Raw genomic sequence first — 288,358 nt, 5'->3', positions numbered from 1 at the left:
GCTTCCATTTGGCTGCTCAGATCCATCTACCTATATTGAACCTACTCACAAACAATTGTGCAAAAGGGATTGTAATGCTGGTGGCTCTGAGGGAAGGGGGGCTGTTAGCAGCCGCAGGGATTGTATCTACATCCTCTAGAACTTAGTACATGAGTTTCTACTGCCTGAGCCACCTGTTTTGGCCAAGGTTGTAGCAAGCACATCAATCTTTAGTTGGCTTGGCTACCACTAGCATAAGACAGAGCACCATGTCACCTGGTCATGGCTTATTTACTCCCCGTAGCTAGGTGAAGTGCATTGCAAGCCTCAGATGTTTCCCAGTTCAATTCCACATGCAGAACGCCACCACTCTGTATGTGTAGTCAGCAGCAGGATCTAACTTGGCACCTCACGACCTTAATGCATGAGCCTCTATTGCATAAACTAAAAGACACAGCTCTCTCAGCCAAGAGTGTAGCAGATTCATCAACCTCTACGTGGCCTAGCCATCACTAGATGGAGACATCACGCCAAGTGGGTATGGTTTTTGGATTTTGTTCCCTACGAACATTTGGGGAATGGCAGGTCTTCATACAAATAGCTATATTCACATGCTAACAAAGGAATATGTGTGCAAACAATAATCATCATATTCAATATCTGCTATTTATCATTTGTACCTCTCCTGTTCAAAATATTTCAGTCATGTAATCATGAGATGTAGGTGACCAGTCACACAGCACATATAGTGAATAGTCAAAGGCAAGCCTTACAGATCATGAACACATTCGAAGGCCACTGCTTAACACAACTGAGCACTGATCCTTGAAGGGGGTTCCTAGGCATTACGGTAGTACAAAGGATGATAATAGAAATCAGGATTGGCTTGAGAACAAGTTTGCAGACAAAAAAAGGACTGAATTCATCAAATAACTGATTCCAAATGAAAAATTGGAATCAGTCGCACTATCCTTTTTGTAATTGGCTTGTTTGTATAAGTGAGATATGTTTGCTTTCCTATTTCAAGTAAATTTTCTTAATAAAGTGTGTTATAAAGAAGTGAATACAATATTTCAAACATATGAGGAATGGGTTCAAGATGTAGACCTTTAAAATGTAATACTAATTTTGAATACTTCATACTTAACCCAAAATTTTTAAAGATGGGTGCCTAAAGCTATGCTCTTAGGTTCTGGTTTAGACACCCAAATATGTGACCTTATTTGTATAGGTGCTGAGTATCCTACAGCTCCCAAATGAAATCAGTAGGCGCCGGTAGGTGCTCAGTACATCTGAAGATAAGTCAAAAATATTGGTTTAGGAGCCTAACGTTAGGTTCCCATTTTGAAAATCTTATCCTAAGTAAATGTCTGGAAACTGGCTGTGATCTAAATGTAAGATCTAAAGAGTGCAAAACCCTGACCAGATTTCTAAGGCATGAGTACCCATGTCAAAACTAGCAAGAGAGAACAGAACAGCAGTAGAGCAAATGGAATGAACTGGTTCTAAGAGATAAGGCTGATGGAATCCAGTGCGGTACTAATATACCCTAATCTACACAGTCATAGAAATGAGATGCTGTAAGGAATGTTTGTGATCACATGTGTCAAAAGCACAATAGATACTGAGTCACACAGGAAAGCTGCCATGTATTAAGAAGAAATTATATGACTATAAATAGCCCTATAAAACCAGATCAGGGCAGAATGCAATAAGAGATACCTGCATATTTGTGTGTATGCTTCCTTCACAAGATATAAAACTAACACACCATCTGTTTGTTTGGCTAATAGTGATTAGAATCTGTGAATTAGTTTAAAAGGTGACTTTCAAAAATATTTAGTAGGAGGAAATGTCTTTGGGAGATAGTGTCTATCTTCCAGAGTTATAAAATTTGCTGTTAGGCTGTTGCATGGCCTCCACAGTCATCCAAAGTGGCAAATGTTTCCCAGAATTCTTAGGGAAACCTGACATACTGAACTAATCTTTAATTTATTGATGTACTACTTCACTGAGAGATGTAGTATATCAATAAATGGCTTTAGTTAAGAAGCTCAGGTCTAAGAAGAAGTGGTAGGAGCTTGCAAAAGTACATCAAGACTTGCAGAAAATAAAATCAAGAGCTGGTGGGAGAAAATTGTTGTCAGAGAAGGACACAAGACCAAACAAATAGCACAAACTTTTAAGATCCACAATAATGGTTTTCTATAAGGCAGCACTGTTGGGAATTTAAAATGTTACACTTTTTCATTCTTTTACATCCTTATCAATTGTCCTGCTGCTGTGAAAATATTATCACGGATTAATTAACAAGCCAACTGTTGTCACACCAAAAAATAGGAAATAACTGCAGCACCAAAGACAATGTTGTGTGGTTAATGGTAGCTATTTAATGGAGACCATTGGTGCATTACTCGATTGTTAACATCCCGCCACAATTGGCAGCACTTTGCAGCACCCTTGTTTGACTTGGTAACTGGCTCGGCAGAAAGGACAAAGGTTAAGAGCAAATCTGAGCTCACATATTTGAGCACATAGGACAATACTTGTGATTACACTGTTGTCCCTTCATTTTAAAAAAAAAGTAGTGAGGGGCAAAAATACATGAAAATTCAGAGATGCATCCACAGAAACAATAGGAAAAGGCAAATGCTAGGGTGACAAGGACTGTCCAAATACTTACACCTTTGCATTAATCTGAATTGTCATGAAACTCAGGAGACAGTCAAGAGGCATTGAGGAGCCCAGTGCCACAGCAGCAGTTGTGGGTCTCAGGACACCAGCTAATTACTATGCAAATCAACAAAGGACACATAGTCATGCATAGTGTGGCCAAGGACATATCTTTCCTGTGCACAAACGTGGGGGGGGGGCCTGTCATGAGTTGATAGCACTGGCCTGTGTGTCTGGGGAAGTCAGTTTAACTTCCCTCAGAATAGCACACACAGAGGGGTCAACAGAATGACTTAGCCCTGGGATGGTCCATAGTTGCCAATGAGCCAAAAAATTTGCCAAAGAAACTTCTCAAAATATGGGACACATGCAGTACTGATGCTTAACAAAAACTGAGGAAAGAGGCAGCCATGGATGAAGGAGATTGAATAAGTCCCTTATGCAGATTGGGTGGGTGAATGTCAAGGGGTTGTGGCTGATGCAGTGTTGAAGTATCCTCCCTGTGGACTTTGTGAATTCACCCTCTCTCTGAGAAGTCACCTCCTTTGATTCAAAGAGTGGAATTTGCTGGGAAAGGAACTGATGAAACCAGAAAACTTGGCAGAATTTCCTTGCTATAGACAATAATAACACCACAACATCAATGGGATTAACCCCCTCAGGCACAGTACAAAGCTGCCCATGAAAGTAGGGGAGTTTGGTGGTGGCTGGACGGCCACTGGAAGGCAAGTGAAGGGTTTGTACTGTCAGTCCAGTAGGAGTCCTTGCTCTGAGTACTGGGTGATGAGGTCTGTAATGATATAGTTTTCACATTAGGCCTGTAGGCCACCTTGGGGCCTGAGGTAAACCTATGTGCAGAATAGCACTCAGGGCAATGGAAATTGTGCAACATCATAAAGCTGTCATGAGCTGATAGCGCTGGCCTGTGTCTCTGGGGAAGTCAATTTAACTCCCCTCAGAATAGTGCACAAAGGGGTCAACAGAATGGCTTAGCACTGGGATGGTCAATAGTTTCCAACAGGCCAAACATTTTATCAAAGACACTTCTCAAAATAAGGCAGAAGTCTGGAGGCCATCAGGCTCCCACCCACAGTAGGGTCTTATATTCACCCTGGGAAGTTTTAGGCTATTATCTGAGAAAGGTGAGAGAAAAATAAACAGAGAAGAATGACCTAAAATTCCTTCACAATGAGCACAGACTGTCCAGACTCCTGGCTTATTTGAAAAAAATAATGCCCCCTCATCTCCTGTGATGACCCTCATGCTTTCTATGGCTCCTGCTATGCCCTTTATGATTTTTTTAAATTTCCCTTCTCTGCCCTTGCACTCTTCCCCATCACACACAGCTTCTTCCCCCAGAACTAACTCTCTCCCCGCCCCTTAAAGTTCCTTCTCTATTAGCAGCCAACTTCAGGTTGCCTCCAAAACAACAATTCCAAACCCATCAGCCAAGTGGGAAAGAATGTATGTTTTTCCCCATATGCCCTTTAAAAATGGCTTGGTCAATGTGTCCTTGCAATATAGCTGGGGTGTGGAAGGCTCATCCGTGGTAACTGCTACTGGTGCAAATTCTGGCACAAACTGTTTACACTCCAATGATTTCTTGAGCTCAGATATGGTCATTTAAAAATTCCTTGGTAGGTGCATTTACATGCTATGCACATCTTGACAGATGCAGCTCACTTGCTCCCAGTTGCATTCTCCTTTGAAAATACTCAGTGGATGCAAACTCCGCTTATGCATAACTGTTATTGCCCATACTACAACCTGAATTAGTGTGGCAAATTCATTGAAAATGTAGCCCTAAATGGGCATGGACAGTGGACTTCCCTTTTAACCCCACAGGTGGTCCGTCCATAACAAGACTGAGGCAGTTGGTAAGACAGGAAGCTTGCTGTTAATACAACACAAAGCAGCGTGTGGAAGCTTGCTACTTTGTGTTGTACTTTTCCTGTGGATAAAAAAGTACTTTGATCTCCCAAGCTATCATACACCTTTCACAAGTACTAAATTCATTTTAATTGTATTTGAACACACTTTATCACTTTAAATCATTCCAACAATTAACATGTAGTACTAATTTGTACTAAGTATAGGTTCTTCACAATAGAGCCCCAACCTGGTACTTACTCAGGTAAAAGTGCCCCTAAAGCCAATGAGAGATTTGCCTGAGTAATGAGTATCAGACTAGGGCCTAGGTTAATAAAATCATTGCTGAAGAAAGATGACAATAACCAAGTAGATACAGCACTCCTGTTAGCTCCCTGTCAAAAGATAAAATATTTTATTCTGTAGGTCTTTTAATAAAGCCCCCTATCTTACAATTTTCTCTGTAAAACAATCACAGGTTTAATTTGGCTTTTAAAAGAACAACAAAGAGGAAACTTTCAGCAGCAGATTTGTTTCTGAAAGCTATATTAAACAGAACAAATCTGAATCTTTCTAGTTCAGCCTTGATTGGAGCTCTGATTCCGAATCAGCGAGTATTTCAGAGAACTCATATTCTGCTATTTCCTCCAAATGTTATGTTTTTAATCTCAGATTCCTCCACTAGCCTCTTCTACCCCCTACTCCTTGCCTCTCACTTGCGGTCAGTGTTTCTGTCTGATTCCATTCACAGACAACACTTGCGAAGTTTCAAGTCTGTGTTGAGATTTCTCAGTACAGCCTCAAAGCCAGAAGTCTTAATATAACCTGGAATCCGAGCAAAGGCGGCTGTGAGTGACTGGAAGAGAAAGAAGCACTGACTGTGAGCACTGAGGACTCATTATGTATTTTATAGTTGGTGTGCTAACCACAGCTGTAGTGAAAGGTGACCTACAAAGAGGAGGAAAATGGGTTTGTATCTTTATTTGCTTCTTTATGGTGTGCAAAGTAGGCCTGAAAATCTTCTATGTTATTTAAATTTGCAGAGGGGGGGAGAGGTCTTCTTATTTTTTACATTAGAAATGAAGCCATGTTTTTCCAGGAAGACTTTATGAAGAGCTAGTAGGTCACAGGTTCCAAAGAAGTGAAATTGAGCAATTAAGAGTGAGAGGGATTTTTAGTCAGACTATTTCAAGTTTTTTAGTTTTCTGTTTTTATTAAAAGCTATTTACCATAACTCAAAATGCCTGATGAAAAGTTGGGAGAAAAGATCTGTTTGTTAAAGCTTTGTTCAGTTAAGTGCTGAGAACTATGCCACTGTTCTACATAGGTCTTCTAGGGAAACTCCAGCACAAATTAGGAAGACAAGATTTTATACTACTGACATTTTTAAGAACGAGCAGAATAATATGGGAGGAATAAGAAAAAACAAGACTTTTCATTTATTCTTTATATTCTATACATCATAAAGAAGGCCACAACCCTGCTCTTTCCATTTTGCAGGTCACCTTTAAGGATGCCAAAACATTTCCATTTAAAATGCCTGGTTTTCAATCACTCATTACTTTTTGAAGGTAGCAGGTAGAAATTTTCCAGGCTTTGCCTACTGAGAAGTGAAAGTCTGAGCAAAACCCATTCCGATTTTTTGTGACAAGGCTAGTGGAAAACAATATATTTTCCCTATTATAAAAAAATAATAATAATATGACCTTTATTTTTGGAACAGCTCTACCACTGAAATGACTGGTGAAGAGAGCCAAAATCCAGAGTCCTGCTTGAGAAGTGCCTATAAGTGTTCTGCAGAGAAATGGTGGAAATTTGAATTATACTGCAATATACTACGTGTGCAGTAAATGTTTAACAACGATAGTGATCTGCCAGCATTCAGTAAGATAGGATGCACTGTGCATCCTGTCCAGTCAATGTCCACATCCCCTGAAGGCACAAAATGAGTGGATCAGGGCTCAGAGTGATGTGCTTTAACCCAGAAACAGACAGACTGTCTTGAGGAAGGTAGCTCAGTGTTGTGGACATTCATTATTTTTCCTCTCTGCTCAGGCTGGAACCTCTACAAAAGTTCCAGTTCTGATTGAGGCTTTTGTTTTTTTATTATATGGAAACTAATCCAGTTTGAGTTGACCCAAGGAGGGGAGAAGATGGCTCAGAGATTTGGTAAAAGCCCATAGAACATTTTGTGTAGCGGGTCCTGGTTACATCCAGTCCACATAGACAGTCAGTGAATGATATCAACTATTTTATAGATGTTTAGCAGCTTTACAAAATGAGTGGGTGATGGTCTCAGTGGTCCCAGTTCCTACTGGAGACAACTGAGTGTCCAGATATTAAAACGCCACCCCATTTTGTAGTCACAGCAAGAGAGGCCAAAGACTGAATGGGATTAAACAGCTAAAAGTGGTTTCTTCATGTAAAAGTTGAGGTACATCTCCAGAGTATTGAACATAAGAATGGCCATACTGGGTCAGACCAATGGTCCATCTAGCCCAGTATCCTGTCTTCTGACAGTATCCAGTGCCAGATGCTTCAGTAGGAATGAACAGAACAGGGCAATTAGTAAGTGATCCACCCTCTGTCGGCCCCTCCCAGCTTCTGGCAGTCAGAGGCTTAGGGACACCCAGAGCATGGAGTTGCATCTCTGACCATCTTGTCTAATAGCCATTGATGGACCTACTCTCCAGGAACTTATTTAATTCTTTTTTGAACCCAGTTATACTTTTGGCCTTCACAACATCCCCTGGCAACACATTCCACAGGTTGACTGTGCATTGTGACTGGAAGTATTTCCTTTAGTTTGTTTTAAACCTGCTGCCTATTAATTTTATTGCGTGACCCCTGGATCTTGTGTTATTTGAAGGGGCAAATAACACTTCTTTATTCATTTTCTCCACACCATTCATCATTTTATAGAGTTCCGTCGTATTCCCCCTTAGTCATCTCTTTTCTAAGCTGAACAGTCCTGGTCTTTTTAAACTCCCCTTATATGGAACTGTTCCATACCCTTAATAATTTTTGTAGCCTTTCTCTGTACTTTTTCGAATTCTAATATAACTTTTTTGAAATGGGGCGACCAGAACTGCATGCAGTACTCAAGGTGTGACTGTACCATGGATGTATATGGTGGCATTACATTAATTCTTATGGGGAAATTGGATTCGCTTAACATCGTTTCACTTAAAGTAGAATTTTTCAGGACCATAACTACAACATTAAGTGAGGAGTTACTGTATATTTTTTAAAATAATGTAAAAATGTGAGGACTCTGGGGTGGGGCTGGTGATGAGGGATTTGGGGTGTGGGAGGGGCTCAGGACTGGGGCAGAGGATTGAAGTGCAGGGGGTGAGGGCTCTGGGGTGGGGCTGGGGATGAGGGGTTTGGGGTGTGGGAGGGGGCTCAGGGCTAGGGCAGAGGGTTGGGGTACAGGGGTTGAGGGCTCCGGGGTGGGGCTGGGGATGAAGGGTTTGAGGTGTGGGAGGGGCTCAGGGCTGGCGCAGAGGGTTGAGGTGCAGGGGGTGAGGGATCTGGGGTGGGACAGGGTTGGGGATGAGGAGTGCCCCGGGGCAAAGGTCAGAGAGGAGGATTCCCCCCAGCCCTCTCCCCACAGGCAGCAGCGAGCTCCAGGGGAGGGCTCCCCCACTTCCCCTCTCCACCACACTCACCTCGCACCACTGTTACTGCATGTGCTCCTAGGGCCCCTCTCAGGTACAAGAAGCTCCCTTGTCTCCCCTGCGGTGGGTGCTGGGAGGGGGGCTGCCATCACATGTGCACCTCCTCCCCTGCTGCTGCCCCTCACTGTAGCCTCAAAGGGGGTGGAGGGTGGGGCTGCCCCTTGTCCAGCATGGGGCAGGAGCGGTGACTGCGGGTGGGGGGGCCCCCTGTACTGGTGGAGGGTCCCATTGGAAAATGAAAGGGTCTGAGGGGGAAGGGCAGGCTCAGGGTCAGCCTGCCCTGGCAGAAGTGGATGGGGGGCACTAGGACCATGCGGTGGCAGCTGAGGCAGGGAGGCAGCATGGCGCTGCAGGGGAGAGACAGGGACACTCTGCTCTGGGGACCCGGGAAGGCAAGCGGGGGCAGCAAGTGGATGTCGGGGGAGGCGCATGGGGGCAGCAGGCGGGGCCGGGGGAGAGACCCGGCCCCGAACATTGGTGGAGCTGGGCTCCCGGGCCCTGAATATTGCTGAAGCCCGGGCACCATGAGCCCATATAACTCACCGCCTATGAGTCCAAGTATACTATATGCATTGGATCATCCTTGTCCACCCCTTTTGACCCCCACGCAAAGAATTCTAATAGTTTAGTAAGGCATGATTTTCCTTTACAAAAGCCATGTCAACTCTTCCCCAACAAATTGTGTTTATCTATGTGTCTGATAATTCTGTTCTTTACTGCAATTTCAATTTGCCCATTCCTGAAGTTAGGCTTACCACCCTGTAATTGCCAGGATCGCTTCTGGAGCCTTTTTAAAAAGTCGGTGTTACATTAGCTACCCATTATTGTGGGGAGACTTACACTGCTTGTGCTGTATTGTTCTGGGGCTGTCAATATTACATGCTTTTCAAATTCTAAAAACGTTACATTATAAATATACATATATATTTTTGCAGTAGGTGCTGGGTTTTTTACAATTATTTCTCTCATATGTGGAACATGCTTCCTGCTTGTTCAGAATTCTCAGCCTGGTTCAGTAATAAAAGAAAGTTAAAGGTTTTTTGGGGGGAGAGGGGGTTGTTTTGTTTTCAGGAGGAGGGATTTCTGTTGTGTTTGCTTTTAATCACTGATGCTTTATATTGCTATATGGTACAGTATCTTGCTCTACAACATTGCCAATATGCTTTGTTGGCTCAATTCTTTGTCCCCATTTTTAAGACAGAACTAGATAAAGGCAACCAAACAACCATCAGATGGCAACTTGTTCAGAAAAAAAGCAAATCTGGTCAGTCTTGAGTCAGAAGTTTAAAGCTCTGTGGCCCACAGCCTCAAAAGTATTTAGATACCTAATTCCCATGGAAGTTAGGTGCCTAAACACCTTTGAGGATCCTGGGTTTTGAGCACAAGGGGCCAAATCCTAGTCCCACAAGCAAAGTAAATCTTCGTCCCTTTCACCTCCTATCTGGAAGTAGAAAAGAGGGAACCAGCACAACTATGCTCCATAGCTATGTCCTATGGGCAGAAGTAGGAGTAGAGTAGAAGTAGGGCAGAAGTATGTAGCCTTTTGCACCTCCTTCATACAGTGTTTTGTGAGATAGTGGTTCCATGCTTTGTGCCATATCTCCAGCCCAGCTTGAAAAAACCCCTTAACAGTCATGTGCAGACAGCCAGGATGCAGCTTGGTTCCATGGCACACAGAGAAGTATGGAGTCACTTTGCTCAAGGTCTCTGTTGCCTGTCCCCCTTCATAATTAAAAAAAAAAGTGTTTCCACTATATGTTGGTCCATATTATAGGTGAGGAGCTGCTTATTATTAAGACTATCCAACATGTCCCATTTCAGTTGCTTATAACTTTGTCAAACTTTAACCGTTTGGGCTAAAATTTTCCATGATAGGTGTCTGCCTTTGGCTGATTATTAATTATTATTATTATTAGTTTAATTTTAACCAAAACAGTTCCACTGTTTCCAGGAATGACAGGGAAAAATACATTTTGCCCATGTTAAAAGGTATTGGCAACTTTTTCTTTGAAATGTTCCAGCATCTCTATGCTTTCGAGCATGGGCTTGAAATTTGGCAGGAAGGTGACCTTTGTGTCAGAGATGCGCCTTTTGCCTTCCCCATAAAAATCCCCCAAATGTGGCAAAGTTATAAGCCTTTGCAAAATTGCAGTTCACACGTGCTCTGTAGAGACTTGCTAGACCATAACTGCTAAAATCTCCAAAGATTCCACCCTCACTGAGCATGCTCAAGCCTCTCACAGCTCCTACTGCTGACCAGACTGAGCATGTGCCAAACTCACAGAGCAACTGAGTATAGGGTGACCAGACAGCAGATGTGAAAAATTGGGACAGGGGTAGGGGGTAATAGGAGCCTATATAAGAAAAAGATCCAAAAATCGGGACTGTCCCTATAAAATCGGGACATCTGGTCACCCTAACTGAGTATGACCCAGCTCAGAGTTACAGAGAGCTCAGTAGGACTGTCCCTGTAATTTGTGAGACTGGGAATTGGAATGTAGAGCAGAGAGTCTGTCTTTCCTATGCTTTCAATGACCCCACCACCCTGCTGGCACCCAGGCAGCTGTGCCATAATGCATATGCACAAGGGGCCCAAATTAAAGTTGCATGGACTACCTCAATTTTTTTTTTTATTTCTAGGGTGACCTAGACAGGCAGGGACCATTCCTTTTTTGAGCCCTGTCCTGGCTGTCCTGACTTTTTTGGCAAAAGTGAGCATTTGTCAAAAAGTGGGGTACAGAGAAATGTGAGGGGGGGGGGGGGAGTGGTGACACCAGCCCCGCTTGGGCAAGTGGCTTGGGCCGGCCCTGCACAGGTGTGTGTGAGGCAGGGGCTGGGAGGTTCAGGCAAGCAGCTGGGGCCAGACCAGCATGGGGGGGGAGGTGCAGGCTAGCCCCACACGGTTTCCCATTTTCCCATTGGGAAATATGGTCACCCTATTCATTTCTCAACTTTTGAGTGCTTGACTTTGCAACCTTAATAATCTTCTTTTAATATAGTTTTTTGTGTGTAACATTATTTATGCTGTATTACATTAACATCTAGAGACACCTATTCAGATCAGGACTCCACTGTATTAAAAACTGTTCCAACACACAGGAAGAGACAATCACTGAAAAGTCCTGAAGAGCTTACAATTTAAATATACAAGACAGGCAAAGGGTGGGAGGGGAAACAGAGATAAAGAAATCACCCACATACAATGTTACTAGCAGAACCAGGAATAGAACCCCTATTTCACACATTTCAAGACAGCACCTGGTCAGCTAAGACCATTTAGCTTTTTACAGTGCTCTATAGGGAATAGGAGAATTACCATTTGGTTCTGTGTCCCCTTCCTCTGGTTCATCATAGTAAAGCTGATGCCTAGAGAGTAAGTTTTCTCCTGGTTTCTTTCGTGCATCTGGGCATACTTCAAAGATGGTTTTAATATTGATATTTTTGTAACTGAGACACATAAAAGCAAATCTGATGATGATGGATAGGGCATGCCCTAAGCCTAGTGTATTCAAAAGGAAACAAATCAGAAGGAAACCTTGTCTAAGCTCTTCTTTCAGTGTGTTCATTTCTGCAGCTGTAAAGTAGGTTAACGAACAAACTGAACCTATGACCTAGCAGTTCATCAGTGGAGGTGAGGTGGATGAGATGGAAGTAGAGCAAAACCTGAAAGTAAACTTGAAATTATATTAGCTATGATAATACTTTGCATTCCTATCGTGCTTTTCTTTCTTATTATCCTCCTCATTTTTCAGATGAGGAAACCGAAGTGCCCAGAACTTCTGGTACTTGCTCAAATGTACATAGGCAGTCAGTGGCAAAAAAGAGGAACACAACCCAGAAATCATTGTAACTCACTATTCAGTTATGCATCCTTCTCCCTCCCCATCTGCAACTAATGCACAGAGGATAGCAACCTGCTACTGCTCCCTGCTAACGGCCTTTCACTCCGATGGTAGAAGTTTGCACTGCAGCACTGACCATCCCAAAATTCAAGCCTGCCATCAGCTTGTGGTGGGGGTTGTTATCTGATCATCAGAGTCACATTTTAAGTGGGAGCCTGTAAAACAAAAGCCTTTCCCACAAACCAAGAGTGATCAGGAAAAACATCCTGAGCCATGCAGTGGAGCTCCAGTACTAGCTGGAGGACACCTCATTAAAGAGCTGACTTAGTAGGTGATGCAGACAGGGTTTTCTCTTGAGGGGTCTGGGGGAAGGATCTTCTTATGTTCCTTTTGAAGGAGGAACAAAATTCTAAACAATGTTAAGAACATTTAGGTGTCCCCATTAGAAAATGAGGAATGAAGTATTTAAGTGTCCCGCTTCAGTGCTTTGTATATGGAGGAGGAAGAGAGTTGGGATTGTTTTTTGGAAGACAGTTATTCAATAATTCTTACGCTAACAGTTTGCTGTTCCAGAAGAAATCTTTGGAGACAGGAGAAGATGCAGAAAGACCAGCAGCGAATGTACTAGCAGCAACAGGCTCCTTACGTCTAGCTGACAATTTTTGGAAAAGCAAAAGACCATCAGGGGTTAGAATGTCATCAGCTATTTCTATTTGTTTATGTATTTATTTATTTATTTTCATTTTTGCATTTTGAACAAGGAGAGATAATAACGGCGTCTCATTATATACTACACAGTGCATTTTTATCGCTGTCATGTCCTCAACTCAGGCTAACTGTTAACAAGAGCAGTGTGCATAAATTCCCTTCCCTGTTCCACACTCAAACTCCGCTCTTCCACAAGAGACACTGTTGCTGGGAGGTGCATATTATTTGGGGGGAGGAGGGGGAGAGTGGCAGTTTTTCTAGGGGAGAGTCGAGATGAGTTTGCCCCCCCATTTGACTGGCACTGACTGACCTCCCATTGACCTCGTTGCAGAGTTGCAGACCCACCGCTGAGATATACAAAGTCACCCTTCAAAATAAGACCACTTGAACACTGCTTGGGGAAGATCTCTGGAGGGGAAAAAATCACTGCTTGTCAGGTTTTAACATTTTACAAACTTGCTAGAATAAAAAGAGAGGAGAAACCAAGTTGAGGGAGCGTGTCAGGCTGGTTTTTGTTTCCAGTGTCAACATGTATGATTTGTTTGTTAGCTTTTTACTGTAAACTTTAAAAAAAAAACAGTATTGTTCCAAAATTGAGATGGAAATTCCAGAGAAACCGAGGAGTCATTTAGTCATTGCACTCATTTAGTCATTTAGTCATTTGCACTCAGCAAAACGGAGCATTCTTTTATATTTAAATTTTTGCAACGGAGTTCACAAAATCACTTGTCCTTACACAAAGTCTGGACAGAGATGCTGACGGATGATTTTTTTCCCCATACTGCCCAAGACAAATTTGCTCACTCACTGAAGCCAGTTGGAGCTCCATCACACTGAATTTGGTCCTCTGTATCTTAAAGCATCAATTACTCCCTTCCATAATGGTAGACCAGTATTCCCTGAATGACTGTCTCTTTTTAAACACCTGTTCTAGACAGCTTTATATGAAAATGTATTGTTTTATAATACCTTTTGAATAGTTCCCCTCCCCCTCATTTCACACACACCCTGTTTCACCTTTCTGATAGCCAGGGACAAAGTGAGACAAATGTACTGAGCATATAGATGCCCAGGAAATAGTTTCTATAGCAACAGCAACTCCATTAAAGCATTCTGAACTTTCTTCCTACTCATGATATTTTAAGGTTGCAAATATTACAATTATTGATACCAGACAAACTCGATGCCCTTTATACAGATCTCTGCCCTACTCATACACTGAGGCAAATTCTGCTTATTTACAGCACTGTCAATCCAAAGTCCATTGATTGTAGTTGACAGCAGTGTAACTGAGAGCAGAATTTGATCCCTTGCTTCTGAACTATAAGACATCAAGCTACAGTTAGATTATTGTTAGAACAACACTTCTTTGCAGTGCCAGGATGGCTGCTGTTTCTGGTTGCAGCAAGGTTGCAATGTGTGTGTAGTGTGCAAAGATTACAGCCAAATTTTTTAAACAACTAACAAAATCATCCAAAGCCCAAGATTTGTTGGTGATGGGGGACTTCAACTATCTGGATATATGTTGGGAAAATAACACAGCGGGGCACAGACTATCCAACAAATTCTTGGACTGCATTGCAGACAACTTTTTATTTCAGAAGGTTGAAAAAGCTACTAGGGGGGAAGCTGTTCTAGACTTGATTTTAACAAATAGGGAGGAACTCGTTGAGAATTTGAAAGTAGAAGGCAGCTTGGGTGAAAGTGATCATGAAATCATAGAGTTTGCAATTCTAAGGAAGGGTAGAAGGGAGAACAGCAAAATAGAGACAATGGATTTCAGGAAGGCGGATTTTGGTAAGCTCAGAGAGCTGATAGATAAGGTCCCATGGGAATCAAGACTGAGGGGAAAAACAACTGAGGAGAGTTGGCAGTTTTTCAAAGGGACACTATTAAGGGCCCAAAAGCAAGCTATTCCACTGGTTAATATAGAAAGTTAAGATAGAAAATGTGGCAAAAGACCACCTTGGCTTAACCACGAGATCTTGCATGATCTAAAAAATAAAAAGGAGTCATATAAAAAATGGAAACTAGGACAGATTACAAAGGATGAATATAGGCAAACAACACAGGAATGCAGGGGCAAGATTAGAAAGGCAAAGGCACAAAATGAGCTCAAACTAGCTACGGGAATAAAGGGAAACAAGAAGACTTTTTATCAATACATTAGAAGCAAGAGGAAGACCAAAGACAGGGTAGGCCCACTGCTTAGTGAAGAGGGAGAAACAGTAACAGGAAACTTGGAAATGGCAGAGATGCTTAATGACTTCTTTGTTTCGGTCTTCACCAAGAAGTCTGAAGGAATGCCTAACATAGTGAATGCTAATGGGAAGGGGGTAGGTTTAGCAGATAAAATAAAAAAAGAACAAGTTAAAAATCACTTAGAAAAGTTAGATGCCTGCAAGTCACCAGGGCCTGATGAAATGCATCCTAGAATACTCAAGGAGGTAATAGAGGAGGTATCTGAGCCTCTAGCTATTATCTTTGGAAAATCATGGGAGACGGGAGAGATTCCAGAAGACTGGAAAAGGGCAAATATAGTGCCCATCTATAAAAAGGGAAATAAAAACAACCCAGGAAACTACAGACCAGTTAGTTTAACTTCTGTGCCAGGGAAGATAATGGAGCAAGTAATTAAGGAAATCATCTGCAAACACTTGGAAGGTGGTAAGGTGATAGGGAACAGCCAGCATGGATTTGTAAAGAACAAATCATGTCAAACCAATCTGATAGCTTTCTTCGATAGGATAACGAGTCTTGTGGATAAGGGAGAAGCTGTGGATGTGGTATACCTAGACTTTAGTAAGGCATTTGATACGGTCTCGCATGATATTCTTATCGATAAACTAGGCAAATAGATGGGGCTACTATAAGGTGGGTGCATAACTGGCTGGATAACCGTACTCAGAGAGTTGTTATTAATGGTTCCCAATCCTGCTGGAAAGGCATAACGAGTGGGGTTCCGCAGGGGTCTGTTTTGGGACCGGCTCTGTTCAATATCTTCATTAACGACTTAGATATTGGCATAGAAAGTACGCTTATTAAGTTTGCGGATGATACCAAACTGGGAGGGATTGCAACTGCTTTGGAGGACAGGGTCATGATTCAAAATGATCTGGACAAATTGGAGAAATGGTCTGAGTTAAACAGGATGAAGTTTAACAAAGACAAATGCAAAGTGCTCCACTTAGGAAGAAAAAATCAGTTTCACACATACAGAATGGGAAGAGACTGTCTAGGAAGGAGTACGGCAGAAAGGGATCTAGGGGTTATAGTGGACCACAAGCTAAATATGAGTCAACAGTGTGATGCTGTTGCAAAAAAAGCAAACATGATTCTGGGATGTATTAACAGGTGTGTTGTGAGCAAGACACGAGAAGTCATTCTTCCGCTCTACTCTGCTCTGGTTAGGCCTCAGCTGGAGTATTGTGTCCAGTTTTGGGCACCGCATTTCAAGAAAGATGTGGAGAAATTGGAAAGGGTCCAGAGAAGAGCAACAAGAATGATTAAAGGTCTTGAGAACATGACCTATGAAGGAAGACTGAAAGAATTGGGTTTGTTTAGTTTGGAAAAGAGAAGACTGAGAGGGGACATGATAGCAGTTTTCAGGTATCTAAAAGGGTGTTATAAGGAGGAGGGAGAAAACTTGTTCACCTTAGCCTCTAAGGATAGAACAAGAAGCAATGGGCTTAAACTGCAGCAAGGGAGGTCTAGGTTGGACATTAGGAAAAAGTTCCTAACTGTCAGGGTGGTTAAACACTGGAATAAATTGCCTAGGGAGGTTGTGGAATCTCCATCTCTGGAGATATTTAAGAGTAGGTTAGATAAATGTCTATCAGGGATGGTCTAGACAGTATTTGGTCCTGCCATGTGGGCAGGGGACTGGACTCGATGACCTCTCGAGGTCCCTTCCAGTCCTAGAATCTATGAATCTATGAAATTTAGTGGAACAGATATACGACTGCTTTGTAAGCAGTTATCCTACCCTGTCTGCGATTTCTCTTGTTCACTGAGAGCCTACATTCTTCTCAAGCATCTCAGGCCATTTCTATGGGGGTATCTACTTCTACCACCTGCAAATGTTCACTTGCAATGTTAAGGAGCAAGAGGAAGGAAAATTATTAAAGGTGATAACTAGGAATAGTGGCAATTAAACTCTAAAAAGGAAAATTTAAGCTGAAAAGTTCCCCAAAAGTGAGAACTAATAGGTCATGAAAGACTCCCAAAGAAAAATGTTAGAAATCTCATCACTTGGGACATTTAAAATCAGACTTGATAAAAATACCAGTAAATATACAAGAGGGAACAATTCTGCCTGGGTGGGAGCATGGGGCGGGGGGGAGTAGATTAGAACAACCCAAGCAATATATTCCATCTTGAGGCCCTGTGATTTACTAAAAGGCTGATGTTATTTGAAAATGCCCCATACTCCAGCCTGAACCTTCTAAGGAAAGAGAAAGAATGGGCATTTGATTAACTTAATATCTTACATTTGAGTACCAGGGGTTTTTATTTAAATACTTTATTGTTCCATCTGTTTAGTAGCTGTACTGTATACGACAGACTAATAAACACAAAATAATACAAAAATGGGTATTTTATGTGGCATCCTCCTCCTTCAAAATCTTGCAGATGTTTGGGTCCCAGTGATATTTCTTACAGGATGGAGTTTGCAACTGCTATAATTAAGCAATACAGTACCATTAAGTCACTCGAGAGGAAATTAGGAACTAAACTAGCGCTATGTGCCGAAGAAGCCAAGCTTGTGAGCTGAGATCTTTATTCAGTACATGAAGTCTGCTCCTTTCAAGTTTATTTTAAGATAGAAGTTGTTATTCCTATTACACACCATCAGAAGATGTAAAAAGTGAATTAAATCTGTATTCAATGTTTATTTTACGTGTAAGTTGGGATCTTAAATTGTGGGAAAAGATGTTTTTTGTCAACAGTGCTCTCTGTTTTGGTATTAGTTTTTAATGGGCAGGAGAAATGTGCAGATTTGGAGTTTTTCCAGGGATTTGGCTGTATTCCACTGAATCAGCACTGAGTTAAAAAAAAAGATCTTAGTCCTTCTTGTTGCAATAAGAACTGGATAAAGGTAATGTCACTTCTCTGAGTTGTCCTTGCAAAACTCCATCTAGAGAGAGACAGTTAGACCAAAACAATCACAGTATGCTATGTGGAAATGATATATGATAGCATATGAACTCCCAGTACCCTGTATAGAACACTGATACTAATACTCCTTATAAAAGTCAGTTTCAACAGCAAATATTCCAACAGGGTCAGAAGTGTTGTATCTAATGGAACAAATGACTGTCTTACAGATAACACTGAATGATTAGATCTTGGCTAATCCACAAGTGCCTCACATCAGAGAGACTGCTAGACCATATGGAGATTTAAAAAGCCAAGAAAAGCTGTTCTGATTGCTGTTTCTTCACCTTTGATTTCATCTGCTTTAAGATACCGGGGGTAGCCCATCTTCACACAGACCTGTCTATTCACTCCCCTCTGCTTCATATCAACAGTACAGCATCCCTGCTATATGACCATTTTCCACCTTATCCACTGCCTGCATCTCCTTCAAGGTTTTTGTTTTGTTTTGTTTTTGGCTGACAATGGGACATTTGTCAAATGAAACTTTGACTTTGAAGATGTTTCTGTCCCTCAAAAGTCACACACTATTTTGGCAGACTCCAAGAAGTCTTGGCAGACACTGACTTGTCAAAAACTATTGAATTTCCTCTCTTCTTTTCAGATGAACTGCCTTTACTCAGCTCTGTACTGAAACGTCAACAAGATATTGATGTTGTATGTTTTCAATTTAGCCGTTAGACTAATCTTTCTGCACTTGAATTGCTGCTTCAATGAATTGCTCTTCTCCCCAATCCTGACATGTGTCTCCCCTGATCTCACAATCTGCTGCATTTTGGCAGCCCTAGTAGATTAAGTTTTCTATTCTTCCAGGTTCTCTCCTACCCATTTTGCTCGTTTTCCCTCCAATTATCTAGCTTTAATCAGTTTTGATCTGGTAGGACTTACAGGAAGGGGATGTTATCAGGTGTCCTATAACTACAAAGCCAATAAATTATTCCATCTTAATTTAAGTGATTCCAAAATATTTTTAGTTAACCATCTGCTGCATTTGTCATAGGCCACTCATTAACACACCATAACAAGACAATAGTTTACAGGATGCACCTCATTGGCTTACTGTTCCTGAGATCAGACTTCAAACTTGGTCTATTTTATTATTATTATTATGTATTAATTTTAATACAGTAGCACCTAGAGGCCCTAATTCAGATTCTTCCATTGTGTCCAGTCCTGAAGACCTTGTCTTGTCAATTTACAATCTAAATTGACAAGACTGATGAAAGGTTGTAGAAAGGGAGTATTGTTTTCCCCACTTTACAGAGGAAAAACTGAGGCACCAACAGATTAAGTGATTTGCCCAAGATCACACAATAAATCTGTAATAAAGCTAGGAATGGAACCCATGTTTCCTAAGTCTCAATTCCGTCCCTTAATCACAAGGCCACCCTTCCTCTCATCTTAAAGGGTATATTCATTTTAACTTCAAAAGAAAATAAAAACTTGTTGGTCATATTCTGCCATGCACGAGAGGATACAAACTACTGTTGTTGGGGTTTTTTTGTTTTTTTTTTGGTAAAGGTAGATTAATCACATCAGTTATTGGAATGCCAGACGCTGCTCAGAGATTCTCAAAAGGCACAGATCTGCTTTGTCTTTACAAATTCTCTTCAAGAAAAAAAAAGGAGCCTGTTTGTCAGCTGCCTCCGTGATTATGTTCAATATGAGTACACAAGGATGGTTTATTTTCACGAGGCAATTTCTGTGTTGCTATGACTTCCCTAATCTTCAGTCCATAAATCATGTGAGTCAACAACACACCAACAAGCTAAAATCCAGAGGAAATTTCTCCAAGGCTACTTTTTTCATCTTTCTATTTCCCTTCAGAACTCGAGAGGCTCTGCCTACATGGGGTGTCACCATCAGAGAAAGCTTCTGAACATTTCCCAGATATAGCCTTAAATCATATCATTAAGTGAAGATTTTAAGTGAATCAGGAATAGTGTTCTGTGGTCAGATTAATCTTTTCATTCTGTTCCCTCTTGACCCTTACATGAGGATCCTTCTGTTGACTAGAGGATCTCAGTTCCTCTTCCCACTTCAAAAGCCTTCCTCCTAGCAACAGAAAAACTATTGACATGTGGAGGCTTTTAAGGCGGCCCAAGGCTGTGCTGTCTTGAATGTCAAAAGGGGTAGGGATCACAACTACAAATCAACCGTCATTTTAGTTAATAATATATTTCCTAGTGGTCTCAATCTAGTCTGTGTTGTACAGTTGCCCATATATCCTCCAGGTCTTTAAGTAAAATTGCTGCCCAGTGCCAATAACTCTGGATTGTGAAAACATGCACCAGCTTCATATCACAACTTAAAGTACGGTTATCTCAGGGCAAAGGGGGAGGTCAGAGGGAACAGGTTATAGGAATCAAAAGGTGTTGGGGGAAAGAGCATGCAGAGATTTAACACTGTGATCTGTGAGGTGGGCCTAATTCTCCATAGCCTTTCACCTTCTGTGCCATTGACAGTTGTGCAAAGTGAGTTCAAATCACCTGTAAAATAGTGCCATATCAGAAGAATATGGTTTTATGCTCACTTTGTCCAAGTGTGAATGACTATACAAGATATAAGGGATTGAAAAATCAGACCCAATATAAACACCTAGCTAGGTGATGGACTAAGTTGCAGAAAGTGTGGTTCAAGGCTGCCAGTTACATTTTAGAATTCCTCCATGCTCATTGGTATGGGTTGTATATTGCCATTTTATCATTTACATCCCCAGAAAAGAGATCTCTTTTATCTGTACATAATGTGTAAATTGGCAGGAAGGGACTGTGTCTGATGATTAGTGCGTGGGATTGAGAGTAGGACTCTTAGAATTTGTGGCTGGCTCTGACACAGATTCACTGCATGATCTTGGCTCTCTGCAATTTACTTTACCTGTATGTAAAATGGTGTTACAACTACTCATTGGGAAGCCTAATAAATAACATTTTTCTAGATAAAGTGGATCATGTTTTACTTTTGTTCCCAGTAGTTTCAGTAGAAAATACTCCGTTATCGGTTGCTTCCTGACCTACACTGGATCCCCAGTTACTCACATTACAGGGCCAGACCTGTCCATTTTCCTAGCAGCCTGTTAAAGCTTTGGTGTAGCAGGCAACAGCCTCAGAGGTGATGTTTGAAAGCTTTCGTTTTCTCCTCCTCTGCTTGCGTCCATGGCTCAAAAGTTCCTTCATTCTCTGGCATAAATTCTTGTTTCTCTTCAACATGGCTTCAGGCTTCCCATTCAGAGGTGTAGAGACTTTCCAGTTTGTCAGTTTTAGTGAGAATTTGCTCACATATCCTTCACATATCCTTGAAAGATTACTCACTTCATTCTAGTTACGGAGAGGAATTCCCCATGCATGACAGTTCCAAGGACAGTAACAGGGTGGAGACCAACGTTGCAGAAGCTCTAATTTTTAAAAATCCACAAAACACCAATCTCTGGTTTTGATTTACTTTTTGGCTTAGATCCACTTTACTTCCTTTATTACATTGCTATCCTTCTTTATGAGATGATCTCGCAGGTAAAGTATTCTTTAAACTATCATCTGACGTTCATGCATCTCCTGTTGTCTACACCCAATGACAGAATTTGGTGCCACATTTATTATCTTCCTCCGTTGCTCACCTATTAAACTGTTGAGCTGTTGTGAAATGAAGGTCCAGCGTTTTCAAGGTGCTTTAAGGAAGGTGAGTAAGCATTACCAGTCCCATTTTACACATGGGGAACCAAGAGGTTAAGCTACTTATGTGAGGCCACACGACAAGCCTGCGGCAGGGCTGGAGCTGGAACCCACATCTGACACCCCGTCCTGTGCTACAACCATTAAGATCGCTATCAAGTCTACATATTACACAAGTGTGCGTAGGAAAAGTAAAGATCCAGGCCCAGATTCTCAAAAGAATTTAGGCTCAGGAAGTTAGAAGCCGAAATACCTCTGAGGATCTGGGCCTCAGCCGTTTAATGTTAACCTTGCAGGTCACAACAATGTCCTTGGAATCAGATGATCCTTCAGTACTGTAACAAGTTCTCTCTCTCTTCTTTCACAAATATAAGACTGCATTGATTGAGTTGCTCATTATGATTTTGGGAAGATATTTCATTGAAACTTTCTTTTACTAGAGTCATCGTTCTGTTTCTCTGAAAATGTCCCAATAGAATCACCTCTTTTGCATGTGGTAAGTCTTCTGTTGCAGGAGACTTCGCAGCTAAGCTCAAACAGAGCTCTGTGCAGCCTCTCCTAGGGAGGGTATAAGAGAAAATGTAAACAGAATTATAATATTTAGACAGACTTCCTGCATCAGTAAAACTAAGGAAGAAATTAAGATTTAGATAAAAAGGTCTAACATTAACTATATCGTTCTTGAGCACTCTGTGTACTTTGTACATCTTATATACCCTTTCCTTGACCTCTCTCACCTACTTCCTGATTCCCCAAGCTTCTGCCTCCCCCACCAAAAAAGACAATTTAAAAGCAAATTACCTCCTGCCAGAGAAATGACAACTGATACATTCACAACACCCCCAACAAATAATATCACAACATTGTGTTAAAAGACATGCATAATAATCAGCTTCAAAAAAGTCTTAATAAAAGAAAAGTATTTTTCTACTTTAAAACAAAGTGTCCAACCTTTAGGCTAGACATGTAAAATATTTACAGTTAATTGTTTTTGTAAGTAATATAGACTTTGATCTGCACCACCACCAGTTTGACACTGATATAATTCAATTCAGGTGAAAAATGAAAAAACCTCACACACAAAATTCATGTGTTGTATAGATTTTTAAAATAACTTTCTATTAAATTTTTATCCAAAAATTGTTTATTTTCTGTTTTCAAAATGAATTTTCAAAAATGAACATTTTAAGATTTTAATTTTTTTTAAAACCACCATGTGATTAAGAACAATTCATTCATTTTTGAAAGTGTCTTATTTCAAAACTAGAAAATGATAAGCAATGAAATGATGAAAAAAACTTTTAAAACCAAGAAACTTTTTAATTATAATTTCTAAAATGAACAATATGCTAAATGAAAATTTGATAAAAACGATAATTTTGCCCAACACTGTTAAAACCAACTGTGACGTTCCCCTCTCGTGTTATCTGGACCGGTGATCTGGTAGGTCACTCCAATCCTTGACTCTGGGAGCCAGCCTTACCCTGCTCTGCTGTGAGAACTCCCACTCCTGGGCTGTTCACACACAGCCTCTGGCATGTAAGCTGCTCCCAGCTACTTGCAACTGAATGATGCTAGCCAATATCTCCGGTCCCAGACACAACCCTAGGAACCTCCGTCTTGCAGTGTCCAGTTATGCCCGCTGGACGCTGCAAGCTTATATGAGTTCATCAATTTAACAAAGAAATTGATATGTACCAGGCTTGTTATCTCAAGGGGAGTCTCTGACATGCTTCAAACCAAACACACTGCTTCAGGTAGAATAAACAAACAGATTTATTAACCATAAAGATAGATTTTAAGTGATTATAAGTCAAAATATAACAAGTCAGATTTGGTCAAATGAAATAAAAGCAAAACGCATTCTAAGCTGATCTTAACACTTTCAATGTCTTTACAAACTTAGATGCTTCTCAGCTTCAGCCAGGCTCTCCCTTTGATCAGCGCTTCAGTCGCTTGGTGTGGTGTCTGTAGATTTAGGTGGAAGAGAGAGGAAGAGCATGGCAAACATCTCTCCCTTTTATCATGTCCTTTCTTCCCTCTTGGCTTTGCCCCCCCCCCTTCAGAGTCAGGTGAGCATTACCTCATCGCAGTCCCAAACTGACCAAAGGAAGGGGGGTGACTCCCTCGAGAGTCCAACAGATTCTTCTGTTGCTGTCTAGGCCAGCGTCCTTTATTCCTATGATGCTGGGCTGGGTTTGTCACATAAACACCCTGATGAGGTGTGAACTGCCTCTCAACTCTTGGAGAGTTTTTGCCTGGGCTTATTTTAAGCCATGAGGATGCATTTTCAGCCTCATAACTATATACATGAAATTATAATCTATAACATTATTATAACAATACTGTAACAACAATGCTTAGTGCATCATGAGCCTTCTGAAGACACCCGACATGACAAACTTTGCATTGGATACCACACAATCATTTTACAAGGATGAACATGGGGGTGCTGGGTGTTCCCCCAAGGTACAGAGCATCACACCAACATTTTAAAATGAAAATATTGACAAATAAAAAAGACATGTTATAGCAAAAAATTATTCAAAAATGTTCAGCCCGCTCTACTAAGTACTGATTTACACTGGTGTAAGTAGAATCAGACCCACAGTCACTGAAAGTTTGATTCCTTTACAGCAGTAGTTATCCTTATTCAAGCCAATGCGGCTTATCAGTATTTGTTGTTTACACAACCCTATCAGGTGTACACAGTGATTTACAGTTGGTCAAATGTGCCCAAGAACAACTATGAGCAACTATTGAAATCAGTAGCATTATTACTTAGGGTAGTAAAGTTAGTAATAGTAGTAGTAAAGTAAAGCATGTGTGTGTTTGCCTGAGGGCCCACTTCAGGAAGGCATATTCTCAACAAAACTTGAGAACATGCTTAACTTTAGACACATGTTTTCATGAAATTTAAGCACATGCCTAAAGGTAAGCACATACTTAAGTGTGTGTTGAATTGGGGCCCAAAAAGCAGTAAATGACACAATACACGATACAAATAGTATGGCTTAAAAAGCAATTGTTGGAAAGGCTAACAGAGAGTGGTGAGCAATCACTGGCTTATAAAGTGTCTTTAACTGTATCAAAGCCTTGTATAATCTAAACACAAGCACTGGAAACAATGGGCCTGATCCAAAGTTCATGAAAGTCAGTTGGAAGACTCCCACTAAGTTTAAATGAGCTCTAAATCAGCAACTTAAAAAAAGCAAACACTGAAAACAATCTTAAAAGTACTAAGAGAATTACAGATCTCAAGACTGAATGGAAAGGCATTCCACCAGCTGGGAGCCAGAATCAAGAAAGCTCTGGTCTTGGATGTCATGCAGGATTCAGGTGGCATAATATGAAGTAGTTATCAAACATGCCCTTTGGTTGTACAACGGAATGACACACACATGCTTCACAAAGAATGACAGTGCTCTGCTCGGTATGCTCCAAAATTCCTTGCATGCCTATGTAGTCCTAATAAAAGCAGTCTCCAGTCTGCTTTTTTAAAAAGCTATCCATGAATCAAGAATACCTACTGTTATTAGGATTGCCAACTTTCTAATGGCACAAAACCGAACATCCCTGCCCTGCCCCTTCCCCAAGGCCCCACCCCTGCCCTGCCCCTTCTCTGAGGCCCCGCCCCTGCTCACTCCATTTCCCCTCCATCTGTGACTTTCTCTCCCCCACCCTCACTAACTTTCACTGGGCTGGGGCAAGGGGTTGGGGTGCAGGAGGGGGTGAAGGCTCCAGCTGGGGGTGCGGGCTCTGGGGTGGGGTCCTGGGGTGGGGCCAGGGATGAAAGGTTTGAGGTGCGGGGGAGGGTTTGGGCTGGGGAAAGAGGTTGGGGTGCAGGGGAGGGGTGTTGGTCTCCGGGCTGGGGGTGCTGGCTTCGGGTAGGGCCAGAAATGTAGGGGTTCAGGGTGTGGGAGAGCACTCTGGTCTGGGGCAGTGGGTTGGGATGTGAGGGGTGTGGGCTCCAGCTGGCAGTGTGGGCTCTGGCGTGGGGCCAGGGATGAGGGGTTTAGCATGCAGGAGGAGGTTCAGGGCTGGGGCAGGGGGTTGGGGTGTAGGGGGCACAGGGTGAGGGCTCTGGGAGGGAGTTTGGATGTGGGAGGGACTCAGGGCTGGGGCAGGGGGTTGGGGTGCGAGAGGGGGTTGGGGGTCCCAATAGCACTTACCACAGGCGCCACCCCTGCAACTCCCATCGGTCACAGTTCCTGGCCAATGGGAACTGCAGAGCCAGCACTCGGGGCGGAGGCAACGCACGGAGCCTTTCTGGCTGCCCATGTGCCTAGTGGCCGCAAGGACCTGGCGGCCACTTTCAGGAGCTGCATGGAGCTAGGGCAGGCAGGGAGCCTGCCTTAGTCCCAGGCCCCTGCTGCGCCATAGACCGGACTTTTAACGGCCCCGTTGGCAGTGCCAACTGGAGCCACCAAGGTCCCTTTTTGACCAGGCGTTCCGGTCGAAAACTGGATGCCTGGCAGCCCTGTTATTGATTGTTTACAGGGCACTGTAAGTATACATGGCACTTCCCAAAACCTGTAACCACAACAAAGGTCCAGATTTCTAAAGGTATTTAGGCGTTCCTGTGCTCAGTGTTGCAATGCCTGACTGATTTAGGAGCCAAAATCTCATTTTTAAGAATTGATTTAGGCACTTAGGAGCCTAAATCCATCAATTGTCAATGGAATTTTGTCTCCTAAATGCCAAAATCCCTTTTGAAAATGAAATGTAGGTTCCCAAATCAGTTAGGTGTTGCAACGCTGAACACAACAATACCTAAATACCTTTCAAAATCTGGGCCAACATTCCTGACCCACAAAGCTTGGCCACACAAATTCAGTACACAAGATGAAAATACACAGCAGTTCAAATGGCAGAGGCAGCGGGGAACCTGGGCCAGATTCTGGGTTGCACTTTTCATGCGGCACACTACAAAAAGAACAGCCCAGGGAAGAAGGGACCAAAGCTGGCTTTATGCTGCCTTTGTGCAGCCCCCGCTAAGATAGAGCAGCAGCTACGTGTTGCCCCTATGCAGGAGGAATTCCCCTGCTGGGTGCTTTGTTCACTTTACAGCCCTGGTCACTGCTGGAGTGGTATCAAGGGGGCATGGCTGGGGCCAGAACCTTGCCCACTGTTGGTGATTAGTTCACTGCAGGAAATAAATGGTGTTTAAAGGACTGTACTGTTCAACAGCTTTGTTGCTTAAGCAGTCTCTAACAGATGACTCTGCTGCAGACTGCAGGACAGACAGTAACTCCACTGAAGACAATGGAACAACGCCAGTGGGAAACTGGTCCAGGCCCTTGCTGTCTAAACAGCCAAACATTGTTCCAGAACACTCGGAAGGCTGAAGCTTCACCTGCACTGAGTTTAAGCTCTAACCCACCTTCCTGTTTCCGATCTTGGCCAGAGACCATAACCTGCTATTCTAACCAGTTAGGCTGGCTGCAGCAGCCATTTGTTGCCTCATCCCAGTACTCTCCCTTCCCTTCCCTAGATGGGGAGGAACAGGTGCCATAGTGCTGCCTAGGCTGCCTCTACACTACTCAAGGACTCCTCTATGTCAGTGGGAATCCTCTGCCACCCATTTAAGCCAGCAAACCAGCCAGATCCCAGGAGTGAAAATTGAGCACCTTCTTCGAGTAACATTTTCAAAGACATGCCATTTTCAAAAGTGACTGAGGGACCCATTGACTTTCAGTGACACTCAGCCTCTTCAAGGTGACTTAGGACTTAGGCTTGAAAATTAGAATCATAGAACCATAGGGTTAGAAGGGACCGCAAGGGTCATCTAGTCTAACCCTCTGCCAGGCTGCAGCATTTGTTGTGTCCAAAATTCCATCCTAGCTATCTGCAGTCTCACTGTAAAACTTTGGTTAGCCATTTAAGACACTACTACGTAAGGCACTTTACCCTTCAGATTGGGAGGGCATTGCCAGATTTCTGCTGAACTGCACTATTTCAGCTTTGTTTCACTATGAGGCCCATTGGTCCTCACAAAAAGAAAATTCAGATGGTGCAAGAGAAACTAAAGAGCAGATGGCAGGCAATAGTCTGTAGAGGAAAATACAATAATTCATTCTATTCTAGAAGGAAAAATACTGGTATCGGATTTGGCAAATAGAATTGCTGTAAACTAGGACAATTAACTTCTGTGTGTGGACCAATTTTGGGGAAACTGGAATAAAGACTTTTTTAAAGATCATTACTGGAATCCTACCATTCCCTAGCTGGCTGCTGCACCTGGAGAAACTTCCTGATATTAAAGATAATCACTTAGTCTCCTGGAGAATGAGAGCACTGAGAGTGAGGCTTGTATAACCTTAGCAAACTGAAATCAATCTCTCAAGTAATGGTTTTCCTAACTCTCCACTTTTGGTCCTCTCCAACTCAGAGCGCCTCTTTAAACCAATGTAAGAGGATATCATATATAAGTCCCGAAGGACAGGCATTTCATAAGTGTATTTGTAATTAAAAATTTGTCCAGATTTTATAAAAGCCTGTTGCATAGCCCTGCCCACCCAAATGACTATAGGAATGATTACATCACACACTGGTTTTACAACTGATGTAACTACATTCACTTCACTGGGAGTTGTGTGTGCTCAGTGCTTCTGAAAACCAAGCCAACTTTCTTTAGATGCCTACATATGGAATTAGGTGTGTAATTTTAGACAACCCAGTTTCAAGATTTAGGACCATTCTGTTTTCAGTCTGAATGAACATGTTCTAAAATAATGGAAATAGACTATGTGTTGAATTATGTCCTTTGCACATAGCTAGGGGCCTGGATCTAAGCGCCTACTAATGTACATTTTTTGATGTAGCCAAGTGTTGTAGGATTCAGTGGTCAAAAAAGTCCATTTTAATTTACTGCTGTTTGACTTCCCTTCATGAAGTCCCATGATGGCTCAACCCTGCCATAATTCCAACATGAACTATTCCCCCCCACCCCACCCCAAAAACTTCATTCAGATGAGCTTAGGGCTGCAGGTGTATATTGTTGAGTGCAAATTATCTCCCAAGAATTTTAGAGTTTAAAGAAATAAAAAAAACCTTAGTTAGTGTTAGTATCCCGGAGTCACAAGGATGAGTGCTATGCCCCCATCTTTTAACAGTCTCTTGGAGGAACCCCTTTGATGTGCCAGTCCCTGCAAAATGTCTCACGCTTCCTTTGCGCTAAGCCACGTAGCCTCACCACCTACTGAGACTGAACCTCTGGGGCTTCAGCACTCCTGCTGCACGCCGTGAGCTCTGCTCAGCAGCTCAGACAGACTCCTGATAGAGACTTGTACACTAGTCAGGGACTAATGCACCACGGCCAGTATTTGCTGTGACATCCCAAATAGCACTTTCAAAAGGGCGTATGATTTATTTGTCAAGTGGAATACAGCACTGGAAATCCTTGGGTTCGCAAGGAGCAATGCAGGTTAAAGCACAGCCCATTCTGGTCAGCCCAGTGAAATTCATCAGCCAAGCTGCAGTGAACACCATTGTCAGGCCCTGTGTCTCTCCCTCTGATTTCCTTCCTTAGTCCGTTCCCAAGTGGGAGCCCCCAGCTTCTTCCTGAAGCCAGCTCTTATCGCCCCACCTCACACTTCTCAGTCCTTTGTTGCTGAGCTGGGGTCTCTGTTCTGCTTCCCTGCTGAGAGGCAGGGAAACCCTCCTCCCTCTGGGTCATTGGTTGCTAGGGGTCAGTGTCGTGGTGACTGGGTTTTCTATTCCCTTCTCAGATTTTCCACTGCTATGGATCGGCCTCAGCCAGTTCTTTTTAATGACCAATTCAGTCTGCTTAGACAGCCAGTTGACACACACACTTCTGCCTCCCCTGAGAGCAAACTTAATCCTTTTTCCCCCAGTAGGTAGCAATGAGAAGTATGGGGGAAATCGAGGGGCACATCGGATTCACAAAAATAATTACAAAAAATTCCCACTTTGTCACATCTAGAAACGCCCAAAATGCAGAATCGGATTGCACTTCTCAAACACAGCACCCAAACAACATTAATTCTGCCTACGGCTGCCAAGCATCCAGTTTTCTACCGGAATGCCCGGTTGAAAAGGGACCCTGGCGGCTCCGGTCAGCACCACTGATCGGGCCATTAAGAGTCCAGTCGGCAGTGCAGCAGGGCTAAGGCAGGCTCCCTGCCTGCCATGGCTCTGCACAGCTCCTGGAAGCAGCCGGCATATCTGGCCCCTGCTGGAGCCTGCATCCCCCCAGCTGGAGCCCACACCCCCTCCCACACCCTAACCCTCTGCCCCAGCCCAGTGAAAGTGAGTGAGGGTGGGGGAGAGTGAGCGACCGAGGGAGGGGGGTGGAGTGAGCAGGGGCAGGGCCGCGGGGTAGGGGCGGGGCAAGCATGTTCGGTTTTGTGCAATTAGAAAGTTGGCAATGCTAATTAAACTTTTGTGCACTCAAAAAATAAATAAATACTATGGTATACTCTGCCACAGCTCAGGGAAAATGCTTACGCTGGCAGAGGGAAGACCACACTCCCAGCTGCTAGCAAATGCATGTGTGAACCCAGAATTGCCTGATTTTGAGAGACTACCACCATTGTGGAAAGGAAGTGGGAGTCGATGTTAGTTGGTACCCTCAGTGGCAATCTCTCCTCCTACTGCAGTCTCTCCAACCTTTCCCAAACCAGCAGGCCAGGGCCTGGGAGAGAGAGAAGCTCCTGTTCCTGCAGAGTGGCCCTCCCACATCCTCCTAGTCTGTTTTTTTTCTGGAAGAGCCTGGTGATGTCTAGAAGCAAGGATGTGAGGGCAGTGCCCCAGGCCTTCAAAGAGTAGCATACTGCTTAACCCTGATACCAGCAGGAGGGGTCGAGGTGCTGGAATAATTTATACAGTGGGGGTGCTGAAAGCCATTGAACACAACTGTAAACCCTGTGTATGATGGAAACCACTTCAAACCAGGGGGTGCTGCCGCACCCCCAGGACTGCTAGTTTCAGTCCCCTGGGAGGGGCAGTGTTAAAGAGTCTATTGTGGGTGAGGAGTCTAGCAGTAAGGGCAAAACAGCATGCAGCTTCCAGCTCTCGTGAGGGCCTTTCACCTAAATCATGCCGGCAATGCCCCATAACCAGGCAGCCACAGTGCAGGTCCTACCCACCATTTCATTAGCAAGTGACTCTAGGGTCTGCTCTGCCCTTAAATTGTGGATTTTACCAAGGGACTTTCTCTTAGCTCAGAGCATTGGGGCTGGTGGAACCCTCTATGCTCTACTCAGCCCCTCTCATCAACAGAACAGCAGCTCCAGCCCCCACCTTCAATCTGGAAAGGAAACAGCAGCTGGAAATGCAAAACTCATTCTCAAACTTAAATATTATTTTCATACAAAACAATAGGGGGAAATTGGCAGGATCCACACTCTAACTGCTACTCTTTGCTCTTCCAAGCATGAAGATGGTGTTTTTATAGCTTTAGCATGGCACTCATCACAGTAGTAGCTGAGTGCATTCTGCTTTTCGGTACTGTTTCGGCTTTGCTTTCCATCCCTAATCTCAACTCTGGCACTATGAGCTCCCTCTCCTGCATCTGATCAGACTAAAAATAAACCATAAAACCCCCAGACAACTCAAATTGGAAATAAAATAAATTATTTTATCTCTTTGGGCCAGCTGTTCCCCTCCACCTGTGCATGCAAACGACAGGAGAAGCATGATTCACAGAACCACGGTGAAAAACTTTGTGGGGAAAATTGCCATGGAACTTTATACTGGTCTGTACAGTGTTAGCTCCCCCATGGTGGCCTGTGGAGGGGGTTATTATGCACAACCAGTCATGGTAGGGAAGACAATGGCATCATTGCATAAGATCCAGCCATGCCATCAGGGAAGGTTATGATGGCAGATCATTCAGAGAGCTATTTGCTCCATGACTAGGGTCCAGGATGCATGAGTTTGAGGATTGTGGATTCCATACATGATCAGCTTCCTCCCAATCTCATTCGGCCAGGTCATATAACCCTCCTAATTCAGGGGGCAGTTAAGAGGAATAACCACAAAAGGACAGTCACTGGTCTGTTGGAGTAATTTCCCCCTTCTGCAGTTATTTATGTCAAAGGGAATGATCAGGAGCATTATAAATAATATTGATTTGACCATAAAGAAATCAGCAGGAAATCTGCTCAGGTCCTGGATGCTATTCCCCTGAACTCAGAAAATAACTGCTTGTCTCCCAAGCAGTAGCTTGCAATGGGTAAACAGAGTTAAATGAAGTCTGTGGAACTGGATTCTGATTGCAAGAGCACAAGAGCTGTGAATTGTTATCTAAGTTGCATATTGGGGGGGTAGTCTGGCTTCATTTCATGCACGCAGCTTCACTAGTGGGCAGTATAACCCTTAAATATGTCATTGTTAAACGTCTGCTGCTGCTTGTGGGAAGCCTTGACAAAATATTCTACCTAGAAGCAATTTTGCTCCCATATCATATTAGCTGTATTTCCCTTCTGTGCTGTTCACAAGGATGTTGACATATAAATGGCTGTTTGTTTTGTTGAACTCATCTTCTCTTGCTACTTTCCCCCCCCATCTGAACTCACTAGGTGAATAACTTGCACTGATCAGTGTATTTGACTAATTTACTCATTTTTCCTTTTCACAAATTATCTATGAATGGACTTCAGTTTTTTAACTTTATTCATTATCAGCATTCTTTGCCAAGCTGTTTATGATGATATTTCAGCCTACAGATTGCTTCCAATCTGTTATTATTTAATTTTGCTTTTGTTCTTGTAATTTGTGGCAATGGCACCTGGAGTTCTGAATAGGCAGCCCTTTGTATCATTGCATAAATCTAAAGAAATTATTATTTATTTGCACAGCAGTAGTGCCTAGGAGTCCTAGATGGACCAGGACCCCATTGTGCGAGGTGCTGTGCCGGCATAGAGCAAGAAGACAGTCCCTTCACCAAGGAGTTTACAATCTAAGTATAAGACAAGAGACAGCAGATGGATACAGAGAGACCAGGAAGCACAAGGAAACAATGAGGCAATATTGGTCACGTGCTGCCTAAGGCACATTGCACATACACTAAGAAGAAGAAACACACCAACCGCCTAACCGCTGTCAAGTTCTTTTGTAGGTATCATGACAAAGGAGAGTTTTAAGAAGGGAAGTGGAAGAGAACAGTTAGCTTATATAAATATATAAATAAATAAAATAAATATTGCTATGAGTATTTGCTGTTCAAATTCATTACTCATCTCATGTGATTGGTCACCTAAATACATGGTATTGGTTTGTGCATCCAAGACCTTTTCGAATGGCCATGGGGACACGTCTCACATCAATACACAAGCGGGGGGGGGGGGGGAGATAAAAAAGAGTATCACAAATATTTGTAACAATTTTTAGAACAATATTTGCAGAAAGTGAAAAAGGATACAAATACAATCAAAGCAAATGTGCGGGGATTTTTGCTCAAAGGAAGTTTTTACAAACAATTTTGCAGTATTTGCTCATCAATCATTCTCATAGCAACCTTGATGTCACAGAAGGCTATGGCTGTACCTCCTGTTTAAAAAGCAAAGCGTCTGTTTTCCTACAAAATATCCTCAGCAACAAAGACAGTATAAGGAAAGGTTCAGAACTCATAGAACAATGTTTTCCATAATTTTCTAATAAGTAGCAATTCAATATATAAAATCAAACTTCAGTAGAATGAGACCAGAGCATATAATATGTGGTTGCTGGGATTATATAATGGAGAAGCTCTCATTGATTTTTTTATGAAGTATTGGATCCTGGAGATTTTAAAATTAGGCACTGAGGTTGACCCAGTTTGGGTGGAAAAGGCTTATAGAATCCCAGGAAACAACACAGCCCAAGGAAAAATCTCTGGAGATACAGTTATTTTTAACCTTTCAGACCTGCACGACAGAGTGAATTCTGAAAACTGAGAGTAGAAAAGAGAGATTTAGTTTAGGAATGTTAGTATCCTTTCCCCTCAGAACTGCCCTGGCACAGAACTTGTAAGGCAAACTTTACTTCAGATTAAGCAGGAATTTTTGGACTATGAGATCGAAGATGCCATTTTATTCCCAGCAAAACAGTGAAAGAGACCAAAGTAAAATGTATGTCCTGGACCATGGCTCAGCTGACAAATAGCTGGACCAGATCAAGAATACAAAGATAAAAAGTAAAAACAATGATCTAAGATCAAGAAATTTGAGATGAAAAAGTCTTCAGTTGAGATTGTAATTGAATTTGCCTTCAACCAATTGCATGTTTCAGCTCTTTTTAATATATGTAAAAGGACCAATGGCTAGAGAGATTTCATGATACCTGTTGGAGAGCATTTCAGATACATTGGTGGAGCAATACTAAACAGACTTCCCAATATTAATGGGGAGATAAGATCCGGCACCAATGTAAGCACCCTATCATATTGCCACATATATTTTCAGTTGCTGTGTGAAATGCCAGGACAGTTGAGTACAAATTGTTTTGAATGTCTATATATGGTACCTGACTCTTATGGAGTGTGATCCTCACTATCGCTTTGGCCCCTTCATGCCAGGTTAAAGGGCTGGAGTCGTTAAAAAGACTCCAAAAGACCTTGATCTGGCCCAGGGTGGGGGTTTTCCAGCACAGCACTGTAGAAGACAGACATAAGGTTGCCTTCTGAGGGCCTCCTCAAGCACCCTGGCATAGGTAGAACTGAGGCAAGGGAGGTGTGTCTCCCCTTAGGCTGTGAATGTTGTGCTGCACCATCACAGAATCTCATCCACAGATTTTACGTCTGCCTTCCCTTTGGTGGGTGCAGTAACTTTGCAGTGCAGGGCTTTGTATTACTTCCACTGGCATGACCAATTGCAACTAGGGGTATGTCTACACTACCAGCCGGATGGGTGGGCAGCGATCAATCCAGCGGGGATCGATTTATCGCATCTAGTCTAGACACGATAAATCAACCCCCGAGCCCTCTCCCGTGGACTCCTGTACTCCAGCGCCGCGAGAGGCGCAAGCAGAGTCAACGGGGGAGCGGCAGCAGTCGACTCACCGCAGTGAAGACACCACGGTAAGTCGATCTAAGTATGTCGATTTCAGCTATGTTATTCATGTAGCTGAAGTTGCGTAACTTAGATCGATCCCCCCTCTTCCTGCCCTTCCCCGCCCCCAGTGTAGACCAGGGCTAGGAAAAGTATACCTGGGTAATGAGTTCTTTCCTTGTGTGTTCCTCTTTGAGTCTCTCTTGCACCGTGCCCCCTTAGGAAGTGGGCAGATTGTAATATTAGTACACAGCATAAGAGCGGCTGTGCTGCATAGAAAAAGAGCCTGTATCACAAAGCTTTCCATAATAATCTCTGTGGTAAAACCAGGGGTGTATTTGTGAGAAGAATCTCTGCTATTATTTATTCGTATTATGATCATTCCTAGAGGCTCCGCCCCTTTGGGCTGGACACTGTGTGAACACATATTAAGAAATAGTCCTCACTCCAAAGAGTTTATAACCTAAAGAGACGAGGCAGAGGGGGTGTGAGGGGAAACAATCACAGCAGGTCTGGGGCAGAGGTACCAAACAAACAAGTCTCCTGTGTCCCAGTCCAATGTCCTGTCCACTGGACTATGCTGCCTTCCAAATAATATACCCAGTGTGTCAGTTTTAAAAATCAATAAAGAATTAACATTAACCCATGAAACCCTCACCTGTAACCGCTGAAGAAGCATATAGGGCCTAAGTAAGCCACCATGCATTATCTATATAACTCATTCTCTCTTCGTCTATCCCCACCTCTTCCATTTGTCCTCCTTGTTGTGTTTTGTTTATACTTAGATTGTAATCTCTTGAAGGCAGGAACCATGGCTTCTCTGTGTTCTGTGCAGTACCTAGCACAAATTGGGGTGCTTCGAAAGCAATGCATAATGTCGCAACGTTAGGGCTGTAAAGGAATTTAAAAAATTAATCGCGATTAATCGCACTGTTAAACAATAATAGAATACCATTTGGTTAAATATTTTTGGATGTTTTCTACATTTTCAAATATACTGATTTCAATTATAACACAGAATACAAAGTGTACAGTGCTCACTTTATATTTATTTTTTATTACAAATATTTACACTGTAAAAAACAAAAGAAATAGTATATTTCAATTCACCTAATATAAATACAGTACTATAGTGCAATCTCTTTATCATGAAAGTTGAACTTTCAAATGTAGAATTATGTACAAAAAAATAACTATTCAAAAATAAAACAATGTAAAACTTTAGAACCTACAAGCCCACTCGGTCCTACTTCAGCCAGTCGATCAGACAAACAGGTTTGGTTACATTTGCAGGAGATAATGCTGCCCGTTTCTTGTTTACAGCGTCATCTGAAAGTGAGAACAGGCGTTCGCATGGAACTGTTGTAACCGGCGTCGCAAGCATAGGCGCCAACTTTTCCCGGCACCGGTGGGTGCTCGCACCCCCACCCCACCCCACCCTTTCCCTGCCCCGCCCCCATTCCAACCCCTTCTGCAAAGTCCCCCCCCCAACTCTGCCCCCTCCCTGCCCCTATTGGACCCCTTCCCCAAATCCCCACCCTGGCTCCGCCTCCTCCCCAGAGCGCCGCATTCCCCCTCTTTCCCCCTCTCTCCCAGCTGCATGAAACAGCTGTTTTGCGGCACAAGCGCTGGGAGCTAGGGGGGAAAAGCAGGCACGCGGCACGCTCAGGGGAGGAGGTGGAGGCGGAGTGGAGGCAGAGGTGAGCTGGATGAGGGGGAGGGTGGGGAGCTGCCAGTGGGTGCAGAGCACCCACCAATTTTTCCCCATGGGTGCTCCAGCCCCAGAGCACCCATGGAGTCAGTGCCTATGGTTGCAAGATATTTACATGCCAGATGGGCTAAAGATTCATATGTCCCTTCATGCTTCAACTACCATTCCAGAGGGCATGCTTCCATGCTGATGATGGGTTCTGCTCGATAATGATCCAAAGCAGAGCGGAACACCGCATGTTCATTTTCATTATCTGAGTCAGATGCCACCAGCAGAAGGTTGGTTTTCTTTTTTGGTGGTTCGGGTTCTGTAGTTGCTACATCGGAGTGTTGCTGTTTTAAGACTTCTGAAAGCATGCTCCACACTTCAACCCTCTCAGATTTTGGAAGGCACTTCAGATTCTTAAATCTTGGGTCGAGTGCTGAAGCTATTTTTAGAAATCTCACATTGGTACCTTCTTTGCGTTTTGCCAATCTGCAGTGACAGTGTTCGTAAATCAAACAACATGTGCTGGGTCATCATCTGAGACTGCTATAACATGAAATATATGGCAGAGTGCGGGTAAAACAGAGCAGGGGACATACAATTCTCCTCCAAGGAGTTCAGTCACTAATGTAATTAATGCACTATTTTTTTTAACAAACATCATCAGCTTGGAAGCATGTCCTCCGGAATGGTGGCTGAAGCATGAAGGGGCATACGAATGTTTAGCATATCTGGCACGTAAATACCTACACAAGTGCCATGCAAATACCTGTTCTCACTTTCAGGTGACATTGTAAATAAGAAGCAGGCAGCAGTATCTCCCGTAAATGTAAATAAACTAGTTTGTCTTAGCGATTGGCTGAAGTAGGACAGAGTGGACTTGTAGGCTCCAAAGTTTTACATTGTTTTATTTTTGAATGCAGTTATGTAACAACAAAAAATCTACATTTGAAAGTTACACTTTCACAATAGAGATTGCACTACAGTACTTGTATGGGGTGAATTGAAAAAATACTATTTCTTTTGTTTATCATTTTTACAGTGCAAATATTTGTAATAAAAACTAATATAAAGTGAGTACTGTACACTTTGTATTCCGTGTTGTAATAGAAATCAATATATTTGAAAATGTTGAAAAACACCCACAAATATTTAATAAATTTCAGTTGGTATTAAGAGTGCAATTAATCGTAATTATTTTTTTTAATCGCAGTTAATTTTTTTGAGTTCATCAGGTGAGTTAACTGCGATTAATCGACAGCCCTACTCAACATATATAATATTCCCAAGGGAGTCCTTCAGGCAACATAATTTGGCTTTGCAGAGGTTGATCTCAAACAATATTTGGGCCTGCTATTACATTTTCTTCTCTCAAAGAACAACTTAGTCCTTATCTGATGGCATCACTTGACAACCATTATCTAATTAATCCTCACAAAACCTCTACAAAGTTGCTAAAGGCCTGATCTACAGCCCATGGAAGTCAATGGGTGCAGGCCCCAGGTATGAAACATTGACCTCATTTTATAGATGGGAAACTGATGCAAAGAGGTTAAGGGACTCGTCCAAGAGCACACATGAAGCCAGTGTCAGAGCTGGGATTAGCATTCTGATTCCCCCATCCTGCACCCTGGCAAATAGACCATGGCTCTCTCCATATTAAATTGAACAAGAATCATCCTGGTTTGATGTCTTAGAAATTAAAATACAGATATCATGAAAATTATAATACCTAGCTCTTGTATAGCACTTTTCCTCCATTGATCTCAAAGTGCAACATTCATGAGACAGAGAAAATTGCAATCCTTTTAATACACAATCCTACTGATACCCAGCCTCATTCCATTAAAGATATTTAGAAGAATATCATGATACACAGCACCTGACCACAAAAATGAGCTTGGGCAGATTTCATTTGGAGGCATGGAAAGGAGTCAAGTTTCATTGATCTACAACCTCACATTCAATTCTTGCAAAAAGAACAAGGCATTTATAATCTATTAAAAATCCAGGCTAGTTTTAGTCTTTTTGTTGGATAAGTCAGTCTCTCAGAATAACCTGAGAGTTTTGAATAAAGAAAAACTTTGCTGTGTTTATTTAGAGAATCTAACCCCTTGGAGCCAGAGTATACACTAATGCATTTTACATTAGTGGGCTGCATCAGAAAATCTTGATTTTTAGTGCCGGGGGGGGTAATTAATATCAGATCATGTTTGCACAATGGTTGTGTTTATGTGGGAACGAGGACTAAGCACTAACTTGTAGGGTTTGATGTATTCAACTTTAATGTGGAGCTGGAGCTGTCTGAAGAGTGAAATACTGAAAATAATGGACAGGAAGTAGGATTTCTATGGCTAGAAAATGCATTGCTGCTGAAGGGGGTGTCAGCCTTGGTGCTCTGCTCTTTCCCTAGGAATTTTGTATTCAAAGAGGAATGGTAGGTAGAAGCTAGAAAATGGTTCATGTGACCTTAGGAGTCCCATGAAGCAGCAACATTTGTATACTATGATTCTTTCCTAGAGTGTCACCTCATAGTATGCTGTTTTCCAAGTCTGCATGCTTATTGTTCAGCCAACGTCAATATATGCTCAGAAAATATTTCTGTTCTCACATGTAACTGGAAAAGTGGTTGCTTGGGTATGAACAATGTGCGTTGCCATACTGCATAGGCATGGGGAAAACCCAACCTTCTGTGTGATCTGATTCAGACACTGAGGAAAGTACGATCAACAAGGCATTGCTCTGAACTGAAACATGCCTCTGTTTATGTCTCCTAAAGTTTATAACAATCTGAACTAGGAACCTCAGCTCAACTTCCTAATACCAAACATTAGGTTCAGAGCTGCTCAGTCAGTTTTTCAGAGCACCAGCTGTGCTTGGAATACAGAAGTGCCGGCTTCCTTTCCCCAAGCCTGCCTTTAGTGCCTCCATCCCTCAGAAATATACCCATCACGGCCTTCTTACCCAGCCCAATCCCGGTGATGCCATCCTCCTCAGACCCCATCCCTAAACGAAACATCTGCTTCCATTCCCCGGAGCCCACAGCCTTGTCTCCCTTGTCTCTCTCCACATACTGCCCGTGTTCCCAGGAACACACCCTCACCCCCAAATCGCTCTCTCCTTCCCAGTTACACTTTTCAGGAATAACCCCATCCCCACAAGTCCCTCCTTCATCTGCCACTATTCCCCAGCACTGCCCCCCAAATCAATTAAAGCCTTTTACTGAGCCCCCATAATCTCCCTAAAATTAATTGCTGCCACCCCCTACTTCTTTTTGTGGGGCTGCTGCTGCCCCTCTTCCTAGTGATCTCTGTCCCAGGAGCCCCAGCTCCTTCTCGACTAGCTGCTGTGCTGTTTGATTGCTCCCATCCCCCCCGCCATGAAGACTACGTGGCTCCAAGCCCTGTTTGCTCTCTCACTATCTGCTCCCCCCTTCTGAAAGAAGCAGGAGCTCAGAGGCTGCTTTGCTCTTTATTGGGGAACACATGTTGAGTTTGTAATCACTGCACAAATACAAATGTTCTTGTTAACACAGCTACCGTCTGAGGTCACAGCGTTGGATAGCTTCGATTTAGTAGTACACACTGGAATAATATTGGGTTAAACAAACGAACTAGATGGGTGTTCCTAAGTATCCAATGAGTGTCAGGTTTTCCTTATAAAAAAGGAACTGGTAAGATAACAATAGTATTCAGTATTTATGAAGGGCCAGTTTAGTAAGTCTTGGGGCATCCGAAGCTACCTAGCGCATCCCCGGGGTGATAGGTGGGGGAGCGTCCACATGTGGACAGCTCCAAAAAATGAAAAAGGAGCGATGAACCTAAAATTGTGCATGGGGCTGGTAATCCCACCTCATAAAACAAACTTACTACAGAAATGTATACCCGGAGTCATATCGTTATGCAGCAGGCTTGAACAAGAGACCAGCTTCAGGAAGAATATGATAGGCAACCCATTAAGAAAGCCCAGGTCCTGAGAAGTCCCTAGCTCAAAGCCAGATCAACAATAAAAATCGAATTTTGAAATTTGAGAACAATGTACGAAGCTACTAAAACTGCTCAAGTAATTACCATCTTGATGTCCTTGGAATCAGTGAATGTAGATGGGCAGGTTGAAATGAACTACACTTTAGAGAAACAAATAAGACCATCATCTACTCCAGGAATGTAGATGACAGACATGAAGATGGTATAGTGTGGGAATCAGTCAAGCAAAGAATTATTAGAGTTCGCTTTCAGATTAGAGTCTTCAAACTAACAGTCATACCATACTATGCATGAACCATTGAAAAGACAGATAAGGAAAAAAAGATTATTTTTATGATTTATTAAAGAATGTGTTAACCAAGGTCCCAAAACACAATATTGTGACTATGAGTGATTTTAATGCAAAGGCTGGAAGTAAGAATGATGGGCTGGATAAAGTTATGGGCAAATGCATCAGGGGGTTGGAAATGAACCAAAATGGTGAACAATTAGTAGAATTTTGCAGTGTGAACAATCTAGTAATAGGTGGAACAATATTTTCTCAAAGTGACATGGAACTCCCCAGATGGTAGAAGAAAGAACCAGATAGATCATTTCTGCGTTACAAGAATATTTCTCAGCTTGCTGGCAGATGTATGTTTGTACAGGAGAGCAGATGTGGCCAGTGACCAAAACCTTTGTATAGCCAAATTGAAGATTAAGTTAAAGAGGATGAAGAAAGCTAAAAAAATACCATGCATCAATAGTGCACAATTAAAACACCGAAACACAAAAAGTGCTTTTCAGCTTAAACTGAAGAACAGGTTTGGTGTTCTAATGGAGTTAACTGAAGAAATCCAAGACATTGATATTCTGTGGGGAAAATACCAGAGAGTGCTATCTAGAAAGGACAAAGACAGTTCTTATAACAAAGAAATCTAAAATGGAAGAATGGATTAGCGGTGCTACCTGGGAAGCAGTGGAATAGAGAAGATGTGTAAAGCAAAAACTCATGAATGCTAAGACATGTGAAGAGACAAGCAAGTAGAAAGAAGAATACGAGCTCAAGACAGAGAGGTAAAAAGAAGGGCTAGAGATAAAAGGACATATGTTGATAGAAAATGTCAAGAGGCTAAAGATGCCAGCCAAAGAGGTGACCTTATAACTTTGTATAAGACAATAAAACAGCTAACAGGAAACTCTGGGAGTATTGAAGGCCCTTTTAAAGATGCAAATAGAAAGACTCTTAGTACAGAAGAAGAACAAAGGAAAAGATGGGTAGGACATTTTCAGGCTGTTTTAAATAGACCAAGCCCAACTAAACTACTAGAAATACATGATGAAGACCTATCACTAGAGCTTGAGATTGATGTAGTAGATATTACAATGGAAGAAGTTAGAAAAGCCATCAGTAAACTCAAAAAAGGGAAAGCAGCTGGAGAGGATAACATTACTGGAGAAATGCTTAAAGCAAGTGATGAAAGAGCCCTCCAGACTTTCCCTGTGTTTTTGGATAGAATATGGAATGAAAAAAAGAACCTAACCCAGTGGAAGAGAGGCCTTATAGTAAAATTGCCAAAGAAAGGTGACTTTGCCAACTGCAATAATTGGAGAGGAATAGGTGTCTGGGAAAATCATGTGCAACATCATCCTGGAACATATCAAGAAATTAATTATAGAGTGGCTTTTGAAGGGTTAAAAATAGAACATTTCAGCTAAATAGTGGCAGGAGCTTGGTACTGTCATGAGCAAGGAATTCACCTACATCCCCCAGCTTTATCCCCCCTCCTGCCCCCAGTTTCAATGGAAGAGGGTGGTAGGCAGGATGTTCTCTGTGAGGGAGTCTCCACACTGGAATTTACTCTGCCCCATGCCCACACCTGTACTCTTAGCTGGAATTTCAGGGATATTTGGTGGAGGGAGAGGACTGAAGGCAAGAGGTAGTCTGGCAAAGGGCCTGCCTGCCCTCTCGCGCCCTTTCAGGACAAGTGTGGCTCTGCAGCACCCTGCCTCGGTTTCCCCTTCTTTCAGGGCCCCTTAACAACTCCACACAGTCCAAAGGTATAAGACAAAATCCCTTTTTGGGGGTTCTCCTTTATGAAGTCTAAATAAAGTTGAAATAAAATCTCTTCCATCCAGATTAAAAATAATCCTTTAATGCCTCCCTGGCAGGTAGCCTCCCCTTGAGGTTACACAGCCCTCCTTTCTTGGGGCCTGTGTTTCTGGGCTTTCAGCAGCACCTTCAGCAGTTTCCTCAACTTCTTCCTTCAGGAACCCTTTCAGCAGCTCTCATATAATATTTTCCCATACCTCCCTGGGCTAAGAGAGGTTCACAACTAGCAGTCTTTCCCCTCATGCTGTCTCCCCCTCTTTATATGGCCTAGGTGCCTTCCCTTAAGCTCAGTTGGGCAGCAGGTAATTAGTCACAGGTGCACTGGTCCCAGCTCCCTCATAAAGGAGCCAGTCACCCTATAACGGTCAGATATGAGATTGTTGTTATGCTGGGCAAGCATTATTGTGGATCACGTGATTAGCCCAGTCCATATGATACATATTGTGAATTTTATGTTCTATTGACTATCTTAAAATGAATAAAGGGGCCTTGATCCAGAGATCTGTGTCTAAATTATAAACTAAAATAAATAAATGAACTGTAAGTGAGAAACTAATTATGCCAACTTCTAAAAACTGGAAACCAAGCAACCTTGACTACGTCACATAGGATAGTTAATTTCACATGAGCAGGCTTCTCTGAAGAAAGTGAACAACGGGAACCATTTTGATTTGTCACAAGATACAACAAGGAGAACATCGGCGATGCCTGTACAGAAGTTCACTCTTTAAACCATGCCAGAAGGAAAATGAAATCAAAATGAACTGTAGACTGATGCAAAAGATACCACTCTGAAAACAGCACAAGTGGGACAAAACACACACAAAAAGTAGAATTAAAACAAGCTCTACGTTAAGACAGTAAGGAGAAAATTGCATAAACTAGAATATGTTCTCCTTGAAAGGGATGCAAAATGAATGGTAAGGTACTATATGTAGGGTGACCATATCTCCCTATGATTAATACGGGACACCTGTTAAAATTACTTGTATTCAAGTGAGTTCAACGGCAATCAATCAGAACTATATACTACAAACATTCAAATTAGCATCAAGTTGACTGAGCCCAAGTTAAAAAGAAATACTGCGTAGTTGGATTCTTTTTATTTACCATCTTATCTTTAAGGCTTTAGTGTTCACAGTGACACACACACACACACACACACACACAGTGACACACACACACTCCTGTACACCTTTCTCACACAGAGAGCATGATCAGCCAACCAACCCGACCCTCCCTGACCAGCGCTCTCTGCCCTCCATGCCTGGCTGAGCCCCCGGGACGGACCTGCCTCTCCTGATACCTGGTGCCATGTCTTCCTATAGCAACACAGGGGAGTGGGGGTGGGGGGGGCAAGTAGGGTCACATTCCCCCCCACCGATTTCTGCCAGGGTTCACACCAGAATGTGGCCAGCAGTAGCCTTTCAGCACAGTGCAGGAGGGAAGGGATGGGAGCTGCTTTCAGTCGTAGGGGAGGAGGGTGGGCGGGAAGGGATGAGGTCCATGTCTTTACAGAGCTCATCTCTTCTTCTCTCCTCCGCCACCGCCCCCCCCCCCCCCCCCCGGTGGCTGGAAGCAGCTTGTTACTTCCTGTCCGCACAATGTGGAAAGGCAGCTAACATCTCCAGGCTGCTGCTGGCCACCAACATAGCCCAGCTGCCTCCTGTCCCATTCCCCCACCACCACCTCCCCCCGCAACTACAGCATGGGCAGGAAGGGGTTAAGCCCTATGGGTGCCTTGTACACCAGGGCCCAGGGAACCTGACTGCAGGGGCTTCAGCGAACCCAGCCAGAAAGGTGGCTCAATGGGTGAGGGTGCCTAGGGGACGGAGCAGCCCCACGCTCCCTGGGGGCAGGACTTAGGGCAGGGGACTGGGCGCTGAAGAGAGTGCTAAGCCCCCACCCTGGGCAGGGCCGGCTCTACCATTTTTGCCACCCCAAGCAAAAAAAAAAAAAAGCCGCTCGGACTGCCACCTAAACTGCTGAAGCAAAAAAAAAAGTTGCTCTGACTGTGCCGCCCCAAGAACAGACAGAATGCTGCCCTTTAGCATGTGCCGCCCCAGGCACGTGCTTCCTCCACTGGTGCCTGGAGCCGGCCCTGGCCCTGGGGGCTGCTGTGGAGCCTGCAGGTTCAGGGCATGAACAGGCTGGAAATCGCTCTCTTCCCCTGCCACTCCAGAGCTTAGCTGAGGGGCAGAGAGGCTGCCCCATGCCCACGCTGTGCGGGACTTTGGCACATGCAGGTCTCGGCTCCTCCTGGCCAGCGCCCTGGAACAGATTGTCTTGGGCTTTCCCGGGGCACCGGCTCAGCTAGAGGCAGTGGGGGAAGGAAGGAGCCTGCCGGGCTGAGCGCTCCGACCAGGGGCTGGTTCTTCAAACAGTGGGGATATGGAGGAGCAGCGGGGCTGGGGAGACGAAGGGGCAAAGCAGGGAGAGGACAGTGAGAGGGGAGCACGTAAAAGGCTGATGGGTGGGCAACAGAGGTGACACGCAACTGGCTGCTGCCTGGAGCCTGCCTGCACTCACCGGCCACCGCAGCTCACGCACCAGCAGAGGGAGCGCCAGCCCCATGCACTGCATCTTCGCCCCACCACCAGCCTTGCACACCCACCCCCATGGTCGGCCACTAGACCCCCCTCCCCATTCACCACTGTGAGGAGCACCGCTGGCGAGCAGGGATCTGGCCAGTAGCAGGACCTGCCAGTACTGATGGGAGGGAGATAGAAAATATGGGGAAATTTGCCCATTTTAAAGAAAAAGCCAGGACACCTGCAGGAGGGCTTAAGTATGGGACTGTCCCTTTAAAAACAAGATGTCTGGTCACCCTAACTATATGACATTGTGCAGAATTGGGGCTCTTGAGGCCATATGGAGCAACAATGGAATTTTCAAGACTGTCAGACTCACCAGAACAGTCACTCTCCATGACAAAGTAATGATGGCATTCACGTCTGCCATTGTACATGTGCTCCAGTGAATATATGGCAACGTTTGACTTGTCAGTGCACAGATGTGATTGCTAAGACTGATTAAAGATTTCCAGTTACCTGTTGGGAATCCATTTGCAGGCCTGAAAACAGCCATCTACCAGCAGTCAAAACCACCCAGGATGTAGCAAAGGCTTCCAACTTTGCCACATATTTTGCTCTGCCTTTACATTACTCGGTCCTGGGAGTACATGGATGTCTGAGGAGAGGACAAAAGTGCAAATTACTGCCAAGTTGGTTAGTAATTTGCTACACTTGGATGAACTATTCCTCTGGTACAGAGAAGTTAAGAAAACCTTGTGAGAAGTATTTATAGCTGATATCCCTCTCCAGGAACATTAATTATTTTTTTATATGCTATCTCATGGCAAAAGACAAATATTTCATCCGAGCTGAGGAAATGGCCCTGGGAGCAAACAGATAAGGGCAGTTATCTAGGCTCTCCAATAAAAACAGCTAGTTCTCAAAGGATCTACATCAATGAGGGGGGAACAACAAAAAACCCAGACACACAGATCAGAGTTGGACACCTTGGAGATTGACATCTGATCCACATATCGATTTGACTAGAAGGAATCTCAAAAAGTAGGGCCGTAACCAGTGTTTAGAAAGATACGGTAAGAAGCGGTGGCCCTTGGTTGTACTGTACTTCATGAAAAGGAGCAGAACAACAATCTGAAGACTGTGTGCTGAGAATCAGCAATCAAAAGAGCAACCTTTACAATTGCATATCTAATTTGTTCTCTGGACTTAAAATTAGCTGAAAACAACAAGGAGCTGGTGAATCCTAATGTACCCCAATTTCATAAAAATAAAAAGGACAGTTACCTGTTCCATAACTGGCCTTCTTTGAGATGTGTTGCTCAGGTGTATTCCACAGGAGGTGTGCGTGCTCGCCACGTGCACCGGTGCCGGAAGTTTTTCCTTTAGCAGTACCCGTACGGGGGGAGCACCGCTGCGACCCCTTGAGTGGCACCTCTATATCGCTCTATAAGGGGAGCTGCGCATTCCCCCCACCCTCAGTTCCTTCTTGCCAGACAACTCCGACAGAGGGGAAGGAGGGCGGGATGTGGAATACACCTGAGTAACACATCTCGAAGAACGCCAGTTACGGAACAGATAACTGTCCTTTCTTCTTCGAGTGATTGCTCCTGTGTATTCCACAGTAGGTGACTCCAAGCTATATCTGAGGGTTTCCGGGACGTAGTACCGCCCTACCAAACCCGGCGTCATCCCGTGCTTGGGAGACAATCGCATAATGCGAAGAAAAGGTGTGGACAGAGGACCACGTGGCAGCTCTACGTATGTCCTGGATAGGGACGTGAGCTACATAGGCAGCCAACGAGGCCTGAGCTCTCATAGAATGCGCCCTAATGAACCCCTGCCAGGTCATAACACGTGCGTATGCACGAGGTGATCCAGCGGGAAAAGCGCTGGGTGGAAATTGGTTGCCCCCTCATACGTTCGGCCAACGCAACGAACAGCTGTGAGGATTTCCGGAATGCTTGGTTCAGTCCAGATAAAAAGCCAGCGCCCTACGCACATCTAGCGTGTGGAGGCGGCGTTCCTCGTTGGAGGAATGGGGCTTAGGACAGAGTACCGGTAGGAAAATGTACTGATCCATATGGAAGGCGGAGACCACCTTCGGGAGAAATGCGGGGTGTGGGCGAAGCTGGACCTTATCCTTGTGGAAGACCGTATACGGGGGTTCCGAGGTCAAGGCCCTAAGCTCCAAGACACGTTGGGCTGACGTGATAGCAAAAAGGAATGCTACCTTCCATGACAGGTGAGACCAGGAACATGTGGCCAAGGGTTCAAAGGGTGGACCCATGAGGTGGAATAACACTAGGTTTAGATCCCATTGCGGAACGGGGGGCCTAGCATACGGGAATGAACAGTCCAGGCCCTTTAGAAAGCGGGAGGTCATACTGTGGGAAAAGACTGATTGGCCCTGTACCGGTGGGTGAAAGGCCGATATGGCCGCCAAATGCACCCTTACGGAGGCGGGAGCTAGCCCTTGGGTCCTAAGGGACAGGAGGTAATCGAGAATGAGTTGGAGCGATGCAGACGATGGGAAGGTTCCCCGCTCCCCCACCTACCTAGAGAATCTGGACCATTTGGCCAGGTACATCCGCCGTCTGGACGGTTTTCTGCTTTTCAACAGAACTCGTTTGACGTTCTCCGAATACCTCCCCTCCTCCTCATCTAACCACAGAGCATCCACGCTGTCTGGTGAAGCGCGGCCAGGTTGGGATGGAGGAGGCATCCCCCTTCCTGGGAGAGGAGATCCAGGCGAAGCGGCAGTCTCCGTGGGGGAGCCGCTGAGAGTTGCAGGAGGGTCCCGTACTAGTGTTGACGGGCCCAATCCGGGGCTATGATGACCTGCGTCCTGTCCGCTTTTACTTTTTGCAGGACCTTGCCTATCGGGGGAAGGATGGGAAGGCATAGAAAAAGTTGGCCCGACCACTGCAGGAGGAAGGCGTCCGAGATCGCCCCCCTCCCTACCCCTTCCTTGGAGCAGAACTGGGGGCAGCGTCGGTTCTGTTCGGTTGCAAAGAGGTTGACCCGGGGAACTCCTCACTCTCGGAAGAGCTGTAGGGCAACCTCCCAGTGGAGTGACCACTCGTGCTGGTGGGAAAAAACCCCGCTGAGGTGATCAGCTCGCACATTGCGGATGCCGGGTAGCTGGAAGGCTCGCAGGGAGATATCGTGGGCTATACAGAACTCCCACAGGCTCAGGGCTTCCAGGCATAGGGCCGAGGAGCATGTTCCCCCTTGCCTGTTGATGTAATACATCGCAGCAGTATTGTCCGTGAGGACTCTGACCACCCTCCCGCGAAGGTGCATGCTGAAAGCTATGCACGCCAATTGTATTGCCCTGAGCTCCCTGACGTTTATGTGCAGGGACAATTCTGAGGCTGACCATCTGCCCTGGGTTTGAATGCTCCCTATATGGGCTCCCCAGCGTAGGTCCGAGGCATCTGACACCAGGTCTAGTGAGGGGGAGATTTCTCGGAAGGGGACCCCTTGCAGCATGTTGTGCGGGAGGAACCACCATTGTAGGGCAGCAACTACCTGTGGTGGTATCATGATAACCTTGTCCAGCCCATCCCGGGCCTGGGAATACTGGGAAGCCGTGCTCTGGGTCCCCGAGGCTCACAGAGGGTGAGGTGAACTGCAACACGTAGCCCTTGGAGATGGTGTTGAGGACCCACTGGTCCGACCTTATACGAGACCACTCCACTCGGAAGGCAGACAAACGGTTGCAGAACACAAACTTTATTAACTGGGGGGGTTTCCCTGGCAACAGGCCCGTTGGCCCCTCACAAAGAGTCAAAACCGCCTCTTTCCCTGCCCTTTGCCCTTCGAGGGGCCTGGCCGCAGGGCTGAGCAGGACTGCCATTGGGACCGACGCCTCTGTTCCCTCAGTCTCTTAGGCGGGGGCTTGTATCTGCTACTAGCAGGAGGAGCCGAAATTTGCGGCCTGGACTTATCCTTCGCCAGAAGGACGTACAGGCCCAAGGTTTGCAGGGTGGTGCGGGAATCCTTCATCCCATGCAGGCGGACATCTGTTTGGTCTGTGAACAATGCTTTCCCGTTGAAGGGAAGGTCCTGCATCAGGGACTGGAACTCCACGGACAGTCCGGACAGGAGAAGCCACGATGCCCTGCGCATGGATATGGCGGAGGCCATCGAGCGGGCTGCCGTGTCGGCTGCGTCCGACACCGCCTGGAGGGCTGCTTTTGCCGCTGCCACTTCTTCCTCTACCAGAGCCCTGAACTCCTTTTTGTCCCGCTCCGGGAGGAGAGGTTCAAATTTTGGTAGGGATCCACATAAGTTGAAGTCATACCAACTCAGTAGGGCTTGATGGTTGGCCACCCTGAGCTGGAAAGTCGCTGAGGAATAAACTTTCCTGCCAAACGTCTCCTGGCATCCTTATCTTTGGGGGTGGGCGCGCGGGCTGACCGTGTCATTCCCAGTGGTTTACTGATTCCACCACCAGGGAGTTAGGTGCTGGGTGGGAATACAGGTACTCGTGGTCCTTAGCCAGCACAAAATATTTCCTCTCCGCTTTCTTGGAGATGGGGGCCAAGGAAGCCAGGGTTTGCCACAGGGTAGTTGAGATGTTGGCTATTCCCTGGTGGAGAGGCAGGGCCACACGGCCCGGTGCCAAGGACGAGAGTACGTTAAAAAGAGAGTCAGACGGCTCCTCCATCTCCTCAGCCCAGAGCTGGAGATTGGACGCCACCCGCTTAAGGAGCTCTTGGTGTGTCTTGAAGTCCTCCTGTGGGATGGGCAGCGGTGCCACTATGGCATCCTCCGGTGCCGACGAGGGGACCGGTAGGGAGCCAAGGGCGTCGGGCGGTACCGGTGGGTCGATTCCCAGGTCAGAGTCCGGGCACGGTGCTGTCGGCTCGAGACCCATTGACTTTTCCCTCTGCCGAGGAGGGGAGGCCGAAGGAGCCCGGGACGCTCCGGCCACCGAGCGAGATCTTGCCTAGGCGGGCATCTGCGGCCACGGTGCCCATTGACACCACTGCCCTTGCCACGGTGCCCCGTGCCACTGACCGACTTGGGGGCCGGGCGGTGTAATTTGTTCCAGCTGAGCAGCACGACTTGGTGACGGGCGGCTGGGTGCCGATGCTGAGGTCACCGTCGACCGTACGGTACCATAGGAGCGGCAAGAGCGGCAGTGCCTGCGACGGTGCCTTCCGCAAAACCCGGACCTCGACGTCGAGGATCGGTACCCGTCTGAGGTGCTGCTCCTGTACTCGCCCCGGCTGCCGGAGCTATGACGTGTCGGTGCTGGTGAACTGTGAGGGGAGTCCCGAGTGCGATGCCTTGCAGAGCGGGAACTCGAGGTGGAGCATCGTCGTCGATGGTGTTGGGATCGGCTACAGTAGCTGCAATGCTTGTCACGGTGCCTGTGTCCCTGGTCGCGAGGTGTGGAGGAGCCCTGAGACCCCCGTGTGGGCGGCGAGCCAGTCAGCCTGAGTGGAGTAGAGGGCTGGCGCGAGCTGCGGGAGGACCACGTCGAGCGAGGCAGCGAGTGGTCCTCAGAGCAGGGACTGTGCCGCATCGGGGAGGTCTGTTGTGCTCCCAGTGGCGGCTTCCCTCGAGACCAGGGGCCCGTCCCCAGCAGCGCCCCGGGTACCGGGAGGGTCAAGATGTCACGCGCAGCCTGAGCGGCCTCCAGCGTCGACAGCATCCTCACCGCAGGGGAGGCACGCGCGGATGGGACCAGGCTGCTCCGCTCAACTCGAGTCGGAGGCCTGAGTCCCGAGGGGGATTGCGGGCTGCCTGGCTCGGGCCCGGCCTCACCCCTTTCCTTCTCTCGGCGCCGCTGAGTCTTCCCCTGCTTCTTGGAGGGGGAGTGGTGCCGGCTAGTGGAGGGGACTTCACTCCGTACCAAAGACACAGTGCCGGGTGCCAAATCCGTTCGGCGTGCCGGTGCTGGGGCCAGCGCTGAGCGCGAAGCTTAATGTCCCTCTCCTTCTTAGTCCGCGGCTTGAAAGATCTACAGATCCTGCAGCGCTCACTTACGTGAGTTTCGCCCAAGTAGCGGAGACACTGAGCGTGCGGGTCACTTCTTGGCATAGATCTGCGACAGGAGTCGCACGACTTGAAGCCTGGGGCACGAGGCATGCCCCGAGCCCAGTCAATTAACTTGAGAAACTATTCAACTATTGGAATAACTGTACTACTAAGGCTAACTAGAGAAAGCTGCAGCAAAGCTGGAGCACGAAGTTCCAACTACCTTCACTGGCGGCAAGAAGGAACTGAGGGTGGGGGGAGTGCGCAGCTCCCCTTATAGCGCGATATAGAGGCACCACTCCAGGGGTCGCAGCGGTGCTCCCCCCATACGGGTACTGCTAAGGGAAAAACTTCCGGCACCGGTGCACATGGTGAGCACGCACACCTACTATGGAATACACATGAGCAATCACTCGAAGAAGAATGGGTACTTCCACTACTTAACCCGCCCCAACAAATTATCTTTTTCTATAAAATATTTCCAATGGGTCTATTCAGAGATGCCAGCGTTCTATTCCTGGCAACACCCTCCTGAAGTAGGAAATTAGAAGTTATGCAGTGTAAAATTAACTTTTAGCTGAAGTAAAAATGATAAAAAAAGAAACTATTTTTTTAAAAGGCTCCATAGTGTGATTCACCTACACTGATTGCTTTAAACAAAAAACACCAAGTCAAGCAAACACAATGCACTGTTCTGAAGATTTCACAAACTGTAATAGCTTTGGTTAAACTAACAAAAAAGAGCGAGCTAATATGTTTCTATAATATTTATGGTGCTGACATTCTTCATTTCTGATGAACAAGTGGTAAAGCAGTATCAGCAGCTTAGAAAAAAGTTATGGGTTGTTTTGTTTTTTATTTGCTGGACACTGAAAAAAAAAGAAAAGACCTACTTAAAAATGATTAAATCCCAGGCATGCGTAAATCGCACATTCTGTTAAAATAGTCTAATACTTTTCTTGTAAAAGGATATTTTTTCTCTTTTTTCAGGGAAGTTTGTCTGCGGTCAAAAGAAAGCGGCACCAAACATGGATTAGCGCTTTTCCTCTCTTCCTGATTAAATTAAAAGTAGATGTTTTGTTTGCATTTAAATGGTCCCAATAAGGAGCTGGAAACTCTTCCTGGCTACACACCCCTCCCTTGTCATCCCCTTATAGGCTCAATTCCTGCAAGGTGCTGAGCACTTTGGCACTTTAAGCACATGAGTAGACCTGTTAAAGTTAATGGAACTACTCGCAGGCTTGCTGGTCTGGGGCCAGCACGCTGGGCACCTTGAAGACTGGAGTCCTATGTGGGCCATAGAGGAGAGGGGGAAGGAAGTAGCTGTGCAGTTCGTGCCTCTCTCTGTGAGAGACCTGGAAGCCTCTCTACGTGATCACTGCATTGTGAATTCTGAAGAGCGAAAGCTGAGACAGTGGCTGCTCTAGGTGGCATGTTACCCCTTCAGAGAGCCCAATCCAACACTGACTAAAATCAATAGGGGTATTTTCACTGACTACAGAGAGCACTGGATCAAGCCCTAAACTAGCAAGTGTGCCCCCTCAGTGGCTTTGGCAAATAGCAACACGAATCCTCAGTAATCTACTGTCCACCACCCAAAAAACAAAACAAAACCTCCCACCCCCAAAGAGCTGCAGTTTCCAGGGCCCCCAGTGATCAGAGACTGAAATTAAGCAAAGTAAAGACAATCTGTACGTTATTAGCATGTTTCACCAAAATGCTAGAGTTGGAAAGGTAATCATATACTTAAGAAATACTTAAATTTATCATACAAAACTAATTGAGTTTTTGTAAAGTTTGAATCAAATATAAACTTACATGTTTATACACATTCCCACATCTACATTACAGATTTCGCTCTTGTAGATTTACATCAAATCTGTACTTTAGCATAAAAGCCACAAAATGACGTAAGGATTTCATGTTCAGAAATGGGTAAGAATTGCCATACTGGTTCAGACATGGCCAGTACCAGACATGTCAGAAGATGATGATGAAAAAATAAAAAGTAACCCAGACCCACAATGGACAATGAGGGAAGTGTCTTCTTAACTTTAGTGGGTTAGTTGTTGGCTTATTACAACAGAGCATGAGGCTGCATATTCTTCTAAATAAACTCTTTCATCTGATCTAATGTAACTGGGGATGTTCTCATCCATATAAAAATTTAATTTTTTTTTAAAACCTACTAAGCCTCTGGCCTCCGTGATATCTTGTGGATTGTGCAGTTATGCATTTCCTATTATCAGTTTTAAATGAGTTGCCTTTCAGTTCCATTGACTATTCCCCTTGTTCTTGCATTATCAGAAAAAAAGGAGTAGAAATGCTCAATTTACTTTCTCTTTTCTATTTATAATTGTATATACCTCTATCATATGCATCTCCGCTCTGAACTAAACAGTCCCACTCTTTTCAGTATCTCCTTATATTGAAGTTTTTCCCATACCTCTAATCACTTGTTGCTCACCTCTGGACCCCCTCCTATTTCTGCTATCCCTTTTTTGAGATGGGGTGATCAGAACTGACACAGCATTCCAGGTAAAGACAGAAAATTTAATATAATGGCAATCCCCTTCTTGACATTTTGTTTGCTTTTTGACTCTGACTGCATATTGAAAAGGTTTTCACTGAACTGTGCACAAAGGGTATATCTACACAGCAACTAGACACCGACAGCTGCCCAAGCCAGCTGACTTGGGGTCACGGTTCACTGCTGTGTAGACTTCTGGGTGTGGGCTGGAGCCCAGGCTCTAGGACCCTGCAAGGTGGGAGGGTCCCAGAGCTCAGGCTCCAGCCTGAGCCCAAAGGTCTACACTGAAACTGCCACGCAGCCCAAGCCCCATGACCCCGAGTCAGCTGGCACAGGCCAGCCACGGGTTTTTCTTTGCTGTGTAGACATACCCAAAGGGGTCTAGGTCTTTCTCCTGAGCAGCTAACATTATGTATGAGTAGTATGTTATTCCTTCCAATGTGCATTACCTTGCTTTTGTCAACATTGAATTTCATCTGCCATCATTGCTGCCTATTTGTTAGCTTTGTTATGCCCCTATGAAGTTTCCCAAGTATCTAATCTTGATTAACCTAAGTGTTGTCTATTTCAAATCTGGCCACCTTCTTGGTCATCCCCTTTTCCAGACTATTTGAGAGATACAATAAACAGTCCTCATAGATAATCTTGGTGCACTCCAATGTTAAACTTTACCATGTTAAACATTTACGCCTACTCTTTGTTTTCTCAATCTTAACTAGTTTTCAAACTATGATGGTACTTTTTATCTTATGACTAGTTTCCTTAGGGCCATCTTTGTCGAGGTTATTTTTTTGAAAATCCAAATAAATATCAACTAGTTATTTACCCACTATATTGCTGAAACATTCAAAGAATTCTAGTAGACTAGGGAGGCACAATTTTCCTTTACAGAAAACACGCTTGCTTAGCATATCATATTCATCCAAGTGTTGTATAATTCTATTTTTAAATTACTACTTCAACCAATTTGCCTGGTACTATAGTAAGGTTCATTGGTCTGTATTTCACAAGATCAGGCCTCCAAGTCTTCTAGCACAGTAGCTGATGTTAATGAGAGAGCATATAAAAAGCAGCTCACAGCCACCTTATTCTCAAATTCCTTCTGAGCTATTGAATAAATTCCATGTGGTCCTGGTGACTTGTTACTCTTTAATTCATCTAGTTCATTCACCCTGAAGATCACCTGAAAGTAATGGGTAATTCCTCAACATTCTCTGTGGCGAAAACTGTAGAGAAGCTAAAGGATATTTTTTTGCATCAGTGTCCTTAACCCTCTTTACAGGAGCACCATCTATTTAAAAGTCACATCTACATGATTTTTAATGAACTTTTATTACAAGTAATATCTGAGATTACTTTAACTGAGAGCCTTTAGAGCAAAAGTATATATTTCTCTATTTTTTTCAGTTTGTTTACTTTGTTTATTTGACAGAACTTTGTATATGGTCAGTTTCGCCATTTTTCTCCCGAACAGTTAGTCAATTTTCTGTTTTTGAGAGTCTCTCACACAGCAGCAAGGGAGAGAAACCCTTTTTTTTTAAAGAGGAAAATGGTTGTTCAAATCAATCACAGAAACTGTCCATGGACTAATGTGGTATCCGAAACTGCTTTTAACTCATTAATCGTCCTCTTTACTTTCAGGACATATTCTTTCACAGGCTTCCCACATCTGATAAGCTAATTATGTTTATGTTTCAAGTGGATGTTCAAATTCCTTATCAGCCCTCATATTTTCAGCAATCCATTCTAAATCCAAGCTTAAGATCCTTTCTGTTGGATTTCCATGGGTTGGATTTCCATTTACTGAAGGATACTTGGCTCAAATAACCTCTTGTACCTTGCCATTTTGTCTCCTCCTCTCCTTCCCCACCCCCCCATACCTGGCATACCTGCTTCCTTTTTTGTTTAGGGGGATGTGAATAATGTATAGGTATAATTTAAATGGGAAAACTAACTTTTACGGGGAACTACCTCCTCTCAAGTTGTTCTTCTAATGTGGTACCAGAGGAATAAAGTAATTTTTGTCACCACCAATTAAAAACTTTTACGAAACAGGACCGTTATAAAACAATTAAACTTGCAAATGCACTAGTCTCTAGGAGGGAAACCCTGGAGGAAATTCTGCTTATTAAAATTGCAATTTTAGTTTCCATTAAAAAGGAGAATAAGACAACAGAAGATGGGTTGGCAAGACAAATTATTTCTTAATGTCAGTTGAGCTTATTTCAAATGAGATAACGTATCTTTACCAGGTTGGGTTCAGCACATTTTTTGTCTCTTCAACTCATTTATCTAATTCAGTCATCTTGATTATAGCCTCATGGACCTTCATTTTCAGAGGAAGAATTTTGTAACAAACAGCCTACACAACATGCTGATTACTGAACAGTTAATTCTAATTAACTTGGCTATGGCAAGAGAATTTTGATAAAGTCCTAGAATGCAAATATATTTTGGTTATCCTGGACCAACGTCTATAGAATAAAAACTCTCAGCAAAGTCTCCAGATGAGACATCAGAGTGATAGAAATCTAATTTAAAGAAACAAATGAGAAAATTAAAATCACAAATAATTTATTCTTCCTTTAGAGTTGATGGAATACAGTTTTAAATAGCAATGAAGTACACAGTGGTGGAAAATTGGCACAGAACCTACAAGCATTTCATTCATAATAATGCTCCTCATGCGTTATCTGTTCAAACCTTGATGTGCATTTTCTACCGATCAACTTTAAGCTTAAAAAAAAAAAAAAAAAAAAAGTTCTCCCTTTAAAAGCAATGGACAAATTGAAACTTTTGTTTTCTGTGTTTGTTTTGCTCATTCAAATACGATGTATTACAATTGCTTTCTCCCCGTTAAAACATTATGGCCAACTGTGAAAAAAATATTATTTTACTCCTGGGCTAATTTTATTTTTAAGTTATGTCCTTCATAAAGGTTGCCAAGAAGTCCTGAACGCATGTATTCTTGCACAACAGAATATCCCTTCACATATCTGAACTACAGTCGCAGGATGGTCTCAAAACCAATTTGTCTACTATGCTATTGATCAGCGTGCTGCCTCTATCTCACATGCAACACTATAAGCATCAATGCAGTTCACAACAAAATTTGGCATTTACCTCACCAGCAGGTTTATATGTGATAATCTAAAACATACCTTGGTCTCATATTAACCAGTAAGAAAAATGGATACACACAAAAAATGCCTCCTTTCTAAGGGTATTAATTCCCAGTTAAGAAAGTTTAGATAGAGGTTTACAAATTCTTCTATGCTAGTTTGTTACATACAAATTATCCAACTAAAGGTTAAAATACACTTATACAATACAGTTTGACCTGTCTTCAGTATTAGTTTTTTAATTCTTTGCATATTCAAACCAGGTAAAATTAACATTGTCATATTCTTTGTTACTGCAATTAGAAAGGGATTACGGCTTGGTTTATGTTAAGCTGTGACAAAATACCTACAGTTTGAACAATTTTTCTGGGTACCAAACCATGTTGCAAAAAATTGTCAAACTACATTAGAAACCTTCTTTACAAAAATGCTTCACTCAGAAAAATTGGAAAGCTTAAAAAATTAATTCTTTGCACAAGACTATATCATACTGTTCTTGATTACCTTCCTGTTTAGGTAACTGGGATTCAATTCTTTGTACAAGAGCCTATCGGTAATGTACAATATACTATGTCTTTATTCACCTTTATTATACACCATTTTGAGACCAACACAATCAAGCATTTACCATGCCCCCAATCCATATTAACAGCAGATTTTTGATCCTGCCCAGTGAGTAGTGTACTGTCTTGCATATTCACCACATGAAAAACAATATACAAAATATTGCTGCTGTAAAAAGTGTACATTTCCCCCTTCCCCTTACAAAAGAATTTGTGGAAAAAATATTAAATTCCCATAACCTTCATAAACATACAAAGCAGTTCACGCCTTTCAGTCTGTAACAGTCTGTTTGATGCACAGTTCCGAACTCACTGAAAACTGGTTATGTCAATGCATTTTCTGTCCAATATTGCCATCTAGAGTATGGTTGTGAAATCAGAGTTTTTGAGAGGCTACAGCCTTTTATAACTAGCCCATAAAGACTGTATATTGTAAAACAGCCATTTATCCACAATATTTTTCCAAAAGCTAGATGGAATGGGAGATTCTCTTCACAGGGAGATGTCCACAGTGCTGAGGAGACAATATGGCTGCTAATAGATACTGGAATGTAAGTACTTTTTCACTGCTGATAGTTTCCATATTGCCCCTAAAAGATAAATTTAAAAATATGATTAGATAATGATTTTGTTTTTATAAAGTAAAAGTTGAAACAAGGCAGTATCCAAAAAAGTCATGTCACTAAGAATCAAACACACTTGAAAACATTCATTTTATTGATATACATGGTATAGTGTTTCACCTCAGAAGTTCTCTAAATTCATCTGTAAATTACACTGCTGATTATATGTTTATGGCCTGGAGTTTAATTCTGACTGAACAATTTTTCTTGAATTGGTATTGGTAATTAATAAAAGATTAAATAAGAGACATTAAAAATTTAAGACAGATTATGGTAAAACTGTCTCTCTAACAAAGAATACAACAGAACGGTTGAATACTAAATTGGAATTTGAGCAGCACTGCAAGAATGCAATTACATACAAAAGCACAGAAATTCAAAGTTAAGGTATCCACTCAGCCTGTAACTCATAACTATTGTCCACATATTTTCAGAGCACCATAGAATAGACTAACACATGTAGTTCAAAACTCTGTGTGTGATCCAAGGCACATCTAGGCAACCATAAAGATGTAGATGGCCAACTTGTCCTATAGGAATCATAGAATCATAGGACTGGAAGGGACCTCGAGAGGTCACCTGGTCCAGTCCCCTGCACTCATGGCAGGACTAAGTTTTATCTAGACCATCCCGGACAGGTATTTGTCTAACCTGCTCTTAAAAATCTCCAATGATGGAGATTCCACAACCTCCCTAGGCAATTTATTCTAGTGCTTAACCACCCTGAGAGTTAGGAAGTTTTTCCTAATGTCCAACCTAAACCTCCCTTGCTGCAGTTTAAGCCCATTGCTTCTTGTCCTACCCTCAGAGGTTAAGGCAGAGGTGGGCAAACTACGGCCTGCAGGACCATCCTGCCCGGCCCCCGAGCTCCTGGCCTGGGAGGCTAGCCCCCGGCCCCTCCCCTGCTGTCCCCCATCCCCTGCAGCCTCAGCTCACTCACTCCGCTGCGGGCGCAATGCTCTGGGCCGTGGGGCTGTGAGCTTCTGGGGCAGTGCAGCTGCAGAGCCCGGCCTGACCCAGTGCTCTGAGCTGCGTGGTCGCGGCGGTGTGGCCCAGCTCCAGCCGGGCGGTGCGGCTGTAGCGCCGCCAGCCACCAGTGCTTCAGGCAGCGTGGTAAGGGGCCATGGGGGGTTGGATAGAGGGCAGGGCAGTTCGGGGGGTGGTCAGGGGGCGGGGGTGTGGATAGGGGGCAGGGTGGTCGGGGGGATAACAGGGGGTTGAATGGGGGCAGGGGTCCTGGGGGGGGGGGAAGTCAGGAAGGAGGAGGGTTGGATGGGGAAGCAGGGGGTAGTCAGGGGCAGGGGTTCCGGGGGCAGTCAGGGGACGGAGAAGGGGTGGTTGGATGGGGCAGGGGCCCCGGGGGGGCTGTCAGGAATGAGAGGAGGGGTTGGATGGGGCGGCGGGGGTGCAGGGGCGGTCAGGGGACAGGGAGCGGGGCTGTGTGGATGTGGCAGGAGTCCCGGGGGGGGAGGGGGCAGCAGATAGGAGGTGGGAGCCGGGCCACGACCCCCTCCCCTATCCGGCCCTCCATACAATTTACGAAACCCGATGTGGCCCTCAGGCCAAAAGGTTTGCCTGCCCCTGGGTTAAGGAGAACACTTTTTCTCCCTCCTCTTTGTAACAACCTTTTATGTACTTGAAAACTGTTATCATGTCCCCTCTCAGGGCAGGTCTACACCAGAAGCGCTACATCGGCGCAGCTGCACTGATGCGGCTGTGTCTCTGTAGTGTGTCTGGTGAAGATACTCCATGCCAACAAGAGAGCGCTCTCCCATCGGCATAATTACTCCACCGGCACGAGAGATGGACGCTATGTCGGCAGGAGAACGTCTCCCGCTGACACAGTGCTAGAGTGGACAGCGCTTAGTTCGCTCAGGGGGGTGTTTTTTTCACACCCCTGAACAATATAAATTACATCAACTTAAGTGGTAGTGTAGACCTGCCCTCCGTCTTCTCTTCTCCAGACTAAATAAACCCATTTTTTTCAATCTTCCTTCATAGGTCATTCCCATACCATAATCTGTCATTCCTTCATAGGTCATATTTTCTAGACCTTTAATCATTTTTGTTGTTCTTCTCTGGACTTTTTCCAATTTGTCCACATCTTTCCTGCAATGTAGTGCCCAGAACTGGACACAATACTCCAGTTGAGGCCTAATCAGCATGGAGTAGAGTGGAAGAATTACTTCTCGTGTCTTGCTTACAAAAGTCCTGCTAATACATCCTTAATCCACAGATTTGATGCATATGCTGCATAGAAATACTGGCCTCATTACTCTCCTCCAATTCCTCTGATGGAAGACATCTTTTGTGAACGGCAAAGGTTGGAGCAGAGACAACAGTAAATGCTTCTCATGATTATTCACAAGCTCTCTGCAGGTATACCATGGCGTTCAGGATTTGCAGAAAACAAGAGGGCATGTTTCTGCACAGCATTGTCACCCCTCAATCCCACCAAGGTAATGCAGCATAAAACACTTCTGAAAATGCCAGCATTATCTTAGATTGTTTCTCTCACCATAAAACACTGCTCACCCACAGGAGGTGGTTTTCAGGGCATCTACCAAAACGGAGCGCAAATAGCACAGTTCCTAAGGTAGTAGTGCTACTGTGGAGAACAGGGAAAGCCTTCTACAAATGGATTCCCCTTGGGACTTGGATTATTCAAGAAACTGGAGGACTAGAACCTTTGCAGAGGGAGGGAAGTTATCCCTGGCCCACACCAAAATGATCTGTAGGAAATCCAACAAATTAAAACTTCTTTTCCCCTCTATTTCCCCTCCCTCTCTCTAAGCATTTTTCTATGCCTACTTCTTGCATTTGGAACTATGGCCCTTCGTACACTAAATTATTTTTTAAGACTTGGGGCTAAAAAGTAGTTGCGCTTCTCAGGTTACCGAGTTTAACAAGGTTTTGTTGCCTTCCCCCCCTTTTTAACATATTTGTGTACAGAGAGAAATCTGTTCTCCCTGAAGGTACTCTAACCACTGTTACTCATGGGAAATATGTTTTTCTTATTCAAAGTCTAAATAGTTGCTTATGGACAAATTATTAAGATTTTATTGTTAAAAAAACCGATCTGTGCAGTAATATATATTCAGTCATAATGTCCAGCTTCCTTATGCCCAGGAGAGTAAAGGCGTCTATTTTAATCAAGTTTACAATATAACATTCAGAGAGATATTAGGCAACATTTGCTGTTTTGTAGCTTGTAACACACAAAGGAGAAAAACCTCTGTTCTATGTCTAATCTTAATAACTAGGCATATGTACACGGAACAGAGAGGAAGAAATCAATTCTCCCTTCTCCATGGCCATTAAGCAGCTGCTGAGCCACTCTGGTCCAACGGCTGGAATAGCCTCTACAGGCTCTTACTCAGCTTCCTGGAGATCCTCTTCCCCCCCTCACCTCCCCGTACACTGCCATGCAGGGAACCAGTACAAACTGAGGCTTCCAGTCTGCATGGGTCCCCCCCAACATCTATCCCAACACCTATACAGCACAATTACACTGCTTGGGCAGGCAAGGTGCCCTTTGAAGATGCCAAGGAGGGGGGCTGGATTTGCCCCTAAGGGAATGCTTTTTTAAAAAAAAGCATTCAGCCACGTTCAATACAGAGCAATAGTAAAATGTGACCCTGCAAGATGCTTAGTACCCTCAACTTCCACTGAACTCTCTCTCATCACTAGGCTAAAATGGTTCATTAATTTTGATACAATGGTGAGCTGTTTATAACACACGAGCTTTCCGAAGTTTAGTATAGTCTGGCCAAATCAGATATAGACTAATCAACTCTCCTAGCTGTACGTGAATAATTCCAATGGAAATAAAAGCTATGAGAGTTACATATATCCATCCAGGGGAGACAATTCCCCAAAATTAATTAATAAAACAGTAAAATGAACACACAAGAATTAGTACATTTAACTAAACAAAGTTGTACCTGGTCATATCCATAAGGCCTCTGTTGTGGTGGCTGTGGTGGTCCAGGCTGTGTGGGCCTGTATGCTGCATACTGCTGGCCTTGCCCTTGTGGATAGTTAGGATACTGAGGTCCTGGACCACTCTGTGAAGGACCTGCAAATCATTAAAACAAATCAAAAAAGGGGAGGAGTGAAGAACAGAATTGTAAATGGGAGCGGCGAACCGCAGCCACAGGGAGCTGAGGGGCTCTATGCCTGCAGACGCTGCAGGTAAACAAAATGACAGTGTATTAGATATTCAATTCAATGATTCCATAGAGTTTAAAATCATCAGATAAATATTAAGTAATGCAGGATACTACATCCCAAAACGTACTTTGTTCATCTCACAAATGTAGTTCAGTTTTATTTATGATAATTCTTTACTGTTTACTAGTAAATGTTCATAAGAGATTTTGTAAAAAAGAGTTAAATATATTAATTTAAGACTTCATTATCTGCTTAAGAAACTGTAATTGAAAAGTGAGCTAGTTTGGGTGTGCAAATCATGGTGTGTGTGGATAAGGAGTTCTATTGTATTTGTTTCACCTCTTTCTTCTAATGTTTTTATTCTAAACCCCAAATTTTCAAAATGAATGTATGGAAAAAATTAGTCAAATTTGTCAGATTTTATTTATTTCCTTTTTTAATGCTCTGGATACACATACAAATATTTCAAAACTGTAACACTCCAGTCCCAACTTCAAAAAGAAACTCCCAAATCTAACTAGATCCTTTACAAAGCACTACCACTAACACAACTAGGTCAGATGTGAAACTAGTATTTTCATGCACAATCATGATTGCATATACAATCTCACATACAAATTATGGAACTGGTTTTCACTGTCTCTTTTTGAGAGGATGTTTATTTTAAGATGAATGTGTAAGTCTTTTTACAGTATGACAGCAAGAACAATTTAAAATGTGTAGTATGCTCTGTTCTGATTCAAAATCTTCAGAAAAAAAAAAAAAAACCATGCACTCTGTGCTCCTTGTTATGGAGCACATCCTTGAATCCAAGAGGTTAACGTTCCTAACAATAATAATGTGGTTTCCCAATGCTACAATACATTAGCGTGGGGAAATTCTCAATACTAGCACAAAATTATCTCTTAAGACTACAACTGTGCAAGTATTTTTTTGTTACAGTAGTGGTACAAATATCATCAGAGAAAGCAAGAACTTAATGATCCAAGCTCAACTCTAATAAATAAACGTTAGGTGAGAGTCTATGCTGAGTCTCTAAAAGGTGCAACACAGAACTAGAAACCCAGCAGTACAGGGAGTTAAGATGGCTATCTTTGTGCTCTCCTGATCCTAGGCTCCTGTATGGACTGGAAAGGCCCCCAGTATAACTTAGCTCTGGGACCAGCCTAAGTTACATATACCTCTCCTATGGGCCGCAACACAGTCTAGAATCTCTGCAGTGATATGTGCTGCCCCAACATCCCCCTCCTGGCCCCAGCTCCATCCCGTCAGGAAGCTGTATTCTGCAGAGTCTGTGATGGGGGACTCCTCCCCCAGCTGAATACAGGGATTTTAGGGCCCCTTTATATTGGTCCAGCCATTTCACCCATCATAAAGAGGCTGAAGCAGAGATGAGGATCTCACCCATAGTCTTTCTTGTGAGAACTAGCTTGTTGTCAGCTACTTACCATAACCCTGCTGTTGTCCTGGATAACCTTGCTGGCCTGTGTACTGCTGCTGTTGTGGAGGGTAACCCTGCTGCTGAGGAGGTCCTTGATATGCATCTTGCTGCTGACCATACTGCGAGTTTCCTGCAAAATGGTTGCAAGAAAAAAAAACAATTAAAAATGTTTACTACACTTCTGTTTTTCTCTAAGATGGACAGCCAACAACACATGAACAAAATGAAAATGCAATCTTGATTTCAAAAACTTAATAAAACAAAGAAAACTCAAACCAAACAGAAGGAACTCGGCCAAACAAACTGCAGTTAAAGCCAAGTTTGCAAGGTTGAACTGCAGCTTTTTCAGCATCTCTGCCAAACAAGCAGTACATTTACTGGAACATCACAGTCATAAGATCATGACTATGCTAAATAAAATAAAAAAAGACAAAATTAAAGACATCTACGAGAGCACAGACTAGCTACACAAGATCAGCAAGCTGTTTCCTAATGGCACTATATTTATATATATACATATAAATATATATATATATATATACACACACACACAAAAAATATATATATATATATACAAATGAACCAATGGATTTATGTTTAAATAAAAAATTTCCATTGGAAAAAAAACGTTCTAACAGTGTTTTAGTCATTTTACTGTTGTTAGAAATGGCAAATTATGGTTATATATTTTAGATGTTTGCAAGAAATTATTTTGAATGCTTCAAGTTCCCTGCAATTTTCAAGACAGCCAGCAACTAGTATTCTACAAGAGCTTTGCATGGGCATAAATTGTTTTGTGCAAGAATTTTCGTTCCCATAGGAGGTGGGGGAGGAAAGGGAATGTATGTGCGTATGTGTGTGAAGGTATATAGATACCTCCTTCGTAGTAATGTTGTGAGGAATCCTCATAAGGCCTATCGTAGCCTTGTTCAGGATACGACGGTTGCTGATAACCGTAATCATTATGACCTACATCAATTCGACAAGAGACAGGAAGAAACGTTAATGGCCTCTGAGTGAAAACCCTAAAAATATTTCATCTTTCAGAAAAATCAAAAAAAAGTCAACTGGAAATACATAAAAAAGATTTTTCAATTTTATTAGCCAAAGATTTACCAATATGATTTCCTTTCATATTGAATTAACATGTGACAGGGAACAAAAGCTTAATGCACTAGTTTTAGCAACATCACAGCAAGGGATGGTCTTAACCTTCTGATAATCTTTGTTGGTGGGAAAAAGTACTTTATCTTTTATTTTAAAAAAATGAAAGCATTTAGGCCTTTCACATGTAAATAACCTGAATTAAATTAGAATGAACAAAGGAAGCAATTATCATACTTTGTCTAACACCTGTTCGGCTGATCTCCAATTCAAAAGCATATGCTAAAAGCAGTGTGAAATATAACAAAGCTCAATGAAGTTATGAATCACATATTTTTATAGCAAATTTTGCTCTGACGTGTCAAAAGAAAAACTTCTCAAGGCTGATTTTTTTCCCCCCACAAACATCATTCCTAACAACCTTAAGAAGACATTTTCCCTGGAGAATCTCATACATCAGCACAATCATTAAAAAAGAAGCTTCAATTTCAGAGGCTATGGGCCCCTCTGGCTTAGAAACCAAAACATGAGAAAAATAGCCTACCTGTTTGTTGTTTTAAGACCCAATATATTTCTTCTGCAGATTACTAAAATGTACTACCTCATAGTGTCCTCTTGTGAAACTCAAGTCATGAGAACAAGCTTTCATTTTGTTAAAATTTTAGCACAAATTTTATCAAAGTGCCTAAATAAGGCAGAGAGCAAGAAGTTCTAAAAATAAATGGTCTTTGGTACAAATGAAGAACTAAACCCAAACTTCTTAAAAACTGACTCTGATGCTCCTACATCATTATTAGTTGACATTTTTATAGATTATTATTTTAACATATCCACTGCTGTTTAACAATAATAATTGCCAAAGTTAACAGAATATGGTGGATCTTTGTAAATTCATCTATACTGCCATATAATTTTAATTGATAATGTTCAATTGTATGCATTAAATGCATGAATTACCTTTAACTATTTGAAAGTTATGAGAGTCATACAGCTAACTCTTTTTTGTACAGAGAAAATGAGGTCATGTGTATAACACAATATAAGTTTCAGAATTAAGACTGTATGTTATGATTTAACATAGCTTGTGAAATATCTTTGAATGTACACAAATGAAAATCAGATGCCTACGCCTATCTATAATAGCTTTAGGCCTGGCTAAAATATTGATTTAAAAAAATTAAAACTTTAAATTCAAATAAATAATTCATTTCACTAAGTATTTACAAATTTTGCTCTGAAATGTTGATAGGATTTGGGAGTTATTGAGCTATGAATGTTTTTAAAATTGTTACTATGACCATGTTCCTTGGACTTCATAAAACACATCATTAAGTGGCAAGCAGGCTATCACAATAGCTATGAGTCAGCCAGTATTTTTCCACAAATACAGTTTGTTCACCCAACCTCTCCCTCAGCAAAACCAAAACAAATTAAAAAAGGAACCCCATCTTCTAATTTATAGTATAATCCTGATTCCCCCTTGTTCAAATACACTATATACAGATCTCTTACTTCAAAGAGGAAAAAGGACTGATTTGGGTAATATTAATTTAGAGTCTGATCCTGAGAGCACTGAGGGAATTCCACAGGACCATGCCTTTCAACAAACAAGCTCCTCAGGGCTGGGATTATCTTATGCCTTTATCAAACAGTATGTATGCTTAAGGCCCACACCACAGCAGCAACAAAACATTTGTGCAATTTGTTCTTAAAATCAAAAATAAATTATGTTATAGGATAAGATCATAAAAAAACAAAACATTATGCTTATAAGCAAGTTTTTTTTATTTCTGTATACTAGCTATAAAAAGAATATATTACTCTGTCTCTTTCTACACATACAGTATCATAAAGCAGATGTATAACATGACTGCTTTAATTCAGATCAGCTATTCTACATACACTGAAGAACCCTCCATACTTGTAGCTAAATGAGAGGATTCTCATTATAGAATATAAAAGCCAATATTAGGATGTCAAAGTAAAAGTATTACAAATGATGTACTGTGAGCAAGCTGTAAAATTAGTTCTCTTTAGCATCTTAAATTATAGTAACAATTCCGAATTTAGAAGCTTTTATAAATACAAGATCTGTTATGGTGATCGATTACTAACTATTTTCACCCCATTCTATAGTTTTTGAGTAGCTCTCTACATTGATATTGGGCAGGTATAGAAAATGGGAAAGTTAACATTATGAGAGATTACCATCAGGGTAATATTGCTGGTTCATGCCTTCTGGAGGACCTTGTCCACCATGACTGTATTGGTCCCCATAATAGTCTTCCTGGCCTGAGTACTGCTGTGGTGGGCCTGAAAAACCACAACCAGTCAATACGTAAGTATCTTGTTTTCTCTGTTAACAAGCTTGCTAATTTCTGGTTTTAGTATGAGAAATGTTTCTCAAATGTACTCCCCACCCACCCTGTTGCATTTCAGACAACATATTTAATCTACTTGCTCGGCTGCACTAGACTCCATACAGTAGAACCTCGGAGTTACAAACACCTCAAGAATGGAGGTTGTTCGTAACTCTGAAATGTTCATAACACTGAACAAAACATTATGGTTGTTCTTTCAAACGTTTACAACTGAACATTGACTTAATACAGTTTTGAAACTTTACTATGAAGAAGAAAAATGCTGCTTTCCCCTTTATTTTTTAGTAGTTTATGTTTAACACAGTACTGTACTGTATTTGCCTCTGCTGCTGTCTGATTGTGTACTTCCGGTTCCAAATGAGGTGTGTGATTCACTGGTCAGTTCGTAACTCTGAGGTTCTACTGTATGTGAATCTAGCTCAGAGTTCATTTTAAGAACACATGTAAAACAGCAACAGCACTAAGCTATGCATCAAGAAAAATACAGACTCTCTTTTAAAAAGGACTGCAGTTAAGAAAAAAATTACAAGATTGTGGAATATAATTATATTTTCTCTCACTTTCCGCTAGTGGTTGAGCAATTTTAGAACCAAATGGGTTATTTAATTATTTTCCATACGTATCAAACTTTTGTGACAACAAACTGAATTCTACTTCATACAGCAGGTTCTATGGGGTGTAAACTTTTTGGACACTCTTTTTATTCAGAAATGAGCTTGAAACAAAAGAGATATAAATCTCAAAATTCATGTCCAAACTAGTAGCTTTTCTGCTGCAAGAGCTACCTTTAAGAAGGAGGAAAAAATATGCTGGAGACAAAGAAACCTGAAATTGTGCACATAGCAATTTGGTTCAAATATGATGTAGACAAAAAACTATTTACAAAAATTTCCAAGATGGTTATTTAAACTAATCTGAGAAGTTCAATGTAGAGTCTTACCTTGCTGTGGTGGCCTATACGGAGGAATCTGTCTCTGACCCATCATGTGATTTCCTTGGTTAACTTGGCCCATCATTCCCATTGGTGGCTGCTGTCCCTGGTAATGTTGCCCACCTGCCTGTGGCATATTATATTGCTGGGAAGGAGGTGGCTGCTGGTGCATCATTGGACCTGTAGAAGAAAAAAAAAACCTATAATGTCTTTTCTAAATCGTGATCTGTATTAAAATCCTTTAAAACACATAACAAATCAAATCTTAAACTATTAATAACCAAATCCACACAGATATGTCAAAAGCGTACCATCAAGCATTGCTTAATTCTGGACCTATGCAAGCTGAGGTAACCAATTCAGTCACAAATTTACAGAACAGAACTTCTCCAAAAGGATGAAGATGGTTGCAAGAAGGTGTTGCGGCTTTTTAAAAAAACAAAACAATGGGTATATTGTATTTTTCATTCCTATTTTCCTCATGCTCAAAGTTAATGGAACCATTTCCACTCCATTTCCATACTGGATCAGACCAAAGGTCCATCTAGTCCAGTATACGGAGTATATCTTCGACACTGGCCAATGCCAGATGCTTCAAAGGGAATGAATAGAACAGGGCAATCATCAAGTGATCCATCCCATAGTCCAGTCCCAGCATCTGGATGTCAGAGGCTAGGGACACACAGAGCATGGGGAGGCATCCTTGAAATTCATGGACCTACCCTTCATGAACTTATTTCTTTTTTTAATCCACTTATAGCTCTGGCCTTCATAACACTCCTTGGCAACGAGTTCCACAGGTTGACTATGCATTGTGTGAAGTACTTCCTTTTGTGTTAAACTTGCTGCCTATTAATTTCATTGGGTGACCTCTGGTTCTTGTGTTAAGTGAAGAGGTAAATACACTTCCTTATTCACTTTCTCCACACCATTCGTGATTTTATAAAACTGTAACTACAGAGGTCACTTTGTTCCTACAACAATATTCTCAGATTAAAACTACACTGCAGTTAAGGTTGGAAGTACACATCAGTTATTATGATAATTTTTTAAAATGTATGTTACTTAGATTAAAAGCTGTCTAGAGCCAAGATAGTATTTTGGTTACATGTATAGCACAATGGGGTTCTAGTCCACGACTGGGCCACCAAGGCACTACCACAATACAAATAAATAATAAAAATAATTTTAATTATCCTAAAACAAAGCATTATAAACTCAGGAAATTCAGAGTTAAGGCTAAATTTATAACAGCATTCAAACAACCTTAACTTTGCCCTGTACTGACAATAACCATATGATTATGATTACAGATTATATTAAACTACTTTTTAAAGAAATATTAGAATCCCTTCTCCCTTCATAGTGTCATCACAGGTAGGTTAAGGTACCAGATTTCACTAAATCTTAACAAGATGTAAAATGTGAAGAGTCTACATTATTCTGCTATTAAGATCACTAGGGCAAGAAAAGTCCAACAAGGTGCTAAATTGTTTGTATATCTGTTTCTTTTTCTTTTCTAAATCCTGATCTGTATTAAAATCCTTGAAAACAGCATAACAAATCAAAACTTAAACTATGACAAACCAATTTTTTCTTTTCTTTTTTTTAAATGGTCAGGTGCTAAACTAGGAACAGATAGTATTATAGCAGAAATTTAATGGTGGAAAATTAGCTAAAAGCAGCCAATTTTGAGGATGGACTTATAAGAGGAATATTACATGGTAACATTCAGGAAAGTTAAATCAAATTAACTGAAGGTGTGATTGTAAAGTGCATTAAACCCCTGTATGCATGCTCTCATTCAGAAGTGGCCAGACTTCAGTTTAATTTAAACAAATGGTAATTAAATTAATTAAGAGCACTAGTAAGAGGGAGGCTATTCTAAGTGTGTTAGTGGGGGAGGTAGCCAAAAAGTTTTCAACAAGAGGAGGCAAAAAAGCAGCATTATAGAGAAAACAGAGATGTTCTGCATTTTCTTTTGAAGCTAAATATAGACCATTAATTAAGATCATGGAATTCAAAATCCTGCTTCTATTCTCTAGTATGACAATTTCTATGTTCCAATTTTAAAGTACTGCATAAAAGCATTAAAATGAAAATGCTGAAATTATTTTTCACTTAACTGAAACTGTATTTCATATTCTGGATTTTCTGAACAACTGGACAATTCAGACCATTCCATTTCACTACAGCTCTGTCTGAATGTACTGAGAACAAGAACACAGTCTTGAAGAATCAAAAACTAGTTGCCATAATATTCCTAGATCTCAGGAAAGCTTGTTAATTAACAATATTAATATTAGTCACAATACAATGTGATACAATGTGTTGGCTCCCCATGGTGCAATGCAGAGGTTTTCTATTTGCTTTTTAAATTAGAACTTCATTAATGCTTTGTAAAGCCACAATGAGAATCCACTACTCTGCATCAGCCTAACTGTGTATAATATTAATAACAGAGCACTTGGCTTCTTTCCAGTTTGGTCCAGGTCTCCTTTATAAGAATGGCACCAACAAGGTGAGCCATGAGTTCTATCAGTTTTCAGAATGGAACCATTTCATGCAGCGGGTTGGGGAGGTGTAGTTTTTTTTGTTTGTTTGTTTTTTAAAAGGGTTGGAGGGTGGGGTCCAGTAGTGGTTTTTTGTTTTGTTTTTCAGTTACAGTTTTATGTCATATTTAGTTTCCTACTTAGTCAGAATACAAAACCGAATAAGACTATAACAAAAAACCAATCCCCACTCCGCAAAAAAACAAACTAAAATATTAAATGACAGGACTCCCTTTTTGATCTGTTGGTTTGTTTGTTGGGTTTTTTTTTGCTATTGTTATTAATGATTTATTTACAGCCCATCAGCTCTAGAACATATTCCAATGATTGTGAATTGTTCATTTTGGAAGAGAAGCCTAGAATGGGGATGTCTGTAAGGACTATTGCTGACAGAGGTAGAAGCTTGAGTTCCTTTAGTATGTTATATTTTAATTCTCAACGATAGGAAGACTTGAGAATTTTTGAAGGAATGGTTAAAGATGTAGTCATGCTGAAGTTTACTGCCGCCCAATGCTGCAATGGTCTCATCTATAGTTGCAGATAAGAGGTTACTTCATGGAAGAGGCCACAAGATTCCTCTGTGTGAAGAAAAGCACGCTGATCTTTGCGGGCTCTCTTTCATACAGCAATCATTCAGAAATGCACCTATAAGTATTCCCTGATGCAAGAGGAATACTTGCATGCATGTTGTCTCCATGACCAGATATTTGGTATGAATTCCTGGTGCTAAAAAGAGGCTAAAGGAAAATAATTTAAATTGGTAGAATTGTGTGTCTCATGGAAGAGCACAGATAATTTTGGTGAATCAGTCTGAAAGTCATGTGAAAGCATGCACCTTTTAGACTGACAGCTCCAAACCAGTTTTGCAGGGAAAGGGATTGGATGATGGAAGCCAGTCAGCACATGGCATTTGAACTTTTTACTGAACTGTTCAATTTCCTTAGGTCCATAGTAAAACAACGGTGGTCTCTCTTTATTTTTGGAATTAGAAATAGTCTTATTAGAAGCCTCTCCCTCTCTACAGTGCTTTGGCAAGTTTTCTATGGCTCCCATCTTTGAAAAGGAACCCATCTCTGCTCTGAACAATATCTCATTACATGGATCCGAGAGGAAATGGGGGAAGGGAGAGATGGAAGTCAGAATGGAATGGAATTAGATTGCATATCTGAACCGGATTATCTCCAACAGCCAATGATCAGTGGTAATTCCATGCCATGCCCATAGGAACTGACAGACTAATCTTAAAACATATGGGAAAAATGAAGAGTAAGGTAAATGCAGACTGGAAGTGTACTCCAGGACAACCTAACAAATTTGAGGCCAGGCAGGTACTGAGGATGAACAAGCGATAGAAAAATTTGACTGTTTAAAATGTCTCCTCACGTTTTTGTCTTCCACTGGATCTTAGATATCAAAGTGAGAGGGTACAATATGACAAGAATACAATAGCTGCTGACATGGTTGAGACTGCTGGAGGAGAGGTAAGGGAAAGAGGAACCAGATGAAGCGAACTGTCTTTGGACCCCAAAAGACGACACCACTAGGTCAAACCCAAAGCCCATGCTGCAAGATGTAGTCTCTTCCATCTCCAGAATTTAATCGGTTTTGCTGCTCAATAAACCTCTGTTATTAAAAGGGCAGATCTTTCACCTTTGAGGTTGAGCTTTAATAGGAAGGCCAGATGACCTAAGCCAGTGGTTTTCAACCTCTATTCATTTGCGGACCCCTAAAAAATTTTGAATGGAGAACTTCTTTTGAAATTCAACCTGTGGTCCATGAAACTTTATTTGCATAGTCACCTTTCATGGACCCCTTAGACATAGTCTGCAGATTCTCAAAGGTCTGCAGACCACAAGTTGAAAAACACTAACCTATGCCAAGAATACCATCAGAAAGTGATCCCAGATGTCATAGTTCTGGCCAGTGTACCCAGGGCATTATATGAAACACAGAGTGCATGTCTAGAAACAATGTGACATTCAGCAAACTTTTTCTACCTTATTTTGCTCCTCTGAGAGGTCGCAAAATAAAGGGAGTACTTGGTCACAAACCTGGAACTGACCGCTAGCCATGATGGGCTGATAACTGGTGATAAGAATTCCTATAACACAGTAGCTCTGCAGGAGCTGCTGCAGCATTTAGGAACTCCAATGAAGCATACATTTAACTGCTAATGTCTTCTAGGATCTTTGCAGCTTAGAAACTCCACAGGTGTCTGGAAGCCCAGGTAAAAGATAAACAGACAAAACTTCATACCTTTTGCAAGCCTTGCTAATGTTACAGGGGAAACTTAAAAGATTCTTCAGCAGGATCTCAAAAGCCTTGTAACGTGTCAAGGGAGCAATTTGCTATTCCTAATACACCAGAAATATCTTTCCAATATGTACCACTAATTGAAAAATAGCAGAAGGAACTACCGCTTTACAAGGCCTTCACCTTGCAAACTAGATTTGAAGTTTCTAGGCGTCCTCATTTTTGAGAGGACATTTAAGAAATAAAAATAATAATTTGCCAGATGGGCAAAACACCTAATATTTCTAATTCAAAGCAGTTCAATTATTTAAACCTTTGCACTTGACAAGTAGAATGTGGCATCTGTTGAAAGCAGACTCTTTTCACAATCAGCCATGCCTTTTTTTCTTCACGGTATGATTCCTATAGGTAGCTACTCTTTAAAACCATATGAAATTGAAGTTAGTACAGAATGCAGTGCATAAGTTTAAGGTGGTGGGTTTTTTTTACTTATGAATTCCAAATGGTTCGGTCTTGGTTATATTTGAAACAGCCTTTCCTTGTGTGTTACACCATGGCAATTGCAATCAGCAGAGGTGTTCAAACTAACAGCCCTCTGTTTAAATGGGAAGGGGCTGGTAGCAGGACATTCAGAGTGAAGGGTCCTCAACAATGGAAATCACTTCTTCCCTAGTGCCTGAATTGTGTGACAATCAGCACCCTATGTTAGGCTCATTTATCTTTCCAGTCTTTTACTGATTGGGTAGGACAGTGCTGTTTAGGGTTTTGGGGTAGACAGAAAGGGAGAAGTTTGCTTCAGTGGAGTCAGTGGTGTTTGTGATCTCTTATGTATTTGTTTGTAACTACTGCACAGTAGCCAGAAGTCTGGAAGGATATTTTATATATTTAAATAAATGAAAATGTCTTTAAAATCTTACCATCAGGTTCAGCAAACAGTCCTGCAATGAGCCCTCAACAACTGGCAAGGCAAACATGACATCCAGAGCTATAGTTCTGCTGTTTAATTGGGCAGGCAACATGTGTCTAATATTTAGTACATGGAGACTGGTGAGTCAGAGATACTTGGCTCTCATCTCAGCTCAGGCAGGGGAATGGGGTCTACCACAGTGGTCTGCAGAGGGACATGAAAAACAGGATTCCTGAGAAGGCTGTGTTATTTATTTTGGCCTTTTTTTTTTAATCAAAGTATTTGAGTTCTATAGTTTGTCACCATAATGCAGATGTGAAAAATTCTATTCAATCTACGTAAGGAGTCCTTTCTAAGTAAATAGAGACTCCAGTTTGTTGAAAAATTCTGCTTACAACAGTCTCCAGATAGCAAAAATGTCTTGTTAAAAATGGCAGAATATCTTATTCAATATACTGTACCAATAAACTTGTAGGATTGTATACAAAAAAAAAAAAAAAAAGGGAGACAAAGGGTTTTTGTTCCACATTCGCTCAGCCATCTTACATTCCCATATTCTTCATAAAGGTTGGCTAATATTCCTTGCCGTTTTCTCAGAGTGGTACAACAGCTTCATTATGAGAGTCACCTGTGGATCTTTCATTTTCCACAACCCAAGAAGACTAAAATTTTCAGTTGTAACAGGACTGACCTTGTAAAACCATCTTGTGAAGGCTCTAGATTTTCATACACGGCATTCCTTCAGCAGGTGTCTTATAAACTAGTGCAAGTCAATAATTAATACAGTAGATACTGATAACAAATCACATTATTGCACTTTTTGCCATACTAAAAAGTGTTTTCATTCCTATCCCACTAATACCATCAGACTCAAATGATAACTTCTGTATGACCCCATACTAGTAACTACACACACACACACAAAATGTTAAAAGAACATTAATGTTGCAGATTCAGCACTCAAAAGTTAGCAAGTGCCATAATTAAAGGTTATTATCTATATGCAGCCTTAATTAGCCCCTGAGCATATGCATTCTGATACAGTCTTTAATTACATGATCACATACATTTTTCCACAAGACCACTCACTGCCTCATTCAGTGCACAGGATGGACAGTACTCATTGAACAAGCAGCTATACCATAATATTTTATCATCATTGTTCAGTGTGTGGCTCATGCCTTATTTCCATCACATTATTCAAACCCTGCTCTAAAGACTGAATTATTAATTTCTTCAAGGGCTTTTCTATGGCACACATCACTATAGTATCTGACTATTTCACAAACATTAATGAGTTTATTTTCACAACATCCCTGAGGTGAGATGGTATTATTATCTCCATTTTGCAGATAGTAGGGAACAGAGGCACGGAGTGATGAAAGTCAAAAATATCCACTAATTTTGGGTGCTCTATTTCATAGATTCCACAGCCAGAAGGGACCATTGTGATAATCTAGTCTGACCTCCTGCATAACACAAGCCACAGAACTCCCCTGTTTTAATCCCTGTTTGAACTAGTGTTTATCTTTTGAAAAACATCCAATCTTGATCTTAAAGTTGCCGGTAATGAAGAATCCACCACAACCCTTGGTAAGTTGTTCCAATCATTTTTTATCCTCACTCTTAAAAATGTGTGCCTTATTTCCAGTCTGAATTTGTGTACCTCAACTTCCAGACACTGGATCTTGTTATAACTTTGTCTGCTAGACTGAAGAAAATTTCCCCATCTAGGTAACAAACATGATCAAGTCACTCCTTAACCTTCTCTTTGTTAATAGATTGAGCGCCTTAAGTCTATCTTTATAAGGCATGTTTTCTAATCCTTTACTCATTCTCATGGTTCTTCTCTGAACCCGCATCAGTTTATCAATATCCTTCTTGAACTGTGGACATCAGAAATGAACACAGTATTCCAGTAGCAGTTGCACTGATGCCAAATACAGAGGTAATATAACCTCCATACTCCTACTTCAGAAACTGAATTAGCTCTTTTGATCAAAACATTGCACTGGGAGCTCCTGTTCAGCTGACAGAGCCTTCATCCTGTAAGGCCTTTGCTCCTAGATGGGTAACTTTACATTTGGCCATATTAAAAAGCACACATTGTTTACTTGTGCCCAGCTTAACACGCAATCCAGATTGCTTTGTATCAGTGATATGTCCTCTTCATTGTTTTACCATTCCCCCAAATCTTTGTATCATCTGCAATCTTAATCAGTGATGATTTTATGTTTTCTTCAAGGTCACTGATAAAAATGTTAAACGGCATAGGGCCCAGAATCGCTCCCTGAAGGACTCCTCTAGAAACACACCTGCTTGATGATTCCCTGTTTACAATTACATTTTGAGAACTGTCAGACAGACAGTTTAAAATCCATTTAATGTGTGCCTTGTTGATCATTTCTAGTTTTTTAATCAAAATGTTGTGTGGTATGAAGTCAAAATCTAAGTATATTCTATCATTACTATTACATTACCTTTATCAACCAAACTTGTAATCTCATCAAAAAAAGATACCAAGTTAATTGGACAGGATCTGTTTTCCATAAACCCATGTTGACTGGCATTAATTATATTTCCCTCTTTTAATTCTTTATTAATCAAATCTCATATTAGCTGTTCCATTGTGCTGCCTGGGATCAATGTCAGGGTGACAGGCCTATAATAACCAAAGTCATCCCATTTACCCTTTTTAAATATTGTCATAACATTCGCTTTCTTCCAGTCTTCTGTAACTTCCCCAATTTTCCAAGAGTTAACAAAAATCAACATTAACTGTCTAGAGAGTTCCATGGCCAGCTGTGTGATACTAGCAGTGTTACCAGCTCCACCAATATAATTGTCTCAGCAACAGTTCCTGCTCCACGGTGAAGCAAAGTAATGATTTGTTTAGATGCTGCTCCATCCCCTCTTTGAAAACCCATTAAAGTACTGATATTTGTTCAGTAATGGAACTACCATATCAGCTGCTTCAGCAACCAATTTAGAAAGTGTAATCTATTCCAACGAATTGCCACAACTTCTTAATAACTTATTGTTTCAAATAATTCTTTTACAGTCTTAACAAATCTACAATTGTTTTTGCAGTTTCTAATGATCAATTTCCAAGTTTGATGGGGGGGGAGGGGAAATCAATGTATTGGGCAAGTATTATAGTACAAAGAATACTATGAAGGAACATGAAGTATACTACTTTGAAATAGGTGAATCACTAACTTCCTAAGTTTAAAGTAGATCAATTACTTACAAAATAAACTGATTTTTGCACAGATATTTAGTTTAATTCTTTCCTTGTATTTACTTCTACCTACATCATTTACTTTACTTATTAAGAGTCAAGTCTTTATAATTTAGGTAAACCTCAGCTGCAATATGTCCAATACTTTTCTAAAATAATTCATAAATATTATAAAAAATGCTCCAGCCCACTGCCTAATAAACACACAAAATTTACCAACTTACAGCCAGAGGTATATTTGCTCCAATTTGCAATCACAGCCGTGTGTCTACTGTACTTTTTCTTAACTACCAGATTTCTTAGAGCTATGTAACTACGACTGTGGCTAATCTCAGAATCATCAGTTTTCTTGCTTTTGCTAACAGTAACCAAACTCATGGCTGGACTGTCTTCCGTACTAACACTGACTGGATCTTCCTGTTGATTTGAACCTCTAGCTGACCTAATAAAAAGAAAAAGTATTCCTTCACGGACAACAGACAGATGTGCAACAAAACATGGAACAAAAGACACTACTGGAGAGCAAAACTCAATCTCAATTCACAGTACAGTATTATGCATATTAGTGACCGAAGAGAGGGCCTTCCAAAATAAAAAACATTTTCTCTCATAGCAGAAGTAGTAAAGGGAGCCCCACATGTATTCTTTAGTTGACTTATTTGCAATACAATCCAGATAGTAGATAGAAAACAAACATGTTTTCATTACTGCATTTACATTTTGGAGTCCATAGTTTGGTTTTTAGAGGACGGCGTATTGAAATCAAATGCAGCAAGACTTCACAACGAGCAAGCGGTGTTCTGCCTGTCTGTTAAGAGCATTTGTGTGAATACATAGCATAGAAACAAGTAAATAGTTTTGACCATTGTGGTAGGATCATATTTTTATATTGCAGTGTACTTGGCACTAACACAAGGACCACACTGTCAACAGGACAGAGCATCTCTGCTGTTTATTCTGGATAAATATCTTAGACACAGAATCAGTTCTGAATTGTTACTTTATGCATAAAGACATCATCAGAAAATACTATGTAAAAACAGATTTGTATCTGGGACTGAAATTCTATTACTAATAGAAAAGAAACAGCTATTCCAAATTAAAAACATATGTGTGATAAAGAACAGGGATACATATGGATACATAAGATTAGATAGTCTCCTATAAATGTTTATTGGGACTATCTAATCTTAATTACTCCATTTATCCATGAGATTGAAGAGTGACTTGTGTGTCAGTACTTAAAAAGAAAAATGTATTGTTTTACCATGGTACATTTCTACAGGAGATACATACAGCAAAGTAATAACTCTTTTATATCATGCTCTTCACTAAATGCAGAATGTTACATAAATAACACTACAAAAAAGACATAGGTTCCCTTCAGATCTGGCAAAAACAGATATTTCCAGTGGTTCACACTGTGTCTGAATGTGGCCCAATGACTGAAAACACTGAAGTGACTGAAACACAGGAGAAAAGAAACGAAGGGTGGGATCCACAAAGGTACTTAGGTGCCTAATGCCCATTTTTAGGCAACATTGCAATCCAGAAAACTCCAGCTCAGCTGCTGTCTAACTTCATAGGTACTTAAACTCACTTGGCACCTAAGCTTTTGCCTCTGGACATGCGAACTGCAGCCTCACTCCTGGGCACCTATCTCCTCCACAACTGCCCAGTCTAGGCAACCAGATGCCTGTCTCCCACCTAAGAGCCAGAATAATTCACAAACCAGAAAGACAGGCATTCAGCCACCTAAGCTTAATATAGAGGCCCTATTCATTAGATAGCATCTGAGCACATCTACTGGATCAGCCCCCTCAGGCTAGTTCACATAATATAGCCTGTGGGGAAAGGGGAAGAGAAAGAAAAGGAGGACCTCCCTTATAACCTTTAGCCGAGTGGATAGGGTATTCACCCAAGATATGGGAGAGCCCCCAGTTCAAGTCCCCATCCTCCTGAATGGGTGAAGGAATTCGAACAGGGATTGGCCACCTCTCAAGTGAGTACTCTAACCACTAGGATATAGAATCATTCTAACTCTATCTCTGGCCCAATTAATATTTAACTATTCAACTGTTTCATTAAAGTGGACCAACTTCAACAGGAGAGATTGAGGGACACGCATATCAGTCTATTTCCACAGCCTAGCGGTTAGGGCACTCAACTGAGAGATGATCGACCCAGTTCAAATGACTTCTCCCACTCAGGCGCCTATCTCCAAGAAAGGAGAGGGGCTTAGCATACATCCTGCTGAACAGCATCTCCCATGGGCTAGCTTAGGCAGTTCCCCAGCTAGTGTGCTGGCTTTTGTGGATCATGTTCTTAGGTACCTATTTCTCCCCATTCATTGTATAGGGAGTCTTTGTGCCTAACTCAAGCTTTGTGGACTCTAGTGGTTCTAATGATTTTCTAGGCGCCTACTAGGTGCTGTGGTGCTCAGCATTGCTACACCTAAGTCCCCTCATGGATCCCACCCAAAGATCGTTAGGTACATAAAGATAAAGATATTTAGAAAAGGAAACACTTTAACTTGGAATAAAGGCTTTTTTCCGCCTTTAAAGGCTTACATAAGAGGCCTCGTTTTCTAGCTGACCCCCATTTAATAGGAATTAAATTTCATTTACCTTGGTTTGGTTGCATGTTTATGTTTGGTCTGGGGCCATAGTTGCCCATGGGCTGTCCTTGGCTCAGAGTCATCTGATTCTGCACTGGCATGCTTTGCGAAGATGGCACTGAGTGATTATAACCGCCCATGGACCCATGGCTACTTGAAGGCATGTTCATGGAACTGTTTGTCATACTGAGTTGATTAGGCCCAGGTCCTTGCATAGGCATATGGTTAGGTCCTTTGGAGAGAAAAAACATGTTATGTTAAGTACCATTAAATAATCAACAGCAGTCACAACACTAATTATATTATGTACATTTATTAAATCAGTGGGTTGGCTTATGATTTGTTGACCTGATTAAATCATAAAACAGAGTTTGCAATTGTCATTAAGTTTAGTTCCACTGTGACTTTACATTATCTCTTATATAATGGCTGAAACTTTTAAAATAAAAGTTGCAAATGATCATTCAGCCTTTCTTAAATCCATACTCTGTGCAAAGCTAGCCCTTTTAGCACTTAGCTCACATACACCTTGATTTCAACACACCCCTTATTGATCAGTGCAACAGTAGGATCTCTAGGTTCAAGAGCCTGGTTATATAGATTTTAATTTATTCATACTAGTTAACCTAGATATTCTTTTGAAACTGGTATTTAATACTTGGGAAATAATAACAAGTACTGACCTTCAGACAGCTCAAAGAAACACACACACACACCACATGATTATAAGCATATTTAACATTAGGTTCTAACATCAACTACGCAGCCAAAAGCTTACAAATATATTTACAGATTACAGAAAAAAACAGTTAACCTCTCACCATTGCTCCCAGTGAAGACCCAAAGGATGAACAACCTGATCACACACCCATATGGCCAGTTATACCTCTTCACCCTTTACTCCTCCCTTCCTGGCAAGACTGGTTGGAGTTTGATTGATCTCTTGATTATACGCACTCTCAATGGATATTTTAAAAAGAGTATAAACATGACTGCTTGATAGGACACCATCTGATCAGTTTACCTATTCTTTTAGCTGGGAGATGTGAATTGAAGTCCCTTTTCTCCCAATCTGAATATCAGCTGTTCACATTCTAAATATTTATTTTTTGTAACTGGAAATTGCTTCTATAAAAGGAATTTTTTTTTTGGTCTCTCTATGGTGGCAGTGGAATACAATTTTATTTTGTACAGCTTTTTTCATATAGGCTTTATCCCCAAAAACTTTACACAGTATTAGATAATACAGTTATAAAGTTAAAATGAAAAAATACAAGCAGAGAGAGAAAAACAGGCAAGGGAGAAAATTTTCTAATCAGATATGAGGGTCGAAAAGGTAGTGAAATCAGGAAGGCTTATGTAAATGACAGGCATCCTAAGAGGGAAGTACTGTATGACATGCGGTACCTAAAAGTAGCCCTTGTAACTCTCATATTCATCATTCGTATATGGTTGTAATATTTCATACAAGGCATGCCATGTAAGATACCATATGAAAGGTTATGATCTGCTGAAACCCATTGTTCTGTCAAAATACGTATATTGTTAGTGTGTATGATATTATGAGATTTTTCTGTATGGTTGTTATTGAAATATGTTGAGAGTTTGGGAGTCGCCCATTGCTAGTTCTCCAGTGACAACAAAGGAGGTGACCCACACACAGGAAGGTGTTAAACAACCATTGATCAGCAGGAGAGTTGTAAACAAGAGATTTACAATTCTATAACAGCGTTGCGTAAGCACTACACAAATGGGATTGCTCAACTCTATGACTCAGTTGCAGAAGACCACACCAGGTGGACTGCTCAACTCTGTGACTCAGCAAGGCCCACCAGGACATATTTGGGCCAGTATTTTCCAGGCACATGGACTGAGGGTATAAAATAAGGGGCAGTGGCATCATGCGATTACGTCTCTCCTCCCCCACCTACGCTGAAGGCAACAAGAATGCTGGGAAGACAAAGACTTGAACTGAGGAGACTGGTCCCAGGCTGAGAAGGAAAGTCAGTCTGTGTATTAAGAACTATAACCTACCTGCAACATCCAGTGGGGTGAGAAAAGCTGTTTAAACCAGAGGTGAATCAGTCTAAAAGTTCAGGATTTAGACTGCATGTTTACTTTTTATTTTCTTAAGGTAACTATCTCTTACCTTTATGCTTACCACTTATATTCATTTAAAATCTATCTTTCTGTAGTTAATAAACTTATTTTAATATTTTATCCTTACCAGGGAGTTTGTCTAAAGTGTTTGGGGAATCTGCTCAGGTTACAAAGACTGGAGGCATGTCCATTTTCCTTTGATGAAGTGGCAAATTAATTAATAAGTTTACACTGTTCAAAAGAAGGTCTTGAGCAGTGCAAGACAGTATATTTCTGGGGTGCAAGGCTGGGGGATTAGGAGACTAGCTGTGTTTCTCTGCATATAGCTCATGAGTGGTTTGGAGAGCACTCAAATTGGCTTGGTCTGTCTCTGCATGCTGGTGGCTGAGTGATAACGGCACCTGGAGGGGTTTGCTGCTTGTCACTAGCAAAGCATTGTGAGAGACAGCCCAGGCTGGAGAGTTAAGGGGGCACAGCAATTCCACAGTTGCAGGTTGTACCCCAGGGAACCCGTCACAGGAAGGAAGTCTATCATACTACCAGTAGCAAGATTATGTGATGGGGCAGAGAGGGGAGGCCAACGCTACACAAGCTGAGTGGGGAGTGTAGAAATGATAGGTCTATAAATAGGCTCAAGGCTTTCATTGTGAAATAGGCTGCATAAAGGATATAAAACACAAGGCAATTTTGAAATGGATCCTAAAAGAAACACAGAACCAGTGGAGCAGTATGAGGACATAGCAATTTGGTTGTATTTTTCTGTATGTTTGAAAAGATGCACATCAGCATTCTATATGTCTGGAGAGCCAGGTCTTGGCCAAGGAAACCCAGCTGCAATATTCAAAGTCCGAAGAAACTAAGGCATAGATAAGGATTTTAGATGAGGCAGTGTTATACACCAGAGGTTCTCAAACTGTGGTCTGCGGACCACCAGTAGTCTGCGAGCTCCATTCAGGTGGTCCGCGGATAGTGCCCTCTAAGGTGCGCGCCTGGGTGGCCGCACATGAGAGAATGAAGAGCCACCCACCCAATTAGTGAAGCCGTGCAGGCGTGGCTCCACTAATTAGGTGCCTGGACCCTGGAGAAGACACACATGTAAGGTGAGGTGGTGGCCTTGGGGAGAATAGGGGGTAGGTGGGAGGGGGCAGTGGGGTGAGAAGAGGGGGTGGGGGGAATTTGGGATGTGCAGGGCTGCGGCGGTCAGAGAAAGAGGCAACTTTCCCCAGTTCCAAGGCTGCGGCTGCCGGGGAGAGACGGCCCTCCTTCCCAGCCTCAGCTCTGTAGCTGCTGTGGCGGGGGAAATACCACCCTCCTTCCCAGCCCCAGATCGTTTTACAATAGTTAGCTAACGGTACAAACAACATTTGAAAAGATCATTAAGTGGTCCACCGAGACCCTCAGCAATTTTCAAGTGGTCCGCAAAATAGCAAGTTTGAGAACCACTGTTATACACAGTGTTACAGAGGCAGTCATTGGCAGATTTGCAAACAACAAGATGTATACGAAAAAAATGAAGGTCAAGGATCATACACAAACAAAAAAGCCAAACGGGAAGGAAATATAGAAACTCACCCTTGAAGTGAGCTTGTTGTCTGGTTGGTTGGTGGTTTTTGTGTGCTTGCTTGATTGCCATGTGCCTGCTTGATTGAAGTTTGTAGTGTGTTCTGTTTGGGGGAGCTGTGTGCTGAGCCAAGCGACCTGCTAGTCTAGGTAAGGCTGAAAGCTTCCTAACAAAGCTCTAGCCTGCTCTCCTTTGATCCCTAATCCCTAAAGGATCCCCTGACAAGGGGGCCAGGGATAACTCAGGGAGAACAGGAGTTTAAAAAGCCAACTCCTATACGACCAGAGGAGCTAGCAAACAGGTGAGTTTTGCGAGGGAGATTAGAGAGGGAGCATGAGAGCCAGATACATCTAATGACCATTCTCTAAACTTAAGCCAATAAATGTCCCCCTCAAAAAACAAACAAACAAAAAAACCCTCTGCAAGAGTTAAAATAATGCAGGCAGATGTCCAGCAGCAAAGTAGAGGCTATCCAGTTTATTGCCCTGAATGCAGCATGTATAATTACCTGCCTTGTGGGCAGGGGGCATATATGTGCATGCAGTGCAAGTAACTCATGGTCCTCAGACACCAAATACAAGACCTTGAGATCACAGTGGCTGAATTGGAGGAGCTGGGGAGACAGAGAGGTACATAGACGAGACTTTCTGGGACACAGTAGAGTGGTCCCACCCTCACTCTGACAGCCTCTGTGCTGTTGAGAAGGATGAAATTCTCACCGAAGGAGAACATCCAGCTGGAGCAGAGGGAAACAAACCTATAGTTGGGACCCTCCTTCCAGATGGAGTCATGATATCCTATTGCACAAAGGCTACCTCTCCAGAGGAAGGAATCCCTGTTTTTTGGAAGAGACAGGTAATAATAATGGGGGATTAAATTATTAGAAATATCGATAGCTCGGTTTGTGATCACTGGGAGAACCACATGGTGAATTGCCTGACTGGTGCGAAGGTTGCAGACCTCTTGAGACCTCTAGACAGATTTGTGTGCAGTGCTGGGGAAGAGCAGGTGGTTGTAGTACATATAGGTACCAATGACACCGGGAAAAGTAGGAGAGAGGTCCTCGAGTCCAAATTTAGACTGCTAAGGAAGACATTAAAGTCCAGGATTTCCATGGTAGCATTCTTTGAAATGCACAGTTCCACGCACAGGGCCAGACAGGCAGAACTGCAGGGTCTCAATGTGTGGATGAGACATAGTGTTGGGAGGAGGGACAAAGGAACTGGGGCACCTTTTGGGAACAAAGAATGGTATTCAGGAAGGATGGGCTCCACTTAAAACAAAACGGAACCAGATTGCTAGCTGGTAAACTGAAAAGGTCATGGAGGAGTTTTTAAACTAAAGGCTAGGGGAAAGCCGACAGCCACAGAGGAGCACATAGTTCAGACAGACACATCCCAAGCGGGAGGATTTATTAAAAGGGATACTCTGTATCCTAGTAAAGAGGAGAGGATAGAAGGTGATAAAGTACAGGTCGGAACTGAAGAGAAACAGTCAAACGAAAGAGAGTCCCATTCAATTACATCACATGAAAGAAGACAACTAAATATTGACAAATTTCATAAGTGCTTGTATACAAATGCTAGAAGTCTAATTATTAAGATGGATGAACTTGAGAGTCTGGTATTAAATGAGGATACTGATATAACAGGAATTACAGCAACGTGGTGGAACAATGATAATCAACACCAGAGTACAAAATATATAGGAATGACAGAGTAGGTCGTGCTGGTGAAGGAGTGGCACAATATGAAAGAAAGCATACAATCAATATTGTAAATATCTTAAATAAACCAAACAGTACCACAGAATCTCTTTGGATTGAAATTCCATGCTTGAATAATAAGAGTATAGCAGTAGGAATATACTACTGTACTGATTACCTGACCAGGATGGTGACAGTGCTTGTGAAATACTCAGAGAGAGTAGAGAGGCTACAAAAACAAACAAACAAACAAAAAAACAATAATAATGGGGGATTTCAACTATCCCCATATTCACTGGATACATGTCACCTCAGGACTGGATGCAGAGATAAAATGTCTAGACACCATTAATGACTGCTTCTTGGAGAAGCTAGCCCTGGGACCCACAATGGGAGAGGCAAGTCTTGATTTAGTCCTAAGTGGCACACAGGATCTGGTCCAAGAGGTGAATATAGCTCAACCGCTTAGTAATAGTGAACATAATGTAATTAAATTTAACATCCTTGGGGTAGGGGATACCAAAGAAACCAACCACAGTAGCATTTAATTTCAAAAATGTGATCTATATAAAAATGGGGAGGCTAGTTAAATGGAAATTAAAAGTTTCAGAGTAGCAGCCGTGTTAGTCTGTATCCGCAAAAATAACAGGAGTACTTGTGGCACCTTAGAGACTAACAAATTTATTAGAGCATAAGCTTTCGTGGGCTACAACCCAAGTGGGTTGTAGCCCACGAAAGCTTATGCTCTAATAAATTTGTTAGTCTCTAAGGTGCCACAAGTACTCCTGTTATTTTTGCGGAAATTAAAAGGAACATCACAAGAGTGAAATGCTTGCAAGCTGCATGGAAACTACCTAAAACACCATAACAGAGGCTCGAACAATATGTATGCCCCAAATAAAAAAAAGGTTTTGGAACAAATTAATAAATCACCAGGACCAGGTGGCATTCACCCAAGATTTTTGAAGGAATCAAATATGAAACTGCAGAACTACTAACCGTGGTATGTAACCTATCGCTTAAATCAGGCTCCGTACTGGAGGACTGGTAGATAGCTAATGTAATGCCAATTTTTTTAAAAGGCTGCAGAGGCGATCCTGGCAATTATAGGCCATTAAGCCTAACTTCAATACCAGGCAAATCGGTTGAAACTATAATAAAGAACAGAATTATCAGACACATGGATTAACACTATATGATGGGGAAGAGTCAACACAGGTTTTGTAAAGGGAAACCATGCCTCACCAATCTATTAGAATTCTTTGAGGAGGTCAACAAACATGTAGACAAGGGTGATCCAGTGGATATAGTGTACTTAGATTTTCAGAAAGCCTTTGACAAGGTCCCTCACCAAAGGCACTTAAGCAAAGTAAGCAGTCATTGGATAAGAAGGAAGGTCCTCTCATGGATCAGTAACTAGTTAAAAGACAGGAAACAAAGAGTATGAATAAATGATCAGTTTTCACAATGGAGAGAGGTAAATAGCAGGGTCCTCCAAGGATCTGTACTGGGAGTTGGGACCAGTGCTGTTCAACATATTCATACATGATCTGGAAAAAGGGGTAAACTGAGAGGTAGCAAAAGTTTGCAGACAATACAAAATTACTCAAGATAATTAAGTCCAAAGCAAACTGCAAAGAGTTACGAAGAGACCTCACAAAACTGGTTGACTGGGCAACAAAATGGCAGATGAAATTCAATGTCGATAAATGCAAAGGAATGCACATTGGAAAACATAATCCCAACTATACATACTTAATGATGAGTTCTAATATTAACTGTAATATTCAAGAAAGAGATCTTGCTGGAGTCATGGATAATTCTGTGAAAACATCTGCTCAATATGCAGCAGCAAAAAAAAGCTAACAGTTTTGGGAATCATTAGGTAAGAGATAGATAAAAAGACAGAAAGTATCAAACTGGCACTTTATAAAGCCATGGTACACCCATACCTTGAATACTGCATGCAGTTCTGGTCACCCCATCTCAAAAAAGATATATATTAGAATTGGAAAAAGCACAGAAAAGGACAGCAAACATGACGAGGGGGTATGGAACAGCTTGCATACGAGGATAAATTTAAAAGAATGGGATGGTTCAGCTTAGAAAAGAGACAACTAAGGGAGGAAATTCTTGAGGTCTATAAAATCATGAATGGCATGGAGAAAATGGATAAGGGAGTGTTATTTAAAACACTTCAAATAACACAAGAATGAGGTTCACCCAATGAAATTAATAGGCAGCAGATTTAAAACAAAAATAAGGAAATACTTTTTCACACAACACATGTGGAACTCATTGCCAGAGGATGTTCTGAAGGCCAAAAGTATTCGCGGGCTCCAAAAAGAATTAGATAAATTCATGGAGGACAGGTCCATCAATGGACATTAGCCAAAATGTTCAGTGACTCAACCCCATGCTCTGAGTGTCCCTAACTTCTAACAGCCTGATGACAACGGATGGATCACTCAATAAGTTGCCCTGTTCAGTTCATTCCCTTTGGAGCATCTGGCACCGGCCACTGTAAGAAGACAGGACACTATTCCATTGGCCATTGTTATGTTCTTATGGAGTTGTGTTTAAGAAAGCTCCTCTTAACCAAAAGAAGCAAAGCCATAGGTTTACTTGATCTGGCAGATAGAGATAATGGAAAGGATGAAGTGTTGAAGGTGTCAGATGTGTACAGTAAATAGCTACCTTTGTAGTGATGGTAAGGCTAAAGATATTGAAGATAAGCAGAAAGACGGGAGACTCAGAATCAAGCTCTTGCAGGACTCCATAAAAGAGGGGTTCATGGCACAGAGGAAGATCCAGAAAGAATAATTTGGTAAGCAGGAGTCTGACCATGACAACACAGAACCAGAGAGGCCTGCATAATCACGTCTCCAAGAAAATCAAGCACTGCTTAAGGCTGCACTGGCGTCAAGGGGAAAAAAGGACATCATCAATAACTACAGGGTTGAGATAGGTTTCAATGTGGTAGAGTAAAACTAAGATTTGAAAGAAAACTCAAAGATATCATACAAGAAATTATTATAGGGATGACAGAAGGCTACTTTCTCAAGTACAGACGCTCCCCGACTTACGCAAGCGTTCCGTTCCGGAACGTCCTGGTAACTCAAATTTTGCGTAAGTTGGAAACGTATCTCCGACCAATACGCAAAAATAAAACAAAATAAAAAAACCTCCTATTTCTAGCTTACGGAACTTTTTCCGTAAGCTCGGATTTGTATACGTCAGGTTTATGTAACTCGGGAAGCGTCTGTACCTTATTGAAGGGAAGGATAGAAATAGTATAGAGAAATGTGTTGTCAGTAGGAGAACACTTCAACCTCTCTGGTCACTCAGTAACAGACTTAAAGGTGGAAATTTTGCAACAGAAAAGCTTCAAAAACAGACTCCAACGAGAAACTGCTGAACTTGAATTAATATGCAAACTAGATACCATTAACTTAGGCTTGAATAGAGACTGGGAATGGCTGAGTCATTACACAGATTGAATCTATTTCCCCATGTTAAGTATCCTCACACCTCTTGTCAACTGTCTGAAATGGGCCATCTTGATTATCACTACAAAAGTTTTTTTTCTCCTGCTGATAACTGCTCATCTTAATTAATTAGCCTCTTAGAGTTGGTATGGCTACTTCCACCTTTTCATGTTCTGTATGTATATATATCTCCTTACTATATGTTCCATGCTATGCATCTGAAGAAGTGGGCTGTAGCTCACGAAAGCTTATGCTCAAATACATTTGTTAGTCTCTAAGGTGCCACAAGTACTCCTGTTCTTTCTTCAAACTGGTCTTCCATTAGACTGCATCCAGAGAAAATTGGTTATGACTGCCTTCTGTGATCACAGGACAACAGTGCCAGTATGCCAAATAATACAATTAAGGGCCTCTGTAGTACATAAAGCCTTTTGTTATCTAGGCCACAAGCTTTTGAGCAATCATCTTTTGCCTGATTTCCTTGCCCAGCAGTTATGATCATCAGGGAATTGGTCTACAGTAAGTCCTTTGGTTTGCTCAGCACTGACCATTGTTGGGCAGGTCTTTTTCCATCACAGGACCCTGGCTGTGGAAGACCTTTCCAATAGTAGGCCTTCCTGAATCCATTAAGGGCACGAATTCTATTTACTTCAGGTAGGTCTATTCTTGATAATTTCCCCCACAGCTTCCTTGGTTTTGCATGTTATTAAATGTGTACTGTATTTGGACTAATTATGTCTTCTTAGATTTTTAAAATTTTGTTTTTGGCTTCTATTACAAAGTGTTTATTGGGATCTGTGATGGGCTGGACTAAGCCGGCCTCATGACTCTGCCATATCCCACCCCAGGAAAAGGGCAGCGGAGAGAGTCCTCCAAGCAGCCAGGAGCAGCAGCAGCATAGTATGCAACCAATCAGAGAGGGACTGCAGGGAGCAGCCAATCCTGGCCTCGCAAAGCTATATAAAAGGAGCTGCAGTGCAGTGCAGAGTTCAGTTCCTTGCTGGAGCTGGAGGAATGTGCATGCCGCGTCTGGCTGGCTGAGGGAGCTACAGGACCTCGGACAGAGCAGTGCTGGCAGAGACTGGGGGAACACGAAGGAGTGCCGGGTTGGCTGCTGGGACTCAACCAGGACAAGGCCCCGAGGTAAGGGTGAAGAATGAGCTGGGGCCGTGGGAAAGTGGCCCAGGGAATCATAGCAGCAACACAGTTTAACTAAAGGGATGTGGTGGATGGCTGCTATATATAGGGTCCCTGGGCTGGGACCTAGATTAGAGGGTGGGCCCGGGTTCCCCCGTCAGCCACTGGGGAAGTGGCCTGGCCTTTGATGTGCCCCAGAAGAGGAACTGAACTCTTTTAGTGGCCCAGCAGGAGAGCTGGGGCCAGAAAGACCTAGAGAGGTGAAGAGTCTCTGGGTGACGTGGCCCCACACCAGGGCCAGAACTGCTTGAAGAGCAGGGACAATTTGAGAGAGCCCAGAAGGGGCTGAGAGACAGTTTAAAACAAGGTACTGCGATAGGCCCTGCTGAGCTGATTAAGGAGTGAGACCCAAGATAGGGCTGCAGATCAAGAGATCTTACAGAGGGCGCTGAGATAGGCCCCTGTTGGACTTCTATACCAGAAGGGGTTTGGGTGTTTTGTTCTTTTTGTTTTGTTGTTTTATAATCTCACATAGAGACTGTGTGACTTGGCCAAAGGGCTGAGTCACTGAAGACCCACCACAAACAGGTGAAGGCATAAGTACTGAGACAGGGGTGCTCACGAGAGGTGTGTGTGACCTCATTACAGATACTTATTCTGAGATATCTAAATACATAAACACGTACACAAAATAAAGTAACTGACTGCAAGCATATATGTCAATTACTAAAGGTCTGGGAACCTTCCACAGACTTAAAAAAAAAAAATGAATTTGCTACAGCTTTGAGCAGGGGGTTGGACTAGATGACCTCCTGAGGTCCCTTCCAACCCTATGATGCTATGACACTTCTATTTCAAAGTTGTACATTTAATATGATTTTCCTCCCCCTTTCTCCAAGGTGTAGGAAAAAATATTCAATGGATTCAGTGTCACCCCCAATATCAGAAAATGACCCATTGTAAACTGTTTATCTTCACATTCTCAGAGAATCTGAAACAGAGAGGAGAAGGAGCAGATGTATATTTTAAAAAAAGAGTATGTTGCAGTAGAGGGTAAATTAAAGCTTGGTTAGTAACCATATTTAAATATTCTCTCTATTGGGAGAATACCCAAACAAAATTTATTTACCTTTCACATATTTTCATAAGCGCTCTTTTTGTAGTCTACCAAACTGGCAAAAGATGTACCTTTTTAAGCACAGTAACTTCACTGCAGAACGAAGGGTCAATGCTGACATTGTGACAATGATCTTTTCCAAGGAAACACATTACAATCATAAACACAATATTATGACTTTACTAGAGGCTCAAGAGACTGAATTGTGAAGGACAATGCCATTTTCAATGTGAGCAGATGGACGCTAGGAGAGGCAGGAAACTCCCCACTGAGAATCCCTTGGTTCCATTTAGGAAGTGAACATCATCATATATGACAAAGCAAAAGAGGTCTCTTCTGCCAAATGTGGCCTGTGCTACAAATAGATGATTTAACTAAATTCTGCTCCACCCATATGACACATGTCACTAAAGGACCACTTCTCCCTCTCTAGAGGCTAGCAGCCATTTTTCTCAAAAAGAAATCTGATCACTATCAGATCATTTGAAACCTAGAGTTGAGGGGAAGCTAGGGACTTGTTACTCTGATAGGAGCTGGAGCAATCACAAGATTTTTACCCTCATGTTTTAAATTCTATCCGATTTATTTATATATCTGTAGAGTTTATCCATGTGCTTGTTTGAGAGGGGTGAGTCTACAGGGAACCTTTGATGGCAGCTTCCTTTCTCTGGAAGAATCATCATCTTAGCGCTTTGGTCTGAAGAGCTCACTTGCACCCACTGTGCGGAGAACTGAATAAAAGAAATCCTGGGAATGTAGCTTTTAAGTTAAAAGCTAAACTATGAGAAATAGGCACTAAGACTTTGAGACTAAATTCTGGGAAGCTGATTCCCTATAAAGAAGTAAGCTTTTCCACAACTCTCTCCATTCTGCTCTTACTGCTAACAGGAGCACTTCTCTCTGTAGCCAGGACTGGTGCAGTGTGGAATTTTATCATCTTATTTCATTGATTTGTTTTTCTACTTCTCAGGTACAGACTTTTTGTTTGTTTGGTTTTTTTTGCAATTAAATGACTTTAAATTTACACCTGAAACAATAATCTTCAAGCAATTTCTTCACAAATTCCTTAACATTCAATGTCTTCAATAATAAATGGAATACAGAAAATTATAAAAAATTATCTAATTTCCACTAAAGTGTTCTATTTTTAAAGCTTACCCAAATTGAAGCATTCTCTTTAAGTTATATTTACTTTATTACTCTCTCGTTATTTAGCTATGATGATTTTAGAGTCTTTCCTTTATGGAAGGATTTGTATTTCTTCAGCCACAGGCCAATACCTTTCCCCAATAAGCCTTCTAAAGCCAACTGTACTGCATGGTTTCAGACAGACTAAATTTAGCCAGTTCTGTTCATCAGAGGAATGCTGTATGTCAGCTACATCAAAGCCCAAGGGCAGCCTGATAAACACTGAATACAGGTCACGTAGCTCTGTAGCTAACAAACTCTAAGAGAGCTTGTACTCGGGGGCATTCAAAGCAGTTTTGTCATCAACAATCTAGTATCCCTTGAGCCCCCATGTCGTTTCAGTTGCTAAGCAACACTGGTGTTAATGTCTTAGAGGAGAAAAACTTACCAGGCATCTGGCCGTTCATCTGGCTCTGCATGTGTGGTGCAGGAGGGCCCCCACCTACCATACCATCTGAAGACATGTTGTGAGAACGTGGAGGTGGGGGAGGGCCACTCTGACTCATCCCTCCTGGACCCATAGGCATATTCTGTGTGGGTGGCTGAAAGGAGACAGTTTAGTCAAACAAGAGAAGCATTTAGTCTGACAAAAATATTATATGTACATATGGTACAACAGTTGCCTATATTGTTAAGTGGGGTATGAAGGAAAGCACTGTGAAAAGCATTTCTTGTCTCTTCTGATGCATTTAACTCCTCTTAATATTAACTTTAGTAAAACATTTAATATTTTACATAATGTATTACACCAATTTTACATAATGTATTAGACACACAGCATCTTTCAGCATGGCTATTAAATAAAATACAAATCAATGCCTCATTAAAAAAATATCAGAACATTTTAAGATTGCTTAAAAAAAATTAACCCCCTACCCATCCACCCCAAAAAAGGGCATTTTAAAGAACCACCCCTTTATATCTGCTCTTTCAAAGCAACATTTGTTTGGTATAAAAATAAACATTCTATAATCTTCTCTCACCAACAGTTCCTGGTGCATCCACTGCTGATAACAGACTTTGCACCAGTAAAAAAGTAGTTACAAGAAGAGATGAAAACCCCTAAATGCTGAAAGCATGCCAAAAATCTGCAGTATTACAGAGGAGAACTGTGGGTGTTAGAAGGTCTGACATCCCTTCTTTTCTATCCCTCTGAAGGTTCATAATTTTGTGCTGAACACCCCCTACAGACTGGAAGCACATTAGTGCTGCTCTCCAAAGGTCCAGAGACAGCTGCCTAGAAAGGATGTTTATGGCAAATTTCCTAATGAAATTGTGAGGAAAATCGCTGAATAACCTTGAGAGTTCAAAGAAGGAAAGCAAGAAAAACAATATACATGAGCAGAAATTTACCACTGGACTCTACTGAGGAGGATGTATGGGGGTACAGAAACTGCTGCTAGCTAGCTTCACTGTCCCACGCAACCCTCGGGAGACAATACTAGCCCCCTTGTACACCTCAGCCAAATGCTTTCTGTGGGATAAAAATGCTCTCTATTATGAGAGGGCTAAGATTCTCTCCTCTGGGGCTCCTCAGACAACCACCATGATACCCCATGCAGGCTACCATGCTCTGGGGCACCCTCTCCTATGACACAGGTATGTGGTTATTTTGCCAGATTCCCTTTTACAGAAAGAAATAAGGTGACCAATGGGTGACCTCCTGTGGGCTAATTCCCCTGCAGCCTTGTCCTTCCCTTCACTATGTCTATTCATCGGGGGTTCAGAAGAAGATAGAACTGGAAGTGGCCACGGTCTTAAAACAATGGATATAAGTAGCCACCTCTCATTTTTCAGACGAGAGGGCATTTAGTTTCTTGACAATTTCTTTAGGAAGTCTGCTAAAGTTCTTCTTTCTAGGCAGCTGTCTCTATACCCTTGATGGCCAGCCCCAATGTACTTCCAGTAAGCAGGAGGAAGAAAAAAGCAGTGAAGGAGATGGCTTCCCTACTAAAACCCTTCACCTTTCTCTACAATGACAAAAAAGCAAAGAGGTGGATTTTCATAACCAACTTATCTCTCACTGCAGCAAAAACAGCAGGAAATGGAGGGGGTAAAGAGTGGAAGGCAGCTACCATTCTACAGCAGAACCTCAGGGTTACAAATACCAGAGTTACAAACTGACCAGTCAACCACACACCTCATTTGGAACCGGAAGAACACAATCAGGCAGCAGCAGAAACAAAAAAAAGCAAGTACAGCACAGTTAAATGTAAACTATTAAAATAAAAAGGGAAAGCAGCATTTTTCTTCTGCATAGTAAAGTTTCCAAGCTGTATTAAGTCAATGTAGTTGTAAACTTTTGAAAGAACAACCATAATGTTTTGTTCTGAGTTAAGAACATTTCAGAGTTATGAACAACCTCCATTCCTGAGGTGCTTGTAACTCTGAAGTTCTACTGTACTTGATCTTCCTCCTCTATTAAAGAAGAGGGAGGAGGGAAGGCCTTTTAGGTCCAGCTCATCTTCCTTCTACTTCAAGAGGCTGACCTTTCCTCACTAGGGTTGTGGGACTCTTTTTGAATTGAGCAAACTAGCTCAAAAATATTTGTCAATAGACACAAGAAAAGAAAACAAGATTTTATTTCTCATTTTATTTTAGATGGATTGCTTATTTGGAATCTGTGGAGCACCAATATAGGGTCAATAGCATAACATAATACAGGAAGAATTCTCTCAGGGCAGAACCACACAAGTTGAAAGAACTAACAATCTATGTCATTTTTTTTCTTGTTAACGCTTTCCCAGATAAAGATTAACTTTGCTAATGATTTACAGTTGGATTTAGAAAGATTGAGAAAAGGTTAATGTTTACACAGCACTTTCAGGATGAAGATTATCATCAAGTTTCGGCTGTAATTAAGAATGAAGTGGTGAATTCCTTATGGTGGTATTTGCAATAAAGCTAAAATATAATAATAGCCAAAGAGGTTTGCATACCCCTAAGCAAGAAAAAACTGACAGGAAGGCAAGGGGGGGAAAATATGGCTAAATCACACGGTTCCCAAGGCTATTTGAGCCAAACAGGTACAATACTTCAGAAAATGGAAATCCTACTTTAGTGAAGCCAACAGAAAAGACCATAAACACAGACAGCTTAAAATGTAAGATATAAACTAGAATGGCTAAGAGAGAATTTAAGCAAATAATCAAGGACACAAAAACGTAAATTATACTTGAAACAGGACCTACTGTGAATTAGTGGGTCCACTGAGAGTTACCAGGAAGTTAAGGGATCAGTTAAGGAGAATAAAGACATAGCTTCTCTGCAACAATGATTTCTTTGCAACAGTCTCTATCATAGAAGACACTGGGGAAAATGCACCTCAGGCCCATTCTTTTCAGAAGAAAACAATCAAGTACTGTCAGAAACTGAGTTGCCAGGAGGAGGTGCTAGAGAAAAATGGCTAACTTGAAGTGCAATACCAGAACCAGATGACATTCATCCAATAGTTCTGAAGGCAGTTAAGAACAAAGTGTCAAAGTTGTTAACATAAGCAACCTCTCACTACGATAAAGTACTCTGTAAGAGGGCTGAAGGGTAACAAATGTTATACCTGTCCTCAAAAAAAAGAAAGGCAGTGCAGCTGATCTAGGAATTACAGACCAGTGAGCCTTATACTTCAGTATCAGGTAAACTGACTGAAATAATTAAAAACTGAATTATAAAACACCAAGATGGACACAGGATAAGGACAGATTATCACAGCTTCTATAGAGGGAAATCATGTCTATCTAATCTATTAAAAATCTCTGAATGTGTCAACAAAAAAAGTAGGTAAAGGAGAACTAACTGACTCAGTTTATTTAGAATTTCAAAAAGCCTTTGGCAATGTCCCTCATAAGGGTCTACTGAGGAAACTAAGTAGTGCTGATGTGCATACTGTCATGGAGCAGAAGTTGGCTAAGAGAACAGAAATATTTAATAAATTTAAACATGGAAAAAGGCTACTAACGTGATGCACCAAGGTTCTGTAGAAGAACTGGTGTTTCATATATTTATTTATTGTACTGAAAAAGGGGGCATATAGCTGACAATCTGCAGATGATACAAAATTATTTACATTATTCAACTCTAGAGAGGACTGTGAGGAAGGAATAAGCAATATGATGGCAGATTAAATTCAATATTGATAAAAATAAGATAACATACATTGGAAGGAATGATTTGAGCAACTCAAAAATATTGCAGGGTTCTAACTTTCCTGTAACTACTAACAAAAAAGACCTGGATATCATTGTAGACAGCACAGTGAAAAATGCTCAAAATGCAGAGGCAATCATAAAACAAGAAAAGAAAATGTTGGTGTATTAAGAATGGGATAAGAAAATATAATGTCATTATATTTATAAATGCTCAGTTCAGTACCATGTTCAGTTTTGGTCACCCCATCCCAAAAAGATATAAGAGAAATAGAAGCACTTCAGAGACAGGCATCAGATGATTAGAGACCTGGAAAGTCTTTCATATAAGAGGTTGAGAAGACTGATACTGTTAATTTTAGAGAGGAGACAAATACAAGGGGATATGATAGCAATACAACCTCATGAATGGTATGGAGCAGTTAAATTAGGAACTCTAATTTACCCTTTCATAGCAAAAAACAAGGGGACATTCAATGAAACTGAATGGAAACAAATATATAACTGATAAGAGGAAATTCCGTTTTATACAACACACAAACTGCTCAAGGAATTCACTGAGAAAGTTTTAGGAACAAGTTGTAAGTAGGAGTCAAAACACAATTACACATGTATATGGACAATAACAACACACAGTTACATTAGATGGGATATACACCCTCATACTGCAGGGCATAAGTCGACCACTAACTGATGGGGATTAGGAAGAAATTCACCCTACATATATAATTATCCACTATGGTGTTTCTAGCAACTTCCTCTGGAGCATCTGGCACTGGCCATTATCAGAGGAAGGCTACTGAACTAGATGTACTACTGGCTTGATCTAATATAGCAACTTCCACGTTCCTATACGTGATACTGCAAATAGTGGGACCTTATTCAACAGGTAGCCAATCACTTTCCAGCCTGCTTCAAAAATAATTTAACCAGCTATCAGATTAACATAATCATAGAATTGTAGGACTGGAAGGGACCTCAAAAGGTCATCTAGTCCAGTCCCCTGCATTCATGGCAGAACTAAGTATTATCTAGACCACCCCTGACAGGGGTTTGTCTAACCTGCTCTTAAAAATCTCCAATGATGGAGATTCCACCACCTCACTGGGCAATTTATTCCAGTGCTTAACCACCCTGACAGTTAGGAAGTTTTTCCTAATGTCCAACCTAAATGGCCCTTTCTGCAATTTAAGTCCATAGCTTCTTGTCCTAGCCTCTTAAGTTAAGGAGAACATTTTTTCTCCTTCCTCCTTGTAATAACCTTTTATGTACTTGAAAATTGTTATCGTGTCCTCCGTCTTCTCTTCTCCAAACTAAACAAACCCAATTTTTTCAATCTTCACTCATAGGTCATGTTTTCTAGACCTGTAATCATTTTTGTTGCTCTTCTCTGGAATTTCTCCACATCTTTCCTGAAATGTGGTGCCCAGAACTGGACACAATATTCCAGCTGAGGCCTAATCAGCATGGAGTAGAGCAGAAGAATCACTTCTCTTGTCTGGCTTACAATACTCCTGCTAATACATTTCAGAATGATGTTTGCTCTTGTTGCAACATTGTTCACTATTGACTCATATTTAGCTTGTCATCCACTCTGATTCTTCCCCCCCCCCCCCCCCCAGCTCTCTTTCTGCAGTACTCCTTCCTAGGAAGTCATTTCTTTTTGTATGTGTGCAACTGACTCTTCCTTCCTTCTATTAAGTATTAAACCTTTTTGCTTAATATTAAGCTATAACGTTCTGTTTTTTAAAACCAGATGAAATCTAGGTCAATGGCCTCAATACTTCTTTCATAAGTTAGATCAACTATAAGCATCTTGACCACCTCCAGTAAGAGTGCTAAAACACCAAACAGAAAGAATTTAAATATAAACTGACTTCATATTACTGAAAGGCTAAAACATGAAACATCTTCCAAGTTAATTTTTTTCTTTGAAAAGCAGACTGGCCCAACGTGAAGCCCAGTCAATCTCATATTTAGTCTTAGTGTAAATCCATGTTAAGAGGAAGTTCAGATCTGGAGAGAGTAAGGATGAAGGCTGCTTGGCATGGAAGGATTTTTTCAGGATTAAATGCAGAAGGGAATTAGAGTCCATGTTTTTATTCCAATTACAAACTGGAATCAAATTCAGTATTTTAGGATAAAGATCTATTTTAAATTATATGATAACAGTAAATTAGGGAAGCCAAAAGTCATTCTGAGCTGTGCACTCACGCCAACAGTCATGCAGCACTTTTCAATGCCGTAGTGAGGTTTTCTTCAGGGTTTTAATACAGGACAAAAACAAAGCAGCAAACCAGTGCAAGTCTTGAATTTTCTACTATGACCCTGACTCATATCAATCAGAATTATTATAGCCTTCCTGCTGTCAGTAAAGGACAAAAGATTTGTTTGCAGAGTATTGACAACGTTAAACAAGACTGAGATATAAGACTAACTATAGCAGAGACTCTGGAAGGGTTAAAACATGTAGGAGAGGAAGTAAGCATTGCTAAATCCTACTAAAACTTTATTGCTAATCTGTAGGGAACGCAAAAGCATATTTTAAAGTCTGCTTTGAAAACCTTGTTTTTCCTGTAATCATTTTAGGGTTTTTTATTATTGTTTGTTATGCAATGTAAACAAACGTTCCCCCACCCTCCTATGGGCAGAAGAGAAATGGAACTAAATCAGTATTTAATAATTTGTGTTCAGGTCTTTGAAGCGCAATTCTCTGTAATATAAGATTTCCCATCCCATGAGCTACCCTAACCTGCAAATCTATTGCTAATATCTCAGCCTCTGTCTATTCTATTGATAGGTGGCAATGGTATCTGCAGAGCACTTACTGAGGTGTGAGAGTGGGAAATACGGTGACAAAAGGCCTGAACTTCTGAGATTTGAATAAGCAAAAATGTGAAAGAAATGTAAATATAGTTATGTTTATTCTGCTACTTTCAAAGAAAAACAGTGGAAGCGTTAGAAAAAAAGCATCAATTTTTTCAAAATGTGATTTTTTTTTCATACAACAAAGTATTTGTGACCATATGTAGCTGTGAAAATAAAGTTTAATTACAAGTGTAATTTATCATCACACTGCTGCTGATAATCTTACTGAAAAGTGATATTAGTGGTAAGAAAGTCCAAAGTAAGAGTGACAACCAATTTCCAGGCTGAATTTATATTAATGCTTTTAATATCAAAAGAGAACTTTGATTTAAATATTTGGATAGAATGTTCACCATGTACACAGTAAAATATTTCATCATTAAAATCAGCTGACCAACCAGAAGAACTTTATTAGAATACTTTTAATGTTTGCAGAGCAACCAGTTCTGCTGTTAAAAACAATAGGAAATCAGGATAACAACTGGCTTATGATTATATTTTAGGCTCTAATCTGCTGTTAGATGCAGCTATTATGAATAAAATTTATACAGGATACTTAAACTTCCTTTAAGACATTTATATTGCCACAGACAATAAGTGAACTCAGGGCACACTTGAGATTCAAAGCTGGATGGGTGTTTGGGGTACTCCATGACAGCAGTGAAAACTGGGTGGATCACTTCTGTTTTTAAAAAACTGATCTTGTCCACCTAGAATAAACCTGTTTTTAAAAAGGCTTTCTTCAAGACACATATAACCTTAGAACAGGTACCTTCTGCTCTTCAACTGTGTAGCTCCTTCTTCTTGGGGAATCAAGGAGGCTATTGCTGAGTTTAAGGCCTGGTCTATACATGTTTTGTCGGCATGGGGTGGGGGGGGGTCAGTTGTTGGGGGCGAAAGCATGTGTGTGTTTTAAAAAAAAAAAACAACACCATCCCTAACCAAAGTAGCTACACTAAAAGCCCGAGTGTAGAGGCAGTTATACCAGCAAAGAAGCTGTTCTGCCAGGACAGCTCATTTCTTTCAGGGAACTGGCATAAGCTATAACAACAAAAAATGTTCTTTCACTGGTGTATCTGATGCTACTCCCCTAGAAGGGTTTGCTGGTGTAGGTGTACTGGCACACTTCTTAGAGCGTAGATAAGGTCTAAGATATCAGCAGAAATTGATTTATTGTAGAAATGTTTTGATGGTATTGTGCAAGACTCTGTGATTACTACTGAAGAATTTGCGATCACATAGGCCAGAGCATGAAGACAAGATTTAAGAGTGGTTTAGAATCTTAATGATAGAGAAAACAAGGCTCTCTGAAGCAGAATGGACAAACTGGTGAATACTGGGAGTCCATGGTACTCCTGAGCTAACTCATAGGCTGGATGATGAAGGTTTGAGTTTTTAAAAACACAGCAGCCCAATTCTCCACTTTATACCAGTACACTAGTACCAACAGAGACATACCAGCATAAAACTGGTGTAGCACTGTAGATAATTAGGCACCAAATGGTAAAATGAGGGGCCTACTAAACTCAGTTTACAGCAGTGGTCTCCAACCTTTAGCATAAGATCACTTTTTGAATTTAAGTGCAACCCAGGATCTACCTCAAAGAAAATATAGCAATAACCGTAATCACACAAACCCAAACAGCCTTGCCCTGCCCCTTCTCTGAGGCCCTGCCTCGCTCACTCCATCCCCCCTCCCTCTGTCATTTGCTCTCCCCCACCCTCACTTACTTTCACTGGTCTGGGGCAGGGGGTTGGGGTGCGGGCTCTGGGCTGGGGGGTTCAGAGTGTGGAAGGGGCTCTGGGCTGAGCCTGGGGCAGGGGGTTGAGGTGCAGGAGGGGATTCAGGGTGCAGGCTCTGGGATGGAGTTTGGGTGCAGGAGGGGGCTCAGGACTGGGGCAGGGGGTTGGGTGCAGAAGGGGGTTCAGGCTCTGGGAGGGGGTGCAGAGGGGGCTCAGGGCTGGGACAGGGGTCGCAGCAGGGTGAAGGCAGGCTCCCTGCATGCCCGGGCCCCGCGCTGCTCCCAGAAGCGGCCGGCATGTCTGGCAGCGGCTCATGGGGGAAGGAGGGGAAGGTGACTCCATGTGCTGCCCCCGTCTGCAGGCACCGTCCCTGCAGCTCCCATTGGCCTCGGTTCCCTGTTCCCAGCCAATGGGAGCTGCGGCGGTGGTACCTGAAGGCGAGGGCAGCATGCAGAGACCCCCTGCCCCTTCCCCTCCCCAGAGCCACAGCCAGACATGTCAGCCACTTCCGGGAGTGGCGCAGGGCCAGGGCAGGCAGGGAGCCTGCCTTAGCCCTGCTGTGCCACCGGACTGTTAGAGGCCGATCTCCTGGTTTGGCTGCAGGAGGGTCAGCAACTCTACGCGATTGACTGGTTGACTGTGGAGCCTCTGACAATCTCAGTCTCACTGACTGAGACTGAGACCGACTGTCAGAGGCTCCCCGATCGACTGGTTGGTGACCACGGGTTTACAGGAATCTTTGATGTTGCCTAGAGGCTTCCTGTTTTTGTATTTTAAAGTCTTTCCAATGTCCTTTACCATTCATAGATTCATTTCTTGTCTTAACATGACAGAAGTTTCGCTGGTTGCTGGGATTTACAGCTGAAGTATTCTCCCTCCACACTCAGCCAAAGGAATCTGACTAGCTGTTTGTAATGGACTAGTGCTCTTTTGGAAAACATACCCAAACCATACATTTAAATATGAAGAAGTCATATGTAACTATAGTTTTTGACCCTGCAAAGAGTGTGAATAAGTCATACAGCATCAGAAACATGAAATATATGGAAAAATTACTAAAGGTGATCTCCTGCTGCTTTTAGACCAGGATCAGCTAGCCATTGCAAACACACTGGTCCCTCAGCAGGATTTAATACAATTGGACCATAGGCTGTTGCTCTGATGATTAAAGGATATAGCTAGCAGTTCCAGTCATATCTAGACATTAGTCAGTATGTAACAATGAGCAATTGTGTGTCATAAATAAAAGGTTTGAAATGTGGTATCCCACCTGGAGAGATCCTGGCTATCATGCTGTGCAAAATAAATACAAACTCTCTTGATGAGATCCCTTCTAAACACATGGGGAATTCAAATTCAGTCTCTGCTCTGACAAAATGCTTGCACTACTATAGCAGGACCTTAGCTGTGCCAGAATTATCATCCTCTACCTTATCAAGATAAATCTGACTGTTGAGGAGAGATAGCCTGTATAAAGAGGCTTACCCCTAAGTTTCCCTACTCACTGGGAGCTTTGAGTGAAGAATCTGAGCATCATACATGGTTTAATCCGTCCTCGGGTCTCAGGGAAAGCTAACTGATTTCTTAATTAGCATTATATGGATAACTTTTAAATTGTACAGCATCAACAGATATAAAACATGAGGCTTGATTATTGAAATATCCTCCGAGCAAGGCTGCTCCATCACTTACTTGTTCACACTGTCTGTTGCTAAATAGCAGCATCTAACTTAGCACTTAACAGTATAGGTACTTCCATGTTCAAACACCTATTGGAAATCGTGGCCTGCCTTCTGACTCAACAGTGAATACCCAGGGAGAGAAGCCATAAACAACACCATTACCCCCTTTGTTCTCAGCTATTTGTAAGCTGAATGAACAGGGTAGAACCGGTGAATTTTATGACTTCTTAAAGTATTTTATAAAAAGCGGATAGCCTCTGCCAAAGCAACACCATACCCGAGGCTAACAGACCTTATCCATTTCTGTTTTTAAACCATACATATCAACATCTACCCTACTACCATCAAGACTGCTAGTCACAGCACAGACATACACCCAATGAAATGTATGCTATACTACCTAGAATATTATCAGACCTTACCAGCTATGTAGGGTCAGATCTGGTTATTGCTTATTCAAGGTTTAGTTTTGTTTTTAAAACTATATTTAAGGTTTTGTTCTTTAACTGATTAGATCTTTACAACTAGATACAATGATTAGAATCTAATAGTTTACTAACTATAGTCTTCCATTCAGAATCCTAACATGCTTTTTATAAAGCAGGAGTCTTAAAACTATAATTTGACTACTATGTGCAGATTAGGCAATTTCCACATTCAATTTAAATACAGAATTTTCAGTGAGCAAAATTTTATTCTCCCCGTTCTGTCCTAAAAAGTTGGAGTACTGCTATGTATGGATATATTCTATGCAAAAAGTTGGTATATTTAAATTTCAGATGAAGCAACTCCTAGAGATGTCTGAGATCCTTCTGCCTGAAGAGGAACTATATGAATACAGTAACTCCTCACTTAATGTTGTCCCGGTTAACGTTGTTACGTTGCTGATCAATTAGAGAACATGCTCATTTAAAGTTGCACAATGCTCCCTTATAACATTGTTTGGCAGCCGCCTGCTTTGTCCACTGCTTGCAGGAAGAGCAGCCTGTTGGAGCTAGCTGGTGGGGGCTTGGAACCAGAGTGGACCAACAGCCCCCCCTGTCAGCTCCCCGCTCCCCTATGTTCCCTGTGTGGTAGCTGCCCAGCAGGCTATCAATTGCCAGGCAGTTCAGCTGTCCCTCCCCCCACTGCCATGTGCTGCTCCTGCCCTCTGCCTTGGAGCTTCTCCTGGGAGCCTCCTGCTTGCTGTGCAGGGAAGGGAGGATAGAGGGGGGCTAATGTCAGGGTGTCCCCCTCCCCCATCTCCATAGAGCAGGGGGACACACGACAGGGCTCAGGACGGAGGGAGCTTGCTGGCAGCAACTGCTGCCTCAACTTGCTGATCTACGTAAAAAGGCAATGTACTTAGAGTGGGCTCAGCGTACTTAAATGGGTAATGCGCATCTCACACACACACACACACACACACACACACACACACACACACACAGTGTATGTCTCTGTCTGCCATGCTGTCTCCCCTCCCGCCATTTGTGCTGCCTTGTAGAGTGTAATGGCTACATTAACAACGTGTTAACCCCTGAAGGCTCAGCCGAGTGCTAATTCAACATTTAGCAGTAAGGCATTCCCTAGGAAATATCCCACCCTGACTTCACCACCTCAACCAAGCTTCACAATCATCATTGCTGTGTACAGTATTGTTTGTTTAAAACTTATACTGTGTGTCTATATATAAAAATATAGCCTTGTCTGGTGAAAAAAAATTTCCCTGGAACCTAACCCCCTCTATTTACATTAATTCTTCTGGGGAAACTGGATTTGCTTAACATAGTTTCGCTTGAAGTCGCATTTTTCAGGAACACAACTACAATGTTAAGCGAGGAGTTACTGTATAAGATTTTATTACATTAACACTAGCTTTTAGAACCAAAGCATTCATGCCTATGAAAGGACTGCATACGTATCTGACTGCCACAGCTTTTTATCTAATACAACAATCATTAATTTGAGCTGAGAAACTTATAACAGTTTATTGAGGTGCTGCTTGTAGCGTTAGTAGTTTCTCTTCTTGAAGAAGTTACGTTAGAAGCAACTGGTATTTCAGTGGCTGCTGCTGTCTGGATTTTTGGAAAAAGAAACCATCACTCTGCATTTAAAAAGCTTTTTGCACTTATATAACAGCAGGGTCCTGTACTAATGTTCTTTTATACACATCACGTCCTAAGAGAAAAGGGTGGTAGATCCACACCTACACCATAGTCTGTTCCTGGATGGGAGACCAAGAAGGAATTTAAAAAAAAGAAAAAAAAAAAATTATGGGTGAAATACATGCCTCGTGTCTAACTACAGCCGCTTGATTCTTTGAAAGCCTTCCGAGCTTTTCTGGCTAAAGTTATTGCCTCCCCTTTGCAATTTGGGAATATTTAGTTCTTAAAAATAAAAATTTAAAAACAAAAAACAGGGCTGTCAAGCGATTAAAAAAATTAATCACGATTAATCGCACTGTTAAACAATAGAATACCATTTATTAAAACATTTTTGGAAGTTTTCCACATTTTCAAATATATTGATTTCAATTATAACAGAATACAAAGTGTACACTGCTCACTTTATATTTATTTTTGATTACAAATATTTGCACTGTAAAAAAAAAATAGTATTTTTCAATTCACATAATTCAAGTATTGTAGTGCAATCTCTTTATCATGAAAGTTGAACTTACAAATGTAGAATTATGTACAAAATATAACTGCATTCAAAAATAAAACAATTGAAAATTTTAGAGCCTACATGTCCACTCAGTTCTATTTCTTGTTCAGCCAATTGCTCAGACAAACAAGTTTGTTTACATTTGCAGGAGATAATGCTGCCGACTTCTTGTTCACAATGTCACCTGAAAGTGAGAACAGGCATTTGCATAGCACTGTTGTAACCGGTGTCGCAAGACATGCCAGATGCGCTAAAATTCATATGTCCCTTCATTCTTCAAACACCATTCCAGAGGACATGCGTCCATGCTGATGACGGGTTCTGTTTGATAACAATCCAAAGCAGAGCGGACCGACGCATGTTCATTTTCATCATCTGAGTCAGATGCCACCAGCAGAAGGTTGATTTTCTTTTTTGGTAGTTCGGGTTCTGTAGTTTCTGCATTGGAGCGTTGCTCTTTTAAGACTTCTGAAAGAATGCGCCATACTTCATCCCTCTAAGATTTTGGAAGGCACTTCAGATTCTTAAACCTTGGGTCGAGTGCTGTAGCTATCTTTAGAAATCTCACATTGGTATCTTCTTTGCATTTTGTCAGATCTGCAGCAAAAGTGTTCTTAAAATGAACATGTGCTGAGTCATCAACTGAGACTACTACAACATGAAATATATGGCAGAATGCGGGTCAAATAGAGCCGGAGACACATAATTCTCCCCCAAGGAGTTCAGTCACAAATTTAATTAACGCATTATTTTTTTAACAAGCATCAGCAGCACGGAAGCATATCTCTGGAATGGTGGCCAAAGCATTAAGGGACATATGAATGTTTAGCATATCTGGCATGTAAATACCTTGTAATGCCGGCTACAAAAGTGCCATGCAAATGCCTGTTCTCACTTTCTGGTGACACTGTCTCCTGTAACAAACTTGTAAACAAACTTGTTTGTCTTCGCGACTGGCTGAACGAGAAGTAGGACTGAATGGACTTGTAGGCTCTAAAGTTTTGCATTGTTTTATTTTTAAGAGCAGTTATGTAACAAACAAACAAACAAAAAATCTTTGTTGTGAAAGTGCAACTTACAAATGTAGAACACCACTGAACAAAAACACTGACCCAGGAACCTATCCTTGCAACAAAGCCCGATGCCAACTCTTTCCACATATCTATTCAAGTGACATCATCATAGGACCTAATCACATCAGCCATGCCATCAGGGGCTCGTTCACCTGCACATCTACCAATGTGATATATGCCATCATGTGCCAGCAATGCCCCTCTGCCATGTACATTGGCCAAACTGGACAGTCTCTACGCAAAAGAATAAATGGACACAAATCTGACATCAGGAATCATAACATTCAAAAACCAGTAGGAGAACACTTTAACCTGTCTGGTCACTCAATAACAGACCTGAGGATGGCAATTTTGCAACAGAAAAGCTTCAAAAACAGACTTCAACGAGAAACAGCTGAACTTGAATTGATATGCAAACTAGATACAATCAACTTAGGCTTGAATAGAGACTGGGAATGGCTGAGCCATTACAAACATTGAATCTATCTCCCCATGTAAGTATTCTCACACTTCTTATTAAACTGTCTGTACTGGGCTATCTTGATTATCACTTCAAAAGTTTTTTCTCTTACTTAATTGGCCTCTCAGAGTTGGTAAGACAACTCCCACCTTTTCATGGGGGGGGGGAGAGGGGGGTGTTCCATTCTATGCATCCGAAGAAGTGGGCTGTAGCCCACGAAAGCTTATGCTCAAATAAATTTGTTAGTCTCTAAGGTGCCACAAGTACTCCTGTTCTTTTTGCGGATACAGACTAACAGGGCTGCTACTCTGAAACTTGAAAAATAATATTTCTTTTGTTTAATTTTACAGTACAAATATTTGTAATAAAAAATAATATAAAGTGAGCAGTATACACTTTGTATTCTGTGTTTTAATTGAAATCAATATATTTGAAAATGTAGAAAAACATCCAGAAGTACTTAATAAATTTCAATTGGTATTCTACTGTTTACAAGTCCAATTAAAACTGCGATTAATCGTGATTAATTTTTTAAATCACAATTAAGTGTGCGTTAATCATGTGAGTTAACTGCAATTAATCAACAGCCCTAAAAACAACAACCTTATTCAGCATCAGACATGTCTGTAAAAATGTTAATTTTAAATATTGAGTAAACTGTTTTCCATTATCTGATCAAGTTACTACACAGCAAACCAAACCTTTGAAGATTTGGCTGAAAACTTAAATCCACTTATGGGAGAATGAACGTACATTTGTTTTTACAGAATCAAATGAAATACAGATCAGTTCTTAAAAAAAAAAAACGGCAACCAAGAAGTTGTTGTTTTCCCCTAAGTGTAGCAGTCATAAAAGGAAAAAAACATTAGAAACTGGCACATTGTGGAAGCTTCCCCACACATCATTAGAAATGCACCTCAGTCCTGACCTGCAAACCCCCTCTTATCCCAGTCCTCTTTCTTGAGTGCATACCACCACCACATCCACTTGTGCAAACACGGAAGTGTCCACTAGGGACCAGGATTAGGTCAAACTCATTTCCACTTGTGACCAGAACCAAGTTACCAATCTACAATAGGTCTCCAGAAATGAAGGGGGTTAATGCATTAATCGCCTACTACACACACACACCTCATAATTAGAGTGGCTCTATTCAAGCTAAAATTTTACCTTTCCAATAGGATATTACAAGGGTAGCTTTACGAAAAAAGCCTAGAGAGGCACTGTTTTGAGTTAAACACAACTCAACGCTTTAGGTACTCAATTGTAGGGATGCTTCACTATGGGAAGCACACTTCTCCAGAGCCTGAAGAAATAGTAATTTATCTATTTTCACCAACTAAAACTGTATCTGGCAATGGATGTGTGTTTATCTTTGTGGTTACAGAAGTGAAACAAAACATATTGGAAAAAGCTTCAACTGTATATTAATTTCAAAGAGTTACATTACCAGAAATGCAGTTCTTCACAATGACTTAATCAGACTTTTTGATTGGGACTATGTTATGTGGAAGCTTGGCATGGAAAGTTAAGAGGAAGCAGACTACTATATTATCATCAACATTCTTCACTCCTTCCTTTCCCTTACTATGGCAGAAGTCAGGTCAGTTAATCATGGCCAGATTGAAGAGCAGACAGGAAGAGTTAACAACTCAACTGAAAAAAGTTGCAAGTGTATCTATTCACAGGAGTTAAAACAATATAAAAACAATGTTCATTAGAAACTGAAGCACTGAACATCCAGGAAATGGTGAAGGTAACATAGGATTCAACTAAGATTGCATAGGCTATGTTTGCCATGATATGGTCTAGTTACATAATCACATACTGGCACAAAAAGGGTAGAAGACATCAAGTAGCCAGTCTGCCCCATCTTCAGTCCTGGAGTGGGTTAGAGCCAGCTGGGGGCTGACTTAACTTACAATAGCCGAGACTGCCAGAGAGCAACACACTCTAGAAATGAACCTTTCCCCACCTCCACAAAGAAGGGCTGGAGGGTAGGAGGACCACTGGTGTAAGAACCAGCTACACTAGCTGGATAACTACTCTCACACTTCAGGAATCCTTAGTTGAGGAGATATAGGGGCTTTCCACTGAGTCACACAAGGGACATCTGGGTGCTATTTTTATCACAGCACCAATCTTTCTTTAGATAGCATAACATGTGTGAGCAAAGGGACTCCAGCAGCGAGAGTTATTGGTCCCAAGGAGCTATGTGAAAAGACCTTACTTTTCCCACCCAGGGGAAACTGAACTCAATTGTTCAAATCTTTGGGCCATCTCCAAGTACCTTCTCAGAGTATCAAGAGCCCACATGAAAACAGCCTCAGTTTATAGTGTTTTACAGAGGTACTTACTGCTGGTAGTAGAGACTGCATGTTTTGATTGGAGTCTGCTATAGTGGCTAGGTAGACCAAGTTTGTATGCAACATCTGCTGATACCTAGCAAAATGAACAGAGCAAGACAGGTCCAAAAAGAGCTAAGGACACAATAATATTTAAATTCACCTCCTTTTAATTTACATACATAGGCAGAGTGAACTCTGATTTCAGTACATCAAGAAATTATGGGGATAGTTCTAGGAATCCCAAGCTTTCCACATTTCCCTGCCCACCATGTTTTGACAATTCCCTTGCAAAACTACTGGAACCTCTCAGGCACATTCTCCTAGTAACTATTACAGAAGCAGCAACAGAGTGACCTAGTTCTTGTCTATTTCATGCCCTGCTCCAGTTGAGTTACCCAGGATATGTGTTGTTTATGAGCCCCTACATGACCATTTGATGCTGCTTGAGGCATGTATTAGCGACAGACAGCTCATTTCTCTCTCCTTCTGATGCACCCAGCAGCAAAATATCATACCTATATATCAATCATATAATCAGAATAAGCAGCATATAATCAGGGCCCCATGTATTCCACAATTGCAAAATTTACCACAAAGAATTCAATCCTTGCTGCAGAATAGTGCTCTAGTATCTTAACTTCCTTTTCTTAAAGGGAAATTACTTTCTAATCTTGGTTGCAAAGATAATCTTGAAAGCATGACCAGAGTATAAGCCAATATCTATTGGAGTCTGCAAAAAGCCTCAAACATGGCTCATAGGTGTGGACACCCTCAGTCATCTCACTCAGGATCCCATGGCTGAAAGACTCTGGAATTTGGCAATTTTCCAAGATACCACAGAATTCAGCATTTTGCTGCAGAATTCACTGTTCAAGAGGAATAAGAATGAAGTGTATTTAATGCGGATACAATAAATTAACATTGAGGCAGAATATAGCCCCACTGTGACACAGAGCACAGAAGACCTTGTACAGAGTGCTTCCCCAGTAGCCCAGAAGACAGAGTGAAAATCAGAAATCCATTTCATACATGTAGAGGCACAGGCATAATCCTTTTTTGGGATGGTGCTCACCCAGGGATGTGGAGCAACCCTGACAGGAAAGGGAGCTGGCCTACTGGCAGGAAGCAGCTCAGGACCACACCATGACATTCACTCATGGCCTATCCATGCTTGCAAGTACCATTAAGTTAATGCGTTCAGATGTCTGTTGGAATACTTCTAACTGAAAGATCAGCATTGGCACTATCATTAGCAGTGTTTTTGTATGTTCGCTAGCACAATTCTCCAGTGAGCTGATCTAAACAGATTGGGTTTACAGTTAAATTACCAATATCACCAGGTACAAATACATTTAGATTAAAATCTTACTGAGAGCATTCTGAGGTCTTTCCTTTGTTCTGATAGTCCATTATACACTGAATAAGATGGTTATTTTCATCCAACATCTGAAATAATAAAACAGAAGTCAGGAATAAGTTTCACACCCTTTTAATGTAAGTGAACTAAAAGTGAAACCAATCTCTGCCATCCACATCACATCACCATTGAAAAAGTGCTTTAAAAAACAAAACAAAAAAAACCTCTTATTTTATTTTGAACAGACATCATTTGTAGAACTTTTCCCTCCTATTCTTTTAATTCTCCATTTGTTTTATGGCTTTTAGTTTAGGGTTTTGGATTTAAGTCACTGCTATAGTTAAGGCTCCAAAAACATTTTCTTTCTAATTCCTATTCTTCCCTTGCCACAATTTTCTATAAGTTTCCAAAAGTTTCATTTTCCAAGCTCAGAAATATGTTTTAAATAGCTTAAACAAAAAAGTTTCTCCTCCCCTACTATGAAATGCTAGTGATTTGAAAAGAATATCAATAGCTACGGGCAGAAAATTGAACATTACTTTGAAATAGACCTCACTGCCTTTTAAAATTAGACTTGATTAATGTATGAGCTTTTAGCACAATTGCACTCTATGAGCATAGAGAATAATTGATATAATTTTTCTATCACATTTTAGAAGTATTCAGGATTGTGAATACGTGTAGCTAATTTACTTTTCAGTAAAAAAAAAAAAAAAATGTTGTAGTCACATAAATGAAAGAGGCACACTTCCTAATTTTCCACAAAATGGGTTTCTCGTGAACTTCTTATGGTGTCCAAGACATTATTTTGGAGGTATCTATAGGCAAATAGTATCTTATGTTTACCCCAAAAAGGGAGAAGAGCCACTGCCAGAGATTCCATTGAGACCATTAAGGACTTAGCGATTATCGATTTTATGTGGAAGGTGCTCAGATACTACAGTGATGGGTAGTACTAGAATAGATTTTTGAAACATTTCCTACGTAAAGGATATTGAACTTGTACAATTAAGCAAACAGAAGTCAGGGAATGACAATTAAAATTGCATGTGCAACCTTAACTGTGCCAGCGTTAGAATTCTGTATTTATACACAAACTATTTTGCAAATAAAAAGATATACTGAGGCTATGACCTGGTCTACATTGGGGGGGGAAAAATCGATCTAAGATACGCAACTTCAGCTATGAGAATAGCGTAGCTGAAGTTGACGTATCTTAGATCGAATTAAAATTACTTACTTCGCGTCCTCGCGGCACGGGATCGACGGCCACGGCTCCCCTGTCGACTTTGCTTCCGCCTCTTGCTGAGCTGGAGTTCAGCAGTCGACGGGAGAGTGATCAGGGATCGATTTATTGCGTCTACACTACACGCGATAAATTGATCCCCAATAGATCGATCGCTACCCGCCGATCCGGTGGATAGTGTAGACATACCCTACGTCTACACTACAGATCTTACAGTGGCACAGCTGTACCGCTGCAGCTGCAGTAAGGGAGAGCTCTCTCCTGATGGCATAATTAAACCATCCCCAATGAGCAGCGGTAGCTATGTAGGCATGAGGAGAGAGCGTCTCCTGCCGACAAAGTGCTGTCCACACCAGCGTTTTTGTCAGTGAAACTTATGTCAGTCAGGGGTGTGGTTTTTTACATCTGATCGACAAGTTTTACCTACAAAAATGCTAGTATAACCATAACCTTAAATACATGCATCTTGCTTCCCACCCCAATTCTTGTTTACTTACACAAGCACATACCAAGGTAGTGGCAGTGCCTAAAACAGTACCTAGAGAGACCCAAGTCCCACGCCTCTACTCAAACCATAATCCCACTTCATTAATATGCAAAATTTAAAAAAAAATCTTATCTATAAAACTAAGTTTAGAAGCTACAGTTTTGACTTACCTCACCAATAAGCACTAGACAAAGACCAAAATTATAAAAGATTACTTATCCAAAAAGTTGAAATATGACAGTTAACTAATGAATACATCTCATGTATAGAGTTAATTGTCGGACATATTACCCCAATTAGAAAGACGTGGTATTGGGGGACGGGGGGGGGGAAGAGGAGTAATATCTTTTATTGGACCAACTTCTCTTGGTGAGAGAGACAAGCTTTCAAGTCACAGAGAGCTCTTTTTCACATCTGGGAAAGGTACTTCTACCCCCCAACCCTGCATCCCCAGCCCCTCCACGGGCCCACCCCCCAATTCTGCATCCACAGCCCCCACGGGCCCCTCCACAGCCCCCCCCCCCAAATCCTGCATCCTCACCCCCCCACGGGCCCCTCCACAGTCCCAGCCCTCGTCCCTAGTGCCACAGCCCAGCACTGCCCTTTACCCTCTGCCCTCAGGCCCAGCGTGTTCCCAGCCCCGCCAGTCGCCGCCCCCCGGCCCGGCCGGAAGCAGCCCCGAGTCGGGCCTGGCCCCTCCCTCACCTTCTGGATGGCGGCCGGCGTGATCTCGCCCTTCCCCCGCTGCCTCGGGGCCGCGAATGCCACCGACATGTCGGGTCCCTGCGCGCAGCAGGCTCCAGCGCCCTGGCCGCGGACGAAGCAGCGGCGGGAGGAGGTAGCGATCCGAGAAGAACATTCACCACCGCGAGGGGGAGGGGGCGTGACGGCTCGTGGGGCCAGCCCATCCCGGTCGCGAAGAGGGGGAGATAAGCCTCCATGCCACTACCCCCCCTTCCTCCGACCGCGGGTGGCAGCGCTAGCAACACTGGGACCCGCTCGCTCCGCTTAGCGAGAGGCGGCTCCACTGACAGGAAGCGCCCTCTTGGCTGCCTCAAACGCGTCCTCTTCGTTACACATTCCGCCCCCCCTTGCGATTATGGTACATTCCTACCCAGAGCTCTCAGTCTTAGACAGGCTGTAAGTGGTACGGCCGGGAGCAGGGGGAGCCCGAAGTGCTCACTTTACAGAGTTCCACCCTGCCCCCAGCCTTGGTTGCGCCCACTCATTACGCTCCTGGCCGGGGCAGTCAGGGGCCTGTGCGAACAGCGGAGCAGGAGGAGTCTTGGGAGGCGCGTGATGCTGTCTTTCGGGTCTGCTCCGCCGCTCGTTCAGCCTCCGGGGAATGCTCCAGCGACTCCACTGGTGCAGGGTCAAGGCTGCTATAAAGAATCCGGCTGGGAAGCTGCAGCTGTGACACTTCAACATGTGCAGGGACACAGATGGCTTTATTTTGGAACTGACTTACCCATAATTTAGTTGCCAGAACCGATACACAAAACGTGTCAAGGAGCAACCCTATATGGATTTAGATTACATTGCTAAATCTCTCCGAACACCTTTGGCTGCTTCAAATAAAACTGCTTGGTTTAGTTTCTTTACCTGTTAGCTTAGCCAACAAATCCAAGTGCACTACCACCCAGTGCTGCTTTACTTCTGAAGCAAAACTTACTAAAACTACCTTAGTTTAATGCACTACAGAAAAAAATTACTAATTAAAACTCTTAGCCCTGATTCTGCAATAATACCTATGTTTGACAGCCCCCCAAAATAAACCAATCTATAAAGTAAGATGATTCTTTACTAGATTAGCGGGAAAGAAAGGATGCAAAGATTGTAGGCACAAGTATAAGATGCTAGTTGCAAATGAGAGCAGAGAATTTCCAAACTATAAGTTTAGGAAATAGTTTCTTTTTAAGTCCACTGCTGTTTGGGGAGGAGATAGTCTTAGGCCATATCTATACCCAGCAGTGCAGCTGTACCAGTACAGCTACACCACTGCAGCGCGTATGGTGAAGATGCTCTATGCTGACAGGAAAGAGCTCTCCTGTCAGCATAAAAAAACCCATCTCCATGAGTGGCATAAGCTACGTCAGCAAGAGAGCTGTACACACTAACTCATGTTAGTATAACTTATGTTGCTCAGGGGGGTAAAATAGTCACACATATTTTAGTGTAGACATAGCCTTAGACCAGGGGTCAGCAACCTTTCAGAAGTGGTGTGCTGAGTCTTCATTTATTCACTCTAATTTAAGGTTTTGTGTGCCAGAAACACATTTTAATGTTTTTAGAAGATCTCTTTCTATAAGTCTATAATATATAACTAAACTATTGTTGTATGTAAAGTAAATAAGGTTTTTAAAATGTTTAAGAAGCTTCATTTAAAATTATATTAAAATGCAGATCTTATCAGGTTAGTGTGATCCTTACCCTTGCTTTTTCTTGCTGAATTTTCCAATGTCTGGCACGTATCTGGATACTTTAAGCTGCACACAGGCTTCTGAGGGATCAGTTGTTAACCGGCTCCGAGAGGAACAGAGAGGACAGATTTCATGTATGAAAATACCTGTTCACACAGGTATGTGGATCCAAATGCTGAAAGTATTGCAAATACAATTTTCTTCAAACAGTTCCATTTCACTGGCAGGGACGTCCAGCAGGTCAGAATAGAGGCCCCATGATCTCTCTTGGTAGCTTCAAGTGCACTCTGCAGATCTCCAAACTTTGATGCCCACAATTCTGAGCTTTTTAACTGAATGAGTTGCATTTTGAAATCTTCAACACCCATCCACTGAAATACAGACAAATCCAAGTCACTTTCGTTGAACTTTTCAAGTTTAATTAGAAAAGAAAGCATTGAGCCAAATAGCTGGAAATCTTGAAATCTGTCAGAAAATTCTGATTCCAGTTCTTGCATGTACATTCCAATCTCATTGACACTGACAATGCAATGTGTCGATAGCTCTTGTATGTGTTGGAAGTAGCGGAAAGTAGAAGTTCGAATATCCCGAGGAAAAACTGCTAGTTTTACAACAAATAAAGATCCAGAACAGTTTGCCCTGCACCCTGGAGACAGAGGTTGAGTTCGTTTAGGTGAGTGGTGATGTCAGTTAGAAACATGAGCTTACACAGACATTTGTCATCATCCACTTTGGGGTAGTTTTGTCATTTTTCCGACAAAAAGGCCTTGATTGCATCAAAACAGTTTACAAAGCGCACCAAAACCTTGCCACGACTTAGCCACCGAATGTTGCTGTGAAGTGGAATGTCATTATAAGCATTGTCCATCTCTTCTAGCAGTGCTTGAAACTGAGTCAAAGCAGATCGAGCAACAAGGAAATTCACAATTCACACCACTGTATTCATCACATTATTAAGCTCTGAATTAGAAATTTTAGCACACAGGTTTTCTTGATGGTTGATACAGTGAAATTTGACTGCCAGGCGGCCAATTTGATCTTCAAATAACTTTACAAATCCCTTCCGTTTTCCAACCATGGCAAGCGCACCATCTGTTGTCACACAAAATATTTTTCTGATGTCAACTCCTTGTTCTTCAAAATGGTTTACAAAACTTTCCACTATATCTTCCCCCTTTGTTGTGCAGAGACCCCCGGACCGGTGGCCAGGACCCGGGCAGTGTGAGTGCCACTGAAAATCAGCTCGCGTGCCACCTTTTGCATGCGTGCCATAGGTTGCCTACCCCTGCCTTAGACTGTCATTCTCACAGGCCTGTTCTTCCTTACCTATTGCATTGTGGTGTTGTGTTGGGAGCTCTTCACATGGTTTCTTTGGTGTGGTTTTGGTCAGTGTCCTTTGATGGATGATTTCTGCTTTTTGGGTGACAATACATAATACCACACCAAGAAGTATAAGCAAGTCTGCTCCCAGACATTGATTATTGCTCTCCTTCAGCTGGTTGCTGGCTCAGATCCTTGGCTTACTGCTCAGACCACTCTCCTCAAGCACTAGCCCCACTGGTTCTCAGGAGCAGCCTGGCCACCGTGCAGGCTTGCTGCTGACCACCTACCAACCTACTCTCACCATCTCAGTCCTACTCTGGGCTGGCCTCTTTCCTCAGCTTCTGTTCTCCCAGGATTTAACTGTAACTACCCATCAGGTCCTTTTACCTATTTTTTTCTGCCACAGCCAGTTCCCAGAAGCTTACAGGCATCAGTCTATCACATTTCCTTACCACCCCTCTCTCTCTGACACTGGGCCTGATTCTCTCTGCTCCCACCAGAAAGGGATTCTTTCTTCAGGTTAAACAGTGCCTTCTATTGACTTGATACTGATCTGGCTTGCTGCCCTTTCCAGAAAAACCTTTGGCCCAATCCTTTCACTCCAGGTCATTCTAAGGAGGGAGAGTAGTGCCTATTAATGATTCAGCAGCTTCATTACACATCTGTCTAGGTTTTTATGTCACTCAGCACCATGGTATCTTTTTAGTTTCTTTCCCCCTCTTCCACTCAGTTTTATTATTATTGTGGGAAAGCAAAAATCAGAAGAAAACCTCTCTCTTTTGACATTTTGTTCTGAAGGTGGTGAGAGCAATAGTCATTCTGATGTATTCTGGGAGTGAGCGCTGCACTTATGGGATAACTGCCAAGATAGCTTAATGCCCAGATTGACTTCAGGTTTAGAGCAGTGATACCTCAGTGGTTCAGGAGCCAAATTAGCAATCAACATTACCCAAAAAAAACCACAGTAGTGTGAATTTATTGTTTTATTTACTTTAATACTATATATACAGTTTACATATGAATGACTGGGGAAATATTTATATATACAAATAAAATTCTCACAGCAAAATGACTGACCAACTATTTTATCAACTACAATTGGTTAATAACATAGTAAAAGCATCCTAATTAGTTAATAATTAACCAAAGTTATTAAATCACACACTGTTTTAATATCACATGCTGGAAAGAGCCACAGGAGATGCATTAAAGAGCCACTTGTGGCTCCAGAGCCTCAATCTGAGTATCACTGGTCTAGAGAGTCCATTCCTGAAAAACTCTAGAGGTCATGAGTGCATAGATCACTGTGGCCAAATCAGATTCTGATAGAAGAGGGTGCAGTTACCTAGCCAGCTGTAAATGGAAATTTTTTTTAAAGCAGCTGCAGTTAATTGGGCCTCAAAAAAATTAAAAGATTAAAAAAATAAGGCATTCAGGAGGATCTCAAGTCAGCAGGCTATGCTGACAATTGAAGGGCCAAGGCCCTTGATGGATGTTAGACATTGACAAGTCTTCAAAGTGCTTTCTTCTGCCCACACCCATATCCTGCTTCAGAGCCTACTGCAGGATTCTTCTGTGCTTTTTTAACTGAGCACCACCTCCCAGGGCTTTCTGCCTAGAGACACTTTTTCTTCAGCAGGTTCCCTCTGGCCTGCCCAAGACTCTAGCAACCTTTCCCAGGGAACTTCCTGCTGCTTTTGCTCCCCCTTCCTTATTGACTGCTGACTCTTACAGTCCTAGGTGCTGCCCTGCCCTCTTAATTGACCAAACTGGGAGTACTTGTTCTAGCAATGGGGCCTGGACCTGCTTCTTTTAAAGGGGCCAGCCACCCTGTGACAATGTTTGATGTTGAAGTGCAGAGCTAGATTCCATCCACATATTGGTCACTTGGAACCTTGCTGTCACCTCATATGCTCCCATGCTATGATATAAGTTATGAATAGGATGTGTGGGAGGTGACTGAGCCTTGGGGGATTCCTCAAGTAAAGACCTAAGATGCAAGTAGTTACTTATCACAACCCTCGGAGACTGGTCCAAAATAAAGTATTGGAACCATTTCAGTGCATTCCCCTTCATCCTTGTTACATCTCAAATGTGGGAAAGCAATATTTGGTGGTCAACAGTATCAAATGTTGCAGAGACATCCATGAATAAGAGTTCATGCAACCAACAAACACTTTGTCCCCCACTGCTGATAGTTTTACAATAAAACTATCTGTACCCCTTCCTCTAGGATAGTTTTACATTCACAATGTTAATGTCAACGTTGCTGAAGGGTTTCCTCATTCATTAACAGCAATTGCATCTGATCCAACTGTAAGTTTATGGAAAACACTGTAGCCCCCTATTTTAACAGGGGGAAATATTACACACCAACTATATTTAAATAATGGCACAAACTCATACAGGCAAGGAAACAGCTAAAATGGAAGTGTACGACATGTCTCAGAACACATAACCACAACAGGGTGTCTCCTTTATGACTTTCTTAATGCGCTGCAATATGCCTTGGTTTTGGGGGACATATGGTACATTTTCTCCTTAATTGTGCATTTCTTTGCTTTTGCGAATTAGTCACAACCTTAACATTATTTAATTGTAATTCTGATACGTAGGTCTAGATCACCACCAAGTGTTTCAAACAGCAAACAAACATATGATCCTGCTCTTTCTACCACCTCTTTTCCAGCTCCACTTTTGAGAGTTTACTCCCTTTATTGTTAAGAGGATTTTGAGGTTTTACATATTTTGGATGAAAGTGATGGATCACTTATTATAAGGTACTTTCCCCCCTGTCTTTCACTCCTCTTCCCAGAGCCACGGGGAGAGAGGCTGTTCTCTGGAGGCAAGTCTCAAGGACAACAAAGAGAAAGCTTTTTACTGAAACGAAGTCAATGGCAAGTCAGAGATGGTTAGCCCCTTCATGATTGGGCCCAAACACCTCATTGCATTGTACTTGATTCATTTTACTTTTGGAGAAACAGAAATCTATAATCTATGCTGATTCTGGCAATGAGTCCAGTCTCCCAACAACAGTACTGCCTACCAAGGATTCTCCTGAAAAAAGGACTGCAATATCCAGCCCTCTGTATTAGCTCTATTTCAAGAGCTTACCCAGAACAAGAGGAGCCGGACCTGGAAAAATTCTCTTTCATAATAAGGCAAACATAAAGCTGCTTGGTCATTGTAACACCCTCATTTTCAAGGTTACAAGGCTGACAATCAGAGTTAGCCAAAGAGAATTTCAAGGCGATTCCACCTGCTTGTGCCTACTTGGACATAATTGGATGGGAAGGAAATAAGTAATTAGGGGTTTGTTCTCTAGAATTTGTTTTGGTAACTAGGTGTATTTAGATCTTTATAATAGAGCAAGAGCTTGTGTGTGAGGCTTTCTTCAGGTGAGACTATTTTCTCATCCTATTAAGAAAGATTTTAAAACACACAATATTACCACAGAACAACAGCCGCAAATTCTAAGGGAGTAATAGAAATTAAGCAGCAAATGTTGGTAGCTGTGAAAGAAAAAGAAGAAGACAGAAAGATCTTTAGTGTCTCCCCAGTCTAACTGGGTTAGGCTGTGATCCTACTGTGACGGGTTCGGTCACAGATACCCCCTTGGGACTGTCACCTGATGTGCTGGAATTACCTCCGAGCCCGTTTACCCTGCCGTGTTGAGCCAGACACGCTAGCCTGCTGCAACACAGCCCCAGGGTCTGAACCACACCCCCAAAGCTGCGGGCTTTAACTAAAAACCACTCAGCAGGTTACCTATCTCCAGCATCCAGACACCCAGTTCCCAATGGGATGAAAAACCCCAAATAAATCCGTTTTACTCTCTACAAAGCTAATACAGAGTAAACTCATGAATTGTCCACCCTCTAGAACACTAATAGAGAAATATGCACAGCTGTTTGCTCCCCCAGGTATTAATCACTTACTCTGGGTTAATTAATAAACAAAAGTGATTTTATTAAGTATAAAAAGTAGGCTTTAAGTGGTTTCAAGTAATAACAAACAAAACAAAGTAAGTCACCAAGCAAAAACACGCAAAACCACTCACTGCCACTACCCTCTGGGGCCCTTTAAATTGCCACCCGAGCCCCGCTGCTGGAGCCCTGGGGTAGCGGCAGCGGGGCTCTGGCAGTGATTTAAAGGGCCAGGGGCTCCTGGCTGCCGCTACTGCAGCGGAGCCCCGGGCCCTTTAAAGCTCCGCCAAAGGCCGGGGCCCCGGGGTAGTGACAGCAGCCGGGAGCCCCCTCAGATGGTGATTTAAAATCCTCGGGGCTCCGCTGCGGTAGCGGCAGCTGGAGCCCCGGACCCTTTAAATCACCCCCAGGGCTCCCAGCTGCCTCTGCAGCTGGTAGCTCAGGGGTGATTAACGGGCCCAGGGCTCCCAGCTGCGGCTACCACAGCCCCAGCCTTGGGCCCTTTAAATCCTGATTTAAAGCACCTGGGGATTTAAAGGCCCCGCCTCTTCTGGTAGAGGCCACGCCTCTTCTGGTAGAGGCCCCGCCCCTCCTAAGAACTCTGGAGTACCGGTAAGTCCTTTAAGTTACACCTCTACCTCGATATAACGCTGTCCTCGGGAGCCAAAAAATGTTACCGCGTTACAGGTGAAACCGCATTATATCAAACTTGCTTTGATCCACCGGTGTGTGCAGTCCCCCCCACCCCCCGGAGCTCTGCTTTACCGCGTTATATCCAAATTCGTGTTATATCGGGTCACGTTATATCGGGGTAGAGGTGTACTTTCACCCCTGACCTCAGAGTTATATTTCATATTTCTAGTTTCAGATACAAGAATGATACATGAATACAAATAGGATGAACACACACAGTAGATTATAAGCTTTGTAATGATACATTACAAGAGACCTTTTGCATAAAGCATACTCCAGTTACATCATATTTACACTTATAAGCATATTGCCATAAACATATGGAGTGCAATGTCACACCTGCAACTAGATCTGCTGGTGCAGTGACCTCACTGGGGTTCCTCACAAGTGCATAGATCCATGCTAGTGAATCCCGTTGTAAAGTAGTGTAGATGGCTGTAAAATCACAAATGGTGTGGAGAAAGTGAATAAGGAAATGTTATTTATTCCTTCACATAACACAAGAACCAGGGGTCACCCAATGAAGTTAATAGGCAGCAGGTTTAAGACAAATAAAAAGTACTTTTGCACACAATGCACAGTCCACCTGTGGAACTCATTGCCAAGGGATGTTGTGAAGGCCAAAATGATAACCGGATTCAAAAAAGAATTAGATAAGTTCATAGAGGATAGGTTCATCAATGGGTATTAGCCAGGGTAGTCAGGGATGCATCCCCATGCTCTAGGTATCCCTAGCCTCTGACTGCCAAAAGCTGGGATTGGATGACGGGGTATGGATCACTTGATAAATGCTCTGTTCTGTTCATTCCCTCTGAAGTACCTGCCATTGGCCACTGTCAGAAGACAGGATAGTGGGCTAGATGGACCATTGGTCTGAGCCGGTATGGCCATTCTTATAGGGCCTGCATTTTGACTTTTGCCTACTTGAACAGTTGAATTTTAAACATAAGTCTTTAATTATTTATGTATTTAAATTAATTAAATTAAATGTTTATTTAATTAAAAACTTTCCTTTGTTAAACATATATAGTGTGCTGTAGGACAGGCTGCTACCCAGGTATCTCCAGGTCTGTTTTTCTCTTCCGGAGGCCCCAATAATTCTATTCAAACATTGCAAGTATAAATAGCTCACAGGGTTCATTACAAAAAAGAAAAAAGCCCTGTGCATACACCTCTACCCCGATATAACGTGACCCGATATAACACGAATTCGGATATAACACGGTAAAGCAGCGCTCCGGGGGGGCGGGGCTGCGCACTCCGGTGGATCAAAGCAAGTTCAATATAATGCGGTTTCACCTATAACGTGGTAAGATTTTTTGGCTCCCAAGGACAACGTTATATTGAGGTAGAGGTGTATACACCATAACAGAAGTCCCACAACCATAATCCAGAATTCTCCAACTCAGTCCAAGTAGTACATTCAGTCTTTCAAGTCTGCACAGTCCATCAACACACTAAATACAACTCTCTTTAGACTCCCTGAGACCTCTCACAATGTGTCACTCCAAGCCCTCCAGCTGAGGCAATTCTCCATCCTGTTACATTCTCACATTTGGTTCTAGTAACCCAGAGACATGGGCAGGCTCACCCCTCCATCACTCCCCAGTCTTCAGCTCTCTCTGCTTCAGCTCAGACCAGAGTGAAAGTGGGCCGGTACGGTGTACTGGTAAGACGCAGTACCGGCCCATACGCAGCCCACGCTAAAGCATCCGGAGCCCCAGGCCCTTTTAAATCACCGCCGGAGCCACAGGCAGCGAGGGCCAGGCAGCACGGATGGGCTGGCTGGGGGAGGCTGACCCCCCAGCCCTGCCCCTTCTGCCTGAGGCTCCACCCCTTCCACCTGAGGCCCCGCCCCTTCCAAGGGATGGAGCCGGCCGCCATACCTGTAAGAATTTAATATTACTTTCACCCCGGCTCAGACATCCCCCTCTGCAGCTCTCAGCCCTCTCTAGCCATGGCTGTCAGGCCAGGGAAGTTTGTAGGTGACCTCCACCCAACTTGCCACCACCTGCCTGCCTTCACCAGTCTGATCTGGCTCTGCTGCTCAAGTAGGGAACATTCAGTGCTCCCTCCTTCAGGTATATCCCCTCCCTGCAGCTCTCAGCCCATGTCTTATGCTGAGCACACACTGTACTTCTCTAGTATCAGAGGGGTAGCCGTGTTAGTCTGAATCTGTAAAAAGCAACAGAGGGTCCTGTGGCACCTTTAAGACTAACAGGACCCTCTGTTGCTTTGTACTTCTCTAGAAACCCCCAGCTTGCTCCTTGAACTCTAGGTTCTGTACTCTCTGTAGTCTTACTGTTCTCGCTCATTTATAAATCCTAGGGCAGCCCCATCCTCCTTATTCCATCAAACTAGGGAGGACTTGGACTGGAACAGGAGCGGTGGGCCCAATTTCATTTAAGGGGCCAGCTACCCTGTTACCGAGCACTACATTGGCTGGGGGAAACTGCCTTCAACTGTGGTGTGGTTTGACTCTTATGGTGCTTTTTACTTCATAAAAGAAATTATATCAAGAGGGGAAAGTTGTTTTGAACTTGTTCTATTTATTGACTAGTTACTTCTTGCCTGGTTCTTTCAATTTTGACATTTATGCCTTGCATTGGCCATTGTGTGGAATATTAATAAAGAGTAACACTTGAAATATGAGCCTCTATGTCCTGATATAAAATGAACTACCCAAACAATATTGCACATTACAAAGATACTGGTGTCTATGCCATCTTCCAGAGAGACAATTACAAACCCAGAGAAAATCATTGTGATGCTAAATTTTGATTCTAGTATCTGACATGTTAGTTTGCAAATATAAATACTTAGAATAAGAAATGCATGTCATGTTCAACAGTCAGCACAAATGGGAACAAGCAGGGCTGCAGCCGTGAGAAAATCTTTCAGAGCCTTGATTTTATTCTTCAAAGGGGAATCTCCTGCTAGTAGGAATGTATGCTGTAAATAAAAAAATATATATAACACTGTCTAATCTAACTCCCCTTAGAGCTGAAAGTTCTATAAAAATTCCTAAAGGTTAACATTTTCTTTCAGGACAAGTAAGGCAAAGTATTACAGTGCAGTGACTTTTTCACTTCTGTGTGTCAATACAGCAAATCAGAAAAGGTACACATGGGATGGCATCTGCTACCAAGTACTGCTGTAGCAAGGTCTTGGTGACTTGCTTCCTCCTTTGAAAAACAATAACGCTGTCATGGAGAAGCCTTTCCTGCAGAAATGGCTCCAGGCACCCTTTCCCCTTTATGAGCTATCATTGCCTTCTGAAGAATCATCACCATTAACAAGAGAGAAACAAACTTTGAATTACCACAGGAAGTGATTCCTGCTTTGCCAGCACTCATCAGCAATATGCAGCAGCAAGATGGAGTCAGAATGATACCAGATATAAGTTTTCTGTCAGAGAGCCTGATCCTGAATGCAGAGCATCTGCAACTCCCACTAAAACTGAGTATCACCATCACCAAAAACACTATGATCAAGATTCAGAAAGGGAGAACAGCTCATTTCTTATGATCTTATGAGTATTGGTAAAAATTAAGAATTCACAAAGCTTTTATGCAGGTTTGTATTGGCTTACAGGGAAATCTCCCAGGAAGCCTCAGGACTTGGAGACCCCAAAACTCATCCATTAACTGGGAGATAAAAACAGATCCCATTGATCTATGAGTCTGGGTTTTTACTGGCAGGGGGTTCAGATCCAACAGAACTTGGATCCAAAGATGTATCTTGGGGGAGGAGCATGACCACTGGAGAAGCATGGGGCCAGGAGGGCGTAGGCCCTCTGTTGTTTCTTGTGTTTGAATTTAGCATGTTATTGTGTTATGCATTATGCGGCATGATCTGAGATGCCCCATAATGCATACTATGTTAGCATACCAAATTCAAATACTAGAGGTAGCAAATGATAGGAGGGCAATGTATGCGGCCTACCTCTGAGGCACCAAAACATCACAACATGAAGCAGCTGCAGTGACACTTCCAACCCCCTTATCTGAGGGAAAAAAGATTGTCCCCCACACCCCTGACCTCTTTAAATGGTAATGGTGATGATTGGATAGATTTCCCACTGTCCACATCATCCTTGCAGATCCCTCTTCTCTCTTTATCCTGGAAGTTCTTGCCTCCCAGTCTGAGGCTGCTTTCATGGTTTAACTCTATCCTATTTGTTTGACCTTTTGGCTTTCTACTCTTCAATCCACTTTATTTATTTATATTCTCTTTATATTACTTTTATTTTAATCTCAGAAGGATAATCAGAGCTGTATAGTATTATGGATATTTTCACACTGTGCTCTTTGGTTATGGAATTTAATTTATTTATACACTACAATCTCAGAATCACCGTATATTATTTTTAGGAGAGGATCTTCAATAAATCTATTTCATTTGATAATAAATGACCAGTAATAAATGGTACAATGAAACACAAAAGCAAGGAATACATAGCTGTGTTTGATCAAAAATAGATTGCAGAGTTGGTTTTGTCAGCATTAATAATCATTGGTGCCATTTCTCTTATATAGTGCCTTGGTGACAAAAAAAGCACAGAAAAGAAAAGAAACAATATACCGTATTCATAATTCTGCAGATATGCTCTGAGTATTACTGTTCTTGAAAGCAGTTTAGAAAATCCTGCTCTGTAACTAAAATCTTGAAATGCTGAACGTACATTTATTATTTTCCACTTTAGAAGTCTGTAGATCACTTTATTTCCCATTTTCATTATTTATTTATAAAAAATTCTCAGTATTAATTATTATGAACCCGATCCTGCAATCAGATCTGCACAGATGGATAAAATTGCACAATTAGGGTATAAAATGTTATCATTAGTTATAAGTGACTGAAAATAGGGGAGTTTATGAAGGATTATAACAGGGATCTTTTCCTTCTCAGCCCTCCCTATACACAATATCCAGAGGTTCACTCTCAACCTGAATCTAGAAGTGCAATGTATTCACATGTAACAAGCTTTAAAAAGGAACCAAAAAAGACTTATGTAGCATAATCATATCCCATCAAAATCAGTGCTGTGCCCCTTGTCCTTGACCTAGCCTGTGATACCCTGCCCATTTGGTCCAATCCAGCAAGTGATGAGATGGCATGAGGATGAAGTAATTTAAGTCAATGGGACTCCACCAGGGCACAGGATTCATTGTAGGACTGAAGTCAAAGATTCTGAAAATGCAAACACTTATGCCTGTGCTTAACTTTACTGCTAGTTGTAGTCCTGTTTTCAATGGTAGTGAAGTTAAGCTCAGACATAAGTGTTTGCAGGATCAGGGCCAAAGTTAGTAAAAATAGCTAGAATATTTACAAATTTCTCTTTTCCTTTCTCTGGCCCAAGTTTCCAGCCTGGACTGCACAAATACTTCTAATATGCAAGCAGGTGAAATGGTGGGCTTTCTAAAAGATGCCACACAAAAACAAGCTGTATTTTTTTAAATATTTTTACTTTTCAAGCAATGTCTCCTTTAAAATAATAATGTAGCACTTTTTATCTTTAGATCTCAATGTGCTTTATAAGATAGGTCAGTATCATTATCCCCATTTCACAGGTGGAGAAACTGAGGCACCGAGAAGTGAAGTGACCTGCCCAAGGTCACCAAGCAGACCAGTGGGAGACCCAGGAATTGACCCAAGGTCTCCTAAGTCCCAGTCTGGTGCCCTTGTTTGCAGATTTTCAGGTAACACTATCAAAGTGTTAACGCAAAATGCAAATATTGGCCTCAGTCCTACAACTGGAAAAACAAGGTTCCCAGTGGGCATGGGGCTCTGACTCTCCAGTTCCAGCTGGAGAACTGGGGTAGTGCCAGTACGTTTTGGGAATGGTGGGAGGAGGTGTTTGCTGGTATATGTTACTTGTGCATATGGGAAAGCTACTGACAGGAGCATTGTGGTGGGGTCGGGGAACTGGGGATACATTTCTTTACTCCATTGAAATGCACAGGGCTACAGAGGAATAGACTTTTTTAATGGGGAGGGGACTCTAGAGTTAAAAAGGAACAGAACAGCTGCTGAATATCACTCTAATGAGGAGCCAAAGTTGGTCAGGTGATAGCTTTCCTCATTGGCTCTCCGGCTGCAGAATAAGCCAAGCCTTCAGGCTGCCCAGGGCTCTTCCTGGGGTGACAATCAAAGCTGTTCCCTGTCTCTGATCTCCTGGGGCCAGCCGCACTCCAACCACCCTGCAGCCTCTAGCTCCCCAGCAGCTTTTGTCCCATGACTACATGCGTCCACTTGTAACGAGGCGACGCTCGTTTCCAGTTTCCCCCCCAGTGTTTCCTTGGCTGGTTTGTGCAGTCCCGAATGCCTGGGGGCGAGGAGAGCTCTGAGGAGGGAAAGGCTCGTTTACTCTCCAAAGACCCGGGGCCTGTGTCCTCCTGAGGACAAAGGGGCACGCTCAGGCCCTGGCAGGGTCACGCCGTCTAAGTGCTAGGGCTGCCTCCAGCAGCGAGCCTGCCTGCGCCCCCCGCGCCAGGGCAGCCCCCAGAGCTCCTCTCCCGGCGGCTGGCGCGCTCCCTAGGCAGCCCCCTGCCGGCCGGCTCAGGAACAGCAGCCAGCCAGCCCGGCAGGCAGGGAGGGGTCTCTCGCCCGGAGCAGCAGGTGCGCGGAGCCGGAGCGGGAGCGGCGGCCGGGGCGTCCCCAGCGCGCCGCAGGAGGAGCATGGCTGCCCGCTATGACCGCGCCATCACCGTGTTCTCCCCGGACGGGCACCTCTTCCAAGTGGAGTACGCCCAGGAGGCCGTGAAGAAGGGCTCCACGGCTGTGAGTGCGCCCTGTGCAGCCGGTCCCCCGGGCAGCGCCCGCCCTGCCTCTCCTGCGCCTTCCAGCAGGGAAGAGACAGCCCCTGGCACTGACCTGCCCCCAGAGGGAGAGGGAGGGTGGGGGGGGGAGGAAAGGAGGCTCCTCATCTCCTCGGGGTGTGATAGGGAGAGACCCCCATGGGGAGGGGCTGGAGAAAAGAGAGACTCTCCTCCCCCAGAGAGACTCCTCCATGCGGGGCTGGGCTACGGGCAGGGCTGGTGCTACCATTTAGGCAAACTAGGCGGTTGCCTAGGGCACCAAGATTTGGAGGTGCCAAAAAGCGGTGCCCCCAATTTTTTTTTACATCGTTCCTTCGCCCCCTCCCCGAGCGCGCGGTCGCTGCTCCACTTCTCCCGCCTCCCAGGCTTGCAGTGCCAATCAGCTGTTTGGCACCGCAAGCCTGGGAGGGGAGGAGAATTAGAGCGGGGGTGGTGTGCTTGGGGAGGGGGCGGAGCAGAGGTGAGCTGGGGTGGGGAGCTATCGTGGGGGGGCCGCCTCAAGGTAGAGGGGGGGAAGCTGCTGCAGGGCTGTGGGGGGGCGCAAGGTGGAAGTTTCGCCTAGGGCACGAAACTTCCTTGCACCGGCCCTGGATATCAAGACACTCCCTCATAGGGGCTGTGATAGAGGAGACTCTTCCAGGGGCCATCAGAGGGAAAGACTCACTCCCCCATGGGGTGGGACTGGGTTAGAGAGAGACTCCCTTATCAGGGAGAGTTATGGTTTTGTATGCCCATTGGAGTGACTTGACACCCATTGATGGTGTGACCAACTGCCCCAAGTACATACGAAGAGACTGCCCCAAACCATGAGGAGAAAGGAGCTGGAGGCTCCCTCCTGGCATCAGGTATTGAATCTCACCATCCCTGCTCGGGATGGAGGATGTTGTTTTGGTGTGTTTCAAAGTGACATTTACCTTCAGGAGTCTTGTGCTATTTAAAAAACAAACAACAAAGGCCTCTCTCCATCAGATTTTCCCCAGAGCTCATGATACCAGCCCTGGTTGGTTTGCTGCAGAAAGAGAGAGCTTTTTAATAGAAGCCAGTAACTTCACAGCAGTGACCCCCACTAAAAAAATGAAGGAAAAAAGTGCCTCTACAGGTGTAGTAAACTAGGAGATGCCCAAACTGCCTAGCTCTGGGACCCATGTGAGCAATTTGCCAGGAGCCCAAGTGGCATTCCAAATATGCATAAAACAGAACAGACAGCTGCGTTGTCTGTAATACGCAAAGGTGTGGCCTGCAGGGTTGATTGGTTGTAGCACACTATCCTCTGGCTTGATCTGTGTTGTGGCATTGAGCATATAGACATACAGGAGATGCAGGCTTAGGTAATGACAAGAAAATGTTGATTCAGGTATCCCACTCACAGAATAGGTGACTCCTTGCCTAGTTCATGACTGCCTAGAAGGAACTGCTTACACACTTACAGAGTCATGCAGAAAGGTCACAGAAAAGTCAAGCTCTAAAAGAGACAGACCTCCTATGGCGTACTCCCAAATAGACCTTCGCTACGTACAATCTGACCTGTTGCCACTTGGATCAAGATAGAAAATTGCATGTTAGAACTTGTAGTTTTCAGGTTGCACGTGTGTATTAAGGTGTAATAAGGCTACGTTGTAGAACTACATGACACACATTTTAACCACCGTGCAAAAAGAGTTAGTTAAAAAACATGGAAAAAAATAAGTGGGATGATTTTAGTGTTTACTTTGTTTAAAGAAACTGCAATTTTTTTTCTGCTAACCCCATGTTTAGATCCATTCTATAAGAAAATTTAAAGTATGGCTCTACTCTGAACAATTATTCTGTAAAACTACCATTGTGACATTCTGTAATTGTCTGTCTCTCGTGCACTTCCATCTAGTGTTAGCTCAGCTTACAAGTAAAACAATTATTTCTCTTATTGCCAGCTCTGGAAGTTTAGTCTGAAAGTCAAGTTGGGTTCTTTCTGGGTATCATATTATCACCAGTATAAAAATTCTACAATTAGAGCTTGATTAGTAATTTCGCTGATGTGGATGGCAAGGAGGGATCATTCCCAGGTTTCTTGCACACCTATAGTGACTCAGCTGTGCTAGCAGGAGTAAAAAAAGTAGTATTTTTATAAATAATGTAAATAGATATAACTGAAGAAGATGACGACCTTTAATGTAATCATTTTTTTTTACCATAACTGCACTTTAATAATTTTTTAGATTTGTAGGGGAAAACCTTTTTGTGACCCAAACAACATCTATATCAAAATAGAATCCTTTTTATCTCCCAGTGTTTAGAAAATTGTGTGTGCGCGTGCACCCACACACAGTCCTTAATCCCGCAAGAAGTTGTGCACAAGTAGACCTCACTGACATGGATGCAGGGGTCTGCTTGCATAGAACAATTTGCAGGACTGGGACCTTAAAATCAAGAATAAAAGATGTAATGTGGAGAAGATGGAAATGTCATAAGAACTTATCTACAGAAAACTCCTGGACTAATTAAAATGTCTTGGGAAGCTGCAACAAATAGAATTGATGGACATACTGTCACTTTTTAAAGGATAGGCGTTTTTACAGTGGGCATTTTTAAGATGCAGTGAAGGTATGAGACCACTGGGTATATCTTTCCTAAACATTCTAAAACTCCAGCTCATATCTTCGTATGTGTGCAATGCTTCTGACATTCGATATTGTGACCTTTTACCTCATGTGAAGTTGAACTATATTTGTGTCCAAGGGTGACACAAAATGTCAGGAGAAGCTTGTCATTGGTTAGAATGCAGTAAAGGTTTAGTTTTGGGAAGGTGATAGGGGGATGATATTGGAATGCTTGTCACTAGTTAGTAAGTTGTCATGTAAGGGACATGAGGTTTGGGGCACTTTGCACTCTGAGGTGCTTTTCTTGGGTGCCAGTGGGAGACGTGAGCTTCCTTCTGGGATTGAGGCATCTCCATGATTTCTGCTTGCCTTTCCCCACCCCACCTCCTCCAAAAAAAAGAAAGGAGAGAGTATTTCTTCTGTTTGTTTGTCCTCCCCTGCCGGGTAGTGGTACTGTTTTTTGGAAGCTCTATCTTGGAGGAGTGGATGTCTGTGAGCTCTCTGATTCTATCTTGGGACCTCCTAGCAGCTCCTAAACTCTGTTCCTGAGCCGGGATCAGCTGCTAGTCCCGGCTGGACTGGAGGCAGTAGAGAACGGGATTTCCTCTTCCCCTGCAAGAAGTGGCTGGGGCTGTGTCAGACCCACCCCCCAGAAGCCTCTCCCAGCTGCAGGAAGTTCAGCATCCTCCCCTGCTTCCTGCCCCCATTGCTCCTCAGCTGTGGGTGGAGGGGTCACTGTACAGGGAGCTGCTCCCCCATCTGCCCAGGCCCCATGTATCCCCAGGGCTTTGGAGCTGTGCTTCGGCTCCGCTCCAGCTCCAGGCAAAAACCTGCAGCTCCACGGCTCCGGAGCTGCTCCGCGCTCCAGCTCCGGGCTCCGCTCCAAAGCCCTGTCTGGACTTTCCATACCCAGACACCCCCACCAAGCCTCACCCTGTACACCCAGAACCTCCCTAGCCCTCCATACCTGAGCCCCACCCCATTGAACTTCAACCCCTGATTCTGGAGCCCCCTGCACCCAGACCCCCTGCCTCCGGACCCCCATCCCTGCACCCAGACCACCCCCCACTGAGCTCCCTGCACTCAACCCCCCCACTCTGAGGAGCCCCACCTCCCTGAGCCCCCACATCCAGACCCTTACCCCACCAACTCCCAACTAGCTGCACTCAGACCCCCACCCTACTGACCCTCAACTAGCTGCACCCAGACCGCACCCCACCAAGCCCTACTCCCGCAGCATGGGACTCCCCTGCTGAGACCCCCACACCCAGACCCCTCTGCTGAGCCCCAACCACTTTCACCTGGAAGCCCCTGCAGAGTCCCATTGCCCCTGCACCTGGAACCACCCCAACGAGCCTCTGTGCATCCAGATCCCCCCCACACCTAGACCCCCACTGAGCTGCCTGCACCCAGATTGTCCACAGAGAATCCTCTCATCCCACACCTGGATCCCCTCACACTGAGCCCCTCCACACTTGGATCCTGCCTGGTTGAGCCTGCCTACCTGGTTGAGCCTGGTGCAAAGGGACAGGGCCCTAGGGTATTTCTGGGGCAGGCCCAGGCCTTGTGCTGTGTCAGGTTCGGGTGCAGCCTCACCACTGAGTCTGTGTCCCGGGAGTGGGGAGGCTAAAGGGTGATCTCTCACCTTCGTGCAGTCAGTGGCCTGTGTTCCCCACTGCTGTGCTGGAGCCTCTGCCTTTATTTATTGACAAATAAAACTTGCAGAATTTTAAAATATTGCGTGCAGAATTTTTAACTTTTTGGTGCAGAATGCCCTCAGGAGTATTTAGAGCACTTTGAAGTCTGACAGTGATTCAGTCATCCAGGGAATAAGTTCTGATTCGAATGGGGAGAAAATACCAAGTAATAAATAAAAGAAACATAGAAACAAAGTTCTCATACACTATTGAGATGTTGAAAATTGTCTCCGCTATTACAATAATATCAGCCTTTGTTGTCCATCTCTCTCATTCTGCCCCTTACGCATGGTTGGAGCTTCCTGTAAACATCCACAAAATACATCTTTATCCTTTTAAAAACCCCTCCTTAAAACTCTCCTTTGCCATGATGCCTACAAAAAAATCTTGACATCAGTTAGGCAGCTGGTGTGCTGATACCACAGGCTATCATGCTGCCCAATATTACCTCATTGGTTCCGTCTGCTCCTCTATCTGTCTGACCGTATTCACCTCTTGTAACTTGTCTTATACTTAGATTGTAAATTCTTTGGGCAGTGATTGTCTTTTTGTTCTGGGATTGTACAGCACCTACTACAGTGAGATGCTAGTCTGTGACTGGGATTCCTAGGTGCTACTTCAGTACAAATAATAAATAAGAGATCCACAGCTTCTCAGTATGGCAGCATACCCACCCTACCATTTTCATTTCTAACAGAGGGTCAAATATTATTGTTTATTACTTATTGAGTACCATCACCGTGGAGACTGTAACAGTCTAAGGCTCTTATTCTGCAAAGAATTAGGCATATACATAATTTCATTCTCATAGCTTGGGGGCTTAAATGTAAAGGGTCATTCTTACCCTAAGTACCATAATATCTTCATTATATTGTTAATGATGAAAACATTTCTGTTTCTAAAGTTTAATTATTTTTTTATGATGACTTAACAGGTTGGAATTCGAGGGCTGGACATAGTTGTATTGGGGGTAGAGAGAAAGTCTGTTGCCAAACTTCAGGAAGAAAGAACTGTGAGAAAGATTTGTGCACTTGATGATCATGTCTGCATGGCTTTTGCAGGTATTGGTTATAGAGTTATTGCTCTATGGAGCATCTTATTGCAGATGTATGTTGTGCAAGAGGCCTTTAAAGACCTGTTCCTGGATTTAAGAAAAAATATTACTGAGGTGGTCAGGATAGTTCAGGAGACTGGTAAGGCTTTTGCTTTTACATCATAGGTTCGAATGTAGTGACCAGAAATCACTGCCTAATGGAGTTTTTTTTCTGTGGCTGGTGGGAAATAATTTGGTCTTTTAGAAAATTCTGAACATTTAGGGATTTTTGATTGACCGTTTCCTTTTCCCCCCTCGTGCTCAGGTAGATATGTAGATCATTAGCAGTGATGGGGCCAGTTGGAGCAGCAAGCTGCCTGTAGATTGGCTGCAATAGCCTTAAACAGACCAAGAGAGAAGAGAACACTGTACCTGTGATTCCATCCCCAGAAAAAGAAATTGGGGTAATATTGGGGAAAACCCCACAAATATGGGAGAGACATTATGGGACTGGAAAAGCACACCCATCCCATTCTTCTTCACTGTGTCTGCCCCTGGAATCACTTTCTGAGGGTAGGGAGAGAAATACCCTCCCAGGCAACTGGTGTGGGGGGGAAGGAGCACTTGTGAACACCTGCTGCCCCCTCCCCCAGGGAGTAGCTTGGGGGGCATTTAGACAAACATCCCCCTTCAGAAAAGGTTGGGGGAAGAAGAACTCAGCGGTTTGTTTACGTGTTTGCAGTTTCCCATTCCCTCCTTATTACTGCTTGCAGGGAGAGAGAAGAGAGGGGACCATAGAGAGACCCTAGAACTCCTCTTTTTAGGCTGTGGTGGTGCTCCTTTCAGCTCTCCCTTCCCTTGTTTATTTTAGGGCTACTGTAGTTTCTACAGCCTGCTTCTGCTAGGCCTGAGTGCCTCTGCTAATTATGTATGAATCTGTCTGAACAGGGGTGAGACTTCTACCTGCAGAATAGAAGGAAAAGGAAAGGATCAGCTAGGGGTCCTTAAATGTTCAAAACACATGCACAGGCATGCATGTACATACACACACACACACACACACACACACACACACACACACACACACACACACACACACACAGAGCATAATTAGTCATTTACCCACCCTAGCCCTTACTGTTATAAAAAGTGATAAATTAATAAAACTGCTAGGGTTTTTATGGAAGATTCAGCAAGAACTTCCTAAGATGTCCATTTGCCTCAACAGCTCTTTAGTGCCCACCTTGCTGCACCATTTTTTGTACGAGAAAAGAAGTGTAATGTAATTAGATCCTGTAACACTTGTGCATGTGTTTAATATTAAGTACACAAGTACCCTCATTGTGTTTGCAGGATTGAGGTCTGAGAAACTAGAGTGGAAAGACATTTTGAAGAGGACATAAGGGTGTCTTTTATTCTAGAAGAAGGTGTAACAAATAAGTTTTTGGTTGTCACTTGACCCACTTGATAATTTAAAGATACACAGTCAACATAAATCAAGCTTGGAGGAGGGATAGCTCAGTGGTTTGAGCATTGGCCTGCTAAACCCAGGGTTGTGAGTTCATCCCTTGAAGGGGCCATTTAGGGAACTGGGGTAAAAATCTGTCTGGGGATTGGTCCTGCTTTGAGCAGGGGGTTGGACTAGATGACCTCCTTAGGTCCCTTCCAACCCTGATATTCTATGATTCTGTCTCAAAATGTCTTGCCTACTACTGTTACAGGCAACATGGAAGATTATTATAACTAAACAAAGTAGAGAACAATGTTTTTTCAGCTTTATGTTTTTCTTTCCTTTTCAGTTTGTTTGCTTTTGTGCAATTGACCATACTTTGTGAATGGTCAGTTTCCCTTCTGTAGTCAGACTCAGACAGAGGAAAATGACTTTCACAAAGCAAGAGGGAGGAAAAAAAGTAATGTTTGTAAAAACACAAAACTTGGAAAGAGGCTCACGGCAGGTGTAGTACCAGAAACTACTTTTTAACTGACTTTTTAAATGTACGAAACTTCAAGTTGTCAATATCCTTTAAGGTGCAATGATTTGTTTTTGCTGCTAATGCAAGTGCTCAGTAAATCCCTATTCCTTAATCTTAAAAATTTACATGTTCTGAAATGTGCATTTCTTACAAAAATGTTTATTTTAAACACTATTTTCTTAGAATAATTTGTGTTCTATTTATAGCCTGTATTTATGTCTCTGTTAGTCAGGTTTTGAGCAAATTGGTTTTTGATACTAAAGAAAAAACTTTATTTTAATAGTATATTTCTTCATAAATGATACATGTATTGTTTGATAAAGAAAAACTATTCACTTTGTTGTAACATATTTGATAATTATGATTATGTAGGTCTGACTGCTGATGCTAGAATAATAATTAACAGAGCCCGTGTGGAGTGTCAAAGCCATAAACTTACTGTTGAGGATCCAGTCACAGTAGAATATATAACACGCTATATAGCATCTTTAAAGCAGGTAAGTATCTTACTTAGTGTTGTTAGTTTTCCATAAGGGCCTTTAGATAACACTATTTAAAAGCAACCAAGCTGCTTCTATTTCACAGCAGTAGAAATAGAAGCCAGGTGTCAGATTGCCAGTAAAAATGGGAGCCTGGTTAAATTTTCTTCACTGGAATTTTAAGAATGTATATAGTGTTTAAAAGAAGTAATACTAGTATTTTCCACAAGGAAATAGTTTCCATTATTCGCTTTTCTGTTTGGCGGACCACCTGCAAATATCGCTTCTGCTCTACTCTCATGTGCTGTAGTCCCTTTCATACATTTCCTATCTTATTTGGAAATGAAAATATATTATTGTATAGCAAAAGTTAAGATAAAACAAATTTAAAAAAGCTTTTTTCAGATCAGTACTAGATAGTGTGAAGGGCTGAATTTAAGGTAACACTTAAATGCAGATCCTTAATCTCAAAATGTCCTTCTTTCTTCATATTAGTGGAACAGTTAGGAATAGTCTCATCAATCATAAATCTATGGGGAGATGTCTGTTGAAATCTGCTAATGACAGTACCCTGAACCCTGTTTGCAATAGCTTCATATGTAAAAATATTTAAGCAATATGTTTATTTTTAAATTCCTACAATTAGTTTAGACCTAGTTGAGAATATTTTATAGTGTACTTTGTCTCTCACTAAAAGCCGAATTCTGCTGTCAGTTACTCTTGTGCAACTTCACTAGGGTTGTACAAGTATAACACAGAGTAGAATTTAATCCCAGAATATTTAGGAATTGCATTCTCCCAATAGTAGATTAATAATAATTAATTATAGGTTGAATTGCTGTGTAGAGCCTTTTCAGTTTTATGCTGTTTCATATGTACTAGACTGATAACATTCCATGAAGGTAAAAATGTTAAAACTGTACATCTTGTTCATAGCGCTATACACAGAGCAATGGACGTAGACCTTTTGGTATTTCTGCCTTGATTGTGGGCTTTGATGATGATGGTAGTCCCAGATTGTATCAGACAGACCCATCTGGTACATATCATTCTTGGAAGGTAAGCTCCAACTTAATTCATAAATTGTATTATCTTAGTGCAAATATTTACATAGGCAGTGTATCCCAATGAAGTCTGATGTTGCATTTTGTACTATGGATTCACATAACCAAAGAATCTGTTCCATGCTTTCAGCAGACTAGTTACAGTTGTTTGAGCACCAAAGCTAATTTAGGGTACGTTTACATTGGAATAAAAGACCCGTGGCCCAGCCCTGGTTGGTCCAGGTCAGCTGACTTGTGTTGCGGGGCTACAAATTGCTGCGTAGGTGTTTGGGCTCAGGCTGGAGCCGGAACTCTGGGCTCCTCCCCCCAAGCAGGGTCCCAGAGCTTGGGCTCCATCCTAAACTCAAACATCTGCACAGCAATTTTACAACCCAAGGCAGATGAACTGGGTTAGCTGTGGGTGTTGAATTGCTGTATAGCTATACCCTTAGCCTTATAGTTAAAGAATTAGTGAATCCACAGTAAAATAAGAATATAAATTTAAAATATTTACAACAGCAAACATATCGCATGGTGATTGCGTGTACGCTGTCACCGATTATGAGGCGATAACCTCTCCATAGTGAATGTTGAAACCAGATTCCATTATAAAGCCCTATTTCAAACTCCCCCTCTTCTTTTAAACTTTCCCATGGAAAAATGGAGGCATGGCCTGAAAATTACCATATCTACTCTGAGAGCAAAAGAAAACATAGGAGAGATATTTAAAGACAGTGGGTCCAACCTTATGAGTTACAGGTCATTAAAAACTACCTTACTTTAAATTTTATTTGTCTCTTTTTGCTCAAAAACAGCTTGTTACTACTCTTTCAAGCCTTCTATTTCCATTTATAGGCATCATTTGGCCCCTTCTCAGCTGGGTCTGATAATTGCACAGGACTGCTGGCTCCAGGCCCTTAAATGGGGAGACCACCCTGTTAAAGCAAGGAAGTCCTAGCGTAGTCAATTTATGGAAAAGGGGGTTCTGGTGTGAAAAAGCTTGAGAACCACTGTTCTAATATTTTCATGTCCTCAAGTGTTACAAGACCTAGGACCACTAATGATGTTTTCAAAGTGCTTCAAATTAACCAGGTTTATTATGCCCTTTTGTCATCTTTCCTTAAAAACGTAAGGGCCTGGGGCCATCTTGAAAATGTTGCACTGTTCCACATGGAAACAGTGAAATAAAGTCTTTGCTGCCAATACTGCAAAACCCAAATCACATGTTACATAATGATAGTGGGGGATTGCCAAATCAGTATCGTGTGAGAAATGTGTGCAGACCAAATGGGTTTGATTAGGTAAAACAAATTAATGTACATCGTGGTGAGATACATAACTGTGTGTCTTCTACAGGCAAATGTAATTGGTCGCAATGCTAAAACTGTGCGTGAATTTTTGGAGAAGAATTACACAGAAGAAGCTATAGCAACTGACAAGGAAGCTATCAAATTAGCAATCAGAGCTTTGCTAGAAGTATGTAATCCAGTAGAATGCATACAATAAATGCTTTCAGAAAAGCTTGTTTTTCTTCGTTTTGAAACGTACTTGTAATGATGTTTTTGTTGTATACTAGGTTGTGCAATCTGGTGGAAAAAACATTGAACTTGCAATAATAAGGAGAAACCAACCACTGCAGGTATGAGTTATTGATTACATAGGAATAAAACGATAATTCCTATGCAGAATCTTTTGACAAAAATTATACCAGTTTACACCTGTGCATTTCAACTGGATGTAAGTGTCCCTAACATCTGGTAAAACAATATTATGTGACTTCTGTTGTGTCTCTGTAGATTGATGATGCTGTGAGCTACATAGTAACTGCTGATAACTTATATTGTACTATAAGAAGCTGTGTTGGGAACATTCAGTGCAGGAAACAGTTCTGGGAAAGCATATCAAAACATACTTTTCTATATTGTGTGTGGGAGACATTTTCACGTAGTTTACATGGCGAGACTCATAGTACATTTTGATATTGTACAGTTCTAAAGAAGCATTTTTGCAATTTAATATTTCTGGCAAACATTTTGTGACCCCTTTTGTAGCTGCTATTACAGTGGAAAAGACAGACTCCAGGCATGACAATTTAAAAAATAAGATTTCCATAGAGTATTTCCCTTCTTTTGGAATAAACAACTCCATTCTTCTGCATACATTACCCCCATAATAGATAAGTGTACGTAATCTCTTTAAGTAATTTTAACTGTTTGAGTTGTCTGGAATTTTAGTAAGATGTGATATTTAGTTCTCAGTCCCAAATGATACAATATTCCAAAGAAATTCTAACTTTTCATTATTTCTGCTGCATCTGAAAGAAGCCCAGCTCTTGAATAAATTCTTGGCAATATAGTCAAAAGATTTTGACTTATAAAGATAAATGGTGGTGTGTGTACACTCTTGAAATAAACGCATCTTCTACAAACTGCATTCATCATTACACCCTTAGCAATGTATCACCATTTCCTGCAGTAACACCCACATCCTGTAGACTCAAGTTCAGTAAACCTTTATGTCCATACATTACTACCGTGAATTCTGTATGCTGAGGGTGAATCGAATGATGAATTGTTGATAGAAGATAGCTGGCTAGAAGTTTAGCCAAAATTACATATGTGCTTTATCAAAGATAGAGTGATAAGAAAGACACCCTGTTAGGACAGGTTTATTGCTATGAAGCCCTGGAGAGGTGGAGGGGATGTGAAGGTGCATCAACTCAGCAGGAGCTCCCTAGGACATTTACTTCTGGGAATACAGGGGAAATGAGGACACTGCCTAACCCTTTGAAAGAGTAGGGCATGTACTTCATAAATTGGGGTGGCCAAACTGTGGCTCATGAGCCATGTGCAACTCTTTTACAGTTGAAGTGCGGCTCGTGGTGCCCCTCAAATTCCCCCATTCTCCACCTATGGATGATGGGGTATGGGCTTTTCCCCAGTGTGGGGTCTCGGGGCTTCAGCCCTGTGAAGCACACCTGCCAGGGCTTGGGGCTTCAGCAGGAGCAAGGCTGAAGCCCCGCGCCCCATCAGGTGCCTCACACAGGACTAAAGCCCTGAGCCCCGGCAGTTGCGCCCCGGCTCTTGAACTTCTGAAGATTGTCATGTGGCTAGGAGGGTCAGTAAGGTTGGCCATCTCTGTCATAGATAAAAGTGGCCCTTAGTATTCTTCCTTCTGTTATCAGGGTGGTAGAGGCATCATGGGAAAACATCACCCTCGCATAGACATTTTTTCCCCCCAGTCCATAAGCATGGCTTTAATTCTTATATTCACTATTTTCTTTCAATGATGTTATATGGATTTCTAACATTTGTAACCAATCTGAAGGTTTGGGTAACAACATATTTATAAAGAACTAAGGGGGTTATTAGATAAACCATTTGCCTTTAATTTCTGGTAAGATCCTGTTAGGATTTGGTTCCAGCTGGAGGTCTGAGTGAGTGTCCACAAAACTCATTTAAATTGCTAGTGGACAGCCCAATAAAATGAAACCCTCACACATAATTTGACAGAATTGCCAGTCTGTACTGAAGAAGCCTAGGTTCGTGCCAGTATAGACACTAAATTACCTTCTGCTGTTGAAGTTAAAGTTGTTAGTGGAGTAGCTCACGGTACAGCTATCTCACAATATCTGGCCTGTGAATTTACTTATAAGGAAAATAATCATCCCTGGCAGTCTCTTAACCTGTCAGATTTATAAATGCAAATCTGTATAAACACACGTCTTGACTTCAAAGAATTCACACAATTTTGGTTCTGTCAATTTGTGTCTCAGATGGGAGCTTTTGAAACATTTTTTTCAACACTTCAGGAGTACATTTTGGAGCTGTGAAATGTAATTGAATCTGTGGATTAAAAAAGTGCAGATGGAATCCGTATTAGTTACACTTTATATAATTCTTTGTCCTATGTTCCATTTCAGATTTTTAGTGCAAAGGATATTGAATCACAAGTTGCAGAAATAGAGAAGGAAAAAGAAGAATCTGAAAAGAAAAAGAAGAAAAGTATTTAAATCCCAGATAAATGCTGATTGCTGCTTATTAAAATGTTTCCAAAGTTTTAAAAAATACTAGCTGACCACAATATTTACAACTGCTGAATAAACTTTTCTCTTTCATTATCAAATACTCTAGTTTTCTGAAACCTGTTACAATTACAAATGTGCTAGTCCTAATGTGCTTGTATTTACTATGGTGTGCAAACAGGCAGGTATTTGCACCTTGCCATTCCTCCATTTATTTATTGTTTACATATTCAGCATTAAAAGGCATTGTCAAACTTCCTGTAAGCAAATTATCACCAAACTATTGGCACATCTCTGTACAAGATATTAAAGGTTTCCAAGTGTTCAATTTTTTCTTATGTAACTTTTTGCAAGTTTGATAAGTCTGTGTTTACATACTATTATTGTTACATATGGAATTCAATAAAGTTCTGATTTATGTTTTGACCGTTTAATTTCTTGTGTTGCATTTAGCAGTGCAACATGCTTTGGAAGTCTTTCTCTATCGTAGATGGCACAACACATTGAATTGCACCACTGTTTGAATGATAGAAACACCTTTCTCCTATTAGTGGATTGTACAAGATAGTGAATGGTATTTTTCTTAATGCATTTGTATTATATTTAACTTTCAAAATCTTAACTGATGAAGCCTATCATTTGTTGGACCAACTTCTGTTCTCCAACAGAAGTTGGTCCAATAAAAGATATTACCACACCCACCTTGTCTGCCTGATATCCTGGGATTGATATGGCAACAACTACACTGCATACAAAGCCTATCATGTTAGTACTCCACTGAGAATATATTTGTCGCACAGTTAAACATTGCACCCCTTCTCAGGAGTATTTTTTTTTTTTATTGAATCTCTCCTACCACTGCAACCTTTCAGTTGCCCAACTTCTCTCTCCCTACCCATTATTATTTTTCTTCCTCTCTTCCCTCCTTTACCCCCTCTCTCCCTCAGTTGCTCTCTTTACTTACTCCCCTGTCTTACTCCAACAATTCTATTCCCATTCTTCTCCTGCACTCTAACCCCAACCAGTTAGGTCCTCAGGATCCCATGACCTTGCCACCTCACTGGGCCACTTTAGGGGCTGCATTGGCTGGTTATGTGTCTCTGGTGCAACAAGAATTGCAGATATACCTCCAGGGAGGCTTTCTACTGGTATGAGCAAGCTGCCCTGAGATACATCCGCTGTCTTACCTCATGGCTAAATCAAGCTCCTGATTATTATTATTATTGGTAACTAAATACTTTCTAGCAAGCTCTTTAGAATATACTTCTTTTACCATGCATTCTTGTTGTATTTTTAGACATTTTATATTAATGTAAAGTTCCATTGTATTATGGCTGTTCTTTTATTCTGATATGAAGACAATGTGTAAATTTTAAAATACTGTTTGATGTCTACAAGTCTGAAAGTTCAGAAGAGAAGTCCACCCATATAAAAGTTCAGCTAGCACAAGAGGACGGAGGAGGAGACACAGGTGAGGGGGTATTTGTGACATCAGGTAAGAATTTCAAAAAATGCATCTACAACTGCACACCTAATATGCTAGTGTGATTACTGAGGTTGTATACGAATAGCCAGTTATGCACCCAATTGGCCATTTGAATCAGTAAATACATGATTTGCATTCACGGTTGTAACTACACCTTCATTGCTTAATCTCTTCTCTCATTCTTCTCCTTTTCAGAATAAATAGTCTGTTTTTTTTTCTCTGTATAGCATCTCCTTTTCCTTCCTGACTTTTACTGCTCTGCTTGCTGTCTCTTTTGGCAATTCATCCTGAAGAGCTCAAGTTCTCTGGTGTGAAGTTATGCTGCCACTGTAATGCATTTGGAATGCTGATAAATCTAGTCATGATCATTTAATTTTTTCCATGAGAATATAATTTTAATTTAACTAGTGAGATTGATTCCTCAAATACATTTCCAATTGTTGCAATTATGTGAATGAATAAAATTGTCAGCAGGCCTCCCAAGCCTCCCTCATTTGAGTTGAGTTTTAAGGCAAGTGTTAAAAGTTTCTCACTCTGACAAAGAATTTCTGTGTTCAATTAAAATTATAAAATGTAACTGTTTTAAAAGGGTCACTGTCAGATTAAAAATCTTACTTAATCATTTCCTTCCCAGCGCTATAACCCCTTAGATTATTACTGAAATAATTTTAAGAATCCAGATTGCATACTCCTTACTATTCTGGATTACTTTTGCTTTTCTTTCAGCTTGGTCAGTGGGGATTGGCTAATTAAAGTTTTGTTTATTATAACTGAAATATTTATTCAGTATCCATAAAGCAAGGATTAAAGACTAGCCAAGGTGAAGATCTCTTCCCCTACTCCCCTTGCAATTTAATGGAATAATGCAATTGTGTACTCTTCATAGATTATCAACTCTCTTGATTTTTTTTTTTTTTTTGAATATAACTTCCTAAATATCTTCTGTTTTTCCCTTCTGGAGTTCTCTGACTGTCTCTCAAACCCCCTCCCCCTAATCATGCTATATTGTTGTTCCTCCATTACTTTCACTATCTTCAGGTACTTCTCTTTCTCATACTTCATTGTGTTCTCTACTTCTTTTTTTCCCCCCCTCCCTTTCAAAAACTCTCTCCCATACTCATCTCTCAGCTTCACCCATCCATGTCCACCTACTTCACATACACCCTCTCACCCTGGTCCATTCAGATAGGGTTTTTTGAAATTTACCAAACATTTAATGGAGAATTAATTCTTCTGGCCAAAGAATAGTAGGTTGACCCCAAGGTACAGAGGCAATGTCCAAGTGACAAGCCTGCTCCATTGCGCACCTCAATTGCTGGAAAAGTAGATGTTGCCCATGGACACTGCCTGGTGATCTACTTTTTGTATCCACCTCCAGCTAGTGTCAGGTCACTGATAAATATTTATGCCCCACAACCCCTCTCATTGCAGGAAGGGAGAAGAGAATTCCTTCTCTGTTCCCATCCCACCACAGAATCACTTTGCCATTGGGAGGTCTCACACTACTCTACCTCTTCCCAGTCTCCTGGCTCCTGTGATGGAAGTCTCTTTGCTACTCTTTCCCTCACTCAACCTCTCTTTTAGACTCCTCCTCTCCGGTGATTAGCTCCAGTGCCAACCTCAGGTGTTGTTCATAGCTTTTTCAAGCAGCAATAGAGTGAAATTGTCCAAAGCTCTGAACCGAAATGGTAAAAGTTGCAAAGACTGTAGTTAGTTTTCACCCTGCAGCCGGTTGGCAAACCTATGAATGTCAGCATGGAGCTGTCCATCTCCATGTTAGGAAAACAATACTGCATCCTTTTACACTCCGTTCATGTTTTTTGTATCCATCAAGACTAGCATTTGTTTTAATGAAAACTTAGATTCTGTGGATGCTAATGGAAGCTTTTCCAGGCAAGTGCCTACTTATTGTGTTCACGATTTTCATGCACTGATTAAAGTAATACTTTTCATTTCTACAGTTTCCATAAAAAAAATCCTCAAAATCTTTACAAAAACGAGTGTCTCAATATGATAAAAAATTAATTAATGGAGATATCCCATCTCCTAGAACTGGAAGGGACCTTGAAAGGTCATCAAGTCCAGCCCCCTGCCTTCACTAGCAGGACCAAGTACTGATTTTGCCCCAGATCCCCAAGTGGCCCCCTCAAGGATTGAACTCACAACCCTGGGTTTAGCAGGCCAATGCTCAAACCACTGAGCTATCCTTCCCCCCATATGAATATGAAAATCTCACATTTCTGTTTGAAAATATTGCACCTACTATAGTTAAAAGAAACACCTACCATCACCAGGACAAAGGTCAATGAACAGCATTTTGCTGCAGTTTTAATAAATTGTTTACATTGTGCATTTGATAGCACTTTACACATGATCAATTTCACTATTCTGTATAGTAGGCCTTGATTCTGCAATCACGTATTTGCAGTTAACTTTATATGCATGACTTCCATGGCACTAATTATTTGCTTAAAGATGAGCATATGTATATGCATAAACATTCACGGGGTTGGGACTATGGCCCCAATCCTGCAACAATTTCATTAATCAGCTTCAATTTACCACAGTGATGGAACTACTCACGGTAGTAAAGTATTGTTATCCCTATTAAACAGGCAATGGAAACTGAGCCAGAGACAGAAGAGGCATTCCACTCTGAAAAATTGCATCTTGTCTCCTATTGACTTCCATAATAAAATATGCTTAGTTTACATGGGAAAATGTTTTCATTTTTCCCCCCTGTAAATTCAACCTGGGATCTGAAAGTCAAGCTGGGTTCTTTCCTTCTCATTCACCAAAAATAGGCCAAATTTTAGTCTTGAACATTAGTCCTGTAATGAGGTCAACCCAGGCAATTGTTGTGGCATCAAGATCTTAGTTACACCCAGGTGTTCTGGAACAATTTGTATAGTGGGGATGCTGAGAACCATTGAACCAAACTGTAAACGGTTAGCACCCACACTTCCAGCACCTGTGGTTACACCTCTGCAACTATTGTTTTTAAATTGTCCCCTCAATGACACCTCAATTGCTTTTACAGCATTTGCACAGGCATAAATGACTGAGGGTGCCTTAGAAGAAATATAATCTAGTTCATTCCCTTTTATCTTTGTCAGTTCTGTAGTGGTAGCAACTGTAAAACCTCACTTCAATCAGCAGGTGTGACGTGTGAGTCTAAACAGGCAGTAGATGGGGTGAGTAAAAAGGCAACTATTAATATGGTCGTTTTTCAGAACAGAACCACTCTTTAAGAGCCCCTGTAACATACTGAGCTCCCTCAATTCCTATTTACTTTAGAGGGAGCAGAGAGGCGCTCACACTACCCTGAAGGGTTTTTTTCATCCTATGTGACTTGCCCAAAGATACCCATGGAATCTGTGCCAGAACACGATATTGGTTGAAGGTGCTCTAGGAGGATTTTTAAATCCCGCCTTCCAAAGTGCAATGTTTAAAACGGTCTGACACGCTTCTTTGGCTTTGCGGGTTTGTAAGAAAAAATGCCAAGCGAACCCGAAATGTTCGGCCTGAACCCCGCGGCTCCCGCTCGAGAGCCCGACCAGCTGCTTCCACCGAGGAGAACTCCCACACCTGCTTCCTCAGCCTCCCAGCTGTTTGGAACGCGGCCCCTATGACGCCACAAAGCTCCGCCCCATAGGCTCGTTCGGCGCCACCAATCCGAAGGCAGAGTGCCCAGGGAAAGCCCGGCTGCGGCCCCGCGCGCCTGGAGCGCGTGCGCGGGGGGCTCCGCGTGGCTCTATAAACATGGCTGGGGCCCGCCGCGCGGGGGCGGGTCCAAGTGCCGGGCACCAGGAGCCCAGGGCGCCGGCGCAATAGCGTGAGCCGGCTCCCTGTACCCGGCCGCCGCCGCTGGGGGGGAGGCCCAGCCCGCCCCACGTGTGCGCAGCCGGCAGGGGACGGATGACCATGTGTTTTCGCCAGTGTGGCAGCGGGAGCCTCCCGGAGCAGCCCGCGCGCCGAGGCAGTGTGTGAGCCCCGGATCCTGCCGCGCCGCTGAGAGACCAGCCTCCCCCTTCCCGGCTGCTATGCTGTGGGATAACGCGGACGCCCCGGGAAACTCCAACCCTCCCCGCCTTGGTCCCGTTCTCCTCCTCCATGAGCACCTCTGCGGCAGCCCCGGTGAGGGTGATGCCCGCCGGGCACCCTGAGCAGGCAGTGGCGGCTCCTGCAGCGAGCGGGGCCGGTGGGGCTCAGCCGGCACCTGCCCTACTCTGCTCTCAGAACACTGTGCCCCCTGCTTCTGTCTCCGCCGCTGGCGCTCCCGCGGGGGCCCAAGCAGTTTCCTTGAGCCACGCAGTGACTAAGGTTCCCATCAGCCTGGTGCCTGCCGTTACCCAGCAGTCACGGGTGGGGACTGCCCCCGTGGGGACTCTGGTGGCTAAAGTGGCCACTGTCACCGCTACCCAGCAGCCACCCAAGAACTCTGGTGGGCCTAGGCTGGCTGCTCCGCAAACCGTGGCTCCCAAAGCCCCCCAGACCACTACAATACAACTGCCTGCAAACTTCCAGATCCCACCAGGTGAGTCTCCTGCTTTTCTCTTCTACACCCGCTGAAAGGCATCGCACTGCTAAAGGACCGCTGTTGTGCTAGGAGAGTTCAGTGCCGTGTGAAACTTCTTTAGCAAGCTGACTACAGTCATAATGCAAAGTGCTCCACTTTGATCCTGAAGTACTGTTCTAGATTCTTTTGTAAAGCTCTCAAGTAGGAGGAAAAAATCAGGAACGTTTATATCTTTCTGTTTATATGTTCTCATGTATTCCCTTAAGAATGGCCATACTAGTCCCTCTAGCTCAGTATCCTGTCTTCTGACAGTTAGAGCCCAGCTTGGATACAAAATTTATATCTGCGGATATAAAGCAGATATCTCTGGAGTTGCCAGGCTCTAGCAACAACCAGCAGGGCCGTGGCCAGTGGACCGGGCCAGGAACTGCAGCGGCAAAAGCAGCAGCAGCATGTCAGGCCACCACTTGCAGGAGCCAGCGCCCAACCTGGGCAGCTCCTCTGGTGTGGCTATACTTCCCCCATCCCTACCCACTGGGGCGGGCACCAGGTTCACCGGCAGCTATCCCTGATCATGCTAAGCCCTGATCATGCTAGTGGTTCTCAACCTGTGGCCTGTGGGCTGCTTGCAGCCCAATCAGCACAGAGTTGCAGCTCATGTGGCATCCTCAGGCCATACAGATAGTATTGAATGCGGCCCACAATGATAAATAGGTTGAGAACCACTGCGCTAGTGCGTGCAAGCGGCTCGTGCGCTTCCAGACAGGAGAAGCACTCAGCTGCGTGGAAGGGACTCCTGTCTGGGAGCATGCGAGCCATTTGCATACAATAGCATGATAAGGGACAGCTGCTGGTAAGCCTGGTGCCCACCCCAGTGGGTAGGGTTGGGGGGTGGTACAGCCACACTAGAGGAGCTTCTCCAGACTGGCTGCTGCAGTTCCTGGCTTGGTCGCTACAACTCCATGGATATCCACAGCTATCCGCAACCACGGATATACATTTTGTATCAGTGCACGTGCTTCAGAGAGAATGAACAGAATAGGCAATCACTGACTGATCCATCCCCTGTTGTCTACTCCCAGCTTCCGGCAATCAGAGGCTAAGGGCACCCAGAGTATGGGGTTGCATGGGATCCCTGACCATCCTGGCTAATAGCCATTGATGGACCTATCTTCCATGAACTTATCTAATTCTTTTTTGAACTCCTTTACAGTTTTGTCCTTCATAACTTCCCATGGCAGTGAGTTACACAGGTTGACTCTGTGTTGTGTAAAGAAGTACTTTCCTTTTATATTTTCTTTAACCACTGCCCATTCATTTCATTGGGTGACACGTCTGGAACTTGTGCTGTGTAGGGGTAAATAACGCTTCCTTATTCACTTTCTCCACACCATTCATGATTTTATAGACCTCTCTCATATCCATCTTCAGTCATCTCTTTTCAAAACTGAAAAGTCATTCTTCTTAATCTTTTTGAGATGGTGTGACCAGTATTCAAGGTGTGGGGGTACCATGGATTTATATAGTGGCATTGTGCTATTTTCTGCTTTATCATCTATCACTTTCCTAATGGTTCCTAACATTGTTAGCATTTTTGACTGCTGCTGCGCATTGAGCAGATGTTTTCAGAGAATTATCCGCAATGACTCCAAGATCTCTGAGTGGTAACAGCTAATTTAGATCCCATCATTTTATATATATGGTTGGGATTATGTTTTCCAATGTGCACTACCTTGCATTTATCAGCATTGAATTTCATCTGCCATTTTGTTGCTCAATCACCCAGTTTTGTTAGGTCCCTTTGTAACTCTTCACAGTCAGCTTTGGACTTAACTATCTTGAGTAATTTTGTATTGTCTGCAAACTTTTGCTACCTTGCAGTTTACCCCTTTTTCCAGATCGTGTATGAATATGTTGAACAGCTCTGGTCTCAGAACATATCCCCAAGGGACATCACTGTTTGCCTCTCCATTCTGAAAACTGACCATTTCCTCCTACTGTTTGTTTCCTACCCTATCTTTTAACTAGTTGCTGATTCATGAGAGGACCCTCCCCTCTTATCCCATGACTGCTTACTCTGATTAAGAGCCTTTGGTGAAGGACCTTATCAAAGGCTTTCTGAAAGTCCAAGTACACTATATCCACTGGATCATCCTTGTCCACACGTTTGTTGTTTTCCCCTCAAAGAATTCTAATAGATTGGTGAGGCGTGATTTCCCTTACCAAAAGCCATGTTCACTCTTCCCCAATGTGTTAATCTGTGTGTCTGATAATTCTGTTCTTTACTACAGTTTCAACCAAATTGCCTAGTACTGAAGTTAGACTTGCTGTCCTTTAATTATCAGGATCCTCTCTGGAGCCTTTTATAAAAATTGGTGTCACATTAGCTGTGCTCCAGTTATCTGGTACAGAATCTGATTTAAATAAGTTACAGACCAAAGGTAGTTCTGCAATTTCATGTTTGAGTTTCTTCAGAATGCTTGTGTGAATACCATCTGGTCCTGGTGACTTATTACTGTTGAATTTATCAGTTTGTTCCAGTACTTCCTCTATTGAGTCCTCAATCTGGGACAGTTCCTCAGATTTGTCACCCTAGAAAGAATGGCTCAGATATGGGAATCTCCCTCACATTTTCTGCAGTGAAGAATTCATTAGCTTGTCTGCAACAATCTTATCTTCCTTGAGTGCTCCTTTAGCACCTCGATTTTCCAATGGCCCTACTGATTGTTTGGCAGGCTTCCTGCTTCTGATGCACTTAAATTTTTTTGCTGTTAGTTCGAGTCTTTGGTTGCTCTTCAAATTCTCTTTTGGCCTGCCTAATTATGTTTTTACACTTGCCAGAGTTTATGCTCCTCTTGGTTTTCCTCAGTAAGATTTTACTTTCACTTCTTTAAGGATGCCTCTTTGCTTCTAACCACTTCTTTTACTTTGTTGGTTAGCCATGGTAAAATTCTTTTGGTCCTCTTACTATATTTTTTAATTTGAGCTATAGATTTGATTTGAGACTCTATTATGGTGATTTAAAAAAAGTTTCCATGCAGCTTGCAGGCATTTCACTTTTTTGTGACTGCTTTTTAATTTCCATTTAATTAGCTTCCTCATTTTTCCCCTTTCTGAAGTTAAGTGCTATTGTGGTGGGCTATTGTGATCTTAGTGAAGTTACTTAATTGCTCTGCCTAAAGTTTCTTGTAAAATAAGGTTAGTTCCCTACCTTGTAGAGGTGTTGTGCAGATACATCCATTAACATTTGTGAAGTGCTTGGATAATACTGGTGGTGGAAGGGAGAAGAGGACCTAGGTTGATCACCTTTTTGCACACTGAACTGTAGATTAAAAGCTGAACAGCCAGGTGGTGATATTTTCAAATGATAGAATTTAGTCCTGAAATGTTGTTTGGTTCTAGCCACCCTCTCCCAAAAAGCAGATAGCAGAAATAGACTGGATTCAGAGACGTATACCAAAAATGATTGGAGGTGTAGAAAAAGTCTTTATGAAAAGAGATTGAAAGGATTGGAACATGCAGTTTAGGGGGCAGGTGAAGTGACGATATGATATATAGAAGATTGATCAGGTGCTCCACTCACCCTTCCTCATAATATTGCAAACAATGGGTTATTCCTCTTATCAGTGTTAAACTTGCTTTTCTGCCTGCCTCATCGCAAAGCTCTGGATTAGATGACCGCTTAGATAGTCCCTTCCATCCCTACATTTCTTTGAGTCTGATTCACAGACAGCTTTTTTTTTTTTTTAATAAACAGTCTGTTCACTGGAATTCACTGCCACTATATATCGAGACCACAAGAGTTTAGTGGAATTCAAGAGCTGATGAACACTGATCTAGATTAGATGAAGTTCTTAACATTATAAGGGAAAGAAACAATCATACTTCTGTTGGAGGTTAACTTATGCCCTGAAAGTTCATACCCCAATTGTAGTGAAAAAATATTTGTATTTCCATAATTGTCTACCACCAGGAAAATTCCTATATTAAAAGCATTTGTTACTAACAGTCAGATAGGATACTGGAGCAGATGGGCCACTGATCTGATCCAATATGGTAATTCCTATATTCCTATTACATATTATCCACAATTTTCAGAACAAATTCAATATCCTGAAATACACTTTATGTATTCTTTTGTATTAAAGAATACGTCACAAAATTCCTGTTATGGAACCCTATCAAGTTTTTAAAAAACTAACCTATTTTCATTAGTCAGTTTCACTTTCTGGTTCTCAGACTCCACCACAATGATGTGGTGTTCTGGGTTGTGAGGACAAGTTTAAATCCTATCCAGCTTTCCATTGAAATGAAACATTGCAGAAGTGTGTGTTAGGTTTTGTGAATTCATCTATAAAAAAAATCTAAGTTTTGGCCTCTAATAAGGTCCTTTTACTACATACTGATTTTTGACATGAAGATGGGTTTAAGAAAAAAAAATTGAAGTGCATGCTCACTAGTGATTATCATAGTTTGGGAACTTTCATATGACTTTAAATCTATTCACTTTCCATGTGTTTTTTCATAACTTGTGTATAATCTGTATTGAAGATGTAGTTTTATACAAGGCTTTTTTTCCTATCGGTTGTCTTTCCTACTTAAGTGAGGAAATAGTGTTGAATATGGTATCTATGGAACTACGCAGATGTCACAAATGCAGCATTACATTGCATCTTCTGTTTGAGCCTGGGATAGGAAAGGGTGAAGCTGAGCTAGGTTTCAGACTGGAGTTTAGAGGTTTTAATATTTAAAAATATTGCAACTTGTCTCTCTAAAAGCACATGGAGTTTCCTTCTGTGCTACCAGTGTACAAAGTTAGTTAAAACTCAAATGTACAAACATCACTGGGTGATGCACTTTGAATGATTATTTTGATCCTTTAAAAAGAGACTTACACTTGAGAAGGCTTTATTCTATTTACGTCTTCTGTCTTATGGATTTCATTCTTAATTAGCAAAAAAAAAAAAAGGTAATTCAGGCAGGTAGTTCTGATGCTGAATTGTAGCATTATAACTATGTAAGTGTTCACGTGAATGCCTCAAACACATGGTTGACTTAATCACTGAGTGTCAAAGCTTATATTTGAAAATAAATAGCTACAAAATCTAACAGGCAGAAATGAAAAATGGTAGGTACGAGAATACAAATAGCCTTCAAAATAGTGGTGTTCAATCTGTGGCCCTTGAGAGCAACTATTGAGAAAATATGCATTTAATTATGAATTAAAAGCATGTTCCCTGTGATTCTTGAAGTGTTTGAATTGGCCCTGTTGCTATCGGAAGAGGTAGGGAGCACCACTTACACTGTTCGTTTTAAAGCACTTGCAGTGTGAACTGGGTGCACTCTTTAGCAGCAGATGCCCTTTCCTGGTTGCAGCTGCTCATTAGCTCCTCTGCTGGCTGCCTGCTGCTTTGTGAGAGAGATGGGAGGAGAGAGTTGTGCTGGGCTGTGGGAGTCCTGAGGGAGCAGGATAGGAGTTTGCCGGGCTCTGCCTGGTCTAGTGGACCAAAAAGAACAGCAGCAATCCTAATTTCAGTACTCTATCTTCCTTTCCCCCCATCCTTGTTCTTGGATCTCCTTATGTTCTTTTTTGCCCTTTCTGTCACTGTTTCCCTTCCCCCTAAACAGCCATCCTGGGAAGCCCAGGGGAAGAGGAAAAACAGTTACAGCTCCCTGACTCTCTGGCCTGGGACAGGTTAGTCAGTCTTGTGCCAGCTGGCAAACTGTCTGCTAAGGGCTATCTAGCAGATAGGCAGAGCACCGTGCACTCAAGCCACTCCCCACTGTGCTTGAAGTATATGGGCTGTTGTCAGTTTCACAGCCACTGGAGGATGTACTGCACCAGAGGGGGATCCCTAGCAGGCACTTGCAGGTGGGGGACTATCAGGTCCCTTTGTATCACCAGAACAGGGCAGAGAACCTGCTCCAGAGTATGTATTTTGGCGCCTTCATCTTGAAATGTAATAAACACTCAGACTAAACAAATTGCTTCCGTAAAGGTAGGGTTTTCATCTTTCATCTGAGACTCTTCCTGCTCTGCCTTCTCTTTAAAAAAGTGAGTGTTGTTTTTGAGAGAACTTTACAGTCAATGCAGTCTGCATACAGAACACGAACAGCATGTGCAGTATTTACTTCCCGGCTGTGCAAATATGCCATTGTCCTGATCTGTGTTCATTCAGTCCTTGGCCTATACTGATACTGCTAATGGTGGTTCAGATTGTGAGAGAGTCCGTGACACACAAGACAATCTGTTTGCAGAGGAGTGGACTGACCACTCACTTCAATTTACTGTTAGAAAAATAGTGGTGATAAATGCTGTGCAAGTGTCAGTGATGGAAATAGTTGAAGGCTGGGTTTAGAGGATAAGGTTCCTGTTAATATTTTTGATATAGCTCTTACCTTCCAAAATGGCTAGTAGGGTGAACAAGCTTTCTCACTGTCTTAGCACATGAGTCTACAGGGCTACAAAAATAAAAACCAAAAAACCTCTGGTAACTGACCTCACGTTCTGGGGTCCAACACCTTTATGGAGGAGAGAAATGACAGAGCAAAAAGAACAGCAGCAATCCTAATTTCAGTACTTCATCTTCCTTTCCCCCCATCCTTGTTCTTGGATCTCCTTATATTCTTTTTTTCCCCTTTCTGTCACTGTTCATCTTTTCAGTTGTCTATCTACTTCTTCTCATCCTTACTCTGTTTATCTGGGGGATGTTTTAAAGGCCATTTTTGAAGGGTTGCCAGCAGCCAAACGGGTCTGTTTCCCTTATGGAAGGGCAGTGCAGTGAAGTGTGAAACTTGCCTAGATACTGATGGATTTACCTTTGTTACTTCAATATGCTTACGGTAGGGATACTTTTCAAAAGCCTTACAACTATTACTAAATCTGGTCTAGCTCTACTGGTGTTAGCAATGTTGTCATGTACTAGGGCTGCCAGCTACTGTTTTTTGTCAGGTATGTGTCCTGTGAGCAGGGTTAGATGATGCTTAAAATAGTAGCAGCAGCCTGTTTACACTAGGGGTGCCAAAATTGCTAACGCCAATGGAGCTGAACAGGTGTGTTAGCAACAGTGGATAGGTAAGCTTGAAAAACAGCCCTAGTGTAGGCAGGGCCCTACAGTGCATAACATGCTTTTCTACTTGCTGCAGAAAGCAAGTGACTAAGATTATGGGAATTTAGTCACTTTCTCTTTTCATCTGGGTCCTCTACAAAGAACTGTTTTACTTGCTTCTGGCAAGTTCACTGCCACCTAAGGTCTGTACAAGCTGATTTTGGCTAACTGTTCAGAAAGGTTAGGCCTTGTCTACACTACACAGTTTTGTCAACAAGTCAGCTTTCATCGACAAAACAGTGAAGGTGTACACACTGAAATGCTCTTCCTGCCGATGTAACTCCCCTGCTATGCCGACACAATAAAACCACCTCGACGAGCAGCATAGAGCTTTTTTGCGACATAATTAGAGCGATGCTGCATCACTCTGGCTCCTCACTTAGTTATGTCACCCTAAGTGGCCTCCAGGAGGTGTCCCACAGTGCCCATCATGACTGCTCTGGTCAGCAGTTAAAACTCTGCAGCCCTGAAGATACACAGGTATGCACCCCTCCCCGGTTTAGAAGCCTGGGAATTATTGAAATTCCTCTTCCTGGTTGCTCCTGGTGCACAGTTCACACCGCATCTTCCCAGCTGACCTTCACACAGCAGATGTGCTTCCATGTGGCACACACCGGTGCTGTCTGATCTGCTGAGTATATGGGGAGAAGAGGCTGTGCAATCACAGCTTTGCACCAGCTGTAGAAATTTCAATACTACGGGCTGATTGCATGAAAGGCACATGCAGCAGTGTCATGATAAAATCAAGGAGCTGAGGCAGGTGTACCAAAAGGTAAGGGAGGCCAGCTGTTGCTCTGGAGCAGCATCGAAGACATGCCACTTCTATAAGGAGTGGCACGCTATCCTTGGTGGCGACCCCACCTCCACCAAGAGCCCCGTGGATACTGTGGGGGGGACTGGAAGCAGCGGCCAGTTGACTCAACCCCGATGAGGACCTGGTGGACGAGGAGGTGAAACTGGAGGACGATGTGGAGCACAAGGCAAAGTTGTCCAGATGCATGGCGAATCAGGACCTCTTTTCCACTCGGAGGGGTCTAGTCGGTCCCAGCACTCCAACTCTGGCTTGCAGGATGCAGGAGAGGGGAGCTACGGTAAGTGCTCATTTTGCTTTGATACTGCAAAATGAGAGGAGATTGAGCTCTCATGTACTTCGTTATATGGTAGAGGAGGGATAAGGGACAGAAATTAATAAAGCCTGCCCATCTATGCAGTGGGGCCACAGCAAAAAGTATGTTAATGTACACGGGGATGTCTCTGGAATCCTCCATAGTGATCTCTAGGAAACTGTCCTCTAGGAATTCTGCCATCCTCTGCTGAATATTCCTTGGGAGAGCTGCCTTGTTTCTCCCCACCACTATAGGAAACTTGGCTGTACTACCCAGCAATCCTCTCTGCAGGGACCAAAGCAGCACACAGGCAATCAGCATACAGAGCTGGTCTGAAGCCACACGCATGTAGGAGATGCTCCCTTGCATCCTGGGTTACCCTGAGGAGTGAGATCTGGTTCGATTCCTAGCCTATGGAAAAGGGAAGGGTACCAGTATTCAGAATGGGCTCCCTAGCCACTTATAATAGCCCCCTTTGCAAACAGGCCTTTGTCCCTTCTTGCCTTTTCCCACCCCAGCTGTGAACTCCCCATAATTGGGACTCTCAGTGACCTGTATGCTAGCCACAGGACCGTAAGAAAGAGGTGTGTGTAACTTTTGTGATTCACGGCTGTGAGGGCACTCACGATATGGTATCTTTTGATTGTTTCTTTGCCTTCTGCAGATGTGCCCTTGAGAACACACTCCTCCACACCAGCGACGCGCCTCCATCAGATAAGGCAGTGACCCAGGAGGAGTAAAGAGGATATGTTTCTTGAAGTGCTGCAGTGAATAGATGCAGCACATAGTGAAATGAGCATGGAGGGAGACAGTAACTGAAAGACTGAGACTGGATAGCTGCGAAAGGACACGGGTAGGAGTGGAAGATAAAGTTCCTGGAGGACCAGCCAGAGATGTTGAAGTCCCTCATTAGCCTGCAATCAGAGCAAATCCATGCCTGACTCCCCTTCCAGCCACAACAGAACACCGGTCCATGCCCTCCCCAAACTCCCTCACCACAATCGTTGCATGGTCCTGGTTCCTCACTGTATCCTGTGCACTCCACACCTGGGGACAGGTTTTCCAGTGAAAGCTGGAATTACACCCAGTTGTGAGCCCTAACTGCAAGACTGTTCCTCACTTTCATGTTCCCTGTTTGTCCAAAAGTTTGTGTTTTATCCAGTTACTAAACTCAAGTCGTTGAAATAACGAGTCTTTATTGGCGACATACCTACATCGCTCAGTGCTACCATTGAAACACAGTGGCTATAGGTAGGAATATTTGCTCCTTGCAATTAACTCTCAAGAAGCAAGCACTACAGGAGTAATTCATGGTGGCAAGTAAACATTGTCTGGCCAAATTCATCACATACAGGCACATTACTGGGAATTGTTGTCCAAATGTTCCTTCAAAGACTCCTTGATTCAAATAGCCTTCTGCTGCGCTCCTTTAATTGCCCTTGTATCTGACTGCTCAAAATCAGCAGCCAGCCAATCAGTGGCCCACCCCTGGGGAAACTTCCCCCTTTGATTTGCACATATTATGGAGCATACATCAGCCCACAATATTTTCCTTATTGAGGTCTAAGTGGCCAAAAAGAGAGTGCCAGAGACCTTTTAATCAGCCAAAAGGCACATTCAATGGTCATTTGGCACCTGATGAGCCTGTTGTTGAAGCGCTCCTGGCTGCTGTCTAGGTTCCTGGTGTAAGGCTTCATGAGCTATGGGAGCAAAGGGTAGGCGGGGTCTTGAAGGATCAGGGAGGGATAGCTCAGTGGTTTGAGCATTGGCCTGCTAAACCCAGGGTTGTGAGTTCAATCCTTGAGGGGGCCACTTAGGGATCTGGGGAAAAATCAGTACTTGGTCCTGCTAGTGAAGGCAGGGGGCTGGACTCGATGACCTTTCAAGGTCCCTTCCAGTTCTAGGAGATAGGGTATCTCCATTAATTATTATTATTATTATTATAGTATGGGCATTTGCACATCCCCCTCTGGAATCTTCTGGTCTGGAAAGAAAGTCCCAGTGTGCAGCTCTCTGTACAGTCCAGTGTTCCGAAAGATGCATGCATCATGCACCTTCCCTGACCACCCCGCATTGATGTCAGTGAAACAGCCGTGGTCATCCACTGGCACCTGCAAGACTATGGAGAAGTAGCCCTTTCGGTTGATGTACTCTGTTGCAAGATGGTCTGGGGCCACAATTGGGATGTGCATTCCATCCATCGCCCTGCCACAGTTAGGGAATCCCATTGCCTCAAAGCCAGTACTTTCAGAGATGAAAGGAAGTTCTCCATTTTTAATTGCTGTGTTTATATATTTATATTGCTGTGTTTTATATTATGGAGGAGGAGGACAGTGAGTCTGCTCTATCTATCGCTCTTTTTAAATCTCTTGACTTTGAAATAAGCCCTGCTCCAAAGGCTGCTATTTTATATGTTGTTAATCACTCAGGTCTGTGCACATGAATTCAGGTGAAGGAGCAGAATTGTTGCTGGGTAGAAGAACAGTGTGTCATACTGTACCTATTCTACCCTTTCTCCTGCTTAGCAGATTCATCACAGGTTATTTGCGTGTGTGAGACTAGAAGGAAATATAAATGACTTAATTGGGAGAGTGTTCATTTGTCTCATTATAGTGAGAATAGAATGAATAAGATGCTCCTCACAAAGCCCTTGAAAGCAAACATAGATAAAAACCCATGAATGGATAACCCCCGGTTGAATTGTTGAAAGTGCTGCAATATCACTTTAATTTAATAATTCTTTAAGTGACAAAAGAACACTGGGCATCTGAATATTAGATACACTCCTTGATAGAAACTCATAGCATGCTAAAATGCATAGAATAGTAACTTAATAGACATATTTAGGTTCTTACTGTGACTCTGGCAAAACTTACTTCTGATTTGGATGAAAAAGTGAAAAATGATCAGTGACATGATCATCCTGTTCAAATGTTTTTTTTGCTTTGTGTTTTACCACTTCATTTTGCTGAAGCCATTCTTGATTTTTAAAGCTGTTATTTTCCAGCAGAACAGTCATAATCAACAACATGGAAAGGATGCCAATTTTTAAAGTCAACTGCTTGTCACTTGGCCTGACTATTCCAAGGTAGATCCAGAAATACAAAGAACTTACTCCTGATAATTTCTTATGGACTTCATTATGACGTGATCTTTCCCATGAGGATCTCAAGGAAATAATCAGTCTCTGGTGTATCCTTTGATGATGTGCAAAGATCATCTGAAAAGCTCTCTTTACGTCTAATCAAGGGGCAAATTTCAGATCTAATATAAGAAGAAAAAATTTCAGCTCCATCAGCTAACTTTTTGAATAGAGGGAGCAATCAGAGGAAGTAGCAAAGGTTGCATTGGCTCATTCAGCTTATGTTTGCTGACTTCTTTACACCAGTTTTCAGTTTCGCTGTCCTGTTGGATCACTGGCTGCTTCTGGATGTTAAACAGCAACTACTAAAGTTAGACATATTTAAAACAGCAGGTCTGGATAACCTGCATCCAAGAGTTTTAAAAGAGCTATCTGAGGAGCTTGCTGGACTACTAATGTTGATTTTCAGTAAGTCTTTGTAGGCTGTGGAAGATCCAGGAGACTGCAAGAAAGCTGATTTTGTGCTAGTATTTAAAGAGGGTAAATGGAACCACCCAAGTTGTCATAGGTCTGTCAGTCTGAGACAGATCCAGGGAAAAATAATGGAGCTGATACAGGACTCATTGTTCAAGAATTAAGGGGTTAATATAATTAATGCCAATCAATATGGGTTTATGGAAAAATACACCGCTACCTCGATGTAACGCGACTTGATATAACACGAATTCGGATATAACGTGGTAAAGCAGTGCTCCGGGGAGGCGGGGCTGCACACTCCGGTGGATCAAAGCAAGTTCAATATAACGCGGTTTCACCTATAACCCGGTAAGATTTTTGGGCTCCCGAGGACAGCGTTATATTGAGGTAGAGGTGTAGATCCTGTCAGACTACTTGATATCTTTTTTGATTACAAGTTTGGTTGATTAAGGTAATAGCGTTGATGTAACATACTTGGACTTCTGTAAGGTGTTTGACTTGGTACTGCATGACATTTTGATTTAAAACCAAACAAATGGTCTAAAATTCACATGGCACACATTTAAGTGCATTGAAAACTGACAGGACAGGGAATTGTTATTGAACAGGTTTTTCCTGTGGGATCCCACAGGGACTAGTTCTGCACCCTACGCTGTTTAACTTTTTTTTTTTTTTTTTTTTTTTTTTTTTTTTTTTTTAACCAATGAACCTAGAAGAAAATCATCACTGATAAAGCTTGGAGATGACCCAAATATTGGTGGAGTGGTAAAAAATGAAGAGGTCACTGATATAGTGCAGTGTGGATTCCTTGAGCAGCTAGGTGCAAGCAAACAATACATGTGTTTTAATACAGTTAAATGCACATGTATACACCTAAGAACAAAGAATGTAGGTCATACTTGTAGGATGTAGAGGGTGTTTCTCTCTATCTTGGGAGTCAATGACTCTGGGGGGAAAAAATTGGGGGTCGTGGTGGAGAATCAGCTGAACATGAGCTTGCACTGAGACAGTGGCTGAAAGGGCTATTGTAATCCTTGAAGGCATAAACAAGGGAATCTTGAGTAGGAATAGTATGTTAGCACTGGTGCAATTGGAATACTGTGTCCAATACTGATGTCCACAATTCAAGAAGAATATTGATAAATTGAAGGGAGTTCAGAGAAGAGTCATGAGAATGATTAAAAGATTAGAAAACCTGTCTTATGGAGATAAACTCAAGGAGTTAAATTTTTTATCTTAGAGAAGATTAAGGGGTGACACTGTTCCCAATTTGATTACAATTTGTAAGTAACTAATATTTGATAGTGAGCTCTTCAATCTAGCAGAGAAAGGTATAATGTGATCCAGTGGCTCCGTCAAATATGGGTAAACTGGAAATACAGTGTAAAATTTTAACCGTGAGGCTAATTAATTATTGGAACAACTTATCAAGAATCATGGTGGATTCTCTATCACGGGTGATTTTTACATCAAGATTGGATGTTTAATTCCTAGCGCATTTTCAGAAAAATGTTGGGAAAGTTCTATGGTCTGTGCTATACAAGAGGCCAGACTTCTAGCAAGTTTCAAAGAAACAAGTGGGACCAAAAGCACATCAATGGAAACAATCATACTTAGAGGTGCCCAAGATTGTGGTGTACTATTCAATGTGAGTACAGCTAGCAAAATTAGGCCCCTAAATAACTGTGTTATCAATTTTTCATCTGGGTATTAAATTTTCACTTATGAAGTGATAGTAGTTTGCCTAGATTGCATATGAATTTTCATTGTTACTATTTAGGGGCATGTTTGTACCCAAATTTCACAGAAGTCTTACATTTCTTATCAGAAAAGATGGTCATTGTTCAAGTTTTAAGCAACACTAACTTACTGAGGTACAGTCTTTGTTCATAACTGATAAAGTAAGTGTTTCACATTAGAGACTAAGAAATATGGCAGCTCAGAGCCTAACATTTTAGTCTGTCTTAATCATTTAAAATCCAGCAAGAATCAATGTAATTGGTGTTACCATTCAAACCTTAACTGATGGCATTGTGTTTCCACTGACACTTGAAATTGACTAAGCTACAATATAATATGAAAATTTCTCTTGAAGAAAACTACTATGCTTTGGTTCAGATTTGCCTGTTCTATACTACAGAAAGGTGAAGGGTGTTTGGGCCTAACTTTTCACTTCTCTTTGGGCAGAGACTATTTGAAGACTGCCACCAAACCTATTTTGACTGCTGCTCTGCAGCCAAGCCTTTGACCAGCTCAGACAGCTTTTCGTCAGCACTTCTGCATCCCAACTCTTTACTCTTGTACAACCTTGATAGATTTGCTGGCTTGAAAGCTGAATAATTGAAGTCTCAAGTAATACTGTCTGGACCATTTATCCTCAGTCAATTGTGTGAGATTTATTCACCTGAGCCCAAGTACTCCTGGGACCTTAGTTGCTGCTGAGGGAGTCAGGCTCCTTGAACTGCTGTTAGATTACTATTGGCTGAGCTGGCTGCTGGTAAGTAAAGTTGCCACGTCTTCACATTCAAAGAAACTGCTGCTCCATGAAGCATGTAATTCACACGCCACACCCTGTTCTTCTTTCTGCTGTGTATTGCTCGGTCTAGTTTATGCCCGCTTTAATTTAATTGCTTTGAATAGCAAGTCAACTGTGTGGCACATTCACACAGCACTATATATAGCTACACTGCAATATAGATCCTGTAATGCTCCCCCAGGACAGAGCTTTTCTATTTGTATAGCTTTCATGTTACAATGGATAGAACAAAGAAAGTGTCTCAAAGTTTTTGAATATGTGTCAGGAGGGGAACTTGATTCTCCCCAGCACACTATAAAGTGTTAGTTACCTAGCTCTAGTTAGCATCTTCAAAGACCCCGGGCAAGATAAAGCAATTGTACTTTAGCATATGCTAAGAGCTTTGTCAAGTGAAAGCCTAAGGGCTAGTCTACACTGGCAATACTAAAGCACTGCCGCAGCAGCGCTTTAGCGTGCCTTGTGTGGTCGCAGCTCTAAAAAAAACCCCACCTCCACGAGGGGTGTAGCTCCCGGCGCCGGGGGGCGTAGCTCCCATCGCTGGTGCACTGTCTACACTAGCGCTTTACAGCGCTGAAACTTGCTGTGCTCAGGGGGGTGTTTTTTCACACCCCTGAGTGAGAAAGTTGCAGCGCTGTAAATTGCCAGTGTAGACAAGCCCTAAGGAAGCCCACATGCTACTACACAACTGCTTTGTCTTGACCAGGATTTTTGAAGATGCTAACTAGACTGAGCGAGGTGACTCAGTCTAACATTACGCTTTTAAATCCTAGTCTAAACAAAGCCTAAGGGCTTTTCTTCATGGGAAAATTGTTCCGGAATGAAGTGTTCTTCTTTGCACTGAATGCCAAATAGGAGCTATGGTGAAATAGCTTATTCCGGTCACTTTCCTCATATAGACAAGCCCTTATATAGAGCATTGACTGGTGGCTTAATTTGGGCTAATTAAAAAAATTAGAGGTTTTTATAAACTCTGAACATTAAACAGTGATATAGGTTTGGAGTTATTTTTAAACAGAGCCCTTGGTTTTACTCAGTTATTTGGCAAATACTAAAATCCATTCATTCTAAAGTTGAAAGTTTATTGATTAAACACAAGAACAAGAAATTAAAATAAGCCTTTTTACTGAAACTATGGTTGAGTGATTATGCAAAACAAACCTAAATCAAAACCTTTGAAGACTATCTCCTTTTGGGGGCAAAATATTAGTGTCTCTTATTTTCACATCAACCTCTCGATGAAAAGGAAAGGGTTAATTTTACTTTCAGTCCTGATGCATAAAGGGTATTCATTTCTCCTTTTTCTAACAGACAAGGTGGAGGAAATACGGCTTTTATTTATGTCTTTGGAACACTGGATGGCAGGCCGGTCACAAATGGATGCTTTGGCTGGCAGACTGACCATGGCACCTGTTGCTTGGAACTTGGATCACTTTTCCAGTCAGGGACATCTGATTAGGTCTTTTCTTATTAGAGAGGGCAGGGTTATGGTCATCTCATCTCACTATGCTGATGCAATGCAACTGATTTTAGGGTTTGGAGAAAAGCCAAGAGGATTGGAAGAAAAATAGTGGGGAAGAAAGTAACAACATGGAAGGCAGGCGAAACAAGATCTTACGTGCCTCCGCAATGCTAGCAATTAGGTATCTTCACTGATGGGCTGAGGACAGGGTGTCACGATGATATTCAGCTCTCAGAGGTGACAGTTTCTTAAACAAGAGCATGCTTATTTCCGCCCCCCCCTCCTCCAGTTCCTCATAGCTCCTTGTCAATTGCTGGAAATGGGCCATTTTCATTACCACTACAAACAGTTCTTTTTCTCTCCTGCTGATAAAAGCTTACCTTAACTGATCACTCTCCTTACAGTGTTGTATGGTAACACCCATTGTTTCATGTGTTCTGTGTGTGTGTGTGTGTGTGTGTGTGTGTATATATATATCTATATATCTTCCTACTGTATTTTCCACTACATGCAGATGAAGTGGGCTGTAGCCCACGAAAGCTTATGCTCAGATAAATGTTAGTCTCTAAGGTGCCACAAGTACTCCTGTTCTTTTTGCAGATACAGACTAACACGGCTGCTACTCTGAAACCTGTCATTTAGTCTCAGTTATCATGATATCATGATAAGGTAGTTAAGGTCCACATCATTTAGGTGTCAGATGTCAAAATCACAAAGGCACAGACTCCGTGGGTGCTCCAGGGCTGGAGCACAGACGGGGGGAGGGGGGAAATTAGCGGGTGCTGAGCTCCCCCCAGAGCACCTCTTGCCCGCCAGTGGCTCTGACAATCAACTCCTCCACCTCCCTCCCGGCACCTCCTGCCCACTGCAATCAGCAGTTTTGCAGCATGCAGGAGGTGCGGAGGGGGAGGAGCGGGGCGGGGCACGCTTGGGGGAGGGGTGGAAAGAGGCAGGGAGGGGGTGGGAAGGGATGGGGTCAGGCGCGGGGCAGAAAGGTGTGTCGGGGATGGGATGGAGAGGGGCAGGGGCCTGGGGCTGAGCACCCCCTGGAACAAATGGAAGATGGCACCTGTGCAAAACCATATCCCTAATTGAACCCCAAAAGTAAAGGTTAGTCAGTGCTGACTGTGGGGCATCTGATATTCTTTCCAATTAACTAAATGGCAGCTGCCATTTAGCATCAGCTTAATTCTCCATGGACTTCAGATGAAGCGCCAAGTAGAGTACATTGGATGACAGTCTCACTAGTTATCCAGTTTGAAGGTCAGAGAAGGATTATTCCAAACAAGAAATTCAACCTCCTGGCCATGTGCAATTCAGGTATGTCTACCCTGCAATGTAAATCCAGGGTTGGTTAGAACTCAGGTTAGCAGAGCATTGTTAATCTAGAGGGCTTGAGCATTTATACTCATTTGTAACCCCAGGTTAGGAATTGTTGAAGTTTGGGTCCCAACCTGGGGCTACATTATGCGGGCCCGAGTGTAACCACCCATATCCCAGACTTCCTAGTGCTCTCCCAAAAGGTGGCTACTCCAGTCCTTTGTTCATGGTGCAATGTGGGAAAATTTGACTGCCCACCAAACTTGACTGTCCAGAGGACAAAGAAAGTCATCCCATGGGATTGTGGAATACTTTTGGCAGATTCCAGAGCACAAGTCCAGTGAGGCTTTGACTATACTGCAAAACAATAGGGCTTGAACCCTGGGTCCTGGCTTGTCTCAGCCTTGGACCCTCCAAACTGTGGGGTCCTGCGATCCTGGGTCCAAACCCAGGATTAGCACAATTTGTGTAGATGGAAGGGTGATTAGGCTTGAGCCTCAATTCAAACCCTGGGCTTACACTGCACTGTGAACATAGCACTCCTATTTTTACAATGTTTTTTTTTAATCTGAACGTCCAGAGTCCAAGGCCAGGAGAGACACCATTGTGATAAGGCAGTACATGAAACCTAGTTTGCTGTCCAAACATTAGCAGCTTTAGCACTTAGTATGTGCCTAAAAAGAGGATCTGCGCTTGAGACGTCGTTAATCCTTAACATACATCCATTACTGCGAGGTGTTCTAATGTATAAAATTAGCTTGGTTGACTTGCTGCACCCTACCTTGAGGACCTCCTTTATCCACCCCCTCATCTTGTCTCTGACTATGCCGGATAGTCACTCATTCAGTGGCCAGCTCGGGTGCAGAACCCTAGCGTAGACAGTCAAAACTAGTATAAGCAACAATGTTCATCCGTGCATTTTACCCCTACTTGAAACTGGTAAGCTGCATGGATGCACCTCACGGTCTATAGCAGTTTTGCTAGCCTATGCTAGGCAGCTACGTTAAGGCAGCTAAACTAATGGCTGTAATTGGGGCTGATCCCCAGTGTAGACCAGGCCTAATGCTGGTTGCCTCCCAGTCTCTCCTCATAATCTGGCCACTGCTGCTAGTGAAATGAACAAGATAGGTCCATTTCACAGCTGGGTTGTAGGGAAACTGTTAATTTTACTCTGCTGCTTAGGAAAGCTAAGCTGCAGCAGATGCAAACACAGGAGCTATTCACAAGTGGGGAGGACCCCTAAACGGCTATCTGGGAGGGGAGTAATTGAGAACTCCCTTCCCCAAAGTTAGGTCATAGTGGGAGTAGGGGAATGGGCTCTTTCTTGGAAGTTTTACATTTATTTACTTTTTCTGTGTTTGGCACCATTCTGGTATCTGACCAGCATACAGAGAGAGTGCAGTCTGAATAGCAGCATCCCCTATTGAGCTTCTCACTAATATGTTGGTTGGGGCCTGCTGTGCTAGCCCTTCCCATCTTCGGTATCAGCATCCATAGTAAGCATCTGTTCAAGCCCTGATAAATGTATTTTACGTTGCCAGCAGTGCCCTTAGAAGACAAAATATAAACCTTAACCTATGTTGTGTAGGAAACCATACAGCCCCACAGCTTCAAAACTTTTATTCAAGTCATATAAAGGTTAGGTCTCTTTCAGATGTAATTTGCAGCTTTTGAGTTAATTTCCTTTCCCTTTAAGATATCTTAGCATGTCCTGCTTTATCTAATACAGTTTTAAACAGTATAAGTGATCAGGGCTTTTACTTATTTTTGACTTTTTTTCATAGCGGAAAAGGCCTCAGTATTTGTAGGCTATATATCAGGGAAATTGTCCTATCTTTGTTTTTGCTAACTTTCAACCATATTAATACCCTGTTTTGTAATGCCTTAAGTGATTCCTTACTCATTTGAGTGTTTAAAGCCTGAGGACTCTGAGAAAATAATAGCTGGGATTTTCAAAGGAGTTAGGGGACCAAACCCTATTAACTTTCAATCGTAGTTGAGCCCCTAACTTTCTTAGGCGTCTCTGAAAATTCCATCCCACATTTCTCCTTCCCAACTCACTCTTTCAATCAAGGTAAACGTTTAGCTGTTTTCTCATATGTCGTCTTCACTATTCAATGGAAATCAGTTCTATTTTACTCAGAAATGTTCCCCACTCTATTGTGGGCGCATATCACAAGAGATGCGCAAAATCCGAATCTTGGTAAGGTTATATAAGTGAAGGAGGAAGGGAGTGCCTTTAATGTTTTAAAATATAAGTGTATTTGCTATTATGTCTAGACACATTCACTTGTTGGTCTGACATCTGAAAGTCTTTTTAAAAATCTCTCTGCCTTCTTCCGCATTTCAATCAGGTCTTGAAAAGTGAATATTAACAGAGGTGGCAACAAACTTTTAACTAACAAAAATGAAGCTCTCCTACTGGAATACATTTAAATGCTCTTGCTTTGAAAGTTCAGCTGCAGTAATTCCTGTTCTATTAGGACAGTTGGGTCAAATTCACACATCACTGGAGGAACTCTGAATGATTTATTTTGTAGCAGACTGCTTTTTCATTTTCTAAGTATTGGGTCTTAGGCTCTTGAGGCAAGGAAAAGTGTTTTTAAATAAATCATTTTGTTTAAATAGTATTCAAAATAATATTCAAAGAGTGACTATTTTCCTTGACAACACAAGTGTAAATGTGATAACTAAGGCTACACAGCAACACTCAGGCCTGTTCTGTACTTAAAAATTAGATTGACCTAGCTATGTCACTCGGGCCTGTGAAAAATGTCATGCCTGAGTACTGTGGTTAGGTGGACCCAAGCCCATGTGTAGAGACAGTTAGGCTGACAGAATAATTATTCTATCGACCTAGCAACTGCTTCACAGTGAGGTGAACTAATCACATCAATGGAAAAACCCCTTCCATTGATGCGAAAGCTTCTACACTAGGCACTAAAGCAGCACCCCTATGTTTGCTGTAGCATCTGTGGTGTAGACAAACTTCAGGAAAGTTAAAATTAAGCCATGTCTAGACTTCCACATATGTCAGCAAAACTTGCGTTGCTCAGGGAGGTGGGTAAAAAACACACCTCTGAGCAACATAAGTTTTGCTGGCATAAGTGCTCGTGTGCATAGCGCTATGTTGGCAGATGTTCTCCTGCCATCCTAGGTTCTGCTGCTCATTTAGGTGGTTTTATTATGTCGATGGAAGAGCTCTCTCTCATCAGCATAGAGCGGCTACATGAGCGATCTTAGAGGCACCGCTCTATCGGTACAGCTGTGCTGCTGTAAGCCTGCTAGTGTAGACGTGGCCTAAAAGTGTGAAGTTAAGTGCATTTAAATCCCTGTGCAAATTCTTGGATTAAGTGATAGTGAGCTAAGGCCAATTTAGTTCTGAAAAAAATCCCCGTGTAGATGCTCTCAAGGTACTTTAACTAATGCACTTAAGACCTTTAGTTAATTCATCTTTACTTTCCTGAGTGCCCCATGTAGACGAGACCTTAGCTTTTACTGTATAGAAAGGCATTTAATATTTTAATCTTCCTCAGAGATGGTTAAAAGTTCCCCAGTATCATGTCATGATCCAATATATAATGGCTTTTGCAAGCTTTGCATTTTAAAGAAAGATATGTTTATGGATTGCACTTTAAGAACTTGGTTGTGCACTTTTGGTGGGAATTGCTGTCACTTAAGCCAAGTCGAGCTAGACAGCCCAGTGGTGAATTTAGGTAACTTGATGATAGTGAACTCTTCCAGACATTGTGTTTGAGTTTTAGCAGGTCTTAATATAATCAGGACTTAAAGTATTGACAAAAATCTGTAATAAACTGAGCTAAGTTATTTCTGGCAATTTACATGAGTTAGATTAAAGAGCATATTTTAAAAGTTCATTTACTTACGTGACAGAATACCCAAATTTATTAAACTTAAAGACTAAAATTTTGACTGGTATTTATCTTTAGCTGTCCATCCTGAGAGAAGCGTATGAGACTAAGGCCGTGTCCACACTAGCAATCTTATAGTGGCACAGCTGTACCAATACAGCTGTGCCGATGTAAGATCGCTCGTATAGCGGCTCTATGCTGACGGGAGAGAGCTCTCCCATCAACGTAATAAAACCATCTCCATGAGCAGCGGTAGCTATGTCGGCGGGAGAACGTTTCCTGCTGACGTAGTGCTGTGCACACTGGCGCTTCTGTTGGTGTAACTTGTGTCACTCGGGTGTGAAAAAACATCCCTCAGAGCGTCATAATTTATGCTGACAAAAGTGCAAGTGTAGGCATAGTCTGTGTCACTTCTCATCCTCTTCTGGCATTGCACAAAGGGCTGGTCTCCACTACGGGAGATCAATCCTGCTGCAATCGATGCAACAGGTATCTATCTAGTGAAGACCCGATAAATCGATGGCAGAGCACTCTCCAGTCGATCCCGTTACTCCAGCTCTTTGAGAAGGGTAAGGCAAGTCGACCGGAGAGCGTCTCCCGTTGACTCAGCGCAGTGAAGACACTGGAGTAAGTTGACCTAAGCTAGGTAGACTCCAGCTACATTATTCATGCAGCTGGAGTAGTGTAACTTAGGTCAACTTACCCCAGTAGTGAGGACAAGCCCAAAGTTAAGGTTGCAGACATGATAGGCAAATCTTTTGTTTAAAGAAACCAAAGGCCTCGTTTCCTCTGGAATGTTAAAAGCATGTTAGAAGAAAAAATTATCCATTTCAAGATTTCTTTAGATTTTGTAATATGGAGTTTTAAGTGTGGGCCAAAACTGATCTGACAGTGCCCCTTTAATGTCTTCCAAATGTCAATATACCAAAGTGAATATATGCAGCAACAGTGAATTTCCTCTATCTACTTGGACATCTTTAATACCAGCAGAATGATTTACTGTAATTGATTGCTTATCAGATATTTTTCCTTCTCATGGAAACTTGTGTATAAATAACATAACTAATGCCTGTTGCATCATTAGTGAACACCACACTTGGGCCCCAGTCCTGCAAACACTTATGTATTTGCTTAACATTACTCATGTGGGTAGTCTAATTGAAGTCAATGGGACTGGTCATGTAAGTGATGTTAGGCATGTGCATAAGTGTTTGTAGGAGTAGGGTCTTGAAGACCAACTGGCTCCAGTCTGCTAAAAGATAACTAGTCTGTTAGTATTGCAAACCATGCCCCATTATGAGTATGTCTGCAAAGCAGCTAGGTGGCTAGCTAGCGGGCACACTTATTTTCAGGTGCTAGCTTGAGGAGAGCTAGCATACCTATGTCTATCCATGCTGGGAATTATACCTCCTGAGTACATATTTGGGGTCTGGCAGGATTGTACTTGGGTGGCTAACCTCAGTCACCATCCAAGTGGTCACAGCCACGCTGCTGTATTTAGGCACCAACACACACATGTCTACCTGTGTTGCAAATTACACCTTCTGGTTGTTGTGTAAACTTCCTCCTTGTATGTGCAATAGCTGTCAGTTGAAGAAACTGTAGACCTTGAGTGGGGTTGTTTCGTGGTTTGCACATCCTGAGAACTGATATTAGATTGGATAACTTTTAAAACCGTTCAGTCAGTGTATTAAGTTATGTGAGATGCCTTGAGCATGGGATAGGTGATAGAGAAATCCAACTATAGAGTAGCAAACTTGAACTACAATCTTGTTTAAAAGTACAGAGGCTAAAGAGTGTGAAGTACCTCAAGCAAAAAGTATCATGTTGAGCGATTCTGGTTTGTATTATGTAACAAATGTAGACTTGCAGAATGCTTGGTTGAGTTGTTTCATGTGCTTACTGATCTTCCACTGCTATGGAAAGCTCTGGAAAAGCTTGGTTATTAAAGATACCTTAAGTAAAATTTTAATATGCTTTTTAAGAAAAGGTTTTGGATATTGGGAGTTGCTATAGTGAAAGAAACATATAGGAAAAAAGACAATTCAAAGACAGGAAAGGGGCAAAGAAAGCAGGATGCCTTTTTCCTGAATGTCTAAATAAAATTTCTTGTTTCGGTTTAAAAAATTTTAAACCTATTTTGAAGAGGTCTTCAGCCAATGGCTGGCTCTTACTGGGAGCGACAATTGCTTTCTAATTAATATTAGTCTGCCTACATATTTCAGTTTCCATTGCAAACTTCCTCTAAACTGTAAGTGCACACTTATGTTCATTTATGTTTAAGGGTACACTTGTTGGTTCAGGGAATTAAGTGCAAACAAATCTAGAAGAGCTCTTAAGCTCTCCGTCAGATAGTTGCATGAGCAAGTGCTGCCAACCAATCTGCTCTGGATTTTCTTCATATTTCTTTAAAAAAAACCAAGCAAACAAAAACAAATATAATTGGAAAAGCAAAAATCTAATTGTGTGTAATTAAAATCAAAATGTAATATGTGGTGTATTAAATGTGTGGCTCAGTATTGCTATTTGTTTAATGTTGCTGTCTGTGACTGTAATAGTTAAATAATATTGCTGTCATGAAACATACATAAAGTGCAAGACAGTCCAGTTAAGACTGCTCTTTGAACCTTAGCCCTTGCATTTCCTCACTCTTGTCACATTGCAGGGATATTGATATCACATTACCTCAGTTCTTTGCATGTAATACAATTTTTAAAAATTCCTTAGGTACTCTTCAATGCAGTAATTCCTCTTAACAGTCTGTTCCTTTTTCTTGCCAACAGGTACAGTTCTTATCCGAAGTAACAATGGTCAACTAATGTTAGTATCTCAACAAGCAATAGCTCGAGCACAGAGCCAGACACAAAATAACACAGGTGCAAGACCATCAATACCTACCAGCACACCTTCAGTCAGAATATGTACTGTACAGGTAAAACTTCTTCAAGCAGCTTGATTTTGCAATAGCTGTACCGTATTATGTTTCTTAATATGATGTATTTATAACTTAGTATTTGCAAACCTTGTAGAAGATTCATTAAATGTTGTTTGAAAGTCTTAATTTTTCCTTAGAATGAATGTTACTGTGTATTTTGCTTTCATACTTTAAAAACTAGGCTTGGCCAGTTTTGATTTTTATCAGTAAACGTCAGTTTCACCATACATTCACAAACTGACTAAAATATTTCCATCAATAATAATCAGAATTTACAGATAGGCAAAGTAAAAAATGCTGCTCACATTTTAGAGTTTGATTTAAGAATATTTATTTTGTATATTTTGACGTGGTGATGACTGTCTTAACAGTTTATAAAGCTTTCCATTTTGGAATCTGTCATTAAATAATTTCCTGACCCCTTAATGTCTGACTCCTCTACCCCATAACTTCGTGCAACTGTGAAAATTTAAATTGATTAATGAAAAAATTAAAAAATATCAATTCTGTTGAAATTAAAAATAAAAATCTGATTGTGCAAAGCCTATTTAAAACATACTCTGCTACTTTGCTCTGGATTGCGTAGCTCACATGATGAGAGAGGACTTTTAGAACATAAAATTTTAAAACAATTTGATGTTTAATTGTAACTAAACTAGCATTGGCTTCCTTTTCCTTTCAATAGACATATTACTTAAATTAGTATTGAACTTGAAAACCCTTCCAATGAAATCCTGTAAAACCTCCTAAGGTAATTATTTTTATAGCATAGCTAGCAAATAATCTCTAACAGTGGATTTCAGTCATGCTGTTCTCACACACGGTCCCTTTTAACCAGTGTAGTGGCCCCTGTAATTGGCTCAAATGCTGATTTTTGAAAACAAAACTTCTGAAATTACTAGTTGTGCAATTACTAGTTTATATGCTCTTCCCTCATTTGCTGCTTGTTCCTCCTATTTAGTTTGTAAACTCTCTGGCAGAGGGCCATCTTCTTGTTGCACCTGTAGGTGTTACCACAATACAAATAGAGGGGCATTGCTGGGTATTCTAGGCACACTTTGTATGTCTTCAAAACAAAGAACAAAAAAACCCAACCCTGGAATTTAAAAAAAAAAAAAAAAAAAGGGGGGGGGGGGGAAGGAAACACTTTTAATGTTTAATATTTGCTTTGAAAGCACTGTATATGCTAAGTAGTTATATTTTGATTTTAACATTCCCCTGCAGTGTTTGCAGCTAAGGGCTTGTCTTCACTACCCGCCCGGATCGGCGGGTAGAAATCGATCTCTCGGGGACTGATTTATCGCGTCTCGTCGGGACGCGATAATTGATCCCCGAATCGACGCGCGTACTCCACCAGCCCAGGTAGGAGTAAGCACCGTCGACGGGGGAGCCGCGGCGGTTGATTTGCCGCCATCCTCACAGCGGGGTAAGTCGGATCAGATACGTCGAATTCAGCTACGCTATTCCCGTAGCTGAATTTGCGTATCTGAAATCGATCTCCCCCCTCCCCCCCGTAGTGTAGACGTAGCCTAAGTTACTGTGGCAGTGCCTTCAAATTGGAGAATACTCACCATTCACTATCTAAAATGAATAAAATAAAAGTAAATGATACAAGGTTTGCGTGTGGTTTGAAAAAAAGAAACATTTGATTCGTTGATAAAACTCAGTTTTTCTAAGACTTAAAATTCATATTTAAGCACCTAGGTAGGTGCCCTGAATTTCAAAAGTGCTGAACTTGGAGGCCTATCTTTAGGCATCCTCCTTGGACGGAGTTATTAGTTTAGTGGTTAAGGGGGGAAGCTGTGGACATGGTATATCTTGATTTTAGGAAGGTGTTTGGCACAGTCCCGCATGACATTCTCCTACGCAATCTAGAGAAGTGTGGACTAGATGGAATTACTATATGGTGTGTGCACAGCTGGTTGAAAGACCGTATACTCAGAGTAGCTCTCAATGGTTTGCTGTCAAAGTGGGGGGATGTACGGAGTAGGGTCTCTTCTGTGTCAGGTACTAATCAATATTTTCTTTAATGACTTGAATGATGTAGTGGAGAATGTGCTTATGAAATTTGCAGATGACACCTAACTAGGAGGGGTTGCAAGCACTGGAGGATGGGATTAGAATTCAAAATGACCTTGCCAAACTGGAGTACTGGTCTGAGACCAACAGGATGAAATTCAATAAAGACAAGTGAAAAGGACTACATTTAGGAAGGCAAAATCAAATGCACAACTACAAAATGGGGAAATAACTAGCTAGGTGGTAATACTGCTAAAAAAAAGTCTGGGAGTTATAGTGGATCACAAATTGCATATATGAACCAACATGATGCAGTTGTGAAAGGCTGATATTTTGGGATGTGTCAACAGCAGTGTCATGTAAGACATGGGAGGTAACTGTTCTGCTCTGTTTGGCACTAGTGATGCTTCAGCTGGACTATTGTGTACAGCTTTGGGTGCCGCACTTCAGGAAAAATGTGGACAAATTGGAGAGAGTCCAGAGGAGAGCAACAACAATGAAAGAAGGTGTAGAAAACCTGACCTAGGAGGAAACGTTTCAAAAACTGGGCATGTTTAGTCTTAAAAAGACAGAGAGGATCTGACAAGGCTGTTATAGAAAGGACTGTGGTCAGTCGTTCTCCATGTCCGTTGAAGGTGGGCCAAGAAGTAATGGGTTTAATCTGCAGCAAGGAAGGTTTAGGTTAGATATTAGGAAAAGCTTTTTAACTAGAAGGATTATTAATTAAGCACTGGTATAGGCTTCCAAGGGAGGGTGTTGCAACCATGTCACTGGAGGATTTTAGGAACAGGTTAAACAAACAGCTATCGTCGATGGTCTAGATATACGTCATCCTGCCTCAGCACATGGGGCTGGACTAGTGACCCCTCCCAGCCCTACATTTCTGTGATTTATGTATATCTGAAAATACATAGAATTTTAGCCTTCATGTATGAACCACACAAATCTGGACATATCAAAATGAAGAGTAACCAGAGTGATTCTCTTCATGACATGGTCACCGTTTGACTACTTCTGTACTAATCAGAAAAAATGCCCAAACTATTTTGTTTACTGTACTGTATCTATTTATCTTGTTATAACATTGGTAGTTAAGTAGGTTTATTTACACCTGCACACTCCTTCCCAAATTCATTTTTAAATTGTTGGATTAAATTAATGCCTTTTAAAAAAATGTTTTGCATTGGGCAAGAGTAAGTACTAGTTTAGGTAAATGTTTCTAACTGTATTAATTAGTCTAACTACTACTCTGTCTTCTGTATCTTAAATATTCTATCTTTTTATTTTAAAGAACACTGGCACCCATTTACTAAAAAAAGTAGTAGCAACTCCTGTGAAAACAGTAACTCAAGCAACAAATTCAGTTGTATCTCCTGATCAAAGACCTGCTATAGTACAGGTATGTCTTTAGCTTTTTTTTAAGCTGGCATTGAGTTCTTTAATATTTTTCCAGATAAAAATGAAGATTATATAATGTTTAAAATTTATAATTTTACGGGGTTGCCCAAACAGCTCAGGAGAGCCAATAATCTAGATCAGTGGTTTCCAAACTTTTTTGATCGCGCACCCCTATCAGTAAAAATTTTTTGAGCATGCACCCCCTACCGCGCCGCAGGGCCGGCTCTACTGTTTTTGCCACCCCAAGTGCACTCCCCCCCCACCCCCCCAAAAAAGCCGCTCGGACTCCCGCCCAAACTACCGAAGCAAAAAAAAAAGGCGCTCGGACTCCCGCCCGAACTGCCGAAGCAAAAAAAGAAGCCGCCCGAACTGCCGAAGCTGCTCCGGTGGCACTCCTCCTGCCGTGCACCCCGAAGGATCCTCTTGCTCACCCCCTGGGGTGCGCGCACCCCACTTTGGAAACCACTGATCTAGATTAGAGACACAAGATGGGTGAGGTAATATCACAGAGCTTTGTGTAAGCTCAAAAGCTTGTGTCCCTTATCAACAGCAGTTCATCAATAAGATATTCCCTCACCTACCTTGTGTCTCTAATATCCTGGGACCAACATGGCTACAATAACACTATATGATTGTATACAGATTGGCAGTTGCTTGTATATACAATCTGACTTTAAATTCCATAGCTATATTTTTTTTAATACACTTATATCTGGATATTGGGATAGAGACAGCTGTCTCTGTGTAGTGTTTCACTATCTGCAGCAGTATTGTCTCTGGGCATGCTTTCTTTTTTAAAAGAATCCCTTGTACATCACAGTCTAGCTTTCTGTACAGGGCTACCTATCTGTTCTTAGGGAGCAAAATACTAGATAAACATTGTATAATAATAGCAAACTAATCCTTTCTGTACTAAAATATTCTCTACTCCTTTTCTTCTTGGTGGCAAAGAAGCCAGGGTGGGGAAGTTGGCCTGGGGGAAGTCTGACATGTTAACCATGTTCTCTTTCCCATCATGAAAAGAGAGCATGAAGGGACTTGGGCTGTGTCAGGTGGCTCAGAGTCCTGAGCAGGGGCACTCACCCCCACTGGCTGAGAGTTTTTGACTTGGCTGGTCATTAGGAAAGGGACTTCCTAGCCTACAGCAGTAATTAACAAGCTGATTCTAAAGCTGTCCTCCTGCTGTCTTCAGATGCCCACATATATTGGCAACAGGTCAGCTTATGACATCATAAAGAGAGGGTAAGGGGGAGAGTCTTCACCCCCCTGCAATGAGGAGGAAGCAAAGGGGGTGAGGAGAGAAATATGGCAGTCACTTCATTTTTAAATTTCCTATTTTATTTATATGCATAGGGAAGAATGTAAATCTTGCATCCATCAAGAACAGATATGGGTGTTATGCATTGCTGTTTGTTCTTCAGTTTGGTCTAACAGGTGTTTGTAAACCTTCTCATATGCTGGTGATGTCTTTAGACAGAGGTCCTCTCATGGACCTCTCCACTCCAGATCCCACACCACTTCTGGATGTAGGAAAATACTAGGCTAATAGTAGGGAGATGAGGTGAAGATAAATCTGTTTAATCTTATGGGTGATGCTGCTCATTTTAGTCCTTGCAGCCCAATCCTCCATCCCTGTATTTAATTCAGTGGCTTTATATTTGGTAACAGATCTCCCTTTGTTGCACACACTGTTTTAATTCTGCCATCCTTTTGCAGTTTGCATCTCTCTTCTGTTCAGTTTGTGTTGTCAGCCCGTTTGGCCAGTTAGTTTTACATTTTTTATAAGAAATACCTGACAAAGACGGACACATAGCGGTCTTTTACAAAAGGATGCTTAGAGGTATTTGGTTTAAAAAAAACCCCAAAACTCCTGGTCATCCTGTGAATCTGACTAGACAAGAAAGATCACTGTCTGAAGAACGATAGGTGCTTTGTCTTCTACAGAAGCAGCCTTATAGACTTCCAGTTTTCTAAAGGACCAAAGTCTAAACACCACTGCGCTAAAGGGCAAATCATCCTGCCCTCTCTCAGAAATCCTGAATAAATTAGTGTAGTATAGAGGGGTCCTGCCACCACAGGACCATTTCCCCCCTCCTGTTCCTGGCCCTGAAGCAGCCAGTGGAGCATCTAAGCTTGTCTTGAACTGTCTTTGAGAAAGGAAAGAAGGGAGCCCAAGAGGCCTGTTCTGTAGCTATGTCGTATCAACTAGCCAACCCAAAAAAATCAGCTTGCTAGCAATGGTATCAACAGCATCAGAAGACCATAGTCAGGAAGTGTGTGTGTGTGTGTATATTTTAAAAAAAAAAAAAAAAAAAAAAAGCATGGGGCCAGCAGCAAAAAAAGGTTAATATGGAGAGATACAATGCTAAGCTAGTTTAGTTTGGCTTTTTCCTGTACTAAAACTACTGTAGTCCAATAGTGTGTAAAACTATTGGCACAACATATTCTGCAATAAATATTACCAACTCAATATTCCATCCAGTCTTCAGAGGTATTGTTCTTATTCTTTGATGTTTCAGCTCGTTTTTTTTCCTTAAAAACCTCAAATCCCGTGCACCCCTCCCCGTTTCAGATTGTGCAGGCTGTTTGTCTCATTCTCCTCAGGAGGGATCACAAAGTTGACTATCTAATTAGCATCATGCTGTGGTCCTGTCATTTCAAGACAGCAACTGCTCCGCATACGAACCTTTTCCAAATATGCAGGATAGATGCTACTAATAAAAGATCTATCATTTATGTGAATTTCTCCATTACTTGGACTAAGAACGAGCATCGTGTCAGAGTAGTGGAGAAGATTGAGAGGCAGGTGATAGAATCTTATTCCCATATATCAGTTTTTCTGGGGAAGGGGAAAATAGACTTCTTGAACCCCCTATCTTCAGCTTATAGAACACTGATCTTGTCTTGACCTATAAATATATCAGAACTCACAAGAGAGTAGCTCCAAAGCAACTTTTTTTTTAAACCCAAAACATTGCAACTTGACAGTTCTGTACTCTGTTCCTATCAGTCCTCTTTCCGTCCATCTGTTTCTGGGATTCTCTTGCCCAGTCGGCCTCCCTATGGCCATAGATCTGTTGAGCTGCATCCTTGGAAGAGACAGTGGTGGCAAAGATCTTGCAGAGAGCTGTTAAAATATACAAGCAGCAGGAAGCTAAGCTGGCATGCTTTCTTGAAACTGCTTGCCTCTTCCATATCAGGTGGATCAGCTTGATGGTTGGCAGCTACCTGGAGACATGCCCACTTGCAGCAAAGAAATGAGAAGAGGAATTGAAGGAATGATCACATTTGTCATAAATTTAAATGTTAGTGCTTTCTGATTCTGAAAAGTGACCTCTTAAAACAGCCAATATAGCACCTCCTTACTCAACAGGTCTGTACTTGGTATGTATCCAATCATGCCTGCTTACTTCACTGAAAGATTAGTTTTTACTACTTTAGTCCTGTGTGCCACTGTAGAGCAAAGACAACTGTAGGTGAGTGAGCTGAATTCTATTCTTAACATAGCAGCAAGTGTTAAGTTCCAAGATCTTAAGTAAAAGCTGGCAATTGTATTGTTTTAGTTTTTGCTAGTCAGTCTTTCAGAATGGCATCCGATGCCCCAACACAGTCCTAGACTGTTGTATCCTAGACTGTGTAGTGTAAGCTTTATACAATCGCAGCATCAGCTCACTCAAAAAAAAATTGTTGATTACCTTCACTTTTTTTTTATTCTGGAGAGCTCACAAGCAACAAGCTAAGACTGACCTTCTCCAATATTGATTGGAGAAACAGGGCTGTGATTTTTCTTCTCTGTTTTGGCTAAATAAGATTAAATTGCAGTTACATAAAGCACATAACATTTAGTGATTATTGTTGCAAGTTTAATGTCTGAGGCAATGTGTTTTTGATACATTTTTATGTCCTGGTATGGTTTGACTTGGTGACTTAGGGAAAAATACTACTTACCTTCCCAACCTCACAAACATATGCCATATACTCCTAAAGTGTATCAGTTAAACAAGTGTTCATATCTCTTTTCAGCCAGCAGGTGCAACTAACAGTGTTACGACAGTTACTGCTGTAAAACCTCCGGGTACTGGAACACCTGTAAAGCTTCCAGTTACAGGACCTCCTGCACCATCTGTCTCCCAAAAGGCAATCTCTGTCAAAGCAGAGGGCACAACAGTAGCACATCCCAACACTTCCACAGTAAGGCAAACAAGTAGTTTAAAATATCACTTTCTCTAAGCCGCTGAGGTTCAAAGTCACTGCTGTGTCTAACTAAGCCTTTCCTTGACTTCCACAACCAGGAAATGCTAGAGAATGTGAAGAAATGCAAGAATTTTCTTGCAACATTAATAAAGCTGGCATCTAGTGGACCTCAAGCCCCAGAAATGGGACAGAATGTGAAGAATCTGGTACAACATCTATTGGTAAGACTCTTTTTATTCAAAATCTTCTTGTATCAATATTTAATACTTAAGGCATTATATATGGAAAGCACTTTGCAAAGTTAGCTTATTCTCCCTCTCCACCACCATCACTACCTGTTTTTTCTAATTATGCATTATGCATGAATATTCATAAACATTACTTAGGTTGTCAAGTCAAGCACGCTAAAGCTAAGAAATGCATGGGAAACCTGAATTCTGGCAACCTTAATTTAGCCCCTTCATGCATATGCATTATGATTCAGGCTTTAATTAGATGATCACATGCTATTTTTTCTACACAGAACCTTTGTCCTATTCAGTGCACACGGTAATCTAATGGTTCTAGTATGTGGGATTGAGGGTTGAATTCAGTTGGTCTCGGGTTCTCCCTGATAGACGTCTCCTCACAATTGACTTGTGGATGGATAGCTCCTCCCCTGTGTCCTCTTGTTCTCTACTCTGTCAGTTGCACTGTCTTTAATTTTCTCTCCTCTTCTGTGACTTTTTTTTTGATTTGCAGTTGCTTATTTTTGCTCTTCTCTTGTGGTCCCACTTTAGAGACTACATGCCTCCTTTGGTGGCAGTGCCTGTCCTGGTTTTCATTGACCTATGCCTAGGGCCCTACCAAATTCCTGGTCCAATTGGTCAATTTCACAGTCATAGGATTTTAGAAATTGTAAATTTCATGATTTCAGCTATTTAAATCTGCCAACAACCACCCGCTCTCTGGCTGCCCAGCTCTGAAGGCAGCGCCGCCGCCTGCAGCAGCACAGAAGTAAGGGTGGCAATACTGCAGCGCCCCCCCCCCCCCAATAAATAAATAAATAAATAACCTTGCGATCCCCCTGCAACTCCCTTTTGGGTCAGGACCACCAATTTGAGAAATGCTGGTCTCCCCCGTGAAATCTATGTAGTATTGGGTAAAAGCACACAAAATACCAGATTTCACAGTCTGTGATGTTTTTCATGGCCGTGAATTTGGTAGGGCCCTATCTATGCCCAAGCTCAGTGAGACAAAACAAGCAACAGAATGGAATAAAAAGATCTAAATACTAGAACTGTCATTTGGTTAGTTGGCCTGCCCACCTTCAGATGCCATTAGCCTCTGCAGAATGTATAACTGAGGATTATAAGGTTTATTTTTTGTATTATGTTTTATAAGGGGCCTCTAAGTACCCTACTTTCATACACTGTATGTTTTACAGGAGAATTACGTATAATTATTGAATTATCTTCTGAATTGTGCTTTTTAAGACCTTAGAAGTTGAGTCCACCTTGATCCATGTATAGATAAATTACCTTTATTTTACAGAAAATACAAAATTATATTAAACAGTATTTTTGCACAACATTGATGGTACTCAGAGGGGTCAACATACTTGTAAGTAACATTTCTCTTAGAAAGCACTTGCTGCCTGCTTGTAATGGGTGCTTGAGCTGTTATTGCTGTGTTATAACTGTTCAGAGATGAAATGAAATTAATTCTGTAATACAGTATTTAATTTATAATATAATATCAGGTTTAAAAACATCACATGAATAAAAGCATTTGGGAATTCGGGAATTCAATAACTCCATGTTCCTTGGAATTCCAATTAATCGGGATGCTTTTTCTTGCCTTTTTAGGTAGAATTTGATATTACTCCTATTTATGGTTGGATCAACTTCATATAAAAAGCTTTTCTTGTTCACTTTAGGAAGCAAAAATTGAACCAGAAGAATTTACAAAAAAGCTGTATGTTGAACTCAAGTCTTCTCCACAACCATATCTAGTTCCTTTCCTCAAGGTAAGTTTGTGTGGTGGTTCTGAAGTTTATGGTATACACTTTTTTTTTAACTAGGTTTGTCATACAATATTAGGAGCTAATTTCAAACCCACGTTGCAAAACCACTATCAAATCAAACTTTAGAAAAACATAGTTAGCAGGAAATATGCAACGATATTGTCTCTGTCAACCACTTCCTGACTAATCCCTTTCTTTTGGTTGTTACATCCCACTTCCAACATCACAAACTGTAAACTGTCTTTTTCCTTCAGTGACCCAACCAACTTTTAGTGTTTGGTGCAAAACTTACACTTCGTGCTTAGTTTTTTTGTTTTTGTTTTATAAAACCTAAGATCAATAGAGAGCTTTCAAAAATTGAAAAACAGTTCTAATAAAAAGTTAGTTGTCTAATGTTCAATTGTAGGGCTTGAAATGCATTGCAGTGCTAAGAACCTGATAGTGAAACGAAGTCAGTTACTTCTGTTTGTTTCATTGAGCAGAGAGAAATGCAAAAGAAACTGAGCACAAATAGTTACAGATCAGATGGATTTGTAAAATTCTTTCACTGTTAATCTAAAGTGATGATGATGATAGAGCAATATTTGTTTATAAAACTTTTTTTAAAGTTACCATCTTATGTGTAGGGGCTAGAGGGCTAGTGCTTGACAGTCTTTTTATGAAATAGCTGTGACTTTGCTGCTATAGAAAGAATAAGCTACTTTTGTCCCTGCGCACAACTCCCACTATCTTAATGCTGTCAGGTAGAGGGATCTCTATTATAAATGAGTATCAGTAAAGTAAATAAGCTGCAGAATCGAATTTCAGTGAAGGACATGGGTTTTGTATTAAAGAAGCCACAACGAAAATATACAACCTTTCACTTATCAAAGTGCTTGCAGATCCAGTTTCCAGGGAGTGCAACAATAATACTTGTAGCCAAGAAAGCTAACCTATATAAAACATACCCCCTTCTTACAGAAATAACTTAGATCTTCCCAGAATTTATGCTTTCACTGATATAATTCTAGAATCTGTTCTTATTATACTTGGCACTAATTCTTGGAGAATCCTTTTGCAGCTGTTCTGAAACTTAATACCCAGTCAAACATAGTGAAAGTTGTAATCAGTTTGTAGAGCTGAATAAAGCTGTGTATTTAATTATTTCTGATGGAAAAAGAATAAAGATACTATCATAATATAATGAAATAAGTATTGTCTAGCTTTAGGTGCTATCCATAGTTAAACTATTTTTAAAAACTGTTTGTTTTTTACTTAAATTGCACCAGGAACTGCCCAACCAGAGTACTACAACCCTGAAAAAAAGTCCAGGACAACTCTAACCCCATTCAGCCAATTTGATCGAAAGCCCAATTGCTAATTTTTTATTAGCAGTGAATCATGTTCTCCCAAAGGGTTCATTCTATTATCAGGCAAAGATCTGACTTAAGTACTAAATCCAGTGAACACCTGCACCACTCATGAAAGCAGTTGTGTATCTCTGTGTACAGCTATACACACAGGCACTTAGGTCCAAATCTATTGTGTGCATGAGACTTCACAGAAATGTACCTGCCCACCTAGTACAGGCATAGTACAGAGCAAAGACCTCAAAACCTAGGGGATAATAGCGAAGTGGCAGAACTGGGTTAGAGGGAATGTGAGGATTGCCATCAGTTTGTCCTGCATATTGTAGTACTTTGGCTGCTGGTAATTTGTCAAATATTGAGCTAATAGATATTTTTCAATGGCAACCCTCGAACTCCTTGTCAGTAAGCTTGTCTATTTCAGCCTGGAGTCCGTCAGTGCCACTGTACTCTACAGTGCTTAATGCAAAACTTGGCATTTGTGAGCTCTCAGTAATATAATCTCATTCCCATTTTTTCTTGATTTTTTTTTTATAACTTTTTTTCAAAGGCATTTAGGCAGAATAAAGGCTTTCTGCAGTGGATTTACAGTGTGGGGTTGTAGCTTGTCCCATTACAGTAAAATATGCTATTACTTCATCTCTATTACTCTTTTTAGAACAGTTTCCTCTTATAGTAGAACCTCAGAGTTATGAACATCTCAGGAATGGAGGTTGTTCATAACGCTGAACAAAACATGATGGTTCTTTCATACGTTTACAACTGAACGTTGACTTAATACAGCTTTGAAACTTTACTATGCAGAAGAAAAATGCTCCTTTCCCTTTATTTTTTAATAGTTTACGTTTAACACAGTACTGTACTGTATTTGCTTTTTTCGTCTCTGCTGCTGCCTGATTGAGTACGTCTGGTCCTATATGAGGTTTTTTGGTTGACTGGTCAGTTAGTAACTGAGGTTCTACTGTATATAAATTCTCACTTCACAGCTTATGAAATGAACATAGCATAATAACTGGAATGTGCACTTCATTGTTAATTGCATATAGGCTGGTCTATGCTACAAAACTTTTCTTTGTTTGAACGCTGTCAAGAAGTGAGTTAGCTGACTTGCCAACCATGACTTTGCAGCCAGTACAGACCAGGATTAATCATGTAGATGAAACCCTGAGGACTTCATCACAACTAGCTAACACAATGCTGAATAAAACTTGATTTTGGTGAGAAGTACTCAGCAGAATGTGAATTGTCATAATCTAAAGCAGTTCTTAACATTCCTGTTCAAACACAGTAAACTTTTGTATGGATACAAGCGGTTTCCAGTTTCTTATCTCATTTATTTCAGCTGTTACCTTTTTTTGTGCTTTTTAGATACAAATCTAAGCTTTTAAATTAGTTTAGAAAGAGATCACAAAAAAGTGTCAAGTATGCCATCACTCTTAAATGAGTAACGTATAAAAATGTCTTCATTGCTAACCTGTTTTACTGTTCAGTGCGGATAGCAACACTGGCTAGGACAATGGTTCATTCTCAAATCAGTCATGGTGGGTGAGCATTGCTGCATAAACTTTTGCCTACAGATGTGGTCTCAAGCATGGGATTTTTTTTTAAATGTATGTTAAACACATACGTTGGAAAGTCAGAAAATTCTTAACTCACTTTTAAAGATATAACTAATTATCCAAACAACTGTAACTTTACCCTATCTACCCATAATGCATCTGGCATGTAGGCTAGCTACATTTTTTCAGCTCAGGTCTTCAAGAAGTCCACAGCTGTAGTGTCTCTAAATCTCAGTATAATGTAACTTTGACTTGTACAAGTTTTACATAGCTTTTTAAAACTATATGGACTGAAAGATGGGAGCGTCTTCCTGTAGCTATTAATATTAGATTCCCTTTGTTTTAAGAATTAGGGCGGAGTTTAATCAATGAAGAAAACTGTATAGGTCTTTTGGATCATAAAACCATAAGAATGGCCATACTGGGTCAAACCAAAGGGCCATCTAGCCCAGTATCTTGTCTTCCAACAGTGGCAATGCCAGGTGCCCCAGAGGGAATGAACAGAACAGGTAATCAAGTGATCCATCTCCTGTTGCCCATTCCTAGCTTCTGGCAAACAGAGGCTAGGGACACCATCCCTGCCCATCCTGGCTAATAGCCATTGATGGACCTATCTTCTATGAATTTATCTAGTTCATTTTTGAACCCTGTTATAGTCTTGGCCTTCACAACATCCTCTGGCAAAGTGTTCCACAGGGTGACTGTGTGTTGTGTGGAAAAAATACTTCCTTTTGTTTGTTTTAAACCTGCTGCCTATTAATTTAATTTGGTGGCCCCTAGTTCTTGTGTAATGAGAGAGAGTAAATAGCACTTCCTTATTTACTTTCTCCACACCAGTCATGATTTTATAGACCTCTATCATATCCCCCTTTAGTCGTCTATCTTCCAAGCTGAAAAGTCCCAGTCTTATTAATCTCTCCTCATACAGCAGCTGTTCCATACCCCTAATAAATTTTGTTTTCTGAACCTTTTCCAATATATATATATTTTTTTGAGATGGAGCGACCACATCTGCACGCAGTATTCAAGATGTGGGCATACCATGGATTTATATAGAGGCAATAAGATATTTTCTGTCTTACCTATCCCTTTCTTAATGATTCCTAACATTCTATTTGCTTTTTTGACTGCTGCTGCACATTGGATGTTTTCAGAGAACTATCCACAACGACTCCAAGTTCTCTTTCTTGAGTGGTAACAGCTAATTTAGACCCCATCTTTTTATATGTGTAGTTGGGATTGTTTTCCAATGTGCATTACTTTGCATTTATCAACATTGAATTTAATCTGCCATTTTGTTGCCCAGTCACCCAGTTTTGAGAGATCCTTTTGTAGCTCTTCGCAGTCTGCCTGGGACTTAACTATCGCAATTTTGTATCATCTGCAAATTTTGCCACCTCACTGTTTACCCATTTTTCCAGAGAATTTATGAATATATTGAATAGGACTGGGCCGAGTACAGACCCCTGGGGGGCACCACTATTTACTTCTCTCCACTGTGAAAACTGGCCATTTATTCCTACCTTGTGTTTCCTATCTTTTAACCTATTGCCGATCCATGAGAGAATCTTCCCACTCATCCCATGACTGCTTACTTTGCTTAAGAGCCTTTGGTGAGGGACCTTGTCAAAGGCTTTCTGAAAATCTAAATACACTATATCCACTGGCTCCCCCTTGTTCACATGCTTGTTGACCCTCTCAAAGAATTCTAGTAGATTGGTGAGGCGTGATTTCCCTTTACAAAAACCATGTTGACTATTCCCCCAAGAAATTATGTTCATCTATGTGTCTGACTTTACTATAGTTTCAAGCATTTTGCCCTGTACTGAAGTCAGGCTTACCGGCCTGTAATTGCCGGGGTCACCTCTGGAGCCCTTTTTAAAAATTGGCGTCACATTAGCTATATTCCAGTCATTTGGTACAGACGCTGATTTAAATGATAGGTTACAGACTACAGTTAGTTGTCCTGCAATTTCACATTTGAGTTCCTTCAGAACTCTTGGCCGAATACTATCTGGTCCTGGTGACTTATTACTGTTTTATTTTATCAGTTTGTTCCAAAACCTCCTCTAATGACACCTCAATCTGGGACCCCTGGGACAGTTCCTCAAATTTGTCACCTTTAAAAAAAAAAAAAAAAAAAAAAAAAAAAGGCTCAGGTTTGGGAATCTCCCTCGCATTCTCAATGGTGAAGACTGATGCAAAGAATTAATTTAGTTTCTCTGCAATGGCCTTATCGTCCTTGAGTGCTCCTTTAGCATCCTAATCGTCCAGTGGCCCAACTGGTTGTTTAGCAGGCTTCCTGCTTCTGAGGTACTTAAAAAATTTGTTTGCTATTACTTTTTGAGTCTTTGGTTAGCTGTACTTCAAATTCTTTTTTGGTCTTCCTAATTATGTTTTTACACTTAATTTGCCAGAGTTTATGCTCCTTTCTATTTTTCTAGCCTCTGAAACCTCAAGCAGAGAAGAGCAACAAAAATGATTAAAGGTCTAGAAAACATGACCTATGAGGGAAGATTGAAAAAATTGGGTTTGTTTAGTCTGTAGAAGCGAAGACATAAGTTTTCAACTACATAAAAGGTTGTTACAAGGAAGAGGGAGAAAAATTGTTCTTAACCTCTGAGGATAGGACAAGAAGCAATGGGCTTAAATTGCAGCAAGGGAGGTTTAGGTTGGACATTAGGAAAAACTTCCTAACTGTCAGAGTGGTTAAGCACTGGAATAAATTGCCTAGGGTTGTGGAATCTCCATCATTGGGGATTTTTAAGCAGGGCTTTGGAGCAGAGCCCGGAGCTGGAGCGTGGAGCAACTCCGGACCAGTGGAGCTGCAGGTTTTTGCCTGGAGCTGGAGCAGTGCCGGAGCACAGCTCCAAAGCCCTGTTTTTAAAAGCAGGTTCGACAAACACCTGTCAGGGATGGTCTAGATAATACTTAATCCTGCCTTGAGTGCAGGGGACTGGATTAGATGACCTCTTGAGATCCCTTCCAGTTCTATGATTGTAACCACCAAAAGGTGAAAAGTAGCCAGACATCATCTGCAAACACTTGGAAGGTGGTAAGGTGATAGGGAACAGCCAGCATGGATTTGTAAAGAACAAATCATGTCAAACCAATCTGATAGCTTTCTTTGATAGGATAACGAGTCTTGTGGATAAGGGAGAAGCTGTGGATGTGGTATACCTAGACTTTAGTAAGGCATTTGATACGGTCTCGCATGATATTCTTATCGACAAACTAGGCAAATACAATTTAGATGGGGCTACTATAAGGTGGGTGCATAACTGGCTGGATAACCGTACTCAGAGAGTTGTTATTAATGGTTCCCAATCCTGCTGGAAAGGCATAACGAGTGGGGTTCCGCAGGGGTCTGTTTTGGGACCGGCTCTGTTCAATATCTTCATTAACGACTTAGATATTGGCATAGAAAGTACGCTTATTAAGTTTGCGGATGATACCAAACTGGGAGGGATTGCAACTGCTTTGGAGGACAGGGTCATAATTCAAAATGATCTGGACAAATTGGAGAAATGGTCTGAGTTAAACAGGATGAAGTTTAACAAAGACAAATGCAAAGTGCTCCACTTAGGAAGAAAAAATCAGTTTCACACATACAGAATGGGAAGAGACTGTCTAGGAAGGAGTACGGCAGAAAGGGATCTAGGGGTTATAGTGGACCACAAGCTAAATATGAGTCAACAGTGTGATGCTGTTGCAAAAAAAGCAAACATGATTCTGGGATGTATTAACAGGTGTGTTGTGAGCAAGACACGAGAAGTCATTCTTCCGCTCTACTCTGCTCTGGTTAGGCCTCAGCTGGAGTATTGTGTCCAGTTCTGGGCACCGCATTTCAAGAAAGATGTGGAGAAATTGGAAAGGGTCCAGAGAAGAGCAACAAGAATGATTAAAGGTCTTGAGAACATGACCTATGAAGGAAGGCTGAAAGAATTGGGTTTGTTTAGTTTGGAAAAGAGAAGACTGAGAGGGGACATGATAGCAGTTTTCAGGTATCTAAAAGGGTGTCATAAGGAGGAGGGAGAAAACTTGTTCACCTTAGCCTCTGAGGATAGAACAAGAAGCAATGGGCTTAAACTGCAGCAAGGGAGGTCTAGGTTGGACATTAGGAAAAAGTTGCTAATTGTCAGGGTGGTTAAACACTGGAATAAATTGCCTAGGGAGGTTGTGGAATCTCCATCTCTGGAGATATTTAAGAGTAGGTTAGATAAATGTCTATCAGGGATGGTCTAGACAGTATTTGGTCCTGCCATGAGGGCAGGGGACTGGACTCGATGACCTCTCGAGGTCCCTTCCAGTCCTAGAATCTATGAATCTATGAATCTCAATTTGTTAGCATAATCCTCTTGTTAACAGTTAGGGATTATCTATACTTAATTTACAAATAACCCTCCCCTATGCTTACAATATACTAGCATAATTAAAGCAGCAACCTCCGCTAGTATGGATGCAGTTGTACAATAGTGCTTATACCTCTATAGTCCCCTCCCTCCCCCCAGCTCCCTCAACTGGAAAAAGCTATAACGTATAAGGCACCTTTATACAGATGCAATTGCATCTACACTAGTGCTTTTGCCAGTGTAACAATGTTGGCAAAAAATCAAAACCCTAACTAACCTAAGTAATGTCAGTAAGACTTAAGTGTAGACCAGGCTTTAGACTCTCACAATGAGCAAGGTTATGCCTTATGATGGGAGGCAAAGCAAATAAACATAAGATGCTAAATATACTAATTGAAGACAGAAATCATATTGAAATATTAAGCCTTATTATATGGTAATCATTCTAACAAGTAATCGTAATGCCCCCTTGTATGCTAGTTGCACGTGCCACTTAAGTGAATGCTTTACACCTTTTGTTTTTTAAAGGAAAACTGATTTGCAAGTAGAATAGAGCAAAAACTTGAATACTTTTTTAACTAAATGATGAAGCTCACTTATGTGAGATAGTGGAAGCATATATTAAAATTTGCATAATTAGGTGATCCCTTAGAAAGAGAAACTTCCACTGGCTGCTTTCTTTGAAGTTCTCATTAAAAGTTTGAGACATTTACTAAGATGATTTATCAGAATCTAATTTAGGAAATCTGAACCAAATACACCAGCCAACAAAGCAGATAATGCATTATTCAGACTTAAAATTAAATATGTGTAACTCTAGTAATAAGTAAGGTAAATTTTTTGTCCGCTAATTTTGGAGAATAAAGAATAGTAGGGCTATTCCCTTCCAGTATGAAGTTAACACTTTATTGGACCCCAACATTTTATAAATGATTAAAATGTGCTATAAATGACACTTCATATATGAACAATATCAGAATTGGACTGAATGGGCATATTTCACTACAGGAAGTGTAAAACTGAATATGGGTGAATCTCCAGGTGAATGAATCTTAGACTGTCAGAGAATTTTGCTTCTGTATAAGATATTTAATGGAATAAACACAATGCCATGAATAAGCTGCTGTTTTGAGAAACAAAGATCAAAAGCAGTGTAATTATATTATTCTCATTGTGAAACATGGACTGCAGCCTAGTTACTAAATGAAAGGTAACTAATTAAAAGGAAACTTTAATTAATTGAATATCAGATGGGCTTTATTCCATGGAGGGAAGCAGTGGATAACTTCTGACTATTGCACATTATATGCTAGTAACTATTGCATTATGCATGCTGTTTTGTTTTGTTGTTTTGACAGCAATTGTATGTAATTCTGAATAACAAACTTATTGTCTTCCTCATGAAACAAGATTAACTTTGAAAAATTAGTTGAAAAGTAATGTAGTTCTTAAACTTGCAAAAGGTATTCACAGTATTATGATCGCTGCTGTCTTTCTCTTTTTCTAGAAAAGTATGCTTGCCCTACGGCAGCTAATGCCCAATGCCCAGAGTTTTATCCAGCAGTGTATTCAGCAGCAGGCTACAACCCAAGCAGCTGTTTCTACCTGTATCTCTGCAGCACCAACTTCCTCCACAGTCATGACCACCTCAGCTCTGGCAACAACCTCTCTTCAGCCCATAAAACTAGTCCCTTCTTCTGCAGTGGTCACAAGCTCTCAGACTGTAAAACCAGTCCCCTCCACAATGGTGACAGCAGCAGCAGCCTCCCTCCAGACTGTGAAACCAGTGACAGCCCCTCTTCAACCTGCAAATCCAGTCCCCACGTCAGCAGTGGCAACAACCTCTCTCCAGGCTGTGAAACCTGTCTTTGCATCTGCAGTGGCGACCACAACGACAACCCCTCTTCAGCCTATGAAATCAGTCATTGGGACACCTATCAGTATTAAAATTACCCAGCCCAACTCTATTGTGGCACAGTCAGTCCATGCTCAACAGGCAGTTAGAGTGAAACAGCTGGTAAGATTAAACTTCTCTGCCTTTGTCTTCAGATCTAAGATTGTGCTTTTTGATCTAAAGTTGTATAAATGTTTAGATAAGTGTATTCCGCCATGAGTTAATGGGCTACTTCAGGTTTCCCTGAGACATTGTTCTGTTATGCTTGATAAATTAAATATATTGCCTCTGAGTATTATGGTTTGCAGCTGTTTTAACATGTAAGGGAGAGCAAGTGTAGTGATGAAGACACCTTACTGCTAATTAATGTTCTAGTTCACAAATCTGGGTGTTGTCAAGTAGTTGTAGTTAACATGAGCGGAGGGTGTGTTTTGGGATCTGATCTTGCAAAGTATGCTAATTGCCCCAAAAGGATTTGAGGGGGGGTCTCAGCTCCTGACTTCTAATGCCGTCACGGTTATTCCATAGCAAAAAGAGGGAGAATTTTTTCTTTAGCAGGAAAAAAAAAGCCAAGTGTTGGTATAGCTGAATGCCCTAATAGGTGTTCTGCTGAAGATTTCAGTCCTTAGGCAGTGAGACAGTCTAGAGGTGAGGGAGTCCTGTCTCCATGTTAAAGATTCTGTCCAGGGTTTTTCCTAGAAGTATTGATACGGTGGATTGTAGTGTGGATTCCTGTTCACTGCAGACTGAACTGAAATCTGCAAACTAACTCATGTAGAAGTACATGGTGCTTTCAGAGCTAAGTGGCTAAACTATTTTAGTAAGCTCCTGTCTCTTTAAGTTTTTTTAGTATTATAAAAGAAACTCAACTAATTATTAAAATGACCAAAGAATAATGTTTAAAGAGCGAGATTCTCTTTATCTCTGAGTTTCTTGTCCAGCCCTGGGTCTTCAACAGTGTGTGTGTTGGGTTTTTTGGTTATTTTTAGAGCAAGGTACATAAACTATCCAGTGTGATATCATTTAAGGAGAAGCTCCCAATATTAACTTTTTCTCAAGAATCTTAACTAAGGAGAAGCCTAAGAAAAATGCATCACAGATACTCTAAATACAGGGGCATTTTGAGGCCAATTTGGCTAATTGTTTAGGGCACTCAACTGAGATATGAGAGACCCAGGTTCAATTCCTCCCTCTGCTTGATGTGGCACAGGGATTTGAACTTGTCTCCCTCCCTTCTTGGTGAAAGCCCTAACCACAGGGCTACAATGCATTTGGAAGGGGTGGGGACTGTCTCAATCTCTCCTGTTTAAATTGTTCCACTTCTTATGCACTAAATATTTATTAAAAGAACAGGAGTACTTGTGGCACCTTAGAGACTAACAAATTTATTAGAGCATAAGCTTTCGTGGGCTACAACCCACTTCTTCGGATGCAAATATCAAGGAGTTGAACTTGGGTGTCCTACTTCCCAGGTGAGTGCCTTAACCAGTGTATAGTCATAATTCATTCTCTTCATTCATTCATTTAGTTATCGTAACACCTATATGAGGAGATATTATCCCTGTTTTAATCATTAGGGGTAGGCGGGGGTGGGGAGCTCAACCCCGAGGTTAAACTATTTGCCCACTCATCAGGGAGTCAAGTTACATCCAGCACAAACTTCGAGTTCCTGGTTGTGTCTAGTGCTCAGACCTCTAGACTCTGGCTATTTCAAAGGTCTGGCCCTTCCTGCGAAAGGTGAACGGGTGAAGTTAGCCTATTGCTTTTTAACTTGGCCATTTAAATAGCTTCTACTATGGGGCTAAGCTGTTTATGAAATATGACACTTTTACGCCCCTCCGGGGAGTAGGACCAGGCCTCCCCTGCATGCATAAAATAAAATTCCCAAAAAATAAGTTATGAAAAATAAACAATTTCACAGGGCTCTGTTTATATCCTGGTTTTATTGCCTGCTTTGTCAACCTCTGCGCTGCTGCTGGCTGCCATTCTGCTGACCAAGGCACAAAGGTGCATGTGCAAGGTCCTGAAAAACGTGGAGATTCAGCTTCTTACACAGCTAGTGTATTTTTGCAGTCCTTCCAGCAGGGTCTCCTTTCTGAAGTTTCTCAGAAACACTACTTAATTGGCTAACAGGGTTGTTACCCGTTCTTCCTCTCCACCTCGTACATCCCAGCACTTCCAGCCCTGAGAGCAGGAGACAGGGTGGAGAGCTGTCTTTCTACTGCCAGCACATCCTTTATACTTCTGGTCGGGAGCAGAGGAAGTGCCCTAAAAGTGGGGGGGAGGGGGGCCCAGGTGCCTGAACTGTGGCCCCGCCTCCACCTTCGTGCTTCCTCTTCCCCTGAGCCCCCGCCCCCTGCTCGCTCCTCCTTGCCCCCTCTCCGCATTGCTCGCCCTTATGGCCAGTAAAAAATGGGAGAGCCATGGCTTCTTGGCCCCTGCCCTGTTCCAGGACCCCTGCTTCTGGTCAATTGATCCATTCTCTTCTGGTTCTTCTGCCATATCCCACTCTTTACATCAACTCTTTTAGATGCAACAGTTCTGATTAACAGGCTTTTTCTGAAGGAAAGGCTTTTTTACCCCCTCTTTTGTCCTATTCTCCACCTCTCCTTATGTGCCAGGTTGGGAGGGCTTGAGAGCCCACTCTTCCGTCTGAGCTCCAATGTCCACCTTGCAATTTTTAGTGCGCTAGCTCTGGCTCTGCTAGCATGAGTCAGTCTGCCTGTGCTGGGACACTCGCTCCCAGCTGCAGTGTGGACGTACTGTCTGTGTCTTGGTGGAAAAAACTTACAATTTGTTCTTGGTCTTCTTTGTTTTTTAAAAAAAATCACTTCTATTCCATATCATCTGCAAAGATCTAGATTAGAAGTTGCAAGCCAGATTCCATTGGCAAGGAAAGCTACGTTCGCAGAGTAACTAATAAAACTTTTGCTTGCTTATGTCAGACTTCATCAGCTGCTCTGAGTGAGAGGAAACAGTGATGCGTCTGGAAAATGTTTGTATGTGGCTTTGAAAAGTGAAGTCTCATGTAGGTGCTGTTAATGTAGCATCAAAATCACGCTAACCGGGTTTTATTTAAATACCCGTCTAACAAAAATGCCCCTGAAAAGCGAACCAAAACAATCTATTTGAACATAAGAATTGCCATACTGGGTCAGACCAATTTGGTACAACACAACTCTCCTTTACCGTTGTTATTGCAGCATGCCCAAGAGGTGCTTATGATTTTCTGCTCTTTATCTTGTATAAACTCCAATGCATGCAATGCAAGTGTTGCTGGATAGTACTTGTCAGTCACAGCAGAAGTATGGACTTGAGGACCTCTAATGTACAAAAAATATGTATTAAAAACTAGTTTATGCAGGAAAAAAATTGTTTTCAAATTTCATCTGTACTAACACTTTCGTAGATGCATATAGTCTTCAGCTATCTATATGTATAAAGACAATTTAAGAACTAGTTATGAAACGCATTGTCTGTGAATTAAAAAATGCTGGCTTTCTTTTGAATCGTGTGTGTTAGTTTGAATCCATATAGCAACAAGTTCAATCTTCTATTGATAGCACTTAATGCCAGTTTCATTTATCAAAGAGTTAAGGCCTTTAATGCAATGAATTATATGGTATTAGGAAACTGTTCTGATACAGCCATTGAAAATAGGCAACATGACTGGGGTGAGGTGTCTGTTGTCCAAACAGTTTTAACACTCCAAACAAATCAGTGTTGCTAACTACAAATTTGAACAACTGGTAGGTTTACTTGTCCTGTCAAGACAAAAAGTATATTTGAAGTTTCATGAGTATGATGTATTTCTTAAAGTGAAAGCTAGACATGCATGCATGTCCCCGAGCAGTTTTGGTTGAATGAGCATGTTGATAGGATTCATCTCTCTCTATATTTAGCTCTTTCCATGTTTGATATTGGATATACTGTTTCCAGGTAGTCCAGCAGCCATCAGGAGGCATTGTTAAACAAGTGGCCACGCTTCCACAAACAGCAACACTGACTCTCCAGAAACCTGGCGAAAAAAGGATGCCATTAAACGCACTAATTCAGACTAACCAGTTTCCTGCAGGTAGGGTTGGACTTCTGCATTTTTGGGGTTTTTTGTTTTGTTTTAAACAGGGAGGTGGGAAAATGCTTCATTGTGACACTGAAGGGACAAGGGAAATAGTGTATTCAAACCAGTCAATTATGGTAAAATTATATGGGTGTCTTTCGAAGTTGCTTGGAACTGTATACTCAGAGCCTTGGGCGTATTCTATCCATCACCTTGCCTGTTGAGAAAACATTTCACTTAAAAGATAGGTAGTTTTACTACTTTGAGTACTCGAAGTATGCTCATTCCAGCAAATTGATGCTGCTTCTATAAACTCTTTTTGGTGCTTCATGATATTAAGTGAGACTTCTGCTGATACAAGTTAATTTAACGTATAATTTAGTGAATTTTGGTTTCCGTTTTGTCTCAGCTCATTCCCGCAGTGGGATATGTGACACTACATAGGTTAACAATAAGATGGTGAAACACCGTTTCATTAAGGGGGGGGGGGGAAATATTTAATTTGTTAGCCTTGCAAAATATGTAGAACATAGTACTTTTGAGTGTCTGGTTTCCAAATGGATATAATTGGTTCTTCAGCCTGCAACAAAGACTTCTGTTTAGAATATGTACTGAATAAGCAGTCATCTTTCTTGGATTTTCATTGTGGCATGTTGATGTTTTTTTAGGTTCCTTTCTGAAACAAATTACACTGCCAGGAAACAAAATTCTGTCGCTTCAAGCATCTCCTGTTCAGAAAAATAAAATAAAAGAGAATGGAACAACAACCTTCAGGTAAAAATAAACAAAGTCGGAAGTTTGTGTGGCTGAAGGAAACAAGACTTCAACAAAAGGAACAGACAGCAGTATAGATACGGGGAATGATGCCTCAATAAATAATTTAGAGGCTTCTGATGGATCTCTTAATGATGCAGTGGGGGGAAGAACCTAAAAACATTGACCTGAAAATTGAGAGACTTGGATTAATTGTATGGGAATTGTTCTGTTGGGTCTGGATTTTTATCAGCATTCTATTTATCACAGTGTTGGCCTTATAACTTTGTGTATTAATGATGATGCTTTTATAGTGAGGAGGCATGTCAATGCTTTGCCATATGAGATGAGCGTTAAGTAGCTTATCGCACTGTTATCTTTTGTCAGATAGTTGGGGTTAAACTGAAAATGACCTCTGCTCAGTCTAAACAGCCAGATACCATTGAACTGTAATTTGGGCTGTACTGGTAACCTCCTAATACAGCTGGGAGCTTTTAAGGAATCTCTTATTACCTCCTCTTAGATATTTGCTCCTTTTAGTTAGAGGTAAAAGTCTCCAGCTAAAGTTCTGACTGTAGTGGCCAGCAAAATACCTGGCCCTTTAGATCACTAGAATTCTTAAAGAGTTTAGTCCCAGTAACTCATTAAATTTCAGAACTACAAAATCAGTTTTCCTCTTGAAAATCAATATTGGAACAGAAGTGGAGACGGAGACTACCAAAAGCAGTTCCACTTCCCACTTAAATCAGACTTGAACCTAGGGGCTGCAGAGGGCTTCCTATGCTGCCATTCCTGCCCTCTCAATTTTTGCAGGTGCAAGGTGCTGGGGAGAGCCTGTGGGTGCTGGCTGCAGAGCAGAGACCCATGGCTAGGACTCTCCTCTGCCCTGCTGGGACCCCGCAGCCTTGCCTGCATCTTGTGCCTGCAGGGATCAGATGTCACTAGCTTGGTGGCAGTGCAGGGACAGCCCTGCTCCCTCCCATGACAGCAGATCTTCAGGGGGCTCCTCACGCTGCCATGAGAGCCATTCAATGTCAGGGTGGCCTCCCCCATGGCCGAGGGTGTCTGCTCTATTATCCGAACACCTTCCTTGTTCCGCGTGCTGGGATTCAGATAATGTGGGGGTTTTAGGATTTCAGAAAATCATGAGTGTACGGTATATGCCAATGGCCCCTGTTTTTACAATAGATGCCATGGAACAATTGAGTGCCCTGGAACTACTGCGCACATTTTTCAAGAAAACACCTGAGAAATATTTCTTTAACAATTGAAATCATCTCCAATTCTAATGTTGGCACTTCCCTTTTCATTTTTCCTGTTACTTTATCATCCCTGCACTAAAAAGCTCTTACAGAATTGAAAAATATATATATATAATATAAATGGCTCTACAGGTATTTATAACTATATTAACCATAGACCACTGCAGAAATAGACAGTCCTCCCCAAATACTTATGTGAAAAGATGGGCCTTGACACTTGTCTGAAAGGCTTTGGGCCCTATCAGACAAAGGATAGGAGCAAGAAACCACTGTTGAGGGGCCTTCACAGAACGCATTGCTGGCAGCTGTTTGCATCTGTTGGTCTCACTCTGACGTCTAAGAGTGCTCGTAGAATTCTTGCTCACTCTTCAGGTTGCCTCTTTCTCTCTACCAAGCTTATCAGTCTCACCTTGGTAGAATTTAAAGGCCATATGCTTATTTCGATTAGTAGCCCAGGGTCAATATAATGTAGGATAGATTTAAGTGTTCCTTTCTAGCCTTCAGTAAAATAGAGTAAATAAAAGATTGAATAAGAGGAAAACAGGCATAGTCAAACACCAGAGGGTGCCAGAGACTCACTTTTCGTCTAATATATTCAAGTTCACAGAGTGAAGAACATCTACATTGCATGACTTTCATTCCCATTTAACAAATGTTGTGAGAATCTCAACTTAAAGTAGAGATAAGCAGAGAACAGCGTGTATGTGTAATTTTTTTTGCCAATGTACTGGTAGACTGATAACATCTTTAGCCATGTACTTCTGACCAGTAAAAGGGCTGTTTCTCAGGGATTCAACACAATATCTAGTATAAAAGGGTTAAGAGAAATTACTGTGGAAAAGTATTGCTGTTTTTTTATATATAGATGTTGTTATGCAAGTCTTCCAGTTCGACCACTACATGGAATAACTTGAAAATACTTCAGGGTGATAGCCAGAATCTAACTTCTGATATTTATATTGTGTGAGTGCCTTTAACTTTCAACTGGAGTTCATTACATAGTGCCCTACTTGAAATAAATTAATTGAATGTATCATAGAAACTAGTAATTGGCAGGGCTATTTAGAGAAATGGATACATCAGTAGAGCTACACTACATGAGGAAAACCATGTTATAATTTAGCCAAATATTCTGTCAGTCCCTTACTTGAGCTCTGAACTACAAGTTAGATGAGAAAAAGAGTCATTTGGACTAAGTAGTATGAAATGTTACCGGCGATGCAAGTGTTTCTTTAGAACCCATCCTTGAAGGATCTAAGCACCACATTTCAGCATGAACTTCTGCTAAGTCCTCTGGTGGCTTAATGTGTATGCTGTATTAATAGGTACACTGACTACATAACCCCCTTTACAGGCTGGTCCATGGTAGTAGCTGTAATTATACCACAGTGGGATCACAGCAGCCAAAGATTCTGTGGTCATTAGGAAGAGGGGAATTGGAGTGTACTTGTGAAGATCAATTAGCACTCAATTACCAGGCATTGAAGGTCTAATTTGCACGTTTCCTGAAAGATTAAGAATTCTATTCTGCTAATACGTTATGAATACACTCTTGAAATTGCTCAACAGCTACTGGTGAGTAGAGGGAGGAAACGTCAGTGGTGACTTTAGTTTTAAATTAACTGTTCTGATAATCCTGGGCTTTAGCCCTTTTCTTAATTACATTGAATTGGAGTACAAGTCTGTCAGCCACTTAAGAATAAATTAAACGGGTTTGAGTATCTGTTAGCCTCCTTTTCCCTAAACAAATTATGTAGAAATTGCCTAGCTGGAAAAGAGGAACAAATGAAAAGGGGCAGAAACTGCACTGAATACTGAAGATACAGTAGAACCTCAGAGTTACGAACACCAGAGTTATGAACTGCCCAGTCAACCACAGACCTCATTTGGAATCCAAAGTATGCAATCAGGCAGCAGCAGAGACAAAAAAAGTAAATACAGTACCATGTTAAATGTAAACTTAAAAAAAGGGGAAGTTTAAAAAAAAATTGACAAGGTAAGGAAAGTGTTTCTGTGCTTGTTTCATTTAAATTCAGATAGTTAAAAGCAGCATTTTTCTTCTTCATAGTAAAGTTTCAAAGCTGTATTAAGTCAATGTTCAGTTGTAATCTTTTGAAAGAACAATCAATAATGTTTTGTTCAGCGTTACGAACAACCTCCATTCCAAAGGGGTTCTGTAGTAGACTGTTTGCCCACTGATGCATAGGGATGATTATATACAGTTAGTTTACACTTGTATATAAAACTGGTCACCAATACAAAAGGCTCTTTCAGGATGTGATGGAAAGAACAAAATAACAATTGGCTTTCTTTCTGGTAGAGATGAAGATGACATCAATGATGTGACTTCTATGGCTGGGGTCAACCTAAGTGAAGAGAATGCATGCATCTTGGCAACAAATTCTGAAGTGGTCGGTACACTGATCCGATCTTGTGCAGATGAACCATTTCTCTCCTCAGAGGCTTTGCAAAAGAAGATCTTAGACATAGGTGAGACCAAAGCATCCGTAATTGGCATTCTGGACTCAATGATTGCATCGAACAATTTTCACTCTTTTAAAAAATGAAATTATAATGTATTGTAATCTCATACTGAGTTCATAAATCTCTATTTAGTCTGGAAAACAAGACAGCTATACTTCATTTGAACTTCCAATCAGGAAGTCTGTCCTAAACATTTTTGGGTGGGTTTTAAAAATAAACCAAAGAAAAAATGCTCCAACAGCAGCAAAGGCATGAACAGAAGGTGTGAACCCTTTTAATTATGATTGTGAACTGTAATAGGTACTGCACAGTATCAGTTGCCCGCAGGCATATTGGAACGGGATGTTGGTTAGTCAGCTTTCTACCAATGCAACCCGTAACTTAGGAAAGTATGAATAATTGCCTTCCTTCCCCCAACCCAGTGACAGTTCTCAAGCTCTGAAATCTCACTATTAAATATGTACTACTTACACAAGTGTTACAGATTCTGCTCATATGATCAGAAGTAAACCCATACTGGCTTATACACAGGAAACAGCTGTTTAGTAGGAAGGTGACATTTCAACATACTCCTTTTTCAGTTTCTTCAGGGCCCTTGATAATCTTGAAAGCTGTTTCAGGAATAGCAATCTTGTTGGCATGCATTGATGCTAAAAACTACTGCTTTCCCTTGAGACCTCTTCCTCAGACCATTTTTGCTTCAACGCCTGCAAGAACTCAGCTCGCATTTTAAAGAGCTGGGCTGAGGGCAGTTGGGGCAAGACTATATCTTAAGTATGTATTTTTATTTATGTATTTATGAATAATATTGGGAGCGTATACCAAGAGTGCATATATTTAAAAACTTGATTGTCTCTCTTCCCCCAACCTCAGCCTATGCCTACAATACAGCCGGGATTGACTCTCTGAGATTGATACACCTGCGGTCGATTTAGCAGGTCTAGTGAAGACCTGCCAAATTGACAGCGGATCGCTCTCCAGTTGACCCCCGTCGACCCCCCACGGTGTAGACCCGCGGTAACTCGACTTAAGATACGTCGACTCCAGCTACATTATTCACATAGCTGGAGTTGCGTCCTGTAGGTTGACTTACCACGGTAATGTAGACATAGCCTGTGTTAGATTGTTTGCTGCAGAGAGCGCACATTTGTACAGCACCTAGCAGAATGAGGTCCTAATCCTGAAGTTTTTTTGTTGAAGAATTGCCACTTTTAGGTTTGTTATTGAGTGACCAGAGAGATTGAAGTGTTCTCCTACTGGTTTTTGAATGTTATGATTCCTGATATCAGATTTGTGTCTATTTATTCTTTTGCGTAGAGACTGTCCGGTTTGGCCAATGTACATGGCAGAGGGGCATTGCTGGCACATGATGGCATATATCACATTGGTAGATGTGCAGGTGAACGAGCCCTGGATGGTCTGGCTGATGTGGTTAGGTCCTATGATGGTGTCCCTTGAATAGATATGTGGATAGAGTTGGCACCGGGGTTTGTAGCAGGGTTTGGTTCCTGAGTTGGTGTTTTTTGTTGTGTGGTGTGTAGTTGCTGGTGAGTATTTGTTTCAGGTTGGGGGGCTCTCTGTAGGTCTGAGAGTGAGGGATTATCCTTCAGGATAGGTTGGACACAAATCTGACATCAGGAATCATAACATTCAAAAACCAGTAGGAGAACACTTCAGTCTCTCTGGTCACTCAATAACAGACCTAAAAGTGGCAATTCTTCAACAAAAAAACTTCAAAAACAGACTCCAACATGAAACTGCAGAACTGGAATTAATTTGCAAACTGGATACCATCAGATTAGGCCTGAATAAAGACTGGGAGTGGTTGGGTCATTACAAAACCTAAACTTAATTCCCCATTACTAATTTCTCCCTACTGTTACTCTCACCTTCTTGTCAACTGTCTGTAATGGGCCACTCTCTTACCACTTCAAAAGTTATTTTTCCTCCCTTGGTATCCTGCTGTTAATTGATTTATCTCATTAGACTGACCTCACACTTGGTAAAGCAACCCCCATCCTTTCATGTATTTATACCTGCTCCTGTATTTTTCACTTCATGCATCTGATGAAGTGGGCTCTAGCCCATGGAAGCTTATGCCCAAATACATTGGTTAGTCTCTAAGGTGCCACAAGGACTCCTCGTTGTTTTTACTGATATCAGCATTGGTTATCAGTAGCTAAACTGTGCTGTCTATTTAAAAAGAAGTCAGGGTTGTCCAGGTACCTATGTGTAGATGTGCTGACATATTGTGTCAACCACAGGAATACTTCTCTTTGGCTATCCGCAACTGTGAGAAGGTTGCAGAGGTGACACTTAGCTTCGGGTGTACGGCCCAAGCAGCTTTGCTCAAAGCTGTCTCCCTTTTCGATATCAGCTGTTGAAATATGGAGAGAGGCAGTAGGGCTCATCAGGGAACAGGGAGAGGAGTGGCAACCCGAGAGAACAGGTCAGAGGTGATGGCATTATTCATTTTTTTTATAGATTCTAGGACTCGAGAGGTCGAGTCCAGTCCCCTGCCCGCATGGCAGGACCAAATACTGTCTAGACCATCCCTGATAGACATTTATCTAACCTACTCTTAAATATCTCCAGAGATGGAGATTCCACAACCTCCCTAGGCAATTTATTCCAGTGTTTAACCACCCTGACAGTTAGGAACTTTTTCCTAATGTCCAACCTAGACCTCCCTTGCTGCAGTTTAAGCCCATTGCTTCTTGTTCTATCCTTAGAGGCTAAGGTGAACAAGTTTTCTCCCTCCTCCTTATGACACCCTTTTAGATACCTGAAAACTGCTATCATGTCCCCTCTCAGTCTTCTCTTTTCCAAACTAAACAAACCCAATTCTTTCAGCCTTCCTTCATAGGTCATGTTCTCAAGACCTTTAATCATTCTTGTTGCTCTTCTCTGGACCCTTTCCAATTTCTCCACATCTTTCTTGAAATGCGGTGCCCAGAACTGGACACAATACTCCAGCTGAGGCCTAACCAGAGCAGAGTAGAGCGGAAGAATGACTTCTCGTGTCTTGCTCACAACACACCTGTTAATACATCCCAGAATCATGTTTGCTTTTTTTGCAACAGCATCACACTGTTGACTCATATTTAGCTTGTGGTCCACTATGACCCCTAGATCCCTTTCTGCTGTACTCCTTCCTAGACAGTCTCTTCCCATTCTGTATGTGTGAAACTGATTTTTCTTCCTAAGTGGAGCACTTTGCATTTGTCTTTGTTAAACTTCATCCTGTTTAACTCAGACCATTTCTCCAATTTGTCCAGATCATTTTGAATTATGACCCTGTGCTCCAAAGCAGTTGCAATCCCTCCCAGTTTGGTCTAGACCCCAATTGGACTAGATATATATTTCCCAAGTTACTACCTAGGGAATCCTAGGTTAATTTGGTATATACTGTTTGGTCAGGGGTAGATGAGAGGAGGCTCTTACGCCTGGAGTACATTGCAAAAAACATCATTGAAATAAATGTCATGAATTGTTAACAAGCAGTGTCTAACAGGGCAAAATGTAATTCTCTATTTTTTTAATTACTGAAATTAACAGAATATGGCACTAATTTCTACAGCTACTATTTCTCCCCCCGAACATAAGGCTTGATTTGTGTTCTTATTAACTTTGTCCTATAAATGACCTTGCAAGGAGAATGATTCTAGAGGCTAAGTGAAACAATGTCTATATTTTCTGAAGCTCCAGGCTAAGTTTTATTAATGTAATGTCTAAGATCTTTGAAGTTGTGACTTTACCAGGAAAATCATAATCTCCAAACCTTTATTCGTAATGGGTATGACTTCCAGGGGGAACAGAATACCTGCTGTGCTAATTATTTCAATTATCAGCTACTCCTAAAACGCGTAATGGATTTTCTCTGCTTCCACAGGTAAAAGGCATGACATTGTGGAACCTAACTCTGATGTTGTGAACTTGATCTCCCATGCTACACAGGAGAGATTACGAGGGCTCCTAGAAAAACTGACTGTAATTGCTCAGCATCGAATGACAACCTATAAGGTAAAAGAAATTAAGCAAGTTTTGCATTAAAGTTTGTCCTCTTTTGCAGCCTTAAAGGTAAAATTTTTCTCCATACAAACACACACATGCTGTATGTAAGTTTTTAATCTGTCCCAAGACTATTTTCCAGGCTTGCTACTGTTAATGGTGGCTTACAATTAATCCTGATGTTTCTCTTTTGACATCTTTGCTATGTGCACTAAAAGTTAAAATACGGATAAACAAAAAAAAAATCTAGTTCAAACATTTCATGGAAATGGTAATTTTAATTCAAGGACCTTTCTCATGGCACTTTACCATTGTACCATTTCTAAAAACGAAATGCTTTTCACATGGCTACTTGGTCTGCATTGACTTTAGTGGCGCTAACACTTGCACAGCCGTAAAGCAGGGTTGAATTGCCTGTAGAACTTTCATTGCTGGTAGTGATGCATGAGCTTGAAAGAACAGAGCTTGGCTTTCTGATCTCAGCTTGTTTGAAGGGCTGGCAGTTACTTGTAAATTGGACTTACTGTATATACTTGATCATAAGCCGGTTCGTTTATAAGCCGACCCCCCAAGATGGATAAGTAAAAATGCAGAATTTTTATAACCTGTTCATAAGCCGACCCTATAATTCAGGGGTCAGCAAACTTTGGCTCCCAGGCCATCAGGATAAGCCGCTGGGGGGCTGAGACGGTTTGTTTACCTCGAGCGTCCGCAGGCACGGAGGTAAACCTAAGTAAATAAAGTGTCCCGGCGCGCCAGCTGCTTACCCTGATGGGCTGGGACAGCAACTGGTGGGGAAATTTTTGGGGGGGGAGAAGCTGGGAGTCAGGGGAGTAACCCATGTGACCACCCCCCCACATGACCCCACCCCTAGCCCAGGACCCCCCACTCTCCCCATCCCATCCCTTCCCACCTTATCTGGGGAGGGCCGGGGGAGGATGTCTCTGACCTGGCTGGAGCTGCTCCGGCAGGCTGGGCAGTGCGGCCGCAGCATGTTCCAGTGGGCTGGGCTGGGCAGCATGGCTGCAGCATGTTCCAGCGGGCCGGGCAGCGTGGCCACAGCCTGCTCTGGGGGGTGGAGCCGAGTGGCACAGCTGCAGCCTGCCAGCCCCGGAGCTGCAGCTGCTTCGGAGGCTGGGGGGAGAGCAGCCTGGCCAGAAGCGGAGAGACTCTGGCCCCAACTCTTCCCTTCTGTCTCTGCTGGCTGTGCTGCCTCTCCTTGCTCCCTCTGTTGGGGGGAAGGGCTGTGTCCCACCTCTCCCTCTCCTTACCCGTTCATAAGCCGACCCCCTTCTCTGGTGCTTCCCTTTTTTACTAAAAAAATTTGGCTTATGAACGAGTATATACGGTACTTCATAAGGAAGTAATTGAAAGACCACAAACGTAGACCCTCCAATACTATTTTTAGACACATTTCAGATTAAAACCACTGAAAACACCCTTGCACTGCTAGGATCCTGCCATTTATGTGGTTGCCAAATTGATAGAATTGTTTACAAATGAAGCTGCATGTGGGAAGAAAGTTAATAACTAGCTAAACTAACAGGAGTGTGACCAAGTGTACCACGCCTTTGAGACCCCATGCCCTGTCCCAGGAAAGGAGCGGTGAAGGTGGGTCCTCCAGGCTTGGCTAGAATAGGGTGACCAGATGAGAGATGTGAAATATCGGGAAGCGGGGGGGAGGGGTGCTGGTGGCAGAGGAAACAAAAGCAAAAAAAAAAAACCCAAGAGCCGCCGGAGCATAGGAAAAATTGGTGGGGGCGGAGCTCCCACCCGCAGCTCCACGCCCTGCTCCCCCACACCAGCTCGCCTCCGCTCTGCCTCCCCTGACTGGGCTGCCGTGTCCTGCTTCTCCCACCTCCCTCCACACTTGCGCCGCCATACAGCTGATTAGTGCAAGCCTGGGAGGGATGGGGAGGAGGAGGAATGCAGCTTGCTTGGGGAAGAGGCGGGGATTTGGGGAAGGATCGAATGGGGGAGGGGGCGGGGCTGGGGCGGAGTTGGGGCGGGGGGGCCTGATCCCCCTCCGTCTGTGCGCGGGAGGGCAAAATATCGGGACAATTCGCGTCCCAACCGAACATCGGTGGGGACGCGGGACAAACAAGTAAACATTGGGACAGTCCCGATAAAATTGGGATGTCTGGTCACCCTAGGCTAGAAAGGCTGCAGGGAAGCAGCCAATCATAGCACAGCAAGCTCAGCTGAATGGAACTGCAGGGTTTGAGCTAGTTGTTCTTGGCTGGTACCGGAGGGGTGCTCCTGGCTGGTTGTTGGTGACATTGGCATTCAGTGAGGAAGCAGAAGAGTTGAGAACTTCAGCCCTGAGGTAAGGGTGAAGAGGAAGGGGCTACATGGTTAAAGGCCTATGGAATGCAGTAGCAGCTATTAAAGGAAACCACACGTCTGCTATTTATACGGTTCCTGGTTTGGGATCCGGAGTAGTGGACGGGTCCGTGTCTCCTCCCCCTCCACACGCACAGTGACCAAAGCCATGAAAAGGAGACAAGTTTAGTTTAGACGCTTAAGCACAGGAATTTAAAGGGCTCATGGACAGGGCTGAAGACCCTGCAGAGGGCCAACCATTTGTTGGACTTGGTTACCCCGGAAGGGGACTGAACTTGAAGGAGTGACCTGGCTTCAGATCTGGGGCAAAAAGAACTGATAAAGGCAGAGAGTCTCCAGGGAGACTACTCTGTACCAGGGCAGTGCCTGTGCCCTGGGGGCACTGCTCTATACCAGAGCAGACATGGACTAACGCTAGCCCAGAAGGGGCTGAGAACTGAGCCCAGAGACTGGACTAAAGACACGAATAAGGGCACAGGGACAGGCCCTGTTAGACCTTTTACCCCACAAGGGGTTCATCCATCCATTCAACTATTAACTGAGTGACTTAGCTGGAGGGCTGAGCCACTGAAGACCTGCCTGAGGGCCATAGCCAACAGGGGACACTGGCAGCAAAGAAAGGAAAGAGCGCAGAATTGCTCCCATCTGCCAGCAAGTGCTCACAAGAGGTGAGTGCACACTGTCACAAGGAGTTTTTTAATTTTTAAATACGTTTTATAGATTAGTAAACATGGAAGAGGCACTATCAGAGAATGGGAAATGAAGTACCTGGCTGTGTCTACGGAATAGTGTCTGAAGCTACTGGACATGCTGCTCCAAACCAGAAAGATGACATGGAACGAAATCCGATCTGAAAATAGTGTACCAACTCCTAATGAGAAGAGCCTCTGGAAGTCAGCAAAGTTTGACATCTCTGTATCCCAACCAAAGACTTGGAAATTAGAAGCCTTTTTTGCACAAATGAGGTGAAGCAGACTCTGAAAGCTTGCAGGAACATTGGGGAGCTATGCCTTTAGCATCCTGTAAAGACAAAAGACAGCAAAGGGCAATTTCTGAACAATGGTCTTAATGGGGCACATAGACTTCTGACTGCCTTTGTCCTAATGGAATGGAAACCAATAGATTTGTCAAATCAAGAGCTGCCAGAAGCTAAGATAGAAAGATTATAACACTTCATCAGATGTCCCATTTCCTCAAAACAAAGGCCATAACAATTCACAATCATGTGGATAGTCTTAAGCAAAAATGCAGGCCCTGAAAAATAAGACTTTGTCAGACATCTGTTTTTGCATAGGTAGTGTTTTCTTGTATGAACTTCCTCTACAATGTGGTTTTAAAAATAAAATAAAATTGGGGCTACCTCTTTTCATAATGTAACTAGGAATATACGGGTTTTTTTAAAAGTGTGATAAATTCCCAGACGTAGAAAGTAAAGAACACTGTAGGTTTATGTGGCCCCAGTGTAATTCTCCTTCCCTTCTTCTCCGCTAGGGCTAGGTATTCATTTGCAACATGGGAATACATTCCCTATTTTTCTACCAGCAAGGTGAGCATTCACAAATTCAGACTTGCATGTGCAAAAGAGCTAGATTTCAAATCTGTGTATCTAAAGCAGGATATGAGATAGACCATGTAACTCTTCAAGGATTACACTTTGATTAAAATAACTTCCACCCATACTGTACAATAGGAGCAGTGAAAATGGGGGGGAAAATCCTCTTGGGAGTTGAGTCAGGCCAAAAGCAAGTAATTCTTCCCCTTGATGGATAGAGAAGTAAATACTACAGGAGAGCAACATGCATAGTATTTTTGTTCTAGTCCTTCTAAAGAAACAGTCTGTAAATAAAATCTGCATTTGAGTCCACTATGAAATTCTGCATCTTGTGAGCTAGTCACTGACACAACTTTTTCAATGTCTTTTATTAAAGTAACTGACTTAAAATGTGCTGTATTGTTCTCCTATTCTCAAAAGTAAGGAAACTGATGTTGAAGCTTCCATAACCTCTTTAATTTTAGCTCTGTTGTGCGTAGCCATTACAACACATGTGAATCCATAGATAAGTCTAGTTACTCTATGAATATATGAAGTTGTTACAGCTGTTATAACTGGTAGTTAATGCAGATCAATAAAGGAGGGCGAGCTAGCCAATCTTAGCAGCTATCTTCTTGGGTGATGTTCTGCAATGATGCAGTTTTATAACGGGTTGTAGCAATAGGAAGACCACAAAAATGAAACAATAAATGAACTATGAGAGGAGCTCATGTCCCCAAGTAAGCCTGTTGCTAGGCAAAGAGTGTGTTTAATTTTGGTATGGGCACGTTCCGGGCCCTCTCCATCCAAATTCTCCATCCTGATAGAAATTGGTATGGACTTTAAGCTCTGTAAAAGTAGATCTGCCTGTCCACCCTAATTAGTTCTTTGGGGGAATCAACAGAATCGCTCAAGGAGAGCAGTAGATATGACTGCCTTTCAAAAAGCCTTTGATAGTTGCCACAAAAGCTTCTTGTTGTAGGTATTCATGTAGTCATGGTATACAAGGTAAAATTCTGTCATGGCTTAGAAACTAGCTAGAGAACAGAGTGGGAATAAATGGTCAGTTTCTACATGGAAAGAGGTTAATAGTAAAGTATCTAAGATGTGTCTTCTAAGAAGTTTTTAGTGTATTGAATGAGATGGAAGAAGTTGTGAATAGTGAGGCTGGAAAATCTTGCAGATGACACAATTTCGGGTTAGCCAAAACTAAAGGATTGTAAGGTATTTCAAAAGGGTCCCAACAGTCTTAAGCAATTAGACAACACAGTGACAAAAGATTCTTGGGCTTGTCTGCATTGAAACATAAGAGTAGTTCAAATTTTTCCTACATGTTGATGGGCTTTGTGTATGGGAGACATATCTAGGTGTCATTGTGGATGGATCACTGTGGAACACCAGTCAAAGCAAATGAGAAGTTAGGCTGTGTTGTGGAGACATCACTAGCAACTCCATAAAGTTGAGTTTTTCTGCATAAAGCAAGGGTTCAACCCTTTATGTATGTATCCTCCCCCAAACTACTGTGCTGACTCGTAACGTCTCAGAAAATATCATTATGTACTCAGCGAGTTTGCTAATCTGTTCAGGAGTTAAAACTAAGTAGGGCTTTTAAGCAATTTAGTACCTATCATCAGCCTTTTTTGTGCCCAGTAATCTCAATAACTGAACACACTCTTCAAACTTCCCATATAGTTAAAACTCACTGAAATTTTGTTCATGTATTACACGTGAGCATTTTTTTAGGATTAGTGATCAGTTTTCCCCATGCCTCTTTGCAGAGGCAGAAGGATGCAATGGTGTACTACAGGGAATTCCATGGAGAGGTGCCAGCATCTCAACCAGACTGAGTATCCCTGCTGTTTCATGGCATATGAGCCCACCATCTTTCTTGAGCAACAGTAGCTTCAGTCCTATTGCGAACAAGGAGAGATGGTGGCCATTTTCAAAGGGGGCTTTAACTGATAACTACTGTTAGAACATTCTGCAGCCTGCTCTGCCTAAATGACAGAGGTGGCCATTATTATAAGCAGTTTAATGCTCCCTCCACTTAGTGGTCCCTTTTTTTTGGTGTGTTTTTGGACTGAGCTAGAAAGAACCATCTACTCCTCAAGGGGTCTCTATTTTTCTTTGTTGCCCCAATTTGGGGGGAATTCTTGGTAGGAGTTGGCATACTAAACCACAGCTGCTTTTGTCAGAGTTCCCATTCATAACAGCATGATAATTGAGTAAGGAAACAGCAAGTCACGTACAGGGAACATACCTGCTTTTGAACTTGCTGCCAGGTATTTTCCCACTGAAGACATGCCTCATAATCCTCTATAATCTAGCTGCTGCAGAGACATTTCATTAGAGTATGTGGAAATAACTTTATGTATACATGCAAAATTAAGGTAAAATATTTGGAGAGTTATGTACACTTTAGCCAACATATTAGACTAACCTGCACCAATGCCCTTTTAGGACTTCATGCATTGCACACACACAAAAAAGGGGGGGGGAATTGGTGGTTTCGGTTCGGGGGTGAACTGTAGAATTTAAGCTTACACACATGGGATTTTTAAAGTGCAGTTCCAGTCTGAAAACATGCTTGGAGTGTCACTTGGGGAGGGTTCTGTGTTTGCCTTTCAATTACTTCCAGGGCAAACATGCTCAGTTTTAAAACAAAAGGATATTTTTTTGAACTGCCAGCCATTCAAACTCAACCTGACATATGAATCCAGCTTTCTGGCTTGTGATATGCAATAATAGATTATGGAGACCAAATTGTGTCCTCAGTTACACCTGTGCAACCTCAGTGTCTTTGCTGGAATTGCACAGGTGTAGCTCAGGGCACAGTTTAATCTTGTATTGGAAATTTAACAATTATGTTGGCGCGTGACTGTGAACAGAATCTTGCTCTCACGTAGCGGTATTGGTTCTACAGTATGAACAGGAATAAAATGTATAGATTTATCACTGTAAAACAAGTGGTTATGATGCCAAATGTTCACAGGGAGCAGATCTGTTGAGTTAACATGTTCAGTTTTTACATATTCCATATAACTGAACTTTAAAACTAAACAATTGAAAAAATAGTTCCTGCCTTACTTCAGAGACCTAATTTCGGAGTCCTCTATGAAAGTTGAGAATGATGCTGTTACCTATTGAAGCAGTGTTAGAAATCTCTATTCCCTACACTACTTAAGCTTTAAATCTTGCATTTGGGAACTTCAGGTTGTATGTCTGATATTCCAAACTGGTAAGGGGTCTTAAGCATTTTAATTTCACACAGCCTCCTGACCTGCCATTCAAAGCAATATTGCAACATGGTGGATTCTAGGTTGCTACTTCAAAACAAATTCTACTAATGTACCAATACTGACTTTCAGGATCATGCACATCCTGTGGGGAATGGTGCAAGACCTAGAGCAATAGCAAAACTGAGTGACTAGGACAGAGGAGGATGGGATTCACGGGTGTGCTTTAGGGTTTCTTACTTAGATTGCAAGCTCTTTGGGGGCAGGAACTGTTACCTTGGGTTTTTTAGAATGCCTCACACAATGGGAGCTTGGCCTCTGATTGGGCTCCTGGGGCAATACCGCAATATAAATTAGAAGAGGGGCTCAAGCTGCATATAAGGGGAGAGAAAGGGATTGGTTAGGTCTGGGGCAATGGTTGGTTGAGAATTCTGCATTAGTAGAGGGTTGAGTCGTGTGGATTTTAAGGTATCTTTGTGTCCACTAGTTTTATACTTTTTCCATTTTAAGTTGTTGATTGGCACTGGATTCTTTCTGTGGAATGTGTAAACTAAAATGCTAAAGATGGAACTTAAATCACCGACTGCTCACATGTTTGAGTTTATCCTTGCCCCATAAACTTATTGTGCATACTGTAAAGTATTTGGGGGTACTCTTTTGAAAGACACCATATTCAAAATAATGTGGTATTGTGGTATAGCGTCATCCTGCCCCAAGTGATTTTGTAATACAACAACGATGGTTAAAATACAAAGCCAATCCCAAAATATTTGCCTAACAAGACTACATCATAAACACACCACAGGGGATAACATTAGGGGCTGGAGCAGCCTGAGGAAGGAAGGGGTGAATGTTCCATGAACCATGTGAGAAAGGGACAAAAAGACAAGAACAGATCTGTAGGAGTATTTTTTTTTTTTTTTTTAAAAAGAACATGGGAATGGGTTGGGCTGGGCTGGTGAAAACTTAGTGGTGAGGGAGGAGAAAAGGATTACATAGGTCTTAAGGTTTCAGTTTCTCTGAGATAAGATGGAAAAGGGTACCACCAGTAAGAGGAGACACTCAAGTAACTTATCTAGAACAAATGAAAAAGTCCACTTTGGTCTTGTCTACATATTTTCTGGATAGTACATGGCATATTAAATATAAAATTTAAAGAATAAGAACAAAAATATAATTAAAATTAGCCTTCCATGCCCTGCATATTTAAATTAGGTTTTTTACCTTTTTATATCTAGAAAGGGTAAAAGTATGTTCCATTCAAAGAACTCAAGGAGGGAAGCAATGATGGTGTTTACCATTCATGTACACTAAGGGTCCTGTACTTAGAGCTCTGCGCGGTTACAAAATCTGTATCCACATCCAATCCGCAAAAATGATCTGCAGATATCCGTGGATTTGCAGGACTCTACCTATACTCAACTTCATGCACAAATGTACCATAGTTACCGTTAGCGTTAATGGGAATTGTTAATCAACCAAGGTGAAAATATATTCCTAAAGCTATAATGAACAGTGCTAATGCGCACTCTGGTTCTCAATCTAAATATCTTTTAGCTGGTTCTGGAAAAAATGTAGTCCCCTCTTCCATCCCTTTGGAAATACCAGTAAGGCTTAATTCACAATCTGGAATGACTAGCTGAAACAATGCTGCAACATTTAAATTATTATATTTTGCCAGCAGTGTGAAATATAGTTCCTGTCTCTATGATGGTTTTCTTAAGTAGGTGGTAAAAATGGATCATATATATCCTAGTTGTATAACATTTTGACTTAAAAAAAAAAAAAAAAAAGTTTGCTTAGTAAGAAAATGGTTTGTATGTGGTTTTTTCCCCCCCTTAGGTGTAAACTGGCAGTTTCAAATCACACACATCTAAAATGGAAGTTTGTTAGACAGTGAGGATAGGGAGTCAAATAGAGGAACTGGATGCTAATGGCAGAGGGCTGGCTATTAAGTAGCTGAATAGACAGACCTCTAGGAACATACTGTAGTTGGAGAGGAGACATGCAGATGGATTCTCTCGTAAGCAGAATCGTATGGAAAGTACTTACAATGATCAGCTTTGAAAAAGAGGATTTCATGCACCTCAGCTTCTTTCCAATACGTTTTTATTTGACCTAGGATAAGTTTTTAGCAGTGTATAAAAGCTTGACCAGCTCTAATCATTATTTCTTTGCAGGAGAGTAATAAGTATATCATATCTAGTGACACCAGAGCACAACTTAAATTTCTTGAGAAGCTGGATCACATGGAAAAACAGAGGAAGGATGAAGAGGAACGAGAAATGCTTTTACGAGCAGCCAAGGTGAGAGAACATCTTATTGTTGGCCACCGAGGAAAAATAACTGTCTTTTGAAAACCAGACATCCAATGACGCCTGTCTCGTTATATTCTACATTAAACTTCTCAATCCCGGATTTTGCTATTATAACATGTAAGTATATGTTAGCATGGCCTATGCCATGCAGAAAAGGTGTTCTTATTGGGTTTTTGCTTCTCTTAGAGATGGATGTTTAGCTCACGGGCAAGCCATGGGGTAAATTTCTATTGCCATCTCCCCACATATCTACTGTCCAGTCCACTAGGTCTAAATTTATTTATTTTTTGGTGCTAAAAGTGAGGAGTCCTAATCTTCCAGAAATAAATGCAAGAACAACATATGCATAGTATGATGATTGTTGATACAGAAATAAAAATAATCTTTAAGGAATAAAGTCGAAAGCTTGTAGTTACTTAAAGGCCATGTTTTGGTTCATTCGGTCTTGCTGGTAAACATATAGCCATATTTATTCTGTATTCTTAATCTGAACACCTGTCTTCGTTTCTGGATCCAACTTGCTTGCCTTTGTCAATATTCTACATGATGCCTCGTCAAAATGTTTGTCCCCACTGTTTCTGGTGATGCTCTGGAGGTGTGATCTTGACAAGCTGTGTGTGTTGCAATCTGGTCAGTCCAATATGTGACCCATTTCTGGCCTATGCTCTGGTTAAAATTGTTGTTTGAGCATAAACAAAACGTGTAAATGCTGCACCACTGAGTGTGACTATATGATCTTGGCTCAGTTTGATTAAGTGTGTTTTTTTGTTTGTTTGTTTGTTTTTTTAAGAACTGATAGAAGTCTGGGGCCCATATTCTAGAATCACTTGGGTGGGTATGGAATCTAGACTTACTAGGATCTCACTGTACTTAAACAAGAACAATTTCTTCTTCTCTACTTCCTGTCCTTTTAAGTGTCTGCTGCTGACATGAACAACATCATGCCTAGACTGGACCTGACTGACAGCGTTAGCATCATTTTCAGTTTAAGCTTCCTCCAGGCTAGAACAGAGGCAGCCAGGCCCAGATGAAGAGGAGGGAGGCTGGGGGGGGAGGAGGGAGAAGCCAATCTGGATTGAGGCGTTCACCCCTGGAGCTAAGACTTTCAATCACAAGAGAAAATTGTCACTTATTAAATATTTAACGGATGCTGCGGTGTTTAGATGCTAGTAATTTGTTAAATTTTTCTCTTCCTTTAATAGAGTCGTTCCAATAAAGAAGATCCAGAACAGCTGCGATTAAAGCAGAAAGCGAAAGAGGTAGGACTTTCAAGTTACCATGTTTGCCTTTGTGTTTTGAGGGAAGGTTGGCAGCCCTCCCCTGGCAATTAGGTCAGGGTTTATTTTGCTGTTGCATACCATTTGCAGAGGCCTTGGGGAAGGACAGGAACTGCTACAGGCAAGGGCAGTACTTCAAATGAGGTCAATGAATTATGAGCTCTTTTTAACATTTAATTTTCATAGTTTAGGCCTGTCTAGAAATGGTTCTTTGTAAACTACAGCCATACACTTAGTAGGAATATAATGTGGGATTAGAAAAAAAAAGAAACTTTGAGATTTAGCATCTGGGACTGTACAATAGGCTACATTTTTCCAGGGTAATTGTTCGTTTTGTAAATCTGATACTGCTTATAATTCTTTGGCTGGGAGGCGGTACTGGGATTTAGTTTTAAATGGAAAACGCCTCTGGCTTTTAATTTTCTGGGCCCAGCAGTTTTCTGTTCTGGAATGGAGCCCTTGTTTCACACAGTTCATGTTTAGCTGCAGGGGTTTTAGTTTATAGCTTAGACTGGTTAAGCTTTTACTCCCAGAGGCCTCTGCATAGCAACTGTAGAAATCAACAAATAAGTTCATTTATGTCTGCAGCCTCCTCTCAGTAGCTGACTTTTTACATTTCCCAATATCCATTTCCTGACTCTTCTAGCCTGAGAGAAAAAAGCTCCACTAATTGGAGCTTATTTTAATTGAGCCTTAATATTGGATCTCACTGGAGTTGCCCCCAGAGCTACTGGGAACAGAATGAAATGAAAGTACCTAAGGTTGGGGGGAGGGGAGGGAGAGTGTGTGTGAAATTTTTCACTTGACCTACAGATTCTTTTCCCTGCTGAATAAATCATCAAGCCTGTTCACATTTCTGATTAAGGATCTGACAGCAGATGATAATAAAGACAATTGAGGTGTGAGACATGTGATACAGAGCTGAAGAAATTGGTTTCTATAGTTACTTGACTGATTTCATGCAATTTTTAAGAATCTTTGTGCTAAATGAGAGTGATTTTTTTCTGAGCAACCTTTTTCTTTAACTGTGCCTTTTGAACTATGAAATTTGTTGTTGCTTAACATTGCTGCACTTGGCTCCTAGGTGCCAGCAGCACTAGCAGGTTATTTATGAATGCTTTAAAGGCCCTTATTGTTTGGATTAATGTAGGAGCTGAGGCAAAACAAATGGAAATCCAGTAAAATAGTCCTAAAATCAATGCTCTGGATTTCCACCAAAGTAGAAAGAGAAATACATAAAATGAGAGAAGGGAGGAAGGGCAGAAGGGAGAACTTGCTTTTATTATGTTGGGGGTTTTTTTTCATCTTGTGCTAAGAATATTGTCAAGCTTACAATTTGCAAGTGGCAGGGTTGCCTAAATACTCTGTCCAAATTGATTCTCATGTCACTGAGATTGCAGCAAATGTCTCTTCAAATGTTTGTGTGGTTGCATCCTGATTTCCATTATCTATCTTGTGTAGATAACTTCTAGCACACAGCGTTTTATAGGTTTTTAGGGAGATTTTAATGCAGCATTGCAACCTAGAAGTACCTGTATATAAGAAATTGATATAGTTCCTGGCCTCCTTTCCTCCAAACAATGTTGTACAAGAGCCTGAAAATCCTAAACTACAATAGGAAATTGGAATCGAAGAAGTTAGATGGTATTATTAGTCCTGAATATTTTGTTCAGTTCTCTCTTTAAAATGACTTATTAGTAAACCAGCAAGAAGGCACCTTGGTGGAGAAGACACTCCACCTGAATTTAGTTGCTCAGCCCTTCCTTAATTTGAGTTCATGTCCTTTAGACCTCTATTTTGTATTAGTTTAAACAGCCTTTGTACCATCTGTCCCATATTTCCATCAAATTGTACACCCCACTGAATGCTCCTTCTAATTACCGCTCCATCAAAAGAATCCAGGCATAGGTTTGCCATACCTCTTTGAATAATAGAGAGCTTTGCATCAGTGTGTGATTCTGGTTGCCTGCTGCTCTATCATTTCAATGTCCTTTTAAAGAATGAGTTAAGTAGAGCTTCCTAAGATTCCAAATGCAGCTTGTTAACTCAACCTAATGAGCTAGGATATTTTTCTCTTAACAGATTCCATTCTGGGGCTGTGAGTTGCATTGAGCCCAAATCCAACTGGTCCGTTCTGATACTTCTTTACTGAAAGCTTGAAGAGGGCTGAATGTTTGCATTTTTTAAATGCAAACACAAATGGAATCTAAGAGCAGAGAGAAATCAACAGTTTTTTTGTGGTAATTCAGGATTAAAACTTGAAAAGGCTCATTATCGCCAAGACTACCTTTTTGCCTGTCAAACCCTGAGTGTAGCCTGACCCCAAACACCTGAGTGTCTGTGGGGCTTTGGCACACCTGTGAACAAGGGTAGTGCCATTTCCAGGTCAGCCTTTCCAATAAGGAGAGGTCATGGTGGCTACCCAGAACTGTTCACAGCAGGAGCAATTCCTGAGTCTCTGGATCAGATCACAGATAACAATTAAAAAGCCGAAGTTTGTAATAGAAGGTGACCTGCAGGGAAAAACCCTGCAGCATTGGAAGCCTTCAACATCCCAGGACCCTTTTAAGCAGTGTGCCCTGAAGAGGGGGGTGCAAAGGACTGGCAGGGTGAGGAGGGGCAGGGAACAGACAGGCCTTGCCATTGTTCTCCAGAGTTTCAGCTCTCCCTTAGAGCAACTTTTTTTTTAAACTTTTTGTGGTGGCAGAGACCTTTTTTAAATTGGCAGCTCTTGCCAATGTTTTCAGAGAACCTGAAACAGTAGCACTGAGATGTGGCCTCCCCTATTAATTTCAAAGGGGAATGCTAACTTGGATGTCAGTGATTCTTTAAATGTCAAGAGTTTTAACTATTTACTGCTCATCCAAGCATGGAAGAAAGGAGTAAGGATCACACCAGGAAGAGCTACAAAATAAAAATGAAAGGGCCTATTAAAATACAACTCAATTTCCTTCCATTAAAGGTCTAAACCGTGGGTCGTAAGCCTCTAACACGGGAGGGATTTGAAAATGAAACTAACCATGCAACCCTTCTTGAAGGGATGTTCAGTTTTCCAAAGTTTGGTAAACAATTTGTAGAGGACTGGACTTAGGAACTTTGGGTTTAGAAGCCTTAGAAATGGAGGCATAATAAAAGACTTTGTCAAACAATTTAGACACATGGGCCAAGACTTTCAAAAGTGGCCAGTGACGTTGGGTACTTCAGTGTTTGATGCCTAACTTGAGAGACCTTAAGGAGCCTGATTTTTTTTTTCTTTTCTTTTTTTTAAGGAAGTACTCAGCACCAATCCAACTGGAAATCACACTTTTTAATGTGGCTGAAGTTGGGTATCCAAAATAGCCAATCACTTTTGACCATCTTGGCCATAGTGTCTGTATTTCATAAATGACATGTCTCCTGCTATGAACAATGTAAGGCTACGATTTAGTCATGGGTATTTTTAGTAAAAGTCACGGGCCCATGAATTTGTTTATATCCCGTGACCTGTCCATGACTTGTACTATATACCCCTGACTAAATCTTAGCTGGGGACGGGGGGTACTGCTCTGGGGGACCAGGACGGAGGTGCTGCTCTAGGGGGCCAGGACGGGGGGCTCTGCTTTGGGGGCTGCTCCAGCAGGGGCTGTTGTGGCTGTCCCTGGGGTCAGCTGCTTGGGCGGCCTTGGGGTCAGCCACACATGGGAGCCCTAATAATGTATCCTACTTCCACTTTGCGCTCTTCATTCATTAAACGCCATCCCTCCCATTTTTTCTCCTCTTACCACCCTCAATTCTGTCCTCCTTTCTAGATAGTTGCATTGTATCCTCCTCTTTGTTTTATAGAATACCAACCTGCATTTCTATAAACTTATACCTGCCATCTGCCTAGGGATTGTTAATTGGCAGGAGAGGGGGTGTTTTGAAGGTTTTTGTCACAATGGTGAATACATATAAATTCATGGTTAGCTCTCATCCAACAGCTGGCTACAACGTCTTTTTAAAACTGTTTTATTGTAAGTGCATCCAGAGACTTGGGCAGTGGACATATGCTTTTATAAATGAGATTATAAATAATTTCCCTGACCTTTTTGGCCTAACCTCACTCCTCAATCTTCTCTACATTAACAGCCACCGATTTGCCCCTGCTCTGTCTATCTAGCCCACACTAAATTTGATCCTTTATTTACTTCCCTCCTTCACCCAAACCTGTTAGCAAATTATCACCTACAGAAAGTACACATTCCTTTCTAGACTGCTGTTGGGCATGCCTCAAGCTACTCCTTTATCCATTCAAGAATTTTGTGCTTTCTACTATACTTACTAAGTTAGCCTTTTGTGTAATAGCATTCCCAAAGCCTGGGTAAATTGTTCATGGCTTTCCCACTCTGTTACTTCAGGTTTATTGGGGTATAAACCTCCTTTTTGTGAATCTGTGATTCTTGTTCTTTGGACTTTAACATTCTAGTTATTTTCTGCCACTCCCCATTCTATTGTAGTTTAATGTTTTAGTTAACTATTTAGTTTAACTTTTTTCCCTCCCCTAAAGTGAAATGTGCAAGTAACTTTGTATCTTCCCCAGATGATATATGTTCTTAAATATCAGTGTGCTGACTGGTCTCTAGTCCACTAACACTTTCTATTCCAATGTGACTTAAATAGATGTACTAAAGAGTAGGAATATAATACGAGATGAGCAAGCATGAGCTTCATGTGAACAGAAAATTCCAGCGCATTTGTCGTATGTGGTGCTCATTGTGCATCTGAATTAAAATCTCATCTTTCAAGCTTCCCTTTCTCTCACCTCTTTTCTGAAATCTTGTGTGCATGCCATGGGACCTTGGAAACGGTAATTCTTTAATTCAGGGGTTCTTCTGCTTTTAATAATATATCCCACATTTTAGTGTCTCGGGGGCCATCTCTCCAGCACTTGTGTTTGCATGGACTGTCTCCTCACCCTCTTTAGTTTAGTTTAACCTAAAATCACTGTGGCAGCTACTGCACCTTTTTCAGCGAAACAGTAGTAGGAGAGGGTCTAACTTATTTTAGCAGTTACTAATATTTGCATTTGTCGTAGTTTCAAAACTAGTCTCACTGTATTTCCACTTCCCTTCATGTCCCTTCCGTACCTCTGTTCCTTTTATCCCCACCCCACCCCTTGCTCTACAACTCTGGTTATCTGTTCCCCTTCTACAGATTCACTCCTCCCATTTAAAAAAAAGTTTCCCAGTTGCTTGGTTTTCCTGTTCCCTTGCATGTGTTGCCCCACTTTTTAGTTCTGTTCTTCCACGCATTCCTTTTCCCAGTGGTGACTCTAGTCCTCAAGGTAGCTCATATTTCCTGTTCACTGCCACCTCTTGTGTAGTAGTAACCCCTGGAAGAGGCAGATAGGAGCTGGAAACAAGTTGAAGACCTCACAATGTCATCAACCAGCTGTCTGATCTTCCAGTAGCAGCTGGATTATGGTGTTAGTCATTTAGACCATTGCTTTAGACATAACCACATGGGGGGTGTACATCCTAGCGTTCTGAAGCAATTTAGGAATGAAGCTGCTGAGCAACTGCGTGTCATACCTTATGAAAATCAGCTATCCTGAAGGACTGAAAGGTAGCAAATGTACATACCTTTTTAAAAAGCCTGAAGGGGGATCATTTAGGGTCTTTTTGGGTTATCAAGAAATCTTTGTCAAAGTCACCCATGAGAGCCTGTTAAGGAAATTAAGGGTATGTCTACACTGCAGTTAAACAGCCACGATTGGCCTGTATCCGCTGACGCAGGCTCAGGGCTGTTTAATTGCATTGTAGAAGTTTGGGCTCAGTTTGGAGCCTGGGTTATGGGGCCCCATAAGGGGGGAGTATCCTAGGGCTTGGGCCTGGGCCTGAGCCCAAATGTCTACACCACAATTAAATAGCCCCTTAGCCTGAGCCCTGTGAGCCCAAGTCATCCGCAAGTGTGTTGTTGCATTGTAGACAGACCCTACTTAATTACAGGCCGAGAGGTAAAGTGTACTGCTGTAGATTATAAACTTGTGAAGAGTGAGCAAATAGTATGAATAAATAGATTTCAACATAGCAAAAGGTTTAAAAATGGAAATACCCAAAATTCTGTTTTAGGACCAATGTTTAATGTATTTGGTGAAAGGAAGTAAAAAGTGAGATGGCAAAACTTGCAGAGCACAGTTTAGCTATCTCAGGATGACATAAGAGTTGAGGGACTTAACAAGGGTAAGTAACTGGGCAGCATGATGGCAGATGAAAATCATACAAGGTGTAATGCACATTGGAAGGAACTACTGATACTCACTGCTGGATTTTAAGTTAACTAGTCTCTCAGGAAAAGGACCTCCCCATTATTGGAGGCTTGCAGGCAGCTAAACACAAGCTACTGCTGAATACTCAACAGCAAACACTAGTCAATGTAAAAAGAATGAGAATTATTGAATATATTATGGCATTATATAATACGCCATCTTATGGAATGCTGTTTTCAGTCAGGCCACCCCTGTCTCTTAAAATGTATAGCACAAATAGGAGTTCAGGGATGGGAGCTACAAATAGCTACTGAGAACCTTGTGTGAGAAGACACTGACAAATTGTTTAGAGATGACATGACAAAAGTTTACAGTACGAATAGTATAGTGAAGGTAAATTAAGTGCTCCAATTTACATTCAAGCAATGGCACATCTGTAATGTTGAAATGCAACAAAATTGAAATTGATAAAAAAATACTCTTAGGCACAACACCTAATCAACCTGTGGAACTCAATACAAGAAGATATTTGAGGCCAAGAGTTTAGTAGGATTCAGAAAAGGATTAGACAAGTTATTTTCTGCAAGGGATCTAAATCCTCAGACATTGGGGCATAAGCCAGTCACTGATTTGGGAAGAAAATCCCTCTGCGCAGGTTTTTGTGTAACTGTCTTACACTTGGTTTTGAAACATCTGGTTATAGCCACTGTCAGGATAGTGGATTCGACATCTGGCCTGGTAGGGCAAATCTTAGGTAGTATTTACTTTAGACTTCTTTGCCACTGAAGCCATGCCCATGAAATATCTTTTAAAAAAATCCACAATATAATCTAATGCAACTTTATTTAATACAGTTTTTTAAAGAGCTACACACCAAGCCACTTCAGACCATATACTGCCTGCTATCTTGTATTTAACTCTAAAAAAAACCAATTTAAAAGCCAGTAGAAACATATTGTATGGCTAATTAAAGCATTCAGTTAGAAAGGGTTTAAGGGGGTGGAGGGAGAAATTGCATCATAGGCAAGAAAGAAAAGATGGCAAATACATTAGTCTCAGTCTTAAAGTTCCACCTCTCCTGCTGGAAAGAATGTGGCATTCACCTTGCAGGTCAGAAAACTACCTACAAAACAAGTGAAATGTAAAGACTCCAGTGCTCAATGGGTTAGGTTTGCTGAGAGCTGGTGTAAGGTCCTGAGGAGGCAAAGTAAAATAAACATTTAAAATAGGAACATGCTTGGCATGCAGCAAAAGGGAATGGAGAAGGTAGGTAGATATCTTAGGCCAGGTCTACACTACCGCGGTAGTTCGACAGCTGGCAATCGAACTTCCGGGTTCGATTTATCGCGTCTGGTCTGGACGCGATAAATCGATCCCGGAAGCGCTCGCCGTCGACTGCGGTACTCCAGCTCGGCGAGAGGAGTACCGCGGAGTCGACGGGTAGCCTGCCTGCCGCGTGTGGACCGCGTCTGAACCGCGGTAAGTTCGAACTAAGGTATGTCGACTTCAGCTATGTTATTCACGTAGCTGAAGTTGCGTACCTTAGTTCGAATTTGGGGGTTAGTGTAGACCAGGCCTTAGAGCAGAAGGCAATAAAGAAGAGCATTCAAGAGAAGGGGCAAAAAGCTTCTGAAAACTTGATGCATGAAAGGTAGAAGGAGATTAAACACCTTACATCCCTCAGTCTTTAGGTGAAGCAAGGTAGAATATATAGATAAAAAGAAATGAGAATGCGAGAGAAAAAGAGAGATGAAAATAATTTCAGTATCTAGAATAAACAGCATAGGTTAAAAAAAGACAGTTAAAATGTAGAATTTCAAGATGTACAGCCAATGTACAGCAATGGAAAAGACTTAAGGAGAACTGAATCCTTTTAAAATGAGTAGAAAAACTAAGTGATCATTTGAGTAAACTCTTTTGTGATTACCTATTTTGGTATAATTTCTCCTTATTCTATAAACTGAAACAGTCCTCTACCTTGTTTTGTCTCTTTCATATGCCTTTGTCCGCCATCTCCTTTTTCCTCAAGCCTTCGACATATTTTTGTTCATCCACATTACTGCTTTTATTACTCTGAACATATTTTTATTGCTGAATAGCATGCATAACCCTTGGGCATACATTAACTTGTCTTTCAGCCCTCCACAGTTTCCTTTGCTGCCAGTTCCTCTGATGCTTTAAATCGTTTGATATACCCTATCTTTTCCCATGTTCTTCTAAACTTGGTGTGCTGAAGTTATCCTTCTTTTGCTAATTACTAAACCCATCTATGTAAGGGCCACTGTTGGTCGATCCCACACCTGTACATTTCCAATCATTTTTCTTAAGTCACTCCAAACCAAGCCCAGAATTGTTCCTTGTATAGCTTCCTTTCCATACTGTTCTGTCTGTTCGCATCCAAACAGTTGCATACTCCTTACTGCCTAGTCTCAAAGATTTAATTTCTTTATATTGCTCCTTCTATTCAGTCCACATCATAGTGTTTCTTAGCACTTGATTTTTCCATTCCTATTTCTCCTTCCATAGTTGTGTAGAAGGGTATTTTTCATGGTATGTGGGTGTCACATTTTCTGTATGTACTTTGTCATGTGCTGCACTCGCAGAATTGAGCATTTGGATTGACCTTTCTACTAGGATACCTGCCATCTGTCAAAGTGCTGCCTCTTGTACTCCCGTAACCGTAGCCTATTTGCTACCCTGTTGTCTACCCCAGTGGTTATCAACCAGGGGTCTGGGGTCCCTGGGGGGCCATGAGCAGGTTTCAGAGGGTCCTTCAAGCAGGGCCAGCGTTAGACTTGCTGGGGCCCAGGGCAGAAAGCCAAAGGCCCACCACATAGTGCTGAAGTCCGGGGCCCGAAGCCCTGCCACTTAGGGCTGAGGTCTGAGCAACGTAGTTTCGCGGGGGCATCTGTGTCATGGGGTCCCAGGCAATTTACATGCTTGGTAACCCTTAACACCGGCCCTGTCTTTTATATGTAGAAAACCAGTTGCTGTGGCACAGGTGGGCCATGGAGTTTTATAGAATGTTGGTGGGAGGACCCTCAGAAAGAAAGGTTGAGAACCCCTGGTCTACCCTGTGCTCTTCAGACCTGCTCCTCTTATACACTTTGCCTCTTCTGCAAAACTGTCCTAAATGTTGGATAGCGTAGGAAAAAACAGGCTCCCGAGAACAGTAAAAATGCTTTCTGGATCCTCAAAGCATGGTCTTCCTTTTCCCTGTCACTTTCTTAAGATAACTTCACACCTGTTTTCTGCATATGTATATGACCAAAATGCAAGTTCTCTTCTTACCAAAATAATTGTAAACACAATAAATATTGAGTTAAATAGCTCCTTTTCTTATACAGGTGAGGCAAGGTGACCTAGTTCAATAACATAAATCACATACTAGAGACATGACACACCAATCTGTGAGTTGGTTAAAAGTACGGTCCACGAACAGTACACTGATTAGTTTCTTTCCCTTCCAGTTTCCCCGACAGATTTTCATGAACACTACAACAAACGGTTCTTCCTTAGCACATAACTATCCACATTCACCCAGTGTGAAATAGGGCTCTGATTAGTCTCATCGTGAAGTACTTCAAAGGTGACTGTTTACCTGAGACCATCTTATTTGAATTATTGAACAACTTAAACTCATGCTTCATAAGACCCTGGATATGTTGCTTGGAAGGCAGTGTGACTTGAAGCAGCTTTTGAGGTTTCTATTTAGTGGGTGCAGGCTGGAAGCTTCCTGAAGAGCCAGGTTCCATTTCCTTTTGTCAGGTATAAGGAAGTGACTTCATACTACTCTGGTTCTCCTGCCCAATGGGACAAAGATGGTACCTGCCTCTGGAAACAGATGGCCCTGCTTTTTTGCCTATGAGACAAGTAATACAGTATTTCCTTTAATTACCAAAACAAATAAACCAACCTGTTAGGTAATAGCAAAGAGAAAAAATTGTCTCCTTAGTCAGGCACCTAACTGTGGCTAGTAGTTCTAGGACTGATGGGAGACCACTGGTAAGCAACCTGCTCTACTCACCATTGTGACCAAAGATCTCAATCTTGGGAATGCTTTGCATAACAACCCAAATTGCTTTTTCACCAGTCTGGAGTCTCGTAACTGAAATATTTCTGGTCTTTTCATAAGTTAAACTTTATTTTTAAAAGGTATTGTCATCAAAAATGTAGTCAGTTTAATATTGGGTAGAGGCTTTGCATATTTTACTGAAATGTGGAGAATAAGACTTCACAAGAGTGAGAAATACAATTTCCATGAGCTGGAAAGGTAATATTTTTATTGGTAGAGAAACTGAGTGGAGAAGAGAGAGGTCAATTTTAAAGGCTTTCATTTTATGTGATTACAGCTATGCTGCAAATGCCATTTCACTATAAGGAAGGACTTAAAAATGTACCTTTTTTTGATTTGTGCTGCAGGTCAGATTAACTAAAATGGTTATTGTCACCCTAGAAGTTCCTGACTGCTGCAAGACCAGACTTTAAAACCCACTTTTATTATTAAAAAGGCCAGCAGCAACAAAGACTATTTTGCAACTTGTGAGACATTTTCACAGCAATTTGATCGTTGTGTACAGGATTTTAGAAATCTTTGTACTTTAATTCTTAGAGTGAAAGTAAAACTCAGAGGGAGGAAAATGTGCATGAACACTTTGTCATTTGCTTCTGGTCCAAAGGCTGCCCCCTTTATGCTGTTTTGAGACATAAATTTTGACATTGACAAAATCCTCATTCTTCATGGAGTGGCATAATGGCAGCAGCATCTTCTATTTCAGTGGCTGAAGTGTAGGTCAAGATAGGAGAGGGAGCTTGCCAGTTTTGGTGGCTGTCATGTGGACATTATTGTGGTGATGCATCATCAATCATCCATCTCCTGGTAATGGGATCCAACAAGATGATGAGATAATTTGAAAGGAGTTCATATCCTCCATAGCCTAGAAAACGATGTACAAGTGTTCAGGGTGTGGCGCTGAGTAAGGGCACATCCCTCATCTTAATTGAAATGGGATAGGAAGAGGATCTATTGATAGAAAAATAGAGGGTCCATGGAAAATATTTGAAATACTAAATGCAACTTCCTGCCTTTTAAAAGATTTAAAGACACTTCAAAAGATTAGCATAATGTCTGTATTTTGAGAGAGGTCTGGGATGTGTTTAGAAGAGGTGGGAGGACAGGGAAGGTAGTGGAGAAAGAGATTAGAGGGCATATCTTAAGAAGTGGGTTTGGGAGAAGAGGGTTAGCTGGGACACTGCCTCTTCCTCATTCAGAGATGTTGACTTCTAACCATTCCTAGTGGAAGTCTGGTAGTCCAAGAAACCCTTCAGCCAAGCACCAACTCCTTCTGTAGCTTCCAAATAACCTACTTCTGAGTCTTCCCCACCCAAAGGGAGTTCTTACTCTGCTTTATGCTGCACTGTAAACCCCGTTCCATTTCTCCCCTTCCTCCACTTTTCTGATCACTCGAGGATGTACTACAAAAATATCTGTTTGAAATGAAAAATTTAACTCAGATGTTTCTCTGACCACCTTGTTCCTGACCACTGTATCATAGGAATAATAAACTAGCGATTGTTCGCTGGCATGTCTTGGTACCATCTTCCTGTCTCATGAATCTCTCCTTCCCATTCTGCTTTCACTACTCTCTCAACACTCAGTCACAAGTATTGTACATTTATAAAAACTAAATACATTTCAATCAGATCTTTTTAATTGACTCACCAGTGTGTTGAGCTGGGCTGCTAGCATGGTGCTCTTCATTAATATTTCCTTCAGTCCCTTACAAGGATTATGGGCATTTATACAGGAAGTTTACATTGGCATTGTATTTCACAATTGGTGTTTCTTTGTACTAGAGCACAACTTTCTCACCTCCAGAAAATAGCCAGAATGAGACTTGTTCTTCAAATCCTAGCCAGATTCTGCCTGGTTTTGTTGGTCCTATGGTGGAAGATGTGTTGTGGACAGAGTGCAGATGGATGAAGTGGCGGAAAGCATCCCCAACTTCCCTTTTCATAAATGGGGGCCCTGCAACAGTTGGCGTTAGAAAGTGGTGCTGGTAGAGGTAGCCAAGGATGCATCAATTCACCATGTTAAAGAAATTCACGTTCTCCTGCTGAACCTGCTTCCCCCCCAACAGTGGGTAGGCAATGATAGCAGCACCTTCCCTCCCTCTCAGGGAATTCCCAATCCCCACCAATCCAGAGTGGAGGGAGATTAGCTGGTGTAGGGAGGTGTGACTTTCACCCAAACTGGCAAAAGAAGGTGTATCTGTCTCTTGGGATAATTGATAAATGTCTCTTCTAGACTTCATTAACTCTTTAATGGAATTACTCCATGCACTGTACAGAATTCAGCAGCCTCTGTTTCCACCAGTAGCCAGTTGGGTGATCACATCACCTTCGACTGGCTCTCTATTAAATCAGTATCAATTTCAGTCATACTTCTTTGTGTCACTGGCTCTTGTTTTGTCATTACCATCGCTGCCTATCAAGGTAAAAGTTGGCAGGCCACTTATTTTGTCCAAATTTAATAATCTTAAATCTGAGAAGGGGCAATACATTTTTCTGTTGCTGTGAAACCCATTTCCTGCTTGTCTTGTTGTCATCAGCTTATGTCCACTATTAATTGACTTCAAAACAAAAACACCTTGAAAATCTGGCCACTTATTGGAGAGCCTAACTATAGACTCAGGCTTTGATCCTGCAATGAGCTGAGCATGCATGCACCCACACAAATCTCAATGTAGGGTCAGCATCTTAGACTCCCTGACTTTAGGCACCATCTTTGGAAATAATGTCCATTGCTTTTAATTGGCTATCTGTCGATTAAAGCAACTATATACTGGTCTATCTGCACTTACCTGTCTCTTTGCTGTATTGTAACAGCCATAAAACTAAAAAACATGCTCTTGGAGCTTGTGAAGTACAGTGTGGCACCTCTGTATGAAAAACGCTGCTACAAAAATGTATTGATAGGAATGTCTGGTTAAAACAAGGGATATACAATTCTGTGAAATTCAGCTCAGATTATTGCCCACAAGTTTGGATGTTTTTGGAACATCCTAGATTTAGAAACTTGGGCTTGGAAATCGAACAGCTGACTGTCAAAGAACCTTGGCTTTTAATTGCTTCTAATGAATCCAGGAAGTGGTTAAACTTTAATATTTTTCATTTTTATTTGAATTTTTTCAAATCTTGAGGTTTGGCTGAACTTCTAAGTGAAGGTTCAATTTAGTTACTTTGATCTAAATTGTTTTCTCCTCTCCAGCTTAGAGTAAGTTATTCTTGACTTCAGAAAATATTTTCTACGTCTACCTCTTTATTTTATTTTATTTTTTTAAATTATGTTCTTTCCAAAACACACATCACAAATATTAAGTTTTTATGTAAGGCAGCTGTAGATAACTTAAGCAATTGCAAAACTTTACTGGTAACATACTCTCTTAAACAATCTTGAAAATGTTAGTCTACACTACTGAAAAATGGAAACACAGCATGCAAAATGCAAGTTCTGATGAACAAACTTACATATTTATTTCTATTTTCTTATTAAATGTAAAGTGTAAGTGTGATATGGTAGCTAATGCTGTAGAAACATTGTTTAACTTCTCTGAGGAGATAAGGTGAGCTGTAAAAAATCTTTTTAAAATTTGGATTGGTCTCTTTGTATATTGTGTGAATGACTTGGGGGTTTAAACTGTTTGTAACCTTAGTAACATTAGGAATGTCAAGTCTGTGTTTTGCTGGGGGAAGGGGTCTAATCATGTTTGTTGCTCTTCCACCTTAAGTGCTGGGGCAGGAAGGTTGAATTTGTGACACATCACTTTTTTCAAAATGTCCATTAGGCACTGGAGGTGATAACCTACCAAGGGTTTTTAGGGGAGACAAGATTTAAGTTTTTTTAATGTTTAAAAAAAAAAAAAAAAACAACAACCAACCAGGAAATGCATTTTAAACACAGCTTTCTGCCTTTGTACATAAAGAACTATAAGCCTAATTTCATCTTCGAGTACTGTCCCTATGGGTGCTCCACTTCAAGTGCTTATGCACCTCTCAAGCCCTTGATCCGCGATTTCTAGCTAGCAGTGCCCATGCCCTGCTCATGCACCCTCTGCTTCCTCATGGCAGACACTGAGTCTATACAGGGGTGCGTATGTGAACTGCCCTCAGTGTCTGACATACACAACACCTGAAGTATGCCTATCATCATTGGTACAGTTGTCTCCAGCCATGGCAATCTCGGCTACGGTGTCACTACTGGGGTCCTTTGTTGCCACAGGAGTTCTGATACTTGAGGGACCTCTGTGTCGGATTTGCTGGCCAGGTACCAAGCATGTCTCAGTACAGAGACCTTGGTCTCTGAGTGGCCACTCCATGGCACACAACTCTCATCCATCCTCAATGACTGCCCCCGTATGGGAAGATGTAGAGGAAGAAGACTTCCAATTGGTCTCCTTGAGTGTCGGAGGAGGGGGCGTCGTCCTACATACCTCTTCAGGAACGCACCCTCGCTCAGGGAGGACTTTGCAGCTCACCAAGGATGGTGGAACCAACCTTGTACGCCACCCCCAATCTCCCCCCCCCCCCATGGTCATATTGAGACCCGTGGGCTGCCTATTGGCAACAATTCAACAGACTACTGGTACTGTCCCTCAGGGAGGCCAGGGTTTCCCATCCTCTCTCTACCCTTGCATGACAGAAGGAGACATTTGAGGAGCAGGAGGCTAGGGCAGAAGAGGAAGTCACCCCTGAGACTGCAATTTCGTCATAGTTGCTGGATGAGGCTGTTTTGCCTCCCCCACTTTCCACCACCAACAACTTCATACTGTTCCAGGATCTCATTAGAAGGGTAGCTGGTGCTCTGCAGATCCCTCTGGAGGAGGTCAGAGATCAGCAGCACAAGCTGCTGGATGTTTTGTAGTTGGCAACGCCTTCCAGAGGGGTGCTACCTATTAATGAGGCTCTGCTGGATCTGGCTAAGATGGTATGGCAGATGCCGGCCCCTAAGAACATAACGGCCATACTGGGTCAGACCAAAACTCCATCTAGCCCCGTATCCTGTCTTCTGACAGTGACCAACGTGAAAAAGGGTGGATAAGAAGTACTATGTGCCTTCTAAGGATTCTGACTATTTATTTTCTCATCCCCACCTAACTGCCTAGTGGTGGATGCAGTGAACGAACGGTGTAAGCCACATTTTGAGACCTACCCCCATGACAAACACCAAAAGCAACTGGGTCTTTTTGAAACGTCTTATTGTCTGTGACCATGCAGTTCTGGATTGTGAACTGTCAGGCAATCATGGCCAAATACAACTTGACTAATTACAACAAGCTCATGGCCTTTATTGAACAGCTGCCACATGACTGCAGGGAGCAATTCTGGCCCACTGTTGTGGAGGCTCAGCTATTGGCCTGAACAGCTCTCCAAGCATCCCTAGATGCTGTGGACATTGCTGCCAGATCTCTCTCCACCGTGGTAGTTATGTGCAGGGTGTTTTGGCTCCAACTTTCAGGGTTTCTGAGAGAGGTTCAGAACCCTATAGAGGACTCCCCTTTGTCTCAGAGAAAAGCTTACGACCAATGAATGATTCCCTGCATATGCTGAAGGACTGCAGGGCTGCCCTATGTTCCATGGGCATCTACACACCTACAAGCAGGAAATGTTTCAGTACGTCACAGACTGCCCAGAGGTCAGACGCTGTTCAGTTCTTGGGGTATCGCAAACCCATGGGGAAAACCCGCCCAAAGAGACAGGTTTCAGAGGAAGAAGGCGGCCCAACCACCCTCCATGACCACCCAGGCATCATCTAAACAGCAGTTTTGATGGGTTGGCTGTGGGTTCAAATCCTCCCACCCCTCTGATTTTTGCAGTTCCATCCTTTAGCCCCCGCCTTCCCTTTGGGGACAACCTTGTTCATTTCTTCGGGCTTGGGAATGGATCACTATGATCCAGTGGGTCTTGGAGGTCATAACACTGGGCTACACCAGCCAGTTTTTTGGCACTCCTTTGTTTCCACCCCCCTGCCCTGTCCCTCATCAGGGACCCCCACATGAGCGTCTACTAAGGCAAGAGGGGGACTCTCTTCTCCAGCTAGGAGCAATACAATCTGTCCCTTCCCCTTACAGGGGCTGGTAGTTCTTCTTCTCTTCCTAGTACCAAAGGAGGATGAAGATTGGAGACTGATCTTAGATCTAAGACGGCTGAACAAGTTGGTGAAATGTCAAAAGTTTCGGATGGTGACTGTAGCAACTATAATTCCTTTGCCACGGGAAGGGGGTCGGTTTTCATCCCTTGACCTACACAGTGCCTACTTCCATAAAACATATAACCATTTCCTATCGCACAGGAAATACCTATGCTTCACTATAGGCCAAGATTACTTCCAGTAGCGAGTGGTTCTCTTCAGCTCCAAAGGTGTTTTCGAAAGTTCTAGGAGTAGTTGGTGACTTTCCTTTGACAGGAAGAGATTCTTGTCTTCCTGTACCTTGACAACTGGCTGCTCAAAGGGTGCTCTTTCGGGGCAGTGTTATCGTCCACCCAGAGGGCCTTTGGTGTGTTCCAAGAGTTGGTCCTACAGCTGAATGAAAAGAAATCCATGTTAGTATTGGTGCAAAGGATAAAGTTTATAGGGGCGTACATGGACTCAGTGACAGCCAGAGCGTATCTCCCTTTAGACAGGTTTGTGACCCTGTCAAGAATGATAGGAACAATTCAGGGCAGCCTTTGGACCTCAATAAGCAACTGTCTTCAACTCCTTGGCCATATGATAGCGTGCACCTTTGTGACCCATCATGTAAGGCTACGCTTCCACTGCTTCCAAGGTTGGTTCAGAGCTGCCTATTCTCTGACCAGACACACCTTGGATAGGTGGGTGAAGGTCCCCTTGCACGTGAATAACTCCCTAAACTGGTGGAAGGAGCAACTCCATGTCTGTGCAAGCATCCTTTTCTGCCAACCCACCCCAACTCTGTTAGGGTAGGGAGTCCTCTTTGACACCCCCGGGTTCAGGGCAGATGGACAGTCCATGAAAGCTGTCTCCAGATCAACCTTTTGGAGCTCAAGGCCATTGGGAACACTTGCCTCCATTTCCTGCCCTTCATCAGGACAGAACGATTAGGGTCATATCGGACATCATGTCCTGCATGTTTTTAAATCAACAAGGAGGAGCAAGATGAAAATCCAAGGTATCTACCAGTATGTTTTTCCAGAACCTAATAGTTTTCAGCTGGAATCCTATTTCCATAACCTGGGTATTAGAAAGTCAAAGCCCTTCTATCTGGATAGGGCTAAGTGATTTAGGAAATTGTCTACACTTCATACTTTTCACAGATAGATCAAAGGGGTTCCTATTTCTGCTCAGAGACCACCTGATATCCATTTTGAAAGTATCCCTACCTGTTACGAGTCTGTGGGTGCTCAGCCCTCCTTTCCCCCACCACCTCCCCAGATGTGAAAGCGCATTCAGCCAGATTGCAAGCAACATCTACAGCATTTTTGAAGGATGTTCCCGTATCGGAGATATATAGCGCCACTATGTGGACTTCAGGCCATATGTTTTCAAAGCATTATGCCCTGCGTCATTCCGTCGGATCTGCTGCGGCACTTGGCTCTGCAGTATTGTCTTCAATTCTGGACCCTGATCCGAAGCTCCCTTCTCTTCTGGATACTGCTCGGAAGTCACCTGAAGTGGAGCACCCCATAGGGACACTATTCAAAGATGAAGGAAATGAGGAAATGTTACCTACCCTGTGCAGCAACTGTAGTGCTATAAGATGTGTGTTCCTATGAGTGCTCCACTACCCACCTTCTTCCTTTCTGCTTCAGATGTTCCTTAGGGAATGAGTGAGTATAGAAGGAAATGAGGGCAGTTTGTCTGTGTACCCCCACTATAGCCTCAGTGTCTGCCACGCAGAGGCATAAGGTGCATGTGCAGGTCAAACGGGTACTGTTAGCTAGAAATCTCTGATCACTTGCACCTCTTGAGCCCTTGAAATGGCATACCCCTATGGGAGCATAGCTGGAACTACAGTTACTGCACAGGGTGAGTAATATTTCCTTTTTATTTTGTTGCAGATCATTTTAGTCCTACTTGAAAAGGTACAAATGACCAATAAGAGAGTAGAATTTGGTTACAAATTCAGATGTCAGAGTTTTTGCTGGCATACTAAGTTCCTATTTTAAGGAGCCCCCTTCTTTTTAACAGGATATTAAAGATAAAGAAGTGGGGGAAAGTAAAAGTGTTCAACTGCGCTGCAAGCTCAATAAATGCTTTTTATAGTTAAACAGCAAAATGTGAGCAGACTACAAAAAGTTCCAGTGAAATTTTGTGAGATGAGGAAAAGTATAGCTTTCTTTCCTTGTATGCAGTGGTTGAACTGAGCAGTCAAAAACTCTGTAAGGAATTCACCTTTGGCTGAGAATTTCTTAGGCTTTGAAAGAAAGTGTTGCCATTTTAATATAAAAAACTGTAGCTGATGCATGACTAGAAAATCAAATGCATGGGCTTCACAGTCAGGGAACGTTTTGAACCCTGAGTTGGAGAATAATTTCCTTTCTGCTTTGCCTTTTTGCTATAAATGGTATTCCTTCGCCGGGGGATGAAGGGGGGAATACTTTGCGGACTCCCCCTGTGTTTTCTTGAGTTATTCCACCATCCTATAGATAACATAAGAATATTTCAACACACTTGGGAAGCAGCAGTACTTGCCCTGCTATATGAAATTTTCTTAGTTTTATTTTTAGAAACTGCTGGTGATTTTTAGTGGTAGCATGATAGTGTATTTAAAAAGCTTGTTAGTCATCATTTTGACTAAACTAATCCAACCAGCTAATCATGGAATCTGTTCTCAAAATAAGTCAAGACTTAAGAGGGAATTATTTTCTTCATGAACAACTGAAAATAAGTATCTGGAGTGTTAAACATCTCAAATACAATTTTTTAAAAAAAATAAGCCTGACATTTTGAAAAAAGTTAACCAATGAGAGAATTGAAGTGCTACCTGCATGCTATTAAATCTCAGTCACCTGAAAATTCCTGTGATCCACGTATTCTGTCCCCATGACATTCAGAGTAGTGTCAGGGCACAAGGCCTTGGTTCACAAAATTAAGCTTCAGATAATTGAAGTCAAAATGAATGCTGTCAAATACACATCATGTTTTGGAATTTCTCTTGCTTGCTCAAATGGAAATAGGGTGACCAGATAGCAAGTGTGAAAAAGCAGGACAGAGGATGGAGGGTAATAGGCGCCTATATGAGAAAAAGCCCTGAATATCAGGACTATCCCTATAAAATCGGGACATCTGGTCACCTGAAATGGAAACAACCTGTGAAACTGAGTACAGTGTGACCCGTTCTCAATATCGAGAACCTTCAACTCTCAAAATGTTAATTTTTGGCCATTTAAACTGGTTCTGAGCCAAAACTTTTCTTGTCTCACTAATCAATAAATAGCAAAATTCACTGAATTTGAAGATCAATAGGAATATCTCTGGTAGTATTGTTGATCCTAGGTGCTGTCTTCCCAAAACACTTGAACCTAAGGACAATGCCATGGCATATGTAGTGGGGTTAGCATTTGCTGGGCTCCTAAAATGACTAGCGTGGCAATGGGCCTAATTACTGGAATTGTAATTTCTGCAAAGCCATATAGTCTCATGTCATGATGCAGATTTTATAAGCTATGTAAAAGATCAAATGGTTGAAGCTGAATGAACAAATTTGGCCCTTCAGTATACCATATATCATATACTTTTCTTTTTTAAATTAGATGCAACAGTTGGAGCTGGCACAGATGCAACAAAGAGAAGCCAATCTCACAGCTTTGGCAGCGATTGGGCCAAGGAAAAAAAGACCACTGGATTCACCAAACCTTGGATCTGGGCTTGAGGTATTGAAATGTCTTGTATGCATTTGTTCCATTTTAATATTGAATTATCTTCTATACCTTTTGGGGGGAAAAAGGAGGGAAGCCCTCCATGAGGCTTGTTGAATATTGTAGGGAAAATAAAGATTTAATGACTAAAGAAATACTAAAAGCTTTAGTTTTGGTGAACTGAAATTATTTGAATATAGTTTCTAATAATGTGTATTGATGAGTGATGCCACGATTAAGCCATGGACAGGTCACAGGCAATAAACAAAAATTCACGGCCTGTGACCTGTCCATGGCTTATACTAAAAATACCTGTGATTAAATCTTATGGGGGGGCGGGCAAATCCAGGACGCTGCATGTGGAGGGGCGGGTTGGTACTGCTGGGGGAGGCACATCCGGGGGCCAGTGGCACCAGCTGGCCAGGGGCCACAGCCTGTGGCTGCTCCAGCCGGCCCGGGGCCGCTGCTGGGGCCTGCAGCACTAGCTGCTAGGGGCCATGGCCTGTGGCTGCTCCAGCCAGCTGGCCGGGGGCCACTGGCTGGGGCCAGCTGCTTTGGCAGCCCTGGGGCTAGCCACACTGGCCGCTGCAGAAGTCACGGAATCTGTGACCAACACAGAGGCCTATTGAAGAGCATGCTGTATAAAAGGAGTGCTGTATTTACAAGACCTAATCAAAAGCATGATGATGAAAGTCTCTGCTTAATCTCGGAGAGGAAACCTCCACAACTTCAGTGATGTGTGACAGCAGCGTAACTGTTTCTGGGGCTGTGACAGACAACTAGCTGCCTAGCTTCCCTACAGGGGAAGAGAGTCTCACCCAGAGGGACAAACAACTGTTGAGGTGGTCTCTGGAAGACAACCAGCCGCCTCTGCCCACAAAAAGTAGTAAAGAGGCATCTGCTTCTAATCCTAGTTGTCCTAGAATAACCGAAGGGCCTTGGTACACAAGCTATGCTCCCCAATGGGTCAGGACCGTGGGTTCAAGTAATGTCCTCCTGATCCAGGTGCCCTTGTTTAAACACACAAGTTGTACCAATTTAACTATCACAGACGTACAGGAAGGGGATTAAGCAATACCCGTATAAGGCACCTGCATCCATACTAGTGATTGTACCGCCAACTATTTCATTACAAAATCGCACCCCATACCAATGTAGTTATACCTGTACAAAATCTGTGTAGACCAGGCCAAAGTCCTTTAACGTGGTTTGTTGCAGTGTGCTCCTGAAGGAGTCTGGAATCTCCAGTAAGGTGGTCTTGACCATGCTAACCCCTTGAAAGAGAAATACTTGTGTTTTGGAGTGTGGACCATTCCCTTTATATAGGGCATAGAGATTCTTTCGGATGCACCAGAATCTCAGCTTTCTTAAACTTCCAGCAGCTGGCTTTCATCAAAAGCCTAATCTCTGCACTAGCGCCCTTGCTTGCCCAGTAGAGGGGTGAGACAAGGTGGGATCCTCTCCCCAGTGTCACGTTATCTGAAACTCTGTCCTGAGTTCCAAAGTGCCTCAAAAGGAGTCAGAACATGGCTTGTATAAATCTCAGTGGGAGCGAGTCTCCCAGCACAGGTAGACAGACTCACGCCAGAGGGGGTCAAGCTATGACACTAAAAAGAGCCGTCTGGCCCTTACGACTCAGGCTTTCACCCCTCCTTACCCCTAGGCTTGAGAGCCAAAGCTCCACCCCAAGTCCCAAAATCCCTGCTGCGATTTTTAGTGTGATTGCACAAACAAGGCTAGCTTCCAGCTGCAGTGTAGATATACCTAGTATGAGTCTCTCTTTAACACATTGTCTGTTCCTCTCCCTGAGGTGGCTTGAATAGCTATCTCTTATATAGTGGTCTTATAGTCTTGTGGTATTGACTTTCCCATAATAACATGATGCTTGGCTTCTGTCCTAGTTTTTATAAAAAATCCTGATGTCTGACTCATTTCCTAACCATGATATTCCCCCATCAAAGCTTCTACTCCAGTCTTGTTCAAGTTTTTCCCTTCCCGTAACACCTGTCATCTCAAAAGGGCCTTTGAGGTGCTCTTGGATCAGAAACATTGAGCAGAAAAGATTCCCTTTTTCATTCTCTTCCACGGTTCAGGGAAAGAGCTCATGGTGGCAGGATACACCCTGGCCAGATTAATTGTGTTGGGTATCTAAGACTTATGAGGCTGCCAAACTTCTCCCCAAGACTTAGAGCCACTACACTAGAGACATGGCCACCTCTTGGTCTGGACATGGGAAGCATCATCAGATGAAATTTGCAAATATGCCACTTGGAATTCCTTGCACTTGCTCACTAGGCCCCACCCCTGGTTGAACATGCAGACATCTGCGGACACAACCTTTGATCAGAATGTTAGAGCAGAAGTCCATGAGAAGGTGGGGGTAAAAGAATTAAGGGGGTAAGCAGTTTCCATTCCTCCTTCCCTCTCCATAGCCCTCATGCTGCATCCTCTAATTCAGCAACAATTCTCATGATCATCTTTCCTAGAATGTTTCTTTCAGAGGGTGCCTATGCAGAAAAGCGGGGGTAGGGCTGACCTAGGAGAGAAGGGCTAAAAAGCTAGAGGCTAAGCGACCAAGGAGAGCTAGTGAACAAGGGACAACGAACGGGAGTTTCAGAGGGAATTTGTAAGTGGGAGTCATAATAGAATAGCTATGGCTAGGAAGGGCGGCATCACCAGTGCCAACGCTGCTCCTGCACCCGTATCCAGACAGAGAACTTAACGATGGATGCCTCTACCCAGATCCTAACGTGAATTTACAGAAACTTGTGACCTGCATTTCTCTTTCGCAGAATGCCTGGCTGGGGAGTAGTTATCAGTGGTTCACAGTCAAACTGGAAGGGCATATTCAGTGGGGTCCCGCAGGGATTAGTTCTGGGTCCGGTTCTGTTCAATATCTTCATCAGTGATTTAGATAATGGCAGAGAGTGCAGGCATAGGAAATTCTTTTTTGTCAAGGTCCCAATTTCTTGGTCAATGTATACTCAAGGTCCAGACTCCAGAGAAGAAAATAATAAAAATAACAATGATAATAAGTAAATAAGATTTCGGGGACTGTTCAAAAGTGTCTAGCGGTCCAGATTTGGCCCAGTGTCTGCCTATTGACTACCTCAGCATAGAGAGTACACTTATAAATGTTGTGGATGATACCATGCTGGGAGGGGTTGCAAGTAGAGCCCTGTGCGGATACAAAAATTTGTATCCGCATCCGATCTGCATAAATTGTCCTCGGATATCCATGGATTTGCAGGGCTCTGCTAACAGCTCCACAGGTCACCTCGCACCAGTGACGCAGGGCTGTGTCAAACCCCCAACTCCTCCCACTTCTCCCCAGAGACCTCCCACACCCTGCTCTGCCCAGTCGTACTTCCTTCCCCACTCTGGGTGGAGGCTACATCCTGGGTCCTAATGTGCAGCACCGCCCTCCCAATGGGGGGGCTCGGACACCCCTACACAGCTGTGGCGGTTCTAACACATGCTGCGTTATGCTCACTGCATAGGAACACAGCATCACGCTCCCTTCTGGGAGTTGCAGTTTACCTCCCATATCTGAGCAAGCTGGGGACTAGAACTCCCAGAATGCCCAGCAAGCTGCTGCTGCTTGATTCAGAGAGCCGAGCTGAAGGCTGGGTAACAGCCACTCCATTCAGGTGAGTGTGTTGCAGAGCCCTGTGCGGATACAAAATTTGTATCCGCATCCGAGCTGTGATCCGCAAAAATGGTCTGTGGATATCCGCATCCATGGATGGGGATACAAAGCAAATATCCGCAGATTAGCAGGGCTCTAGTTGAAAATGCTTTGGAGGACAGGATTAAAATTCAAAATGATCTGGACAAATTGGAGAAAGGGTCTGAAGTAAATAGGATGAAATTCAATAAGGACAAACGCAAAGTACTCCACTTAGGAAGGGACAAATAATTGCACACATACAAAATGGGAAGTGACTGCCTAGGAAGGAATACTGCAGAAAGGGATCTGGGGGTTATAGTGGATCACAGTGGATCACAAGCTAAATATGAGACAACAGTCTAAGGCTGTTGCACAAAAAAGCAAGCCTCATTCTGGGATGTATTAGCAAGAGTGTAGTAAGCAAGACACGAGAAATAATTCTTCCACTCTACTCTGTGCTGATAAGGCCTCAACTGGAGTATTGTACTGCAGTTTTGGGTGCCACATTGCAGGAAACATGTGAATAGGGTCGGCTCCAGGCACCAGCTTGCCAAGCAGGTGCTTGGGGCGGTCACTTTGGAGAGGGGCGGCACGTCTAGCTGTTCGGCGGCAATTCGGCGGACGGTCCCTCACTCCTGCTCGGAGCGAAGGACCTCCCGCCGAATTGCCGCCGCAGATCGCGATCGCGGCTTTTTTGTTTGTTTGTTTGGCTGCTTGGGGCGGCCAAAACCCTGGAGCCGGCCCTGCATGTGAACAAACTAGAGAAAGTCAATAGGACAGCACAAAAATGATTAAAGGTCTAGAAAACATGACTTATGAGGAAAGATTGAAAAAAAGGGTTTGTTTAGTCTAGAGAAGAGAACAATGAAGGGGAACATAAGTTTTTAAGTACATAAGTTTGTTACAAGGAGGAGGATGACAAATTCTACTTGGCCTCTGAGGATAGGACAAAAAGCAATGAGCTTAAATTGCAGCAAGGGAGGTTTAGGTTGGACATTAGGAAAAACTTCCTAACTATCAGAGTGGTTAAGCACTGAAACAAGTTGCCTAGGGAGGTTGTGGAATCTCACTGAAGATTTTAAAGAATAGGTTAAACTAACATGTGTCAGGAATGGTCTGGTTATTACATATTCCTGCCTTGAGTGCAGGGGACTGGACTGGATGACCTATTGAAGTCCCTTCCAGTCCTACACTTCTGTGGTTCCGAACTGAGACATACATGTAAAGAGCCTATATCTTTCCACTTACTGGCCTAATTTCTGCAGCTGGGTCAATATTGTGGAGACTCCCATCCTGCAGGCCTTTTAGTCCAGCCTTTGACAAGAGACTGTCCTTAGGGAAGTAAAGCAGTCTCCTAGGTCAGAAAGAATCAAACTGGAGAAGCAAAGGAGGGAGACCTAGCAAGTAGGAGACTCCTCCATGATCCTCGTTTGCCATCCTGCCCCTCAGATCAAGTGAGGTGGAGGAACCCAGCTCAACCTGGCCACAGAAAACGTATTAAGAACTTATCTTCCTTTTGAGTGGGTACATTTTATGTTCCTTGGAATCTTCAATACATCAATAGTGGCCTTTATTCTGCATGTAGAAGTGAGCTTGTTATCTGCCTTTTTATGTAACACCACTGGAAGACTTGAAAACATGAGCCTGGCATTAGAATAACTTTCCTCATCTCTCCCTCCCTCCCTTCCCACCAAGTTTTTTTGGTTAATCATTCTTGTTTTTTTAACAGAGCCTTTGATAAGGAAAGGCTATATAACACAAGGTTGCAATTGTTAACCCTCTTTTGGCATAAGAGGTTGTGTAATGGCTTCCTGTTACATATTTCAGCTGTCACTCATTCTTTGGCATGTCCATTATTTCCTTTATTAAAAATTTGGTAGCACTGTGCCAAATAAGTACAACTGGGAATAGTGTCATATTGCAGTGTTTTGGGCCATTAATGCAGTACTTTTTTAAAAAAGGGTTTGGATGTGAACTTAAACTGACACAAACCTGGTAGCATTTGTTGTAAGTTCCATTGGAAATGCACATTCATAAATTTAACTTTTGATGTGTGTTGTATTGATCTCTAGTTGGACCAACATCTAAATCCTAGCATGCTGATTAGTAAAGGATGTCATGAAGGTAATTTCACATGTGAAAACAACCTGTTTCTTGAATGCAACTCTGCATGTTCATGTGTAGTATTTGTTGTCTTGGGAACAGAGGAGTGGTTTGTCTAAGAATACCTAATTCTTTGGAAAATCTTTTTTTTATGCTTTATTCCATTCACAGTAGATATTTTGTGAATGTAACCTCTTCTCTCTGTTTTTCTCTGGGAACTTCTAAACTGATGTTCCAAGATGTCTGAACAAAATTTAGTGACCATAAAGAACTTAATATTTGGTATAGAAAAATGCAAATTGGTCTGAGTCCCATTTAATATTGCTAGAAGCAGAATACCTATAATTCATTGATAACATGCTAAGCAATAAACAGCCTTTCTTCAGAGGCTGTCGTCGTTGGAGTCTCCAGTCCTAGTCGATGTATGAGTCACCTTGTTTCAGTGCATCTTGTGCAACTATAAACCAATGAGGAATCCACAGATGTGTCCGCCCGTTGGGCAGACATGGCCATGTGTTTTTGCCACAGCCTGCTTTCTTTGCTCACGCTTCCCTTCGGCTTTTTCTGTTCTGTTATTCTCAATGGCTTAACCGCAGACCAACAGGTCTGCCTCCATCCTGATCTATCAGCAGCAGCAATTTCCCATGTATTCAGTTAGACTTGGCCTCCCAACATACATGCTCCCATTTTCAACAGTCCATAAAATATGGCTTTGGGAAGTCACAAACCATCCATACATACGAGATGACCACCCTGCAAATTTGTGCCTGTATGATTAGGGATTCACCACTAGTTATGCAGCACCAATCCAGGACTTCTATGTTTTGGTATCCTGTCCGACCACTTGATGTTACAGATGAGATGCAGACAGGACATTTGAAAATGCCTGCTATAGTGTCCATGTTTCACAGCTGTAGAAAAGAGTGCTGAATACGATTGCACAGTAGACCGTAATCTTGGTGTGAAGTTGAATGCCTCTCACCTTCCCCAGGCAATTTCATCATTGATCATGGCATTATTAGATCAAGTGCTGCCAAGATAGCCATATTTTTCTACTGTTTTAAGCAGTGTGTTATCAATTGCGATTTCGGGGACAGAATCCTTTTTTCTTTCCTTTTCTTTTTTTTTTCTGGAGCAGGCTAGTAAAGCACTTTGGTTTCCTTGAGTCTGATAGTGTTCAAATCGCTTGGCTGATCTAGAAAAGCAGTTGATTAGATGCTCCGTAGATATGTGCTACGAGTGCACAGTCATCGGCCAAGAGGAGCTCCCTAAATAGCAAATCAATCAGTTTAGTGCGAACATGAAGATGCTGTGCAGAATTGCATATAAATACTCCCGTTTCAGTCTCTGAAAGAATCTCTAGCAGCATAATCCCAAAGAGAATAGTAAATAGTGTAGATGCGAACACAGCCCTGCTTAACACCATTTGTGACAGAGAGGCTCTGAAGCACCATTTTCCAGCACTATATACCCAGCATGCCGTCATGGAATGAGCACACACTGGTGATAAATTTGTGCAATGAATTCAAATTGATGAAAGCAAGTACAATGTGGCTTTAGGCCAATACACATTTGGCATCTTTAAAATCATCTTTTTGGGCAACTTGTCTGAGTAATTTAAACTCAGAGAGTATAATTATTCATTTTGTATTGCAAATATAAAAAGTATTATACTCCATCTTAAATGCCAGAATTTCCTGGTTTATAGCAACTAGGAATAAATCTGTCCCTAATACTCCTGTATCCATTTTCAGTACCTGAGTAGTGTGCTGGAAGGATTTCTTTCTTGCATTCTAGTTCCCCTTTGTGTAGTTCAATTAGATATATAATGTTAATTGTAGTGTTAGGTTTTCTTTAAAGTCACTTTTACCATGAATGTTCAAGTTGCATCAGGTAACATTTTGTGTGTTTTAAAATATAAATATAAATATAAATAAATATAAATATAAATATAAATATAAATATAAATATAAATAAATATATATATATATATATATATATATATATATATATATATATATATATATATATATATATATATATATATATATATATATATATATATTTGGGGCATTCAACTGTGCTCCAACATAGCTTAAAATAAGAGAATAAGATGTTGGTATGTTTGATTTTTCTGTTCCTTTATACTATAACTCAGTATTTAAAAAATAAATGGAAGTGTTTCAGGCCATTAGTCAGTAATGTAAACTAAAGCTCCAGGGTATTTAGAGAAGGAGGAGAGAAATGATTAGTTTTCAAATGCGTTGAAGTGAAATGTTTCACCTACATAAATTAACGTTTTATATTCAAATCTACCTTCACTGGGCAAAGAAACCTAGCAAGCACTGGCAGAGGGCAACTTAACACACTAGACTGTAACGGTTCCAGTCACTGCTCCAAAAATAACAATAAGTGAAAGGCTAAAATCCATCTTATAACATGTGCACCATGTCCCTTCCCTACTCTCCTCCTTCCCACTAGTGGGTCTGCACCTTTGATCATGATGGCTCCTCACCTGAGAATATTCTTCCTCATCCTCTGTGCTGTACAATCTCTCCTCTGTTTCCTCCTCGAGACTCTCATTCCAGTGCTAGATACTCTCTCCTGTGTGCTGGTCACTCTTGCACTCTAAATATTTTAAAGACAAAATAATATTGTGAATTATTTTAAAGAAATATTTAAGATTTCAGGGAACAAAATTGGACAAATCAGCTACACAAGCGCATATGATCTACTGTTAGAACCTTTGTCTCCCTTAAAGCCCCATTACCCTTTGTCATCCCCTGCTTTTATGTCTGAATTAAATTGTAAACTCCTCTAGGCAATGACATACTCCTTTCTTTGTTCTCTAAAGCACCATGGACATCTGTGCCACAGTATACAGTAAACTGTGTGCTATAATGGCTATTGATGATGGATACATGCCACTACATTTCAGCAGGGTTATGACTGTGGAAAAATCAATGGAGACTATCAAGCTGACAGTTAAGGCTAACATTTCCAAGTCTAGAATCTACATAAATGTCAATATAAAGAAGAATTATCTGTTGTTCTTGTTTGAGACATTTGTTATACTCTCTTTACCAGGATCAAACATCAGCATTCAAAATGAATTTGGATTTAAGCACTTATAAAAGAATCTGGTTATCATGATAATACATGCCAGTTGGTGAAAGTTGCATTCCAAGTATCATCAGAAATCCTTTTCAGTTGTACCCTTTTATATCTTCATTAATTTCTTTAGAGTCTAGGCCCTGAGTACTCTTTGCATGGACATTGCAGGGGAGGCCTTGAGACTTCAATTCTGTAGATTTTTTGCCACATTTCCAAAAAATGGGGGACAAATGTTAATGAATTGTAAGATGGGGACACTTTAAAAATGTATTTGACAAGGATGTTTTTGAAATTCTCACTAAAAGGAAAGAATGCTAGCTTTTGCGAGGAAGAACACTTTGAGCCACACATTCTCTCCCTGATTCTTCTAATTATGTATTATAGTGTATATTGCTTCATGATGAGCCATATAAACTGTTACCTATGATGAGGCAATCAAGTGTCACCATCTAAAATGGAGGCACTCTCCTATGGTGGTGAAACAGTTGTAGTGAAAAGTATCATTTTTCGAAACGTAGTTCTTAAAAGTTCCCAGATCAAATGCAGGGAATCTCTTCTGCTGAGGAAGTACAAAACCACAGCTTTTAAATAAGTGCTTATAAAATCTGTTTCCATTATACAAGATTCTAGCTCCTGCAAATCTATTGCAATTTTAGAAATTAACAGCACTGTACCTATATGCAGTATAATATAAAAATTAGGAATATATAATATATGCATTACATTTGAAACTAAATATGCATTCATTGCAATTTCTTAATCTTCAACTTCTGAAGAGAGAATTTCAGACTATTCTACTATGTACAGGAAAGATTGATCAGAAATTTACACTAATGTAGTTTTGGGGAGAGTAAGAAATAAAATTGGTGTGGCTAACAATTCTTACTTTCTGACCCACATTACTACATTAGCAATTTAGAAATAAACAAAGCCACATATGCTAACCAAAGGGTGCTGTAGGTGTTATCTTTCATACACTTGCTTTCATGTTAGTGACATTTGTATTGACTGACTTGCTGTTCTCCTTGTAGTATCAAGTTTTTGTTAATAGTTCTTGGCTATTGCAATGGATTGAAGAAACACCTTGATTCTAGATATGGCTTGGAGAGGAGTAGTTCTGTCTGCAATAGGAGTGGACTGTTTTAGCAGTAAATAACAGGAGCCCTTGCTTACAGTAAAACTAGAAATGTAGACTCCTACCAGTATTGTTTGTAGATAGGATCTTGACAGTCGCATGCAAATCCACTAACTTAGCTGCATAGATACTCTGCTCTAGGAAAGCTGAGTATTTCTTAAGTCTTCCTATGCAGAAGTGGAACATCAGAGTTAACATAAAAGCAGTATGTCTACATTCTATTTTGTGTACTTGCACTACATGTAAATGACAGGTTTCAGAGTGGTAGCTGTGTTAGTCTGTATCAGCAACAAGAACGAGGAGTACTTCTGGCACCTTAGAGACTAACAAATTTAGTTTTCCTACTGTATTTTCCACTGCATGCATCCGATGAAGTGGGTTTTAGCCCATGAAAGCTTATGCCCAAATAAATGTTAGTCTCTAAGGTGCCACAAGTACTCCTCGTTCTTTTTACATGCTAAATGTATCCCATTCTGTGAACAGCTATCTAGTATATTGCATCATCAGTGCTTGTGGTTGCATTACAGAAGCCTAAAACTAAATTGACTGCTCCCTGTCTTTCACCCTTTGGATATTCTTGTCTCTACCCTACACTGGATGGCTATTCGATTCTAAAAGATGCAGCACCACTATGAGGTAAAATGATTGTCTGGCCATTCAGCGTTTCCTGATCTGTTGTCTGTCTGAGATTGAGAATTCTTTGGCAGAGATTGTGGATAACATTTTGAAAAACACTTAGGAATATATAATATTTTCAAAAATAATTTTAGGTACTTTAGGGTCTGTCTCATTGACAGTCAATGGAATTTAGGTCAAGCTGCTTTTTGAAAATGGGACTTAAGTGCTTTTCAAAACTTTACCCAAAATCTCGGCCAAAAAATTCTCAATCTAAGGCACTGTTCTGTTTTCAGGTGTCTTGGGACCTAAATTCCACTGACTTTAAATGAGACTTAGGAGCCTAAGTGCCTAAATCACTTTTTAAAATGGCACTTGAATCTTTTCCAAATGTTTCCATTTATCTCCCCCATGATTTGTATAGCACAGAGCACCCTGACAGTGCTTTGTAAATAACAAATGCTATAGCTGGTGTGGTGAGACCACAGTTCACAGCCTTGCAAATACCTTGACTTCTGCGGGACCCCCAACTCCAGCCCACAGAAGTTTGACAACATGGCTAGTAAGCAAGATGAGACACAGCGAGGGATTTAGGATCCAAGGTAACAACAACACTTGTAATAAATCACATGGCTTCCGTTATCCAGCTCATGCTAAATTATGGGCATGAGTCTCCTTCATTTCTAAAGAATGAAGAAACGGTACCAAAAACCCAGTATTCCAAAACTGCTGGACTTTCTCCAGCGTGGTCTAGACACTGAGTATCATCTCTGCAGGTACCTCTAAATCCATGGAAGATCTTCCCCTCGTATTCAAATCCCTATGAGCAGCTGTTCTTTCAACACCAGCTCCCAGACCCACAACATTAGAGGGTGAGGAGACAAAACCTGAACAATATAGACACCTTCAGGCATCTTCCCCTGAAATTTAGGAAGAACATACAAGTCATCTGTTGCCAGATTGATTAAGTGGTATATTTGATTTCAGATCTTTGCTTATCTAATTCAAAATCCCTGTACCAGAAAGAATCAAGGTTCACACAGCCTGTTCTGTGGCACCTTCTTGAGTAGAAATGGTATTGATCACCGCTGACGTATGCAGGGCTTCAACTCAGTCATCCATTTACATGTTTATAAAACACTGTAAGCTAGACCTTGTTCCCCCACAGATGAATCCTTTGGACAAAGTACCAAACAGAACGGTCCCTAAATAAGCCAGCAGTTCCTTCCAAGTACAGATATGGGACGAGTGTATTTCATTTCTCCATACTGCTTACTGTCCAATTTGTCACAAATTGGGGGCAAAGTCAGGATCTAGGGGTAAATGGTTACCAGATATTTTTCTTTTCTAGAACTGGAATCCCTTCTAGTCTGATCAGGCTGATTGAATGAGTTCTGCTGTCTATCTTAGGAGCACCATTTATGACAGGATTTCTAGCAGCATTTTCTATCAGCAGTACTAAACTTTTAAATGCATCTACAGCTTTGGAAGTGCTCATATGGGGCACTGGAAGGAGCATGGATAAGTCCCTGAGCAACAAGTCTTTGCTGCCCCACATCACTGCCAAAAGAGACCCCTACTCCTTAGGGAGGTGATCGGGGGAATGGCCTAGCACAGAAAGGAAATAATTAAGTAGGACTTTCTATTTTTCAGAGTTTAATGCGTATAACAGGTGTTTTAATGTTTGGGTGTTAGCTGTAGTAGGTGTAAGCACCTTTTCAATCTTAATTCTCTCTTAGGGCTTGTCTACACTGACAAGTTTTGTCACCAAAACACACAAACAGCAAGAGTGTATACACTACAACTTTTGTCGCAAAAAATGCTCAGTTTTGGTGACAAACTTCCACCCCTATGAGAGACTTTCATCTTTCCCCCTCCCTTTATTGTGGACAAAGAGCCAGTGTAGACACTGCTGATCGTTTTGTCGACAGAACTGGCTTTCGCCAGTATCTCACAATGCCTGCCCTGCTTGCTCTGCTCAGTGTTTTGATCTCTGTTGCCCTGCAGGCATATGCCCCTCCCCTTTCAAAGCTCCGGGAAGTATCTGTGTGCTGCTCCGTTTGGAGAACAAACAAAGAGCAAATCATTGGAATGCTCCTGTTCTGCACTGTACTAGGAACACAGCAGCAGGCAGACGGGGACAGACTGCTGTGCTGCTTTGCCATTCCTCAGCATGGAGAGCTCACAGAGCTGCTCATGATGCTGCTCTCGGCAGCTGAGGGGGCTGTGGGAGAACTCGGAGAGAAGCCCAAGATGCGCAGTGATCAGCTCTTCCTTCCCACAACACTGCACTGTGGGATACATACCCACGGTGCATTGCTCACCCTGTCGATGATGTCCCCAATGTGGACATGATCTGTTGACAGAGGGAGCAAGTGTGAACACCTTTTGGCGATTTTTGTTTTGTTGACTTTTGGGTGTCGACATAAGTCTTGTCAACAAAACTTGGTAGTGTAGACAAGCCCTTAGTGAAGTATTCTTGTGTGGGTATTAACATAATTCATCAACTCAAATATTGGATTAAGATGCAACTATATTTAAATTTAAACTAAATTCAGATCACTGGTTCAGTAGGAGATGAGAACTGGGTTGCTGCTGCTTGTATATCATGTGATGTACCCAGCTTCCAAGCTGATCAGCCTGCCTGCTACTTGATGCCATTCATTAGTACACATTAGTGCAGCTGAAACAGCTTCTTAAAAGCTGCTGAACGTGTGACTTTGAAAGCAGTCACTTTAAGTTGGGCGTGAACTTCTAACTTGCAAGTAGATGTTCTGGAGAACTGAGCCACTATGCAGATACTGTTACAAAAGTGCACGTTAAGGGTGTTTCTCCTCTTCCTTGTATTCTGGATTACAGTAACTCTTCACTTAACATCCTCCCGCTTAATGTTGTTTCAAAGTTACATCACTACTCAGTTAGGGAACATGCTCGTTTAAAGTTGTGTAATGCTCCCTTATAACGATGTTTGGCCGCCTGCTCTGTCCACTACTTGTAAGATTCTGTAGAAGAGCAGCGACTTTACAAGGGAGCATTGCACAAGTTCCTCTTCTCCGCCTCCTCCCCCTCCCTCCCAGCGCTTCCCCCACAGCTGTTTGGTGGTGCTTAGGACTTTCTGGGAGGGAGGGGGAGGAGCGGGGAAGCACTGCGTCTCTGCTCCTCCCCCTACCTCCCAGAAAGTCCTAAGCACGAAGCGATGGGAGGGAGAGGGAAGAGTGGGGAAACGCCGCGTCTCCGCTCCTGCCCCTCCCTCCCAGAAAGTCCTAAGTGCCACCAAACAACTGTTTGGCAGTGCTTAGGACTTTGGGGGGGGGAGGAGTGGGGATGTGGCGTACTCCGGAGAGGTGGAGTGGAGGTGGGCCTGGAGTGGAGCGGGGACAGGAAGAGGCGGGCCTGGAGCATCCCCCGGCAAAGTCGGCACCTGTTCTTCTCCGGGGAAGCTGCTACTGCGAAGGTGCTTCCTAGCGTCCTTGCCTGCAGCGTGCCTGTGTGAGGTAAGCCAGGGGCACTTCCCAACCACAGTACAGTACTGTACAGTATATAATGCCTTTTGTTGCCCCCCCCAAAAAATTTCCTTGCAACCTAACCCCCCACATTTACATTAAATCTTATGGGGGAAATTGGATTAGTTTAACATCGTTTCACTTAAAGTTGCATTTTTCAGGAACATAACTATAACGTTAAGTGAGGCGTTACTGTATATCTTATGTTCCCCAAAACTCATGCTTCAGGTTTTCAGTTGGCCACCTGCGGAGGTCAGGAAGGGATTCCCCCTCATGATGTATTCTAGGAGGGTTTGGTCTCCTTCCTCTGAAGGGTCACGCATGGAGATGGGACATCAGGAGGGGTGGGCAGGTGTGCTGAGGTGGCACTGAGCATTCTCTCTTGTGCTTGGCTGGTTGGGGCTCACATGCTCGGGGTCTAGCTGATTTCCATATGTGAGCTTGGGAAGGAATTTTCCTCCAGGTTAAATTACCAGAGATTGAGGGGTGGAGGGGAAGGTGCTGCCTTCCTCTGCAGTATGTGGGTGCAAGTCATTTGCCAGGTTTATCTGGAACTATCTCAATCATTCCCCTGACACTGCAGGGGTGTTGAGTGCTCATGCACCTCGGTCTCGCCTATTCTCTACTTGTGGCACGCACTAATGTAGTCTAATGTGGGTTGTAATACTTGTGACTGATGTTAGTTGTTGTGGTTAGTGTGCAGGTGGTGTTGGTGGCCTGAGTTATGCTGGGGATCAGACTAGATGAGCTGGTTTTAAATGCCAGTGGCCGTAAATTCTGACTACTGATGTCCTTTTGACTTGAATGGGTTTTTTTACACACATGAATTTCACATATACAGACCCTTAAAACCAGCAGACAACTCAAGAGTTCATGCTCTAGTCTTAACTCTCCTGTCCAGCTGAGGTGCAGACTATTGCAGTCATAAAAAGGAGACCGTGAAACAAAGAATAGTGTACTTTGCTGCAAGACCCAAGCACACCCCTGTCAGTTAAGGCTGTAGTTTCAGTTTCAGCTCTGAATTTCCTGGCAGTTGTCAGGTTAGCCCATACTCTTGACATAATATTTTACCATGTAAGTAGACCAAGATATTTGAGACTGCCATTTATATATTTAAGGAATGCAGCTCATTGGCCCATAGTGGGTTCTCTGTGTATAGAGATTAACTTAATTCTTTTCTTGTGTGAAAGATATCTGCAATTTAAATGACTAATTGCACTGTAGCTTTAGGCTGAACATATTGGTAACACATAAATGTTGATGACATGTGAAGGGTCAAGAGATTTATAATTTAGTTGACAATATATTGCTTAAAATGATGTGGCAAAGAGCCAGAAAACTTCATCTTAATAATTGTCTATTAACTAACATGACATATTTGTACAGTATTCATTACCTCCAGGTACAGATTAAGCATCTGATGTAGCCATAGAAAGTGACATGCGTACATGAATCTTGAGCATAATAGTGAATAAACTGACATTACATTTGCAGTAATTTGTTTCAATATGTAAAACATGTTGTTTCCTACATTTGAAAGGACGTGTAACAGTGTCACAATGAAATCTGAGGGGAGAAATGTAGCTGAATATTTTGTTCTGTTCTGTAGATCTTTGACAGTGTAGTGAAGCTCCTTTTTTAGACAGAAGATAATATCATAAATATACATGTTTGTTTTTAGCTTCATGAGAAACAGCCTGGAAATAGAGATCTAAGCTTGACGTCAACTTGATCTACACTCAAGGTCTAGAACTGTCTCCTTTTTAAACAAGTTTTTTTTATTTAAAAAAAATCAGTTTTTAATGCATTAAATACAGTTCAAGAGAGAGCATTCTAGCCAGTTTTGTGGACACAGAAGTACTATTAGCAAACCAAGATTTATCAGAGAAGGGGAAACAATGAAGCAGAATTGCTGTAATCCGGTTTGGTGTAACTGGAGAAGCATGGATTTGTTTCACCAAGTACCCTTTGCTTTCTATGGGCTACACTGTGATCCTTTGTCATTTTAGTGAGGACTGGCAGGAATAGTCCCACTGATTTACAATGGGCTAGATTGTGCAAGCTTTCTTTGAGAGAGATTATATATATATATATATATATATATATATATATATTTTTTTAATGTAAAAGTGGCTAACTTTTGGCAGTGTTGCTCCTTTACTTTTAGATAATGAACTATTTAACCAACAGTTCAACCAACCTGTCTTTTTATGGCCTTCATCCCTGTAGTATCTGAGCACCTAACAATCATTAATGGATTTTATCCTCTCAACAGCCTGTGAGGTTAGAGACGTGTTATCTGCATTTTACAGATAGGGATCTTAAACACAGTGTCCATTATAAATGATTTGCCTGTGGTCACATATGAAGTCTGTGACTGAACTGGGAATTGCACCCAGATTGAAATCCCAGTCCCGTGCCCTATCCTTACTATCTATATAGGATGTATTATGAACAGCAACTATATCAGATCTGTATTTGTGTATCTCTTGTAGCTTAACTATCTTATGTCTCTGCTGCTGCTTTTTTGGTGTACACAGTAGAATTACTGTGAACATATAGAAAAATCCTAAAGAATCTTTTGAAACTCACACATACATAAATAACAAGGAATGCTTATTTTTAATAACGTGGTGTTAACATTTTAAACAATCTTGGTATCAACTAGTTATTTTTAAAGCTGAGCCGGAATTCTGTGTGGAAAAGGTCACTGAAGCAAGTGAGCGTTGGATCAGGTCCTGAGTGGGTAGCTCTGAACACTGACTCTATTGACAGTACTTTGGAGCACATATTCCAGAAGTCTGTAGTTTTATCATTTAAATTGGTTACACTTACTTTCACTTAATATCTTGGAGACCAAATCACTTAAAATGGAGATAATTACAGCACAAACCTTGGTATTCTTACTTCATAATCACCAGCACTGTTGTGTCAAACTCTTCACTCGTGCCTTTTGAGGTACAATTCAAGTACTGAACTGTTGGCTCATAACAAATGCCAGAGAAAGCTCTGGGTTCACTGGAGACTTTCAAACCAATAGTTCTGGAGAACAATCTGACAAGAGTAGTAGATGTGACTGATTTATAGTAAAAGTTTTGATTTGGAACCCTAAACTTTTTTGGAACAATTTGTTCTCCTCACTCTGTACCAAAATCATCCTGGCAGTAGTAACTGTATGCCTTCTGACTTATCACATGGTGTCTTATGGTAAGTTCACTGGTACATAAAGGATTCTTATTCTTACAGAAAGAAGGCAAGGTGAAGGGTTGCCTACTTGATACCCTAAATATAAAACTTTGAGAAGGTGCCTGCAGCCAGATTCATGGAAGACGGGCGAGATTCAGGGGTGAAAGTAACTTACAGGACTTACCGGTACTGCCGGAGTCCTGAGGGGGGCGTGGCCTCAACCGGAAGAGGCGGGGCCTCTCAGGATTTAAAGGCCCTGGGGCACCGGCTGTGGCTGGGAGCCCCAGGGCCTTTAAATCAACCCGGGGCTCCCAGCTGTGATTTAAAGGGCTCGGGGCTCCCGCGGTTGCGGGGAGCTCCGAGTCCTTTAAATCCCGGCCCCAGCCCTGCCGCCGGAGCTGCGGGCGGGATTTAAAGGGCTCTAGACTCTCCGCAGCAGCGGGGAGCTCAGAGTCCTTTAAATCCCGGCCCCAGCCCTGCCGCCGGAGCTGCGGGCGGGATTTAAAGGGCTCTAGGCTCTCCGCAGCAGCGGGGAGCTCCGAGTCCTTTAAATCCCGGCCCCAGCCCTGCCGCTGGAGCTGCGGGCGGGATTTAAAGGGCTCTAGGCTCTCCGCAGCAGCGGGGAGCTCCGAGTCCTTTAAATCCCGGCCCCAGCCCTGCCGCCGGAGCTGCAGGCGGGATTTAAAGGGCTCTAGGCTCTCCGCAGCAGCGGGGAGATCCGAGTCCTTTAAATCCCAGCCCCAGCCCTGCCGCCGGAGCTGCGGGCGGGATTTAAAGGGCTCTAGGCTCTCCGCAGCAGCGGGGAGCTCCGAGTCCTTTAAATCCCGGCCCCAGCCCTGTCGCTGGAGCTGCGGGTGGGATTTAAAGGGCTCGGGGAGCCCAAAGCCCTTTTAATCCCGGCCACAGAAGCCGGTGCAGTCCGGCACGGCGTACTGGCTCTTGCCGGTACGCTGGACCGTACCGGCTTACTTTGATCTCTGGCGAGATTCCAGAGGACCGGAAAAGGGCAAATATAGTGCTCAACTAGAAAAAGGAGAATAAGGACAACCTGGAGAATTACAGACCAGTCAGCTGAACTTCAGTACCTGGAAAGATAATGGAGCAAATAATCAAGCAATCAATTTGCAAACACCTAGATGATAAGTAACAGTCATCCTGGGTTTGTCAAGAATAAATCATGTCAAAGCAACCTAATATCCTTCTTTGAGAGGGTATCTAGCCTTGTGGATAGTGGGAGCAGTAGATGTGGTATATCTTGATTTATTAAGCCTTTTGATATTGTCTCGCATGACTGTGACGTTGTGCAGTCTATATGGTTTTATAAAAACATGATAATAAGTGAATATAACGTAACTGGGATATGCTTCATGCAAAAGATCTCTTGTAAGGTATCATTACAAAGCTTATAATCTACTGAGTGTGATCATCCGATTTGTATAAATGTGCCACTCTTGTATCTAAAACTAGAAATATAAAATATAACTCTGAGGGCCTATTGTAATTATGTAAAGTGTGGGCCATTAATGATGGTTTGGAATCTTGATGACTCCCATTAACAAGGACCATTATCCACAGATGGCTGTTTATACCTGTGAGTCTTCCTGCATATGTGTGTGCTGGCAAGTGGGCAATGAACAGTGACATGTGATCATGACACCTGAACTGGAATCCATCTTTAACCTGGTGCTTTTCCAGTGAGGGGGGGTGGAAACCCAGAGGGACAAAGGGTTCCCACCTTATGCAAAAGATATATAAAGGGGTGGAACAGAACAAAGTGGAGAGAGGAGCCATCATGAAGAATCCCTTAGCTACCACCTGAGCTGGAACAAGAGCTGTACCGGGGAAAGAATTGTGCCCAGGCCTGGAAGGTGTCCAGTCTGAGAAAAAACTTACTGAAGCATCTCTGAGGGTGAGATTATCTGTATTCAGTTTGATTAGACATAGATTTGTGCATTTTATTTTATTTTGCTTGGTGACTTACTTTGTTCTGTCTGTTACTACTTGGAATCACTTAAATCCTACTTTCTGTATTTAATAAAATCACTTTCTACTTAGTAATTAACTCAGAGTATGTATTAATACCTGGGGGAGCAAACAGCTGTGCATATCTCTCTATCATTGTTATAGAGGGCGAACAATTTATGAGTTTACTCTGTATAAGCTTTATACAGGGTAAAACGGATTTATTTGGGTTTAGACCCCATTGGGAGTTGAGCATCTGAGTGCTAGAGACAAGCACACTTCTGTGAGCTGTTTTCAGGTAAACTTGCAGCTCTGGGACAAGTGATTCAGACCCTGGGTCTGTGTTGGAGCAGACGGGAGTGTCTGGCCTGGCAAGACAGGGTGCTGGAGTCCTGAGCTGGCAGGGAAAACAGGAATAAAAGTAGTCTTGGCACATCGGGTGGCAGCTCCCAAGGGGGTTTCTGTGATCCAACCTGTCACAGTGACCTTCTCATAAACTAGGGAAATATAATCTAGATGGCACTACTATAAGGTGTGTGCATAACTGGTTGGAAAAACTTTCCCAGAGAGTAGTTATCAGTGGTTCACTATCAAACTGGAAGGGCATAATCAAGTGGGTTTCTGCAGGGATTGGTCCTGGGTCCTGTTCTGTTCAATATCTTCACAAATAATTTTAGATAATTTGCAGATGATACAGAGCTGGAAGGCGTTGCAAGCACTGTGGAGGGTAGGATTAAAATTCAAAATGATCTGGACAAAATGGAGAAATGGTCTGAATGCAAATTAACTGTATTCCACAATAGGTGTGCGTGCTCGCCACGGGCACCGGTGTTGTAAGTTTTTCCCCGAGCAGTACCCGTAGGGGAGCGCCCCTAGCGCCCCCTGGATTGGCGCTTTCATGGCACGGTATAAGGGGCGCTGCGCGCTCCCCCCACCCTCAGTTCCTTCGGAACTGCTCTGCTCCAGCTTTGCTGTAGCTCGTTCAGTGTGCAGTACCTGTAGTTAGTTAATAGATTCGTTAGTTTAGTTTAGCTAGAGCGCTCGGGCCGGGGCATGCCCCGGGCCCCAGGTTTTAAGTTGTGTGACACTTTTAGGTGACCTATGCCAGTTAGTGATCCGCACGCGGAGTGTTTACGCTGTTTGGTGGAAACCCATCTCAGCGATTGGTGCGAGATTTGAAAGTCGTTTAAGCCTCGGACCAAGAGAGAAAGGGACATTAGGCTCCGAGCTATTCTGATGGAGTCGGCGCTGACCCCGGCTCCGGCGCACCGCTCCGAGTCGTCACCGCGGTGTCGGTGTGCGGCGACCCTTCGGCGCCATTGACTAGTCGGCACCACTCCCCGTCCACAGGGCAGGCCAACAAGGCTGGGAAGAGGCCCTCTTCGCCGCGGCACCAGAATAAACCCGGGACAGAGGCTAGACCCTTGTTGGGCAGTCCTCGATCCCCACCAGCCTCTAGGCCTCCAACTCAAGTTGAGCGGAGTAGCCCGGCCCATTCATAGCAGGCCTCCCGAGATGTCCGGATGCCCTCCGCACCGGAGGCCCTGCAGGCGGCCGGAATATCATGTCCATGCCAGTACCAGGAGCACCGCCAATGTTGTCCTCGCGCTCCAGAGGCAAGCCACCACTGGGATGTCCGCAGTCGCCCCCGACTCGGTACTGGTCTCGGTCGAGGGAACGTTCCCGACGCCGTTCGCTGCCCAACAACCGTTCAGGGCAAAGTCCACGTGGATCGCCCTCAACTCCCACCAGGTTGTCTGGTTTGGTTCCGTCTGACTGAGACTCCCAGCACCGCTCTGCCTCGAGGAGCGAACACCGACGGGACCAAGGCAGACGCCACCGAAGGTCCTCGTCTCAGAGGGGCTATCGCAGCCGGTCATGACACGAACATAGACGCCGTTCCCGTTTGTCATCCCACTCCAGTACGCCGCCACAGCACTGCCTCTGCAGCCCTGGGCGTCGATCACCGTCGTGTTGCCATCATGGGTCCGCCTGCTGGAGCTGATCCCGGAGCAGGTGTTACTGACGGTACCGGTCCTCCACGTCGGGATTGCGGTCCCATGGTCTGTATCGCTCCCAGCACCGCTGCTCCTCCCGGTCCAGGGACAGCGGCAGGTCATATGTCAGCCCGGACCTCCCTTCGTAGTCGTCCATCGATTGGCCAGGCTGAACAGCTGGCTCCGCTGGTGCCACAGCCTCAGGGCTGGCCCAATGGTACCAGTGGACATTGTGGCCTCCGACGCAGCCCCGGTGGGGACTCTCTCGGTGGTCGGAGCCTCAGAAGGACCATCAGCCTCCCTCTCCAGACCTCTGAGGAAGGAGTCCATGGGACGTGCATCCTCAGAACCGTGCCCAGATACTGACCAGGTGGTGGACCCTCTGGTGCCGGTGGACACACAAAGTACTGCGCCGGCCTCCTCGCCCTCCCTGATGAGGCGATTACGGCCCCTCTTCCCTCCGTCCCGCAGGAGGACTTTAGGGCCCACCAAGAACTCGTAAAAAGGGTGGTATAAAGCCTCCACCTCCAGGCAGAGGAGATGGAGGAGCCCTCGGACCCCTGTTTAACGTACTGCCTTGCCTCTCCACTAAGGGGTGGCGAAAATTTCAAATGCCCTGTGGCAAACCCCGGCCTCATTGGCCCCCATCTCTGAGAGTGGAATGCAAGTATTTTGTGCCCGCCAAGGGGCATGAATACTTGTACTCCCACCTTGCGCCTAACTCCCTTGTGGTTGAGTTGGTCAACCACGGGGAACAGCAGGGCGAACCAGCCCCTATCCTGAAAAATTTATTCATCCTCGAGCTTTCAGTTATGGGTGGTGAACCACCAGGCTCTCCTGGGCTGGTATGAGTTCAATCTGTGGGGCTCCCTGCCCAAGTTCGAGACTCCCTCCAGGAGCGCGACAGGAAGGAGTTCAAAGTGCTGGTGGAGGAGGGTACAGCAGCTGCCAGGGCAACCCTGCAGGTAGCTTCAGATGCAGTGGACACGGCTTCCACAGTGTCTATGAGAAGGGCATCATGGCTCCTGCTCTCTGGGCTGTCTGGCGAGGTGCAGACCTCCCTGCAGGACCTCCCGTTTGATGGCAAAGCTCTGTTTGCAGAACAAACGGATACAAAGCTGCATGGCCTGAAAGACTCCCGCACGACGCTCCAGACTCTGGGTCTCTCTGTTCCGGCTCTGGCTAAACCTAAGTTCAAGCCGCAGCAGACTCCCATCCAAGCCACCCATTCAAAATACAAGACCACTTATAAAAAGTCGTGGGACTATTAAGAGGCGCCCACAGAGGCAGTCTTGGCCTGCCCCCCAGTCTGGGTCCTCCAAGGGCAAGCAAGCAGGGAAAAGGTGGTTTTGACAGGATGCCCGGGGGCGCCCAGCCAGTTCTCATCAGGGATCCTTCTTCAATAAAGCTTCCCTTCTCCAATCAGTTGTGTGCTTTCCGCCCGGAGTGGTCGCGGTTGACCTCGGACCGATGGGTCCTCAACACCATCTCCCAGGGCTACACCCTCCAGTTTACTTTCTCCCCACTCTCCACCCCGCCCCTCCTGGGGGACCCCTTGCACGAGGCTGTGCTCGAGCAGGAGGTGGGGCGGCTCCTCGGCCCAGGAGCGGTGGAAGTGGTGCCGGGGGAGTTCAAAGGCAAGGGGTACTACTCCTGCTATTTCCTTATCCTGGAGGCCAAAGGAGGGCTCAGGCCCATCTTGGACCTGCAAGGCCTGAACCAGTATATGGTGAAGCTCAAGTTCCGCATGGTCTCCCTGGCCTCCATCATCCCCTCCCTGGATCCCGGGGACTGGTATACCACCCTCAATCTGCAGGACACATACTTCCACATTCATATATTCAAGGGGCACAGATGCTTCCTCCATTTCACGGTGGGGCAGGAACACTACCAATTTACTGTCCTCCCGTTTGGCCTGTCCACTGCCCCCAGGGTATTTTACAGAATGAATGTTGGTGGTAGCAGCCTACCTCAGGCGCCGGGGGATCCAGATCTTCCCCTATCTGGACCACTGTTCAAGGGCAGCTCCCGGTCGCAGGTGCAGGATCACGTGGTGCTCCTTCTGTCCACGTGCACCACTTTGGGCCTGTTGGCAAACAACACCAAGTCCATGTTAGTCCCGGTACAACACACAGAGTTTATCGGGGCAGTCCTGGACGCCTCGTCGGCCAGAGCCTCCCTCCCACTGGACAGTTTTGAGACCCTGAAGGGGCTCATCGACACGGTCACCAGGTTTCCGGTGACAACAGCCAGAGCGTGCCCCCCTACCCTCAGTTCCTTCTTGCCAGACAACTCCGACAGAGGGGAAGGAGGGCGGGATGTGGAATAGACATGAGCAACACATCTCAAAGAACACCAGTTTCGGAAAAGGTAACTGTCTTTTATTCCACTTAGGAAAGAATAATCAATGGAACACATACACAATGGGAAACGACTGTGTAGCAAGGAGTACTGCAGAAAGGGATATGGGGGTTATAGTGGATCACAAGCTAAATGTGTCACCAGTGTCACAATGTTCCCAAAAAAAGCAAAAATAATTCTGGGATGTATCAAGAGGGGTGTGGTCAGCAAGACACAAGAAATAATTCTTCCACTCTACTGCGTGATGGTAAGGCCTCAGTTGGAGTATTGTGTCTAGTTCTGAGTGCCATATTTCAGGAAAGATGTGGACAAATTGGAGGAAGTCGAGAGGAGCAACAAAAATTATTAAAAGTCTAGAAAACATGACTTATGAGGAAAGATTGAAAAAATTGGGTTTGTTTAGTCTGGGGAACACAAGACCGAGGGGGGACATACCTTTTCAAGTACATAAAAGGTTACAAGGAGGAGGGTGAAAAATTGTACTCAGCCTCTGAGGATAGGACAAGAAGCAATGGGCTTAAAATTGCAGCAAAGGAGATTTAAGTTAGATGTTAGGACAAATTCCTAACTGTCAGGGTAGTTAAGGACTTGAACAAATTGCCTTGGGAAGTTGTGGAATCTCCGTCACTGAAGGTTTTTAAGAACAGGTTAGACAAACACCTTTCAGGAATGGGCTAGTTATTACTTAGACCTGTCTTGAATGCAGGGGACTGGACTAGATGACCTATTGAGGTCCCTTCCAGTCCTACAATTCTCTGACTATAGTCATAAAGACTAAGCTGGTCACTGACTTTGGTGTTTCCTTCTATCTGGATACAGGCAGTGCTGCTCCAGTTTTCATTTCAGATAAATTCCATAAAGAGCCATAATTCTTTAACAAACTATTACATATAGGATATGGTAGTAGAAGTAATGTGGTAATTCTCGAATTATAACTGCCTTGTGGAGACTAATGCACTCCTTGGATCTGCTAGCTTATGTCTATCTTCCTCTGGTTTTGATACCTCATGCTATAATTGTTTCCAACATCTGGATATGGCCACACGTCTATCCATTGCCTACCCCAGTAGGTATTTTGATGGGGTCTCTCTCCCACTCACGCAATTTTCAGATTAGCAATTGGAGAGTTCCTGTAAGGTGACATCAAAGCTGCCCTAAGGCAGTAGCTTGAGGATTTCCAGATTCTTGTGAAATCCTCAAAAGCTATGAGGCCGGACAGCCTTGTGCCCCTTTCCCGCTCTGCCACCCCAGGGTAGAGAACATCAGGGGGCCAGCTATGGGAAAAGCCAGAACATGTCTGTGTTAGCAAGTTCTCCATAGTTGCAGTCCACAAGCTATTGCTTTGAGTGTTAATTCCACCACAGGCGTGGAGGCGAGAGAGTGGTTTGGGGCTTTGAAAACGCTGCTCTGGCCTGTCTGGGGCTCAGGCCCTCTGTATAGGGAACTGGGTATCCTCTACCCCCAATGGATCTGCTGCTGCCCACAGCAGGGATCTTCTTTTGTTAGGCTCTATCTTCAATTTAGAGGAGTGAGTGAGTTTGTTTTGCTTGCTTTTTTGTTTTTGTTTTTTGAATTCATTTAATGGGTTTTCTTAACTTTATTCCACTAACTGATTTCAAAGCCTACTTCCTCATCTGTTCAAACTGCCTGGTGCTTCTTCATTCTGTCTCAAACCTCTCTTCACTTGAGATTACACATATGACTAGATAACTCTCTTCATTTGTGCTTTGCATTGGTAAAAATGCAAATACTTTGAGTGGGAAGGAAGGGCAGTTATTCAGCTGGCCTTGCTTGTGACTCTCAGTCACTTTAAGCATCCCACCTTTTTACTATGTTGGGGAGAGAAATTGTCAATAGATTTAGCTGAAATCGTAATTGTTGAAAAAGTTGTCCATATGCAGTGGGTACATACCGCTTTTATATTTTGTATGAAATCACATTTGCATTGATTAAAAGCTCTTTTGAAGGGAAAGAAGCCTGTATTTCCCACAGTCCAGGGGAATTCGGTCCCCTCTGTGGATACTGCTGAGCCATTTTTGATTCGCATTGATACAATTCTTCCAATAACATGTCTTCTAAAACATTTTCTCAGAAAAGAGAGGGGCTTGGTTCTCTGGTTAGGGCACTGGCCTGGGAGTCAGAAATCTTTGGTTCTGTTCCTGGTTCTGCCACTGACCTGCTTTGACTTTGGGCAGTCACTTCACTTGTCTATACCTCTGCTTCCTCGCCCACCTTGTTGTTGTCATAGGCCTTACCTCGAAGAGCTTAGTCTTTCACTGTGCGTGTGTGGAGCCTAGTACAATGGCACCCTGATCTTAGTTAGGAGATCTGTTACTGTAATACAGACGATAGGCAGGAATTCCCTATAGAAGGGATTTATATCCTCTTTTTAAATTGTTCTGTTTGTATCTTAGCATGGCATACATACCGTTTCTAGAGTGAATGGAGGGAGTATGAGATGGAAGAGGACACATTCCTTCCTGTTTGAAAACTAACATTAATGCAGACTCCAAGACAGAGTTCAGGCTGGTGCCTGCAGGGCTGATATGCCTTACCTGTTTGCAGGTAAGTTCTGCAAAGCAGAGGCGGGAGCTGGTGTGCAGGCATCTAGGGTTGGGAGGGGAAAGACCAGGAAGGAGGCTCGGTCAGTAACTGTCACCCAAGGTCCAATAGGGCTCGCACCATTCCGGACAAGAGGCATCTTAATCTTCTCACTCACAGAGCAGCAGTAGAGGACTCTTCTGGCAGTTACACTGCAGAGAGCACTTTCCCTAGAGTGTCACCTCCAGATATGGCCCTAAGTGTCAAAAAACCAAGTCTTCTTGACTCCCGGTCTTTGGCATTAGCAGTGAATTGTGCCAGTTTTCTTTTGTTCTTGACAGATACAGACATCTGCTGCAATTAGCTATTCTCGGTGCACAATGTGAGCACGAACTTGTAAGTGCAGATACCGGTTTGTATTTTTGGTACCTCAGAAAGATGTTTTGCTTTTCAAGCAATACCCTTAGAGGTAAAAAGTGTCAGTACAAACACTTCCATTTTTTCCCCACTTGCTCCCTGGTTTAAAACAAAATATGAAAGGACAAAAAATTGCTGCGGGTGGGGAAGGGCAAACCAAGAGGGAATTGGAATGATGCATATCTGAGGTTTTGCTAGTATGTGCTCTGCAGTTAACTTGTACTTTAAAGGAGGTTTCTATGTGCTATAGCCTCAAAGCAACGCAGCATTCCGTGTTAGGTGTCATTCCAACCAGATTCATTCCTTTTGCAGCACCAACAGTTACCTCTTCAGATATGTGAGTGGCCTGACCCAGATTGCCTGTTAAAGCACAACTAACAGACTAAATATGACTTAAGCCCCTATTTGTAAAGGTTTTTAATCAATTAAGACCCAAAATCTCATAGTTTAAATCCTGTTGATTGCCAAAGTGCCTAAATCCCATTTGAAAATGATATTTAGGCTCCTAAATCAGTTAGGCATTGCAATGCTGAGTGCAGCTATGCCTAATTACCTTTTAAAAATCGGGACTTAGATCTGTTTCTTTTCAAATAAACATGCAGTGGCCTGAACTTTCCAGGAAGTGATTTTGGAGAACCTAGTGGCTGTTGCTTTGGGTATGTTCAGCAGCCAGTTGAAAGGCCATCAGAATTTTGTACTCAAATAGCTTATCGATAAAGATTTGTATAATAGATGACAGCTGTCTTATGAAGTTGGAAGTGTGAATTTACTGGCTTAATAGACTACAGTCTATTATGAGCTTGTTTTGTTTTTGTCTGATTACATTCTTTCGTAATGCAATTTCCAAGTTGCAGGGTGCACTAGATATGATTTCCAAGGACTCCAGACTTTAAGACTAAACTAAATCTATAACGCTCTTCAAAAAGATAAAAACAAAACTCCTTGAACCTGGACGGGTTGGCTCTCCCGCTTCCTTATAACAGCTTGCAATATTGACAGCTCCCAAACAGAGGTTGGGGATTTGAGATGGGTGCCCCGTTTTTCCAAGGGAATGAATAAGATTGAGAGGATGTGTGTGTTTATTTTTTAAAGGTAAGTCTTCACATCTAGAGAGAATGTTTTCACCTCCATGAAGTTCTTTGAATTCTAAAGGACATTGCTGTTGGGTTACTGAAAATCCCCGCGGGTTTGTTTCATTTATAACATTGCCTTGAGCCTTCTGCTGCATCCTGTTGGATTGACCTGGTTTTCAACTCTGTGCTGGCAGCTGCACTGCAGAGCTCTCTTTTTCCTGGCTCCTTCAGGGTTGTCATATGACAAACTTGAACTGTGACCCTTTTGTGTCTTACCAGGCCAGCAGTGCCCTCTTTATGCTCCGTGGCCAGCAGTCTTCCCCACACGCACATTTGTTCCAAGCCATTTAACAAACTGAAAGTTTCAAATTATGGCATTTCATAGTTTTTAATAGTAATGACTGTAAAACAAATGAAACGATGCTTAATTCGGTGCATGTTGCTAGTAAGAAATACTGCTTAATTTTCTGCAAATCATTGTCTAATATCTAGTGAAACTGCCTTTTAATGTATCTTCGCTTATAAATTTAAATGCTCTTTAATGTAAAGTCTCTCTTATGGCATAAATATCTAATTCATTGCTGTGGACTGTCCTTTGCTGGCTTTTGTTTCTAATGTGTGTTTTTAATCAGTTTTTTTTTTAAGCCAAAGTGATAAAGCCCCATTTTGCTGAAGTTTCACAGAGACTGTTAGGATAAGAATTGACAATAGTTAAGATTGCATCCAGGTAACACCACCTCCAAGTGGAATTGATGCTGGTGGGCATCGCCTGGTTGAAGTTAGTCTGAGCGCTTGTATTTGTACAAATTGCATTCATTACCAAGAAGCCTGCAGTAGTGATAAGAGACTGGCTGTATAGTATAGATTGGCTCCAAGATAAGTAGCCAGTCAATTGTGCAGCTCATAGTAATCTTCCTTTTTTTCTATTAATTAATCTCTGTTCATTTCAAAATGGAGGGTGGTTGCATACATATGCTCCTGCTAACATCTTGAATGTATGACACCTAATCATCATTTCCCCTCTAATTGGATTTTCATATCCAGATAAGCCTGCTGATTGGGAGATGGATAGACTGCATGTTCAAGGAATGCCTTCCCAGCATTTAGATACTCTGGCTGTGTGTGTTTTTTTTGCCTTGAACAATAAGATCTCCTGGATTATTTTTAAACACTTTTAGACAAATGACTGTACATGAATGGTTAGACTGTCCCAGTTCCTCTTTGCCGTGTTTACCATGTGTTAAAACTTGAGTCCGTTTTCAGACACAGCTGTCTTTGTGAGGAGGTTGTGGGTAGGAATGAGGACTTAACCTATGTTTTTACCCAAAATAGTGTGTTCCTATGGTATTCTCTGCCATACATACCCATTCTTTTGTGTACAGCAGTTTGGAAATTTTCTGACAAAACAGAAAATGTTGGTTCAGTGAACCCAAAATGTTTTACAAACATGGTTCAGGTTTGATGGAATTTTGTTGAATCACAGACAAGGTTCTTTCTGACAGAACTCTGGCTGGCAGGGATGCTAAGAAGTCTGGACTTCCATGGTCTTTGGCAGTCCAGCCATGCTGATAGGTCGGGGGATCCTGAAGCTTCAGGGGACCTTGTGTTTCCAGTTTCCCTGCATTGGAAACCAGCTGCTATTCAGTGGTGATCAACAGTGAAACTGACAAACGTCTTAATTTCACTCCTGCTGTCAGGGAACTGGGGGGGGGGGGGGAAGAGGGGGTTGTTGTTTTTGGAAACACCATGTTTCAGCCTGTCCAAAAAAAAAAATGGAATCTTTGGTTTATAGCAGATGTTAAACTTAGTTTTGGTCCTGATTAGACCAAAACCAAATTTTAAAATGTCAGTTTCTCGCAAACCAAAAATTCAGAGTTTTCCTCAACTCTGCTATTGTGAATTAGGTGGCTTTCAGTGTGGTTTTTGTCTGTACAAGCATTCACTGATCTGTATCTGTAGTGAAAATGCTATTAATCATAGTGGTTTAGTGTGATATATTTTCTTCCAATTGTTGAAATAACCAATTAAAATGGCAGACAGTAATTAAATTGCAAAAGATAAATTAAGTCATAGGTTATGTAGAAATGGGATTTATGGATTGCAGGTTTCTCTCTTACAAAAACATACATAAAGCTGAACATCAACATGCTAGATTTTGTCTGCCTTTACATGACTTCAGTAGTCTAGCCCATTCAGAATAAAGTGACATGAATTTTGAAAAATAATTCATTTTAACTTTCTCTCTTTTCTCTTCTCCCCACCCCTGTTTAGGGCTTGAATGGCAGTGCAGTTGCTTCTGGATCATCTGGTTTTAGTCTTACAAAACAGTTGTTTCGTCCAAGAATAACACGTGTCTGTCTCAGGGACTTGATATTCTGCATGGAACAAGAGAGGGAGATGAAGCGTTCTCTAGCCTTGTACCGTGCTCTTCTGAAGTGATGATTCAAATCTTGCATTTCATTTTTTGCTGTCTACTGCCAAAGAAAACACTGAAGCATTGTTGCACTGTCCTGAAATTCCAATTTGTGGGAAATAATCCGTTATAAGGATAACTTTTGTTTACAGATACACATTTGTATTAAATACCTAATTTAGCACCTGGAGGTTTTTTAAAAAATAAATCACATTTGGGTTAAACCAATCTGTAAACCAGTGAAGACAACGAGCACACAAGTACTCAACCCACCTGCATGCATTTAACTCTTGCAGACTAAAGACTTAAGATGTGTACCAAGTTATCAGTCACATGCTTCAGTACTCCAAAGTCTACAACATCTGTTCTGTGTGTAAAACCTTCCTCTAATCCAACCTTATTTAGGAAAACAAATTTCAAGGCACTACATAGCCTGATGAATGTATCTAATCATGAGCCAGCAATCAATCAACATGCTACTGAATCACCTATCTGACTCAGCATCTCTTTACATTTCCTAGTTTTGGAATTAGTTGTTGTAACTATTTCTAAAAGCCAGTTTACAAGGAATGAGGGAGCAAACAAAGGGATGTGAAGTAAGCTCACTTTTCCTTATTGCCTCCAAAGGAAGACTCAACCAAGAGGAATGTGAGTATAAATGCAAAAGCTCCTGTCATGAGGTTCACATCCTATGGTTTGGATAGCGTGAGCTTCAGTGTTGAGGAAACCTGGAGCTAGCTAGTGAAAGACCAGAATAAGAAAAGGAGCCTAAAAAGGAATGGGAAACTAGATTTGGTATATTTTCCTTTGCTAGTCATCTAAACTAGCAGTAAGTTCAACTAAACCTTGAACAAAAAATTGAACAGTCAAAAGCAGCCTGCATTGGCTTTCTGCAGAAAAGGCTATTTAAAATGTTAAACGTTCTAAGACTATACAGTCAGAAAATAGTCCTTTTTTTAAGAGGGAGAGTAGCATTTGCAAGGTGCAAAGCTTTCATTGCTTTATTGAGAATGTAAACTTAACTGATGTGACGCAGGTGCTACAGCAAAGATGTGCAGAATATATTAATTAGTGATCGGGGATTGTCTCAAAAATGTAAACTAAATGGTTTAGCCAGTTGCGTAATTCCCACTCAGTGAAGGTGACTCCAGTTTCTTAATACTGTTGGAATAGTTTTTCTGCATTTGACGATCCAGTGAAAGCTGCCTTGTTGGAGAAGGGAAAATCCCTTCCTCCTACTGCATCGCATACCCTATGGCATAGCACTGTATAGCATGGCTGTCTGACACAACTAGTAGGGAAGGCAAGAGCTGTGTATTGAATGCCTTCCTGCTGAAATTTAAGGAAAAGGCTTCTTACAGTTATTTGGCATGCTAAAGTGAAAAAAAATGAAATGTAACCATATCCTCGATCACTAGGACCACTGCAGACCCTTACCAAATACAGTATGTTTCAAATCAGTCATGTTTTTGTGTTGGGACAATAGTGAACAAAGCTAGTAAATTGCAGTAAATTATTTGTGTACATATAGCATATATGTAAAAAGCAGTACTTTGACAATGAAGCTGTAGTTTGCAAGATATTGATGGCATCAGGCAAAATTGTTTTGTATAATTAAATGCTTAGCTTTACTTTTTATGTAAAGTGCAGCATTTTTCCATATTTGTGTACTGTATCTTATTGACCAGATGTTTAAAATTATTTTAAATACTGCATTAAAGCAATTATTTTATTAAAAATAATAGTGGGTAACTTTACTCCATCTCATGCTAGGAAATACGCAGTCTTCAGTGTTTTTGAAAATTGATGCTTCAGAAATGAATGAAAAGAGATGCAGTTATCTCTTAGTCATGGTAATCAGCACCAGAGTTATATGTACAGAAGCTGTGGTTTGCTTTATTTTAAATATTTTATTGGTTAAACACATGCCCATTGAAGTCTGTATTTATACAAAAATTAGCAACAAAATCAGCAAGGAACTCCTTAATAGAAATAGCCTCAAAAATTACAATTGAAATTTAAAATATTTGTTGACCTCCAGAATATAAAGCCATAGCTGTGCTAGATTAATATATTATTTAATCGAGAGCAAAAGTTTTTTTTAATCTGAACAGGCTTTAATTTTTTATTCTTGGTGTCTGTGTAATATTTCCTTCATAAAGTAGAGAAACATGGGAGTCTAAGGTCCTGATATAAAACCCATTGGAGCCAATGGGTCTCTTTCCATTGTCTTCAGTAGGTTTTGGATCAGGCCTTAAATGATTTAAATATATGCATTTTGGGCAGGGAGCTCAACACCCTTACCATGGCCTATATCAATAACCTTTTCTTGGATTTTTTTTTTAAGACTTCCTTTTATGTCTAGTTGGCAGCCGGTTTCAAGCGGAGTCGGTCCTGGGGCCGGTTTTGTTTAATATCTTTATTAATGATCTGGAGGATGGTGTGGACTGCACTCTCAGCAAGTTTGCAGATGACACTAAACTGGGAGGCGTGGTAGATACACTGGAGGGTAGGGATCGGATACAGAGGGACCTAGACAAATTAGAGGATTGGGCCAAAAAAAACCTGATGAGGTTCAACAAGGACAAGTGCAGAGTCCTGCACTTAGGACGGAAGAATCCTATGCACTGCTACAGACTAGGGACCGAATGGCTAGGTAGCAGTTCTGCAGAAAAGGACCTAGGGGTCACAGTGGACGAGAAGCTGGATATGAGTCAACAGTGTGCTCTTGTTGCCAAGAAGGCTAACGGCATTTTGGGCTGTATAAGTAGGGGCATTGCCAGCAGATCGAGGAACTTGATCATTCCCCTTTATTCGACATTGGTGAGGCCTCATCTGGAGTACTGTGTCCAGTTTTGGGCCCCACACTACAAGAAGGATGTGGAAAAATTGAAGAGTCCAGCGGAGGGCAACAAAAATGATTAGGGGGTCTGGAGCACATGACTTATGAGGAGAGGCTGAGGGAACTGGGATTGTTTAGTCTCCAGAAGAGAGGAATGAGGGGGGATTTGATAGCTGCTTTCAACTACCTGAAGGGGGGTTCCAAAGAGGATGGAGCTCGGCTGTTCTCAGTGGTGGCAGATGACAGAACAAGGAGCAATGGTCTCAAGTTGCAGTGGGGGAGGTCTAGGTTGGATATTAGGAAACACTTTCACTAGGAGGGTGGTGAAGCACTGGAATGTGTTACCTAGGGAGGTGGTGGAATCTCCTTCCTTGGAGGTTTTTAAGGCCCGGCTTGACAAAGCCCTGGCTGGGATGATTTAGTTGGGAATTGGTCCTGCTTTGAGCAGGGGGTTGGACTAGATGACCTCCTGAGGTCCCTTCCAACCCTGATATTCTATGATTCTATACCTGAAAGAGATGCAACTCAGGATAATTTTCTCTAATCTTTCACAGTTTATTACTACTAACTTAATGCTGGAGTTAATATATACTTCATATATTTGGAGTTAATGGTCTAAAATATCTTTAAGTGAATTACATGTCCATATAATGGACCCCTTAAACATTGTCCAGGTCATGGTATGATTGCAACATTTAGAGAGTACAGTGCCATTCATTTCTAGTACTTAGATTTGTCACCTACCCAGATGTACATTACAAACAGTTCACCTACCTCTCTAAACAGTTACAGTTCCTGCACATTGACTTACACAATAGTTAAATCTGTTTGGAGTGAATCTGACACATCATCTGTTTCTCAGTAACTGAAAGCCAATTCATATTGGTTTACTTCCAAAATCTGTCAGTTATGTTTTGAGTTGTTTGGTGTGACAGCCTTAATAATTAAAGTTGTTTGTATAGGTTCCTTACTTGTATTCCCACAAATTGGAAAGGGCTGTGTATTTTATAAAAGAAGTGTGTGTGTGTGTGTGTGTGTGTGTGTGTGTGTGTGTGTGTGTGTGGCGAGAGAGAGAGAGAGACGGCTCAGACCTGAATAATGTGGAGTGAGTGCCTTTCTAGAAGAAATATCATTTCTGGTGCAATTACTGAATTATAGCGATTCCCAAGTGTGGAAACTAATCATCTTGCCAATAAGAATAGGGAGAAGATAGAGAAAGGTGAGGAATTCCCATAGAGCTGTGTGAGATTGTTTTAATACATTAAATCCTTTGACACCTTGTGAATAGTGATTGGTTGGGGAGGGGGTAACTTAAAAGCAGTTCAGCTGAGTTGTTACTGCTACACAGTGTGCTGAATTGTGCAGGGAAGAGAGATTCTTTTGAAAAACAATTGATCATTTTGGAATTGTCAAGAAGGATGGTAGTAAAAGTAAAGGCATAATTCTAAGGAAGGAAAATAGTTCACTAGAACTGCTCTTTGCTCTGGCTCAAATCACTTTGATTTTATTGAAGTACACCTCTACCCCGATATAACGCTGTCCTCGGGAGCCAAAAAATCGTACTGAGTTATAGGTGAAACTGCATTACATCGAACTTGCTTTGATCCGCCGGAGTGCGCAGCCCCTCCCCCCCGGAGCACTGCTTTACCGCGTTATATCCGAATTCATGTTATATCAGGTCGCATTATATCGGGGTAGAGGTGTATGTTCTCTTGCATTCTGGCACCGCTATGTGTCTTCTAGAATTCTTTCAGACTAATTTGCAGGTTAAATATTTAATTGAACAGACTTGTTGGTATTCTCCATCAGAGGAAGAAATGCATGAAGACTTCACTTTCAGTCCACCTCAGGTTCTATCCAATCTAGTTCTTTCCTACATGATTCTTTAATGTTTTGAAAAATCTGTTGTTGTTCACCCTCTCCCTTGTCCCATCCTAAATTAGTGCCAGAGGAACACCAAAAGTATGAATCTGCTTAGGCTGCATCTTGGTGACACTCCTCCATGTCCCATTGCATCAGTTGAAGTCAGCAGTAGAACCTCAATTCAAACTGACCAGTCAGCCACACACCTCATTTGGAACCAGAACAACACAGGCACCAGCAGCAGAAACAAAAAGGGGGGGGACGGGGAGGGCAAATACAGTACAGTACTATGTTAAACATAAACTACTAAAAAAAAAAAAAAAGGGAAAAGTTTAAAAAAAAAATTGATAAGGTAAGGAAACTTTCTGTGCTTGTTTCATTTAAATTAAGATGGTTAAAAGCAGCATTTTTCTTTGGCATAGTAAAGTTTCAAAGAAGTATTAAGCCAGTGTTCAGCTGTCAACTTTTGAAAGAACCACCATAATGTTTTGTTCAGAGTTAGGAACAACCTCCATTCCTCAGCTGTTCATAACTCTGAGGTTCTACTGTGTTTTCAGTGTCAGGATCAAGGATGAGCTCTCATTCCCCTCACCCTTTTTTTTTTCTCCCCCCCCCCCCCCCCCCCCCCCCCCCCCATGGCTCCGTGTTGTCTGATCCAGCCACAGAGTGACTATAGCTCTCTAATGCAGAGGAAGGAGGGTAGGCAGAAGATCTGCAGCTGCAACATGTCCATATCCAGCTTCCTTTGAACTTTAGTTGTATACTAACCTAAAAGCAGTGTAAACCCCTGCTCTGCAGAGTGGAGGGGTTGGGAAGGATGTTCTGAAAGGGATCTTCTGGAGTGTTTGACCAGTCCACTCCAGAGCCTTTTTTGCAGCTGCTGAAGTCCAATCATAATATCTAATCTTTCTCCAGCCACTCAGGTGGGTCCTGGTATGAAACCAGGATACCCAGTATGAGTAAGATGTAATTAGCCTAGAATAGCTGCAGGGCAGGTTTGAGTTTTGCAACTCTTTCTAAGGCAGGGAAAATGCCCTGGGCATAGGTAGGTGAAGGCTCACTGGGGACGTGCAGCAGGTTTCCCCTTCCTTTCTGTCATCTGAGTGGTGCAACTGGACAAGCAGAGCACAACCCCTACCCTGACCATAGAATGTAGCCCTATCTCCTTTATGAAAAAAATATATTTGGTCCTTCAACTGAAAAGGTTGGACACTACTGTTCCCACTGAGAAAGCAGCAGAAGAAAGGAGGGGCTAAGACAGGGGTAGGCAACCTGTGGCACACGTGCCGAAGGCGGCACGCGAGCTGATTTTCAGTGGCACTCACACTGCCCGGGTCCTGGCCACCAGTCCAGGCAGTTCTGCATTTTAATTTAATTTTAAATGACGCTTCTTAAACATTTTAAAAACCTTATTTACATACAACAGTAGTTTAGTTATATATTAGACATCGAAAGAGACCTTCTAAAAACGTTCAAATGTATTACTGGCACGTGAAACCTTAAATTAGAGTGAATAAATGAAGACTCAGCACACCGCTTCTGAAAGGTTGCCAACCCCTGGGCTAAGGTCTTGTGTAGACGTAAACAGGCTGAATCAGTCTTATAGTATCACATTGAAAAACTGATGGTACCATTTCCTGTAGCAGCCAGAGATAAGGACACTTTCTAGTTTCCACTGATTTGGAAACTGCTTATCTATACCTGCTCATGGCATGACCGGTGTTTCAAGTTCATAACCTCTAGCTTGGAGATCTTTGTCATTAGAACTCCCAGTTGATGGCTACACCCCAGAGGCTGGTTACAGGCACTGGGAGTTCTCTGTCAGGGGCTTCCTACGGCCAGTTAAGATACTCTTGCCTAACCTTGCTTTTGATGTGCAAGGATGGCCCTGTTACCTGAAAGGTTTGAAAGGACATTTTGGCTTCTGGGAGGATAGAGGGAGAACCCTGAACTGCAGTGTTACCAACCCCAAATGTTCAAAAAGCCTAATCCCAAAAATATGTCCCAGTATGCATGAGATTTTTAAAAAGATTCCAGTGTGGGGTCAGTCTTGATTTTTAAATTTCCCTTTTGCATCCCTCTGTCAATGAATGTGGCCAACTCGCCTGAATTTCTGGAGTAAGATTTTGGCTCTTGCAGCAGGGGCTCTTGCAGCAGGGACTCTTGCTGGAATCTAAATGTGAGCAAATTAGATTTGTATAAAATGCTGCCTGCTTCTTCCCCACTCCCAAAATTCTGATAAACTATTTTTGTGCCACCTCTAACCCCAGCTCTTCCCCACTGCACACCTGGGCGTTCTCCCTGGGAGGACAACTACACTAGTTTCCTTGCCCCTTCCCTGGCCTAGGGTTGCAACTTGCAGGGTGAGGTGGCAGAAACACGAGCAGTGCTGGGCTCTTTCCTCCTTTCTCCTCAAGGCATGGGTGAGTGCTGCTTGCTTCCTGCAGCAACCCTGATTGACTGGCTGCCTTCCCCACTTGTTAGGGAAGAGCAGACAGCTGGGGTTTCCCCTAGGCAGGGCTGAAATACATGGGGGGGTTATAGCTTCTCCAGGGCGAGACTGGCTACAGCAGGAGTTAAAAATCATGTTACTCAATCAAATGGGGGTTTGACAATACTACAGCCAGGCCGGCATGCAGCTGATTTATTCCTAGCTGAATGGCTTAAAACTTGAGTCTCCCTTTCCTCTGCCCTCTAAGGGAGGAGAAGACCCACCAGGCCTGATATCAAGTGGGCTTCTTCAGGGAGGGTGGGAAGTGGGTTAGGGGGCTCAAGTCCCCTGTTTGCCTAATGCGGAGCAGGGCCTTGGATGCTGTCAGGGTGGAGCTATGGAGTATGTGGAGACAGTTCTCTGAATCTCTGCGGTTGCAGCTGTTTTACTGTGTATAAATAATTAAATAGGGAGGGGGCTAGCAGGTGAGAGAGGAGAACTCTAGGCCAAGGGTTAGAGCCTTCCCCGGGGATGTGGGAGACCCAAACTTAAGTCTCCCTGCTTCCATTAATATTTTATATATAGTGGAACAGCCCCAAGAGTAGAGGGAGAGAGGCCTGTCCCTGAATACCCTATAGCAGAGGGGCCAGGACACTGACTGAAGAAAGGTGAACCCTGAGTTTTAAATTGCTGCTCATGTGAGGCAGAGGTGGGAATTAAACCTGGATCTCTTGATATCACAGGGGTATGCGCTAGCCACTGGGCTAAAGGTTATAAGGGGGGGGGTCTCGCTCCTTTTCACCACAGCCTATTTAAATATTTACGCTGGGTGCTCCAGTGAGTGATGCTGTAGTTCAGGGTGTAGGACATGGATCTGCATGCCTGGGGGAGGTGGGACAGCTGGGGCTCAGTGCACCTGGGCCAGTTGCTCATATAATGTGGAACAGCTTCAAGAGGAGAGACTGAAGGAGCTCCACGGCAGCCTGTCCCAGAGGTTAGAGCACTCATCCCATGTGGAAGATCTCCATTCAAATCCTCTTCCCCACCCCCACCAGCTGAAGGTTGTAAGGGGGTGGCAGTAGTGCTGCTGCCCTGCTATCAGAATAGCACCTACTGTATCTTGAGTACAAGTTAAGATGCTTCGTGGGGGCTGTCCCTGTCCATACTAGAGAATTCCAAAAAAGTCCCTCTTCCCTAAGGGTGAGGCCTCCGACAGGCAACCCTGTACTCCACGCTGCAATGCTATAAGAAATCCTTCTGAAGTCCTCACCATTGCTTGCTGGTGATCCACTGCTCTCTAGATAAGCATGACCCACTTTCTGCAGTGTGTAACACCCCCACTTGTAGCTCACACCATTTCATGTACATGCAATTATCATAGTGATGACAATTACCATTGGTCATGTGGAACAAGGGCCACCCCCCACACTGTACAGCTGTGGGCATTTAACAGCTATAGGCAAATTACCTGCCACAGCTGGAGCTCCCCTCAGTGTTCCCATTCACCCCTGGGGAGAGTATAAGGTATGCAATGCTCTCACCACCATGTTGGAATGGTCCCTTAATTCCCCCACTTCACCTAAAAGAGGAAGCCAATGCGCTCCTGCTTCCACCAGCCTGCAGTGAGGCCTACAATGTTAATAACGCAACTGTTGGGGGGTGGGGTGGAGCTAGCACCTAATGAGGAAAGGGCAGATGTGGAATTTGGAAAACTTCACAGACTGCACCAGGTTAGAGCAAGAGGACGATAAGCACCAGCAACCGTTCTTGGACCTATGCATTTATACCATCTTTCGGGGGGGGGGAATCCAGGTCACACCCCAGCCCTATACCCAGAGCCATGGTGCTAGCAGCCAGATGGAGCGAAGGGTGAGGCTGACATGTCTGCAGCTGTAGCACGACTGCCCTCGCAGCCACTCATGTTCAAGTGAGTGTTGGTCTGGCTGCACTGGGAGACTAAGACTGGGCAAAGCGTGGTGGCTACAGCTATGGCTACAGCTATGGCTACACCCCAATAATAAAAAATCCCTGGCACTGAGTCTTAGAGTTTTGGCTCAACAGGCTTCTGCTGCTGGGCTAAAACTAGCAGTGCAGCTGTTTGGGATTCAGAGCCCAGGCGCCAGCCCCAGCATCTACAGTGAGCCCCACAAGCCTCAGGGTTTGAGACGCTCTGCTGTTACTGCAGGGGAGAGAGACCCAAACCGGGGCACAAATACAAAATGGGAAGTGAGTGCCTAGGAAGGAGTACTGCAGAAACGGATTGGGGGGGTGGGGGGAGGGGGGGTGGGGGGAGAGGGGAATCACAAACTAAATATGAGTCAACAGTGGTGCATAAAAAAGCAAGCAACATTTTGGGGTGTATTAGCAGGTGTGTGGTAAGCAAGACACGAGACGTAATTCTTCTGCTCTAGTCCATGCTGGTTAGTCCTCAGCTGGAGTATTGTGGACAAACTGAAGACAGTCCAGAGAAGAGCAACAAAAATGATTAATGGTCTAGAAAACATGACCTGGGAGGGAAGATTGAACACATTGGGTTTGTTTAGTCTGGCAAAGAGAAGACTGAGGGGGGAGACATAACAGTTTTCAAGTACATAAAAGGTTGTTACAAGGAGGAGGAAGAAAAATTGTTGTTCTTAACTTCTGAGGATAGGACAAGAAGCAATGGGCTTAAATTGCAGCAAGGGAGGTTTAGATTGGCCATTAGGAAAAACTTTGTAACTGTCAGGGTGGTTAAGCACTGGAATAAATTGCCAAGGGTGGTTGTGGAATCTCCATCAGTGAGATTTTTAAGAGCAGGTTAGACAAACACCCATCAGGGATGGTCTGACACTAGATAATACTTAGTCCTGCCACGAGTGCAGGGGACTGGAAAAGATGAGCTCCCTTCCAGTCCTGTGAATATGTCCATGTCAAGTCTAGCTGAGGCACATTACAACTTCTGCATTGCAGAGGCCTTAGGGCCTGTGAAAGAGGAAAGGCTGCAGCTGCTTGTACTCCCCCATCAGAGCGACTGTAGCCAATGAGGGTCCTGTGGCACCTTTGAGACTAACAGAAGTATTGGGAGCATAAGCTTTCGTGGGTAAGAACCTCACTTCTTCAGATGCAAGTAATGGAAATCTCCAGAGGCAGGTATAAATCAGTACGGAGATAACGAGGTTAGTTCAATCAGGGAGGGTGAGGTGCTCTGCTAGCAACAAGCTCTGTGACTTTATCCTCACGCACAATTATTTCAATTTTGGTGACAATATATACCTCCAGACCAGTGGCACCGCTATGGGCACCCGCATGGCCCCACAATATGCCAACATTTTTATGGCTGACCTGGAACAACGCTTCCTCAGCTCTCATCCACTCACGCCCCTTCTCTACCTATGCTACATTGATGACATCTTCATCATCTGGACCCATGGGAAGGAGACCCTGGAAGAATTCCACCATGATTTCAACAGCTTCCACCCCACCATCAACCTCAGCCTGGACCAATCTACACGGGAGGTCCACTTCCTAGACACCACAGTACAAATAAGCGATGGCCACGTTAACACCACCCTATACCGAAAACCCACCGACCGCTACGCCTACCTTCATGCCTCCAGCTTACACCCCGGACACACCACACGATCCATCGTCTACAGCCAAGCGCTGAGGTACAACCGCATCTGCTCCAACCCCTCAGACAGAGACCAACACCTACAAGATCTTCACCAAGCATTCTCAAAACTACGATACCCACACAAGGAAATAGAGAAACAAATCAACAGAGCCAGACGTGTACCCAGAAGCCTCCTGCTACAAGACAGGCCCAAAAAAGAAACCAACAGAACTCCACTGGCCATCACCTACAGTCCTCAGCTTAAACCTCTCCAACGCATCATCAGTGATCTACAACCCATCCTGGACAATGATCCCTCACTTTCACAGACCTTGGGAGGCAGGCCAGTCCTCGCCCACAGACAACCCGCCAATCTTAAGCATATTCTCACCGGCAACCACGCACCGCACCATAACAACTCTAACTCAGGAACCAACCCATGCAACAAACCTCGATGCCAACTCTGCCCACATATCTACACCAGCAACACCATCACAGGACCTAACCAGAACAGCTACATCATCACCGGCTCATTCACCTGCACGTCCACCAATGTTATATATGCCATCATGTGCCAGCAATGCCCCTCTGCTATGTACATTGGCCAAACTGGACAGTCACTACGCAAGAGGATAAATGGACACAAGTCAGATATCAGGAATGGCAATATACAAAAACCTGTAGGAGAACATTTCAACCTCCCTGGCCACACAATAGCAGATGTAAAGGTAGCCATCTTACAGCAAAAAAACTTCAGGACCAGACTCCAAAGAGAAACTGCTGAGCTCCAGTTCATTTGCAAATTTGACACCATCAGATCAGGATTAAAAAGACTGTGAATGGCTATCCAACTACAGAAGCAGTTTCTCCTCCCTTGGTGTTCACACCTCAACTGCTAGCAGAGCACCTCACCCTCCCTGATTGAACTAACCTCGTTATCTCCATACTGATTTATACCTGTCTCTGGAGATTTCCATTACTTGCATCTGAAGAAGTGAGGTTCTTACCCACGAAAGCTTATGCTCCCAATACTTCTGTTAGTCTCAAAGGTGCCACAGGACCCTCTGTTGCTTTTTTACAGATTCAGACTAACACGGCTACCCCTCTGATACTTGTAGCCAATGGTTGTCTTTTATTTAGAGTGTAAGATCTCTGGGGCAGTGACTGGCTTTTTTATTATGTTTGTACAGCACCTAGCTCTGGGGGCTGGGGAGATGCTGGTACATGAGTAGGGCTCCTTGGCTCTGCGAATATACACGATTGCTAGGAGAAGCGGTTGTGTTGTGGGGCCTCTCTGCTGCTATGCATGACTAATGCACTGCTGTTCTAGGTAGTTAGTGGCAGACTGGCATTAAACACCTACTCCTTCAGCATAACAAATAGGTGTGGGCATCTCCTGGCCTCAGGGAGCAAGCATCAACCTGGCCTGCAAGTAAATAGGTTACATCAAAAAAGGCCAGCTACGTAATTACATACGCCCACAGCCAGAGGCAGCAGTAGCCCATAAACATGCCTGCTTGCCTCTGGGGAAAGGAGGGGAGGGCTTGAAGGGATAGTCAGTCTCATTTGCAAAACCATACACAAGAAAATATTTAGCTTTGCCCTTGAAGAGCAGAAGACTAACATTCTGTAGCACTGAGGTAGGCCAAGGGATGCTGTGAGACTACATTGTCTAACAAGGCCAACACCATTACTGCAGCCAGAGCCCTCATCCAGCAGCGCCTCGCTGGGAGATGCTGACAGGCAGTGCCCCACCCCAAAAGAACCCTTTGAGTCTCATTCCTCCAGCCTTGTTCTCAAACCACCCCTACCTGCTGGGGATGGGAAGCACATTACTCATCCTCAAGGTTCACAGCAAGATTAAATCTCTCACCCACAGTCACACAGAATGGCTGTGCCAGAGCCAGGAATTAAAACCAGCGCTGCACCCGCCCAGTGCAGGAGCTTAGGCACAAGACTCTGCTCCCTTCTCTCGACCACTAGCCAGCAGGGGCTGCACAGTCTGTGTAGGGTTAAAGAGGCACTTTGGGCCACGCATAGAACGCTCTGGCTGTGGCAATAACTAATGGGGCATTTCAACAGCACAGCCTGCTCCTGCAGCACCTGTTGCCAGGCAGCACCATGATGTGCCTGCCCCACTGTCAGAATGATGGGCTGAATCAACAAGGCTGATGTGGTCACAGCTTTGGTTGGTCATCATCAACATACTGGCCTCAGGCTCTAAGAGCATGCAAAACAAGGTACCTGCAGTACCCCATCATTATACAAGGCCTAGCCTGTGTCCAGGGTTGTAGCAGCTGACTCATAGCTGGCCGTTTCTGCAACAGGTGTGTCACTACTTGAGCTTTCCTGCAGTTGCCTGTGCATGGTGGGGCCAGCTGTTATCCCTCCTCTCCCCTCAACGAGCCCTTTGGCAACCTCCATATTTACCTACGTGTGTTGTGAGTTTGCAACAACTGGCAGGATACTTTTAGGTGGCAGTGTCTGCCCAGGCATGTCCCTGGTGGAAGTTGTATATGCCGTCTACTGACTGATGGCTCCTGCACTCCACAGGAAAGGGCCAATAAATCAACTCCCACTGCCTACTGTAGTGTTCAGTCATGGTTGGTTTTGCATTTGAGCTCCGACACGCCCTGGCCCTTCACTCAGGTGCATTTGCTGCTAGTGTTCAGGCATTTTACCAGCCGCTCTTACCAGCTCGATTCCACTGGGGGAAAGTGGCTTCCCTCCAACTGTAACATGTACACATAGGGCCAAGGACACCCATGGGCTGGCCTTATCACATTTCTGCTCCCCAAGGCCCTGCTTTCTCTGCTGCAAGTTCCTGCATGCAGCAGCCTGTCTGTGCTCCACCTGTTCAGCTGTAGCATAGGTGCCCACACATTTTTTCCATTGTGAACCTTGCAGTCTTTGCCAACACATGTACCAAGCCATTGTTAAGGGATAGTTTGCATCATCAGCTGAGCCCACACCTGGCTTTTTTGGCTTTGACACATGGAGGATTCATCACAGGTGCTACAGGTTTGGCTGTGCATTGCCACCCGCTTCAATATAGGAAAGCCACAGCTACAATATAGGAAAGCCACAGCTATAGGCATCGGCGCAGGACTAGCTGTGGGCCTGCTCGTGCCCCATTTTAGTTCTCTGCTGCCAATCCCACCACCAACCTTTTTCTGCCAGCATTAGTACCACAAAATAGAACAGGAAACTGCCACCGTATGGCAAGGCATAAGCATATTGCACCTGGTCCTTATAGCCAATCTTTTATCTCCAACACGTTCTCATGACTGTAAGTATGCTCGATTGCTGCCCCGGCATTAATCAGCACCAGGTGGCACAGTACAACTGCCAGCAGCAGCAGCTTCCTGGACCAGCTGACGATACGCTCTAGGTCAGATATTGGGATTTAAAGTTCAAATTAAAGTTGTCTGCAGTTACTATTACCCATGTCCAGCCACAAGCTGCTGGCTCATGTTGGCATTGTGGGTTGGGTTTTTTTTTGTGTGATGAAGTGCATGTGTTGTGCCTGCTGCTGTCCTTTTCCCCATTTTCAAGCATACAACAAAAATGAGAACACACCCGCCACTATTAAACTTTACAGGTCTAGTACTGTGCGTGCACCGGCCTGAGGCCCTGCAGATAATATAATGTAATACTTTGAGCTCCTTTGATAAAAGGCACTATATATGCAATGTGCTTTCTGAACATTCATTAGTTAATGGTGGAAATTTTGCCAGTGGCCAAAACCAAAAAAACCTTCACTCCATCCCTCTAGTCTTTAACTACACAAAGTTAATGATTCTGTGTGTGAGTGTAAAAAACTTAAGAGTACATTTTAATTTCAGTTTACTTTGGGGTAGATGGGAACACTGGAAAAACTTAGCTCTCCCACACACCACCTCTCCAGGCAACCTCAACTGGTAGTGACATGGCTTCTGCTCTGATCATTTTAGCTCGGCTCTGCCAATCAGGGAAGACTTACTGTACAAACTTGGCCACTATATTTTGCAACAAAACAGTAAAATTCTGTATCTGAAAACTTTTGCTCCTCCCTTCCCCCCCCTTATAACCACCATCCAAATCAGCCAAATTGTGTGAGAGTGGGTGGCACTGTGACAAAATGCTCACAGGGCTCTAAGATTCACTTCCAGTTCCAGTTCCCCCTTCTATCCTTTTTGGATTTGGAATGAGGGACAACCGTTTTTAGTGCTACACTCAAGGCACGTGCAAAGGAGAATGGTTAGGGGAGTGCACTGATCTGTAATTTGCAAGGAGTGGGGAAATACTACTACAGTAGGCAGCACCACGTGCCCATTGCTATGACTATCCTTGCGTTTGATGCCTGAAAGTTAGATTGCAGTAACATAGTCTAGAGGATGAGGTAACACTTTAAAGCCCTTTGAGAAGTTCAGCTAGTGCAGAAGATAATACTTAATAAGCAACATGCTATTTCCCCACAGGAAGCACATCTGCACTGCTTGCTCATTGGCTTCTACATAACATTTAAGATATTGCTTTTTACCAAAAATACCAGAGTGGTTTGGGTCTGCCTCTTTCCCCAAGTGCAGAGGAGCAATGAGAACAGACCAGAACTCCAAGCTGCAGCAGAACCTAGTCAGCTCTCCTGGCAGTCTGACTGGCCTGGGGCAAATCAGAGGAGGTGTGGGCTATGTGCCGGAGGAGAGGTTCTTCTTCGAGTGCTTGCTTGTGTCCATACCATTGTAGGTGTGTATGCTCGTCACATGGACCGGTGCCCAAAGTTTTTCCCTCAGTGGTATCCGTAGGGGACCAGCTCTGGCGCCCTCTGGAGTGGCATGCATATGCTGCAGTATAAGAGGTGCTGCCAGTCCCCCCCACCCTCAGTTCCTTCTTACCCTAGTGATAGTGCTGGAACGTCTCCTTGCCTCGGCAAGCTTACTCCTCTCAACTGCTAATTGCGAACTTTGCTGTTTATAGTTGTTAGTTCTCTTAGTGTAGTTTAGTATTCGTGGTAGTCCTGGCCGGGACTTAGCCTAGGGATGGGGCATGTCCTGATCCCCACGCTTCAAACCTTGTGACTCTTGCAAGAAGCCCATGCCAGTCCGCAACCCCCACAGTAGCTGCTTAAAGTGCTTGGGGGAAACCCACATTAGCGATCTGTGTTGCATCTGTAAACGTTTCAAACCGCGAACCAAAAAGGAGTGGGACATTTGCCTCCGAGCGCTCCTTATGGAGTTGGCACTTACATCAGCCCCAGAACTGTCCAGATCAGACTCCACCCCCAGCACCATGGCCTCAGTGTGGAGTGTGCTGCCGGCACTGGCCTCGGTCCGGCATCGATCCCCATCCCTGGTACCAGCTGGAAAGCAAAGAAAGGCCGGGAGGGGATGTTCTTCTACGTCCCACAAAGAGAAGGGGAGGACCGGAGGAGAGCAAAGGCCCAGGAGGGGCAGATCTTCCGCTCCTGACAGAGGTCAGGCCCCAGCTTCTGTTGAGCAGGCTAGCCCACTCCAAGACCCGCCCACCACCCTGGGAAATGGCAGAGGCACCCAACACCTGATGGTGCCATCCACACCGGAGGCTTTTCAGGCCACAAAGGATATTTTGTCTTTACCAATACCACCCATGCTGGCTATGGAGGTTCCCCAATCAAGGGGTAAACCTGCCTTGGGACCCTTCCAATGGTCCCCATCATTGTGGCACCACTCCTCACCTCAGGGAGTGCCCCGACACAGCTGGCTTGCGCAGAGCTACCAGACCCTGAACACAGGTTGGCCTACCAGCCAGAATTCCCGGTGTCAGTTCCCGGACTCCAGGCAACAGTCCTTGGGCTCGAGGTGACAATCACCAGTGGGTGGGTGCAGACTCGCAGAAGAATGGCACCTGTCCCCACAGCTTTGGTGCAGGGAGCAACCAGGGTGGGCAGAAGGCCTCAGCACCAGCCTGGTCCCCCAGACAAGTATCCCCCTCCTCAGGCTCTGACAGTGAGCACTGGGGAACCAGTAATGCCCGCAGGACTATAGGAGGTAGCATGGCCTCAGGGCCAGTGGCCAGCAGCCAGCCGCATGGCATCGCTGGAACCACTGGGTGTTTCCCCGGCCATCACAGGGACATAGGTCAGCCTTGGGAGCATCCGACAAGCGGTCGGCGACAGCTTCCCACCTGCCCCCTGAATCGGACGCAGGAGTAGAGCGGGCTGCTCAGGGTCCCCCAGCCTCGACTGAGGCTACCATAATGGAGGCAGCAGAGGTGACAGACCTGCTGATACCTCCCTCATCATCATCTTCTCCTGATGAGGTGATAACTGGGTCCTATCATCCAGTCTCCCAGGATGATGCCAAGGCTCACCAAGAGCTCTTAAAGAGGGTCACCTCAAACTCGATGCTGAAGGCTGAGGAGTTGATGGAGCCCTTGGACTTCCTCTTTGATGTTTTAAGCTCGGCAGCCCCAGCCAGGGTGGCATTGATCACAAAAACTGTGGCAGATGCCTTCGTCATTACCCCCTCATCTTCAAGTGGGCAGAGCGTAAATGCTATGTCCCCGCTAAGGGGCATGAATATTCGTACATGCATCCTGCCCCAAGTTCTGTGGTGGCTTCTGCAGTCAATGAGCATTACAGACAGGGCCAACCAGGTGCGACACACAAAAACAAAGAGGCTCGATCTCTTTGGGAGAAAAGTTTATTCAACTTCCAGCCTCCAACTGCGAGTGGCCAACCACCACGCCTTGTTTGGCCGCTATGACTTTAACATCTGGCAGTCCATCGCCAAGTTCTCAGACTTGTTGCCAGAGGAGCCCAAGAAGGAATTTTTGGCTATACTTGAGGAGGGCAAAGCAGTGGCAAGGGCAGCCCTCCAAGCGGCCGCAGATGCAGCAGACTCTGCGGCCCAAATCTCGGCCATCTCCATGAGGCGGGCGTCTTGGTTACAGTCATCGGACCTTTCAACGGAGGTTCAGCAGTCCATCCAGGACCTCCCATTTGATAGCCTGATGCTGTTTTCTGAGCAGACATACACAAAACTGCATGGTCTGAAAGACTCCAGGGCAACCCTGCACACTCTGGGCCTGTACACCTAAGGACCAGCGAGGAAGCGATTTAAGCTGCAACAGACCCAGAGGTTTGGAAGCCAACCTTGGTCGGAGCCCTTCGTAATAAGGGCAAGAGGTATAAGTGCCGGGAAGGTCACCAGCCGGCATCCTCTGCTCATTCCAGCTCCACCCATAGCCAACAGAGTGGTAAGCGGACATTTTGAGGATGCGCTCGAGGGTAACCTTCCAGCCTGGATCCTGCTACCCTGTTATTTTCCAACTGCCTGTCCCCCTTCCTTCCTGCCTGGGCCTCTATAACATCGGACTGGTGGGTCCTCAGCACAGTAGCAGGGGAATATATCCCCCAGTTTATTTCTATCTCCCCCAACCCCCCTCCCTGTTCATCTTCAGGGACCCTTCTCACAAGCATCTGCTAGCACAGGAGGTGCAGCGCCTTCTGCAGGTGCAGAATTCCGTGGAAGAATTCCTGCTGCATGTAACGGGCAAAGAGTTTTACTCCCACTATTTTTTAATCCCAGAAGCCAAGGGGGGGTCTGCGGCCCATCCTAGACCTGAGAGGCCTCAACAGATATCTCAAGAAGTTGAAGTTTCGCATGGTCTCACTGGCCTCCATCATTCCTTCCCTGGATTCGGGAGACTGGTACGCCACCCATGATTTGAAGGATGCTTACTTTCATATATCAATATTCCACGGACACAGGCGTTTCCTGCGCTTTACGGTGGGGACCGCCCACTATTAGTTTGCAGTGCTCCCTTTTGGCCTAGCAACAGCTCCAACGGTGTTTACCAAGTGCACATCATTGGTGGCAGCTTACCTCAGACGTCAGGGTATCCAGATTTACCCGTACCTCGATGACTGGCTCATCAAGGCTGCTTCAGGATCCAAGTCCAGCACAGCGTCACCGTGCTGCAAGCCACGTGTCACACCCTGGGTCCGTTGATAAATTTACAAAAATCAGTGTTAATCCTGGTCCAAAGGATAGAGTTTATCGGAGCGGTACCGACTCTACCCGAGCCAGGGCATTTCTACTACAGGACAGATTCAGGACGATGTCAGATCTCATTGCCAGCGTCTCCGCACATCCACTCACTACAGCCCAGGTCTGCCTCAGACTGTTGAGTCACATGGCAGCATGCACTTACGTCGTCCACCATGCAAGGTTTCGACTGCGGCCCTTCCAATTGTGGCTAGTGACAGTCTATTCCCCATCCAGGGATCACCTGGACATGATCATCACAATCCCGCTGAAGGTACTTACCAACCCAAGGTTGGTGCTGGAAGGAGTGCTGTTCGAGAGTCCACGACCAACGGTCTCCCTGATATCGGATGCCTCCAACTTCGGTTGGGTAGCACATGTCAGTACGCTGCAGTCTCAGGGGACATGTTCTCCAGAGGAACTGGCGTTACATATAAACATCAGGGAGCTCAGGGCCATCTGCCTAGCCTGCCGGGTCTTTCTGCCACAATTGTCCGGTCGAGTAGTGCAGGTGTTGACAGACAATATGGCCTCAATGTTCTATGTCAACAGGCAAGGGGAAGCATGTTCATCGGCTCTCTGTCAGGAAGCACTCCGCCTGTGGGACTTTTGTATCCAGCATGTGATACACCTGGAAGCTTCGCATCTCCACAGCATCTGGAACACGCTGACGGATTGCCTCAGCAGGTCCTTCTTTCACCACGAGTGGTCGCTCCACTCGGAGGTCATCTGGGCGCTCTTCCAGAAGTGGGGGGGCTCCCCGAGTGGACCTGTTCACCACCAGACAGAACAGGAAGTGTCATCAGTTCTGCTTACTCCAGGGCCTCGGCAGGGGTGCCCCCTCCGATGCCTTTCTCCTGTCATGAGCGGGGGATCTAATGTACACTTATCAGCAGAGTCCTATCGAAAATCAAGAGGAACAAGGCGCGAGTCATTATGATCACCCTGGCATAGCTTCACCAGCATTGGTTCGGCATGCTCATGGATCTGGCCGTGGTTGCTCCCTGGCCACTGCTCAGCCACCCAGACCTGCTCTCGCAGGACCACAGTCGGCTCCTGCACCCGAACCTTCCCTCTCTTCACCTCACAATTTGGCTGCTGCATGGCTGAACCCAGAGGAACAGGCTTGCTCTAGTCAGGTACAGCAGGTTCTCTGGGAAAGCAGAAAGCCCTCCACCAGAGTGACTTACCTGGCAAAGTGGAAGTGTTTCTCCTGCTAAGCGTCGGAGTGTAGCATCTCTCCGACCCAGTCGTCTCTGTAGTCCATCCTGGATTACCTGCTCCACCTAAAGCACCAGGGCCTCGCTCTTTCTTCCATCAAGGTGCACTTGGCAGCCATATTGGCCTTCCACCTGCACGTTCAATTGGTGTTCTCACGTGAGATGTCGATGAGGTTCCTAAAGGGCCTTGAAAGACTCTTCCCGCCCAGTCCGAGACCCTATTTCTCCAATGGGACCTCAACCTGGTCCTCTTTAGGCTCAGGGGCCTGCCCTTTGAACCTATGGCTTCTTGTTTCCTTTCCCATCTGTCATGGAAAATTTCTTTCTTGTAGCCATTACCTCAGCGAGGTGCGTATCCGAGACTAAGGCCCTCACGTCGGAGCCGCCGTATAGAGTATTCTACAAGGACAAGGTCCAGCTGCGACCTCCTCTAGCTTTCCTGCCTAAGGTCGTGTACCCTTTTCATGTCAACCAGAATATCTTCCTCCCAGTGTTCTGTCCGAAGCTGCACTCCACCAATGAGGAGAGGCAGCTACACACTTTGGACGTTCAGCGCGCCCTGGTGTTCAACCTGGAGCGCACCAAAGCCTTCCGCAGGTCAACCCAGCTCTTTATCGTGACAGCGGACAGGATGAAGGGCCTCCTGGCATCCTCACAGAGGATCTCCAATTGGATCACCACCTGCATTTGGACCGGTTATGAGCTGGCTCGCACAGAGCCGCCGCCTATAGTGAAGGCCCACTTGACCAGGGATCAAGCATCCTTGGCAGCTTTCCTAGCACATGCCCCTATCCAGGACATCTGCAGGGCCATGACGTGGTCCTCGGTATACACGTTCACAATGCATTATGCCATCCCCCAGCAAGCCAGAGATGACACTGGATTTGGCAGAGCTGTGTTGCAATCGACATGTCCATGAACTCCTACTCACCTCCGGTGGTACTGCTTGGGAGTCACCTACAATGGCATGGACATGAGCAAGCACTCAAAGAAGAAAAGACAATTACCTTTTTCCATAACTGGTGTTCTTCGAGATGTTGCTTATGTTCATTCCATGACCAACCCTCCTTCCCCACTGTCAGGGTTTCTGGCAAGAAGGAACTGAGGGTGGGGGGAGCTGGCGGCGTCCCTTATAATACGGCATACACGCACCACTGCAGAGGGTGCCAGAGCCAGTCCCCTATGGATACCACTGAGGGAAAAACTTCCGGCATCAGTGCATGTGACGAGCACACGCACCTACAATGGAATGGACATGAGCAACCCATCTCAAAACACAGTTACGAAAAAAGGTAACTGTCTTTTACTAACCTTACAGTGACTTGAGTTCTTAGAGGTGTTTTGTCCCTATGGGTGCCCCACTATGGAATACATGAGTGCCCATACACTCTTGACTGGGGAATATAATGCAGTGGCCACAGCCTCGTGCCTTTAAACGAGGGATTGCCCTTCAGCTCCTTCTCAGCTGCAAAGCAGAGTCTTCATAGATTCATAGATTCTAGGACTGGAAGGGACCTCGAGAGGTCATCGAGTCCAGTCCCCTGCCCGCATGGCAGGACCAAATACTGTCTAGACCATCCCTGATAGACATTTATCTAACCTACTCTTAAATATCTCCAGAGATGGAGATTCCACAACCTCCCTAGGCAATTTATTCCAGTGTTTAACCACCCTGACAGTTAGGAACTTTTTCCTAATGTCCAACCTAGACCTCCCTTGCTGCAGTTTAAGCCCATTGCTTCTTGTTCTATCCTTAGAGGCTAAGGTGAACACGTTTTCTCCCTCCTCCTTATGACACCCTTTTAGATACCTGAAAAACACACACAGCCAAGGGGCAGGAGGTGGAGCACCCATAGGGACAAGACATATTATAGTAACTTGAGTGGCCTTAGGTGTTCTCTAGTGCCCATCTCTCTGGAATCAGTGAGGCTGTGTTGTAACATTGGGGTATGTGAAGGAATCCTTAACCCCCAGTCTTTAAAAATCTAACAAACTCTATAACAGCCAGAACACTCACCCAGCAGCACGTTCCTCCTTTGGAATTGGTGGCAGGCGGGACCGCCCCGTACAAGAGCCCAGCCTGTTTCTCAAACCACCCCCACCCCAGCTAACTGGGAAGGGGGAGCCAACTGCAGTATTTTATAAATGTAAAAATTAATATGTAGGTGGTTGCAGGGCAACAAGCAGACTTGCCAGGTCTTACAGTTTCTTAAGGAGGGGTCTTCTTTGAGTATATATCCCTATGGGTGCTCCACCATAGGATGAGCGCAGGCCGGAGAATGCAAAGCAGTGTACACTTTGCAGGAGTGAAAGTAACACAGAAAAACTTACTGGTATGGGGGCCCAGCTCCGGGGCCGCGGAAGGGGTGGGGCCTCAGGTGGAAGGGGTGGGGCTGGGGGTGAGCCTCCCCCAGCCAGCCCATCCGCGCCGCCTGGGGCTCTGGCAATGATTTAAAATAGCGTGGGGCTCCGTCTGCTGCAGCGATAGCGGTGGCTGGGAGCCCCGGGCCCTTTTAAATCGCCAGGCCCCAGGGCAACTGCCCCTTTTACCCTCTCCCCGCCCCTCCCCCGTTGGCGGCCCTGCTGTTAGGGGGGCTGCCAACGGGGGCATGGGAGGGAAGAGGGGCAGCGACGTTAAACCGCTGGTACCGGCGGCCACTTCTTACTGGTACGCCGTACCGGCCTACTTTCACCCCGACGCTTTGTGTTCTGTGTTGTAATTGAAAGCAATATATTTGAAAATGTAGGAAAGCATCCAAAATATTAAACAATAGAATACCAATTGAAATGTATTAAACAGTGCGATTAAAACTGCGATTAATCACAATTACTTTTTTGAGTTAATCGCATGAGTTAACTGCGATTAATCGACAGCCCTATATAATGACTAAGGTTGTGTTATAAAAAGGTAGCAGTGTTGCCCTAGCTCCCATACTGAGCCAAAGGGGGCTGGGGGAGGAGACAGGATACTGCTCCTTATCCTACTGCACAGCAGGCTTGGCTGTTCTCCTCTCTCCCCAGGAGCTGGTTCGAACAGATGGATTTTGCAGCATGGCCTGGAGGTCAATGGGTTCACATTTTGGCCCAGGGTAGGGAGTAAGTGCCCAAGTTAAAGGCTGCTCATGGAGAATCTCATCTCTGCCAGCAGCTCCCAGTGTTAATTGTAAGAAATATCAAGCATTATGGCTACAGTTCCTCTCTGCCCCTGTATCCAGATCTGAGATGAAGCCAGTGTCTGGGTGCCAGATAGCTGGGGGGGTGCTGCTCCACAGGAGAGGCAGAGTGTAAAATTCCTTAAACCACTCCCTTGTGGGCACCTCCAACATGTTTCCTTTCACGGCATTCAGTCTCTAATAGGCTTGAGCTCTGATGCCAGGTTCTTGCAGCGCCCTAAGAGGTAAGCTGTATTTTGGCAGATATCATGAACAATTGCAACTTGCACAGCTGCCTGGGCTGCCTTGGGTCTGCCAGCCTCTACTGGACACAGGCAGAACAGCCCATGCTTGTGTCGGATGAGCCTTTAGGCATTCCATTGAACAGAGGTCCTCTTCTGATCTTGGGTCCAACTGCAGTTAAGGAGACCTGGCAGCAGTCTTACAGGACTGTGGCTGGAATGCAGAATTATTCAGGCCACAACTCCACTGTCTTCTCAAGGGCCAAAGATTGTGCACCTTTGTGTACAGAAAACTTACTGGTATGGGGGCCCAGCTCCAGGGCCGCAGGTGGAAGGGGCGGGGCTGGGGGTGAGCCTCCCCAGCCAGCCCATCTTTTAGGGACAGTGATTGTTGGAGGGATTCCTAAGAATCACAGGCTGCAAACTTTGATTTTGGAGCTACAACAGACCTGCCCCAAATTGCTGCCACCTCCAGGCATAGTTACACTTCACCTGTACCCTTTATACAGGCAAACCTTCCCATAGGAGTTTTGCCTCGCAAGGAATACAAGATAGAGCTTGTAAGGAGGAATTGGTATAGTAGTGCCCAATGCACACCTACCTGAATGAGCCAAGCTGGGTTTTCACGTTGTACGGTCAAGAGTGTTTAATTTCTAATCCTTGTATCTATTTAAAAAAATAATTGTACTGAAGTTCTCAGAAAGAAAACATGCCACTGAAGGCTCAGATCAGTGCATCAGGAGCAGTACAGAGAGAGCAGCCCATTTGAAAAAGCTCAAGCAGGTACCACTGCAAGCCAGCTATCCACCACCTGGAAGAGTTACATTTCCTGCAGTAGTGAAGGTGTTCGCCATTCCGAGTATATGAAATATTGAGCTAGAGGTAAAGTCCTAACTATGCAGAAGTGCTGTTGGGTGCCCAATATGAGACACCAGGAGGCCTGATTTTTCAGAAAGTGTTGGGCACTTGCCCTTGGACAGGCAAGCCCCTTTAAGTTGCATCAAGCTGGGCACCCAGAAACCGGAGGCACTCACAAATCACTAGACCCTTGGAAAAATCCAGGCCAAAGCTTGGGATGGAATAAATGTCCTTGCTTTAACTGTGCAAATTATCAGCGTAACAAGAATTGATTTTTTTTTCCCTTCAAGAAAGGTAATGACCAGCTGGCTCTCTGGGGGAAAGGTTAGCTCCATTTTAAAAATGCATCTTAAAATGGCCAAGGAATTTGCAATGTAATGGGCAAGGGACTTTGTCTTCCTTTGTGGGTTGCTAAGCACCAAACGCCTTGGTGGGGCTCCCTAAATAATACCTAACCATGTGTGTCTTCATGTCTCAGTCAGATGGTATCTGCTTTACCAAAGTCATCAGCCTATGTTGCAATAAAATGTATGCAGCATTTATTAGAGCCGAGGCCTCTTACTACTCATTGATGAGCTATTATGCAAGAAAATGTTCCTTCCACATTCCTTGTTGAAGCAGAAGCAGGTGTGTTACTTTGATGGTTGAATGAAATAATCTTAACTTTGCCTCAGGATATTTATAACCAAAACATACACAATTATTGCGCCATAAAGCCTGCTTCACTGGGTCTTGCTGATTTAAAAAAAAAAAAAAAAAAAAAAAAAAGAGAAGCTAATGTAATTTAAAAAAAAAGACAGACAAGAATACCAAATATAGTTCAGATCTTCAGCACTATATAACCCCAGCAATGCTTCCCTTCAATTTAAATCCTATGGAAAAAGCCAATGCTGTTGAAACACTGCAAATTAACAATAGCATTGGCCCTGCACATCACCTCTACAAGACAACCAACTCATCAAATACCTTTTCTTCTCTGTGCAGAGGCACAGGGGGGAAAAACATCATGAAAGTGAAATGGTTTCTCTCGCTCCCTGCCACCCTGGAGGCAAATGCCAACTTTTGCTGTTGTAAAAGCTACGGCAAAGCAATCTAAGGAGTTATGGAAGGAAAGCGAATACAACCCATGCTCTGGCAGGCAGAACAAGACAGAGGCATGTTTAATTGATGTGAAAAGAACACAAGGATACGAAGCTGGCATTAGAGAGTAGAGTCTTTTTTTCTCTTGATGCCAGGCACCCATTTAAAAAGTCTGGCTTACCTGGGCACATCACCAAAGGGCAACATGTAGTCAACAGCCCTATGGTGTTTGTCCTTGGGCAACTGCCAGTAAAACTGGTTTCATCTAGCAGATGTGTATGCAAGCCGCAGTAATTGGTGTGTTCTTTTCTGTCCCAGATTTATCATCCCACACTATATTTTCCCATTACCTCCCTTTTTCAATCCCTTTGTTTCTCAACAAAAAAATATTTACATTGAAATAAACGAATGGGAAGTGTTTCTAGCTCACATCACACAGAAACACAGATGCAGGGGAACTCCAAAAGTGGTCAATACTGCACTGACAGCAATTTTAAAGATAGCCTGGAAATAGAGGGCTTTTTCTTGTGGGACGTTTTGTAGGAAGAGAAAGGGTTTAAAGCCTAGCTTAGCTACAGCTGCCCCTGTAGTTTGAGGATGCAGTGCATCCTGGCCCATAGCTGTGTATCACAACTGCAACTTTCCCCTTTGAGAGCATTTTGGATTGTTTTACCGGCATTTTTTGTGACTGTTTGAAGAAAAAACCTACAAATAATGGCATATCATAGACTAGTGTGAGGAATTGCTCTGCTCTTCCTCACACAAGCTTATAAACAATTATGACAGACTGGTGCCAGGTCTACACGGAGAAGGCTTTGCCTGTACAGCTATACCAGTACACTATGCTCTTCCCGGGGATACAGCAGCCCTGATGAAAGTGAGCTTTGGGCAGTAGAGCTTATTGCCATCTCCCTGAGGAAAATAAGCTGTATGGGGATGGATAAAAGCGAAGTTTTGCTGCTATAGCTGCATCGTACCAGGGACTTTTGTGGGCCCAGCTATGTTGGTCACAACTCTTGCCTCATTACAACCCTGACTGACCTAGCTGTGCCAGCAAAAGTTTGGAGATCTGGCCTGGGATTAAAAGGAGCAGCGCTGGCAGAAAACTGTTAGGGACAGCACAACACTCAGGCAGCATCTGAGTGAGTGACTGGGTTGGTAGAGACAGCCTTTCCTGGGGCAACTGAGCTCCTAGAAGAAGTTGGGGAAATATATTTCTTACCTCCTCCCCAATCTCTTACTGTTGAACATAAATATAGCACAGTAATTTG

General features: G+C 42.8%; 3 protein-coding genes across 4 annotated transcripts; 2 read left to right on the top strand and 1 right to left on the bottom strand.

Annotated features, from left to right (window-relative positions):
• Positions 1 to 55,964: 55,964 nt before the first annotated feature.
• Positions 55,965 to 112,477, bottom strand: SS18 (SS18 subunit of BAF chromatin remodeling complex). Its single transcript, XM_065397746.1, has 11 exons — positions 112,362 to 112,477; positions 109,936 to 110,012; positions 108,576 to 108,660; positions 91,990 to 92,143; positions 79,316 to 79,537; positions 67,745 to 67,915; positions 66,632 to 66,736; positions 64,196 to 64,288; positions 63,327 to 63,449; positions 61,650 to 61,783; positions 55,965 to 57,672 (listed from the first exon to the last, which is right to left on the bottom strand). The coding sequence occupies exons 1-11, from the start codon at positions 112,428 to 112,430 to the stop codon at positions 57,646 to 57,648; spliced, it is 1,260 nt and encodes a 419-aa protein (XP_065253818.1). The 5' UTR covers positions 112,431 to 112,477; the 3' UTR covers positions 55,965 to 57,645.
• Positions 112,478 to 126,699: 14,222 nt separating this feature from the next.
• On the top strand, positions 126,700 to 139,652 carry PSMA8 (proteasome 20S subunit alpha 8). Of its 2 annotated transcripts, XM_065399116.1 has the most exons (7): positions 126,700 to 126,801; positions 132,047 to 132,173; positions 134,491 to 134,615; positions 135,534 to 135,656; positions 136,997 to 137,116; positions 137,217 to 137,279; positions 139,563 to 139,652. In XM_065399116.1, exons 1-7 carry the CDS (start codon positions 126,700 to 126,702, stop codon positions 139,650 to 139,652), a joined length of 750 nt encoding a protein of 249 aa, XP_065255188.1. The 2 variants fall into 2 exon arrangements, with proteins under 2 accessions (XP_065255188.1, XP_065255189.1); XM_065399117.1 differs by lacking the exon at positions 132,047 to 132,173 and having other exon boundaries at positions 126,700 to 126,814.
• Positions 139,653 to 145,263: 5,611 nt separating this feature from the next.
• TAF4B (TATA-box binding protein associated factor 4b) lies at positions 145,264 to 261,827 on the top strand. Its single transcript, XM_065399549.1, has 15 exons — positions 145,264 to 145,687; positions 169,414 to 169,562; positions 172,876 to 172,983; positions 177,006 to 177,173; positions 177,275 to 177,397; positions 179,095 to 179,184; positions 187,946 to 188,455; positions 192,272 to 192,407; positions 193,061 to 193,166; positions 196,728 to 196,897; positions 200,784 to 200,914; positions 210,193 to 210,318; positions 211,533 to 211,589; positions 231,607 to 231,726; positions 261,660 to 261,827. The coding sequence occupies exons 1-15, from the start codon at positions 145,264 to 145,266 to the stop codon at positions 261,825 to 261,827; spliced, it is 2,586 nt and encodes an 861-aa protein (XP_065255621.1).
• Positions 261,828 to 288,358: the final 26,531 nt, after the last annotated feature.

The sequence above is a fragment of the Emys orbicularis genome, chromosome 2 (assembly GCF_028017835.1).
Source record: "Emys orbicularis isolate rEmyOrb1 chromosome 2, rEmyOrb1.hap1, whole genome shotgun sequence".
Taxonomy (NCBI): Eukaryota; Metazoa; Chordata; order Testudines; family Emydidae; genus Emys; species Emys orbicularis.
The sequence above is the reverse complement of the archived record's forward strand: the minus strand, read 5'-3'. Positions and strand labels throughout refer to the sequence as shown.

Excerpts from the sequence above, each read along its gene's own strand:
- PSMA8 (XM_065399116.1), top strand. The coding sequence starts at position 126,700 with ATGGCTGCCCGCTATGACCGCGCCATCACCGTGTTCTCCCCGGACGGG. Across the intron at positions 134,616-135,533 it reads ATATAGCATCTTTAAAGCAG|CGCTATACACAGAGCAATGG; the intron begins GTAAGTATCTTA and ends TCTTGTTCATAG. Across the intron at positions 137,280-139,562 it reads GGAGAAACCAACCACTGCAG|ATTTTTAGTGCAAAGGATAT; the intron begins GTATGAGTTATT and ends GTTCCATTTCAG.
- TAF4B (XM_065399549.1), top strand. The coding sequence starts at position 145,264 with ATGAGCACCTCTGCGGCAGCCCCGGTGAGGGTGATGCCCGCCGGGCAC. Across the intron at positions 188,456-192,271 it reads CAGTTAGAGTGAAACAGCTG|GTAGTCCAGCAGCCATCAGG; the intron begins GTAAGATTAAAC and ends TACTGTTTCCAG. Across the intron at positions 192,408-193,060 it reads GACTAACCAGTTTCCTGCAG|GTTCCTTTCTGAAACAAATT; the intron begins GTAGGGTTGGAC and ends ATGTTTTTTTAG.
- SS18 (XM_065397746.1), bottom strand. The coding sequence starts at position 112,430 with ATGTCGGTGGCATTCGCGGCCCCGAGGCAGCGGGGGAAGGGCGAGATC. Across the intron at positions 92,144-108,575 it reads TGCAGTCTCTACTACCAGCA|CCACCCACACAGAATATGCC; the intron begins GTAAGTACCTCT and ends GTCTCCTTTCAG. Across the intron at positions 61,784-63,326 it reads AGGACAACAGCAGGGTTATG|GTCCTTCACAGAGTGGTCCA; the intron begins GTAAGTAGCTGA and ends AATGATTTGCAG.